Source organism: Zootoca vivipara, chromosome 6 (assembly GCF_963506605.1).
Source record: "Zootoca vivipara chromosome 6, rZooViv1.1, whole genome shotgun sequence".
Taxonomy (NCBI): domain Eukaryota; kingdom Metazoa; phylum Chordata; class Lepidosauria; order Squamata; family Lacertidae; genus Zootoca; species Zootoca vivipara.
Window position 1 is genome coordinate 90097128 of NC_083281.1, and position 269358 is coordinate 90366485.

The window sequence follows — 269358 nt, forward strand, 5'->3', positions numbered from 1 at the left end:
AACATTAGCAGGATTTTGACCTCACTTGTAGTTCAATAATTACCATGGATAAAATGGTTTGATATAAAAATTGGTGTATGAAAGAATATACAGTATTAAATGTTTAAAATGGGACCCCATGGAGGGGATGGGGGGAAGCCCTGAGATTCGGAAGAATCTCTTTATACGAATTGACTTTTTGATTATTTGTTTATAACTTTGCATCTGCAAAACCAATATATATATATATTTAAAGAAAAAAGCAAGGGAGCCCCATGCCCCTGGACCAGATACCCCCATCAGCAATAGGGCAGCTGCACTCTGCACCCTGCTGGAGCTTCTAAACCAGACCCTGAGGGCAGCTCCACAAAGAGCGCATTGCAGCAATCCAGCTTCCATGTTAGCAAGGCATGGAATGCAGCAGCCAAGGGTTCTTGATCTTAATGCAGCCATAGCTGATGTACCAGACAAAGCTAGTAAAATAAAACGCATTCCTGGCCACCAAGGTCACCTGGGCAAAATGACAAAGACTTCCCACCCCTTTTTTACTATTATTATATTAAGTGTTTTGTGTTTTATGCTGTCAACTGCCCTGTAGTCTCTTGATCAAGGGTGAGAGATACATATGTCAATGATGATGATGATGTATCTAGGACAGGCATCCCCAAACTCCGTCCCTCCAGATGTTTTGGACTACAATTCCCATCTTCCCCGACCACTGGTCCTGTTAGCTAGGGATCATGGGAGTTGTAGGCCAAAACATCTGGAGGGCCGCAGTTTGGGGATGCCTGATCTAGGAGGAGTACTCCTGTATTTTAGAAAGTGGGACCTGTGGGTTTGGGGGGGGTGCCCGTGTTCTCCAGCCTATTAATGAATTCAGTGTTGCTGCTGTAATGCAATGATTTTAATTGGGAGGCGGGCACCCCCTCTCTAAGGTGGCATTTAAAGACGCATAAATATATTGATGTTGTGGGCATTTGCTTATCTCCAGAGACAACGGAGTGTACCTCCGGGGGCGAAGTCTAACCGCTGTCTTAGTAGCACCGAAGTAAAGGACACAAGCCTGGGCCGTGTGTCTGGAGGTCCTAGGCTGCCCACACCACAAGCCCCGCTGATGTGGTCCAAAGGAATCCAGCGCAATATATTTGGCACCAGCTTGGCTGCAGGAGTTGCCGGAAGGAGCCATTCAAGGCGCAATGATCCAACCTTTCAGATTTGCGTAGGGTTTACTCCTTAGCCTTTTGTTCTCCTACTAGGCAGTGGATACATGTGCCTTGTTTACATCTGTGCCATGGTGGCTGTCGCTGATCTAAAACATTAGGAATGACATTTGAAAGAGAGAGAGAAGCAAGCGGCGACGCCCCCCACCCCTAATCTCCACTGCGCGCCCCTCCCCATTGCTGAGCGCAGCTGCCCAAGCGCCCCCGGCGGCAAGCGGAAGGCGAGGGGCGGCCGGAGCGCGGCGGCGGGGCTCTTTGCCAGCCCGGAGAAGGCGGAGCCGCACAGGCGGCCGGGCCAGGGCGCAGCGCCGAGCCCCACCGGACAAAAGGAGCTGCCTGGCTGGCGAGCGAGCGAGCGAGCGGTGAGCCTGCGCCCGGGGACCCCGCGGGGGTGAGCCGGAGGAGGAGAGGGGCCCGGCAAGAAGCCACCTGGGCGCGCACTCTGCACATGGCCAAGGGGCGCGCGCCTCTCCTTCCCCGCCTCCCCAGGAGGGCGAGCGAGCGAGGTGCGGGGGCCAAGCTTCGGACTGGGGCGGGGGTGTCCCCTTGGCTCCCCTTCCCTCCTGCGACACGCCCCCCTGGGGAGTGGAAGGGGCGCACGGGACTTTGGGGCAGGGGGCACGTGGGCATGGGTGTGTTGTGCCTGTACGCGTATATGCGATTGCCAGCTGTTTAAAGCTGTTTTGAATACTGTGTTTCAGTGCTGTATCCGGCCCTGTGGCCTTAGGGTGAAGGGTGGACAATAGAATTTTTATTATTATTACTTTATTACTGCTAGTGTTGATATTATATATAATGTTTGTACATTTTTAGTAGATACACAGATCAGGCCAATGTGGCGCAGAGGTCTTAACTGAACCGCCAACCTCAAAGGAAGGAGGGTGATCATGGAATATTATCATTCCAGAACTAGGTGTCAGAGAGCAGAGGAAATGCACTAAGTTGGAGGAAAATTTCATGGACAAGAGGGCAGTCTGTCTCCGTGGTCCGAGGGAGAAATGATTCTGAGTGCCAGTTGCTGGAAACCACAGGAGGGGAGAGTTGTGCTTGGATCCTGCTTGCTGGCTTCCCACAGGCACTTGGTTGGTGGCTTTGAGAACAGGATGCTAGATTTGATAGGCTACTATGGGCCTGATTCATGGAGGGCTTTTCTTGCGTTCTCAAAGGACGGGAGTCTCCCACTCTTGACTGGCAACTGGGTCTTCTTACTTCAACACTGCTGTGGAGACCAGCAGGCTAGCTTGGAGGTCACGGGGGTTAGTACTTGGTGGTTAGTACTTGACAGTTTAGCTTCATTTCTGCATGGCGATATTTCGGTCTCAACCTGCGAGTACAATGGGGGGTGGGTGGGTTGGTTAAGGGGTGCCTAGGGCTTGCTGATCAGAAGGTCGGCGGTTCGAATCCCTGTGACGGGGTGAGCTCCCGTTGCTTGGTCCCAGCTCCTGCCAACCTAGCAGTTCGAAAGCACATCAAAATGCAAGTAGATAAATAGGAACCGCTACAGCGGGAAGGTAAACGGGGTTTCCGTGTGCTGCTCTGGTTCGCCAGAAGCGGCTTTGTCATGCTGGCCACATGACCTGGAAGCTGTATGCCGGCTCCCTCAGCCAATAATGCGAGATGAGCGCGCAACCCCAGAGTCGGTCACGACTGGACCTAATGGTCAGGGGTCCCTTTACCTTTTAAGGAGTAACTACTGCATATAAAGTAATCTTGAGTGCTCGTGCGAAGAAAGGTTAATTAGGAGAGTCACCTGGTGAAAAGAAAACTGAGTTAATTGCACAAGTTTTCACAGATTGATCGAATCCTACTAAATCTGCATGTGAGTAAAATGATAGTGTTGAAGAGGTGAGATGATTGGGCAGGGCAACAATTGCAGCAGGTAGCATCTTGAAGGACCTCTTTCCTCCTGGGTGAGAGTGCCTCTTCTCATAATAATATTTTTATGGTATTCTAATTTTTTTTAAAAGAGAGAATGCCTCTTCTCAAAGGACCACCAGTGCCATCTTAGATAAGAGGATTTCCCTTCCACGATGGGAGAGGATTCCTCTCCTGAAGTCGTGTCTGCTGCTGCTGCTGCTGTGTGAGAGATACCACCATGCAGCTCAGCAAGTACACAGGAAGCTGCCTTTGGCAGACTCAAATCCTTGGTCCGTATACTTCAGAGTAGTCCACACTGAAGGGCAGGATTCCAGGCAGGATACCTTACCTGGAGATGCCATTGGGAGTTGAATCTGGGACTCTGGAATTTGGTGTGCAAGTCAGAGACAGATAGCTCTTCCAAGGTGATTCCTCCTAAGAAAGACAACAGCTGTCCTAAGATCGCTTAACGTTTGGTAAAGGTAAAGGTAAAGGGACCCCTGACCATTAGGTCCAGTCGTGACTGACTCTGGGGTTGCGCGCTCATCTCACATTATTGGCCGAGGGAGCCGGCATATAGCTTCCAGGTCATGTGGCCAGCATGACAAAGCCGCTTCTGCCGAACCAGAGCAGCACATGGAAACGCCGTTTACCTTCCCGCTGTAGCGGTTCCTATTTATCTACTTGCATTTTGACGTGCTTTTGAACTGCTAGGTTGGCAGGAGCTGGGACCGAGCAACGGGAGCTCACCCCGTCACAGGGATTTGAACCGCCGACCTTCTGATCAGCAAGCCCTAGGCTCAGTGGTTTAACCACAGTGCCACCTGGGCTTTTTACATTTGGTAGACATCCCCAAATATGCACAGCTTTGGTGATGGATTCATGCCTAGTGCCCGTTGCCCAACCATTTGACACACAGATGACTGCATATCCTCATGCCTGGTGCTTTCATATCCTGGGTTGTCTGGTTGGAGATTAAACAATGCCTTTCCATTGTGAAAACTGAAATTTTCCATTATTGCCTTCTCAGAGCCAAGTTCAAAGTGAGGCACCTGTGACCAGCAAGAAAATCCAGATTATTATTTTGTCCTGTTTCAAAGAAGGAAGTTCCTTCCCATTTTGGGTTTAGAACTGCAGCCTCCCAAACCTGATGACAGACATATTTACGTGTAAGTAATCCCCTCTCAGTTCAATGGGACTCTCTCTTACAAAGACGGAATGTTATTACCTGGAGCTTTCGTTAAGTACTTGGATAAAATAAATAGATACCTTCTTTTCACATCTAAAACAACATCTGCCCCAGTTAAATCAGCAATACCTTTTTATGTCGAAGGTAGTGAGTATGGAAGGAGATGGACTTAACTGTGGGAGAAAGAAGAAAAGGGAGAAATCGAGTCAACATCTTATGGCGGTGGGGGAGGGTGTGTGTATTTTTATAAAAGTGATAAATTGATAAAATAGCTTCTTAATGATGTCATAATCCAATGGAACAAGACAGACTGCAATAGGAACAAGACAGACTGCAATCCCGCTTTCTAGGGAGTAGGCCCTGTTGAATTCAGTAGGACTTACCTCTGAGTAGGAATGGTTAGGATTGTGCTGTTACTGCAGAAAAGGGAGCATATAGATTTTTCTTTGTCTTTGACTGCATCCATTTTCAGGCTTTGGTTGTTGAACTGAGCAAGATTAGTCCCAAGCATGGCAGACAGGGGCTTGTTACAGGGTGGGGTGAACATTCAGGTGTGGCGCTCCAGATGTTGGTGGACTACAAGCCCCATCATTCCTAACCATTGGTTATTTGCATCATTGGCCAAAAGGCTGGTTCGAGGGAAGCTTCTGGTTTCCTGCACTTCTTAGCTTCAGGTGATTCTTCCTACATTCGCCTGTCAGGAACACTCACTGACCGTGATGGATTCTGGGTGGTGTGTGAAGCACGATCCTCTTGCCACCCTTGATTGTCTATGCCAGGCAGGTAGGGCTTGCATCATAGAGGTGGCAGGGCCCTCTGATCACAACCACATAGAGCCATAGAAAACTTTCGATTTAGCTTTGGATCATAGAACTGCAAAGTTGGAAAGGCCTGATCCAGCCCAACGCAATGCAGGAATCCCTGACACATGGCCATCCAACCTCGCGTTGTGTTGTGTTGTGCTGTTTATATCCCACCTTTCGTCCAGTTGGGGACTCGAGACTGCTTACGCAGTTAAAATAAAACCAGCTGAAAACATAGAAGGGGCTTGGACTGTGGGATGTGATAGTTAAGAAGCAGTCAAGTACAACATTCCTTGTTTTCCTAGAGAGGACATGCAGGGGAATGTTTTGTTCACCCAGTCGAAAACTTCCTGTTTCCTCCTGGCTGGAACATCCTTTGCATGTGACTGAATGTGGGCGTGACCTCACCTGTCCAGGTAACAAAAGGACAAGGCACGCAGCACATTCGCTCTCTCTTTGACTTCCTCTGTCCTTGGAGCAGCTTTTTAGCTATAAACGCCCTGTTGCCTTTCGGCTGATATAAGCAAAAATCTGCCCTTATTCCCTTATGGGGTACACAAGAGCCCTTATTGGGAAGAGTGCCACTCTCGCACCCAGGTCCTGCTTGTGGGTATTTTCATGGGGCATCTGGTTGGCCACCGTGGGAAGAAGATGCTGGACTAGGTGGGCCCCCTTGGGCCTGATCCAGCCTCAGGACTCTTCTCATGTTCTCCAAGGTTCTGTGAACAAGGAAGGGCCTCTGTGAAACAATGTAGTAGTGGGTAAACAGATCCCTTTAGAAACCCCCCAACACCTCCTTAAAAGCAAATGACTTGCAGTGGCAAGATGGGGAAGGAGATGGCTGGAAGGGAGCAAATCCTCAGGAGAGTTACTCAGCACCAGGAGGGCAGGATGAGCTGTTTGACCCGATTAGCAACTTTCTCTGTAGTCAAAACCTTTTCCTGCTTCTTTCTTTCCTTCTGGTTTTTTTTTAATGTGTTAGCAAAAGCTGCTAAGATTAGAATAGAGGAAGTGAATTGCCTTTGAAGAGTTTCCTCCTCGTTTGTTTTTTCGATCCTAGAAACAGCCGTCAGTCACATCCAGACACATTCCCCCCCCCCTCTGGGTCACCAAGTTGCCAAGTTGCACATTTGCCCAGCAGACGATACAGAGATAGATGCTGGTGGTGTTTGGAGAAAGCCTGCAGATTTTGGAGGCGTCAGACCTTGGCCTTGTGAGGGGTTGGGTGCTGCGGGAAGAGTGCTGTCATTGTTCTACTCACCTCACCTCAAAATCTTCACCTGCATTTTTTCAGCTAATGTGATCTGAAAGCAAAAGAGCATTTACCGTAAGTTGCTGTTCACTGTCAGGATTTGTGTGTGAGAGCACCAAATTACAATGTTGTTCTGCTCCATTTTTTTTTAAAAAGTTTTAATTTATGCATCTCCTGTTTAACTTGCTGGCAAAGGAGCTAATATCTTGCAATTAAGAACGGGTGTAATAAGAAGCCAAGCGGGGGGGAAATAAGAAGTAAAGTGTGGGGAACATTTGTGGGATATCTGAAAAGTTATGCTTCCAGTAGCACCATAGAGACCAACTAAGTTTGTCATAGGTATGAGCTTTCGTGTGCATGCACACTTCTTCAGATACACAGAAGTATCTGAGAAAGTGTGCATGCACACGAAAGCTCATACCTATGACAAACTTAGTTGGTCTCTAAGGTGCTACTGGAAGGATTTTTTATTTTTATTTTGACTGCATCAGACCAACACGGCTACCTACCTGTAACTTGAAAAATTATGGTATGCAAGTAAAGTGCATTAGTAGGGTTAACTTAAATCAAGCGGTTAAAATTATTTTCAAGGCAAATTGTAGAATAACTGAAAAATGGAGGAAATTGGAAAATGCAGTGTTAGAAATTTAAATAAGACAAGAAACCACAAAGGGGGGGCGGGCGGAGTCTAATATGCATTTGTATGGGAAGTATGCGATTGTAAGGTGTGTGTCTGTAAACTTTTGAAAACTGAAAATAAAATGAAAAACAATAACAAATGCTCGCAATTAAGCAACCTCTGCTGCACTTGAGCAGTGAGATAACTCTGTCTAATCTCTTGCAAAGCTCCCTTGCAAGACCTTAGATCTCAGCTGTGTGAGCAGCCCAGGCTTCGAAAAGCTACCTAAACGGCCAGCTGCAACTCTTGGCAGCGAGTTGAGATGTGGGGATGGACTGATATACTGATTTCCTTTGAACTTGTGTGCTCACCTTAACTCCAGAGGTTATTGCCTTATTTGGCAATAAATTGTTTAGGAAGAATCCTGGGGGGGGGGGGAGCTGATCCAGGGGACAACGTTTGTGAGATTCAGCCTGAAATTTGGGCCCCTCCCAGGCAGGGCAGAAGTGTTGGAGGGCATGAATGAACATCAGAAGAGCCCAGTGTCTGGATCAGGCCAAAGGGGACCTATCCTGTTCCCACAGTGGGCATCCCGCAAGCAAGGAGCCGAGATCAATAGCCTTCTCCCAAGTTGTGATTCTCGCAAGGGGAATTCAGTTAGTTCCCCAATGCTAGAGTAGCGCATAATAGTCATTACAACCAGTAGTGTTGAGTTCCACGAATTTGCCTGAATGCCTTTCAAAGCCATCCCAGTCGTGACTGTTGCTATATAGTGTGGGAGCAAAATTTCATAGTTACAACTAAGCACTGTGTGAAAAAGTCCTTCCTCGTGCCTCTCCTGAATCTCTTCAGCTGTATGGGGCTGAGGCTGCGGCCATTTTGTGCCTCCAGAAGAGGGCTCAAAATATCCGACATCTCCTGGGTTCCAGGCCTGATAGATCTCCTGGTTCCTGCCTATTATGTCTGCCAGGGGTTGGTTATGGCCTTGGGGAGCCTCAGCCTCTCTTTGCCTCTTTATTTCCCTCCTCATTTCCAGGCCCGAGCGAACATGAAGCTGAACGAGCGGAGCTTGGCCTTCTACGCCACCTGTGACGCCCCGGCGGACAATGCTGGCTTCCTCTACAAGAAGGGGGAGCGGAACACAGCCTACCACCGCCGCTGGTTTGTGCTGAGAGGGAACATGCTCTTCTACTTCGAGGACCGGGAGAGCCGGGAGCCGGTGGGGGTCGTCATCCTGGAGGGCTGCACCGTGGAGCTGTGCGAGTCCACAGAAGAGTTTGCCTTCGCCATCCGCTTTGACTGCGCCAAGTCCCGCACCTACGTCCTGGCGGCGGAGAGCCAGGCCGCCATGGAGTGCTGGGTCAAGGCTCTCTCTCGTGCCAGCTTTGGCTACCTGCGGCTGCTGGTGAGGGAGCTGGAGAAGCAGCTGGAGGAGATGCAGAAGGGCTCTTCCAGCTGCCCCCGGGTCCAGCGGAGGGCACCGCTTTACCGGAAGAACAAAATGGCGCTGAATAATTCACAGGACTTGCTCCCGGAGAAGCCGGCCGTCCCAATTTGCATCCCGGCAAAAGAAAATGGCTGTGCCCTCTGGTACAACTCCGAAGGCCCAACCAGCCTGCCGGCAGGGTACCCCCAAGGCAACTCCTGGAGCACAAGGACCTGTGGGGAGGACAGCTTCAATGGGGGTCTGAAGCCCCCACCGCTGCCTCCTCGGAGGAGGGCCCTGTCGGGCAATTCCTGTAGTTCAGAGGGCCCTGGCAGCCTGGGCTGTTTTTCCAGACTCCATGACTGGTACGGAAGGGAAGTCCTGGAGCTGAGAAGGACATGGCTGGAGGGACAAAAGGATGGAGGCCTGTGAGGGGCTCCTTGGCTGCGGGGGCCACCCTGGGAGGCCAGTAAATGGAGACCTTGGCTGCTGTAGGTAACACTCAGTTTCTGGAAACTCTGCTCTCTGCCTGCCGTTGCGCCGACCTCCTGCCCAACTCATGGATGGTGGCAGGAGGATTTTCCTATTGCCTTTAAAACCTGGGCCAGTTGCTTTTCCACTCCTGTTCCCCCTCTCCGTGCAGTTCCTGGAGAAGACTTGCCATCCTTTTGCACCTAGAAAGCCTCAGCTTGTTAATGATAAAAAGGGATCTGACTTTAATACCAGCTGTCACCACTACCCAGGCCAGACTAGAACCACCGTCAGAGGAGTTGACATTTCTTACCATGGTCCTTTGCTTCCTGGCAGGGGCTTCTGCCGTTGAGACGGATGTCTGCTGTTACCAAACTCTTTCAGTTTGGGGCGGTGGGAGAGCATTCTAAGCAGTGGGATCAGATGGTTTGGGCCAGCTCTCCACCAAAGGGAAGGCAGAGACTTCTACACGGACCATCCCGGTTCTGACACCATGGCGGGACTGGTTTGGAAAAGGTTGCCCCATCATTTTACTTGCTGCGTCCTGGAATTCTTCCATCTTGCATCAAGCACTGTCAGGTGTTGGGGCTTCCTGGTTTGTCGTTGTTAAAGTAGAGGCACCTGAGCATACAGGTGTGAGAGAGGAGGAAGGGCCATCCCACAGAGGCCCTCAGGGACCCTTCATTCTGCATGCTCCTCTGAACTCAGTTTCATCTTTGAATGGTACTGATTTAGGTGAGGTTAAGACTATGGCTACACTACAATTGTAAATGGGTTTAATACTCAACCTCCCCCCCATCCCAAATATGACCTTGGGGAACTGTCCACTAAGAGTCCGAAATAAAGGGCAGCTGTCAATTTTTCCCTGGTGCTCATGGTTAATGATTCAGACACGGCTACAAAATGCAAGGAGCAGGCTCTGTTTATTTGCGGAAGAAAAACGTCTGTGTCCTGCCATAGCAAAATACTGGACTGCAGCAATTGCTAGTCCGGCTCAGGGAAGACATTTTGGAATCGATGGTCATGACTTAACTTGGGGCCATTAATTTCAAGGGGTCTAATCTGAGTAGCACTTAGGATGCATTCACACAGCAGTTGCCGTAGTTCCAATTTTCCTAATATTTCCATTACTGTTAATTTCTGCAACATATTCCAGCTTTTGCATGACATAAAAGGCACTTCTGAAATATAGTGGAAAATGGAGCCAGTTTAGTGCTCTATCTGTGATATAAAATTCATTTGCTTGCAGAAAAAAATCATTCTGCAGATAACATGGAAATGTGTGCTATATTTGTTCCATATTATGCTATGTTTCCGGAAGTAGCTTTTACGTTGAGTGAAAGTTAAAATGCAACGCAGAACTTAGCCATTAAAGAAATGTCGTGGAAACTGAATAAACAGCAGCGTGGAAGATTTCCTCGGTCTTGACCCCCCCCATTTACCATTTTATAAAGCCTATTTGAAGGGCAAAGAATCTTTCTTGAACTATAGCCATCATGACAACGCTGAGAGGGAATCTCATTGTGATCCCATTTTACAGAAAAGGAGTTGAGTGAGTTGCCCCACATGTACATGTTTTTTTTGTGTGTGTGTGTGCAGGGGGACGCTCGGCTGGCTCTCGTGATGTTCATTTCTCCTTTACTCTTCATTGCTAAAGAGGGAGAAGCAGCATAGCATAGTGGTTAGAGTGCCAGGGTTTCAGACAAAGGACATTCCCAGCCTTACCTGGAGATATTGGGGGTTGAACCAGGGACCTGTCTAGCTCTGCCACTGGACTACAGCTCCTTCCCCTCAAAATGAAGTTCCTAGGCCTCCTGGCTGTTGATAAGGAGTTGAGTTAAATAGGAGCACAGGAAGTTGTCTTGCTCCAAGCCACATCACTGGTTCATCTCATTCCATGTTGTCCAAACTGGAGTGGCTGCCGAGCATCCCCTGGGCCTCATCAGGAAATGCTACAGACTGAACCTTGGACCTTCTCCAGAGGTCAGGTTCCTGCTTTTCACATTTACAAATGCCAGTGCAATGCAGCGTGGGAAATTGCATTGGTAAACTGGAAGACTGGAAGAGAAAAGAAATGCCATCTTGGGTGGGGAATCAGGCAACCATTTCCAAACTTCAGCCAAAAAGAGGTGGCGTCATGCGACACCACCTGAGCTATTTTTCCAGCCTGGGCTTTTCTTCTACAGATGCTCCTTGAGTCAGGTTTGTGTGAAGTGGGGTTCCAGCGAAACCAGCTTTGTTTATGTTTCCCTGTAGGTATATATAATCTATCACTTCTCTGTTCCTGCTTCCTTCTGATGATCTCGGCTAACACAGACTGTAAAAATAGAACGGAATATGTGCATCCCTCTGTCAGCCTCCGATCTTGCATTATGGGATAGGAGAAGAATGCGTCCTCTGCATTTCTGGTTGGTAATGTCCAAAAAGATGCATTTAGGCAAACGAAAATAGGATGCAGCTTGCGAGCTAATACTGATCCTGTCTAGTTCAGCATTGCCTACGCGGACTAGCAGCTGCTCTCTGGGGGTTTCAAGCAGGGGGCTGTTTGCAGACAAGGACAGGCTTCCTTGCAACAAAACCCAGCTTGCCCACAGCTGCTGGCTTGCAGCTGTGGGAGGCTGGGTGCCCGGTGCTTGGAGGCAGGCTTGGGGATGCCTTGTGTCGAAAGTGCAGGCAGCTCTTTAAGGACAGAGGGCATATTTTTGCCACTGAAAGAGGAGAATGCAATTTTGTCACTCGGTGTCTCCAGCCACAAGAGTCAGCAGGAAGCAATTGGTGTATTGTGCCAAGCTTTCACCAACTTGGTACCTTCCAGATGTTTTGGGCTACAACAGCATGCTGGCTGGGGGCTTTAGTCCAAAACTCAAGACTGGCACTATGGCAAAAGGTTAAGTCTTCTTCCCCCGTGATCTTTTATGCTTGAGCGTACTTCAGTGGGCACAACCTTCCTCACTAGATCTTGCCGCCTGCCTTTCAGTGATTTCAAATTCATTGCCGTCTCCAAACAGTGTGCTAGTTGCAGGTTGGATGTGACAATTCATTTCCCTCGAGTCCCTGGCAGTTGTGCCAGTCACATTCCCTGACAAGTCATGCAGTGAGAATTTGCACAACAAGGCAAAACCAGTTTGGAACTTGATTTCACTGCCGTGGCCTTCCTTTCCCTCAATGAGGGTCTTGAGGAATCTTTGGGTAAGTGTTGGCGATGGGAGAAATTATTTTGTTTGGTTTGCATTTTAATGCAGACCCAGCTAATTCATAATTCCTGCAACCATCTGTGATATAAAGTGCAGCTTTTTTTTTTAATTGTCTTTTCTTAGGGTGCAGTTCTCCAACCAAAAGATGTGTACAAGAACAACTTAAGGGAAAAGTGTGTCAAAGAAAATGCATACATTGGTAAAAGTGACATACAAAAATGCGTATTAGGGGATATCACATGAAAAATATGTATTCTGGGAGAAATGTGCACTAAAATGCGCTGAGTTTTTGTGAGCCCTTAAAAAAAAAGCTGATGCAATGCTGTGAACTGAATTTGAGATTGTTCATCACCGTCTCTCGCTTCTCCTTTGAAACCTGTTTAAATTTGGTACTGTTGGTGCATGGCTGCCTCAGAGAGATGGATGCTACCCAGATGAAACCTCTGCACCCCACTAGAGCTGTAATTTAGCACCTCATTTTCACAGGTGATACTTGTGCTTTGGGGCTGTCATGGCAAGCACCCAGTGTTGTATCATATTTCTGATTTAAGAAACAGAATTAAAGATTTCCACTGAAGAACTGGGGTGCAAAACTGAATGTGTTGTGCCTGTGTTTTCCCCTCTCACAATCCAAGGAGCCTCTCCAAGTGCAGTTGAGGGTGTCCAATTCACGCCCGAGCTGCCTGTGTGCTTTGCTCGAAACCCTTTCCCGTTCCAGATAAACACCACAAGTGTTAACATTTTGCAGCCGATCAGAAATTGCTTCCGAGTTCCCAGAGCAAATCAAAACAAGGTGAGAAGAGGCTGGGCGAGCTGGTGAGGTGCAAAGAGTTGCAATCTTGTTGCGCCACATCTTCTCAAGGAGGTTTCTCCAGGCTCAGTTGTGTTTGTTGATGGTGACCCAATCAGCAGAAGGTGGGGGCAGCTCCCAGTGGAAGGCAGCAACGAGGAAAACAGTGATTGAGCAACAGAGACAGGCAGACAAAGCAGCTGGGCCGCACTGACCTATTTCCTCACGTGTTTTTTTTAATTGCCAGTGTACTTCCACGACAGAAAGCTGTTGTCAGAGCCTCCTGTGAGCTAGAGCAGTAGAGAAGCTTGGGTGCCACCTGCAAATGAAGACCATCTTTACTGCCCTTGGAGGAAATGCAGGATATAGATATCATAGAATTACTCTTGCATGAGTTCCATTGGCCTTTCCTTCCCATCACCTAGTGCAGGAAGACACAGGGCACAGACTTCATTGAACTAGCAGGGCAGCAGTGGACAAAAAAGGAGATCAACACAATAAACTGAGACACCAAGCCAAGATGTTATACAATTTCATTATTATTATTATTATTATTAGTGGCTCTTTTACAGAATTTGTGGTCCTTTTTTTCCTTTAAAATGTTTAACAAAGTTCAATCTTGTAGAAACTTTTTAAAGTACAGTACATGAGGCTAAGAAAACGTGACCTGACGCTCCCTGCCAGCTTTCAGTGCAACAGGATTTCTCTCTGGGTTTGAAAGACTCTCTCTTAAGTGCTTAGTTCAAAAATCCTGCTCCACTAAAGCCAGGGGGAAGAAGTCAATGGTTCCAACTCCACTTTCTGTTTCCTGCTGACGTGCAAACGGTTAGAAAAGTTAACGGTACATGAAAATTGCATTTGCATCAGATGGTTCCTGCATGGGGTCATTTTCAAGGTCTGCCAGAAGGCCAGATCAAGGGAAGCCGTGAACTGCCAGTACATAAAAATGCCTGATGAAAACAGGGGTGCGGAGGGGGGAAGCACACACCCTACTCAATCATAGCCTTAGCAGCGGGTTACTCATTGCTTCTCCATTTCCGAAAGCGGCTCGTCGTTTCAAAAGCGTTTCAAGCCCAAGTAAGGAATGGAACAACTGGATTAACCAGCATTAATTGAGAACCAGGTGGGGTGGGAGGAAAGCAGCTCCCAAACCCAAACTTATTAAGGCAGTCATTCTGAACAGCTGTACTCTCTCCTGGTCCGGTTCTGAGCACCATTTGAATAGCCTTCAAAACCCTACATGGCGTGGGATCAGGGAAGCTCAAAGACCCACCTCGTCCTACACCAACCTACGCAGGCTTTAAGGTTAAGTCATTGGCAGTTGTGCAGCTAGGTTATTTCAAGACTTTTGGACTTAATGGTCTTGCAGTCAAACAATCCCTCCACCCCTACTGTATTGCTTCACTTTTAGCTGCTGCTTTATTATTACTGTGAACGGTTCTTGAGAGGTTGACTTTGCTTGGGGGGTGGGGTGGGAGACGACGCATGCAGGTGTCCGAGAAATAATTTAATGAAAGCAGGAAATAGTTGAAGGAAAAGCTCCTCACATCACATGAGCTCAGAGTAGCCAAATGAAAGGAAGGGTGGGCAGGCCTGCTTAGTCTGTCTCCCAGCCAGCCTTCACCAGGTGATTCTGCGGCCTTCTTGCATCATCTGTTTGGATCGTTCTGTTACCGCTGATGCAGAGATGAAGCAGCAGGACCTGCCCTTGGAGGAGGTGGCCACAGAACAGCTGACCAAGCTCTCCTGAAAGCAACAGATGCAGCCAACAGATACACCACCCCTGTTTTGGATAGCTCTCACCCTACAGCTCCAATGGTTTTTGTGTGTGTGTGTTTTCGAACACCTGTCAGAAGCAGCACAATCTATCCTAAACGATACCCAGAAGTGTAAACTCTGACCTCTCCTCAAATCCTAAGGCCAATTTACTTAGGCTTTCTCTTTTCTCTATTCCAAGTGATGCAACTTTCCATGATCAATTTACGATAGCCCTCATTTGGCTGGGTTTTCGTTTTGAGGGCAGGGAGAGTTGCCCACTTCTGGGGAGATATATATACTCACTGACCAAGTGTCCCACCTAGACACATAGGCGGGACAACTGGTCAGTGATCCTCCTCTAAGCGCTCCCTGGCCAGACTCCACCTAGGAAGCTGCATAACAAGACCCTCGGTCCACACAACTTTCCACACTGACTGGCAGTGACTCTCCAGGATCTGAGAGAGGGGGGCATTCCCAGCCCTACCTGAAGATGCCAGGGATTGAACCCGGAAACTTCTGCATGCAATGCATGCGCACTCCTCCGCTGAGCTATGACCCTTCCTACTTCTCAGCACGAGTTCTATGCCAGATCTAGTGCCAATGAAAGCTACATTGCAGCCGCCAACCGATTTCTGGGAGGCTGGGGCCACCCCCGCTTCCCTGCCAATTCTGCACCAAAGAAAAATGAATTTGACAGTCAGAATAAAAACATGCACATTTGCAGAAACTTAGTTTGCATAATACATCCCACCCCCCTCTAATGAATTATGCCATACACCGCTATGGAATTAGATAGTATGCAAAATAAGTGTGTGCAAATTTGCATGAAGCTTTCAAAGGGCGTTTTCTTGGTAAGTACAGGCAAAATAGGAAGAAGGAAGGATAGAGGACTGTTGTCGTTGGTGGTAAAGGATGTCAGCAAATTATAGCTGTGGGGAAACTATGTCAAAGCACCATCTTCTTAACACACTGGACGTTGTGCTTAGCACACATATAATCTACTCCAGCTTCTGAGTTTTCAGTATGCACTTCCAATATACTTTCAAGCTTCTCTTCACAGCAATGAGGACCAGAAACTTAAAAGAAATAAATAAATGAAAATGGAAGTGTTCCATTTTAGGAAGCTGAATCCCACATCTGACAGGAGATTCTTCTTGATTGGGATTCCAGTGGGGTCTGTTAGAAACACAGAGTCCTGGGCACAAGCCCAAAAGTCCTTTGATGTGCCCCAGACCTTCTCCTCTAAGCCTGCAGTACTGTCTTCCTTGGAATGAATCAGGGCACATGGGGAACTCATGACTAGGTGGAAAACAAATTGAGCGTGAACCAACATTTCCTCTCTATTTCCATACTCTTGTAGGCAAGAACCTCAACTGGTTGCTCCCTTCCAGAAACAAAACATTGAGCTACCGGTAAGCAAAAAGGCAGTGATTTTCAGGCACCCCAAAAATGTAAACCTTTGTATGGGATGTCCTGGTTATTGAAGTCTGTCCTTGCCAAAAAGCAAACACACAATATTTTTCAAGCTGTCAAACACACCTTTCTGAAACAAAAGGTGCTACTTTCTAAAATAGTGGGCAGGAGAAAGAGCATGGCTGCCGTTTGTTTGTTTGTTTGCTACTGCTGCTGCTGTTTCGTCAATGATGTTTCTGGCCATGTTCCTTGGTTTTGGTTTCTGGCAGGTCACTTGCTAGAGGAATGCATCCCGACTAAGGAGTCAGTTCCCAAACCATGCTACATCTTGTTCAGGAAGGCTATTGCAAACATATCTCTACAACATATACAACGGCACACAACACTTCTCCCCCATGTTACAAAAAAAAAGGAAAAGGAAAACAACCGAACAGGTTCCAAAACATACCACCAGAACTAAGTAACAGACTCAGGATGGCATTGTGGATTCCAAATTTAGAGTCTTCGCGGACTATAAGACAAGTCCCTGGAAAATGTCGCACTAATGCTGTGTCTTACAGACAGGTGGGGGGAGGAAAAAGCACCCATTCCCCCCCCCCCCTTGGTGATCAAGTTTAGCAAAATTTGGTCAGTCTCATAGTGCTTCTTGATGGCTTTGATCAATGAGTCTGGGTTATATCTTTACATTTTTAAATTATTTTTAATCTCATCCAGTGGCAAACTACAAGACTTTTCAGTGGACATTTAATGACACAACTGATACAGTTTATAGCTATCTTTTAATATCAAAGCAGCTTGAGCTGTTAATAAATTCCAAAGTTTCCTTTTATTAAAATATCTAAAAGAGGTCTATAAATATTATTTTAATATGTTTTTTTTCTTCTAAAAGAGTTCCCAAGTGGGTTTTTGTTTGTTTTTTTCGTTTTCACATTTAAAACAAACAAGGTCAATTTTATCTTCCCGTCAGGAGCTAAGAAAAGGAGCTACAGCGTAGCTGTTTAACCACTCTTGTTCAACAAAATGGAGCTGGTTTCTCCCTCTTCCTTAGTAGTCGAGGAAATTAATAAAATAGATATATGTATATTATATATATAGCTAGATAGATCTGTTTCTGTACACACTCCGCTACGACTCCCTGCTTCACCAGCTTGTTCACCAGCATCTAAAATCTGGACAACAAAATATGGGTAGTTTATTTCTTTTTGACTCAGCCTCCTTAAAATTCCCACTCCAGGGTTTCATCACGGTTAGCTGCTCTCTCTAGCCGGTGGATGATGCTGTTGAGGTTGGCCATCTTCTCGTGCCGCCGCTGGATGTTTGTGTTCAGTTTGGCATTCGGGGGCGTCGAGCCCGTATCCGTGGCAGGACTTGAACTCGGCGCTTTGGCAGCCACAGCGCTCAGTGGCAATGGGGAGATGGGGGCAGACGAGGATGGGATGGGAGAGACGGACACCATGAGGCCTGGCGAGGAGGCTGCGGACGGGGAGTTCAGGGAGACCTCCAAGCTGCAACGGGAGGACTCGGAAGCAGATTTAAAGCTAATGGGGTCAGGGTGAGGCCTCTCGTTGCTGTCTGACTCCAGGGGGTTATGTAAAGAGGGGTAATCGGGAGCCCCAAGGACGTGTGTTTTGTTATGTGGGGCGCTGCCCCATGTCACATTGTGAGCCTCGTTTGGGCTCCCTGTATATGCTGCCTCCACTGGCTCTTCTTTGAGGCTGGACCTGGAAAGAGGCTCCATCTCCCCATCCAGACTGCAGGAGTCCCTGTGGTTTGCACAGTCCTCCACCTGCTCCTCCTTGATCTGGACCAGGGGCTCGCTTTCTCCTTGGCACCCGGCGTCTCTGAAAGTGGGCTTCCTGTCCTCCTCTTCGGAGTCAGGGCTCTGGGGCGGAGGGTCCTTGAGGGAGTTGCTGGCTGGCGTCGTGCTCTGCTCTGGGTCTGTGTCTTCCTGCGCTCCTTCCACCAGCATCTCACGCCGCATCCGGGACCTGCCAGGGAAAATGCCAGGGAGTCAGGGCAGCTAACAGCAGAAGACCTCGAGAACTTAGCGAGGAAGAGTGAGAGCCAGAATGGTCCGTAGGATGAAGCATCATGCAGTAAGGCTAAGAAGGTTTTGGGCTCAAGGCCCACTTTTGCCGCTGACTCATTCTGTGGGCATGGGCAGTGGTGGACTTTGGGCTTTCAAATTTCAGCGGCACCCTGTGTGACATCACACGCACCCGCCTCTCACCTTCCATTGTTTGTTATTGTTCCAGTGCCCCTGGCGGTGCCCACTCAGCTAGGCGTCGAATGCCGGCAAACCGTTTGCACTCCGTTAAATTTGTCTCTGGCACAGGCCACTCTTACTACTCTCAGCCAAAATGCCTTACCTTAATGATACAGGGCCTTCCCGGTAGTGGCACCCACCCTGTGGGATACCCTCCCATCAGATGTCAAGGAGGCAAGTACTGTAACTGTACAACCTTGGGAATACATCTGAAGGCAGCCCTGTATAGGGAAGCTGTTTAATGTTTAATTTTGTTTTTGTATATGCTGGAAGCCGCCCAGAGTGACTGGGGCAACCCAGTCAGATGGGCGGGGTATGAATAATAAAAGTATTATTATTATTACAGGAATCATAGTGGCATCACTCCCTGGGAGTGTTGTAAGGACAAAGACTGCAAAGCCCTTCGAAAATGCACAAGACCCATCAATGCACCAAGAAGCCCACACCGCCTAAGCAGTTTCCGTGATCACACCCTGACTGCATTAGAGATGAGTGGACAACACGGAAGTGCACTGCGGTGCCTCATTCCTTTCACTGCCCAGAGGTGGAGCTCATCTTCAAATGAACACTGCTGTATTGAATCACCTGGGTGGGGAATCTTTTTATCAATCTGAGGGCCGCATTTCGCGGGGAGGAAATCTTCCTGGGGCCACGTGCCAGTGGTGGGTGGGGGCCAGAGACAAAATTAGGCAGGTCAATGGGTGTGACCCTTTCACATGTCACAACCGGAGCTTTTTGCATGTGCACCTCCCTCTCTCCCGCCCACCATGTAACTAGGACACATTCCAGCCAGGTAAAAAGCACTTTAGAGAGAGATGTGGAGCAAGGCTGGAAAGAGAGGCATGAAGGGCTGTGTGGTGCCCTTTGGCCTGTGGTCCCCCACCCCTGGACTTAAAGCAGCCCTGGCGGAGACCTTAATATGGAAAGGAGGGGGTTGAAAGTTCATCTGGCCCGATTCTTCACCTGTAGTTATGGAACCAGTTGATCACTGTGTTGGTCTTGAGGTTAAGCTGGAAAGACAGCAGCTCGATGGTCTGTTGGGAAGGGTAGGGCTCCAGCTGATAAGCCTTCTTCAGGGCCTCTTTCTCTTCGGGAGCCAAGACCACCCTTGGCTTCTTGATCTGCAGAATGCTGAGGTCTTGAGATTGGAGGCTGGGGCTGGGGCACTGCGAGCGGGTGTTGGAGGACTCGCTGTCTGAGCCAGCACTGATCAGTCCATAGCGACGCTTCAGGTAGGCTAGAGGGAAGGGAGGAAGGATCCTTAAAAGGCATTCTTATGATCCTGATTCAAACATCAGAATATAAGAAGAGGCTGCTGGAGTAGGACAACGGCGCATCTAGTCCAGCACCCAGTTCTCACAGTGGCCAACCACATGACTGTGTGAAGCCCGCAAGCAGGACCTGAGCACAACAGATATTTCCCCTCTCTCCTGCAGTCTCCAGCCAATTGGCATTATCAGATCCAGGCACCTTCTGCTTCTGAAACAGTGGGGATGATCCAGAACTCAACCTCTTGTACAAGAAAGACACTGAGCAGAAAACTCACAAGGACGCTTTAGGGGTGCAACTGATCTTTTTGGATTCACGGTCATTTTGGACTCACAGCTGTCCATGGAGGCGCAGGTCAATTCTGTGTCCAGGGCAGCTGTCTACCAGCTCCATCTGGTACGCAGGTTGAGACCCTACCTGCCCGCGGACTGTCTCGCCAGAGTGGTGCATGCTCTAGTTATCTCTCGCTTGGACTACTGCAATGCGCTCTACGTGGGGCTACCTTTGAAGGTGACCCGGAAACTACAACTAATCCAGAATGCGGTAGCTAGACTGGTGACTGGGAGCGGCCGCCGAGACCACATAACACCGGTCCTGAAAGACCTACATTGGCTCCCAGTACGTTTCCGAGCACAATTCAAAGTGTTGGTGCTGACCTTTAAAGCCCTAAACGGCCTCGGTCCAGTATACCTGAAGGAGCGTCTCCACCCCCATCATTCTGCCCGGACACTGAGGTCCAGCGCCGAGGGCCTTCTGGTGGTTCCCTCGCTATGAGAAGCCAAGTTACAGGGAACCAGGCAGAGGGCCTTCTCGGTAGTGGCACCCACCCTGTGGAATACCCTCCCACCAGAGGTTAAAGAGAACAACAATTACCAGACCTTTAGAAGGCATCTTAAGGCAGCCCTGTTTAGGGAAGCTTTTAATGTTTGATGGATTTCTGTGTTTTAATATTTTGTTGGAAGCCGCCCAGAGTGGCTGGGGGAACCTGGCCAGATGGGCGGGGTATAAATAATAAATTGTTGTTGTTGTTGTTGTTGTTGTTGTTGTTGTTGTTGTTGTTGTTGTTGTTGTTGTAATTCAGGAACAGAAAGTTCTGAATGTGTGCCCTAAATAAAGCAACGGTTTCTCAAAAGTTATCTACGAGCTATTTATATATACACTAGCAAGCAGTTCCCCTGCCTCACCTTTCTTCTCCAACTTCTTCATGTCCCGGAGCTTGTCGACATTGTGTGGGTCGTTCAGCCAGAGCTGCATGCGGACAAACGGCTCCCTTCCTTTAAGGCTCAGCTTGTGCCATGGCTTGGGCCTGGAAAGGAGGTCAGAGACGGACCCCTGAGTCAAGCCCAGGATGCTCTCTCCAAAAAGCCGCTGACCTAGCAGGAGAGAGACAAATTGGAAGTTCAGACTGTGGTGTGCTGCTGGGGAGAAACTTAATGGTTTCCCTTGCTGTGAGAAGCCAAGTTACAGGGAACCAGGCAGAGGGCCTTCTCAGTAGTGGCACCCGCCCTGTGGAACACCCTCCCACCAGATGTCAAAGAGAAAAACAACTACCAGACTTTTAGAAGAATCTGAAGGCAGCCCTGTTTAGGGAAGCTTTTAATGTTTAATAGATTATTGTATTTTAATATTCTGTTGGAAGCCACCCAGAGTGGCTGGGGAAACCCAGCCAGATGGGTGGGGTATAAATAATAAATTATTATTAATTATTATTATTATTACTGCAGCACTAGCCGTTTCCAACAGATAGGTAATGTAAGTGAATAGCACCTTAGAGCAGGGGTCAGCAACCTTTTTCAGCTGTGGGCCGGTCCACCGTCCCTCAGACCATGTGGTGGGCCAGACTATACTTTGGAGAAAAAAAGGAACAAATTCCTATGCCCCACAAATAACCCAGAGATGCATTTTAAATAAAAGGACACATTCTACTCATGTAAAAACACACCGATTCCCGGGCCGTCCACAGGCCGGATTGAGAAGGCGATTGGGCCGCATCCAGCCCCCGGGCCTTAAGTTGCCTACCCCTGCCTTAGAGGGACTGTTTTGATGCTGCTGTTATCTCAGAAGCAACAGAAGTCCTTGCAGCGAGGGGAACTGTTTGTGGGTGACCCAGAGGGATGAGATCCAGGTCTTTTGTGCTGGGACCAAGATCGGGTTAACACTCATTTCACTCTGTTGTTGTTTTAAAAATATTGAATTCATTCAGAGTTTGCTAAATTGTTAACTTTTGTCATTTTTGGATTTACTGACATGCTCTGTATTTTGTATATTTTTATTTCCAGTGCTCTGTATCTTGATGTTTTGAATGTTTGCTGTGAGCTGCTTTGTGCACACACCATGAGGGAGGTGTTCATTCCCTTACCTTTTCCGCCCTGACCTAACCACATTGATCCATGCGACAGTCACCTCCAGGCTTGACTACTGTAATTCGCTTTACGCGGGGCTGCCCTTGAAGCTGTCCCAGAAACTCCAGCGGGTGCAGAATGCTGCAGCGAGGCTCCTCACGGGGTCCCTGCTGTGGGAGCATATTCACCCAGTGCTTTTCCAGCTGCACTGGCTCCCGGTGGAGTACAGGGTCAGACTTAAGGTGCTGGTTTTGACCTTTAAAGCCCTTTACGGCCTAGGATCCTCGTACTTACGGGACCGTCTCTCCCAGTATGCCCCACGGAGGACCTTAAGGTCCATAAACAGTTATACCTTAGAGATCCCGGGCCCAAATGAAATCAGATTAGCCTCTACTAGAACCAGGGCCTTCTCAACACTGGCCCCGACTTGGTGGAACGCTCTGTCTCCTGAGACCAGGGCCCTGAGGGATCTGATATCTTTCTGCAGGGCCTGTAAGACAGAGTTGTTCCGCCTAGCAATTGGCCTGGAGCCAACCTGATTCCCTCCCCCCTTTTCCCTTTCTTTCCCCCTTTTATATGAGGCTGCATTTTTAATTTAATTTTGATGTATGTAGTCTTGTTGTTGAGTTGTATTTTAATCAGTTGTTTTATATTTGGTGGGGTATAAAATTTATTAATTATTATTATTAAAATAGCACTGGGTAGCACTCAGGGCCGGATTTAGGTTTGATGAGGACCTAAGCTACTAAACGTAATGGGGCGCTTTATATGTCCAGCTGTCCTTTGTCAACAACAAATTGTTGCTGTTTCTTGCATTGAATATATGCCATATGGTAATTTATGGACCAGTCCATGCAGAATGCAGTATATAGAATTGTGCAAACCAGTGATATTTTAGGAAGCAGGCGAGGCCTATTACTTACATCATAGGAGCCTACACAACACAAAACACTGTTGCTGTATGTAGGTTTTATTTTATTTGTTTTTTATCTTATATTTTGGAAATGTACATCCAGTTTTTTCCCCTTTAATTTTTTTTTGCCCCCCCCCCCCCAAGAGAGAGTTTAGCTTATATGCAAATCTGGCACTGGTAGTAGTATGCGTTTTGCTCTGTGAATTGCCATTCTAGGATTAATAATGTGCTTTATTAGCACTATCAAATACAAACCAAGTGAAAATGTGAAAGTGGGTCCCTTTTTGAAGCTTGGGAGCCAGAGCTGGGGTCTCAGGTCTGAACCTGCTGAAGACCACTGATCTATGTAAATTATAAAGCTGTGCATGCTTTCACTTATAATTCATAGAATCATAGAATCATAGAGTTGGAAGAGACCACAAGGGCCATCAAGTCCAACCCCCTGCCAAGCAGGAAACACCATCAAAGCATTATTGACATATGCCTGTCAAGCCTCTGCTTAAAGACCTCCAAAGAAGGAGACTCCACCACACTCCTTGGTAGCAAATTCCACTGCCGAACAGCTCTTACTGTCAGGAAGTTCTTCCTAATGTTTAGGTGGAATCTTCTTTCTTGAAGTTTGAATCCATTGCTCCGTGTCCGCTTCTCTGGAGCAGCAGAAAACAATCTTTCTCCCGCCTCCATATGACATCCTTTCATATATTTGAACATGGCTATCATATCACCCCTTAACCTTCTCTTCTCCAGGCTAAACATACCCAGCTCCCTAAGCCGTTCCTCATAAGGCATCGTTTCCAGGCCTTTGACCATTTTGGTTGCCCTCCTCTGGACACGTTCCAGCTAGTCAGTATCCTTCTTGAACTGTGGTGCCCAGAACTGGACACAGTACTCCAGGTGAGGTCTGACCAGAGCAGAATACAGTGGTACTATTACTTCCCTTGATCTAGACGCTATACTCCTATTGATGCAGCCCAGAATTGCATTGGGTTTTTTAGCTGCTGCATCACACTGCTGACTCATGTCAAGTTTGTGGTCTACCAAGACTCCTAGATCCTTTTCACATGTACTGCTCTCAAGCCAGGTGTCTCCCATCCTGTATTTGTGCCTTTCATTTTTTTTGCCAAAGTGTAATACCTTACATTTCTCCTTGTTAAAATTCATCTTGTTTGCTTTGGCCCAGTTGTCTAATCTGTTAAGGTCATTTTGAAGTGTGATTCTGTCCTCTGGGGTATTAGCCACCCCTCCCAATTTGGTGTCGTCTGCAAACTTGATCAGGATGTCCTCAAGCCCATCATCCAAGTCATCCAAGTCATGCCCTCAAGCCCATCATCCAATAAATAATTATGTTATTTCTACTGGGATTGCTTTTCATGGGAAGCAAACCCTGGAACTCTTATTCAGCCACCCATTACCCTTGCTTTTAAACTTCGTATTCATAAGGTCTAGAAACTTGCTTTCTAAAAAACAAAACAAAAACCCCATCCCAAAAGTTGACACTCTGCTTCTGCAGAATCACGGGATACATTGAGCTCCTGATCTGGGTCTTTAGGGTGAAGGGCAGATCATTAATAAATAAATATGTGACTGCCATAAGACAGGAATGCGTTACACCAGGGGTCCCCAAACTAAGGCCCGGGGGCCGGATGCGGCCCAATCGCCTTCTCAATCCGGCCCCCGGACGGTCCAGGAATCAGCATGTTTTTTACACGAGTAGAATGTGTCCTTTTATTTAAAATGCACCTCTGGGTTATTTGTGGGGCCTGCCTGGTGTTTTTACATGAGTAGAATGTGTCCTTTTATTTAAAATGCATCTCTGGGTTATTTGTGGAGCATAGGAATTCGTTCATATTTTTTCCCCAAAATATAGTCCGCCCCCCCCCCCCCGGTCTGAGGGACAGTGGACCAGCCCCCTGCTGAAAAAGTTTGCTGACCCCTGCGTTAGGTAAAGGGGCCCCTGACCATCAGGTCCAGTCACGTCCGACTCTGGGGTTGCGGCGCTCATCTCGCTCTATAGGCCGAGGGAGCCGACGTTTGTCCACAGACAGCTTCCGGGTCATGTGGCCAGCATGACAAAGCTGCTTCTGGCGAACCAGAGCAGCGCACGGAAACGCCGTTTACCTTCCCGCCGGAGCGGTCCCTATTTATCTACTTACACTTTGATGTGCTTTCGAACTGCTAGGTGCACAGGAGCTGGGACCGAGCAACAGGAGCTCACCCCATTGCAGGGATTTGAACCGCCGACCTTCTGATCAGCAAGCCCTAGACTCTGTGCTTTAACCCACAGCGCCACCTGGGTCCCTGACCCCTGCGTTACACCAATGCAAATATTATTTAGTTGGCTCAGTGGAGGTGCTGCAGGCCCCGAAACAAGCTATTGGAAACCCCAACATACACACCAAGCAGTTGGTAGCTCTTCCTCGCTGCACTTCCTTCGATTTACCTCCGGGCACTAAAATGGGCTGAGGAGAAGCCGCCATCGAGGGGCAAATCATGACTGCAAATCATGACTGGTTCAAAACAGAGTTTCCTGACCAGGGAAACCTTGGGGTTGTAGTTTGCTTGCCCTAGATCAATGGCGAAAACCTCTTTTGTGGCCTCCGTCCATGTAACAAGCTGAACTGTGCCCCCAGAGTAGGTCGTCCCCCGCCCGCCACCGGCTGCCAGGCGCCCCCCTGAGCACCCCTACCGAGGTTGTTATCTGTTAAGACCTCCTTGACCTTCTTGGTGATGGAGTAAGTGTCCAGTTCTGGCGACATGGCCACAATCTCCTGGATGCCGACGGACGCCTGGCTGCTGGAGCAGATCTTCCCGCTGAGCGAGGAACCGGACCTGGTCTCTGGCTGCTGGTTTTCTTTGCTGCTTTCCAGGGCGAGGCTCAGTGGCTCAGGGGGGCTCTTCTCTCGCTCTGAGGGGCTGGGTGGTGGGGAAGGGGAAGACCGAACCTCCCCGGGACTGGCTGTGAACAACAAAAAAGGGAACATTGTGATTATGGGGAGGGGGGGTGAGGGAATTGGGGACCACCTGAAATTCAGAAAGGAACGTAACAACAGCCTGCCTGGTTTGGGCCCAAGGCCCATCTAGTCCAACATCCTGTTCTCAGAGTGGCCAATCAGATGCATAGCTGCCAAGTACCCCGTTTTCCCCGGGAAACCCCCCGTTTTTACTTATCTTTTCCCGGCGGTCCCCCATATCACTTCGTCTCCCGTTTTTCTCCGTTATTTTCTCCTGCCGGTGGCCTTCCCCCTCCCTGATTTGCCCATCTATGGGCACTGAAAATGGCCGCTGCCGGCTTCGAAAGTTGTGTCTACGCATGTCCAGAAGTGCGTAGACGCGACTTCCGGTGTCGGCCATTTTTGGTGCCCATAGATGGGCAGAGTGACACCGGAAGTTGCGTCTACGCACTTCCAGACATGCGTAGACAAGACTTTCGAAGCCAGCAGCAGCCATTTTCGGTGCCCATAGATGGGCAAAGCGACACCGAAAGTTGTGCCTATGCAACTTCCAGTGTCACGTGGCTGCCGGTCCTGGATTCTGCAGTCCGGGACTTGGCAGGTATGATCAGATGCCTGTGGGAAGCCAGGGAGCAGAACATGAGCACAAGAGCACTTTCTCCCCTCCTGTGGTTTCCAGCATCTGGTATTCAGAAACATGGCTGCCTCCGACTGTGGAAGGAGAGCACTACCATCAGAGCTGGTAGGCTAGCCATCGATAGCCCTTTTCCTCCATGAATCTTGTCTAACCCTCTTTTAAATCCATCCAAGTTGGTGGCCATCATTGCCTCTTGGGGAAACATGTTCCAATGTGCTGTGTGAGAAAGTCCAATCTTCAATATAAATAAATAATAAATACCATGTGTAAGGGGGAGAGAGTATAGAGAACCTCCCCCTCTCATCAGGAGTAGCTCCTCCCCAAGCAGCGATGGAAGCGCGGGCTCTGAAGAGGCTAGTCAGGAAGCGGAGAGAGAGTGCCAGGTCTCTGGCAGCATAGGAGAGCCCCTGCTCCACAGGCAGGAAGAGAGGCGGAAAGGGGGGAAAAGGGAAAGCACGGAGCGTAGACCTCCCCCCCCCGTTCCAGAATTACGGAGGAGGAGAAAGGGGAGGAGATTCACTGTCCCGAGGCTATTATGTTGGGGGAAATCACGCAAAGGGGCAGTGCCGGATTCTGGATCGGAATGAGCAGGCATGTTTCCAGCACCCCGTTACACTGTAAATAGAGTGCACCAATAAAGACTGTTAAAAGGCAAGCATGTGGAAGGTTGTTACTCTGGAGTAGTCGCAACAACCCCTGACACCATGCATATGCATAATCCCAAGCAGATCATCCTGGAGGAGGCATTTTAAGTGGGAAGGCTGATGCCAGTAGACTTTTTTTTAAGAAACAAATAAATAAGAAGAGAGAAGAATGTAGCCTCTTTTTTTTAATAAAAAAATCTCTGAAACCATCCTGTCAGTTCTCTTTCTTATTTATTGTTATGAAGGATACCTATCCAGATGAACAAGGCGGCATGCAAACTTCTCATATTCCCCATAACACATGTGTGCTTGTATACAGAATGGGGGAGAGATAGTACGAGCATAGGGCTTTGAAAAAATAGGGTGCCATACATCTTTCCCCACGCTCACTGTTTTTATGCGTCTGCCTCTCCCACCGCAACCTCCATAATTAGTATGTTCAACAAGATACGGCTGTTGTGCCTCTTTGAAAAGAATGTTTTCAGAAGTTGACAGAGGAGAGGTGGAGAGACAGACTGGCAGCTCAATGAAGCGTGTTTTTATTCTGTTTTGTAATGTGTCTAGAATTGAGGAGGAGATGAGACTTTAATGGTCATTTGATACATGCAGAAGTAATCGAGGAAAACTGGTAGTATACAAAATACTCCCCTATAGCTAGATGTGCAGTGCACTGCAGTAACAGTGATTTTATACATAAGAGAAAGAGTTTATATGATTTGTGAAGCAGCTTACAAAACAGGGGAATGTATTGAAGCATTTAGGGAACTACCTGACACTTCTACTACAAGGGAAGTTTATTTTTTTTCACATTAGGAGAACAATGATTTCTACTTGATCCTTTTGCTGCCCTTTTTGTAAGTAACCTTTCAGTATATTTTCAACAGTGACAGTCTACAAAATACAGCAAAAGAGAAGAACAAAGCAGAGACTGGGAAAGGGGTTGGGGAACCATACAAAACAAGATCAGGGGCTTGTCCACACATTCCCAGCATGCAAGTAAGGTTTGGGGACCTTTTCGTTTGGAGAAAAGGTGAGTAAGAGGGTGACCTGATGGAAGTTTATAAAACTGTGCATGGCATAGAGAAATTGGGTTGAGGAAAGTTTTCCTCCTTTTCTCACAACACTAGATTTGGTGGACATCCAATGAAGCTGAATGTTGGAAGATTTATTATTATTATTATTATTATTATTATTATTATTATTATTATTATTATTATTATCACTACTATTTACATACCATCCTTCATCTGAAGATCAGAAGGCAGTTTACAGTATAAAAATACAAAATGAAAACAGGAAATATATAACCTGATAACAATTACCGCTCACATGTCGGAGTGGTGGGCGGGGTTTGCAACCCGGCATGGACTTCCCGAGCCTCTGAGACATCTCCCCCTTGCTGCCTAGGCGTCCCTCTGCCCCCTTTCTGGCTGGCCAACTGGCAGCTGGCTGGGGCAGTCTCCCCCACAACACTGTATGCCCTGCGCATCCTCAGACCCAACCTGGGGCTGAGAAGGTTGCCGTCCAATGCCTAAGCCAAGGTTTCCTACATCTGAAATTAATAAAGTTGTGGCCTAATTTAATCCTATACATCGCTGTGTCATGTCTCCTTATTTATAGGGCTGGCTCCTGGACAGGTGTGTGTGTGTGTGTGTGTGTGTGTGTGTGTGTTAGCGCATGGGCTCGCAAAAACCAATATCCCCACCCACCCATAAACAGATTTAAAGTCCACAGATGGTTTAATCAGCCAAAGGCCTAGTTTTAGAGGAACATTTAAGACTGATTAACAGAATTGCACCCTACCATTCAATCAAATTATTCTCAAGGCAGCTTACAAGCAGAGGAAACAAATGAAAATTATCCAAAACACACTCCCTCTCCGAGGATGCAGGTGCACGCCAGCAAATTCATTTTGTGCAATGAAAGTGGTTTTAGCGCACTCCTCCTCCCTCCTCCTATCTGACCCTTTTTTCTGCAGTAAGGAAAGTGAAAGGGAAATGCACTGGAAGATGTGGGATAACAAATGTCACATAACTTCTCCACAAACAAATCAGTACGCATGCTCAGTAAACACTGTGTGTCATATTACGGTACCTTCCCTGAAAACCTTGAGCAAGCAAATCAGGAAGAATGCTCAATAAGCAGGCCCTCTGGAAGTGATGAAACTGGCAGACGGGGGAGCATGGGGTCAAAGTGTGCTTCCCTTCAGCTCTCCATTTCCAGTGGGAGCCAAGAATATTGTGGTGGTGAGAGGGTGGTTAGGGTTGCCAGACTCAATAGAGGACAGGACTTCTGTGCCTTTAATTGCCCTGCTCTCTTTTGAGTCTGGAAACCTTAAAGAGAAACCAGCAGGCCCTTTGTTTAATTTCCAAACAAAGGGTCTCCCGGTTTCTCTTTAAGGTTTCCAGACTCACAAGAGAGCAGGGCAATTAAAGGCACAGAAGTCCTGTCCTCTATTGAGTCTGGCAATCCTAAGGGTGCTGGATCCATCTCTGGTTGATGAGTGGGGCAGGCTGGTCTCCTCCTGGAAGTGATGTTCTTCCCAGGAGGCAACAGCCTCCCAGGGGTTCCCTGGCTTAAGCCCTTCTGTTCTGCAGTCCCATGGTAACAGGGACTAAAGTTTAAAGTTTACCATTATTGTATTGTTTTGTTTCTTAAGCACACCTTTCATATTTTTAGGCGTATTTCAAAACTGCCTTTACTGAAAATTATTTTGGCCACAGTGTTCTGTAAAAGCATTATACCTCCCCCCCCCAATAACTATAAAAATGAGATAAGGACCCCACTGGAGACAGCAGCCATGCAGATTTATTGACTGAACAAAGAACAGCAGAAAATAATTATGCTACAAGGTACTAAGAGGAAGTGGTTTGCGGGGAGGGGTTTTTTTTTTAAGCCCATTTGTTCCCATCATCACCACACTTCCTGATTTTTTAATTTTTATACTCTTAATACAACAGCTCAAAGGATTGGCAGAAAACCCATAAAATTCAGCCTTGCATTTAACAACTTGTTTGATAGTCATAGGCAACCAGGAATTCCATGCAGGTGAGTAAGCCGACTGGCAGAGGAACCACTGACCACTCACTTCCTCTTCTGCCAGCCCACCTAGTTTTAGTGGTAGCTATGGAGGAAGGAACAATCTCTTTCCTGGTAGAAGGGAATTTCTTTAAAATCAGCCCACTAAAAGGCCAGTGGCCAGCATTTCCATGCTAGCTGCAGAGAAGGGGCTTGGCCAACAGGGAAACTCAGGCCACCAGCAACTTAGTAGGTGTTGCCAAAAAAAGAGAAAGCTGCAGGCTAGTATCTTTTGCAGGCTTATTTGCAAGGCTGCATTATAAGAGCAGTATATCTAGAGTGTGCATGTTAAAGAAAGAAGCAGCAATCCCAGGTTCCTAAGGCTAGTGTAAACTGGTTAAATACAGAGTTCATTTCTCAGAAAATGAACGTTGAGGCTGAAAGACCCCAGTTTGGATCTCCGCTCGGCCATCAAACTCACTTGTTGGCCTTTGCCGTCTCTCCAATCAGTGATATAGGGATAATAACCTGATTTAACAGTGTAGGATTACTGTAATTAACCACTGGAGGATTCACTGCCATAAGGATTTACCGAAGTATAGAAAATGGGCGCTGTTAATGCACCATACAAATGTTAAGCTGAAAAACAAAACTAAAAGACCAGTTTTCATTTCCCTCGGGATCTTACCTGACACCTGCATGCCTCAGAATGAGGTGAGAGGATATTGAAACAGGGTGACTGTGCAAGGGGGGTGCTGGCGGGATGGCCTGGGAGCCTGAGCCCCCAGTCTTCTCCGGTTCTCCAAGCAGGCTTCCCCCACCCCCTGCACTTGGAAATAATATATCTCAAAGCCTCAGGGAAAGAAACAGTGATTTGATATCAGAGTAGCTTCCAAGTGCTGTGCAGAGTAAGGTGGGACCTTTTGTGGAATAAAGAAAAATCTACTAACAGGGAGTTGCCTAACAAGAAAAAGGTTACCTGCCATGTGTGATTTTTATCTGGAAAAACCAAACCAGACTCTTTTGTGGCAGTTTGGTGGGACTTTGTTCTGTATGCCAATGACGATCACCTAAATCAGTTCCTCATGGGACGTCTGGAAGCTCATAAGACTTCCTTACTGGACTTTCTGACTCCCTCCTTCACATTTTCAATCCTCTCATTCCTATTCAGTGTTATATATATTTTCCAGATGAGTCAGTAGCCTCAGACACACGTACTTAATTCTCTGACCTCTGCCTGTCTGTTTCTCTTGTCTTATTTTGTAACGGTTTTCCTCTTTCATACTGCGTTGCAATACTGGAAAATCTTAATGTTTATTGAGAAATGTACAAAAATTACCTTAAAGATGATTGTAGTAGTAGAACGTCTGTGGCAGCCTTCGAATAACTTCTGTGATACAATGGATATGTGTAGGAAAGTACAATTTTCTTGATAATTAACAACAATAACTGAGATAAGTAAATGAACATTAAAAGAAATATGGAGTTGACGGGAAGTTGTTGAAGCCTTAAGAAGATGGTGACAAAGTGTAACATTTTTTTTATAATTTTGTGTTATCTATGAACAATTTTGTTTTTGATTCTATGTTACTTTCTTTTAAGTTCACTAAAGTATTTAAAAAAGAAAAAAAGAAAACCTTAATAAAAATTGTGACCAAAAAAGAGAAAAGAGTGGCATTTCCACCTTTGCTCTGACGTGGCACATTGTAGTCAATGATCTCGAACAGCCATTGCTTTTCCTGAGGTTTTGAAGAGATATGTGTGTGTGTACTTACCTTCCAAGTCCCGGACTGCAGAATCCGGGACCGGCAGCCGTGTGACACCGGAAATTGGGTTGACGTAACTTCCGGTGTCGCTTTGCCCTTCTATGGGCACCAAAAATGGCCGCCGCCGGCTTCAACAGTCGCTTATACGCATGTCAGCAAGTGCGTTGACGCACCTTCCGGTGTCGCTCCGCCCATCTATGGGCACCAAAATGGCCGCCGACACCGGAAGCCGCGTCTATGCACTTCCGGACATGCGTAGATGCAACTTTTGAAGCCGGCCGCGCCCATTTCTGGTGCCCGTAGAAGGGCAAATCAGAAAGGAAAAAAATGGCCGCCGGCAGGAGAAAATAACGGAGAAAAACGGGAGACGAGGTGATACGGGGGACCACTGGGAAAAGGTAAGTAAAACTGGGATTTCCCGGGGAAAACGGGGTACTTGGCAGCTATGGTGTGTATTCTATATTTAAGCTGTTCTTATTTTTGTCCGTAAGCTGCCTAGAGTCAGGGAAAATGGCGTGCTTTAAATTTTATACCGTAATAATGAGAAGAGGAATAGATTTCAGTGGTACCTCAGGTTAAGTACTTAATTGGTTCCAGGGTGCCATTCGCTCCCCGAAAAGTACTTAATCTGAATGGCGATAGCGCGCGTGCGCGAAGCGCCAATAGAGCGCTTCTGCGCGTGCGTGAACCGAGTAGATCGCTTCTGCACATGCGTGCAAGGCGGAACCCAGAAGCAAACACTTCCGGATCCACGGAGTACTTAAACTGAAAGTACTCAAACCGAAGCATACTTAAACCGAGGTATGACTGTATTTCCAGTGGGGGTTTGGCCTGCCTTGAGATCTGAACGCCAGGCTTTGCCCCGAGGATGGGGCTGCCCCATGATGGAGGCCCACCTACCGTGTGGTGGGTTGGCCTGCTGGCTCATGCCTTGGCCCAGCTGGTCCGTGAGCCACAGCTGCATCCGTATGAAGGGCTCCCGGCCTTTTTGGGTCAGCTTGCTCCAGGGCTTGGGCCTAGACAGCATGTCGCTCACGCTCCCTTGAGACAGACCCAGCACCTGAAACAGACAGGAGATGAGGAAGAGGAGGATAGAGGAGGCCTTGGCCCATGTCCAAGCCCCGCCATTAAAAACCACCACAGCAGACTCTTGCCAGGGAAAGCAGGCTCGGCCACCCCCCTCCACACAAAAAAACGGGATTTCATGAGGGGGTGAGGGCTCAGCTCAAACACTGAGGGAAATGGGGCAGGATGTGATTCTGACTGAGGGAAGGCTCACCTAAAGCTCCGAGAACGTGCTTGGGGCTGGAGCAGTGGTTCCCAACCTTTTTTTGGCTGTGCCTCACCTAAGCATCTCTAAAATCCTGATGCCTCCCCACCCCCACCCCCGTGACATATAATTCTTATTATTCAAAAGAGGAACTCCTATTCACGTGGAGGAAGCCTAAAAACATAGCTGCCAAGTTATCCCTTTTTTTAAGGGATTTTCCATTATGCTGAATAGGCTTCCTCGCGAGAAAAGGGAAAACTTGGCAGCTATGCCTAAAAAGGCCATTAACGTGGTCTAAACAAGCTTCCAAAGAACATGGCATCCATGAAACAGAAAAATAAAAGAACGAAAGGACAGTTGAAGTACTGAGGAAGAAATCACTAAGAAATTGTTAAAATAAATAAATAATATGAAGTGTTATTAAAAAATAGCAAAAAAAAGTTTCAAAACAAAGAGAACTGAAATGCACAAATATATATATTAATTTTAATGGAAGCTTTTTCTGTGATTTATATATTGTATATGAGGCCTCTAGAACCTTAAGAAATGCAAGAAAATTCACTGTTAATAACTCATTCTTGAATTGCCCCCCTTAAAAATCAAATTGCTCCCCTGTGGGGCATGTGCCCCATGTTGGGAACATTGGGGTCACAAAATAAATGTAAAAAAAAAAGTATTTCATGTGGGGGCAAGGGCTCAGCTCAAACACTGAGGGAATTGGGAGATAATGTCATTATGACTCTGGAGAAGGCCACCAAATTCTTTAAAAAAAAAAGTTTATAAGGGAAGGTGGCTCTGCTAAAACTCTGAGGGAATCTGAGGCTGGTGATACAGAGGAGACTGTATCAAAGATCATTTGTGAGGGAAAGAGCGCTCAGTTGCAACCCGGGAAACTCATGGAGGCAGGGGATGGGCTAAGGCAGGTCTACACATCAAAGTAGAAGGGAAACAGCTAACTGAGAAGATAATCATGCCGTTGATATGATTCCATTTTGATTTCCTGTTCATTCGTAACAGGCACTTCCTGCCTCTCGCGCAGGGCACATGCAGAATAAACTTAAATCACTTATAAACCACTTCTGTTGTTTAGGCTTACGTCAAAGAACCTTGGGCACTGAGGGGGGTTATATCTCTCTGTTTAAAAGACATCTACCCCCTTTACAGGCCTACAACTTCCAAATTTTACAGGGTGGATTCAATTCAAATCAGCTCATGGATCGCTTCACACGGAAGAAGTCTGCAAGAAGACCCTAATAAAAATAATAACCCATATAAACAAAACAAATATAAAATCCTGCTATGTGAAGCAGCTCTCCAAGCGCCAGACTACATACCGTGTTTCTCATATTATAAGACACGTCTTATATTTATTTTTTCCTCAAAAAAACACACTATGGCTTATTTTCAAGGGATGTCTTATTTTTTTCCTCCTCCTCCTGCCGCGGCCGGCATTGCTGCTGCGCCTATCACTATGGCTTAACTTCGGGGTATGGCTTATATTCCTTGAATGCTTAAAAATCCTGCTATGGCTTATTTTATGGGTATGTCTTAAAATATGAGAAACGGGGTACATGCTGTCTGTCTGGCATTGCCTACTCTTGTTTTCCCACCCACAAAAATCGCCCAGCCGCATGAGGGTAACCACCCCACCCTTGTAAGCATGAACACCAAAAATAAACGACCCAAACTCGGCCTATATAGTGCTGCCCAAATGCACAGGAGAATAAAAAATATTCTACTTTGCACTCCCCTTTCACCCTCTCTTGATCCAAGCATGGCCACAAGCCTCTTTACGGGCTGAATGTTTATCGCTGGGGTACCTTTTCCCCGAAGATGCGCTGGCAGATCCCGTTCTTGGCCAGCTTCTCCTTGACCTGCCGCGTCAGCTCCAAGGTGTCCACTTCCCTGTACATGTACAACTCATACTGCTCGGGCGTCAAGGGCGGGACGGTGGGTTTGAGAGTCCTTGGCACGTAGGATGGGTAGTAGGACAGGCGCCCGGTGCCCTGGGCTTCTGAGCCGGCCACTTCCGACTTGACCTCTATCACCCTGTGGGGCTCATCCTCAGAGGTCGCGAGGTCTTCCTCGTTCGGGACGGCATCGCTAGGCTCGCCCCGTTGCCACGCCCGCCCGTTGGCCATGCTGGAGTAGCTGGACGAGGAGGACAAGGAAGGCGAGACGGAGGTGTACGGACGGCTCAGCAAGCTCCTTTCGGAAGCCCAGTGTTGGTCAAAATAGGAGCCAGCGTCCCCGATTTCGGACTTGACCTTCCGGATGATGCTCTGCACGAAGGCCGCAGGGGAGAGCACGGTCAGGGGGTTCTGCATTGTGCTGCCACTGGCGTTTGGGCCCAGCATGCCCTCCTCCTGCTTGATGTAAGCCTGGACGATGTTCTGGCTGACCGTCGCCAGGGTTGAGCGCTCCACAGGGGGTGTGGCGACAGGCCTGCCGGCGCCCCCCGCTTCTATCTCGAGCAAGGCCTGCTGCTGGGCCTGCATCTCCCGGCGGGCCTGCTCCAGTATGCTCTTGATGGCATCTTCAGAGTTGCTGGCGCAGGTGCCGTTGGCAATCACCTGGGGCACCGCAGAGCTCTTGGTGTCCCCTGCGGAAGGAAGGAGCACAGGTGAGGAGGGTAGAAAGAGGGAGGCCACTGGAGCTCAATGGAGACACCTTAAAGGACTTCCCTCCTCCCCAGCTCCTGTGCTACCTGATCAAATTTTAATGCAGGCATCCCAATAAAAGGCTGATCACAGCTTCAGTCATTAAAAAATAATATAATATAATATAGTATGATATAATATTCCTATGCCATTAAATTTACCTTACTTTAATGTTGCATTTCTTTCATTCTGTATGTAACATATATGGAATATGCAAACCATATTTTACAATTGAGTGGTATATAAATTTTATGAAGTATGTTTTATGACATAAATGTACACACACACACACACACACACACACACACACACACACAATCACACACACACACACAAGTGCCTGTAACACCATGCTTGAACTTTCCTCCCTTTTCCTTTTACTTAAGTAGGCCTGGGCCTGGTCAGTGCCTCCTGAAGAAAAGATTGCCTGGGAGCTCCCATACGCTTCTCCCCATTATGCACTACTGCCTTGAGCAGTAGAAGGAAAGGGGAAATAACTGTGCAAATAAATAAAAAGTAGAAAGCAGCAACTTTGAAGCAATTCATTGATTAATAAATGGACAAAAGCTTTTAATCAACTAGAAAGGTGCTCCTGAATAATGGGGCAGATTTATTTATTTTGTAGAAAATCATTTTTTAAAAGCTGCAGATGGCAAACACCTCCTTAAAATATACATTCCCAGCCCTCCTCCGTCTCTCACACACAAGGGAAAGGTGCTTATACTACGATGATGCAAATAGTATTCAGTAGCATTATATTGTATAATACAGGACTACAGGGGAGGAAAAAAACCCTTCCTGGATAGATGCTGAATGCTGTCCCATTGCGGAGAGGTTGATTTGCAGCTCACTTTTCCTTCCAGCTGCCGGGCAAAAGACCCTCTTGAATTCTTGGACAAACTCTAAACCTGCGAAATATTAAGATGCCACCGAGGGCAACTTTGGTGGTTCCTCACAGTGAGAGATTTTACTTTCTTGGGCTCCATGATCACTGCAGATGGTGACAGCAGTCACGAAATTAAAAGACGCCTGCTTCTTGGGAGAAAAGCAATGACAAACCTAGACAGCATCTTAAAAAGCAGAGACATCACCTTGCCGACAAAGGTTCGTATAGTTAAAGCTATGGTTTTCCCAGTAGTGATGTATGGAAGTGAGAGCTGGACCATAAAGAAGGCTGATCGCCGAAGAATTGATGCTTTTGAATTATGGTGCTGGAGGAGACTCTTGAGAGTCCCATGGACTGCAAGAAGATCAAACCTATCCATTCTTAAGGAAATCAGCCCTGAATGCTCACTGGAAGGACAGATTGTGAAGCTGAGGCTACAATACTTTGGTCACCTCATGAGAAGAGAAGAATCCTTGGAAAAGACCCTGATGTTGGAAAAGATTGAGGGCACTAGGAGAAGGGGGCGACAGAGGATGAGATGGTTGGACAGTGTTCTCGAAGCTACCAACATGAGTTTGACAAAACTGTGAGAGGCAGTGGAAGACAGGAGTGCCTGGCGTGCTATGGTCCATGGGGTCACGAAGAGTCGGACATGACTAAACGACTAAACAACAACAACACAGCCCTTACCTCCTTTCTGTGACTCAATCTCCTTCTTTGCTTGTTCTAGGATGTTCTTGATGGCATCATCAGAGCCAGTCTCTGGCGTCCTAATCCTCGGCGTGATGCTGCCTGATCAAAGAAGCACAACATTTGAGGCCTGCCACTTGCCTCATGTTTTGTACCAGCTCAGCTCGTGTTAACGTCAGGGAAGTACTTACCGGTGCCAGTGCTCAGCTATTTTTAGGAGCTGGAAGGAAGGAAGGAAACGTCTCCTGCCATTAGTTGCTTGCCATGACGGGAAAGAGACCAGGAACCCAGCTGTTGGGCTCTGCCTTTGCGAGGCCATGGCTTGTGGGGGGGGGGGAGGAGGAGGATGGATGGCAAGGGGCTGAAACAAGAGCAATGTGGACCAGCCCAGAAGGGGAACTGCCAAGAGGCAGTGGTACTCCATACCTGGATTAACAGATTCAACCTGTATAAATTTGCTTTGGCTTAAAACTACACTTTGGAAAAGGCATGCTATTATTGTTCTCAGATTGGACACAGAAATTTTGGCCCTCCCAGAAACACCATCACCCTTGACTATTGGGCTGATGGAATTTGGGAGTATAACGACACATGGAAGGGCAGAGTTGCCGCACCCCTGCCTCAAAGCCAAATTAAGCCATCCTGAGATAAAAGGGAAAATGTAATTGATCACAACATAAAAATAACCATTGGGGTGGAGAATGCATCTGTTCTGTGGGTCTGAAGGGACTTGTGGTCTCTTGTTGTGAATCGCAAAGCTGGCCCTACCATTAGGAAGAGTGAGGCACCTGCCTTAGGTGGTGGGGTTTGGGTGAGCGTGAAAGGGAAAGCAAAGTGTTTTCTAATCTATATTGTATTTTCACTCCCAGGAAGAGACCCTGATATGGCTTTCTGCCTCAGGCGCCAACCTGGCACTATGCGCCTTGACATGTGAAGAGCAGCACCCTTTGTTCCTCTGCTTCAGGGGCCTGTTCCTCACATAGTTATGCCAGAAGCGACCCTCCCTGCTCCCTCCAGGCCCAGAGAGACCCACGGAAACCGTGTCCACCTGCCAGTCCCCTGCCTAGCCTACTTACCTCTCTGGCGGACTTGGATCGTCCTCAGGGCCAAGACGTTCTGCTCGTCGGAGAGGAACTGCTTCATCTTGATGAACGGCTCCTTCCCCTTGACCGTGAGCTTACGCCAAGGCTTTGGCCTGGCCAGGATCTCACTGACGGAGCCCTGAGAGAGGCCGAGGACATAATGCCCAAAGACCCGCTGGCCAATGTTGTGCTTGAGGAGCTGCTCCTTCACCTGGAAGGCAATTTCAGCCGTGTCCAGCTGCTCCTCATCGGCTGAACCCGAACTGCTGCCTTCCGACTGGTCACTGGGCGGGCTCGCCTCGCTGGCTGGGGTGGCTTGGCTGGGGTTGCCCGGCAACGCCGCCGCTTTGGCGGAGTAGAAAGCGGAAGGGAAGACTGCCATGCCGCCAGCCTCGTTCTTGTACGCAGGAGGCCCCATCTGTTTCGGCAGGAGGGAGTCCAGTGGGATCCGCTCAGCAGGAAAAGGCGAGAGCGTGAAAGTCCTTGGTACATCCTGAGCCATGGAGGGGCCCAGCAGCGGCTGGATGAGGGACGGGGAGGTTGAATCTTCCCGGAGCGGGTGCGAGAGGTGCTGAGGGGAAAGGTAGGATTGGCCTGTGCCCATGGAGTCCTTCACCGACTCATCCTCCGAGGGATCCTCCTCTAGAGACCAAAGAGGAAGGGAGAGATACACACACCAACTATAGCTTACTCTAAAGCAGGGGTGGAGAACCTATGCCTCCCCCCACAGATGTTGCTGGACTCACAGCTCCCACCATCCCTGACCACCAGCCAGGAGTTGGCGTCTAGCAATACTTGGAGGGCTACTGGTTCCCCAGCTCAGCCTTAAAGGCCCCCAATGTCATTTGCTTCCAACCCTCCATGGCGCAATCTGCTTGTTAGGAGTTCTCTTTTTCCCCCCTCATAATTTTTATTGCATTTTCAAATACACCAAAAAAAAGCATAGTCCTTCATACATCCTTGTATACTATTAATCATTATATATAAAACAATCTTTACATCAAGTATAACACATACCCCTACCCTCCACCCTACACCATCAGTATTCATTTCATCTCTATTTTCTAAAAGCTCTGCCGAGCTCCGCTTCCTGCTTCTTTCACGTTTGGTTTTCTATCCTCCTATCTCTTCTCTGTTCTTTTTCTTTTATTTCTATATATTTTCTCCTTTGTCCAGTTCTTCTCTATGTTCCTTTTATATTTTAAACAATTGTAGGTATTATGTCAAGTCAGTTAGCGTTATTGTTGCTTGTTAGGAGTTCTCTGTGGTGCTGCAACACTTAACCTGCCTTGCATTGGGGTAGTGCATGCAAGGGCCCCTCTGCAAGCAAGACATCCTCCACCCCATGAAAACTCATCAGGGACCTCTGTAGAAATGCATTTTCATGCACCCCAACCTACCAGTACCGGGTACGAGGCCTGGTTTTTCCAAAAGGAACTTCTGCGACGGGTAGAAGGATTCCTTTCCCAGAAGCAAAACATCACTGGGTTTTGATATGCTCTAAAAATAAATAAATAATTTGAATTGAATTGAGGGAGGTTAAGTTGGGGCAGGGAAGCAATGCGTCAGGACTTGCAGGATGCTGATGGGTAAGGGGCAGGGGCTGAAGTCTGATTTGGGAGAGGGGAGCAGTGGGTTGTGGGGATCTGTGGGAATTAAGAGGCAGAGGAAGCTTCAGAGCTGGTGGAAGAGGCAGGCCAGACCGGTGAAGGGCTGGGTGCTTCCCCCACCCTCGCCAGCACCACTGTCTCCCGGAACCAGGAGAGAATTGAAGCGGGAAGAGCAATGGCAGGTAACCACACAGCCATAGTCTCCAGGTTTACGTGCATAGGAAGGTACATAAATTGGTGTAGGGGGAGCAGTCCCCAATTGCTGCAACTGCTCAATAGGGTGCAGACCTGGGAATAGCTGCCTAGACACTACACTGGTGTGCATAGGTACCCACAGGTATCCATAGCTGTATTATTATTATTATTATTATTATTATTATTATTATTAATATACCACCCTATACCCAGGGACCCAGGTGGCGCTGTGGTTAAACCACTGAGCCTAGGGCTTGCTGATCAGAAGGTCGGCGGTTCGAATCCCTGTGACGGGGTGAGCTCCCGTTGCTTGGTCCCAGCTCCTTCCAACCTAGCAGTTCGAAAGCACGTCAAAGTGCAAGTAGATAAATAGGAACCGCTACAGCGGGAAGGTAAACGGCGTTTCCATGTGCTGCTCTGGTTTGCCAGAAGCGGCTTTGTCATGCTGGCCACATGACCTGGAAGCTATACGCCGGCTCCCTCGGCCAATAATGAGAGATGAGCGCGCAACCCCAGAGTTGGTCACGACTGGACCTAATGGTCAGGGGCATAGCTGCCAAGTTTTCCCTTTTCTCGCGAGGAAGCCTATTCAGCATAAGGGAAAATCCCTTAAAAAAAGGGATAACTTGGCAGCTATGGTCAGGGGTCCCTTTACCTTTATACCCGCGGGTCTCAGGGCAGTTCACAGAATAACATCAAAATATAAAAACCCAAAATGCATACTCAAAATAAAAACAAGAACAAGAACGCAACCCCCCCTCCAAAAAAACCCCACATTTTAAAAGGGCATAGGATGCCAATCAAATCAACCAAAGGCCTGGTTAAAAAGGAACGTTTTTGCCTGGCGCCTAAAGGTGTATAATGAAGGCGCCAGGAGAACCTCCCTGGGGAGAGCATTCCACAGACGGGGAGCCACTGCAGAGAAGGCCCTGTTCTCATGTTGCCACCCTCCGGACCTCTTGAGGAGGAGCCACGCGAAGGGCCTCAGAAGGTGATCTCAGGGTCCGGGTAGGTTCATGTGGAAAGTGGCGGTCCTTGAGGTATTGCGGTCCTTTAAAGGCTTTATAGGTCAAAACCAGCACTTTGAATCACTGCAGAAGTGATTGTGTTATCTTTGTCAATAAAGGATTAACTCTCTGCTGTGTGCATTCCTGTGGCTGGAAAGCGTCCTTGACTCTAGGGATGGAAAATGCTTCTCACGCGGTCAGAGAGTTTGCAAATGTTTGAGCGCTTCTTCCCACTGATTCATGCCATTACTGTATTTCCAGGACACTCTTAAACAACTACAAATTGGCTGGTCTTCCCCTTCCCCATTTGATCCTCACTGCAGCCCTGTGAGGTAGGTTAGGCTAAGAGGCAGTGACTGGGCCCCAAGCTGATATTCATAGCTGAGCAGGGAGATCTGAACCTTGGTCTCCCAAGTCCAGCATAACCACGACACTATGCTGGCCCTGCATGCAGTGTGCACTTGCCTGGGAAAGGCTGCAGTTAGAGGAGGCCAGCTTCATCGCTTTCAAAATGCTGCAAAATTAAAAAAAGGGGTTGTATAAGTGATGGGTTTCCTGGACAGCTTGCAAGCGGATCTCAGGCTCCTGTTCCACAGTGCAAAGATTGGCTTCTAGGTCTTCCCCAACCTGGTGCTCTACAGATGTTTTGGACTACAGCCCAATCCAGCACATATAACAGCAAAGAGTGAGCTGCGGAGCTTGAAAACCTCAGGGCTCAAATCTCAAAAGGGCTGCATGTTTTGTGTTCAGCACAGGGAACCTATCGGCCCTCCATGCCCCCTGTCCATTGTTCATGCTGGCTAGGGCGCAACAGGAGTCTAATTTATTTTATTTGTTAATCAAATGTGTTCATCAAAACCCCATAACAGCCTCCGCCCTCAAGCTTACAGTCTAAAAGTCCATGACATAATAGGAAAATGGATGGGGAGAGAGGAGGAAATAAATAAACTCAGGTACAGAATTATTTTACGGGCCAGCTGTGGTGGAAAAGCTCGAGGAGAGGAGGTGCTAAAAGTTGCTGGTCTCACAGCAGCGCCTGCAGAGTGACCCTGCCCTATCTCAGCAGAAGTGATGGCCAGTCACATCTGGAGGGCCACAAGCTCCCCCATCCTGGGTTCATGCAAACATCTGAACCAAGGCCATGGAATTTGGGGTACAGAGAGAGGCATCATTAGCAGGCCATTAGCAGCCTCAACACTAGATTCACAGTGACTCTTATGCACAGCACCCAGGTGAGACAGGGCTGCTTGCAAGGATGAGCAGCTGCACAGATATACAGGCATAGGGATCCAGCTGGCGGGGCTGTGTGTCCCCTGCCTCTCCACCACTATGGTGCCCTCCAGGTAGGCGCTGCTGGTGTCAGGAGGGTGGAGCCACCCCCAAACACCACCTGCTGCTGTTTATGATACTCGCCTGGGGTGCGAGACAGTCTGTGTTCAGCTCTCAAACAATCTCAAGGACATCTCTTGCAAACTGCACCGCCTGCTTATTTATATCAACGCAGCAGTATGTTGTTGGTGGGTGCACAGAGGGAGAGAGAGAAAGTGCATGAAACAACCCCGGGTTTACTTTTTTTCTTCCAATAATTTTTTTAATAAAGATTTTTATTAATGTAGAATAGAAAAGTACAACAGAAGCATAACTAAAGTTACAAAACATAGGAGCTGTACAGCCCACTCCCAACCCCAATTTGCCCCTTTTGAGCTTGTGAGATGACCAAACAGCAACTTCCTGATCTAAGGACTTTCTTAGGTAGATGCTGGCTGTAGAGATAACTTCTTTGGCCCACAAATAGAAGACACTACAGGATTTTAACCTCTTATTGCGGTACACAAAGATGTGGACTCTGGCCGTTTGCAGAGAAACCAACTCACAAATTATGGGTCTCTAAGGGTAAGGAAGACCTGGCACATTTCTACGCTGTTTGGTAGACTTTCATTTCTTATGCGTCAAATTCAGGCATGCAAAACTCCTGCTCCCAACCAAAGCATGACATTTGGCTTTCGTGATGTATTTACAGCTGCTTTTATTTTCTAAGTGATCTGCCTTCTTCTTCTTTTTTTGGAAAATACACTCCTGCACTGCTCCTGTGTTTTGTAACTTTGATTATGCACTCCCTCTCTCCCTTCTGCTTCTGAATGCCGGAAAAAGCCTTATAAGCGATGAGAGCTGGGGCTGCGGAACCCACAACCAGTCCTGCCATGACAAGGGCAGCCTACATCAAGAGGACACACTTCATGCTGTTGACATCCTTGCTTGGGGCTGTGTCTGCTTGCAACCTCCACCAATACGCTGCGGCACCCCAAAACTCTCAGGCTGGATGTGTCAAGTCATTGCCTGCTCTAGGGGACAGGGCTGAGAAAAGCTCAGTAACCCAACTGCCCCAGGACAAAACATCCAGGGGTGAAAAGAGCAGTGCCACAGAGCCCTGCAAAAGCGAAAGGAGAAAACTGCCTTATTGTGAATCTCATCTCCTGGTAGCCTGAGCATTTGACCCAACACAGCACCCAACGGAGACCCAGAAACGGGGACCCTACCTCAGTTCCGTCTTGATTTCCTCATAATCGGACTGGGCTCGCAGCTTTTCTTCCAACTTCTAAAACAAAAAATATATAAACGAAGGGTGTTTGCAGCCTAAAGCTAGCTTGGGTGATCCAGCCAAGGATTAGGCCGCTAGGCAGAGTGTGCCAGCCACCTCAAGCGGCAGAGACTCAGGGACTGGAGCGAGCAATGTTGAAATAACATCAAACTGCTAGTTTAGTTGGTTTCTGCACATGGAAGAGGGAGGTGACGTCTCTTCCTTTGCCTCAGGCAGCACAATATCTTAGGCCAGCCTGAAATCTAGCACATTATTAGCCATGCTCAAGACGTAATTTAGATCTTCACCCCCACAACCTTATCCTCAACTGAACTGGAGCTCAAATACCTCGATTTTCAAACGTAATCTGTTCCGGAAGACCGTTTGAGTTCTGAAATGTTCAAAAACCAAAAACTCAACAGCCGACAGCTAGGCTCCAGGATCTTGCACTCAGCGGAAGCTGCTGTGGCATGTTTGAAAACAGAAGCATTTACTTCCGGGTTCACGGTGTTCGTGAACTGAAATGTTCATCAATGGAGATGTTCGAAAACCGAGGTACCACGGTACGTGTAATGGTGCAGGCACACACTCAATCACACATACAAGTGTCTGTGCCCGTTTGCTCCACTCACCAACCCTCCCGCTATTCCCCCCACATGAACCCCCAAAACTTCCCCTTTGCACCCCATGCAACTACTAAGCTCGCTTTCCTTGGTCTCTGATTTTTCTGCATATAAATCCAGGGTTGTGATGCAGCAGGACAAATTCTCCCGTGGTGCCTGTGCGATGGCAGCCATACATTTTTATGTACACATTATGTGAAATATATACATATATATCTCGTTACGAACATTGGGTTAGGTCCACTTGAATTCATACTCGGCGCATACCCATTGAAATCAGGGGACCTATGTTAGTCATGTGCACTAATTTCAATGGGTCTACTCTGAGTATATTATTGCTACCATTTGTTATATTTTCAGTCGCTTTTCTCATGCAAGCAACCCAAAGTGACTTATAGGAATAGTTTAAAAAAACCTATTTAATGGATACAGCTAATGATTCTAGATTAACTTCATCAATGAATAATGAGGTCAGATTCAAATAAGTGAACAAAACCCTTCCGATTCTTAAAAAAAGCAACCTTTATGCAGATGGGGTGAGTTGTGAAGGGTGGGGTGGGTCTCAATCCATCCACCCTCTGCTCTCCCCGCCCCAACACAACAAGAGTCTACAGGGGAGGCCGGCCTTGAGCTCAACTCTCCCTTCTGCATCACGAACCTCTATTGCATCATTCTTGGCTGCCACCTGTCGCTCCAGGTCTGCAATCTGGTTGGCCGAAGACTCTTCGAGCTCCTGCAGGGAGTTTTGCAAATGCTGGATCTCCTTGAGAAGACGGAGGATCTCCCGGTCCTTGGAGGCCAGCGCTGCCTCCAGCCGGGGCCCTGGGCACAGGGAGTAATTCACTTTGTCCTGCAAAAGACGATGGAAAGCATTTGTCAGTCTGTCCTCTGTGGGTTCAAACGTCCCTTGAGATATCGTTGCCTAATTTGGCTGGATGGTTCCTGAGCTGGGGGGGCCAGTTCTCATCTACATTTGGAAGCCATTTTGAACAAAGATGGAGGACTGGAGCACCCCAAACTTTGGAGAGGGCCTCCGAAGTTCAGCCTCATTTGGCCAATGCAAATAGAGAAGCAAATTGGGGTCCTCATAGAGCCATTGCTGCTTGGAGGAGGGTCCTTGTGCTGGGGGGCTTCCACTGGTGATTGAAGTTCATTGGGCATACTTTGTTGCCCTTTCAGGGGCAGGAGGCCAGTTTCCTGGAGGACTGACTAATCGAGAGGCTCTACACTTCTTGCCAACTGCAGGGGCCGATGTTGCATGCCTCTGGGGCCTGGGCACACAAAATCCCTACTCACTCACTAGGCAAAGCCCCAAGCCTTGGGCTGCTGAGGTTGCTGGTTCAAGACTGCAAACTCTCAATTTGGAGAATCTCTCAAATATTTATCAAGGGATTTGGGGCAACAAAACTAGGTCAATTCACTTAGGCAAGTCTGTATCCCCCCCCCCCAAAAGTGGTCTTGGATTACAACTCCCATCATGCGCAGCCAGCATGATGGAAGTTGTAGTCCCAAACTTCAAAAGGGTGCAAGGTTGGGGAAGGCTGACCATAGGCCTCGTGACAGGTCTCCTCCTTGTCCTCACCCCGCTGGATCCTTGGGGAGAGCAGCAAGCCAGGTGAAGAGAGCTGTTTACAGATGCAAGCTGCTCCCGCAGGCTCTCCACCTCCCTCTGGGCAGCCTCGGCTCTCTGCAAGGAAAGAGAGGCAGCGGTTAGTGCGCCTGCCAAGGACAGCAATCGCAGGGGGCCCCTTGCGCTTCCCAGCAAACCCCAAAGCCCTTCCCTCATCTCTCCCCATGGTTACCTGGTTGGCTTTTTCCAGGTTCGTCATAATCATGGCGACTTCATCTGTCCTGCAGTAGCAAAGCAAAGGCAATCAGTTATATAACATGTAGGGACAAGTGCAGAGCTTGGACGGGAAATTGCTTTACTTTACACTGAAACCTGGGGTGCTTATGGATGCAGGGAAAGGCCAGCAGGAGGGCTGGATCTGGATCTGAGCCAATATTATCGTCAAGGCTCTGGTAGCCCCGCCTGCGTTTCACCATGGGATGGCAAAAAGAAGAGAAAAAGGTAGCTGGGGTTTTGCTTGCAAGGAAGATAAATATATCACAGAACACACTCCATGCTCTAAACATTACGTCTTGAGTGTGTTTGTGTGTGATGTGTAAATGTACAGCGCACATGTTCTGCAGTGGCAATACGGCTTCCCTGATTGATGCTGCCACCTTCATTTTATTTATTTCATAAAATTTACACACCTCCTTGGTTGTTTTAAAAAGCAGCTTACAAAGTGCTGGACGGCTCTGGTGACAAAACTCACTCCATAGCCTCCAACTGGTCCTCTCTTACAGCCTCAAGTACATTTTGTTAATGCTACATAGTAAGGTTGAGAAGAGAATTTGCTGCAGAATCTCTGAAAGGATGGAGCCTCTCTCTCCTCCCCCAACCCCACACAAAAGGGTTGTGGATGTCAAATTCTGCCCCCACCTCATCCTTCCTCATTCAACATGTAGCAGCTAAAATCTTGATCAAAGGCAACGTTTTTTTTACCACCTCGCCCTAAGCAAACAGTCGCACATGGTATGATCAAAGAACATCTGGTTGGGCACGATAGGAGTACCTAAGCGCTCCAAGTCTGTTGCATAATCAGAACGAGAAATGTGGGAGGTGCATCTGAACGGGAGAATGCTCAAAACAGCTGGAAGAGGAGTGGGGAGGGGCCACGATGACACACCACCCATTTCTGGCTGCCTTTCAAGGGTGGTGCTGGCCAGAAAAAGGAGGCTGGGAAAAGGCACTCCTGCCTTGTGTGACAAAACAAAACCAACCCCAACTGGCACATGACCAAGGAAAATAAACACAAGAGCGTCTAGTGAAGCTCTGTGAAAGGTAAGTTGGCCTCTCAGGGATCTCACCCCCTCCCTCACCTGCAATAGGGACCTTATGGGAACAGGATCAGTATTTTCTGCTGCTTCAGAGGGGAGCAGCCAGACCAATGGATTCAAATGGCAAGAAATGAGATTCCGACTAAACCTTGGAAAGAACTTTCTGACGGTGAAGACAGAGGAGTGGTCTCCCTTGAAAGGCGGTGACTCTCCTTCCTTGGAGGTTTTTAAGCGGAGGTCGGAGGGCCAGGTGTAAAGGGTTATTTAGCTGAGATTCCAGTCCCTTCCAACTCTACAATTCTATGATTCAATGATTTGGATTCCTCAGCCTCTCTCCTTTTGATGGGTAAAGAAATGTTCCCATTGTTACCAAGGGTACTGACCAGAAACAGGCCCACTCTCTCGTGCCAATTCCCTGTGCCGAAATCAGCGTATGATGCTAAACTGCAGGGTCTCACACACTGTCAGCTGCTAATGACAGCAGAACGAGGTGTTACCGTATTATGGATGCAGGAGCAAAGACCAGTTAAAAAAATAAGTTTGCAACCCTAACTGCAGACTTTCTTAGCCATGCCATCCCTGGAGGAAGGTTTTCTGTCCAAAAAGTTTTAATGTTACCAGAAAAATCTCAATGAACAGAACAATGTGAGGGTGGAGTCTATCACGCATGTCCTTTTTAACTGTAGTTTTTATCCCCCCCAAGTCTTTGATGATCACTTTGCTTCAGGGTTCCTTTAAGGCAGGCACAGAGCAGGTGGCAAAGTTTTTGAATAAAACTCTCCTTATTAGCCTGATAGAGAGATATGGTCTGTGATTCCTGCATTGTAGGCGACCCTTTGGGCCCCTTCCAACTCTAAAATTCTATTATTCCATTATTTTAATCCTGTGCTTTTCAGTTGTATTAATGTGTATTTTTTTATCAATGTTACAAAGTGTACTTGTAAATTGTCATAACATGTTTTAACGACCTGCCGACCGCTAACAAAGAAAGTAAGGCGAGCTGATACAAGTCTATCTGATTTTGTTGGCCTTTTTGGTCTCCATTGCCCTGGCTCTCTTGCTAGATTCTGTATTATTATTTTGCAGCTGCCACTCCCACCGCTGCCTGTGTTTGCTGTTTTATTCATTTCATTCGAGTGTTACAATTTTGCATGTTAAAAGCAGTGGCTTTGAGCCCCTTTGGACCTCTTTAGGTGGAAAAGCGGCCAAGAAATGCATTAATGCAGATAAACAACTAAATAAATGTCACTGAGTGGAACAAGCAGAGGGACTTACTTTGAAGCTGCCTCTTCATCGTATTTACACCGCAAGTCGACCAGCTCTGTCTGGGTTGCCTTCAGTGCTGATAAGGAAGGGAGGAAAAAAAACAACAGAAGCAGAAGGTAAAAAAAATACCCTTTCATTGGAATCTGATAGATCATATTTGCTCTGGACAGCAAGAGAGAGATATGACCCGAAGCCTTTTTCAAGAATATTACTCTGCAGTGTTAGCATAAATCTGAGCATCGCAGGGAAGGAGATTTTTAGCAAAATACTAGGACAGACATCACCAACCTGGTGCTCACCCAAATGTTTTGAACTACAACTCCCATCAGTTGCAGCCAGCTTTTTTCTTTAGCTGTGCCCCCCCATCAATATGAAATTTGTTGCAGGTTTAACTGGCTGATGTAACAGCCTAAAACTCCCGTGAGTCATCAACCACACTTGATTTAAACTGGGCAGCACAGCCCCGTTATCTATCAATAAAAGGCAAACAAACATCATGTGGTGCTTTGCAGAGTATTAGCAGCGAAATGAAAGATCCCCGTCTTGAGCTTACAATGCTGTCATTTAACATCTACCTATTTTATTTACCGGTATTTATTTTCGTAAATTTGTGTACCGCTTGATTGTAAGAAAAAACCTGAAAGCGGTTTAAAAAAGAAGAAGAAGCAGCAGCAAGGAAATTGTAAATAAATAAAAAAACAGCTAAGCACAGCTATTTTAAAACATTCAAAAGTAATAATTAAAATCAGCAACAAACTAAGAACAGATTGAAATACGTGTAAAAACATTCTGCAAACCTGAATAAGCTTTCCTAAACCAAAATGTTTTGAGCAGGGGCCAAAAGGAGTACACAGAAGGAGCCTGCCTGGTGTCAATAGGCAGGGAGTTCCAAAGTGTAGGTGCTGCCAGACTAAAACATTTGGGTTCTTAGAAATGCAGAATGGGGCACTGGGAACATGGCTAATCCTGCAGACTGAAGTGGGTGAGTGGCAGTAGGTTGGGTAAGACGATCTCTCAGGTAAACCGGTCCCAAGTTGTTAAGGGCTTTAAAGGTAAAGGGACCCCTGACCATTAGGTCCAGTCGTGACCGATTCTGGGGTTGCGGCTCTCATCTTGCTTTATTGGCCGAGGGAGCCGGTGTACAGCTTCCGGGTCATGTGGCCAGCATGACAAAGCCGCTACTGGCGAACCAGAGCAGTGCACGGAAACGCCGTTTACCTTCCCGCTTGGAGCAGTACCTATTTATCTACTTGCACTTTGACATGCTATTGAACTGCTAGGTTGGCAGGATCTGGGACCGAACAACGGGAGCTCACCCCGTCACGGGGATTTGAACTGCCGACCTTCTGATCAGCAAGCCCTAGGCTCTGTGGTTTAACCCACAGCGCCAACTACATACTCATAATAACACCTTGAACTTGGCCTGGTAGCAAATGGGCAACTAGTGCAGATCTCTGAGCTCAGATTTCATATTCTGACAGGGCCTCACTTCTGCCAGCAATTGTGCTTCAGCATTCTGCACTGACCGCAGCTTTTCTATCAAGTGCGATAGAAGCTCCCACATACACTTGTTTTGAATGCCTATTTTTTTAAATGTTTAATTCTTCACATTATACTTTTATCTGTACAGTCATACCTTGGTTTAAGTACGATTCAGTTTGAGTACTTTCAGTTTAAGTACTCGTGGACCTGTCTGGAACGGATTAATCCACTTTCCATTACTTTCAGTGGGAAAGTTCACTTCAGGTTAAGTACGCTTCAGGTTAAGTACAGACTTCCGGAACCAATTGTGTACTTAAACTGAGGTACCACTGTACTTTGATTAATCCCTTCTGGAAGCTGCTTTGGCAGTAATTTGTTGCTCTTACTGTAGAAAACATATATATAAAGACACCTGGGAGAGGGCGGGCAAGGCACGAGAAAGTAGCGAAACAAAAAGTTGGGAGGGAATGCATGCTACTGAATATACGTAGATTTAGGCTTAGGTCTTGCTCCACTGAGATGACAAACCTTTGTCAAGACAGTACCACTTAAGACAGCATATGATCCACCTGCTCCTACATATAAAATACCTCCCCGCACCTAGAAAGCTAGCTACCAAGGTTCCAAGCTAGCTTTCTACATGCAGCAAGGAGGATTTGTTTCGTTTCGTTTGGAGAAATCTGAAGTGGTGCAACCCAGAGACCCAGGTTGATGCCTCCTTCTGTATGGAGGGACAAGGCCTTTGTTTTAATTGGGGGTAGGACTATGTAAAAGGCCCGTTTAGAAGCAGTGGGTGATCTAATGAAGGATCGGAAGGGAAGGGAAGAGAGAGGTGGGACTGTGACCTGGGTAGAAGCACCTGGGGTAGTGGTTAGAGCAGGCACCCCCAAACTGCAGCCCTCCAGATGTTTTGGCCTACAACTCCCATGATCCTTAGCTAACAGGACCAGAGGTTGGGGAAGATGGGAACTGTAGTCCCTAACAGCTGGAGGGCCGAAGTTTGGGGATCCCTGGGTTAGAGTATTGGACCAGGACCTGGGAAATGAGGCTTCAAAGCCAGGCTCAGCCTCTGGGTGACCTTAGGGCCAGTCATCTCTCAGCCTAACCTACCTCGCAGGATTGTTGTGAGGATACAATGTACACCACCTTGAGATATATGGAGTAAATATGGCGGCGGGGTGTGTGTGTTTATAAATGTCATAATAAACAAATAAATTAGGGGCGGCAAGAGGAAATCTCTGGAGTCATTTGAAACAAAAGGAGACATTTTGAAAGCCTACAGCTGGGAAAAGAAAACTGCCGTCAGCTAAAAGGTGCTTGTATGTTTGGGTTCCCCACTGAGCCTCACAGATGCACGAATCCACAGAGGGTTATACACGAAGCTAGGAAGCCTCAGGAGCATTCTGATCACGAAAGAGCTACCTGAATGGAGCACTTTGATCTTCTCTTCTGCTTCCCCCAGCCGAGCAGCCAAAGTGATCTGTGCTTCCTGCAGACCCCTGAAACGAGACAGATGTCAACTGGCCCCTTCTGAGCTAATAAGGCAGTTGAATCCCAGCCCGGGATAAAATTGCCACCTCTCTAGCCAGTCAGCAAGTTTGAACTGGGGTAAGAGACGGGCTGTGATGGCTTGTGCTCTTGATGCTATTGGGGAAGTTATACGTGAACCCATTATCATTTTGAGCCTGCAAAAGTTTTGGGGAAGCCAAGCTGCTTCCCTTCTGAACTGTGCGCCTAAACTTCCTGCTGAAATCCCAAAACTTTTTAAAACATGAATGCTCTGCTTAATTTTTGTCCTGCTTTCACTGTGCTACAGACCCTCTGGGCAGCATTGCAGAACAAGCTGAAGGAGAATGAATCGGCCTCTAATCCACTATTAGCTGCGCTAGGAATGTGTTGCAGATAGTAAAACACCAGTCCTGAAAAAGCAACAAAAATGTGAACAGGGAGATCCTGGACTCTCTACATCCCAAGTAGTAATGGGACCCAATTACTTTAGAAAGAACAGCTGGGCATTTTTTTTTGCAAAAAGAGCCTTCTGAAAAAGTTCCTGGCCTGCTCGGTGCTTAAAAAAACCCCCACACATTTTGTGTGGATTACAGCCAGAGTGCGTTTTAAATTCCTGCATGAATGGATTTCAGATTTTTCTAATAATTTCTCCCCTTGTTACTGATTCCAGCAAAGAGGAGCATTTGTGTCAAAAACGCATAAGGAAAAATCTAGTGCTTTACCAATAAATGCAATGGGCTGAGTGGGGGGGGGGCTGCAAAAATCTTCTTGCCAGGTTGCTGAGGGAGGAACTTGGAGAGGCAACCAGCCTCTTTCTCTGTGGTGGCTCTGTGGGAGGCAGAATAAGTGTCCGGAGGGGCCCCCCCCCACCGTTACACATTCTACAAAAAGCATCACATAGAGCAGCGTTTCTCAACCGCTGTTCCGTGGCACACTAGTGTGCCGCGAGACGCTGGCTGGTGTGCCGCGACGTGCGGCGACGAGAAGGGCGATTTGCATTGTCACGTGCCTGGCGGCCGCCAATGAAAAATAACCGGCCGGGTCACGACGCAGGGCGAGCGCAGCTCTCAACAGCCACCACCACGGGAGGGTGGTTTTAGACAAACTTAAAGAAGCTGGCTGGATGAGCTCAACCTGAAACTTGCTGAGCAAAGGATTGTGCTGGCAGAGAAATCAGCGGCTTGTGAAGCCTTATTACAGGAGATTGCAACCAACACAGCAATTGGCAAGTGTTTCTTACAGTCATAATTATATAGTCAATATAGGGCGGCACAGAGTTAAATTTTTTAACTTTTTTAATGGTGGTGTGCCTCGTGATTTTTTTCATGGAACAAGTGTGCCTTGGCCCAAAAAAGGTTGAGAAACACTGACATAGAGTGGCAAGAGACCCATCCCCTCCTCCCAAGCCCCTCTGGTATGCACAGAGGACTTGCAGGGACAGGGTATGTGTGCGCAAGGTTATTTTCTTTACAAAAAGTAAAGAAGTAGCATGCCAAGGTTTGTGAATCCCTCTCCTCAACTCTCCTCCCAAGTCCTGATTCTGAAACGTGCATTTGATCTCTATCCCGTGGAAGAGGATCAATTTATTTCATAGAATCTATGCCAGGCTTGGCTTGATTGTAACAAACAAACAAACAAACAAACTTCAAAGCAGTTTGCAAAAAGAATAAAACAATAAAATAATCAGAAAAAATGTATTTAAACATTCAAAAATAATTAAAATACGTGATAAGCTAAAACCAAATTAAAACACATGTCAGCATTCTACGTATCTGGGGTAAAGGTAAAGGTACCCCCTGACCATTAGGTCCAGTTATGGACGACTCTGGGGTTGCGGCGCTCATCTCGCTTTACAGGCCGAGGGAGCCGGCGTTTTGTCTGCAGACAGCTTCCGGGTCATGTGGCCAGCATGACAAAGCCACTTCTGGCAAACCAGAGCAGTGCACGGAAACACTGTTTACCTTCCTGCCAGAGCAGTACCTATTTATCTACTTGCACTTTTGATGTGCTTTCAAACTGCTAGGTGGGCAGGAGCTGGGACCGAACAACAGGAGCTCACCCCGTCGCGGGGATTTGAACCGCCAACCTTCTGATTGGCAAGCCCTAGCCCTAGGTTTAGACCACAGCACCACCCGCGTCCCACGTATCTAGGGCAGGCTTGCCTAAACAAATATGGCTTTAGCAGGGGCCGAAAAGGGTACAGCCAGGGTGCCTGCCTGATATCAATAGGCAGGGAGTTCCAAAGTTTGGGTGCTGCCAGACTAAAATATCGAGTTCTTACAGACGTGGAACAAGTAGTATGCAGCACCTGTGACAGGGCCAAAGTGGTTCAGCGGGCATTTATGGGGTAAAGTGACCTCTCAAGGGAACTTGTCCCAAGTTGTTAAGGGCTTGGGACAATAGCAAAACCCAGGCCTTGTATATATGCTGTTGGGGGTCTCACTCCTGTCAGCATTTGTGCTGCAGCGTTCTGCACCAATGGCAGCTTCCAGATCAAGGGCAAGGGGAGCCCCACACAGAGCGCATTGCAGTAAACTTTCTCCAGATGTCAGCACCCACTCCCCGCCACAAAAAAAAACAAGAACAAAAAACTACTCACGTACTTTTGCTTCTCGACTTCATTTCTATGGAGCGAGTTTTCCGCAAGGAGTGCTTTGCTGTTGATGCTGGCGAGCCTGGGCCCCTCCGAAGTAGCCAGGCCGGCAGGAGGTGTCCCCTCCCGTTGCTCTGGGGGTGTAAAAAACAGACCCATTAGCACGATAGGGAAGGGTGGGAAGCGGCGGAGAAGCCTTCGGAGGCCACGGTATCAATTGCAATTTGGAGTTCCGGCAGGGGCAATAGGGTTCTGAGAGCAGCCCTGGTTCTTGCCCAAGTGGGCAGCTTCCTGGCTTGGTTGTCTCTGCTAATGGCCTCCTTCGGCAAGGCAAGGCTGATGGGCAGAGCGAGAGAAGACTCTGCTCACGCCAGGCCCAAGTGGGGGCACATCCTCTCTGCGCTTCCTGCAGCTTCGTGTGCAAATGACGGGGATGGAGCGTCCTCTCCCGCTGCTCGGCAGCACCGGCTATTAATGTTCATAATTTACGGAGGCAAAAAGTCCTGTGGCCTGAGGATGGGGACAGAAGCTTGCATTTAGCCCCCTAATGCCCCCTGGGAAGTTTGCTTCCACCTGCCACAGACTGCCATTCAAGCCACACTAAAAAAAATAAGTTAGATTAAAAACAGAATTTGGGCCTCAAGAACAGCAGAACTCTGCGTTCTTTATGCACAACACGAAAGCACACAACAGGCCATTCGGAAACTCTCCATACTCATGCAAAAAGAGGCTGTAGAACCGTCAGATTGGCAGCCCTCTAAGTGAGACTTCTCAGCTGGGGCTGATGGGAGTTGTAGTCGAAATTGGCAACCAGTGTTATATGCCCTCTTGTAGGAATAAATTGTTTACTATTTGTACCATATAAGTAAGTGTTGTGTGTGTGTGTGTGTGTGTGTGTGTGTGTGTGTGTGTGTGTAGAAGCAGAACCCTGCATGCCCAAAGTTGATAAAGGCAATGAAAAGAAAAACTAAAGACACTAGGACACTGAAGGCAATCAGCCCCCCCCCCCAGCTGTGCACTTTCAAGCATATAATCACAAGCATAAGGACTAGAAACTTGGCTGTTTCCTCACTAAATGAGAGCTGGGATTCCAGGGGGCTAAGTTCCATGGCTTTCCCCTGCATCCCACATATCTGCAGCTGTTGCACAGGCCCTTGTCCTCACTCCATCCTATCGTGCTGCTCGGTACAAATGGCTTTGCTGAATCATAAGGGGCTTGTTGGACCTGGTACCTTTTGCACAAAGGAGCTCCGAGTTCTTCTTCCGCGGCCTGTTCAGCTCCTTCAAAGGTGGGTTTTCAGGACCAAGGCAGTGCAGCTGCTGGCGCCGGTCTTCAAGGCTCCGCGCCGTCTCGAGGGCCGGTACAGGATCTAGACAAAGGGCGGAAGATTAACAGAGGCAGCACCAGCACCCACGAAGTCAACCCGGCAAGGAGGCCACTCTGGCAAGGCAAGATGGCGCCAGTCTCTGAATTTTATTTCCTCATTTCTGGGGCCCGCTTCACGTCTGAAGAGAGCCTTGGAAAAAAAATCCCCCTTCTTGGTGGGACTTAACCTGCAGGCAACAATGGGAGGCCGTGAGCTTCCATTTTAAATATCCCACAATCCCCTTGGGCATAGCAGCACCCTGAGGCATCGTGGGCAATTCAAATGATGGCTTGCAGGTACCGCTGCAGCCTAGTCAGTGTGGCACAGTGTGACACTGAGTCATTTACACCCTAAGGAGGTATTTGGGCAAACAATTCAGCAACCATTTAAAAAACCCACAGCCATTAGAGAAGAATAACAGCCACAGAGTAAGAAGCAGAAAGTTGCGAGGCAGTGGAGGGGACGCTCCTGGCACAATTTAAAACAACAACAGTTTTATCCGCTTACCACTTTCCCTGTGGACTTTGAAATGCCACGACAGACTTAATGCAACATTGCCAATCATTCTGCGTTTTTAAATAATAATAATAATAATAATAATAATAATAATAACAATAATAATAATAATAATAATTTGTGTGTGTGTGCCCCCCTTGCATTCTGATGAAGCCCAAGCACTTGCCACAAAGACCTCAAGCGTCTCAACAGCGTCTTGGTTCTCATCTCAAGGGCACACATTCTGCAAACCTGCCTCTTTTGCTCATGGCCACTTCATGTGAATTAAAGCTTAAGTTACGACAGTGGTCAACTCCATTCCGGAACTGGAATGCAAGTGGGGCTCACAGAGCTGAACCCCTCCTCTCCCGCTCAAAGATTTCCCGCAAGGAGAAAACTAAAATGTCAGGGAAGAAGGTTTGAGCTACTTTTCAGAGTGTGTGGGGATATGGGTGGAGGTAGCATTCAGTCCTGTTACCCCCCCCCCCCCGTGCCCACAAACAATTTTTCTGCTTTCTATGTTGTTTGATCAAGAGGAGGTGTCCCAGAACACGCACCCCCCCCTACATTGCAGAGGTGAACCAGCTCTCCTTCAGGGGCACTAACATTAACAGTAATTTTCCTGAAGAAAAGCCCCAGCGAGTTAGGCTCCAGGGAGTCTTCCAAACACAGCTTGAAAACCACTGTCCTCAGAAATGCCCATCAACAAGGCATCCAAAGCCGATTGAAAATGTGCACGGAGGTTCAGCTTGCCCCGCACTTCCCAGGGGGGCGATGATGCTCAGGCAACCATTCCTCAACACACGGAAGCACTGTGCGCACTGCTGAATGTGCACGCCCCATGCCCTGGAGAGCAGCCAGCATCCCTGCAGCTGTTCTTTAGCAACACCGAGCTCTGCCACACAGGGGATCCCCGTCGCCTCCCAAGCTACTTCCTTGTATTTAAATCGTTGCTCTTAAAAGGGAATCAAGATGCAAAACAGCTCACGTAACAAGTCACAAACGATCGTAACTCATGCCAATGCAAAGGAAGATCAGGCCGAAAGTATGAGGAATAAAAATGCCTTAGCACATGTCTCTGTGTGTATACATTCGTATTCAACCTCAACAGACATATTAAAGAGAGTGGTTGGAGAGGAAAGGAGGGTGCTTGCAAGCAGGACTAGAAGCTTGTGGAATTTGTCCAGGTACATCCAGGTTTCAGCCGCCATTTCCCACCACACTTCCCAGCATGTCTTCGCAGCCCATAAAAGGCCGGAAGCTGGGTTTTGAACCTAGAGTGTTTGCCAGCTTCCTGCAGGAACTGTAGCACCCCCAGCCCTGAATTTACAGCAGCTGCCTGGAACCGAGCCACACACCATGCCATGGGGGCAAGCAATGAAGAAAAAGTAGAAGAACCAAGGACTGGGGAGGCTGAGATTTCCGAGGACACCTGCGGCCACCTAAGAAAGAACGGCAACCCCAGAAGCCCACATCTTGCAGTCCTGCCCGTCAGCAGGACCTGTGAACCAGAGAGCCGATCTAAGTGACACCGTCTCTTGCAGCCCAGGCTTAAAGGATTTTCCATCCCGCTCCTGTTTGCCACTGCAGGCCTGCCGGAGTTACTGCCCAACAGCACGTTCCGCCAATAATGCCTGTTTACTCAGGCCGTTGCGGGCGCAGACAATGGCGGTTTCTGCAGAGGTAAGCAGGTGCATCCCAAGCAGGCCTCCTCCTCTCCGTCAGCAAGCCGCCATCATTAGCCGGCATCTGCTCAGCGGGAGAGCTCCATTATGCCTCCCAGGGCCGATGTAATTATACATTGACATAATTAACCCAGCAAGCCCATTAGGAAGGCCAGCTAAAAAATTCATCTATAATTATTTGTTGTGTGCATGCTAATGAGTCCATCTGCACTGCCATTGTACAACACGAACAAATTAATTTACAAGTCTGGATCTTTTTTTAATAAGTTCAAGAAAATGGCTCCCATTGTACTAGACTCGTGTTTCTCCCTTCCCCTATTTTTGTTTTCATTTGAGCGGGGAGGAGGGGAGACGAGGAATCAGAATTTCTAGGGTCAAAAATTAGGGAGACATGGAAGAGATGGGACCAAGTGAGGTTTTTTTGCTAGGATGGCAGATGAAGCCAGCCAGCAAGAAAACCAGCCTTCAGTTATGATAATAAAATCAAGGGCCAGCATAATAACAGGCAGGAGAAAAATCAAAGGCAGCTATTTTGGACTGTTCTTGTGAATGGTGACACGGAGGTGTCGCTTGCCACGGGAACCCTCATTGCCTGAAGGTAAAAATCCAGACAGAACAGCTCCCCTCGCCCCCCCAGTCATTGTTTAGATAATTCACACTCGGACACTGCAATATTCTGGATATATCCTGGAAGCTCTGGACGTATGGCAACCCTACAAGGGGGTGATGTTGAGGGATGATGGCGGACCTCCAAGAGGCAACTGGTTTTCCTGGAGGGGGCCTTCTCCTGACTGCTATTTTATGACAGAACATGGAGGACCCCCCCCCCTTGTGTCAGCTTTTACTCCACATCACCGGCTGCTTGAAGCAGGGGAAACACAAAGGGAAATGGCATCAGGGCACATGGTTGATTTTGCCACAAGTTATAGAGGGGGAAAACGTGGACTTCTGTCCTCACTCAGAGGGCAAACAGTATATTTGCCCTGGGTTTATACAACACTGTCCAGACGTAAGCCTAGGTGAAATCACTTCAGAGACTACATCACTAATAACTAATGATATTCTCTCTCACCCAGAGACACAAAAACACGACGACAAGCAGACATTGCTCTACTCAGATAAGAACATTTTGCTGCCTGAGATGGAATAGTGAGTACCCGAGGCATCAAATTTTGGTACTTGAGGAAGAAAACCCTATTACAAGCACCTCTCCTTCTCCCTGGCTCTATCAAAATGCAATAATAATAAACAACTACTTGGTGTCCTTTCATTGATACCCAACACCTGCTGCCTGAGGCCACTGCCTCACTTTGCCTAATGATAGGGCCGGCCCCATTTGTTCCCTTCCACCTTGGGTATCACCTTCAGGATGCTGCCACCCTTTATCATAATGTTCCAGAGAAGCAATTCTCCCTGTAAAATGACTCCACCTGCCAGTCTGTTTTTGAGTGTAATTCGAAGTGCCGGTTTTGACCTTTTCCAAGCTTGAAGCTACTTGAAGGACTGCCTCCTCCTATATGAATCTACCCATCCTTTCAGATCAGTCGTTGTGTAGCCTTCCTCCATTTGCCACTGCTGTCTGAGGAATGCTTGGTGCCAATGTGTGAGGGAGCGTTCCTTGTTGTGTTTGGACTCCATCTGTGGAACTCCCTGCCCTAAGAGGTTACAATATCTTATTCTTTGTTTGTGTGCTGCCAGAAACTGGAGATATTTCTTTCTTTCCTTTTAAACAAGCTTTTGATTCTGCTTAATTTGATTTTTGGGTTGTTAGTCTTGGCTTCCTTTGCCTGTGATGCTGCTATCATGCTGGTCACTGTGTACCAGGCATCCCCAAACTTCGGCCCTCCAGATGTTTTGGACTACAGCTCCCATCTTCCCCGACTACTGATCCTGCTAGCTAGGGATCATGGGAGTTGTAGGCCAAAACATCTGGAGGGCCGCAGTTTGGGGATGCCTGCTGTGTACTGTATTTAACAATGGGTCGTTCTTATTTTTTAGAGCTTGTTCTTATGCTTTTGCAAGGCACTTTTATTAGCAACCCCTTTTGGGAGGGAAAGAACGGGGTGTGCATTTTTATGGAACTAAAAACATTCCTGGCCTTGGAAAGTCTCCACCAGGAATGAGAAATCTCTTTCAGTCCAAGGGCCACATTCCCTCATGAGCAAATATTTTGGGGGCCACATTCCAGCGGTGGACAGGGCCAGGCAATGGCTGCAACTCTTATCTGTGTACAGGTGATTATATTTGGGCCAAGGAAATGTGGAGGTTTCTACACACTCACAGACACTCATCGAGAGGCATCATCACAGTTCCAAAGATCTCAGGAACCTTTTCCCCTGCAGTCACTTGGAGCAGGGCCTTTAGTGTGGCTGCCCCTGTTCAGTGGAACAGCACCCCTGTCGAGATATGACAGGCACCTGCCATCTGCACTTCCTGGAAATAGTTGAAGACATTTTTGTTCCAACAGGCTTTCCCAGCCGGATAAAAAAGTCTTGGCAAACCACAAGGGTCCACTTGTAAGGGCTTTTGTGTCTTGTTTTAAATCTATTTGTTGTTTTTGTGTTTTCAACTGTTTTTAATTATTTTATGTGCAGATTGCCTCGAGATAGTGGTTTAGAAGGCAGTTAAAAATTAATTGTATTAAGAATAAAAACAGAAGCCGATACCCAGTGAAACAATTTACTCCTTGAGTTTTTAAAAGCCCAGGCCATTCAAACAGGAAACCTTCCTCAGCTGTGTAGCAGGTGGATGCAAATTTCACTCCAGCTAGCAAACAACACGAGCTGAAGTTCTGCCTGCCCCATAGCGGCCACATCTGACAGATGGCCATCCAACCTCTGTTTAAAAAGCTCAAATGAAGGAGAGTTCGCCACCTTCCGAGGGTGTCTGTTCCACCGTCAAACAGATCTCTTACCATCTGAAAGTTCTTGCGTCTCACCCTGCAGAAGAGGGTGTCCCCATCTTAGCGTATCACACTTTTGCAGCTCAAAGAAACTGGGAGGCAATAAATCCAGAGCCAATAAAAGGGGGCACCTGCGTCTTTTGCCTCTCTTATGGTCCACCTGTAGAACGCCCAGCTGTGGTGGGTCATCAGCGAGAGACGTCGAGCGTAGCTGGGTTTGAAGCTGGGAGGGTGGAATAAAGGACTGGGTAACTTTATGGCTGTTAATAACACTTGCAGCTATGCAAGCTAAGATAACGATACGGGCAATTAAACCTCATGCTTCAGGGTGTGAGCTGATGAGAATCCGATGGCATTCGCATCACGCCACCTAAGGCTTTGTGTGTACGCTCTCCTTTTATTTTGCTGCCAGGGTGTTAGCGAAGGTGGCAGAATAAAGGTGCTTAGAGGCCCAGTGAAAAGGGTCTCAAGCAGCAGCTGGGATTGGGGAGGTGAGCTCTGCTGGATCTGGTCAAAGCTATATAAAGTCCAGCAACTTGCTTCATACCATGGTCAAATCCTCCAGGAAGCCCTCAGGCAGGGCTTGAAGGCAATAGTCCAGGCATCCCCAAACTGCGGCCCCTCCAGATGTTTTGGCCTACAACTCCCATGATCCCTAGCTAATAGGACCAGTAGTCAGGGATGATGGGAATTGTAGTCCAAAACATCTGGAGGGCCGAAGTTTGGGGATGCCTGCAATAGTCCTTTCCTGCTGTTTTGCTCTCCAGCAACTGGTATTCAGTGGTATACTACCTCTGCACATGGAGGTTCTCCAAAGCCTTCATGACTATCACCACTACTACTGCAATTTATTGGGGGGGCCTTAGCCCCCCTCCAAAAAAACAAAAAACTAACTAACTAACTAACTAACTAACTAACTAACTTACTGTGAGCAGCATAAATATATACAGCAGAGTACAATGAAATGCTATAAATCCATCAGTAAGCAACACAGGACAGCAAAATCACAACCCAGGAGAACCATAAGAAGTCTCCCCTAATTAAGAGGACTAAAGGGGGCTCTGCACCCCACATTCCCACATGCTTAAGGACTAGAAACATGGACAAACCACGAGAACCGTCTAGTAGCCTCTGTTCTTGGAGAGCCACTGGCAGGTGAAAGAGATAATACAGGGTAGACAAACCTAGACAGCATCTTAAAACGCAGAGACATCACCTTGCCGACAAAGGTCCGTAGAGTTAAAGCTATGGTTTCCCCAGTAGTGATGTATGGAAGCGAGAGCTGGGCCATAAAGAAGGCTGATCACCGAAAAACTGATGCTTTTGAATTATGGTGCTGGAGGAGACTCTTGAGAGTCCCATGGACTGCAAGAAGATCAAACCTATCCATTCTGAAGGAAATCAGCCCTGAGTGCTCACTGGAAGGACAGATTGTGAAGCTGAGGCTCCAATACTTTGGCCGCCTCATGAGAAGAGAAGACTCCCTGGAAAAGACCCTGATGTTGGGAAAGATGGAGGGCACAAGGAGAAGGGGACGACAGAGGACGAGATGGTTGGACAGTGTTCTTGAAGCCACCAACGTGAGTTTGACCATGAGTTTGGCAGTGGAAGACAGGAGTGCCTGGCATGCTATGGTCCATGGGGTCACGAAGAGTCGGACACGACTAAACGACAACAACAAGGTTAGAACCAATTGGCTGTGTCTGTGTAAAGCAACATTATGCTTTACAGATTGAAGAGCTCCAGCTCCCATCACCTCTCACCTTTGGCCATGGTGGCTGGGGCTGATGGGAGCTGGAGTCCAATAACTTCTGCAGGACACAGTGTTGGCTGTCCCTGGAGTAAGGCAACATCACATGCTCTAGGTTGGCGGGTGATGATACTGTTCTGAATCTCTCTCTCTTTCTCACATGCACAAATATTTGAATGCATCAAAGCATATTGACCATGGGTTCAGCACTAGCAAAAGAAGTACTTCCAACAAATATTAAAGAATGAATGAATGAATGAATGGACTTTGTCGCCCAAAGATGTGGGGGGCAGCCACTACCCTGGAGGGATATTAAATTCTTAAAACACAGGCACACCTAGGCAGGGGCCCTGATGGGTACATGAAAGTTTCCGGGCATAGGACCAAAGGCACAAATGTGCGTCAATTTTGCATATGCAAAGCTTGGAATTTAAATATTGCAGAAGGCAATCCAACTAATTCCCCACCCAAGTCACTCCGGATAATTTTAAAATGAATTTGTACTCTGCCCCAGATCACCCGAAATCAGCTCCTGATTAATTCATTTACCCCTCAGTTCATTTCCCAACAGGTCCTGCTGCGAATCAATTCAATTCCCCTCCAGTTATCCCCCTTCATTACTCTTAAATCATCTCTAGATATAGTCAGCTTCAATGTATTTCTATAATATATTTCCCCCTACCCAGTAAGTCAGATCACCCCCACAACTGCAATTTCTCCTGAATTCATTACCCACCCTAAAACAAAATAATAATAATAATAATAATAATAATAATAATAATAATAATAATAATAATATTTGGGGCCCATGCCTCAGACTCCTAGCAATGATCTGGATCAGGCTATATGATGGTGGCCATTGGTGATGCTTTAAGCTTTAATTGAAAAACAAAAACCCAGAGGATATCCTCTGGTTAGATACTTTATGAGGAGATTAGAGAAATTCATGGAAGGGGAGAAATCTATCAGTAGCTATCAGCCAAGAAAGCTAAATGCAAGCTTCCAAGGTACTGAATACATGGAGGACAAACTCCAATAAACCGTGGTTTGGTTGTTGTCACAGTCTTCCTAGCAAACTACAGGGGAGGTTTCCCAGAGGCACCTGGCCAGCTGAAGTTGGGAGACCAGGTGAGCTTTTGATCCACCAAGACTGTTGTTAGGTTTGGGCCATGGCCTTGACTGTCACACTATGCGAATATTGAAGAGCAGTATAAATCATCGGCCTCGAAAGAGGGGCAGGTGGGGTGGAGTTGTGGGTCTGGGTCGCCACAGATTTTAGCTGAATGGCAGAGCATCTGCTTTGCATGCAGAAGGTTCCAGGTTCCCGCAACGCCACTGCCAGCCAGTGTTGGCAAGACTGAGGTAGAAGGACCCGCAAGCTGACTCTGTATGATACGATAATCTTTATTGTCATTGTCCCATGCAGAACAACGGAATTGAGAATCTATATCAAAATGCATATACAGTGGTACCTCGGGTTACGAACGTGATCCATTCCAGATTGCAGTTCGTAACCCGAAAAGTTCGTAACCCGAAAACGGCATTTTGCGCATGCACAAAGCGCTATTTTCGCGCTTTGTGCATGTGCAAATGTGCGCGGCGCTTGTGCGCACGCGCGCACGCCGAAAATACTTCCGGGTTTGCGCAGTTCGTAACCCGGGTTGTTCGTAACTCCCTAAAAACTCTAATACCCCTCCTGATTTGCCCCATAAAACTCTGATGCCCCACAACTGAATACAGACCCTCCCTCACAGACTGCCTTCCTCTGCGTTCAAAACCGAAATCGCTCTTGGATAGAAGCTATTTCTCAGGTGGCTTGTTCTGGTCTTTATAACCCTATACCTCCTTCCAGAAGGCAGAAGCTGAAAGAGATCATTTCCGGGGTGCACACTATCCTGCACAATATCTGCAGCTTTCTTATAGCACCTGGAGGCATAGATTTGATCCAAAGTGGGAAGAGGGCACCCAGTTATCCTCTCTGCAGTTTTTACGACCCTTGACAGCGCTTTTCTTTCCCCAACCGCGCAGCAAGGCAGGTGCCTGTGTTTGTATGACTCTGGACCCATTAAACCGGCTTCTTCCCTTGTGATCCAGTCCTCCCTTGGGATCCTGAATCCCAGCTGCTGGGAATCACAGGAGAGGAGAGGGCTCTTGTGCTCGAATACTGCTTGCTGACTTCCCAGAGGCAACTGCTCAGCCACTGTGAGAACAGGGTGCTGGACTAGGTGCATCGCTGGCCTGATCCAGCAGGCTCGTCTCAGGTTCAGATTAAGATGTGAGGTGGGCTGGGGCAGTTTGGAAGCATCAAACTGAAGCCTCCTTTGATGCCCAAAGCTGGGACAAACTTTCCCCTGATACTTTATATTTATGCTCTCTGGGGACCTCTTTCAAATAAACGAATCATTCTGAGATGGCACAGTTGTGCCAGAAGTCTCTCTCTGTAAGAGACCACTCTTATTCATACCTTTCTCCCCTCCATGAGAACTTTACCGGCAAAGCCAGAAAAATATATAACAAAATAGTACTACTTTAAAGTCATGCTTGCTATGGCCTGAGACCACTAACGGCTAATTTACGTTGACTGCATTCGATGGAAAGTTCGCAGGAGGAGACTAGACTCAGTGAAGTCGGTCTTTGAAACAAGCCTTGCTATCTAGATCACCTATTTGACGTCCAGCCACGAGGAGGTGCTGTTGAACATTATTTGCAACCCCTAATTTATTCTGGAAACAGTTTTTGCATCAACCAGGAAAAGGTAATGTATGTGTGTGTGTGTGGGGGGGGTGACTTTCCCCTTCTCTGTTCAAGTCAGCCTTTTGGGTAATAAAGTATTGACTCTGTAGGGCTTCCAGGAAAACACACACACACACACTGCAGGTGGATGAAGAAGAAAATAAAATACATTTATGCATTTTGACAACGTCTTGCAAAACAAGGAGATTGCTAGGTACTTCATAGACTAAGGGTACAAAGCCATGGCAAAAAATTTGCATAAAATTGTGTATGCTAATAGATGCAAATTTAGGTCTCTAAGCAAATGAAGACAGTGGTTGGTTGGAGTCTCACTAGATCGGCTACCCTATGAGCAAGTTTTCTTTATTTTTTAAAAAATATATCCACCTAAGGGAGCCTGCAATCCTAAATCCCATTTACCAGGTAGTAAGTCATTTTGAACTATATAATGCTTACTTCCAAATAGGCACAGTTACGACTGTGCGGTTAGTCAGGTCCACTCATTTCAATGGATCTACTCTGAGCGTAACTAATGTTGGACGCAAGTATCAGAAAGACCACCTCCTTCCCCACAGCGGTTCCTAGGGTAATTCCATCACCCTCAGAAGCTTGGGGTGTCGGTGACCCAGGAGAGGGCCTTCTAAGGTGTGGAAATCCCTCCCCACAGAGGTGTGTTTCTTTACCTGGCCTTTTGACACCTGAGACACATGTTTTCAGGACCCACCCTATTCCTGCGACTCTGATTTGTTTTGAACTGTTTCTGATATTTTAAATTGTTGTAGTCTGCTCTGGGACCTGATGCATTTTTTTTTAGTTTATAAGAAGAGGAGAAGGGGCAGAAGACCCAGAAAAGACTCCCCATCCCGTTTCACCCCCCAACAACACTCCTGTTGCAAAGGAACAGACATGCCCAGAGCCCTGCTGACCTATATATATTTCAGCCTTGACAAAAACTCATCTCTCTCTCTCTCTCTCTCTCTCTCTCTCTCTCTCTGAAACCTCAAACCATGTTGTTGATTTTAACTAAACTGCAATTTTCGGAGTGCTCAATATGCCAACTTGTGAAGGTAGAGGTTTTTCAGATGTATTTGCCGCCCTAGTGGTTGGGCTCTAGAGCCACACAGCAATGCTGGGACAGACTGCTTCTGGGTCTAGTCAGACACCGGGAAACCTCTTCACTGTTAATCCATCTGAAGCAGGGGTAACCCGCTCCACATAGCAATGTGATAGGGTACGTCCCTTGCATGCCTAGATTCAGGTTCAGTCCCTTCTCCACCCTTGAGAGCTGCTGCCAGTCAGAGTAGACAACAAGGGTGTCCCAATCCATGGGGATGCCCACCTGTGCAGACAGGTGTTGGCCCAAGCAAGGAGGACGCCAGTAGTTCCAGAATTCTAGGCAGAGAGGAAAGTGAAGGTGGCAAGATCAGCACCTTGGAGAGGGACCTAGGTGTGAGTTTCAGAACCAAGGTTAGTGATCCCGCCGCTGAGGCAGATCATATAAGTTGTCCCAGCAGTATCCTGAAGCAACAGACAGATTTTCAAAGCACGGGCTAGGTATGCTTGGTGGCTGCTCCCAGAGTTTGGAGTTCCCTTCCTAGGGAAATAAGACTGGCTCCCTCCTTCTGCTGGCAGGTGAAGACTTTCTTATTCCAAGAGGCTTTGGGGAAATGACTGCTTTTAAGGAAAGGGATGGTGCTGTGATGTTTTTATTGTAATTATCTGCATGTTTTAATACACACACACTTTAATTATTTGTGTTTAACTGCATTTGAATTGTCCCCACCCCCATGGTTTTAGTCGCTTCTATTTTATCTGTAAGCCACCTTGAGTCCTTGTTTGGGGAAAAGGTAGGCTATCATCATCATCATCATCATCATGCCCCATGAATGCTACATCTGATTAGTCATAGCAATGGTGCCTTCCTCTGTAGCAACTGGCTACTTCAAGTTGTTGGGTGGTCTCCTAAGGGCCTCCCTGATCCCCGAAGAAATCTGTGGACCAAACGTATGTCCCCCTGGGGTTCGGGGGATGAGATATGGGCTCCACATGGGATGGACCAGGGGGTGGATCCATCTTCTCCTGGAGACTTTGCCTCCAAGGATTCTCTGGGGTCATGACAGCTGGGCTGCATGGGCAAAGACTCTCTGTCTCGGTGTAAGGAAGCACCCTGCACTTCGGCCAGCCTCACTCTTCTGTGGTGCTCAAACCTCCTTCTTTCCTCACGGCTCGCGATTTTGCAAGCCTGCTTTCTGCCCACCTCTGTGGTCTCTTTTCAAAATGAAGAAGCGACGCAGAAATCAAACAGACAATTCCTGTCCTCTTTTTAGAAGGCATAGAACAGGCATCCCCAACCTGCGGCCCTCCAGATGTTTTGGCCTACAACTCCCATGATCCCTAGCTAACCGGACCAGTGGTCAGGGATGATGGGAATTGTAGTCCAAAACATCTGGAGGGCCGAAGGTTGGGGATGCCTGGCACAGAAGCTTCCATAACATGTCCTGCATCTCTCCCCTTGCCCCTTGTACATTAATTGTTCCTTTTGAAAGGACTTTGTGGTGTCGCTAATCCTGATCTTAGCAAGACCAACCTGGGCTCTGTTCACCATCTTTCAACATCCTGCCTGCATCAAGAGACTCTTCCCATTGCATGGCTGCCCCACGTGAACAAATGCCTTCACACGCCGTTTGCAATTAATGCAGCCCAATGACATCACACCCCAAACAGTATCAGGTATTACTGAGCTTTTGGAAGACATTTCCCTCTCTTCTTTAAATGTTGCATTAGAACAGAATAGAATAGAATAATTTATTGGAATAGAATATTCCCAACAACATCCTAAGAGGCATGTTCATAATGAAGAACAATGCAGAGGAGCAGCCTCTACACTCTACAGCAGGCATCCCCAAACTTCGGCCCTCCAGATGTTTTGGACTACAATTCCCATCTTCCCCGACCACTGGTCCTGTTAGCTAGGGATCATGGGAGTTGTAGGCCAAAACATCTGGAGGGCCGCAGTTTGGGGGTGCCTGCTCTACAGGTTCAAATACAACACATGCACACGTGAACTCAACCAGCTCCTGAGATTTCATTACACAAGGCCCTTGCAAATATATCGCCAGAATCTTGAGCTCTAGAATCTTGAATGTTGGGATCCCAAGGAAGCTGAATCCTGGCCCCTATTATGCTGTATGCATTCCACATATTCCTAGCCCTGCCCTTTCTTAACAAGTTACTTTCTCCAACAAGTCTGTGGTTTGTTTGGGTCTCCCCGCCCCCCCCCCCGCAAGCTAAAACACAATGAAGAAATCATCCATCACCACTATGCAAGTCAAAAGGGAGGCTTAAATCAAACCATCCTCGACAACAATGACATTAATTATGCTTTTAACACGATTTTACTGCTTCCCTTCCCTGCCACCCTCCCAGCCCAACACAGACACACACCCGTCCCTCTCCTCCATGCCACATCTGTCTGAACAATATCAAGAAGATTTATGATTTTTTTCCTTCTTCCCGTAATTAAAGACACACAAGCCCGGGCTCACTTTGTCAAAATACTTGCTGAGCAATCAGACTTTCTCGCTGCCTTTCTCTGCTTGAGGTTTGCATTGGCAGAAGCCATTCAAAACACACACACACACACACACACACACACACACACACACACACACACACCACCCCTCGAATAAATCTCTCTAAAAAAGTGTTGAATCAGGAACTTGTTTGTTGCTTCTGAAATGTTCTACAAAGAATTTGCTTGTCAACAAATATACATGTATTTATAGGTGGAATACCTGCAGGGAAAGATTCATTCTGGGGGAGAGGAGTATGCAGGGAAAAACGAGCAAAGGGTGCATTGGGAAGTTGTAGTGTGTGTCCCATCGTAGAGCATTTAGTCCTTATAGTTTCATGTTCCATGATGAAATTTAATGGCAGGGGAGGAAACAGACATACACCCGCTTTACCCAAACTCCTAACTGCCTGGAAAATTAGTTGACATCCTTGCAGAAGCTCTCTTGCAGGTCTCTGGCAGTTAGGAGCTCTGCAGACTCAGCTAAGCGGCACTCTAGTGGGTCAGGGTTGGTTCCGGGGCAAGGAGGTGAGCGGAGGACTGATCTGGCCAGGGACTCTGGTGGGGTCAGACCCAGAAACAGACTCAAGAGTGTGCTATGTCATGCAGCTGACACTGAGTGCAGCAAAAGTGGTCACCTGGATTAGGAAAGGAGAAAAGGTGGACCGGCCAATTGAGCACCATCATACAGCCAGCCGATCGTAAGATGCAATGCTGTCTATTTCTAAATTTCTATGGGTGACTGAGTGGACCCTGAGCATGGGCACCAGTCGTGGGCCATCACAGCGCTGGATTATTTAACAGGCCGACTAAGCATGTGTTCGAAAAGCACGCCAAAAAGTGCAAGTAGATCAATAGGTACTGCTCCGGCGGGAAGGTAAACGCCGTTTCCGTGCGCTGCTCTGGTGCCAGTGTTCCGTTGCGCCAGAAGCAGCTTAGTCATGCTGGCTACATGACCTGGAAAAACTGTCTGCGGAGCGGACAAACACCACCTCCCTCGGTCTGTAAAGCGAGATGAGCGCCGCAACCCCGAAGTCGTTTGCGACTGGACTTAACTGCCAGGGGTCCCTTTACCTTTACCTAAGCATGTGTTTAAGGCACCAGCAAACAACAACAACAACAACAACGACAACAACAACAACAACATATTTATATGCCGTCCATTTGACTGGGTTGCTGCAGCCACTCTGGGCAGCTTCCAACAAATTAAAGCAAAGCAGGGGCACCGCTGAAAATGAGAAATTACTGAAAGAATTTGACATTTGGCACCCCCCAAAAAAAACCCACATCAAAACTATAAATCATGGGAAAAATAAGAACATCGTGAGACTTTCTTACACCCCACTTTCCCCCAGTTTTCCTGGTCTCCTTTTATCACTTCCTCCCACCTAAAGCGGGGGGGGGGGGCATTCTACTAACGTAAATCAAAGCAATGCCAGGGAATCAGATCTTGTCATGAGTGGCACATGATAACCATGTGCAACATTGCAGTATGCCATATAAGCTTTGTGCCATTTTGAAAAACAAAATGTTATTTTAGTATTGTTTTTATTTTGAGTTGTATACAGTGCTTTAATCTTTCCACTCCTTATGGCCTCTAAAAGGTCTTAATCGGGTGTTACAAAAATGTAATAAATTGTAATAATAATAAATACAAGAATTAAATAAAGGCAAGGAAACTGAACACAAGAATCAGCCCCCCAAAATCAAAGGATCACGATACAGGTAACTACAAAACAAACCGATTCCCGGCATTGCTGACATACCCAGTCTTTGGCATTCTAGTTCCAAAACCCAAACAAGCATTGCCACTTTTGCATCAATAGTACCAGAGCTATTTCTGCTTTGAGCCACTTCTGTTAATTTATTCATAGCTGCAATTTTGAGTATTTGTTTGTTTCTGCAAAATGTCTTTTTTTTCTTCTCACCGTTGGATAACCCCTAATGTTCCTAGTCAGAATATTCATTGGAACCTCTCGTGAGGAGAGTGTTCTGATCAAATCTTAGGACCTCTTCTGTCTTTGCAGATAATGTAAGAGCTGCCACACTGGACTGGACACACATGAAAGAAAATTAAAACAAACAAAGCTGGAATGAATTTACAGAGACAGTAAACAGAGCTGCAAATTTAGGTTGCAATCCTCCAGAGTTACTTCAGAGGAACTCCTTTTGAACTCAGCGGCGTTTACTTCTGAGTATAGAAGCATAGAGGAACAGGATTGCAGTGAAACCATTTACAAGAAGGAATGAAAAATATTTTAATCAACTAGTGCTCCACCCTCAGCTTCAAACAATGGAACCTCTGCTCGGCCCCCTCACAGACTTCTGACATTCAATCAGGCATAGCTCACCTGTTTGCAAGCTTATCTTCACAGCCATGGGGACTAGGAAGTTGTTTCCTCTCCAGATTTCAAATTCCAAAATCTGGGCTTGCAAGTTGTAAAGGAAAGGTGGATAAACGCTGCCCCTGCTTTACAGCTCCATAATCCTTTTGTCAAACGCACACAAATGCTACTCACAACAAGGAATACCTGAGAGGTATGGCCATAGGCATCGCAACACTTCCAACCCACCCCCGAACCCATCAAATCTAAATTCCATTGTCTGCCCCTTTGCTGTGAAGGGAGTTCAGTCATCTTAGTTAACTTGCTGTCAAAGAGACAAGCGCGGACCACGGCAGCATTATTACAAGGCGAGAGCAAATGTATTCCTTTTTTATTGTCAAGACAGATTTGGCTCAGGCACTGAAATACAGTGATAGCAAAAGATGTTTCCTCTTGTCTGTTCTGCTACCACTTCAAAAAGAACACGGGGGACACCAGCTCACCACGAGCCCTTCCTGCCATGCAGGGAGCCATAGGCGAGACCCGACGCAGCGGAGCAAATGAAGGCAGAAACGCTGGCGGGGCAGGTAGAGAGACTGATGCTCGGGGATAGGACCACTGCAGCAAAACTTTGCACCATATGGTCCAAATGTCCACACCGGGAAAAGACAATTTCAGTGACCACCTATCAGTTAGGTCTGCCAACATTACTGGACGAAAAAATGTGTCACTGATTAGTCAGGCAACATTATAATTACTATTATTGGGAGAAATTCAACATAGCGCTAAGAAGATTGTTCCACCAGCCCAAGCATTTCTGCTAACCCAATGGAATGATCTAGCTTCTCCTCCAGGGGTTTTCCTGGCACCTCTAAGCCAAGCCAATTTTACTTTTGAAGGTGGCTGCAAGGGGGTGGGGGGAGAGGAGAAGGGGGAAATCCCTGTCGCATTAGTAGAAGTCCTTGTGCGGGCTTCTGCTGGCAGGACTAGTTAGCTGAACCTGGCCTATCATCATATAATATGGATAAATATAATATATTTATTATATAATATATATGATACAGTCCGATCATATCTTATGCATGATTAAGCTGTGCAATTTCAACCTTGTGTGGCTGAATGCTGGCTGGCTGCAATTGTGCAAATTAATTGCACTCAAGGTGGCAAGCTTACAAGTTAATTTTGTGCTGGGTTTTCCTGGCATGGAAACAGCTTTTGAGCTTCCCACCTTACTTATCGGGCTCTGGGATGCTCTCCTGAAATCTTGCAGTAACTCAGAGGGACTCACGATATCTTGCAAGCCCGGAGCCTTGTAAGCAAGGCAGAAAGTTTAAAAGTTCTCTGTCTTGCTTGGGGGGGGGGACATAGCCCGCCTTGTGCAGTGGCTCTGGAACGATGGTCACACAGGGGTGGTTTGAGTATACGTGCTTTTGCATTGACACACCACCCCCCTAACATAACCCCTGTGCAATATGTGATCGTACTGTGTAATATTAATTTTAATATGTATTGTATAATATCATCACAATAATATGTGTACTTATAGCAGGCATAGGCAAACTCGGCCCTCCAGATGTTTTGGGACTACAACTCCCATCATCCCTGGTCCTGTTAGCTGGGGATGATGGGAGTTGTAGTCCCAAAACATCTGGAGGGCCGAGTTTGCCTATGCCTGACTTACAGAAACAACAGCCAGACAGCATCTTAGAACAGGCACCCCCACTTCACATTCACCCAGAAGGGGGCCTACTGTGATGTAACAAAACATGCCTTCAAATAAGGACCAAGTTAGAACTTAACAATTTTACACATGCTCTTTCCAGCAAACGTTCACCATCACAAGGACTAGCAACTTTTAAAAATAAAATCGGAGAGATCCAAATTGACTCCGGGTACTGAGGAAATCTGGAACACCCCCAGCAAGCAGCTCTGATGACACGTAAAAAGTAGGAAGTGAGGATGCACTGCAAGGGATGAAAAGGTTGGTTTTGTGGGAGCGGCCGCTGAGACCACATAACACCGGTCTTGAAAGATCTACATTGGCTCCCAGTACGTTTCTGAGCACAATTCAAAGTGTTGGTGCTGACCTTTAAAGCCCTAAATGGCCTCAGTCCAGTATACCTGAAGGAGCGTCTCCACCTCCATCATTCAGCCCGGACACTGAGGTCCAGCACCGAGGGCCTTCTGGCGGTTCCCTCGTTGCGAGAAGCCAAGTTGCAGGGAACTAGGCAGAGGGCCTTCTCGGTGGTGGCGCCTACCCTGTGGAACGCCCTCCCAACAGATGTCACAGAGGAAAACAACTACCAGACTTTTAGAAGACATCTGAAGGCAGCCCTGTTCAGGGAGGCTTTTAATGTTTAATAGATTATTGTGTTTTATTCTTTTGTTGGAAGCCGCCCAGAGTGGCTGGGGAGACCCGGCCAGATGGGCGGGGTATAAATAATAAATTATTTATTTATTTATTATTATTATTATTATTATTATCATTATTATTATTATCATTTTCATGGCATCGCTAATATAAAGAGAGACTTGGGCATCTTGTTAGCCAGGTGCCTTTTCCTCAGCGAAGGCATCCTGAGGATGCTCCTGTGAGCAAAGGCTTCTGGGTAACCACAACTAGGCACTCAGAACAACAATTCCGCCCTTTCGGAAGCAATTCCGCGAAAGGAGCCGAGGCGAACCATACCTGGAGCTTCAATCAGTTGCTTGTAAACACTCAGGAATGCCGCTTCTGCTTCTTTGCTTCTTTTACTAAGAGCAACCACCTGAGGGGGAGATAAAAAATAACAATAACAAAAACCACGCAGGAACATTCAAGGGAAACGCAGTTTTCTCCCGCAAACTCGTGCTCTCAGGTGAAGACACTGCAAATCGGACAGCCCAAGAAAAGCTTTTGGTGCCTGAGGCAGAACCACCCTGAAGGTGGTAAAAAAACCCACATATAATAAATTAAGGAATTTAATTTATTATTTAATGAATGCCCTGTTTCCTCAGTCTTGCAGTGAGGTCTAGTGGTCAGAGTGTCAGAAGAGGATCAGGAAGCATGAGGTTTAAATTCTTGTTTTGTCCCTATATCACCTCACAGGGTTCTTGAGAGGATGAAATGCAGGAGGGATGAGGGGGGAGAAGAATTTCTGCCTCCCTGAGCTCCTAGATGGAGGCCAAATCTAGGACTAAGCCCCGTTTCCAGGAATAGGCAACCCTTCTCCTAGGCTTACATTAAAATATCAGTTGTTTTGGAACTACAACTCCCATGATTCCTAGCTAACAGGGCCAGTGGTCAGGGATCATGGGAGTTGTAGTTCCAAAACATCTGGAGAGCCAAGGTTGCCTATGCCTGATCTACACCATACATTTAAAGCACTAAGAAACCACCTTGAACAGTTATGGCACTGCTTTTTTTCAACAACTCAAAAGTTTAGGGGTACTCTCAATTTCCTACTCATATTGAAATAATGTCCCCCAATGAGGCCAAACTTAGATTCACAAAATGTTTAGGGGTATGCGTCCCCCTGCGTCCGTCCCCCCAGAAAAAAGCACTGGCTTCCCCAAAGAATCTTGGGAACTGTAGTTTGTTCCCTGTTCAGGGAAGTTTTTAGGGTGTATTGCGCTTTTACTAATTTTTTTTTTGTTGGGAGCCGCACAGAGTGGCTGGGGCAGCCCAGTCAGATGGGCGGCATAGAAATACCGTAATAAATTACTATCATTTTATATTGAAAGATAAAGAATACATCATTGCAAGTGCACAGAGTAAGACAAGACACAGAAAGAAGAAGAGAAGAGAAGAAATAGTACCCGTGTAGAAAACAAAAAAGAACAGCAACAAAAATTTGTATACTGTATGTTGCAAAAACAGAGAGAATGTTTCAGCACCCTTAACAAACGACAGCTCCCAGGATTCTTTGGAGGAAAGGCATGCCAATTTAAAGTGGTATCATAGTGCTTTAAATATATGGTGTGGATGCGGCCTCAAAGTAGGATTGCCATATGTCTGGGTTTTGCTGGACATGTCCTCATTTGGTGGGCCAGCATGCCCATTTGGGCGGATTTTTGCATTTTACACAAATTATTATTATTATTTATTGAATTTATATACAGTACTGCCCTATACCCGCAAGTCTCAGGGCGGTTTACAGAATAAAATCAAAATATAAAGCACAAAATCCACAATCAATTTTAAGGACATAGGATATCAATCAAATCAACCAAAGGCCTGGTTAAAAAGGAACGTTTTTGCCTGGTGCCTAAAGGTGTATAATGAAGGTGCCAGTCAAACTTCCTTGAGGAGAGCATTCCACAGACGGGGGCCACTGAAGTGCCTGGGTTTGGTTTTAAAAAATAAAAATAATTAATTTTTTTATCTTGGGGGGGGGGCACGCTAGAGCCTTGCTCGGCCTTGCTCTTCGGAATATGGCAAGCCTACCCCAAAAATAATCAGTTACCTCCAGGGGGCGGGCGGTGCAGTGAATTCTCTATATTATTAATACTTCTTAGCCACCTTCATAGAATTACAGCTTCCTAAGGAATGACTGCTAAAGTCAGTTTAAGTTTCCTGTCCCTTGGGCATCTTTTGCCTGTTGTGAGAAACATAGATGGTTGCTATTCCTTTCTCCACCAGCTGACCTCAGAAACTGAATGCCAAATCTGCAAGCATTTCTTTTTAGCGACAGGCTGGCTTTTTAATATTTTTCATAAATGATGCCAGTTTTAATGCCTTTGGATTGCACCGTATATTCCGGCGTATAAGACGACTGGGCGTATAAGACGACCCCCAACTTTTCCAGTTAAAATTTAGAGTTTGGGATATACTCGCTGTATAAGAAATAGGACCCGGCGTATAAGACGGCCCCCAACTTTTGAGAAGATGTTCCTGGGTTAAAAAATAGTCTTATACGCAGGAATATACAGTACTTGTCTTGGTGCTTGCATGCTGCTTTGTGAAGATCCTCTTGCTTAAAAAGCGGGTTATAAATTTGTTATACCTAACTTTTTACAGACATCAACTTAAACAACATGATGATGGCAAAAAGGAAGAAACAAGGAGCCATCTCTCTTGAAGAAGAAGCCATGATCTTGGTTGAGTTTTTAATCCCATTTCAGGATTTTCTAGTATACAAGTTTAAGATACACACACACAAACCTGAAACTTGCTTGTTTTTCCCCCTTCCAAATTTGAGCTTCACAATTGAATAGAAACGGCCTCTGTATGGCGAAGCCTGCTTTTGCAGCTCAACAAAGATAACCCAGCTTGATTTCAACCCATGTCTTCCCTTTGTTGTTACTGTATTGGAGGGGAGGGCCTGGGGTGGTGGTGGTGGCGTTGGATAGAAGATTCCTTCAGCCCCCCTCCCTCTTCTCTGTAATCCAGGTGGTCAGCAAAATCTCACTCTCCGTGTGTGTGCTGCGCATCAAATCCCTTCCCCCAAACTGCCATTCAAACTGGCAGGAAGACCCAAGAAATAATTAATCTCCTCTAATTAGGTGCCAGGCAGGCAGTCAGGCTGGCCCCCTCTTCAACCCCCCTCTGATAGCCGGATGTGAGAGGAAGAAGTTGGGGGAAAAACACACACACACACACACACACACCGATTCAGAGCTACATCCCATCAGCGGCATTGGAACAGTCACCATTCCTGTACAAGTGCCCCCCCCACCTCAAAAAACGCAGGTTCTATTCTGTCCCTTTAACAGCTTTGAAGCAGGCCGATGACCTCCAGGTGCAGAGTCCATACCCTCCAACACTCCTCAAATGAAAATAGGAAGATTTTCATCTGAGAAATGTTGGAGGGGTTACACCAGCACAAAAGGGAGCAGGAAAAGGCATCAGCTTGTCGCCTTTGTAACGCGGGTCTTACGTCAGAGTGATCTTTATTTACTTATTTGTTTATTTATTTTTTTAAAAAGAACTTTTTTTAAAAAAAAAGCTCAGCGGTGCCAATTCCCTCAATATGACCCCCCCCAATACAATAGGTTGTGGGGGGTGCGGCTGACAACCCTGCAGTGTAGCTTACTATTAAAATTGCTGTTCTGATAAAAGGCTGAGGTGTGTTTGAATCCCTAGCTAAATATCCCGCGTAGAAAATGCACTTTAAGCTCCAGCAAAGGTCATTTTTACTTGAACTACGCTTCCGTCAGCCAGCGTCCTTCCTTCCAGCTTGCCATGTGAAAGCGCTGGGCTTTCTTGACTTGCACGCGGACGAGCCGTGCTTTTATTTCATAATAAATAAAACTGCCCCCCTCGTCCATTGCAACACTACCGGTAGGTGAAGAGCATCTGAGGAACCTCTGCCTTCCTTGAGCGCTCTGAAAGGAACAAAAGCCCAGTTCTGAATGCTATACACCTCCAAGAATTCTCAAAGGCTCTGAGATTACACCTGAAAGTTCCTTTGGTACCGTTGGATGCAGTCCACCGGGCCCTGGAGATCTGAATATATTTAGAGTAGAGTAGTACCACCTCTTTTTCTATCTTCTCTGCATCATTTAGTCTGTTATCACAAGGTTGGGCAGTTTTCCTGTTGGGAGGAGGCAGAGGCAGGGCAGTTGTCCAGCCGTTCCACATCATGGGGTCCTCTGTGGATTGCGGTGACTCCATGGGAGATGCCCAACAGTGATCCTCAGCAAATGAGTCGATGTGGAAGTGGTTCTTTGAACACGGAACAGTTGGAAATCCTCGGTATACAGCAGGGTAGCCAACACAGTGTTTTCAGATGTTGTTGGGCTACAACTTCCATCATCCTTGACCCTGGGCCAGGCTAGCTGGGCCTGATGAGAGTGGGAGACCCACCATACATGTAGGGCTCCACGTTTGCTACTGTTCCTGGCCTTAAGAGGACATGAGAAAGTAAGAAAAGCCCAGCTGGGTAAGAATCATAGAATTGGAAGAGACCACAAGGGCCATCCAGTCCAACCCCCCTGCCAAGCAGGAAACACCATCAAAGCATTCCTGGCAGATGGCTGTCAAGCCTCCGCTTAAAGACCTCCAAAGAAGGAGACTCCACCACACTCCTTGGCAGCAAATTCCACTGCCAAACAGCTCTTACTGTCAGGAAGTTCTTCCTAATGTTTAGGTGGAAGCTTCTTTCTTGTAGCTTGAATCCATTGCTCTGTGTCCACTTCTCAGGAGCAACAGAAAACAACCTTTCTCCCTCCTCTATATGACATCCTTTTATATATTTGAACATGGCTATCATATCACCCCTTAACCTTCTCTTCTCCAGGCTAAACATACCCAGCTCCCTAAGCCGTTCCTCATAAGGCATTGTTTCCAGGCTTTTGACCATTTTGGTTGCCCTCCTCTGTTCCAGCTTGTCGGTATCCTTCTTGAACTGTGGTGCCCAGAACTGGACACAGTATTCCAGGTGAGGTCTGACCAGAGCGGAATACAGTGGTACTATTACTTCCCTTGATCTAGATGCTATATTCCTATTGATGCAGACCAGAGCTCCACCTGGCCTAGCACCCTCCCAAACAAATGTCTCTGGGAAGCCTTCAACGAAGGGCTTCAACAGCCCTCGTCTGCTCTTAACTCCCCCTTGCCGCCACAGATTGCCTCAGAAAATGGGGTCAGTGGCTAATAGGCACCGAGAGACCCTTCATTATTCATGCTATATTGAGTGGCAAGTGAATTCCACCAGTCGTGTATTGGGTGGGTGGGTGGGAATATTTCTTTTGTCGGTCCTGAATCAAGGCATATGTAGTCATGCTTTGAGTTACAGACCCCTGCAACACTTCAAGAAGGGTAAAAAGAAAACGATTGAAAGATGGCCATAGCAATCCAGAGCTTCATTTTTCCTCCCCAAATACCACCTGGACATCATGTAAAACCAGAGAAGGTACAAATGCTGCTGCTTCCGCCGTCCAGGCCAGCAGCATTCAAAACTGTGCCCGACGCCTCGGGCAAAACTGTTGACGCTCCTGTAATGTCACGCCATCGTAAAACTTTAATGTGCCTTGAGTAGGTGAAAATTATAATTTAATGCCGTGGCTTAAATAAAAAATCAAATTCCGCCTCTTTGTTCAAATATGTTTGGGGGGGAGATAAGTCCCACTTCAGTTCTTCCTCAACTAGCTAGAACAACCAATGTCTTTAAGGAGAGCGTTGGGACATAAAAAAGGCACAAACTTTCATTTCTGTACTTCACTTCCTAAATGTACAGACTGAATACATCTCCGCACTCCTGGATTAAAATTGTCTCCAGAGAGAATGAGGCATATGTCGTTCTAGTGAGATGGCACAGTGATTTTTCACCCCAAAAATGAAGGCTCAGGTCCGCTCATGGGCATAGAGTGTGGGGTGCCAGGGCCCTGGGTGCACAATTTTTGAGGGGTCGTGAACCAGGTGACCCCAGCCTGGCCCAGCCCAGTGCTCCTCTCCACCCACAAAGGGCACCTTGGCCAACCAGGCAGCACCATGAGCAGGAGGGCAGGTGGCTCAGTGTGGCCCTGCTTTACTCTGCTGAAGTTGGGGGTCACGGCATCCTCGTGTGAAATCCGAGACAGCTGCTGCCAGTCAGTGCTGACAACACTGATCTTAAAACTCCACGTGGGAGGACTTCCTGGGCGTCTTGGCACTGCTTGGAAAGGAGGTGGGCATGGATGGGGGGAAGCAGGATCCCTCCTCTCACTTACATGGCCAATCTCCCTCTCTCCAAGCTGGCGCCAAGTAAATCTCTCCCAGGCTCTTAACTTTTGCAAAACATTTCTGCACCCCTGCTAATAACTGAATGGCATGGATGCAACCACAACATCGCCATTCCTCATTTATGAAATATTTACCCCAGTTAAATCTGCAGCACCGCTCTGCAAAACCTAGGGAATTTTCCCAGCTCCGTGTGGCTCCAGCTGTAATTAAAACTTTCCTCCGAACTTTGGTCAAACTTTGCGTCAGCCATGATGGATTTGCCACCAAACTCCCACAGCACAGCTGAAGTCAGAGAAACGTCACCTGTCATCCTTCAATTCTCACATTGGGGAAGGCTCAGCATCAAACCAGGGAGTGCAGCAAGACACAGCGAAAAGACAAATGCCCGCTTTCCCCCAAAAAAGACCTCGGGTGTTTATATACTTGTCAAGTTGTCCAATTTATTGCTTGTTAGAAATGCTAAAATGAGACTCGGAGAGGGTGGGGCAGCTGTGAGATGGGCTCCTTGCAGATCCGAGCTGAGCCTTGCACATAGATATTCCCAGTGGCAGGGCCGGATTAATCATACGGTAAAATATTTCATAGAATCATAGAATCATAGAGTTGGAAGAGACCACAAGGGCCATCCAGTCCAACCCCCTGCCAAGCAGGAAACACCATCAAAGCATTCTTGACATATGGCTGTCAAGCCTCTGCTTAAAGACCTCCAAAAGAGACTCCACCACACTCCTTGGCAGCAAATTCTACTGTCGAACCACTCTTACTGTCAGGAAGTTCTTCCTAATGTTTATTAAAGGTAAAGGGACCCCTGACCATTAGGTCCAGTCGTGACCGACTCTGGGGTTGCGCGCTCATCTCGCATTATTGGCAGAGGGAGCCGGCGTATAGCTTCCAGGTCATGTGACCAGCATGACAAAGCCGCTTCTGGCAAACCAGAGCAGCACATGGAAACGCCGTTAACCTTCCCGCTGTAGCGGTTCCTATTTATCTACTTGCATTTTGACATGCTTTCGAACTGCTAGGTTGGCAGGAGCTGGGACCAAGCAACGGGAGCTCACCTCGTCACAGGGATTCGAACCACCGACCTTCTGATCAGCAAGCCCTAGGCTCAGTGGTTTAACCACAGCGCCACCTGGGTCTGATATTAGTTCTTCCTAATATTTCCCTGGCCCGTAACCCCCATTTTTCGATACTTTGGAAATCTCACCACTTCCCTTTGCTTTTCGTCTATCCACAGCATTCTTTGCAGCTGTGTTAAAATAGAGTAGAAGCTGCAGCTTCTGCTGTTTAAAAGAACACCACTGAACAGGGTAGCTCAGTCCACCGCAGCGAAGTGTCTATGAATCCTAATGCATTGTGACAAGTCAGGGAGACTTAATGGGGTAAAGGCTCCACAAAAGTTGGATTCATTTAGTCAAACTCGCTTCTGCTCAGGGATGGGTCTTGCAAAAATCCCTGAAAAACATACTTAAGCCACACCTCATCACTCTTCACAACCTCTTTACATTCTGAAAGAGACCTGGGGTGAAAGTTTTGGACCTGACCAGAAAGAAAGAAAAAACAGCCACAGAACCCAGCTCTGCTTGTTTGGCAACAGGCCTGGCTCTAGGCGCAGTCCTGGTGGCGCGGGGCGCCAGGGCGCCGGGCTGGCAGGGGGGGCGCTGCGCGGCAAAGCCGCACGGAAGCCATGCTGCGCGCTGTGAGGGCGGGGGCGCCAGAGCGATCTCTGTGCCTCAGCGCCAGGGCGCCCGACCTGCTGAAGACGGCCCTGTTTGGCAACTCAACCAGATGCCACATGAAAATTATCACATTAGACCCACTAATCATGCTCTTGTCTGCTCGATCCTCCGGAGCCTGTCTTCACATTCATGATATAAGTTTATAAAATGATGCCCGCCATGGAGAAAGTGGAGAGAGAGAAAAGTTTCCCTCCCTCTCTTGCAACACTAGAACTCACAGACAGCCAATGAAACTGAATGTTGGAAGATTCAGGAAAGAGAAAAGGAATTACGTTTTCATGCAACACATAAACTATGGAATTTAGACCCACAAGAGGAACTGGTGGCCACCAACTTAGATGGCTTAAAAAAAAAAAAGGATTGGACAAATTCACGGATAAGATAAGAGGGTTATCAGTGGCTAGTAGCCACAATGGTCTCCACAGACGGAGGCAGCAATGCGACTGAGTACCAGTTGCTGGACAGGAGAGTGCTGAAATACGCTTATCTTTTCTCTCTCCTCCCTTCCATCAGATTTAATAGATTGGCTTAACAGCTACTGCTGAAAAAAAAGTCATCAACTTAAGATGATGTTCTAGGGTGGGTGGTAATGTTGCCTCCCCTTCTTCTTTTGTTTCCTTGGCACCAAATTTTAAGATTGTTAACTCCTCAGGGCAGAGAACTATCCCTTTGCACAGTGCATACTGATGGCATCCTATTATTCTAGAAATGCTTTATTAATTTATTATTATTATTATTATTGACTTGCATCAAGCTCATAAGACTCGCTGGGTCCCTAACTCCCTAACCCTAACTCACTAAGGGTCCATCTAGTCCTGTATTCTGTTTCCCTCTGTGGTCAGCTGGATGCCTCCAGAAAGCCAATAAGGGACCCCTTTCATACACAGCAGCTGGTATTTTGCAGCCCACTGTCTCTGGGCTTGGAGGTTCCATTTAGCCCAATGCTAAGACAGGCGTTTTTGTAAAAGGCAAAATTGGTGCATTGCGAGAAGCTAGAAAACAGGGCAAGACTGAAACACATTTACACGTATTAGAATAAGCTTCTCCATCTTGGGGAGAAAGGGTTATTCCTGCCTAGCTCAGATCCTATCCCAGAAGCCCTGTTGCATTTTAAGCTACACACACACACACAGAGCTGAAATTCCCCAAAGATCCTGCCACCATTTGAACCCCGCAGCAATGTTATTAGCAAATGGTTGCCACCAATCCCAAGTGGCCGTTTTGATAATTATCAAATGAAGTCTGTCCTGGTGCAGTACCTGCTAAGCCAATCTATTAAATCTAAAAGGGTGGGAGCAGAGGAGAGAGAAGAGATGTGTTTTTTCTTTTTTCTTTTCTTTCCTTTTTTCTGCTCAAAAAAGCTTGCAAACCTTCCACACAAGACTGAATTTAAATTGCTTGTCATTCAGAACAGAAGCTGTACCAGTCATTTGTAATTCACCAGCCACCTGAGCAAACGGCCTTCTCTCCATTGCTGCTGCTCCCGGGCATTGGAGCACAAAGATCAGCTCTATCTCTCCCCCCCCTTCAATCCACCCCCCCTTCCCTATTGTCAACGTTGCGCAAGGCAGGGTCTTTTTTTTAGTGCCCTAGTACACAGCCCTGCTTTCTCCCATTTCCACCCCCCCCCAATGCTTCCGGAGGGAACAAGATCTTTGCAAAGTGTATTTTCATCAGTTTCCACCGACAAAAATATTGCCCTCGAGGCATTTTATTAAGAACCACAATCATGGTTCCACTGTGCGTATGAAACAAAGCAATCAGGGACTTAGGTGTGCAAGTAGCCCTTCCCACGATTACTTCCTTACATGTAATATAGTGACCCAGGTGCTGTTCTAAAGAGATGTAGCACGGTTACTAAGGCACAGACAAGGCTAAGATACTGCGATTTTGCAGAAACAGAGCATGATGGGAAATGTAGTCTTACAGAAGATTTGCTAAGCCAGACATCCCCAAACTGCGGCCCTCCAGATGTTTTGGCCTACAACTCCCATGATCCCTAGCTAACAGGACCAGTAGTCGGGGAAGATGGGAATTGTAGTCCGAAACATCTGGAGGGCCAAAGTTTGGGGATGCCTGTGCTAAGCACTGGCCAGGAACCTCAGGCTCAAAGATCTAGTGGGGTCCACCAGGACTTGGCATTTGGCCTGCGAGGCCATTCAAATAGTGCCAAATTCGTGCTCTATCGGAGGTGTCCTTAGATTGGGCTCTCAGTTCTTCCTTCTGCAACCATGGCTTTCAATCTGAAGTCAATGGTTTCCTCACTGCGAGAAGTGAGGTTACAGGGAACCAGACAGAGGGCCTTCTTGGTAGTGGCACCCGCCCTGTGGAACGCTCTCCCAGCAGATGTCAAGGCAATAAGTAACTATTTTACTTTTAGAAGACAACTGAAGGCAGCCCTGTTTAGGTAAGTTTTTAAAGTTTGATGCTGTACAGTTTTTAATATTCGGTTGGAAGCCGCCCAGAGTGGCTGGGGAAACCCAGCCAGATGGGCGGGGTATAAACAATTAATAATAATAATTGTTATTATTATTATCACCATCATGCTATGTGATGTCAGGTGACTTGGATGTGCCTGGTACTGCCCACCCATCAAAGCCATCCATTCCTGGATCTGGCCCTTCTCTGTATTAAAGCAATCTCACTCTAAAGTAAGGTTACCAGGCGTCCCCGTTTCCTGGGGAAAGTCCCTGGATTTACAAATCAGTCCCCTGACAAAATCCATCTATTTAGTAGGAAGTTGAAATGTGTCCCCAGATTCATTGAAAAAAATCTGGTAACCTTACTCTAAAGGTTACCAGAGCCTTGAACTGAGGATCGTAACAGCTGCACCTTCTTCAGCGCTAAGCAAATGCTCTTTGCGTCCAGGTCAACTGGGTGTGCTACACAATGTTGTGTTGGTGAGACCCACCTGCCAACTTTATTTGCCAAGGCTCCATCCACATATAGTTCACTGAGCTCAGAAAGTTTTTTTAAAAAACTGTTCGCACCCCACTGCTTAGAGAAGCAAGATTTGGAGGGGGGGTCTGCTAGGCCCATTTAGCCCATGTTCAGCGCAAGGAACCCAGAGCTGCAACATCTGCAAGAGGTGGTTTTCCAGCCCCTTCCTGATCTCAAGTGAGCCCTCTAGGTAATTTAGGGTTGCCAGATGAAGCAGAAAATGTTCAAGGGGCTCTTTCTTTGCATGAGAAGCTCCACTTGCGGAAACCCCCTCGGGTTTTAAAGGTGCAAGAGCCCCCCCTCTTCTCTTTTGCCTCCGACAGCCATAAGCCCACTTGTCAATCTGCAGTTCCCCCTAACGTTCAACTGAAATTCACCCTCCTGTAAGCTAAGAGGAGGGACATTCCTGGCAGTTCAGCCAGCTCCAACGGGATCAAACATTTGCCTGCTTTGTGGCACTTCTCGTGCCTGCTTCCATCATCGGGTTTAAATGCTACATTTTCTGCAATGTGACCTGATGAATTCCAGACTGGCATTTTACCTGGGTTTTTTCATACCTCGCTCTCCTCAAAAAGTTTTTCTTTTTTCTTTTTAAGTTAAATGTCACACTGTAATCTGGCATTCAGTGATTAATGAACCAAAAAAAAAAAAAAGCGCTTGCTACTCCCCCCCCCAAAAGTCTCCCACCGCTCAACACAGCCCCTTCCAGCTATTTTACTCATATGAAGTTGACTGTGGTACCTTCAGCTTCTGCACATGGGTCATGAGCACCCATACATCTGTGGGCCTGAGTTTTCTACGGTGAAGCCAGCTGACGCTTTCTCCACAAAGGGAATCCCCCAGGTGTCCTTTCACAGCTATTTCGGAAGAGCTGATAGCGCATGCCATGGCTGCCACATAGGTAAAAGGTAAAGGTAAAAGGACCCCTGACCATTAGGTCCAGTCGTGACCGACTCTGGGGTTGCGCGCTCATCTCGCATTATTGGCCGAGGGAGCCGGCGTATAGCTTCCAGGTCATGTGGCCAGCATGACAAAGCCGCTTCTGGCAAACCAGAGCAGCACATGGAAACACTGTTTACCTTCCCGCTGTAGCGGTTCCTATTTATCTACTTGCATTTTTTCGTGCTTTCGAACTGCTAGGTTGGCAGGAGCTGGGACCAAGCAACAGGAGCTCACCCCGTCACAGGGATTCGAACCGCTGACCTTCTGATCAGCAAGCCCTAGGCGCAGTGGTTTAACCACAGCGCCACCTGGGTCCCTTGCCACATAGGTAGGTGGCCACTTAAAACAGCTCTATGCCACAATGGCCATCACACAAGCCAATGCACTCACTCACTCAAACATACATACACAACTGAAATCTGTTGGAGAAAAACAACCCTGCAACTCTCTTAAGAGAGAAAGGAACTAGACCACAAATGGCTTTTGGCAGGGTTGTCTTAACCATAGGCGCCAGGGGTGCAAGGCACCCGGGCGCCGGGCTCTCAGGGGCGCCGGGCCAAGAATTGGAGTCCAGGGAAGAGCCCGCCCATCGGTGCTCTGTGGGGTGGCTCTTCTGCTGCGGGCAGCTCTGTGCCGCGAGTTCGGGGGCGAGCAAGCCAATGAGGCGCTGAGGTGGCTGACTGGCTCCGCCCTCCTGAGCACCTGGGATTGGCATAGGGCCGTGGAGAGGCCCCCCCCCCCAGCGCATGCTGCTTACACCACGAGGCACCCAGCTTTGCTCAGTCGCCGATGCCTCAGGCTAGTTTATTGTGATGGGCTCCTTATGTTTTGTTTCCTGTTTTCTTTTCCTGAGCAGAGATAAGCGTGGTGTCAGCTCTCTAAAAAAAGGTCGACAACTCTGGGCAACCTGGGGGGGGGGGGCAGGCGGATCACTGCACCCTGGCGCTGCAGATGCTTAAGACGGCCCTGGCTTTTGGTACAGTCAATTTCACCGGCGCAGTCAATTTCACAGTTCTGTTGACTAGTATGGGACAAAGAGAACAGACTGCAGCGCAGAAACCGCCTTTCCCCCATCTAGCGATATTCCCACCCCTCTTTCCCCATGCCTCCTTCTCTTACATTTGCACAGCAACCAAGCTACCAGGTCTCATCTCATCCTGAAGAATGCAGAACTAAGGGGAGTCAGGAACAGGAGGGCATGCACAGCACCAAAAGCACTTTTCTCTCCGTTGAGCTACTTCCTACATTCCAAAGCATGCATTGACATTGAAAAATTAAACCTTGTGACATTCACACAGGGATTAGAACCCAGGACTGTCAGGCAGGAGAGCCTGAGCGCTTTACTCTCTTTGCCACCAGGGAAGCCCTTAAACTAAAGGAGTTATGAGCCTGATATTCTACTGGGCTGTAGGGCTACTCCTGCAATGGCCAGAGGGGGTGACACAGCTCATCAGCCCAGGCTGGCAGGCATCCATTTGTCCTGGGAAGCAATGGATGACTGTGCCTTGGGTGTGTGTGTGTGAAGTCAAACTGTTGGAAGGTTACAGTGCCTAGGCAGGCCTTGTGGCACCAGGGTGAAGGGCACCTGCCTTGCACATCTTCTTCTTCTTTGGCGATCACTCGTATCCGAGTAAGATTCTCTTCCATAAACATGGTTTTAACAATGGGTCCGTAAGTGACTGTGGAGGCCAATTCCGGATTCACACGTCCTTCCACAGTGGGGACATTGGTTTCCCAGCGGGAGTTGATCACAGTGTGGATTTGCCAAGCGTGCCTTCCTCTTAGCACGTTTCTCCCTTGTGTGCTGTGTTCGAATGTCTTCAAAGTCAACTGGAGCGCTTGCAGGCCAGTGTTTCCCAGTTGTCAGTGTTTAAACTACATTTTTTTAGAATTGCCTTGAGACAGTCTTTAAACCTCTTTTGTTACGCTTTCCATTTTTAAGTTCGGAATAGAGTAGTTGCTTTGGAAGACGATCATCAGACATCCGCACAACATGACCAGTCCAACGAAGTTGATGTTGAAGAATCCTTGCTTCAACGCTGGTGATCTTTGCTTCTTCCAGTACACTGATATTAGTTCGCCTGTCTTCCCAAGTGATGTGTAAAAATTTTGGAGACACCGTTGATGGAATCTTTCGAGGAGTTGGAGATGGCTCATCTTTAACTTGTTTTTGCGGAATTTGGGAGAGGACCTCAGCAGCTACGGGGGAGTTGCAGTTAAGGAGATGTTGGTAATGTTCTTTCCAGCGCAGTGCAATAGCTTCTTTATCTTTTAGAAGTGTGTTACTGTCTGCTGAGCGTAGGGGGAATATGCCATGATTTATTGGCCCATAGATGGTCTTTGTGGCTTTAAAGTGCTGGATCTCCATATCTATGGATATTTATGGATATGGACATAAACAGTCCCTGGTTCAGTCCCAGCGAGCATCTCCAGGTGGGTTGGGGACGATTCCCTTCCAGATACCCTGGAGACACATGGCTGCCAGTCAGTGCAGACAATACTGAGCTGGAGAGGCCAATGGTCTGATTAAGTACAAGGCAGTTTCCTATATTCCTATAGTCCTGGTTGGTTCTATACAACCAATGGCCCAGGTTAAGAAACTTCCCCCCCAGAGAAAGTGCAGAGCAGCCTTTGCCTTGCAGCTCCGGAACTTGGGTTGCGTTCACCATCCCCAGATACACCTGGCAAATTGCCTCACCTGCCAGGAAGGGAATCCCCCCCCCAACCCTCCCTGCAGTGGCCAGCTCCCCCCTGAGCCATGACGGACAAAGCAGGGAACTGATTGTGCCTATCTGACCATACACAGTCCATCTGACACTGCCTTGTACTGAGCCAGACTGTTAGGTCCATCTAACAGTCTACACTGACTGGCAGCAGTGGCTCTCCAGGATTTCAGACGGAGAGTCCTCCCCAGCCCCCCCCCCACAAGGAGATGCCAAGCGGTGTGTGTGTGTTGAACCTGGGGCTTTCTGCATGCAAGGGGGGTGCTCTACCCCTGGGCTACAGCCCTTCCCCTACCTTCCATATCCTCGCCTCCCCACCCCCCACGAAATCCCGCTCAGCCAAACCCCCTCACACTTTTATACATCAATGTATCATTAACTCCCCCCCTCCCCGCCATGCGCACCAACTCAAGGTGAGAGAAAACACAGCCGTGCTCTGCAGCGACGCGAGGTTGATGAATTACATTTCTGCGCCGGGTCCCTTCCATGGCTGGTGACTTTCCAGCAAAGCAATTATCACCGTAGAATGCATAATGGCCTAATTAATTACTACTGTCAGGCTGGCCTCTGTGCTATGATTATACCTTATCAAGCCAACTTTCTGATTTTTTCTTTTTCTTTTTTAGAAAGCAACATTTGGAAGCAAAAATATTATTGTAATTGATGGGTTAAAGGGGGGGGGTTGCACGCTCTCTCTCTCTCTCTCTCTCTCTCTCTCTCTTGCCCTCCACTTTCTTTCTGTGTCTGTTGATATCCCCCCCCCCCCAGATCAAGGAATGGTTAAACACAAACAGACAAAAAGCGTAAGAATTGGCAGGACTAATTGCAACTGGAGGAGGATTTAGGCTGCATCAAACTTGCTTCAGGTCCCCACTCCCCTGAAACACAGGACTGGTGGCAATTATATTTTAATTTAAATTGTCACTCAAAAAAACAACAACCCAAAACCAACAAAACAAAGCCCCCTAAATCCCCCCCAAAAGTTATCCAAGGTGACTCCAAAAAGCTTATGACAAGGATAAGGAGCCTGTGGCCATCCAGATGTTGTTGGCTTTCAACTCCCATAACTGGAACAGAGGAAGCTGCCTTGTGCCGAGTCTGACCATCAGCCCACCTAGCTCCATATTGCCTACACGGACTGGCAGCAGCAGCTCTCCAGGCTTTCTGGAGATGCCAGGGCTTGAACACAGGACCTTTGGCATGCAGACTGGGGGTGATGAGACCTGGAGGAGTCCAGCAACATCTAGAGCAGGCATCCCCAAACTGCGGCCCTCCAGATGTTTTGGCCTACAACTCCCATGATCCCTAGCTAACAGGACCAGTGGTCGGGGAAGATGGGAATTGTAGTCCAAAACATCTGGAGGGCCGAAGTTTGGGGATGCCTGATCTAGAGGGCCATGGGTTCCCTGTCCCTCGCTGGTGGTGATGTGGACAGGGCCGAGATAAAACAAGGTGGGGCAATTCTTTGTTCATTTCATTTTGTTATTGGCATTATAAGCACCAGTTGTTGAGAAAAGGGTCACAGTCCAGCAACAGAACGCATGTGCCTTATATCGGTCGTAATATAGATGTGGAAGCACGGGAAAGATTGTGGAATATGGATATAAAGTTTACAGCATGTTACGGTTTAAGAGAATAATAATAATAATAATAATAATAATAATAATAATAATAATAATAATATTTTATTTATACCCCGCCCTCCCCAGTCAAAACCGGGCTCAGGGCGGCTCACACCAATAAAATACAGTAAAACATAAAAACAATTAATTAAAATACAGATTAAAATACAGTCTTAAAATTTAAAATGCAGCCTCATTTTAAGTAATCCATAAATCCAAGCCATGAGGGAGGAAGCCATCCAGCCACAGCTTCCAAGCACCTGGTCAGTGTGTCCGGGGCCGAGGCAGGGCGGTCGTCCATCAACAGATAGATCTGGATGTCATCAGCATATTGATGACAACCCAGCCCAAAACTCCGGACAATCTGGGCAAGGGGGCGTATAAAGATATTAAAAAGCATCGGGGAAAGGATTGCGCCTTGCGGGACTCCACACACCAAGGAGTGCCGCGGCGACAACTCCCTCCCTAGCGCCACCCTCTGTCCCCGACCTGAGATAAAGGAACGCAGCCATTGTTGGACTGTGCCCGAATCCCCATGTCGAGAGAATTATATGAAAGTTATATATATACTAGTGTATTTCAGCCCGTTCAATAACGGGCGCTAGAACATCCCGGGGTTCGGAGAAGCGCTTGCGCAGCGCTTCTTCGAACCCTGGGGTTGCCGGCTCTGTCGGGTGGGGGGAGGGAGAAGCAATCCGATCCTCTGCTCCCAGGGGGAGGCAAACGGCGAAAACCCCTGCCACGCCATACTTCGGCTCCGGAACTGGCTTGGCGGTGGCGGGAAGAAGGGGAGGAATTCCTCCCCTTTTTCCCGCCGCTGCCAAGCCAGTCCCCCAGCCGAATTGCCCGCTGCCGCTTCGACTTCCTCGGCTACGGCAAGCAGGCCGACAGCTCGCCTGCTTGTCTTCGCCGAGGAAGCGCTGTCCCATGCCGGGGGTGCGTGGCAAGGCGGCGGGGGGGAGGAGCGTTTCTCTCCCCCGCCGCCTCGGAGCGCACCTGCAGCATGAGATGGGGCTTCGGAGCAGCGGTTGTCTCTGCCTCCAATCCCTGTGTCCCTGGGGCACATGCGCATTAACCCAGGGACACACGGAATCTGGACGCAGAGACACTTGCACATTATTATATAGGATATATTTATACCCCGCGAGCTTCACGGTCAACCGGGGTTTTGCACACTGTTCTTCCAGGTCCTTGTCTGATACTCTAACCAGTACACCATACTGGCTCTATTAGGCTAATAGCAAACTCATCCTCCCACAGTGTGGAGCTTTATGCAGCCATACAGCCCCATCTGTGCACAAGAGGGCAGAATCAGCAGACCTGAGTTGGAGGGGGGGGATCCCTGAAGTTTGCAGAAGCACAACAAAATATCTCTTTGTGGGAGAGCGGGGTGGGGTGGGGAATCCGCCCAACAAGGACTGAGCAGGCTCAGTGGGTACAGAATGCCGAGAGTCTGTTGGAGGGATAGCAGAATGGGAAAGCTTTGAGGAGGAGAAATGCAAGGGAGTATCCTGGAGGAGGGCAGGGCTGGAGAGGTGGAACCCTGGGAGGGAGCAGGCCACACCACGATGACACTGGGTACATTCAGACGTGGACAACGTTGCATTAGTTTTCCTGCTTACAATGCTAATTATCCCTTTGCACTGCAGTGCGTGTTGCGTGACGCAAGTGTAGCTTTTTGACCGATATACTGGCATGCCGCAGGAAATGTCATTCATACCAGGCGACATGGTGTGACACAACAACAAACGTCACCAGACGCCATTTCCACACAGGCGCACTTTTGTCCTTTCCACAATTCCCCCGTGAAAACAGTGGGAAAGAACGGCATGATGGTTTAATCCCCCAAAATTCCGTAACTGCAATCCAGTGATTTTCTAGGCTAAGGGGGCTACAATAGCTTTTACATTCAGATATAATGTAGAAATTAGCAGATTGGGCCATGACAGGAAAATGGAATAAACCGTTGTGTTAATGCAGCTATTGCCCTGCCACCCCCCACCCCGGGTTTATATCCTTTTTCCAAACTCAGGAACTGCAAGCTAAAATGGGAAAGGATGTACAGTAAATGTTAAGACAGGGTCTGCCAGGTGAGCGAAAGAGAGAGAGACTTTGTAGAGCAAAGGGACCTGTTTGATGCCTCCTTCTGTCCCCTCCCCCAATTGGTGGCTTTTGGGGGGGGGTTAGTTTTAGCTGCCCAATGGCTTGCTTTACAAAAAGTCTCAAACCACCTTCCTTCCAGGTACTGCACCATCACAATAAAACCCCAAACCGTGGCAGACGACAAGAACAAAGCTCTTTGGAGCAGAGATTTCAAGGGGGATCATGTTAGTTTAATACGAACACAAGATGGCGCTGCAATAACTAGTCAGAAAGACCCTTGCCCAAATGAGTCTCCTCAGACCCTCGGGTCAGGCCTGGGGGCCAAATGGGCTTCCCTGCTTGGCCCTTGGAATTCTCCCTGCCCCTGCTTCACACAACTCAAGTGTTTCTGACTATCTGGACTGTGTACTTGAACTTTGATCCTCTTTTGAAGCCCTCCAAGTTGGTGGCCCTCACTGCCTCCTGGGGGAGTGAGTTCCACAGTTTAACTACGTATGTGTGTGTGTGAAGAAGTCCTTTCTTTTCTCTGTCCTGAATCTTCCAAGCTTCCAGCTTCACTGGATGCCCACAGTTCTAGTTCTAGTTACAGGTAGGTAGCCATGTTGGTCTGACGGAGTCGAAACAAAATAAAAAAGAAAACAATTCCTCCCAGTAGCACCTTAGAGACCAACTAAGTTTGTCAGAGTTCCAGAAAAACGTCTACTTCTGCTTCATTGACTATGCAAAAGCCTTTGACTGTGTCGACCAAAGCAAACTATGGCAAGTTCTTAAAGAAATGGGAGTGCCTGATCACCTCATCTGTCTCCTGAGAAATCTCTATGTGGGACAAGAAGCTACAGTTAGAACTGGATATGGAACAACTGATTGGTTCAAAATTGGGAAAGGAGTACAAGAAGGTTGTATATTGTCTCCCTGCTTATTTAACTTATATGCAGAATTCATCATGCGAAAGGCTGGACTAGATGAATCCCAAGCCGGAATTAAGATTGCCGGAAGAAATATCAACAACCTCAGATATGCAGATGGCACAACCTTGATGGCAGAAAGTGAGGAGGAATTAAAGAACCTTTTAACGAGGGTGAAAGAGGAGAGCGCAAAATATGGTCTGAAGCTCAACATCAAATAAACCAAGATCATGGCCACTGGTCCCATCACCTCCTGGCAAATAGAAGGGGAAGAAATGGAGGCAGTGAGAGATTTTACTTTCTTGGGCTCCTTGATCACTGCAGAAAAAAGGAGAAAAGCAATGACAAACCCAGACAGCATCTTAAAAAGCAGAGACATTACCTTGCCGACAAAGGTCCGTATAGTTAAAGCTATGGTTTTCCCAGTAGTGATGTATGGAAGTGAGAGCTGGACCATAAAGAAGGCTGATCGCCGAAGAATTGATGCTTTTGAATTATGGTGTTGGAGGAGACTCTTGAGAGTCCCATGGACTGCAAGAAGATCAAACCTATCCATTCTGAAGGAAATCAGCCCTGAGCGCTCATTGGAAGGACAGATTGTGAAGCTGATGCTCCAATACTTTGGCCACCTCATGAGAAGAGAAGAATCCTTGGAAAAGACCTTGATGTTGGGAAAGATGGAGGGCACTAGGAGAAGGGGATGACAGAGGACAAGATGGTTGGACAGTGTTCTCGAAGCTACGAACATGAGTCTGATCAAACTGCGGGAGGCAGTGGAAGACAGGAGGGTCTGGCGTGCTATGGTCCATGGGGTCACGAAGAGTCGGACACGACTAAACGACAACAAAGTTTATCATTGGTATGAGCTTCTGTGTGAATGCACACTTCTTCAGATGGTGTTAGGAGAGAGGGAGAAAACTTTATCTCCACTTTCTCCGCATGCCTTGCATAATTTTCTAAACTTCTGTCTCTTCAGTGAGTGCCCCGGTGTCATTCTGGCCTCCCCAGCCGGGAGAAGGCAGGATAGAGATCAGCTGAGGTGTGTGAGCCTGGCTGAGGAGACCCCCCCCCCCAACATCTCACAAGGCCAGAACAAAACTGAACCGCACTCCAGCTTACAACAATTAGATCAAACAGTTGATACTAAAGCATGGGAATTCTAGTTCAAGAGAAGACTGTGTGCTGTTCAAATTCAGTATCATCATCATCATCATCATCATTCAGTTGTTAAAAGAAGAAAGATACATGAATCAGTATTATCCTTTGGATTGATGCTATTCCTAATGGGATATATAACAAAGATCTGCTGAAAAAGACCGCTTAACTGAGAGGAAAAAACAAAAGGGGGAGGGGTGGCTTTAAATCATTTACTTTGTCAAGATGCTGCTGCTGAATGAAATAAAATTGCTGCGAGCCCTTTATTTCCTCCTAATACTTCCTGACAGGCACAATGGAGCTCTGGCAAAGTTCCTGATATTAGAAGCCAAAGGACGGTAATCTCATTACAACTTCCTCAAGGAGTCCTTTGCCTGTCACACCACACACAGGGGCACCCACACAATCTTGTTTCCACCGCTTGATGGGGATCCTGGCCGAGTTCAAGGAGGCAGCAGTTGCCAGCTTGTGTCTGAAGGTTGTGGAGGCCTGGGCAAAGCCTGGGAACCGAGAATAAACCTCCAGTTGGGGTGGAGGGAGAGAACAGCTTGGCAGAAGCACACGTGAAAAGAAGCTCTCAAGATCTCAGTCAATCAGAAGCTGGTTGTGAGCCAGTAGTGCGATGTGGCAGCAAAATTGGCCAATGCAATTCTTAGGCTGCCCTAACAGAAGTAATAAAAGCATGTTTTCTGCACCAGCATGTCCCTCCACCCCATTAAAAAACTTTGGAAACCCCAAGCATTGGGGGAAAGGAGAAAGCGAGGTACTTGCAAACACATTTGGCAATCATATTTTAAGAGGGACAGTTGTGGCAGGATGGACAGCCTGAAAAGGTCCTGTGAGTGAAAACTCCAGCCAGGGCTGAGCGTAGGAGATTGATTTTAAGTGCCAGAGTGAGAAAAGGTCAGTCTGGTAGTGTGTTGCTCCCTGAACTCTGAACTGTTTTGCGCCTTCAAGGCAGGTGGGGTGGGGTGGGGAGAGAATGGAGCTTTGGCTGGCAGAGCGGAGAAACTGAGGCACAGACGAGGTAGAGGCAGAAGAGCAGGGGAAACCTGTGGCAGATTATAATCATTATAATAATTATCATTAGCTTTGGGAAGGTGACCCATGCTGTATTCCCTCCTTCCACTCATGCCCCAGAATTAACAAACTGCACAACACATACCACACAAACAGGGGCAACCTTATATATAAACAGGGTGAGATCTGCTTTTGGTTTATTTCCTTTTAAAAGAGGATACGCCTACTAACTCTTTTGTTGACTATGAGGGCCACTCCATTTCTTCTACGGGATTCTTGCCCACAGTAGTAGATATGATAGTCATCTGAACTGAATTCGCCCATTCCCTTCCATTTTAGTTCACTGATGCCCAGGATGTCAATATTTATTCTTGCCATCTCATTTTTGACCACATCCAGCTTACCATTATCCATGGTTCTTACAGGGGAGAAGGGAACGACAGAGAACGAGATGGTTGGACAGTGTTCTCGAAGCTACGAACATGAGTTTGACCAAACTGCGGGAGGCAGTGGAAGACAGGAGTGCCTGGCGTGCTCTGGTCCATGGGGTCACGAAGTGTCGGACACGACTAAACGACTAAACAACTATCTTTTCAACTGCAACTTCGCAGTGCAGCAAAGAACTTCTAAGATTATCTGCCGCAGAGCCCGCTCTCAGGAGACGCCCAGGCAAGAACTGAGAAGCATTATCAGGCTTTTGCTTGGCCCTGCCTACCCAGACTGGCCATGGCCCACTCCTGGACGGGAAGGGGTGGTGCTATGAGTCTCATAGAGGAGCTGGCTGGACCAGGATGTTGAGTGGGGGGCATTCAAGGAGCCGCCCACTGACAACCCTATGGAGGCGCCCAGTGGGATTTGTTCACTTTTCTATGGAACACTCAGATGTTACTTTCAAATAAATAAATTCCACTGCTTTCTTTGGTTCTCTCCTATTTTTCCCCAGCCTGGATCTGGTGATTTGGGGAGTGATAAAACATAACTACAGCACCTCCATCTACAGCAGCACCCCTCCTATTCGTATGGACAGGCAAAGCACTATTGAGGCTTTGGGGGGGCTCCTGTGCTTTTAACTAAAAAGACCCTGTTTGCCAGTTCTATCTGTTTTGTTGCTTTCCGATGAATACAGGTTGAGGAGAAGTGATACATAACCTCTTAATTGCCCCTTGAATAGCCTCTTCTGTCTGAATGTCAGTTTCTGTTCCTGCGGTGGAGAGAGCCTTGTGAAATAACCCAGATTCTTGAACTCGTAACCTTTGGAAGCCCTGTCAGTGACAACTGGGACACTGTAGTCATCGCTTTCCTTTCCTTCCACCACTATTTTGGATGCTCAGGCATGTAGACTATGTTACCTTTATTTTAATGTACTAAAACTTTTAATTTAGATGTTTTCACGCATCCAGCCGAAGGAGGAGGAGGAGAAGAAGGTTGGGGGGGGGGGAAATAAAGTTTCAAATAATGACTGTAATAAATGAAGGTAATTAATTGTAGTTTGTTCCTTAACTGTCTAGTCAGCTTAATTTTACCTTTTCATCTAATAATGAGAAAATAATTTTTGTGCTCTGAGGGTTAATGATATGTAACTGCAAGAGCTGCTAATTGCATGTTGCAAACTATTCATCAGAATCCCCATCTGTGCTACTTGATTATGTTTGCTAAATTATTGCTTTGAATTATCTTTCATAAAGCAACTTTTGTAATTAGCGGGGTTCTGGCTCTGCTCTTTTCCCTGTCTGCAAGGAGACTCAAAAACTTTGGCCATTTCAAGCTGTCGCCACTCCACTACTGTCGCGGGCAGGCCTTTTGTCTTCGCAGTAATGGAAAATTAAAGGCAGGATTTTATTTATTTAATCAGGTTGGGGGGGGGAGAAGAGAGAGAAGCTGGTTCCCTCTCCTCTGAGATGAGGGTGCCTCTTATTCCTTCCTCCCCACAGGCACCGCTGGGTGTGGCCAGAGTCTGGAGGCTCATCACATCCCAGATGCTGGGATCTTACCAGCCAGGCCACTGAGCTAAGGATGGCACCATTCTCCAGTCTGCTTCCATGGAAAAGAAGGGCCATGGGGCACTGGAAGAACACAAGAAGAGCCCTACAGCTGGATCAGGCCAATGGCCCCTCTAGTCCAGCATCCTGTTCTCACAGCGGCCAGACAGATGCCCCAAAGGGAAAATAGCAAGCAGGATCTGAGCACAAGAGCCCTCTCTCCTCCAGTGGTTTCCAGGAACTGGTGTTCAGAAGCATTGCTGTGGAGACAGAACACGGCTATTCTGGCTAGGAGCCATCGATTGCCCTCTCCTCCACAAACCTGTCTAATCCTCTTTTAAAGCCACCCAGGTTGGTGGCCAACACTGCCTCCTGTGGGAATGACTTCCATCGTTTAATTATGTGTGAAGAAGGCCATCATTTTATTCATCCTGAATCTTTCTGTGTTCAGCTTCACTGGAAGTCCATGGGTATTGTGACAGAGGGAGACATACTTTCCACCATCCACGCCATGCTAGGTCCTCCTCCGAGGGTCTTCTGGCCCTCATTGTGAGATGTGAGGTTACAGGGAACCAGGCAGAGGGCCTTCTCGGTAGTGGCGCCCTCCGTGTGGAACACCTTCCCATCAATGTCAAGGAAATGAATGACTATCTAAATGTCTCCCAGGACATTCTATACAAGATCTCAAAGCAGCTGTTTTATTACAGAAAAATTTCAGGAACAGACTGGAAAGAGAAGTTGCTGAATTGGAACTCATTACCAAGCTTAAAACCATGGAACCACCTGGGATGAACAAAGACATTGGATTCTTATCTCATTATGCATGATCAAGCTTTCTTTAGTGCCTCAGCCCTTGCTTTTTCCCGCAGGACCAATTGCAGTCATCAGCAGTCGTTAACAGCCATCTACAGGTTTACCACTCCCATCACCCATTCCCACCCACCCCCACCCTCTGTATATACATAAGGGTCTGACTTCTGTTTCAAGCGTATCTGAAGAAGTGTGCATGCACACGAAAGCTCATACCAAAATAAAAACTTAGTTGGTCTTTAAGGTGCTACTGAAGGAATTTTTTTATTTTGTATCTGACTGTTAGAAGACATCTGAAGGCAGCCCTGTTTAAGGAGGTTTTTAATGTTTGATGTGTTTGATGTTTTGACTCAGGCTTCGCATGCAGAAGGTCCAATTCCTTGACTCTCAGGTGGCAGGGCAGCAAAGGATCCTGGCCTCAGGCACCAGTCAGAGCAGAGCAGAGCATACTGGCCTAAATGGGTGCATTATTCTGACTCAATACAAGGCAGCGTCATATCCTCCACAAAATGAAAGCACATGAATGTTAGAAGCTGCCTCGTACCAAGTCACATCAACAGTCCATCTCACTCGTCATTGTCTACACAAACTTCGCAGTGGCTCTCCAAGGTTTCAGGCAGGAGTTTCCCCTAGAATCATAGAACTGTAGAATTGGAAGGGATCCTGAGGGTCATCTAGTCCAACCCCCTGCAATGCAGGAATCTTACCTAAATCATACATGACAGATGGCCATCCAACATCTACTTAAAAACCTCCGAGGAAGGAGAGTCCACCACCTCTCAGGGGAGTCTGTTCCACTGTTGAACAGCTCTGACCATCAGAAAGTTATTTCTGATCTTTAGTTTGACTCCACTCCCCTTTCTTGTAACTTGAAACCATTGGCTCAAGTCCTACCTTCCAGAGCAGGGGAAAAACAAGCTTTCTTCATCTTCCACTTACACGCCTTAAGATATTTGAAGGTGGCTACCATATCCAACATGAGTTTGACCAAACTGCGGGAGGCAGTGGAAGACAGGAGCGTCTGGTGTGCTCTGGTCCTTGGGGTCACAAAGAGTCAGACACGACTAAACAACAACAACATTATATCTTCTTTTCCTGGCTCAACACACCCAGTTCCTCCAACTGTTCCTCATAAAGCTTGGTTTCCAGACCCATAGAACATCTTAATTGCCCTCCTCTGCACAAGTTCCGTCAAATTCCTTATTAGATTTTGTGGTGTCCACAACTGGACACAGGACTCCAGGTAGGGTCTGACCAAGGCAGAATAGAGCAGTACTATTATTTCCCTTGACGTCTGTTGACGCAGTCTAAAACAGCATTGGGTTTCTTTTGCTGCTGTATCACCCTGTTGGCTCATGTTAAGTTTGTGGTCTCAGGAACTGAAGCTGGAACCTTCTGTGTGCAAAGCATTTGCTGTATCACTGTGCTACAACCATTACCCTAAATCAGGCATCCCCAAACTTCGGCCCTCCAGATGTTTTGGACTACAATTCCCATCATCCCTGACCACTGGTCCTGTTAGCTAGGGATCATGGGAGTTGTAGGCTAAAACATCTGGAGGGCCACAGTTTGGGGATGCCTGCCCTAGATCAACAGTGAGGTATCTCTGGCCCTCCAGATGTTGTTGAACTCCAACTCCAACCATCCCTGGCCACTAGCCATGCTTGCTAAGGCTGCTGAGAATTGCAGTTCTGAAACATATGGAGGGCCAAAGGTTTCCCACTCTTGCCCTATCAATGTACCTGGCACTTCACAAAATTCAAGAAGACAGGTCCCTGCCCCAAGAGGCTTACAGGACCGGCAGTTGACCTCAGGGACTTGGGAGGCCAGTGAACACACTGTGTCTATCTGGGTTTAGAGGCAGCAGCCAACAGCCCTGGTCTAAGCCATAACTGTCCCAAGGCCTTGACCACTGTGGATGGAGTGGGATTGCAGGCTCCCTCCTGCCCAGTTCTGTGGGCTCTTGAAGTTCAGAGAAGCAGGGTTCAGTCAAATGCACAGGACTGAAGGCAGGGCTAAGATATGTTGTTTCAGAAGGCCGCTGGAATGGATGGAAGTCTCAGGTAGGAAGACCAAAGTGTGGTAGGCCCCACCACCCTGGAGCAACACATGGGGATGGCCACCGACTTAGGTGGCTCCAAAAGAGGACTGGACAAGTTCATGAAGGATAAAACTATCAATAGCTGCTAGCCAGGACAGTTGTGCTCTGCCGCAGCAGTTTAGACTAGACTAGGCAGCCTAGATGGCATGCTGCATACCCTCCAACATTTCTCCAGTGAAAATAGGGATGTCTTCTTCTTCTTCTTCTTCTTCTTCTTCTTCTTCTTCTTCTTCTTCTTCTTCTTCTTCTTCTTCTTCTTCTTCTTCTTCTTCCTCCTCCTCCTCCTCCTCCTCCTCCTCCTCCTCCTCCTCCTCCTCCTCCTCCTAGCTGGCCCTGCACGTGTTGCTGTCTGTTAGTCTGTGAGGGTAATAGCCCCCCTTCAGATCCCCCTGAGCCTCAGAGTCCCCCTGAGCCGAGGCAAGATACTGTGGAGAGGGCAGGTTTCATCCCTGTGTCTCCCCCCACCCTGTTCTGACCCATTACGTATCCCTGCCCCCTATTCGTCCCCCCTCCCCCCCCAGGCAGGCCCCTACCTCCACTTGGCAATGTTGGGCCTTGTTGCTGTTTTCAGTTGGTTTGGTCTTCAACACCTCTGCTGGATGTATGTATGTGAGTGGTGGATCTCGTGGTGGAGGCGGGATTTGTGGGTGTGGTGTAGATTTCACAGGAAGGGAGGAAGTGTATTGTGGGAGGAAATCCACTTGAGGGCGCTGTTTTACTTTGTTGAAAAAGAGGCTTGTACCTGCGGAGGTGTGAGATTTGAGGGATTTTATTTTCCAACAACGCTCAGGGAGTGGCCTGGATCGTTGTGTCAAAATTTCAGGACGATCGGTCAAGCGGTTACGGAGAAAAGTGTTTTTACATTTATATATATATATATATAGAGAGAGAGAGAGAGAGAGAGAGAGAGAGAGAGAGAGAGAGAGAGAGAGAGAGAGAGAGATGATGATGATGACGACTCCCCACCCATCTGACTGGGTTGCCCCAGCTTCCAACATATCTAAAAACACAACAAAACATTAAATATTTTTTAAAAAAAACCTATACACGGCTGCCTTCGCATGTCTTCTAAAGGTTGTATAGTTACTTATTTCCTTGGCTTGGGGTGTGTGGGTCAGGTAACTCCATACCCTCCAACATTTCTCCGATGGAAATAGTGATGTCCTCAGGAAAAGTGGGACATTTCGGGATCCAATCAGAAACCAGGACGGCTTCTGTAAACCCGGGACTGTCCCTGGAAAATAGGGACACTTGGAGAGTCTGCTATTGCAGCAGGTTCTTCTAATGCTGCATTCCTACAAACTAGTTGGCTGGTTAAAGAGCTCTGAGGCAGATGCCTTCTCTGTGCCAGGACCTACTGAGACTTGCCAGCGCCCCCCCCTCCGTCGGACCCACCCCCTCTCCCAGAGGATCTAATGACATCTGCTGGGGAAACAGGCAGCATTTAAAACGACTAGAAATACATTCCTATTGTTATCATTCTCTTTTATGTGTTTACGCCGAGCGTTTCGGAATGAATCAATACCGGATTGCCCTATAAATAAATAAGCATATCAGTAAAAACTGGGTAATAAAATGAAGTGATGAAAAATATGGAAATCAGCCCACATTTGTGTAAATCCAGTTATTGTTTACTTTAATATTTTTTCCTTGTGCCGTTACGTCGTTCCAAAGAGACAGATTTAAAAGTAAGGCGAAGCTCGCAAGATGTGACAGCCTCTAATGTGCTGTTGCCGAGCGCTGGCATCTCTCTGGGGGCTTCGAGCTAAGCGGGGTAGAAGCCGCTCAGAGGGAGGGACTATTTCTCTGCTTCCCTCCATTCGCCACCCCGGCAAGAGAATAATGAAGATTTTTAGGAACGCTCCAAAGTGTGACATTTCTCCAACACCTGCCTTCTCCACCTCGGAAGCATTTAAATCTCTCAGAGCCATGGCTCCACCAAAAGCGGGAATAGATCTTATTCCCCGCAGCAAAAAAAAGCCTTGGTGGATGGAGTTAAGGAAGGAAGCCATCAAAAGCCACCATTGTATGGCAACAGACCTGCCCAGGGGCCCTCTCAGTAGTTCCACCTCCCTCAGAAGTTTCGGGGGGGTGGCCTGGGTGAGGGCCTTCTCTGTGGCAGCCCCTCAGTATACAGTTTTTTTGCGAATGCTGAAGACACAACTCTTGGCCCTGGCCTTTGACACCTCAGGTGTGTGTTTCAGGACTCACCCTGTTCTTGTGAATGTAGTATGTTTTAACTGTTTATATTTCTGAACTTTTAACTGGTCGTAATGTGCCCTGAGACCTGCGGGAGAAGGACAGACAATAATAATAAAGATTTTCAAGGGGTGGTGGGGGGGGAAAAAACACCCACTCAGTGAATCCACCATCAAACCCATCTCTTGTGCGTGGAATTTAATGGAGGAAGTAAATCCACATGCTCGTGTGGTATTGGCTTCTACCGCAGCAACAAAGAGGTAATCTCATCTGAGTGGGAGAGCTCTCTCTGTGAGGGAACCGCCAGAAGGCCCTCGGAGCTGGACCGCTGGACGATGGAAGTGGAGACGCTCCTTCAGGTATACAGAGCCAAGGTTGTTTAGGGCTTTAAATGACTCTCAGGCTGTGCGCCTGGTCTTTTATGGGCACAGTTACCCTATTCGGAACCAGGGAATCTCCCCCCCCCCGTCCCCTAGATCAGTGGTCCTCAACCTTGGGCCTCCAGATGTTTTGAGACTACAATTCCCATCATCCCTGACCACTAGTCCTGCTAGCTAGGGATCATGGGAGTTGTAGGCCAAAAACATCTGGAGGCCCAAGGTTGAGGACCACTGCCCTAGATGGTTGTAGTTGGAGTCTGTCTTATCAGGATTCAACCTCAATCCATTGACCACCATCCACCCTCTAATGGCCTCCAGACACCCACACAGGACATTCACCACCTTCATTGGTTCCGATTTAAACAAGCTGATTGATTGATTGATTGATTGATTGCATTAACATTCCCCACAACAACCCTTTGAGGTAGGTTTGGCTGAGAGGCAGTGACTGGCCCAAGGTGATACCCAGTGAACTTCATGGCCAAACGGGGATTCAAACCCTGCTCTCTCCAAGGTCGAAGTCTGACACTCTAACCACTACACCCAACAACATCTGGAAGGGCACCATGGTGGCCACCTCTTGAGTTGACACCGAAAACCTGGAGCCATCTTTGGACCAGCTGCTGCTGTGTGCGGTTCGTTTTTCTCTTGGACCCTGTTTCTACTTTGTGTCCCCCGAGCGGCTCACAGGTGGCTCACGGTGGCTAAGAAGTACCTTGGGCAGAGACGGCTTCTTACCTCTGCCTGGAAGCTCTTCAAGACAGGAGCCACCATGTCGCGGACCTCCTGGAAGAGAGAAAATGGCGGAAGCCCGCGATCAGACCCGAGTCTGGCAACGGGGCTCTTGGTTAATCCAGCCCTCAGAATCAGGACTGGTTCCTCATGTGAAGCTGGGCTGTCGCCTAATTAAAGAACCCTTGGTTTTGATTAATTAAGCAGGTTTCAAGTCGACTAATTAGCTGATTACATTTGCATACTGAGGATAAGAACAATAATACTTAAAGGGGAAACACAGGCTCGTTTTTAGGTTGGTGTGGTGGAGATGGTGATGTTTTTTTGGCCAGTTTCATCCTTGGCCAGTCTTCCAATGATCTCAGACCAGTGGCGAATGGAGGCAAATATGGGTCTACCCACTCACATGCTGATCCACACACTCTCATGTACACAGCCAGGTATACGCAGCCCCTCTCCTCATGACACAATTGCTCATAAATTGATTGACCTAACACCTGGGGAAGGAGCAATTTGCACCCCCAACAGGGTGCTAAGCTCAGTCCGTTCCTGTACCGGGTCTACTCTATTGCCCTCACCCCCATTTTGCAACTGGAGCCAATATGATTGGGACCAGAAAGATTTGCTCTGTGTATTTGGGAGGGGGGGCTGGCTCAAGAAGTCCCCAACCTCTGTTTCTCCCTGGTCTGAGTCCAGCACTCTAACCATTATGCTACACTGCCTCTCATGGGGCAGGGTTTGTGGATTTCAGCTCTCTACTTAATTGCCTCCCTCCCCCTACCCCCAATTAATACCACAATGTGCTGCAAACTCTCTACCCCAAGTCTTCTTAATTTAGATACAAGCTAAGAACATAATTGTAGAAGCTGGCATGAGGCGGTGTCGGGAGGGGAGGGGAGCGAAGGCGGGGGAAGCCCCCCAACTGTCAAACTGACTAAAACAACATTTATTTTGGGGAGAGGAAAAGAGCAGCGGCGGCAACAAAAACAGCAACAAAGTGGCGTTCCATCTGCTCGGAGAGGTAGGTGCCAGGATTTCTGCAACGAGGCCTTGGAACACTTTTTCTCGTTATATAAAATAACTTGATGGGGTTGGGGAGAGCCCGGTTCTGAAAGGAGGGACATTTTGTGCCAAGGCGCTGGGCACCCCGTCATTCCGACAGGCGGGGGCACAAGCCAAGACATGATGGCGCACACTTAGGGCAGATTGCTGCAGCGGAATTGCTGACAGGAGTGAGACCCAATCAGCTTACAACTGGCCTTCCAATTTGCTGCTGGGTCAAGTTCAAGGCCAGTCTAGCTTCACCCCATAAATATCCACTTGACCGCTTCGATTTGTGGACCTGGCCCTGCCACAGGTGCCAGTGCCCGTTCTGCATTTGTAAGAAATGGATATTTTAGTCTGGCAGCACCCGCACTTTGGAACTCCCTGCCTATTGACATCAGTCAGGCGCCTTCGCTGTATTCTTTTCGAGCCCTGCTAAAAACATTCTTGGTTTAGACAGGCCTGTCCAGCTGTGTAGAATATCGATGTGTGTTTTGATGTGCTTTTAGCTTATGGTTGATTCAGGGCCAGATTTAGGCTTGATGAGGCCCTAAGCTACTGAAGGTAATGGGGCCCTTTATATGTCCAGCTGTCCTTTGTCAACAACAAATTGTCACTGTTTTTTGTGTTGAATATATGCTTTATGGACCTAATAGGTATCCAAAGCCTTTCGCCACTGTTGCTGTATGTAGGGTTTTTTTTGTTTTTTTAAAATCTTTTATTTTGGAAATGTACATCCAGTTTTTCTCCCTTTAAATATTTTGGGCGCCCCCAAGAAAGTGGGGCCCTAAGCTATACCTTGTTTAGCTTATACGTAAATCCGGCAGTGGGTTGATTTAATCATTGCCTGACCAATCATTCTAACCATTTTAACGGATCTTTTTGTTGTCGGGTGAATCCCTTTGAGGTATTTTATGATGTAAACGACATGCACGGAAACCAAGAGGACTAGCACCTAGCTTTGACCAGGGCGGTGGGGCAGAATCCTCTGCTGTAACCGAAGGAAGCAGGCCAGCTTTGAGCGTGAAGGCTGCCCCCCCACTTGCATCCTCTGCCCCACACACTTGCATCCTCCGTCCAAGGCAGCCGGCAGCTGTGCTGTTAGGCCTCGGAGGCCCTCCCTCTCCCACAAGTGCCACTCAGTGCATCTCAGGATCAGGACCACGGGCTCATTAGCTGCAATTGCACCACAATATTGTGTTGTAATATGCTGCAGTTGGGCATTTGAGGCCATAATTTGGGGCTGATCACCTTATCCAGGCATCCCCAAACTTCGGCCCTCCAGATGTTTTGGACTACAATTCCCATCATCCCTGAAAACTGGTCCTGTTAGCTAGGGATCATGGGAGTTGTAGGCCAAAACATCTGGAGGGCCGCAGTTTGGGGATGCCTGACCTTATCCTTCTCTTGTTGGTCACCCAAGTTTGTAAATAAATAAATAAATAAATAAATAAATCTCTCTTTCTCTCTCTCTCACACACACAGAGAGAGCTGTTTGAATGGGAGAGGGGAGGGAAATCCAGCTACCCACTGAGTTAATTCTATAATAGCAAATATACTGTACCTCAGGTACATTTTTCTTAAATTCCCGGCTGAGTTCAATTAAATGTTTATGAGAATGCTCGCTTTCTTCCTGCCGTGCCGCCAGTTCGGAAGCAACAGAATTAAGCTCCTTCTGGAACAAAACAAAACAAAAACAGAACAGAGAGAGAGAAAGAGAGAGAGAGAGAGAGGAATGAGTTGTGGCATTTTATCCCTTTAATATAATGCATAGCATTTTCCGAAGCGAGCCATTTCGCACAACTGACTTGAAAGGCGAAAAAGATGGATATTGTCAGTTTACGAGGTTTTTTGCATTAACTGGCGTTGGAACATCCAACGATGGCACATTTTGAATTTAGGAGGCAGACGCACCCAGTCGCCTTGGGCAAGCGACTGGCTACAGTCATTTGTCCCCCTTCCCCAGGAGCCACGGGCAATTGCAGAGAAGGGTGCAACTTCCGTTGCATACATTCATCCATTTATTAACCCCCCCCCCCAAGAAATGAACACCCAACCTTTCATGCTTAAAGAAACCTCAAGTTGGCTCAGAGTAGGAAAAAAGAAAAACAGCCCCAGAAACATGCATAAACACCACAATGGTCTACACCCCGCTCAAAGTGATCTCCATTACATGAACACAGTCTTTCTCAAAGGAGATATTGGAGGCCGAGCTAAATGTGGGTTGTTGAATTACTCCCGGTTTCCCTTTTAAGTAACTGTTTTTGGTTTTCTTACACGTATAACAAAATTTAGACAACTAAATATAATCATAACACGCACAAACACAAATCTTGCCAGCTACCAGGTTAAGTGAGGAGGAATTAAAGAACCTTTTAATGAGGGTGAAAGAGGAGAGCGCAAAAAGTGGTCTGAAGCTCAACATCAAAAAAACCAAGATCATGGCCACTGGTCCCATCACCTCCTGGCAAATAGAAGGGGAAGAAATGGAGGCAGTGAGGGATTTTACTTTCTTGGGCTCCTTGATCACTGCAGATGGTGATAGCAGTCACGAAATTAAAAGACGCCTGCTTCTTGGGAGAAAAGCAATGACAAACCTAGACAGCATCATAAAAAGCAGAGACATCACCTTGCCGACAAAGGTCCGTATAGTTACAGCTATGGTTTTCCCAGTAGTGATGTATGGAAGTGAGAGCTGGACCATAAAGAAGGCTGATCGCCAAAGAATTGATGCTTTTGAATTATGGTGCTGGAGGAGACTCTTGAGAGTCCCACGGACTGCAAGAAGATCAAACCTATCCATTCTTAAGGAAATCAGCCCTGAGTGCTCACTGGAAGGACAGATCCTGAAGCTGAGGCTCCAATACTTTGGCCACCTCATGTGAAGAGAAGACTCCCTGGAAAAGACCCTGATGTTGGGAAAGATTGAGGGCACAAGGAGAAGGGGACGACAGAGGACGAGATGGTTGGACAGTGTTCTCAAAGCCACCAACATGAGTTTGACCAAACTGCGGGAGGCAGTGCAAGACAGGAGTGCCTGGCGTGCTCTGGTTCATGGGGTCACGAAGAGTCGGACACGACTAAATGACTAAACAACAACAACCAGGTTAAGTATACGTGTATTTGCAATATTCGTTCCTCCTATGCTATTTGGTCAGGGTTGTACAAAAGCATCCATCCACAACAAGGTCATCTTCTCTGTCTAAAGCAGGCACCCCCAAACTGCGGCCCTCCAGATGCTTTGGCCTACAACTCCCATGATCCCTAGCTAACAGGACCTGTGGTCAGGGATGATGGGAATTGTAGTCCACAACATCTGGAGGGCCGAAGTTTGGGGATGCCTGGTCTAAAGCATCCATAATTGCACATGGTCTTGTGGCCCCCAGAGGGTCCTTTAAGTCAACGGAGGAGATGGTGGGTGGAAAAGGAATTCAAGGAATTGAAAGACGCATCAGTGGAGACACACAGGCTGAACGAGATCACAAAACCTGAGCCCAGGGCATTGGGGGGGTGGCGGGAAAGCAGATATTTATACATATTGCAAATATACCTGAGCTTGTGCCTGATCCCTATAAGCTTCTTAATTGGCTGAAGTCCTGCAGGGACAAGATATGGCACATTCAGATTTGTTGGGATGCATATTTTGTAGGCCCTTTTCACTAGCATAGGAAATAAATGGCCACATGTTCTAGGTCTCCTCTAGCAAGACATCGACTCCTTTCCCAATTATTGAGGATATAATAATAATAATAATAATAATAATAATAATAATAATAATAATAATTTATTATTTATACCCCACCCATCTGGCTGGGTTTCCCCAGCCACTCTGGGCGGCTTCCAACAGAAACATTAAAATACACTAATTTCCTAAACATTACAAGCCTCCCTGAGCAGGGCTGCCTTCAGATGTCTTCTAAAAATCTGGTAGCTGTTTTCCTTTTTGACATCTGATGGGAGGGCGTTCCACAGGGCAGGCGCCATCACCGATGTTGTGGTCGCATCCACCGGGAACTGTGATGGTCAAGCTGCAGGTTGCATGTGCCTGCCTGTCAAAGGGGAGAGGTATGGGCTAGTGGTGCTCCTTTCTTCCCTGATTCTGATGCCATGGGTGGGAGATGGGGCTGGGAACGGCTGTTCAGTAGGTGACCTACGGCACAAGCCTATACATGTCCTGCCTTGCCTCACCTCAATAAGGATGTTGCAGATTTGGGAAAGGTTCAGAAATGGGCAGCCAGTCACAGTGATCACGGGGATGGAGCAAGTCTCTTGTGAAGATGGGATACAGCGTTTGGGGCTTTTTAGCATAGAGAAAAGGCAAGTAAGAAGTGACGAGGTGAAAGTTTATTAAATCATGCAAGGCATGGAGAAAGTGGAGGGAGAAAATTCTCTCTCCTAACACTACAACTCGTCAATGAAGCTGAAGGCTGGAAGGTTCAGGATGGAGAAAAGGAAGTACTTCTTTGCACAGTGCAGACTTAAAACAATGGAACTCCCTGTCACAGGAGGCAGTGATGGCCACCAATTTGGCTTTAGATGAGAATTAGACAAATTCATGGAGAAGAGGGCTATTGATGGCTACTAGCCAGGAGGCAGAGATGGGCCCCTTTTGGCCTGATGCAACAGGGTCTTCCCATGTCTTCAGAAGTTGGGATGGGGGCCTTTTCCCCAGATAAGTGGGGGGAAGTCTTGTAGTCCTTAAAAAGGTAAAGGTAAGGGACCTCTGACAATTAAGTCCAGTCGCAGAAGACTCTGGGGTTGTGGCGCTCATCTCGCTTTATAGGCCAAGGGAGCTGGCGTTTGTCCGCAGAAAGTTTTTCTGGGTCATGGGGCCAGCATGACTAAGCTGCTTCTGGCGAAACCAGAGCAGCGCACGGAAATGCCGTTTACCTTCCCTATTTATCTACTTGCATTTTGACGTGCTTTCGAACTGCTAGGTTGACAGGAGCTGGGACCAAGCAACGGGAGCTCACCCCGTCACGGGGATTCGAACCGCCGACCTTCTGATCGGCAAGCCCAAGAAGCTCTGTGGTTTAGACCACATTGCCACCCGTGTCCCTTTGTAGTCCTTAAGCACACACATATAGCCTGTGGTCTAGGCCTTTTAAGATAGTGCCAGCCAACTCCAGCAGGGCTGAATATTTTGAACAGAGGGGAATATATTAAGCAGCCAAAAAAATAAAATAAAAATAAAATCTAGATTAGAGAGATTTCTATGTAAACAAATACAGATGGGGGTTCAAATTAACAGAGCACTTGGCTGATCAATATTCTTAATAACCCCTTCCCTTTTTTTCTTTGGTAACTGTAAGAAAAACACAGCAAGAGTGTCAAAATAGTAGAAGAGCACCATATTGCACTGTGTGATATAGTGGTTGTTGTTGTTGTTAAGCTCCAAGTCCGTGCCATCACCAGCTGATATATATCAGAACAGGAAGAAGGCATCCAAAGGATAACTTACTTATGCTTTCAAGTGTTCATAAATAAGGTTTTAAAACATCTAGATGGTTTTTTAATTCCAGCAGAATTTGGGGCAGGGGTGATGAAAGCACCAGGATTGAGTAAACTGACCTTTTGTGTACAGCTCTGTGTAAATCAAGCACAGCTCACTTAAAGCGCAGGGAAATGTTTCATTAAAGAATTATGGATTCATATCATGCTGGCTTTGGAGGGGACAGACCGGCACGTGTGAAACCCATTAAGGAAATATGGAATGTTAGATTCTTCTTTTTAGAAAGCAGAAAAAAGACACTATTAGAAAAGAAAGTCCAGAGGCATCAGGGACAGCACTCAAAAGGATAGCCCACGGCTGCCATGATGTTGCATATTTTAAGTGGTGCTTTTCATTAAAGTCCTTCCCCGCATTTGTTGCTGTGCTACTTATTCTTTTCTTTCTTTTTAAAATACTGATTTAAATCACAAAGGCCGGACGGAGAAGGACTACAGTTCCTCTGAGGCTGGAGCAGGGCGCAGTGGCCCGTCTGCTTGTGGGGGCAGACCCCTGCCAGCCGATAACATTAGAAGAGCCTGCTGGATCAGGCCAAGGGCCCATCTAGTCCAGCATCCTGTTCTCAACAAAGGGAAACCAGCAAGCAGGATTCGAGCACAAGAGCCAACTCTCCCCTCCTGTAGCTTCCAAGGATTCAGGAGCATTTACTGCCTCTGAGCAGAGCACAACCATTGTGGCGATAACACCATGCTTGTGGGATTCAAACTTGCTGCCCACCTGCTACAGGGCCATGTTCAAGGGGCTGGTACCTATAAAGCTCGAGATCAGGTTACCTGAGAGAGAGCCTTATTTAACCCTTATACACACCGTAGATCACAAGCTTTGACGTGGCAGCTCCACAAGCTTCAGGGCTATGGGAGAAGGTCCTCTCTTTCCCCAAGATTCTTCAGCCCTCCTTTGACATACAGTCGTACATTGGTTTTCAAACAGCTTAGTTCCCGAACGCTTTGGCTCCCAAAAGCCGCAAACCCGGAAGCGACTGTTTCAGTTTGCGAACTATTTTTGGAAGCCGAACATCCGACGGGGCTTCCGCCTCTTCCGATTGGCTGCAGGAGCTTCCTGCAGCCAATCAGAAGCTGCGCTTGAGTTTTCAAACGTTTGGGAAGTCAAATGGACTTCTGGAACGGATTCCGTTTGACTTCCAAGGTGCGACTGTATATGGCCAATACAAGGCAGGAGTTTCTTACTGAAGAGATTTAAACTAGGGGTGGGTGAATCTTTCAATCCTAGTTTCTCATTCTCTTTGTTAACCTTCAGCCCATGCCATTTCCACACCAGCTTATGGTTTTGTTTTGGGTTTGCTTGTTTTAAAAAGGAGGTCCTCACAAAAATTTGCCAGCATTTTTGTGTTTGTATCCTGCCCTTCCTCCCCAAGGACCCCAGGATGACAAAACAGTTGAACAATTTAAAGTAAAAACAAAGCAAGCATTTTTAGTTCTGGCAACAGGACCGTGGATGCCCTTCAGAGGGAGGCTTACCTGCCCCATCTCTGCCCACCATTCTGAAGGCTGATGGTACCTTATCACCGATTCCTCACCCCCGTACTACAGCTGCTGTTTTATACGCTACCGTTTTGGAAGTTGATTGTGGTTGCTTTATCCATACTGTTTGTTTTGATGTGGTATTTATTATGCTCGTTTAAATACCGTAAGCCAGTGTCAGGGTCCCCTGTAGACCCAAACGCCCGAGATTAAAAGCAGCAAAAATTACGGCAATGATACACTGGGCTAAAGACATTGGTTATAATAAACAGTTAGAAGAATGGGAGAGGTTATGGAAGGAAGGTATCAGTTTTACTGCATGCAGTACACTTAAAGAAAATGTCATGAAAATGATGTATAGGTGGTATTTAAAGATAAAGGGACCCCTGACCATTAGGTCCAGTCGTGATCGACTCTGGGGTTGCGCGCTCATCTCGCATTATTGGCCGAGGAAGCCGGCGTATAGCTTCCAGGTCATGTGGCCAGCATGACAAAGCCGCTTCTGGCAAACCAGAGCAGCACATGGGAACACCGTTTACCTTCCCGCTGTAGCGGTTCCTATTTATCTACTTGCATTTTGACGTGCTTTCGAACTGCTAGGTGGGCAGGAGCTGGGACAGAGCAACGGGAGCTCACCCCGTCACAGGGATTCGAACCGCTGACCTTCTGATCAGCAAGCCCTAGGCTCAGTGGTTTAACCCACAGCGCCACCTGGGTCCCTGACCAGGTGGTATTTAACACCAGTTAAATTGGCTAAAATGTATAGAACAAAAAATGACAGTTGGAAATGTAAGGAAAAGGAGGGTACATTTTCCATATGTGGTGGACATGTAAAGAGGTAAAAGCTTTCTGGGAGATGATATATAATGAGTCATAGAAAATGTTTAAAAACACTTTTGTTAAAAAAACCAGAAGCTTTCTAAAAAGTTGTTCTTACTGTATATGCAACAACTGCAGCAAGAATTTTATTAGCCCAGAAATGGAAACAGCATGAAGTACCAACAAAAGAAAAGTGGCAGATGAAGATGATGGACTTTGCAGAACTGGCGGAAGAATCCAGAATCGGCAAGATCAAGTATTCCAAAAAGAATGGAACAAATTTATATTATATTTGGGAGAAAGCTGTAAGCAATTAACATCATTAGCAGGGTTATCTGAAGATGTGCAAGATGAATTAGTTACCTATTCAGGTTGAGTAATTTAATATCGTATTTTAAGTAACGATATAACAAGAATAAGAAAGTAAGAGAAATGCAAAAATGCCAAATTTTATTTTGTAAACCATTAGGTGGGACGGAGGGAAGTCATTTAAGCTCGGTTGCGCCAAGAGATTTAGTAAGAGGTTACAATGTTACGTATTGTGATTAAACGTAAAATTAATAAAAATTATTATAAAGAAATAAATTAAAAATAAATAAATAAAACCAGCAAAAATAAACAAAGCAGGCTTGTGCGGGAGAATATTACTACTACTACCACAACTAATTTATAATTAGTCCACTCTGGACAGCTCCCAACAAAATATTAAAAACCACAATAAAACATCAAGCATTGAAAGCTTCCCTAAACAGGGCTGCCTTCAGATGTCTTCTAAAAGTCAGGTAGATGTTTATTTCCTTGACATCTGAAAGGAGGGCGTTCCACAGGGCAGGCGCCACCACCAAGAAGGCCCTCTGCCTGGTTCCCTGTAACCTAACTTCTCGCAGGGAGGGAACAGCCAGAAGGCCCTCAGAGTTGGACCTCAGTGTGCGGGCTGAATGATGGGGGTGGAGACGCTCCTTCAGAAAACCTCCCAATGTTGTTTTGCGCTCTGAGCTGAACTGAGTTTGCCCCCCCTCTCAGTAACCCCTAAAACAGGGGTGGCCAACTTCCAAGAGACCGCAATCTACACACAGAGTTAAAAATTGGGAGTGATCTACCCCCTTTTTCGGGGTTCAGGTCAAAGTTGTTGAGCTTCTTTAGGGAGGAGGAAAGAGACACTGAGCTTTCTTAAGGAAGGAAAACCCTGTTTTTGGTGGTTCAGGTCAAAGTTGTTGAGCTTTTTATAGGGAGAAAAGCCCCGTTTTTTAGAGGTGCAGGGCAAAGATGTTGAGCTTTTTTTAGGGGAGCCAGTTTTTTAGCTTTTTTGGGGGGACCCACTGATCTACTGGTGATCTACCACAGACATCCAGTGATCTACTGGTAGATCACGGTCTACCTGTTGGACATGCCTGCCCTAAAACAACTTCCAAACTATGTCACTTGAAGTGACCGCCTTGTGTGAGGGCCTCGCTGGCCTAACAGAAAAAAAACAGAGCCCAGAATCCTGCACCTAAATTTGTGGCCATTGGTCCTTGGGCCATACTCGAGTCCGATGCACCCCTTTGCTGCCACAGGTGTTGCTGAAGAGAGACCTTCTGTTCTTTAAAAAGGAAATGTCTTCCTTGGATTGTGGTGGTCGACAGGGTGGGGGAACGTGATAGGGAGAGTCCCTGTGTCATGGCCATGTTTGCGATGCAGGGCAGGGTGAGACAGGCCGCAGCGTACAAGACGGATGGCGGTGCACATGGCCTCTCGGCAGACAGGCTGGCTTCCAGGAGCTATCAATCATTTTCCTGCGTATTATGTAAATTCTTGATGCTAAAGATGTATGGAGTTAATTACCAGGGGTCGCGGCCGGGTGTTAAATTCGTACAAGGAAGCTCCTCTCAGTCTCCAATGAATTTGAGAGAGATTGCAAGCTTTCCGCCTTTTATTGGGCCGTATAAATATTTCACTGTTAGATATAAAAAAAAATATTGGAGAAAAAGCAGATAAAAACCGAATCCCCCCCTGTGTATACAGACTGAGACGAGGAAGAAAGCGGGTGTCAGCAGGTTTTTTAATGACCTTGCAGCACAACCCGTGAATGGCTTGATTCGGGGTTTGTTTTGTTTTTAGCTCTGGGTGGCAAGGCAGGGGTGCGGCAGGCAGCCTCACAGCTTGTCTGCTTGTCTGCCTTGATTCAGACAAGCATGTGAGGCGGCAAAGCTACCAGGTCAGCCGCTCATCCCCAAACAGTGGGCCATGGGGCAACAAAGTGGCACAAGAGAGCTACTGCAGAACCAAACCCATTAAAAGTTCCCAAACCCAGAAAGAGGTTGGCCGTTGCACCCCTTCAGAGTATGCTAACCATCAGCCCAGCCTGGAGGCAGATGATTACACTGCACCCCCCCCTTGGCAATGCCGGATTTATGTATAAGTTAAACAAGCTATAGCTTAGGGCCCCACTCTCTTGGGGGCCCCACAAAAATTAAAGGAACAAACAAACCTGGATGTACATTTCCAAAATATAAGATAAAAAAACAAATTAAATAAAACCTACATGCAGCAACGGTGTTTTGTGTTGTGTAGGCTCCTATGATCTAAGTCATGGGCCCTGCCTGCTAGCCTGCTCCCTAAAATATCACTGGTTTCCGTTCAACAATTACTTTGATAAAATACATATTTTGTTATGTGCAAATGGCTTTAGATACCTATTAGGTCCACAAATTACCATATAGCAGGTAGATCGTGATCTACTGGTAGATCACTGAACGTCTGTGGTAGATCACTGGTAGATCACTGGTAGATCACTGGCTCCCCCCAAACTTTAGCTCCCGTAAAAAAAAGCTCAACAAAGTTTGCCCTGCACCGCCCCAAAATGTGGCTTTACTCCTCCCTAAAAGGTCAACAACTTCGACCTGAACCCCCCCCCAAAAAAACAGGGCTTTCCTTCTCCCTAAAAAGCTCAACAACTTCGACCTGAACCTCAAAAAACAGGGCTTTCCTTCATAGAAAAAGTTCAACAACCTTGACCTGAACCCCCCAAAAGGGGGTAGATCACTGCCAGTTTTTAACTCTATGAGTAGATCGCAGTCTCTTGGGAGTTGGCCACCCCTGCCATATAGCATATATTCAACACAAAATGGCGATAATTTGTTGTTGACAAAGGACAGCTGGACATATAAAGGGCCCCATTACCTTCAGTAGCTTAGGGCCTCATCAAATCTAAATCTGGCGCTGACCCCTGGGCAGGTTTAGTTCAACCCCTGGGTAGGTTTGGATCACTCAAGCCATTCAGAGAATGCTGCCCACTGCACCCCTGCAAGATTTGCTGCTCAGGGGTTACTTCCTTCCAAAGAGGATGGGTGGCAACAGTAACCTCTCATGCAAAAACATAAGCATTCGGCTCCTCTGAGGGTAGGCAAACCTTATCCACCCAGAAAAAGAAAATTTTGGTGTGAGAGTTAGACATAACCCCAGTTTAAATTCAGTGGCCAACCCATCAGCCATCAGAAACAAGGACCTGCTGGTTAATGCCGATTCAAGCTTGCAGTCCATGCACACACACACACCCTTATAATTATATTTATACTGTATACTTAAACACAAACTTATAATTATATTCATATATGTGCGCACACACACTTAAATTTATTTTCCAACCAGGTATCACAGATCCTGACTACAAGATCCGTCGTTACCTGTGCCCAATAGTCTCCACTAAGGAGAGATACCCAGGGGTTGCTCCTGTAATCATGGGTGTCCTCCTCACCCCCCCCCCCAAGCAAAAGCTTTTTGGGCTTGGGGAAAGGTGGAAGTATGAGTGACCATAGGATCTAGGAATCGTATGAGGGCGACAACTTAAATCTACATCTATATATAAAAAATGCTATATGCCACATAGGCCATTTGCTGTGCCTACCCACCAAAGCCCTGGGTCTTATCAGCGTGGCATTGGGGGCCGAGAAAGCCACTGGGCCAGATGAATAAAGTTATGTGCCTGGATCTTTGGCTTTCCTCTCCAAGCTGATCAACACACACAGCTATGGCTTGTGTAATATGCTCGATAGCATCACTCGTTTCCTGACCCTGTTCGTTTCTCACCCCCCGCGGGGGAAAAAAACACAGCTTTCATATCTTTCCATGGAACGAACATCTAACATGCTTGTGAAAATCGCTGTCCTTCTTGAGATCCCATTACAACTGTTTTGATAAAGCTCCCAAGCCAGAGATTCCATTTTAGATTAGGGGAAGATCACAGGCGATGGAGAAAGAAGGGAATTGTCTCCAAAGGGCTGTGCTGTGCGGCCCGCCGACTCCTCGGCGAGGCGCAAGCACAGACATTTGGGGGGCACAAGCGTAGCAAGGTTCGGCCCCGGGACGCTTGGTGGAGTTGCAAGATAAGAGGGCCTCTGAGCAGGTGCGAAGGATCTATCCTGTCACACAGTAGCTGCAACCAATCCCTGTGCATACTGAGAGCTGTAACAATGGGGCTCAAAACTCAGCTTCAACATAAACTCAACAAGCAGCATAAGAGGAGCTTTCCAGATCAGCCCAACGGGGCCCCACCTAGTCTAGACCACTGTTTTTACAGATGCCCCAATGGGAAGCCCATAAGCAAGCAGGATTTCAGCATAACAACCCTTTCCCCTCCTGTGGTTTCCAACAACTGGTATTGAGAACCACTGCTGCCTCCTACCGGGAGGCAGAATGGAGCCATTGTGGTTGGTAACCATCAATGGCCTCCTCACCTCTCGGACAGGACACTCACCCTTGCTCCTAACACCCGCTACCCCGCCCCACCCCACCGCAGCATTCTCCAAAATGGAGATAGTATTAGCTTGCTCTACCTTAAAGGGCTGTTGCAGGGCTGTCTTACCCATAAGTGCTAGGGTTGTGGGGCACCCGGGTGCCGGGCTCTCAGGGGCGCCAGGCCAAGAGTCAGGAGCCTAAGAGTTGAGTCCGGGGAAGAGCCTGTCTGTCAGTCGGAGCACCGCTCTTCTGCACCATGAGTTCAGGGGCGACTGAGCCAGTGAGACGCTGGGGCGGCCGGGCGGCTCTGTCCTCCTGCGCGCCTGGGGCTGGGCAAGCGGCGGGCGGATCTTTGCACCCTGCCGTCACATATGCTTAAGACAGCCCTGGGCTGTTGTTGTATTTATTAGACTTTATGCCCTGGTCTCCTCAGCAGGAAAAGCACTGGCAGAACGCCTGGCAAGAACACAGGAGTCAGGATGGAACAGGACCATGGCAACCTGCAGAGGTGGGCAAGACTGGCAGAGGTGGGCGGTGGGAGTGGGCAAGACTGGCAGAGGTGGCCGTTGGGAGTGATGCCAAATCAAACACAACATGGCACCCTCCGAGGCAAAATATGCCTTGCGCCTCTTTGAGATACCCTCAAGCGAATAACTTCCAAACTGTGCAGCAGAGAGAAAGAAAAAGAATTAATCTCGAGTCCTCAATTGTTTGTCGGAAACAGGGCATCCAATCTTAATTGGTTCTTTAACCATTTTATCCATCTGTGTCAGAGAATGGGGACCGTGTGGCTCTCTGGCTGTTGCTGAGTTCCAACTTCAACCAGCCTCAGGCAGCCTGACCAGCTGGGGACTGGGGGTGGGGAGTGTCGCCCAAAGTACCTCTCTACCTGGCCCACATTTTGTTACACTGATACCATGGTCTTGGTGGTGGCAGCACTCCTAGGAGTCCTAATGGTTGGTGTCTGCTGCCTCCCACTCCCTAGCCAGTGTTTCCCAGTTGTCAATGTTTATACTACATTTTTTTAAGGTTTGCCTTGAGACAGCCTTTAAACCTCTTTTGTTGACCACCAGCATTACGCTTTCCATTTTAAAGTTCAGAATAGAGTAGCTGCTTTGAAAGACGATCATCAGGCATCTGCACAACATGACCAGTCCAACGAAGTTGATGTTGAAGAATTGTTGCTTCGACACTGGTGAGCTTTGCTTCTTCCAGAATACAGTGGTGCCTCGCTTAACGAATGCCCTACTTAACGAAATTTCCGCTTAACGAAAGGATTTTTCGAGCGGAGGTTGCCTCGCTAGACGAATGAAAATTCGTCTAGCGAATCGCAGTTTCCCATAGGAATGCATTGAAATTCAATTAATGCGTTCCTATGGGCAAAAAACAATGCGAAAAAAATTCAATGCATTCCTATGGGACTCGCTAGACGAATTTTTTTGTTATAAGAAAAGACCCGTGGAACGAATTAAATTCGTCTAGCGAGGCACCACTGTACTGGCATTAGTTCACCTGTCCTCACAAGTGAAGTGTAATTTTTTTCAGAGACACCATTGATGGAATCTTTTGAGGAGTTGGAGATGGCGTTTATAAGTGATCCATGTTTCACAAGAATACAGGAAGGCTGGCAGTAGCTTTGTAAACTAGCATTTTGGTTTCCCTGCAAATGTCCTGGTCCTCAAACACTCTGCATTTCAATCGAGAGAAAGCCACACTCACAGACCTCAGGTGATGCTGGATTTCGGCACCAATGATGGCTCTTGTGGAAAGATAACTGCCCAGGTAGGATAAGTGATTGACATTTTCCAACATTGCACCACTGAGTTGGATTTGTGGCACTGCAGAGGGGTTGTTTTGTACTTGTTGGTGCAGCACTTCGGGTTTTTTGGATGTTGAGCAATAGGCCAAGCTTTTTGTAAGCTTCTGCAAAGATATTTAGGATGGTTTGGAGGTCATCCTCTGAGTGTGCGCAAAGTATGTTGTAATCAGCATACTGAATCTCTTTGACTGAAGTTACGGTAACCTTACTCTTTGCTTTCACCTGCTCAGATTAAAGGGCTTTCCATCTGTTCGATATATGATTTCTACCCGAGCCTCCCTGGGGAGAATATTCCACAAACAGGGAGCCACTACAGAAAAGGTCTGTTCTCATGTTGCCACTCTCCAGACCCTCTCATGGAGGAGACACACAAACAAGGGCCTCAGATGATGAACCCAGAGTACGGGCTGCTTTATATGCGGAGAGGCAGTCCTTGAGGTATTGTGGTCCTGAGCTGCTTAAGGCTTCATAGGTCAAAACCAGCACTTTGAATTGGGCTCAAAAGCTAATTGGTAGCCAGGGCAGTCAGGCCAGTTTTGGTGTAATATGCTCGAAGTGTCTTGGCCCAGTGAGCAACCTGGCTGCCGAATTCTGCACCAGCTGAAGTTTCCGAACTGTCTTCAGAGGCAGCACCATGTATAACCCGTTTCAGTAATCTAACCGAGAAGTTGCCTGGAGTCAGAATCTTGCTTTGTATATGCATCAAAGGTTCTGTAGCTATCAGTATTATTAAGTTCCTAAATCACAAGGGAGCCTCCCAGTGGCAATGGCCATTCTGATTTATAGGCTAGCAATCCATACCCGGGGCTATTCACTAAGCCCAGACAACTTGACACTAAGTGGGGTTTGCGGTCTGTGCATGTAAATGCTCTGTCTCTCACACCCACTCAACCACCGGCTCCATCATTTCCCTCTTTGATCCCCATCAAGGCCAGGAGCCGGCAATCAGGACAAGGCGCCCAGCCCAACCCATTGAGCAAATTAAAGCAGAGCCACTTCACATTGTTCGCTTCCCAACAGACACCCATTGTTCTTGCCTCTGCCAGACGTAAATAGAAAACCTGTCCAGCTCAGAAGAGGCAGTTGTGTTTCATCTGGACTGTTAATATTGTGTGGCTCAAGCGTGGTGGGGAGGCAGGGGTTGCCAACTGGAATAAAATATTGGGGGACGGGACGGACGGGACAGGTAAGCCCTGCATAATTGATCACAAGACACGGTACACACACCATGTGAATGGCTATGCCCATCAACTTTGATCAGGTCCAATGTCAGCCCTTCCGAATTCTAATCAAGGTGTGGCGTTTCAATTTTCTGGGACAGGCATCAAGCCAGAATGGTTTGTCTCGGCCAACCTATCCACGTGGTATCCTCGTGTGAAGGCAGTAAAAACTATGGCTCACTATTTGAGCGACCTGACGAACCCTTCACAAAGAAGGGCCTTCACACTTGCCCGCTTCCATTCCATTCCCACAGCATTTTTACAGGGTATATTTTCCAACACTCCCCCCTGATCTCCGACTATGCCCGTGCAACAAGGGAAAGATAGAGGATTTTATCCATTTTTTCTTTCACTGCCCTCTATACGACGCAATAAGACCAAGGCTCCTCACACTAATCCCTTCGCTTATCGCCTTGGAAGACGACCGCATGAAATTTCTATTGGTGGACGCTAACCCCAGGGTTACCCGTGGAGTGGCCATCTATATCTTGCAGGCCCTGAAACTCAGAGCTCTCTCGACTGGCTAACTTTCTCCAGACGTGGATCTCACTAAACATTCCCCAGTGGACAAAACACACATGATGCACCCTAGTTTTTACCAAATTCTGTTTTATATCGCATGTTTTTATATCCAATGTTTTGTAAGTGTTTTATATGTTATGTATAATAGCAGTAGGTTACCGCTATTATTATTACTATTATAATTATTATGAATGTTTTATGTGTTATGTGCTATGGCCAACTGGCTAATGCAATAAAATTTTGATTGATTGATTGTCTCGGTTTAAGGGAGAAGGAGCAATACTGAGCTTCCTAGTTTGATCAACTTTATCTGTAAAAGGGAGACTTAAGAGATGGAGGCACTGCTTGGTCCTTGGAAGATGTGAGGAGCAGAAATGAGCCCATGAGCCAGATGTGAAGAAAATTTGCAGGTCCAGATAGACAGACAGAAAGAAAGATAGATGCTAATTCAGAGAGAAGAGTCTGAGCTTCTTCTTCTTCTTTTCGTTTTAATGTGGGCCCAATGCAAAACACTCCAGGGTCTGGGGACCCCACAGCAATGCCCCAGCCTAGAACCCAAAGAGAGTTGCAAGCAGCCTAACCAAGAAACCACGCACCCTAGGGTAGGAAAGATATTTTGGGGTGGCCTGATTGGGAGTGGGGCCATTGCCCCGCTCCTTGAGATCTCCGGGTCCTTCTCATTTCCAGGCTCCCATCACCTGGGGACTCGAGACATCAAATTACGGCACAACCGTCTATTTTTTAATGTGTGACATTTTAATGTATTTTTAATCTTTGTTGGAAGCCGCCCAGAGTGGCTGGGGAAACCCAGCCAGATGGGTGGGGTACAAATAATTTATTATTATTATTATTATTATTATTATTATTATTATTATTATTATTCTGGTGATCCACAGTGAACCTCCCTGGCTCAATGGGGGCATCCTTGCCAAATGGATTGAACCAAGTAGGAAGGACCCTCAACATTGTGCCGAGCACAGAAGAAGAAGAAGAAGAAGAAGAAGAAGAAGAAGAAGAAGAAGAAGAAGAGTTTGGATTTGATATCCCGCTTTATTACTACCCGAAGGAGTCTCAAAGCGGCTAACAATCTCCTTTCCCCTCCTCCCCCACAACAGACACCCTGTGAGGTGGGTGGGGCTGAGAGACTTCAGAGAAGTGTGACTAGCCCAGCAGCTGCATGTGGAAGAGCGGAGACACGAACCCGGTTCCCCAGATTAGGAGTCTACCGCTCTTAACCACCACACCACACTGGCTCCACAGCTGGGACCTCCCTGTGAATTATGAGTCTCATTCCATTGCATGTTACTCTGCCGCAGGCAAATGCCTCCACTTCACCTGGCAGCGGAAAGCTCCAATCCCACAGCCCTGCTGCTCCCCTGGTCTGACACATTCCACCTCCCTGCATCCCTCTCTATTTTGCTGGCTCTTGGGAGCCACGCTCTCACTCACTCCAGCGGCAGGAGAGCCAAGCGTGCATTGTGCATTTCTCTCGCACAGATGTATAAGGTCTGTGACAATGGCAGCGGAGGAGAGAGAATGCAGATTCTGGGTCCTCAAAAGATATGCAAATCCGTTAATCAAGAGGCCTATTATTGCACAAGCTTCACGCACCAGCGGCAAGAAAACTGATCAAGTGCTAATAACCAATTGTGTGGCAGAGAGAGACATTCCTTGCCCAGCTTTGCTGCTGCATTTAAAGATTTTGCGGAGGGGGGGGGGGGCGCGTGTTAACCCAACCAGTTTCTAATTATGGCAAAATTGTTCTCTCCCTCTGAAAACATCTCACCACAATCCTCCATCCGTCAAGCTGTGCAAGAAAAAAATCTGTCAGAAACTAGTTAAAAGGAAGATGCTCCACTGTTTGGGGGGGGCGGAGCAGGAGGAAGAATATTTTTTCCTGGAGGGTTGCCACATGTCCTCTTTTTTCCTGACTTCATAGTGATACATAATTAAAAGTGAAGGTAAAGGGACCCCTGACTGTTAAGTCCAGTCGCAAACAATTCTGGGGTTGTGGCGCTCATCTCGCGTTATTGGCCGAGGGAGCCGGCGTACAGCTTCCGGGTCATGTGGCCAGCATGACTAAGACGCTTCTGGCGCAACCGGAGCAGCGCACGGAAACGCCATTTACCTTCCCGCTGTAGCTATTTAGCTACTTGCACTTTGACGTGCTTTCGGACTGCTTGGTTGGCAGGAGCAGGGACCGAGCGATGGGAGCTCACCCCGTCGCGGGGATTTGAACCACCGACCTTCTGATCGGCAAGCCCTAGGCTCAGTGGTTTAACCCACAGCGCCACCTGTAGTTAAAAAGAGAAGTCTGCAAATGTGCCTTCATTTTTGCTCTTCAAGATATGGCGACCCTAATTAGTGACAGTCTGTAGGTTGGGAAGAGAAAATTACTGCTTACATTTCAGAGAACAGTAGCTTTCGTTTGGGGGAAAAGCAACTGCTCATGTTTCTAGTCCTCACAGCTGAGCAGAAGTTAAACTTTGGTTGATTAACATCCTATACCCTTTTACCGGAGATGTGTCTGTGAGAGGGGGTTGTGGGGAGGGGTGTTATTGCTTTTATCATGTATTTTGTGTTTTTATCTTGCCTTCTTGTACTATGAACTGCCCTGAGATCCATGCACGGGCAATATACAAATTTAATAAATAATAGTCATACTAAAAATGTTAAGGCCAAGTTAAATTAAAAGGACTCTCAAACTGTTGTTGTTGTTGTTGTTGTTGTTGTTGTTGTTAAGTCCCCACCCCCCTCATGATTTCTGGCAACCTAACCTATGGCTTAGTGCAGGAATCCCCAAACTTTGGCCCTCCAGATGTTTTGGACTACAATTCCCATCATCCCTGACCACTGGTCCTCTTAGCTAGGGATCATGGGAGTTGTAGGCCAAAACATCTGGAGGGCCGCAGTTTGGAGATGCCTGGCTTAGTGACTGAGGTGGACCAAAATGCCCCCTGTTATAGAGGCAAGATGCTCTGACAGGCCTAATTTGAGACAGGGCTGATGAAAGCCAACAAATGCTGGTGGAGAAAGGGGACTCAGCAAGCTGCCTTGAATGGCTACAGAAAGGCTATTTCTGAAAGCAGCATATGAAACAACACTCATAAGGAAACAGAATTTAAACATGTAACAGGCTTCTGCTGTAGCTTTGTCAGTCAGTTTGCTACTTAACTTCCAATTTAGGCAGGGAAGTTTGTGATCAGACTAGCAGAAATTACATTTGGTTCATGACCGGATGAAACCCATGGAGTTTTCACAGGCTGTTTTAACTCCTTCTTTGGACAGCATGCACCAGAATCTAACTACCGTCGTCTTCTTTGGCGATCACTCGTAGCCGAGTAAGATTGTCTTCCATAAACACGGTTTTAACAATGGCTCCGTAAGTGACTGTGGAGGCCAATTCTGGATCCACACGTCCTTCCACAGTGGAGACATTGGTTTCCAGGCGGGAGTTGATCACGGTGTGGATTTGCCAAGCGTGCCTTCCTCTTAGCACGTTTCTCCCTTGCGTCCTGAGATCGAGTTTCTTGAAAGCCCATGACACTTTGATAGAGGCTGTTCTCCAACTGGAGCGCTCGCAGGCCAGTGTTTCCCAGTTGTCAGTGTTTATACTACATTTTTTAAGATTTGCCTTGAGACAGTCTTTAAACCTCTTTTGTTGACCACCAGCATTACGCTTTCCATTTTAAAGTTTGGAATAGAGCAGCTGCTTTGGAAGACGATCATCGGGCATGCGCACAACATTACCCTGATCTTCAGCATACAGGATCAGAGCGACAAGAATATAAATTGCTGTTGGCAAAGTTGCCTTTAGCACAAGATGCAATCGTTTCACCAGATCTACTGGAAGATGTGAAGGATGTAAGAAAAAAAAGCAGGAGGCCCTCTCCTTAGAAAGGGTTACCAGCCTACTGAATAGCCTCTGGGATAACGCAGCCTTCGTTGGCAATGGTTTTTTGTGTAGGGTCATATTGATTGGAAAGGAAGCAGTTTCTCTGCTAACACAGAGCACTATTGGCTAGGCCACAGGCCATCTTCCCTCTGGCTTGGCACCTAGGGAAGCAGGAGATATTGCTCAGCTGGTCAGATTCGGCACAGGGGCTGCTGGCTGACAGCCCCCACCTACCCTCAAGTCAAGTTTTGCTACCCATCCTGCTGACGGTTGCTGCCGGGGTTGCCAAGGCCAGCCAGACCAGGAGGAGCCATGCCCACTTGCAGCCGTCAAGGTAAGAGCTGACATTGGCTTCCTGCCTGCCTGTTAGAGGGCAGGCAGGCAGGAGAGGAGAGAAGAGAGGTGCTTTCAGACCAGCAGGAGGAAGACGCCACAGGGCCCAGCCATGCCATTATACACTTTTATTGATGCTGCACTGAAGAAAGCTAATCAATATATTAGATTTCCAAAAGAAAGAAAAACAGCAACCGCCAGAGAGTTTTCCAGCGAGCTCTGAGAGCTTTCAACAGCACCGGCTGAGGTCATTGTCAGGAAGCTGGATGGCTTCTCCATCCGCCCGTTTCCATTAAAAGAAAGGGCTCCTTCGTATCGCGCACAGTTAAACTGTGGAACTCACTCCTGCAGGAGGCACTGGCAGCTGCCAACTTGGGTGGCTTTAAAAGAGGATTAGACAAATTCACGGTGGACAAAGAGGGCTATTGATGGCTGCTAGCCACAATGGCTCTGCTTCCATGGTCAGCAGCAGTAAATGCTTCTGAATTTTCTGGAAACTACAGGAGGGGAGGGGGCTCTTGTGTTCTCATCCTGCTTGCGGGTTCGCCACTGAGGCATCTGAGCGGCCACTGCGATAACAGGATGCTGGGCAAGATGGGCCTGAGGACTTTTTTTAAACGCACACACCAAAAAACCCTAATAGATATGGTGAACTGAAAAGTGAGAAACCGAGATAAAGGTAAATGGACATAACACTCATTAAGGAGAGCCGCTGCCAGTCAGTGTAGGCAGCACTGAGTTAGATGGACCACTGCTCTGACTCAGTATAAGGCAGCTTCCTATGTTCCAAGGGAGCAAATCCATGGGAATGAAGTTATATCCTCCATTTTACTCACAACAAATGGACAGCCATCATGTATTTAAGCTATTACTTCTTTATGTGTAGCTGTACATAATTTGAAAGTCCTTTCCCCTCAAAGCTTCCCTTTTTAATGGGAGGGGTAGTGTGATGTTCTGGGATGCCTCTCCCAATACGAACCTGCCCACTCCTTACGATTATCACCTGAGGTCCTTCTCAGGCTCCCTTCCTGAAGGGAGACTCAGAAAATGGTGACAAGGGAGACAGGGCCTTTTCATGAGTGGCTCCCCACCTGTGAAACTCTAAGGAGATCTCCCTTTGCTGACTTATTTTCAGTCCCAGGTAAAAACTTATTTTTGCCCCTAGGGTTTCGATAGGACTAGGGCATAGCTGTCAAGTTCTCCCTTTCTTTAAGGGAAATTCCCTTATGCTGAATAGGCTTCCTCGTGAGAAAAGGGGAAACTTCACAGCTATGGACCAGAGCGGTGGTGTTGGTGTTTTTCTGTTAGTGTGTTGCCAAAGTTTCCTGCGGCTCTTGCGAAGGGAGGGGTTGATCTGGATATTTTCATGACTTTTTTTATGAATGCTAACATTAATAATATGTTTATGTTTTTAAATACATTGCAAGTCGCTGGGAGACCTCTGTATAACAAGCAACTAAAGAGCCTAATAAATAGGTTCATGGTTGTGGAAGCAATATGGCGCTGATGGCAGGATCCATCGCCAGAAATCACTTGGAGCAGGAATCTCACCCCCACCAGCAAAGATCCTTTTATCCCAGACCTTTGTTCCGATCCCCAAGGGGCCTTGCAGGTGGGGGCCATGGGGGGAAATCCTGCATAGAAGATTTCCAAATTCTGAAGCACACAGGACAGCTTCTGGCTAACCTGGTGCCCTCCAGAGGCTCTGAATTGCAATGCTATTTAGCCCCAGACAGCAATGGTTCTCAGCACGTATAAGAACCAGGCTGGCAAAGACTGGTCCAGGAGAACAGTGGGATTTTTTAAAAAGGGGGGTAGGGGTGCAAAAATTCTGTATTTTTCCATGGGATAACCCAACAATCCGCAACGCGATTACCCCCAACCCCAGCTAGGAGGGGCCTTTTTTTATGGGTAACACAATCCTCCAGCCAGCCAGCCAGCTGCAAAGTTTCAGGGAAAGAGAGCGGGGGGGGGGGGGCTCAGAGAGAAGAGAAACAAAAGAGGAGATTTAATAAGCAGAAAGAGTGCAGGGTGGGGAGGAAAAGCCCTCCCCCAGAAGTGGGGGGGCAAGGGGGTGTCTAAAGCATCTAATTGCAATCAACAGCAGACATCTGACGCAAGTGACGGGATCAGCAAAAAATTGCTGCTGAGAGGGGCAAAATCTTTGTCTAAAAATAATCAGCCATTCCGCACGCCACTGATTCCCCCCCCCCCCTCCTCTCTTTTTGCTATAATGGTAATCGATGCTGCAGGCTTTGAATCCCATCAATTTATAGATCTACCCCAGCTCTCCTCTCTGTGCCTGGCGATTGTCTGCTGGCTCGCAGAAAGATGGGGGTGGATGGAGAGAGAGAGAGAGAGAGAGAGAGAGAGAGAGAGAGAGAGAGAGAGAGAGAGAGAGAAAGAGAAGAGGCTGCCATGTGGGCCCCCACTGTGTGATTAAGATAAGCCCAAATGCCTTCCATAAATTCCTTTATCAGTTTTGAAATTCTCTGCCAGCCTATGGCCTGCTCCCTTTCCCCCAGAGAGAGGCATAGATTACATGTGTGTGTGTGTGTGTGTGTGTGTGTGTGTGTGTGTGTGTGTGTGTTATACACACAAATACAGACACACCCCTATGCACATACATGCACAGACTCCCTCTCTCCTCTGCCCCCGAATATGTTTGCAGCAGTTAAAGATTAGCCCAAGCTTTCTGAGACGCCAATTTTTTTTTCTGAGGCTATCGATCAATAAATCAAATCAGAGCCCAATCGATCGCCCAATCAGAAGCGTCTGGCCGATGCATTACTGCTGGCGCCTCTGAGCCTGGTGTGGCCTCCTCTGGCTTCCATCAAAACAGGGTTGGCCTGGCGGGTTGCCAGCTCTCTCTCTCCCCCCCCCCCCACTTTCGCCTAATAGACTCCGCAGCACAGGAGCTCCCAGCCTGGCGCAAGAGCAATAAATTTCTCATCTATCAGCCGATCGAGAAACAAGGTGAACATCTGTTTTGCTGCAATGAAACTCGCCATGTTCTCTGGGAGTCACAAACCAGCTCTGACAGCCTAACCCCTTAAGGCAGCTCCCCATCGCATCCCCCCCCCCAAAGGCAGGTAGTGTCCACCAGTTATTTCTATTAAGTAATTTCAATACACCCCCCATTTTTCCAGCCACTCCCCCCCCCCCATTTGCTTCAGCTGCAACAGAAGGACAGAACCGCAGCTCGCTCTCAGTCGATAGTAAAAACCATCCTGGGACCCTGGCAGTATGAAGGCAATTTTATGATACCCATTATGTAGCTCTGTAACTTCATTAAAAGCTGTTTATCCCCTCTAAGCATTTCAAAGCACTTTCCCGCACCTTTAAAATGGGGACTGGATTAACTGGGAGGCCGAAGAGGCTGTGGAGCAAGGCAGGCTGGTCTGGGAGGCCGGCCCTGCGGTTGGACAGGGGTTCAGAGGACGAATCCATTTATTGTTTACACCCCAACTTCTTCTCCGAGAAGCTTCGAGCAGGCCTACTTGATTTCCCCCTTCCTCATTCAATCTTCACAACAACCCTGCTGTGAGGCAGGTTAGGCTGAGAGCAGCTGGTCCCCAGTCAGCTTTGTGGCCGAGTGGGGATTTGAACCCTGGCCTTCCAGGTCCCAGCCCGGCACTCCTGCCATTGCACCACACTGCCTCTCTTGACATAATTTGACGTGTCCGCCTGGGCTAGCAGTTAACAACTCCAATTGCTGGTCATGCCTAGACTCCACCCCTGTATCTTCTTTGGTATTGTGTGAGAGAGAACCTCTCTGAGCATGAGCAGAGTACCTTTCTCTCAGTGCTCAGCAACGGTATAAGAAATGCTCTGCTGCAGCAGTCAGGTCCCACCAACAGCAGTCTCTGGAAGCTCATAAGCAAGGTGTGCCAATCATAACTCTTTGTTCCTGGCATTTAGAAATCAGATATACTTCCCCTGAGCATGGGGGCTCATGGCTAACAGCTAAATCGACAGGCTTCTCTTCCTCCATGAATCCACCTGATCCCCTTCTAGTCAAGCAAGAAGGTACCACCACATTTCCTGACATAACCAAAAGGCCAGGGGAGCCACCTTGGTGCCCACCCTCCAGATGTTGGACTACAGCTCCCATCAGCTCCAGGCATCATAGTCAATGGTCAGGAATCATGGCCACCCTGGCAGTAAGCAGCGTTGGGGTCCCTCTGCCTTCGCCAACCTGATGCCCCCCCCCGCAGATGTTGACCAGGGCTGGTGGGAGTTGTCCAAAACATTTGGAGGGCACCAAGTTGGCGAAGGCTAAGCTAGACGTATCTGTGGCCTGACTCTGCATAAGGAAACTTCTGGTGTCTCCGAGTGCAAATGTTTGCTGAATGTAGCAGCAGCATCACCTATGTCTAAGTCTATGGCTTAGTGGTGGGGATCACCACTGGGAGTCTGGCTTTCCAGAGACATCCGGCTGGCCATGGTGAGAACAGGATGCCGGACTGGATGGGCCACTGACCTGATCCAGCAGGATCTTCTGATGTACTTAGGTAGCCCACACTATACCTGCCTCTGAGACTGGAAAGCCCACTGAGCTATAATGGCTAACGTCCATCAATAGACCATGACTTTGTTTATTCCTAATTGCGAACTCAGTTATCGACGTGTAAATCCTTATATGGTCAAAATGGCACCATCTTCGCCCAAGGAAGGGGTATCAGCAGTTTCAGGAACGCCCTAATATTTGCTGGAGAAGAGAGAACTCCTGCGGGGGCCAAAACAAAAAAACCAAACCTCCAACGCTGCCCAGTGAGGAATGAACACACTCAATGGCAACAGAATAGTGGCTGCTTGGGAGTCGGAGGTAGGTGGTTTGGGGGTGGGGTGGTGGAGAAGAAAACTCGGGAGAGAAATGGAATGATGTATTACGGAAAGGGTCGGCCCACTGAACAGAAGCATTTCACGCTGCAACATTATGTTGCAGGTGTCTTTTTTAAGAAAAAAAACCAAGGGAATGTCCAGTCCACAGGGGTACCAACTTGAATAAAATATTGGGGGGGGAGGTACGCCCCACTGCACATAACCAATCACATGACATGGTGCACCCCCCCCATATGAATGGCAATGTCTATCAACTGGGGTGGCCTCGAATATTTTATTAGGGGGACAGGCGAAGGAATCTTGGCCCCTAGGAATTAGCTCCAGTCCACCACACTGTTTGTGGCAGCAAATTTGCCCAAGTTAGTGACGTGTTGTGAGAAACGGCGCTGCCTTTCATGCGTCAATCAGCTCCCTTACACAGGTTTTTGTTATGATCAGGAACGGATTAAGACTCAACGTGAGTTAGCAACCAATCCCTCTTCACATGGAACTCTGGGAAACCGTAGTTCTGTGAAATAGGGGTCTCCTAACAATTCTCAGCACCCTTAACAAACTGCAGCTCCCATGATTCTTTGGAGGAAACCATGGCTTGCTCAAAGTGGTATCACTGAAGCTTTCAGGGCATGGTGTGAATTTGGCCTATAATTCATCAGGCCCAACCAGGGTGGCCAGAAGTCAGGCATGATGGGAACCAGAGTCCACAACTTCTGATGAGCACCAGGTGGACTAACACAAGTGTAGACAATCCTTGCTTGTTGTTGTTTAGTAGTTTAGTCACGTCCGACTCTTCGTGACCCCATGGACCATAGCACTTGTCGTGCTATGCCTTGTCGTAGCGAAGGGGCTTGAATAACTCAGAGAAGCTATGAGCTATGCCATGCAGGGCCACCCAAGATGGACAGGTCATAGTGGAGAGTTTTGACTAAACGTGATCCACCTGGAGAAGGAACTGGCAAGCCACTCCAGTATCCCTGCCAAGAAAACTCCATGGACAAAGACAACAGGCATATAAAATCCTTGCTAATGTGCGCCAAAGACCTGATGGACGAGAAGGCAGTACCCACCCAACCTTGCCAAGTTCCAAAGTTGGGGGAATGCAGAAACCGTTGGGCAGCAACCACAACAGAGCCATTTGCAAATATTAAAAACCCATTCATAAAAATATAAAAAGAAGCTGCTACATCCCCCACCAAACGTTGGTATGAAAGGTCTGGCTTGATGGTGCTCTGTGAAAAAGGCGAGAGAGGAAAGCAAGCACACACAGCAACCATTTGCAAACAAATTGGGCGGGGGCGGGAGGAGGAGCAGGTTCGATGCTGTTCCTTTGCCATACAATAAATAGACCTTTACAACTTTGATATATCCTCCCCCTAATGACTTTTAAGGGCAGCCCAATAAAGCTGAGAAAGAACAGGGAAGAAACCAACAAATGCTTAATATTCAATAAATGTGTCAATTTTACATACAGAGGCAAATGGGCCTTTATTGAGGAATTGGTAAATTTCCTTGGAGAAAAGTAAGTGCGTTTTAGCCTTCAAGGGGTCCCCGGTGAATGGAAATGGAATGTGATTTGTGATAAAACTCAGCTGCTCCATAAAAGACGTTAAATAAATGTTGCTGTTTCACTTGGGATATACAGAATTGATTGCATTATAGACCTGTTCTAAGATGCACAATTCTCCCCGCAAGGTATCTTGCGAGTTTCTGTGCATTTTTGAAGCCGGGGAGCAGAGACGATTTAGATTACATCTTAACTCGCTGGCTAATGGCAGCCAAGAATTTGCCAGGGGACCGGGTGCGGGGCTGGGGACATAACACGTGGTAGCAGCTCCCCCCCCCCCGCGCTCGCCCTTTTATTCGGAGCTGACATGATGGGCATGTCTGGCTTTGCCAACATGGGAAAAGGGTCAGGCAAACTCATCAGAGGAGGGGGGCAGAAGTGGGGGCTGCACTTGAAATACCGTGTGCTGTTCTGTACCACACCGTGGAAAGGATACTGTGGAATTGGTCATTCTGGCTGTGCCTTTTCCAAGGAGCCAGAGTGGAGTCCCTTAAAAGAAAACCTTAGAACAAAAGCGGCTTTTTAAGTTTAGGGGGGAAAGGTGAGTAAAAGAGGGGCATGGTAGAGGTGTTGAAGATTTTGCATGATATAGAGAAAAAGGAGAGAGCACCTTTCCCCCTCTTTCTCATCACACTCAGTGCCGGATTTACCTATAAGCTAAACAAGCTATAGCTTAGGGCAGGAATAGGCAACCTAAGGCCCAGGGGCTGGATGCGGCCAAATCGGCTTCTCAATCCGGCCCACAGACGGTCCGGGAATCAGCGTGTTTTTACATGAGTAGAATGTGTGCTTTTATTTAAAATGCATCTCTGGGTTATTTGTGGGGCATAGGAATTCATTCATATGTATTTTTCAAAATATAGTCTGGCACAACACATGGTCTGAGGGACGGCCACGGCTGAAAAAGGTTGCTGACCCCTGGCTTAGGGCCCCCCAAAAAATTTAAAGGGAAAAAAACCCTGGATGTACATTTCCAAAAAAATAAGATAAAAAACAAATAAAATAAAACCTACATACAGCAATCAATTTAAGTTAGAGCTTAATAATTATTTCACTCTTAATATACTTCTTCTTAATTGTATTTCACTATTATTGTATTTCAGTTCAACAATTACTTTGATAAAATACATATTTTGTTACGTGCAAATGGCTTTAGTTACCTATTAGGCCCATAAATTAGCATATATTCAACACAAAATAACAGTGACAATTTGTTGCTGACAAAGGACAGCTGGACATATAAAGGGCCCCATTACCTTCAGTAGCTTAGGGCAGTGTTTCTCAACCTTTTTTGGGCCACGGCACACTTGTTCCGTGAAAAAAATCACGAGGCACACCACCATTAAAAAAGTTAAAAAAATTTAACTCTGTGCCGCCCTATATTATAATTATGACTGTAAGAAACACTTGCCAAATATTGCTTTCCGGCGGGTCAGTGTTGTGTATTGGCGGCCGCCAGGCTCGTTTGCACTGAGCATTGGGAAAGAGGAGGAGAAATATTGCTTTCCGGTGGGTTAGTGTTGTACATTGGCGGCCGCCAGGCACGTGACAATGCAAATCGCCCTTCTCGTCGCCGCACGTCGCGGCACACCAGCCAGCGTCTCGCGGCACACTAGTGTGCCGCGGAACAGCGGTTGAGAAACGCTGGCTTAGGGCGTCATCATACCTAAATCCGGCCCTGATCATACTAGAAGCCAAAGGGGTTCTTCGATGAAGCTAGACCTTGGAAGGTTAGAGACAAACAAAAAAGAAGGACTTCTTCACACAGCACATGGCTAAACAATGAAATTCGCACTCCCATTAGATGCAGTGATTGCCAAACAACACTGAGAACAGACCAATTCGGAGAGGGTCAGGTTGCCAGACGCTGCGGCTGAGGATGACTCTGAGTTGCCTCCAGTACCGTTGGGGAGCATGAATGAGGAGACGTCTGCCGTTGTGCTCACGCCCAGCTTGCGGGCTTCCCACTGGGGCCTCTGGTTGGCCGTTGTGGCTAACAGGCTGCTGGACTAGGTAGCCCTGTGGCCCCGATCTGGCAGCCAGGTTCGTGGGTTCACAGGGTGCCAAGGCCAAAGATAAGCAGGCATGGCGTAGCATCAATCATTTTGATCCATCATGGCTGCCCTGCTTTGTGCATGGGAGATACTGTAAGTGCTCAATGTGACACACATGCAGGACAAGCAGGACCCAGATTGATGTGGGGATCGTTAGTTTAGCCTTGACAGTAGCCCAGAGGTATACTTCACCACAAAAATGGATCCGGTCTCTTTTGAGTGATGCTGCTATCCCATAGACACCAGCCTCAGTCTCCAAGTGCTCACCTGCCCCACCTCAGCCAGAGTTTATGTGCAATGTCAGAGGTCTGCCCACACATGAGGTTGGGTGGCAAATCTGCGCACACATACCCAGTTTCCGCCTTCCCATCATCTCCTGCTGAGTGGGCACACTCTCCTCAGGGCCCAAAGCTGCAAGGGTTTTAACACAACACCACAACTTCTCAGGCAACCTCTGGAGCAGGGGTCAGCAACCTTTTTCATCTGTGGGCCGGTCCACCATCCCTCAGACCATGTGGGGAGCCGGACTATATATATATTTTTTTTTGGGGGGGGGGAATGAACAAATTCCTATACCCCACAAATAACCCAGAGATGCATTTTAAATAAAAGGACGCATTCTACTCATGTAAAAAACACGCTGATTCCCGGACTGCCCATGGGCCGGATTGAGAAGGCGATTGGGCCGGATCCAGCCCCCGGGCCCTAGTTTGCCTACCCCTGCTCTGGAGTCTAGAGACTGGGGAGAGGTGGGCGAGGAGATCTGAAGGCAATAAATCACTCCTGGATAAATCACAAATAGCAAGAAACCCTGGCAAGAAACATCAAATGAAACCCAGCACAGCAATGTAAGCAAAGCAATCTTCATACAAATGGGGAGGTTGGGGGGGGGGATGAGCAGCCCCGCCATGGTGACGCAGTTGTGCTGCTGCTGCTCCAGGTTCCCCTCCAATCAATCACAACCTGGGGTTGCCACTGCCTGGGCTCAGCCTGGATCCCAGGCTTTGCCAAGAAGCAGCGTGGTGCTAAACAGTCCAATAGTTCTCCACAAGCTAATAGGTGGCTTGTTCCTCCAACCCTGCTGGTATTTCAAACAAACCTAAACTCCCGTAATTGTTTAATGCTTATTTTTCTTCAGTTCCAGTTCACAAGCTATGCCTCTTTGAGACGGAAATTGATATTTTTCTATGCTTCTTCTTTTTCTAAAGGGTAAAAACACACCTGTAATTTCAAGCATGTGTTTGTACAGAAGAGGCCAAGTCCATCAGTTGACACTCACTCTCCTCCACTGGGCAATGGACAGACGAACTCTCCCCCAGTCCCCACCAGCTGTTCCTCCGCACTAATAATGAGCACTAGAAATTTGGTCTTGTGTATTTAAAAAGAACAGAGGGGCCATGTTCTGTGCTGGAAAGCCAAATGAAAAAGCCCGCTTTTGAAAACCCAAACCTCCACCCACTCTTCCCTAGAATTTCATGCACTGTGGTGGAACAGCCCAAGAGCATTGACCAAATTCAACATCCATGCCTAAGAATTTAAGAAAAGTCCTGCAGGATCAGACCAATGACCCATCTAGTCCAGCATCCTGTTCTCACAGTGGCCAACCAGGAGCCTGTGTTGACGACACATGCCAGGACCATGCCGTATCATTAGACCTGGCAACCAGTGTCGAAGCAATGATTCTTCAACATCAACTTTGTTGGATTGGTCATGCTGTTCGGATGCCTGATGGTCGTCTTCCAAAGCAACTATTCCGAACTTAAAAATGGAAAGCGTAATGCTGTTGTTGTTGTTTAGTCATTTAGTCGTGTCCGACTCTTCGTGACCCCATGGACCATAGCACGTCAGGCACTCCTGTCTTGCACTGCCTCCCGCACTTTGGTCAACAAAAGAGGTTCAAATGCAAGTGGTCAACAAAAGAGGTTCAAAGACTCTCTCAAGGCAAATCTCAAAAAATGTAGTATAAAAACTGACAACTGGGAAACACTGGCCTGCGAGCGCTCCAGTTGGAGAACAGCCTTTAACAAAGGTATCATGGACTTTGAAGATGCTCAAACTCAGGACGCAAGGGAGAAAAGTGCTAAGAGGAAGGCACATTTGGCAAACCCTCACTGTGATCATCTCCCGCCCGAAAACCTATGTCCCCACTGTGGAAGGATGTGTGGATCCAGGATTGGCCTTCAAAGTCACTTAAGAACTCACTGTTAAAACTGTGTTTATGGCAGACAATCTTACTTGGCTACGAGTGAAGGCCAACGCAGAAGAGACTTGGCAAGCAGAAATTGCAACCCAAACTCACGAGACCTGTGGAAATGTCTTGGTGGGAGCGGTAAGGCGGGGAGGAGGAGGAATAGAACTGAACTCAGATTCAGCTGCCAGTCTGGTACATGGCATGAGGGGCGCCATCTTGTCTTCCTCCTCTGGCAACAAGATCATCCTGAGACAACCCATCTCCAGATGTTGCAGGACTCCAACTCCCATTAGTCCCATCCAGGGTGGCCAATGGGCAGCGATGGTGCAAGATGTGGCAACCAAACAAAGGAGGGCTGTGCAATGGCTCCCACACAAGGGACTGAAGGCAACTTTACCACAAAGGCCCAACTTTACACACTGTCCTCTGCTGAGCCTCTTGCCTTTGAACCTCAGTTGAAGGTACTCTCGCAAAAGTACAGGACAACGAGGAGCCGTCTCTCTCCAGGAGATCCATCACGTCACATTAGCGACTCGGCTTCTTATTAGCAATTTTCCATCCTATCGAATTAATATTTGTTTTCACTGATACAATGCAGAAGTCTTGTCGGATTAGCAACTTTCGGATCACATTAGTGCCGACAAAAACTAATACGATGCAGGACTAATATGACGTGCCCTGACAGGGGACGGCTAATGCGAGATGACTCGCTCTTTGCCATCTTGGGAGAGAGTCACTGCAAAACCCAAGTGGGCGAAGGTCGTGCCTTGCTAAAAATACCTGAGCGCTTCCCAAGAGGGAGGTGAACACATTGGTGTCTACCCCTGCCCCCCCCCCCCGGGAGGGAGGGTCTCTCAGGCTGGGGCCTAACTTGCTAAGTCAGTCCTCAGAAAGTCACTATTTTTTGTATGTTTCATTCATTCATTTATTTTTTTAAATGAAATATTATGAAGAATGCTCAACTTCATATTTATAAGAGTTATTAAGATTAAAAGACTGTATATTGCAGTTCCCAGTTACGCTATTACAGCAAATATTATAGAATTATCTAATCCTAAAACTGATAAAAGATATCATCACCCTATCATCACCTGACCCTACTGTTCTACTTAGGTTTTCTTTTGGGTTGGCGGAGCCCCACAAATTAAATTTGGTTTTATCCCTGCGTACTGTTCCAACAAGTAAATGAATGAACTCCAGTTCTTTGCAAGTCTGTTACGCTTCTGATCTCTTAATTTCAGTCTTATGTCGTTTGTAAGCTCAGTCATTGCAGCATGTTCACAGAATACACAATCTGTGAATGAATAGAATGAAAACCTTTTCAAGAACTGGACCAAAAACCTTCTAAAGACAATGCCAGAGAATTTTTGATTAGTACACCCCACCGCTTCCGGGTGCCTTGACCACCAAATCCTGGAGCCGGCACCACATCCCTCCCTTACAGAATGGGAACCTCAGGACAACCCTGCTGGATCAGGCCCAAGGGCCTCCTGTCCATCACCTCGCTTCCTACAGTGGCCAGGTGCCCCCAGAAAGCCTGCAGGGAGGGCATGAGAGTCCACTGTCCTCTCATGCTGCTGTTCCCTAGTGACCATAGCTGCCAAGTTATCCCTTTTTTAAAGGGAAATTCCCTTATGCTGAATAGGCTTCCTCGTGAGAAAAGGGAAAACTTGGCAGCTATGCTAGTGACTGGTATTCAGAGGCAGGCTGCTCCAAGAATGGAGGTTCCATTAAGTCACCATAAGCCATTATAGACCTACCATCCTCCATGAGTAATCTCCCTTTTGAAGCTACCTGAGCCAGATTCCACCACCACATCTTGTGTTAAATTATGTGCTGGGTGAAAAAAGAGAAAATGACAAAGCTGAATAGAGATCAGATAGATCAGGCACGTCCAACAGGTAGTTCGTGATCCACCGGTAGATCACTGGACGTCTGCCGTAGATCACTGGCTCCCCCTAAAAAAAGCTCAACAACTTTGACCTGAACCCCCAAAAAGAGGGAGGGTAGATCACTGCCAGTCTTTAACTCTGTGAGTAGATCACAGTCTCTGGGGAGTTGGCCACCCCTGAGATAGATCATAATCAACAGTTTTGGACCAGCTCCTTTCTGTACCCCTTTCCCTCCTATCTCTACTTTTAGAGACACATCTAGCAGTAATAAATGCTTTGATAAGCAAACTATGTGCATGCCCCACTTTACAAAAGGAAGCTTGTAATTCTGCACCAAAGTGACCAAAAACCTGTACTACCAACAGCTGGTATACATTCTGCAACCTGTACAAATTGGCATCAGCGTACATTGATAACTGAATTCTGAAGCCTGCGCAAACTGACAGCTGATTTCTGCAACCTGTGGTTGCAGAATTAGTGGCTGTATAAATCGAGTGCTGAATTCTGCAACCTGTAGAAATGTTGTGCATTTGCATGCTCCACCTAACTTAGGCAACCGAAAATATTATTGGAATCCTCAAATCCTCGAGTTGGAAGGGACAAAAGGGCCATCTAGTCCAACCCCCTGAAATGCATATTTTTTTTTGCCTACCATGAGGCATGAACCTATGACCATGAGATTAAGAGTCTCCTGCTCTACCGACTGATTTTAGGTACATAGGAAGCTGCCTTATACTGAGCCAGACAGTTGGTCAGTTGAAGAGAAATTCAGATTAATTGCTCAAAGGAATATCAAGGCTGGGGAGGCTACGCAGCAGATTGTAGCCAATATTAGCCCTACTAAAAATAGACAACATTGAAATGAATGAAAATGACTAGCTTGGGGGTCTATTAATTCCAGTGGGTCTACTTCTGCTTCCAAAAGTTCTTCTTTTGAGTTGGGGCTGCCACAGAAAAACAGAAAGTAATCCACAGTTATGTATTTATTTCATGCTACGAATTTAGGAGATGGACATTAAGTAGTTTTCTGTTCTCAGCAAAAAAAAAGGAAAGGGGGCAGAGTTTTGTTCTACTGAATTAGGGTTTTGTAGGTTAAACCACTGAGCCTAGGGCTTGCTGATCAGAAGGTCAGTGGTTCGAATCCCTGTGACGGGGTGAGCTCCCGTTGCTCGGTCCCAGCTCCTGCCAACCTAGCAGTTCGAAAGCACGTCAAAATGCAAGTAGATAAATAGGAACCGCTACAGCGGGAAGGTAAACGGCGTTTCCATGTGCTGCTCTGGTTCGCCAGAAGTGGCTTTGTCATGCTGGCCACATGACCTGGAAGCTCCCTCAGCCAATTGGCTCCCTCAGCCAATAATGCGAAATGAGCGCGCAACCCCAGAGTCGGTCACGACTGGACCTAATGGTCAGGGGTCCCTTTACCTTTTACCTTTACTGAATTGGTATTCATGTTCCCTAACATGATACAAAAGCATAGTCTCAGTAGCAACTCTGAAGTCACATTAAGCAGAATAATGGGGATCTTTCCGCAGGGCTTGCAAGACGGAGCTGCTCCGCCAGGCTTTTGGGCAGGATGCAGTTTGACTTACGATACTTTCCTTTGTATAAAACAAGCCCAAAGGAGGACCCCAACCCGCTCACAGGTCCTTGTATGACCAGTGGAAACAGTTGGTCCTGCAAGTATTAAGGTAAAGGTAAAGGGACCCCTGACCATTAGGTCCAGTCGTGACCGACTCTGGGGTTGCGCGCTCATCTTGCATTATTGGCCAAGGGGGCCGGCGTACAGCTTCCGGGTCATGTGGCCAGCATGACAAAGCTGCTTCTGGCAAACCAGAGCAGCACACGGAAACACCATTTACCTTCCTGCTGTAGCGGTTCCTATTTATCTACTTGCACTTTGATGTGCTTTTGAACTGCTAGGTTGGCAGGAGCTGGGACTGAGCAACGGGAGCTCATCCCGTCACAGGGATTCGAACTGCCGACCTTCTGATCAGCAAGCCCTAGGCTAAGTGGTTTAACCACAGTGCCACCTGGGTCCCTCCCTGCAAGTATTAGTGTTATGTACTGAGCTGAATCCTAGAACAATAGGATTCAGAATCAGCGGGAGCTACCTAATCCAACTCCAGGTGGAAGTGAATCCGCAACCTGATTGGCCTGCTGGAGCAGCCAATCAGGCGGCTGGCAGAAGTGAATCTGCTACCTGATTGGCCTGTAGGAGCAGCCAATCAGGCTGCAGGCAGAAGTCAATCCACAATATAATTGGCCCACAGGTGTAGCCCTGAAGTAGCCAATCACACAAGGCCCATTGTGTAAATAATGCATATAAGCAGATGGTTTTGGGAAAAGAGCCATTCGTCTTCTCTTCTTCTCCTTGATGAATATGAGCTGAATAAAGAGCATGAAATTCACTCTCGACTCCGAGTATATTTCACTGGCGACGAAGGTGGGATCCTGATGAGCTGACCGCCACCACGCACTGCACCGCAGCACCGCCACCTGCTGCACCGCTGCATCGCACCGTGCATCCAGGCTTCAGCTCCAGGACCCAAGGAACCCAGAATGGCAACCGACAGCAGCTTCTTGCCATTCAAACCAGCATCAGGAGACTGGGAAGGGTACGCCGCCCATTTCAACTTCCTCCTGCAAGCGAAAGAAGTCACCAACGATGCCATGAAGAGGGCGACATTCTTCAGCGTCTGTGGAGAGGAGACGTTTGAAATCGCCCGGGCTCTCCTTGCACCTAGAGATGTCGCTACCGTCTCTTACAAAACAATAATGGAACGGCTGAAGGAGCACTTTTCACCACAGCCCTCGGTGGTAGCTTGCCGAAATGCCTTCTACGCAAAGCGGCAAGCCCCGGGGGAAACCATAACTGGGTTTGTGACCTCCCTCCGCCAAGCCGCCCGGTTATGCAACTTCTCAGAGTTGGAGAACATGCTTCGTGACCGCCTCGTCGGTGGCCTGAGGGACGAGATGTTGCAACGACGCCTCTACGCCAAAAAAGACCTCACGTTCCAGATTGCTCTGGAGGAAGCCCTGGCAACCGAAGCCGCCGAGAGGTCAACGCAAGAGGCACGACCGGCCCCGCCATCCCAACCGAGGGTCTACCACGAAGACCTCACCGACGAATCCGAATCTGACAGGGAGGAAGTACACCGAGTACAGCGGCGCACTCAAGCAGCACACACACCACAGCAGCCTCGACGAGAAGGAGGGAACTGTGCAAGCTGCGGGGAGAACCACGAGAGGAGGACCTGTCGTTTCCGCAACGCAGAGTGCAGGCAGTGCAGAAAATTGGGACACATCGCCCGGGTGTGTCGGGCTCGACTCACCCGTCGACAAGCATCAGATGACCGACCCAGGAGCCCCAGGTCACACGGCACCATGCACCAAGGCAACTCGACGGAGATCACGGACTACCAGGTATTCCAGTTGCCCCATCCCAGCACAGAGAAAATTTATATAGAGGTACAGATAGAGGGAGCCCCATGCCGCATGGAGCTGGACACGGGTTCAACTCTATCCATAATCTCGGCCCGAACATTAAGGGAACTGTGCCCTAATGGGGGTCCCAAACTAAGGCCGGCCCCATTCACCCTCCGGGACTTCCAGAAACGTAAGGTCCCTACAATGGGGGTGGGGACCTTCAGGGTGCAATATCGAGGGCGAAAGCAACAATTGGACTTGCTGGTAGTTAAGGGCCCCTACGTTAGCTTACTGGGACTGGCATGGTTTGGACCTCTGGGGCTAGCCGTTACCGGGGTGAACCGCACTAGCTTACAAGTGGACGTGGACGCCATATGCAAAGAGTTTCCAGGGGTTTTCGATGGGGCATTGGGACGATATACAGGACCCCCCATTGCCCTACAGCTAGACCCCGCTGTACGACCCATCAGGCACAAGGCCCGCCGGGTCCCGTTCGCCCTGAAACCCCGCATAGACGAGGAATTGGACCGGCTCGTGGAGCAAGGAGTGCTGGAGCCGGTGCCCAACGCCCCCTGGGAAACTCCAATTGTCACACCCGTCAAGCCTAACGGTTCGGTCCGCATCTGTGCAGACTACAAATGCACCATAAACAAGGCTCTCACGGCCCATGCATACCCAGTGCCAGTGGTCAGCCATGTCCTCGCCACCCTGGCTGGGTCAAAAATCTTTGGCAAACTGGACTTGGCCCAAGCATATCAACAGTTGCCTGTGGACGAAGCCACAGCAGAGGCTCAGACGATTGTGACGCACAGAGGGGCATTCAGAGTAAAGCGGCTGCAATTTGGCGTTAGCGTGGCACCAGGCATATTCCAGAATCTAATGGACTCTCTCCTTAAAGGGATTCCTGGCGTCACCCCCTTCTTCGATGATGTACTGATCGCCGGGCCCACACCAGAGGAATTTGAGGACCGCCTCCGCTCCGTCCTGCACCGTTTCCAGACGGCGGGCCTCAAGGTGAAGCGGGAAAAGTGTTTACTGGGAGTGCCGCAGGTGGACTTTCTGGGATTTAAGGTGGACGCAGAAGGGGTCCATCCAACCGGTGACAAGGTACGGGCCATTTGTGAGGCCCCAGCGCCCAAGAGCAAGCCCGAACTTCAGTCATTCTTGGGACTATTGAACTTTTACCATGCCTTCCTTCCCCATAAGGCAGCGGTAGCGGAGCCCCTACACAGACTCCTAGATAAAAGGGCCCCTTGGGTGTGGGGCCAGCGACAAAGGGCCGCATTCCAGGCAGTCAAGGACTTGCTCGTCTCGAACTCGGTCTTGGCACACTTCGACGAGAGGCTGCCAGTGGTGCTGGCATGCGACGCCTCTCCCTATGGCATCGGCGCTGTCCTGGGACACCAACTCCCGGATGGAAGAGAGGTGCCGGTGGCATACTTCTCCCAGACGCTTGCTGCAGCCGAACGAAACTACTCACAGATTGACAAGGAGGGTCTGGCAATCGTGAAGGGCGTAAAAAAATTCCATGATTTCTTGTACGGGCGGCCCTTTACCATAGTGACTGACCACAAGCCGTTGCTTGGCCTGTTTGCCCCCGAGAAGCAGACCCCCCAAGTGTTGTCTCCACGTGTCCTCAGGTGGTCAATTTTCCTTGCCGGCTACCAGTATGCACTAATCCACCGCCCTGGGAAGGCGATGGGCCACGCAGACGCACTCAGCAGGCTACCACTACCAGAAACAGGCCCCGACCCAGCGCCTGCGCAAGAGGTTATGACCCTGGAGCTGCTTCCCGACCGACCCATTCAGGCACAAGAAGTTGCGCACCATTCCACAAAAGATAGGGTCATCTCCCGGGTCCTGGACTGGGTGTGGCGAGGATGGCCCAGCAGCAGCCCCGGGCCAGAATTCGCTGGCTACACAAACCGCAAACATGAACTGTCGGCCCACAAGGGGTGCCTGTTATGGGGAAGCAGGGTTGTTGTTCCCCAGCCCCTCCGCAAAAGGGTCCTCACAGCCCTACACGAGACACACCCAGGGGTAGTGAGGATGAAGGCCCTTGCCAGGAGTTATGTGTGGTGGCCGGGGATTGACAGAGAGATAGAGGCCTGGGTCCAACACTGCCAGACCTGCCAAGAATCCCGCCCGGATCCCCCAAGGGCCCCAGTCCAGCCCTGGGAGTCCGCCCGACATCCATGGTCACGCTTGCACGTGGACTTCGCTGGCCCCTTCCAGGGAAAAACATTCTTCATAGTGGTGGATTCCTACACCAAATGGCTGGAGGTCGCACTGGTACCGTCCACTTCTACGGCGGCAGCCATCCGGGTACTACGTAAGCTGTTTGCAACCCACGGGCTCCCTGACACCCTCGTCTCGGACAATGGAACCGCATTCACGTCAGAGGAGTTCCAGACCTTCACAGCGCAGAACGCCATCCGCCACATCCGCTCAGCACCATTCCACCCTGCCACCAATGGCCAAGCGGAGCGCATGGTGCGGACCACCAAGGACAGCCTCCGCCGCATAACACAAGGGGACTGGGAATACCGCCTTGCCGCATTTCTTCTAGCACAGCACAGCACCCCAAGCACAACGACGGGCCGGAGCCCAGCTGAACTACTCATGGGCCGGCGCCTTGCAACTAGACTGGACCGACTTCACCCCGACAGAGCTCAGGATGAGGTAGTGGTGGGGAAAGGCAGGAACCCCCGGACATTTGTGGCCCAGGACCCAGTGTATGCAAAGAATTTTGGGGCAGGCCCAGCATGGGTACCCGCCACAGTCACCAAGGTGACCGGTCCCGTGTCGTACGAGGTACTAACGGAAGGGGGGCAATGTTGGCGCCGCCACTGCGACCAGCTACGGCGACGATTCCCAGGAGGAACCCGGGAGGAGAGCGGGACAGAGGGGTCCCAAGGGGACAGCAGGGCAGTGAGGCCTGTAGAGCGAGAGGGGTGGGCAGGGGAAGCAGAAGCAGTAGGCACAGAGGGGCGCCCCGAGGCAGGAAGGACACCGGAACCAGAGTCACAACCTAGTGGTTCAGTGGCGCCAGACCAGACAGCCCCGGCACAGCCAGCAGCCTCGGAACACGAGCCAGAACCAGAACCCCTGACCAAGGAACACCCCAGGCCACAACGCACACGGAGGCGGCCAGCAGACCTTGGGGACTACGAATGCAACTTCCCGGGCAGGACTGGAACTTAGAGGGGAGGGGTGTTATGTACTGAGCTGAATCCTAGAACAATAGGATTCAGAATCAGCGGGAGCTACCTAATCCAACTCCAGGTGGAAGTGAATCCGCAACCTGATTGGCCTGCTGGAGCAGCCAATCAGGCGGCTGGCAGAAGTGAATCTGCTACCTGATTGGCCTGTAGGAGCAGCCAATCAGGCTGCAGGCAGAAGTCAATCCACAATATAATTGGCCCACAGGTGTAGCCCTGAAGTAGCCAATCACACAAGGCCCATTGTGTAAATAATGCATATAAGCAGATGGTTTTGGGAAAAGAGCCATTCGTCTTCTCTTCTTCTCCTTGATGAATATGAGCTGAATAAAGAGCATGAAATTCACTCTCGACTCCGAGTATATTTCAATTAGCCACTCTCAATTCCAACCTGATAATTGCCACCTGCCCAAATTTTAATTTGCCTGAATTAACTTTAAGATGTATTTTAATTAATTCATGTCTGTTTTTATGCATATTGTGTTTTTTTTATGATGTTAGCCGCTCTGAGCCTGGCCTCGACCAGGGAGGGTGGGATGCAAATAATTTTTTATTATGATTATTATTATTATTAACCCACCTCACTCGCCTGCAGGTTCGGTGCTTAGAGACTGCTAACCAATGGGACTATCCAAACAATGGGTTGATGAGCAGGCTTTCCTGGGAACACACCTCTCTCTTGGTAACCCAACGGGACTGATTTCTGAGCAACAGCCACAGGGAACATGGTTAGTAGCATTCTCTTTGCTCCATATCACTAGGTAAACAAACTGGGCTCAGTCACAGAGGCAACATCTTGGCTCATGGGTTAGGGGCAAGGGTTGGAGGGACCCCAGGAACCAAATGAAAAGCGCGTGCAAATTAAACATAAATATTTCCAGCACAAGCCCCCCACCCCGCACCGAAAAATGAGCAATGGTTTGCACGGCTTGCCAGCAATAATTTATTAATTCGTTTAAAAGGCTGGTACCCTTCCTTATCAATCACGAGCATTCTCAAGATGACTAGTAGTTAAACAAATTAGGCCATTGCTACAAAACAAACAGATGAAAGCAGCTGTCAGGTCTATTTGAACGGCGCTTGTCAAATGCCACTGAAAGCATTGGGGTTAGGTAGGAAGCAGCGTTTTGTAATTTTTTTTAAAAAAAGTTGTTCCCTAAATATCGCCAGAGAGGGAAGCTGATGGGCGGTTAAAGGGATGGAGTTCCAGAAATGAGGTGCCACAACCCCAAAGACCCTGTCTCATCTTACCAACTGCCTCATCTCAGGAGAAGGAAACTCTCTGAGCAGGGACCCTGAAAAAGGTGGGAGGAGTTGATATCTAATATTGGCAGCTCACTGGAAGGATAGATCCTGAAGCTGAGGCTCCAATACTTTGGCCACCTCATGAGAAGAGAAGACTCCCTGGAAAAGACCCTGATGTTGGGAAAGATTGAGGGCACAAGGAGAAGGGGACGACAGAGGACGAGATGGCTGGACAGTGTTCTTGAAGCTACTAACATGAGTTTGAGCAAACTGCGGGAGGCAGTGGAAGACAGGAGTGCCTGGCGTGCTCTGGTCCATGGGGTTACAAAGAGTCGGACATGGCTAAACGACAACAACAATTGGAAGCTTGGGACCTGAGAGAGCTGGGTTCAAAACCTGGCTCAGCTATGAAGATCCCCGGGTGACCTTGGGTCAGTCACTATCTCTCAGCTGTGCTTACCTCGCAGGCTTGTGGTGAGGATAAAATTGGGAGAGGCAGGAACAATGCACCACCTCAAGCTCCTGGAGCTCTATTGATTACTTATTTACATTTCATCCATCCATCCATCCATTCATTCATTCATTCATTCATTCATCCATCCTTTCCCCTTATATTTATATCCCAATATTCTTCCAAAGCAACACACATCTGGTTCCCAAGGCGGTTATTCACTGACCAGACCCAGAGCTCTTTAACTTCTAGAAAGTAGTGGTCTCATCATGTACCATATCATGGGTTTATATAATCAATCAAACAAAACCAATGGAAGACACTGCTTAGTTTCATATTGAAAAGCCCCTTCCAATGCCAAAAAATTGGGGGCACACGCTGCGAACCATTAGTCCCCTGTTCCCTACTGTCCTCAGCCTCCCTTGCGCTCACTGACTTACCCTCCTTTGCCCACACTCCCCATTAATCATAGCAGCCGCATCACCATTTTGCCCTCAAAATCACGAAGCTGCACACAACACGCCGACGTCATGGGTGCTTGGAAAGTCAGACAGGGTGCCACAGCCAAATCGGATTAAAAATGACAAGTGTGGGCGAACAAAGCCAAGGACGGAGAGGACAGAGAAGATGATGGAAAAAACAGATCCATGGAGCAGGAGGGAAGGAGAAATAAAAGGGCATGCTCAGCTGAATATTTCTCTGGTCATCCGCTGAATGTGCTACTTTTGAAGCGAACATCAAAATTGGAGGAGGTTTGGCACAGTCCTACCCACAAACCATTCCATGGTCAATGGGGGCAAGACTGCATCATTCAGACCCAGCTCTGGGTTCCACATAAGATGAACTATAGTTAAACTTTAGTTTATTAAACTATGGCTTAGTGTTAAGTGTGAACCACAGTCTGTCCCTTGTCGTATTGCACCACTATGTGCGCATTTCAGGCTGGTGCCGTTTCACAGCAAACAATTATGTACACTGAGAACCCTGTGTTCCTTTTGTAGTAAAAGCGAGCTTCTACTCCTTATTGCTGGAATAAACAAATAGCATTGAGTGTGGACCACAAGCTAGAGATTGGCGGGGTGTGTGTGAGTGGCCATCTTCAAATATCTCAAGGGCTGTCACATGGAAGATGGAGCAAGCTTGTTTTTCCAGCTCTAAAGGGTGGGACTCTAACCAATGGCTTCAATAAAAATTTTTTTAAAAAAACCTGTCCAGTAGCACGTTAGAGACCAACTTAGTTGGTCTCCAAGGTGCTACTGGACAATTTTTTAAATTTTATTTATTTATTTCAACTGCGTCAGACCAACACGGCTACCTACCTGAATCTAGAACAATGGCTTTAAGATACAAGAAAGGAGATTCTAACTAAACACCAGGAAGAACTTTATGACGGTAAGAGCTGTTGGACAGTGGAACCCTAGGGAGGTTGTAAACTCTTCTTTCTTGGAGTTTTTTAAGCACAGGTTGGATGGCCATCACTCACTCCCTGGAGGGTCAATCACTTCTCCTACCTAGGCAGTTATCTTTCCAAAAGGGCCAACATTGATGCAGAAATCTAGCATCACCTGAGCTCTGCGAGTGCAGCTTTCTCCCAACTGAAGTGCAGAGCATTTGAGAACCAGGACATTTGCAGGGAAAGCAAAATGCTTGTTTACAAAGCTATTGTAGAACCAACCTTACTGTAAGCTTGTGAAACACTGACCACTTATAAACACCATCTCCAAGTCCTCGAAATATTCCATCAAAGGTGTCTCCGAAAATTTTTACATACCCCTTGGGAAGACAGACGAACTAATGCCAGTGTTCTGGAAGAAGCAAAAATCACCAGTGTCAAGGTGCTGTTGTGGCTACTCTTGAGTAACAACGTCCAAGTCTGCTTAGTCTTTAAAAGTTTTATTGTGCATAGTATTTACAGTGCAAAGATGGCAAAGAACATGACCTCTCAGTCACTCGCAGAATCCAGGAGTGGACGCTTCCTGTTGCACGTCCAGCATAAGAGCTTGGGAACCCCAAAACGCTGCCCCCCAACCTTACGTTTAGGTGCGCGCCTTAATTCAGGCGACGGAAGTGGCTGCTGCTCCCCTCCACCTGTTGGTCAGGGCGGTGCAAGCACTCTCCTACATCTCTGAGCCTTAACTGCTCCATCCCGCTAACTTCCTCAATTCCCCCACCTGACCCGCTGCTGCTGCTCTCACTGGTCGAGTTGCTGGTGTGGAGGATGGGCAGAGGCTCCCTGTACTGAGGTCCCCTGACAACCAGCTTTGAAGCAATGATTCTTCAACATCAACTTCGTTGGACTGGTCATGTTGTGCAGATGCCTGATTATCGTCTTCCAAAGCAACTACTCTATTCCGAACTTAAAAATGGAAAGTGTAATACTGGTGGTCAACAAAAGAAGTTTAAAGACTCTCTCAAGGCAATTCTAAAAAAATGTAGTATAAACACCGACAAATGGGAAACACTGGCCTGAGAACAGTTGTGGGCTTTGAAGATGCCCGAACTCAGGACGAAAGGGAGAAACACGCTAAGAGGAAGGTATGTTTGGTAAACCCTCACCATAATCAACTCCCACCCAGAAACCTATGTCCCCACTGTGGAAGGACATGTGGATCCAGAATTGGCCTCCACAGTCACCTATGGACACACCATTAAGACCATGTTCACGGAAGACAATCTTACTTGGCTACGACTGATCACCAAAGAAGATGAAAGATGGCCATCTGTCATGGATGCTTTAGTTAAGATTCCTTTATTGCCCTATTCCCTTTTCTGCCTTCAGGCCGACCAAGAGCACCTCTGTTTTGTCTAGATTAAGTTTCAGTTTGTTCACCCTCATCCAGTCCATTACTGATGACAGACACTGGTTTAGAACCAAGACAGCTTCCTTGGGTGGTAAGGAGAAATAGAGCAGGCTGTCATCGGCATATTGGTAACACCGAACTTGGGACAACCTCTCCCAACAGTTTCACGGAGGAAAGAACAGAACCCTGAAGGACCCCAAGCCCCTCCTTCTGGGTTTACCCCTCAAGGAAGGAACAGAATCACTGTAGCAGAATGCCTCCCAGTCCCATCCTGGCACGGTGGCCCAGGAGGATATCATAGTCGATGGTATCAAAAGCTGGCAAGACAGCGGCGGAGGAAGCCGCTGTGTCACCCGGGGCGGCAAATTGCTGTGCCCGGGGGCGGGGCATTGCTACGTAATGACGTATGCGTCGCTAGGTAACGAAGCTGCACATGCGTACAACGTAGAAGGGGATCGTGCGCCCCCCCCCGGCGACTTCAAAACGGAGCCTCCAGGTAGAAAGCCTCACTTGGCACAGCGGGTGGGTGCCACCCTGGAGCTGGAGGGGGGTGATAGTCGGCACCCGAGCCTCCAGCCTCCAGGTGAAAAGCCTGCTTGGCACTGCGCGCCGCGCAGGCTTTCTACCAGAAGACTGGAGGGGCTCAGCTTGGGAGTTGCGGGGTGGGGCGTCGACTGTCACCCCCCCCCCCGAGTGGAACCCGGGGTGGACCGCCCCTATCGCCCCTCCTTGCTACGCCACTGTGCCAAGAGGTCCACTGTGCCAAGAGCTCCCCCTGACCAGTTCCTGGTATAAGTCATCTACCAAGGTGACCGAATCCATTTCTGGCCTGAAACCAAATTGAAATGGATTTAGATAAGCTGTCTCCTCCAGAAACCCCTGGAGCTGAGATGCCACCGAAGCTCTGGAATGGGATATTGGAACTGGCCGATTAATATCAAATATGGTGGGATTCGGGGGGGGGGGGCTTTTTTCATAGAGGTCTTATAACTGGCTCCTTTAGGCCTCTTGGAATCCTGTCTTCTTGCAAAGAGGCACTGAACACTCCACCCACCCATTCAGCCCAGTCCCCCACTGGACTTTTTGGTGAGCCAGGAAGAGCAAGGATGTAGCACATATGCGGTAGCTGTCACATGTCCAAAGATCCTGTCCACATCTTTCAGGCTGTACAAATTGAAAAGTATCCATTAACACTGGACAAGCAGAGGGCAAAAAATCTACCAGACCTGTAGCAGCTGTAGCATCCAAGTCAGAATGGATATGAGCGATTTTGTCAGCAAAGGGCTGAGCAAATTATTCACAGTGGGTTGTCGAGTGGTCTAAATTCTCTCCACGTGGGCCAGAGTGTAAAAGACCCTTGACCACTCAAAACAACTCTGTTGGACTGCTCCTTGCTGAGGCAGAGAAAAAAAATAGCTTTTTGCTGCCCACACTGTCACAGAATAGGACTTCAAAAAGACTCTAGACCAGGGGTCCCCAGACTTACCGGTGTTCGGGCCGGTTCCCACCGCGCCGATCGCGTGGCGGGCCGGAGGACGGGGGAGCGCGCGCCTGTGTGGGCCGGCGGGCGGGGTAGTGCGCGCCTGTGCGCATGCGCACGGGCGCTTACTGGCGCAGCGGTGCGCTTCCAGGGTGGAAAAAGCGCCGAAAATCCGTTGTGCGCATGCGTATGGGCCTCCCCCGACCCGGAAGTGCACCAGAAATGACCTCTTCCGGGTCGGGAGAGGCCCATACGCATGCGCACAAAGGATTTTCGGCGCTTTTTTCCCGACCCGGAAGAGTGCTGCCGCGCTGTGCGCCGTAAGAGCGAGCGGCGGCGGCGGGCGGCAGGTGTCGTCGCGGGCCGGATTGGCAGGCCAATTGGGCCGCATCCGGCCCCCGGGCCGTAGTTTGGGGACCCCTGCTCTAGACTCTGTTCAGTCTGACTCCCAAGTTTTCTGCCAATATCTCTCTAGTCACTGTTCTAAGGTGTTCCATCATCACTAGCTCCCCAGAGAACCAGGGGGCTGATCTGGCTCTACTTTGTGCGAGGGGACGCTCAGGAGTGATCGAGTCCACCGTCCATTCCAGAGATCCACCAGGGCTTCAACAGAATCGCAAGTTGAGGTAACAAGAAACTCTCCAAGTGCCTCCTGGGGTGGAGCATCTTAATCGGTTCTAGGATCACACCATCCAATCGAGCACAGAAAACCAAGTCCAAAATGTGCCTTCCAGCATGGGTAGGGCCAGAAATTACTTGGGACAGAAATCTTGAGCCACTCTTGACAAAGGAAGGCTCAGCGTTAATGTTAAAGTCCCCCAGCACAACAAGCCAGGAACGATGATGCCAACCCCAAACCAGAGACCACCCTGGCTAGTCAAGTAAACAGGGTAAAATTTCTCAACCTCAAGATTTTGCATGAAATATGTGGATAGTAATGCTATAGTCTGCCTCACATGGCTTTTGTAACGCTGACTGAGAAACTGACTACTTAGTACTAAAGTACTTAAGTGGACCATAAAGAAGGCTGATCGCCGAAGAATTGATGCTTTTGAATTATGGCGCTGGAGGAGACTCTTGAGAATCCCATGGACTGCAAGAAGATCAAATCTATCCATTCTTAAGGAAATCAGCCCTGAGCGCTCACTGGAAGGACAGATCGTGAAGCTGAGGCTCCAATACTTTGGCCACCTCATGAGAAGAGAAGAATCCTTGGAAAAGACCCTGATGTTGGGAAAGATTGAGGGCACTAGGAGAAGGGGACGACAGAGGACGAGATGGTTGGACAGTGTTCTCGAAGCTACGAACATGAGTTTGACCAAACTGCGGGAGGCAGTGCAAGACAGGAGTGCCTGGTCCATGGGGTCACGAAGAGTCGGACACGACTAAACGACTAAACAACAACAACAACAACTTAAGTGCTAAAGTACTTACTCAAGTGCTTGGAAACCCTCTTATAATTAATGCTGAGAATTTTTAAAGATGTAGGCTCCAAAGGCGAAAGCAGCTTCAATTCTGCTCTGTACAAAGGTTCGGTACACCCACGGTTTCTGAAACTTGGGTCTCCAGCTGTTTTGGGACCACAACTCCCATCATCCCTAGCTAGCAGGACCAGTGGTCAGCAATGATGGGAACTGTAGTCCAAAAAACAGCTGGAGACCCAAGTTTGGGAAACTGTGGGTGTGCCCATCCTTAAAATCCACACTCCCAGTAATACTCCTACTCTGGGACAGGGTGGAAGTGGAGAGAAGAGAGATGGGGGCTGTAGCCCAATACATCTGGAGGGCACCCCACTGGGGAAGGCTGGCACATGTGATTTGCACGCCCAGTGTCTATGACATTCCCCTCCTGTATACCTATGATCTGTACAGAACCTCGAGCCTGTGAGTTGCAGCCACGGGCCACCCCTGTCCAGGCGCCAGAATCCCAAGGAAATTCTGAATTTCCTCTGCCGGTGCTGTATATCACTTTGAGATATATACCATATTAGCCAAAAGAACTGAATTATATTGCATTCATGATGCAATTAAACACTTCGCTAGGAATCAATGTAAAACCGATGAGGCCTGAAAGTACTGCATATGGCTTAGAACATTATAAAACATTACCTTCACTCAAATCCTTTTCAGTAGCAATTTAAATCTTCTTACAGTTACCGCTGCCAATGGTAAACCATCTACTGATTCATAACAGCGCACAGGAACGGATGAATATATATATATATATATATATATATATATATATATATATATATATATATGATTATTCAACTACTAAATTACCCATGAAACCGGAATGGCTGACAGTAGTAATCTGAATTATTATTAGCCTCGGCAAGTCGCCTGCATTAACCAATTTAAAACCACGGCTCATGGGTAGAAGCCAGTTAATACAGGCAGGGTGTTAAATGACAACCATAGTTCTTCATTTTACTGCTGCTTATGTTTAAAAGGTCAAGAGATAAAAATTACAGATGACTGCAAACACGGAGAGGGTGTTTATCTTTTACTCCCTCTCCTCCGCACACTTGCTCTCTGCCCCTCCTGCATTCCTGCCCCCCTCACAGCCCCCACTTGCGTTAGCCATGAGCTTAAGAGTGGGAATTAAAAGAATCGCATGTCTCTTTCAAGAGGGGAGGGGGAAACCAAAACACATCTGTGCCCCGAGTTTCTTAATGCACCCAAAGGGGCACAATCACTTTTGGTTAAAACTGCCAAGTATCACAGTTCCGTTATGCAAATCTATGGTGTGGTTGCATTTGGAACACACTGCATAAAGTATTCTGGTCGCCTCACCTCAAAAAGGATATCGCAGAGTTGGAAAAGATTCAGAAAAGGCAACCAAACCAGCCAGCCTCCTGTGCTCGGGTCCTGCTTGCCTGTTTCCTACAGGCAACTGGTTGGCCAAAGTGAGAACAGGATGCTGGCCTGGACGAGCCACTGGCCTGATCCAGTAGGCTCTGCTTATGTTCTTACAAAGGAACATAGCTTGGGAAAGTTGTCAAGGCATCAGGCTGGCTAGTTTCAAAACCTGAATTTGAGCTGGGTAGTTGGGTGGGATAGATATCATATCTTCCTGCCCAAGGCATATTTTTTGTTTCTCTGGTACGACCATGACTTTGCACTTAACTGACATTAAATTTCATCAGGACAACAAAATTACATTCACCCAGTTTGAAGAGTCTGGATCTCACCACCCTGAACTGTTGGGCACCCTCTGCAAACTTGACTGCTCCTGTTCTCACCAGGGCTGGGTGATATCTGCTTTTCAACATCGTGATATATCAGCTAAACATCTCAATACAGTCGTACCTTGGATCTCAAATGCCTTGGCTCCCAAACAAATTGGCCTGTGAATGATCAAAACCTGGAAGTGAGTGTTCTGGGTTTCGAACGATTTCCAGAAGCCGAACATCCGGCACAGCTTCTGCGGCTTCTGGACTCTCCTGCAGCCAATTGGAAGCCGCACCTTGGTTTTTGAACATTTCCGGGAGTCAAATACCCATATACAGTGGTACCTCGGTTTAAGTACACAATTGGTACCTGAACCATACTTAACCTGAAGCGAACTTTCCCATTGAAAGTAATGGAAAGTGGATTAATCCGTTCCAGACAGCTCCGCAGAGTACTTAAACTGAAAGTACTCAAACCGAAACGTACTTAAACCGAGGTATGACTGTATCATGATGCCAGAAATAAGGATGGAGCTGCGTAGGGGCATTGGCTGGCTTCACAGTTTTTCCCACATGGTGATTTTTGCATAGCACAAATATATTCGCAATATACTGCCAGGTCAAAAACTATGAAACTAATATCCACAATGTGGACTTCAAACTGGTTTGGGGCGATATATTGCCCAGTCCTACTGCTCAATTCAGTGACTCCAGATCTTGAAGAATAACAGTCGGCTCCAGTTCCAGGGAAACCCTCAACGCTAATTTCCCTCCATTGGGTCCTGCTCTCTTCTTCCTGTCCTTTAACCAGTTGCCTATCCGGCCCGCCTATCGGCCTATTGCCTGATTGCCTATCGACGATCAGCCTTCTTTATGAGAGCTGGACCATAAAGAAGGCTGATCGCCGAAGAATTGATGCTTTTGAATTATGGTGCTGGAGGAGACTCTTGAGAGTCCCATGGACTGCAAGAAAGATCAAATCTATCCATTCTGAAGGAAATCAGCCCTGAGTGCTCACTGGAAGGACAGATCGTGAAGCTGAGGCTCCAATACTTTGGCCACCTCATGAGAAGAGAAGACTCCCTGGAAAAGACCCTGATGTTGGGAAAGATGGAGGGCACTAGGAGAAGGGGAAGACAGAGGACGAGATGGTTGGACAGTGTTCTCGAAGCTACGAACATGAGTTTGACCAAACTGCGGGAGGCAGTGGAAGACAGGAGTGCCTGGCGTGCTATGGTCCATGGGGTCACGAAGAGTCGGACACGACTAAACAACTAAACAACAACAACAACAATCCGGCCCACCTACCCCCAATCTCAAAAACAGCCCTAGGATAAAGATTCCATGAATTAAAAGAACGACACGCATCGGGAAGGGCTGTTTACTCAGTGGTAGAGTATCCATCTTGCCTGAAACCCAAGTACAACCCCTTGCCTGAAAGACACCTGGAGAGGCAATGCTACCGGTCAGTGGGCTGACCAACAGTCTAGACTCGGTATTAAGTAAGGCAGCTCCCCACATTCCTATGTTGATTCTCAACAGCCAAGGAGGACACACCAACGGTGTTTCCTTCAAAAGGAGCAAGGCCGTCCTGGAACAATGGGTGAAAGTCGAAGGAACAATTCCACCGCCATAAATAATGGCATAGGAAAGCAGCAGGGAATCTCATCACATTAATATAACGAGGAACGAACAATAAACCGGCAGTCAATCAAGGCACCATAAATCTGTGGGTTTCATGAAGCTGTCTTGCTGGCATTTTCAACACACACACACACACACACACACACACACACACACACACACATGTGAGACACCAACAGTGCTTTATCTATTTAAGCCTAAACTCAGCCACTAACCATACATTTCTGGTTGTTGCAAGGAGGAGCTACTAAATTAATTCATCCTGCCCTCCCTCATCTGCAACCTTTGGGCAGGGCTGGACGTAACAGATCCATTGGTTGTATGTTTTAGAGCAGGGTCTCCCAAACTTGGGCCTCCGGCTGTTTTTGGACTACAACTCCCATCATCCCTAGCTAGCAGGAGTAGTGGTCAGGGATGATGGGAATTGTAGTCCCAAAACAGCTGGAAGCCCAAGTTTGGGAAACCCTGTTTAAGAGGGTGCTGTCATCAGTTTCCGGGAGCCTTCCTCTTGGTGAGATTTTTGTGGGAGAGCCCTGGCTGAGAGAGGGGTGGTGTGCTGGAAGGGAAAGGAACTGAGGCCGGTGCATATGTTGTAACGATTCTGTATTTTAAAAACATTCTTATATGTAACTGCTTATTTTTGTAAAAATCGATTGTTGCTTAAGTTGCTTGTTGTTGCTTTAGTGTTTTGTACATCACTTGGATTTTTTAAAATATATTAAGCGGTATAGGAATGGAATTAGCATTGTCATTAAGAATAGTACAAAACACAAAAAAGCTGAGGGGCCTCAGGCTGCACAACTGATGGGTTGGAAACCAAATAAAGCTGGATTGGGCCATGCTAAGACGGCCACAGGAGCATTCATCAATATTTATTCATTTTTTTAAAGAAACTTATAAAACTGCCCTTCATCTAAAAATGGATTTCAAGATGGTACCAAAAAACAAAACAAAACCCCACCCTTAAATTACAAATACAAATCACTAAAGAACAAATCACTCACCCAGCTCAAAAGTACCAAACTGAAATGCCTAGGAAAATAAAAAGGTTTTAACACTGAGCTGGAATGAATGCAGTGTCATAGCAGTCATACTTCCACAGTCAGAGGGGCCACCACAGAAAAGGCCTCTTCTTTTGTACACACATAAGGTACTTCTCATGAAAATGGAAGCTGTAGAAGGGCATTCTCTGACAATCCAGGTGCCCGAGAGTGGCTGAGGCAACCCAGTCAGGTGGGGGCATAAAGGTAAAGGTAAAGGGGCCCCTGACCATCAGGTCCAGTCGTGTCCGACTCTGGGGTTGCGGCGCTCATCTCGCTCTATAGGCCGAGGGAACCGGCTTCCAGGTCATGTGGCCAGCATGACAAAGCTGCTTCTGGCGAACCAGAGCAGCACACGGAAACGCTGTTTACCTTCCTGCCGGAGCGGTCCCTATTTATCTGCTTGCACTTTGATGTGCTTTTGAACTGCTAGGTTGGCAGGAGCTGGGACCGAGCAATGGGAGCTCACCCCGTTGCAGGGATTCGAACCGCCGACCTTCTGATCAGCAAGCCCTAGACTCTGTGACCCACAGCGCCACCTGGGTCCCTCAGGTGGGGCATATAAATTATTATTTGCTATTGTTACTGTTATTTTGTCTTTCTTTGCCTGTGCCACCTAAGCTCAGGAGGTGGGTGAGGCAAGCAGTACAGAGCCCCAGTTCAAGGTATGCTAAGTATCACAGCTGCAAAATTAGCTTATGAGCCAAAACTGGACCAAACAGCTTCCTGGCACCACATTATGGCTGCAAGATGGTATATGGAAAGCATTTTTTTTTAATTATTGGCTGTCAAACAGCCACAGAGGCCTCTGAATAGAATCCCATGCCCAAGGGGGCACTGACCATGCAATGCACTTTTGCCAGAGCAAGGGAACTTTATTTCGATACAATGCACTGGATTTGCTTTAAATGTGCTTTTATTGTGTCAACGCTTGCTGTTGGTCGCCCTGGGCAACTCTGGGAGGGAGGGCGGGATATTAATGTAATATACCTGAAGGAGTGTCTTCATCCCCATCATTCAACCCGGACGCTGAGGTCCAGCTCTGAGGGCCTTCTGGCAGTTCCCTCCCTGCAAGAAGTGAAGTTACAGGGAAACAGGCAGAGGGCCTTCTCGGTAGTGGCACCTGCCTTGTGGAACGCCCTCCCCTCAGATGTCAAGGAAATAAGCAACTACGGTGGTTCCTTGACTTACGAACGACTTGACAACTGAATTTTTCGACTTACGAATGGGGATAATGGCCGCGCGCTTACGAATGTCTCGACATCTGACTTTTAGAAGACATCTGAAGGCAACCCTGTTTAGGGAAGCTTTTAATGTTTGATGTTTTATCATGTTTTTAATATTCTATTGGGAGCTTCTCTCTCTCTCTTTTTTTTATAATTTCTTTATTGTTTTAAAAGTTAGAAATTCAAATAATACACACATACAGACATATCGACCATCCATAACTATCAAAAATACAAAAATGTAAAAGACAAAAGCAGAGAAAAAACCAAAACAAAAAAACCCAAAAAAACCCCAAAAACAAAAAGAGAACCTACACAAAAGAAAAAGAAGAATACACACACACACACACACACACACATATAGAGCAAAAACATTAAAAATTGTCTTCCAATTGTTCCGTTTGTAATTTATATTACTCTTAAGTTGTCGCACATTAATGAATATAATATTTGCTTGAATTTTTCTTATATTTTAAGCCTCTCAGAGTGGCTGGGGAAACCCAGCCAGATGGGTGAGGTATAAATAATAAATTTATTATTGTTCTTCTTCTTCTTCTTCTTCTTCTTCTTCTTCTTCTTCTTCTTCTTCTTCTTCTTCTTCTTCTTCTTGTTATTATTATTATTATTATTAAACTAAAGCTGCATAGAAATGAGACGGAGGGATGGCACATACGATGCCGGACACCAGGAGCCCCCCTCTTGTTCTCGGGTGATCAGCGCCGAAGCCCAGGCCTGGCTTCAAACAGGCACCTCACAAAATGGCCTCATGTTTCACCTCATCAATAAAAACGATGGGGTTTTCAGAAAGAAGGAGCGAGCCCGAAACAGAAATAAGCATTGTCTCTTTAAGTGAATGTAACTGTGCATCACCCTCTGTCTTTCCCATCCTGGGTTTTATTAGCAAAGCAGCCCAATGTTTATACTGGTGGGTATTACATTTGCCACAACAATTACAGTATGACAAATGGCGCATCAATGTAATCCATCAACTCAGCCCAGACAGGAATCCTTTAGACGGGGCTGCCATTAATTCCAAGGCTCTGATCTCAGGGGTCCCATGCTTCAGTATCCATGACAACGCCGAAGACGCCTAGCGAAAATGGCAGGCCGCCATGAAAGATGGGCACCTGATTGGCGCGCTGAAACTTAACCTTTTGACACCTGCACATTTAGTTTGCTGCAAGGAAGAAATTATAGGTCCAGGGGCTGTAAATATGCAAGGGGGCCTCCTTAAGTCCCATTCGCCATCAAACATTATTTCAAAATAACTATGGAAGGCTGCAGTTGTGGGAGGGGTTGTGGGAGAGCTAAGCAGGCCTCGAGGGTGGGATGCAGCCAGGAGTTCAAATTCCTTCTCCTTAGCTTTAATTTCAACCTAGGAATCTGACTTTGCACTTATCATACTGATGATGTGTTTACAACAACATTTTACGTACCGCCTCAAGTGCACTGGCAGAAAAGTGGCTATGTACAGTATAATGTCACTGTAAATATAACGCAAACGAATGCATTAGTTTTTATTAAGCCACTTTTATTTTTTAAAAAAATTGTCGTTTGCAATTCAGCAGACATGAAAACAGACAAGAATGGGGATGCAACTGGAAGGGGAGAGGGAAAACAAAAAAATTCAGGGACCACAGCTCAGCAGCTCAGCAGGGCTAGTGTCAAAAGTGAGCACATCCGGGCATTTGCCTGAGGAACTTGATTGTTCCACTGCCTCTCACAATGGCCCAGTCAATGGTGGTGATGGTGAGAAGGAGCGGAAGATACCGCTCACTAGCTCTCAGCTTGGCAAGCAAGCAGGGGGTAGCCACAGGCAGTGGTGTAGCATGGGTTGCCAGCGCCCGGGGCTGCGAGGAAGGGTGGCAGGGAAACGGACAGAGCATGCCTGCGCATTCCACTGCCTAACAGCGTCCGTTTCACCCAGGAGATCACAGCCACAGAGAGAAGAAGAGGCGTTCCATTGTCTGGAGAGGTCACTTCCTGGTTTACATGGAGAAGCCATTTTCAACAGAGTCCAGTGTCCAGAACCCTTAATGCAGGCATGTCAAACCTGCGGCCCTCCAGATGTTTTGGACTACAATTCCCCAACCACTGGTCCTGCTAGCTAGGGATCATGGGAGTTGTAGGCCAAAACATCTGGAGGGCCGCAGGTTTGACATGCCTGCCTTAATGGTTTTGGCCCCCAATACCTGAAAGACCCCCCTCTCTCCTTCCCACTCACCCAGGAGCTAAGACAGGCACCCCCAAACTTCGGCCCTCCAGATGTTTTGGACTACAATTCCCATCTTCCCCGACCACTGATCCTGTTAGCTAGGGATCATGGGAGTTGTAGGCCAAAACATCTGGAGGGCCGCAGTTTGGGGATGCCTGAGCTAAGATCTGCAGAGGGGGCCCTCTTGGCTGTTCCACCTCCTTCAGAAGAGAGGGGGGCTCTTTGGCAGGGTGGGGGGCTCTTTGGCAGGGTGGGTGTGGCACATGAGAAGGCATCCTTTGAAGCAGCCCCTAAGCTGAGGACTTAGTAATAGTAATAATAATAATAATAATATCATCTTGCCTGAGGGTCCTCCAGAACCTGGAACAAACACTGGTGACTGAGCAGGTGCTAGGCCGTTCAGAAGGTTGCAGGTTCAATCCCCGGCAACTCTTGTCAATTCAGGTGACACCTCTCTGTGCAACATGAGGAAGTTAGGGCTAGGTCCACCTAGACAGACCATGTGTGGGCAGTAGCAGGGCAGGCTGAGCACAGGAAAGGGGAATCTGTGGCCTTCCTGATGCTGGGCTGCACCTGCCATCAGCACCCCTCGTCTCCCACCCCACTCTGGTCATTGGTCAGGCTGGCTGGAGCTGATGGGAGTGGGAGTCTAGCAACAACTGGAGGAGGGGGGGGGTCACACAAGGCTCCCCATCACTGCGGTAGGCAGCTCTTGAGAAGTCCAGTGCTCATAGAAAGGAAGAGGTCGATGGAGCCTGTCTCTTGCGAAAAGGGGGGGGGAGCCAAAAAGGAAAAAATAAAAGCCATAGCCTTCTAAATAAGAGATGCTTTCCCCCAAGTCTGAAGACCTGGAGAGGTGGGGGCTCTGTCTCCCCTCCCAACCCCCCCCTCCTGATAAATCAATCTGGCCCCAACCCAAGTATGTAAGCAGACAGAGACAGAGCTCACCTGCTTTATTAAGCCATTACCAGAATCATTTTATTCCCATTTATAATGTTCAATACATGCTCTGAAGCCTTTTCTAATGTAGTAATTAGATGGAACACTAGATAGATGGATTAAATTGGAAGAGTGTTTTATGCAACTGCACTGTAACTTTATAGCTTGATTTAAAACCCAGAAAAGGTGCCTTTTCTTTCTTTTCTTTCTTTTTTACTATGTCTAGAATGCAAAACCAATCCCACCTTCTCTCCGTCTTTTTTATTTGTCCCCTTCTTTTAGAAAGCAGGTTGTCACTTAGAGAAATGATAGGGATTCTTCCCATTTGGACTTCCGTTAAATAATATATACAAACATTGCACTGAGAGCATTAGACTTTGCCATTTTCTGACTTTGGACAGCTGAACCACCCCCAAAAAGTTTACTTTTAGGGCAAGAAAGATAGCCTAATTAACTTTCCTCACACCAGTTTAAACAGTCATGGCTTCCCCCAAAAGAATTATGGGAGCTGTAGTTTGTTAAGGATGCTGGTAGGTGTCAGGAAACTCCCCATTCCCTCACAGAGCTACAATTCCCAGAGTTCCCTGGGAAAGAAGGACTGATTGTTAAACCACTCTGGGAATTGATGCCATCACACAATTCTAGCCCTGCCAGCTCGTCGTTCCAGTATATGACCCAAAGAAAAGATCACACCAAGCACACACCCCCATTACAAGATGTTTACACTACAGCAGGGGTCCCCAAAATGCCGCGCCGATTGTGCGGTGGGCTGGAGGGCGGGAGAGCATGCAGGAGCGCGCGCCCAAACGCATGCACACATGATATTTCCGGCGCACTTCCGGGTTGGAGGAGCGCCGGAAATAGCTTGTGCGCATGCGCACGGGCCTTCTCTGACCTGGAACTGCGTCGGAAATTATGCTTGTGCATACGCGCAAGCTATTTCCGGTGCTCCTCCAACCCGGAAGTGTGCCGGAAATGACGCTTGCGCATGCGCACAAGCTGTTTCCGACGCTCCAGCAACCTGGAAGTGGGCAGCCACGTCATGCCATTAAGAGCAGGAGGTGGCGGGGGTTGTCGGGGGCCGCATAAAAGAGCCTCGCAGGCCTTAGTTTGGGGAAGCCTGCACTATAGTTTCAAGGACTGGCCAAGTTCACACAGCTCCAAAACTTGGGAAGCCCAGAAATGGTAGCCCTGTGAAGAAGCAATGCTGGGGTGTGCGTGTGTGTGTTTGTGTGTGTGTGTGTGTGTGTTGAGTGAAATATTCCCAGCCCTCTTACAGAAAACGCACAAGCCCCAAGGAAATGCTTCATGGGAAGTGCAGAAAGTTAAGACTGCTTTGGAAACATTTAAATTTAGAGTGCGTAGGTGCTCCCTAGATCTCGCTTAAAATGTGTGAAGGCTCCTTTCTCCTTTTGCAGATGGAAGGAGCAGTAACCAGTCAGACCCTCCGCAAAGGACTCCTTCAAAACCATCTGCAGCATTTTGGTAGTTCAGCAGCCCTATCTGACACCAGCTGACATTAAAGGAAAGGCCCAAGGCATGCCAAAGGGGTCAACCAGGAAGCCGAGTGAGGCACTATACCCAGAGCCCCAGGGGTAACACACTTTCAGCACAGACTTGCTAGAAACAGTGTTGACTTCATGCCACACACCAGGCAGAAGCAGGCCCAGCTGAACACACAAGACATGTCACCTTTTGCAAGGAGGAAGCAAATAAAAGCAAAAGGAAGGGGGAAGTTGGTTGTGTTCAAGGGCTGGATTTGGCTAGGGGTCAATAGTTGGTGATCTTTATTTGAAACCCACCTACATTAAAAATAATAATAAGAGTTTATTGGGTCAAACAAAAGAAGCTTTAGACTGAATAGAGTAATTGTGCCCCTGAAGGACCAGGTGTGCAGCCTGGGAGTCATTTTGGACTCACAACTGTCCATGGAGGCGCAGGTCAGTTCTGTGTCCAGGGCAGCTGTCTATCAGCTCCATCTGGTACACAGGCTGAGACCCTACCTGCCCACAGAGTGCCTCTCCAGAGTGGTGCATGCTCTAGTTATCTCCTGCTTGGACTACTGCAATGCGCTCTACGTGGGGCTACCTTTGAAGGTGACTAGGAAACTGCAATTAATCCAGAATTAATCCAGAATGCAGCAGCTAGACTGGGTGACTGGGAGTGGCTGACGGGACCATATAACACCGGTCCTAAGAGACCTACATTGGCTCCCAGTACGTTTCCAAGCACAACTCAAAGTGTTGGTGCTGAACTTTAAAGCCCTAAACGGCTTCGGTCCTGTATACCTGAACAGGCTTGCTTGCTCTGCAGAAGTGGTGCCCTCCCCATTCCCACCTAACCGGATCGACATCTTCGCTTGCTTAGCTATACAGAGCACCTGCCATGCCTCTGATCCCTAAAAGGTAAAGGTAAAGGGACCCCTGACCATTAGGTCCAGTCGTGACCGACTCTGGGGTTGCGCGCTCATCTCGCATTATTGGCCGAGGGAGCCGGCGTATAGCTTCCAGGTCATGTGGCCAGCATGACAAAGCCGTTTCTGGCAAACCAGAGCAGCACATGGAAACGCCGTTTACCTTCCCGCTGTAGCGTTTCCTATTTATCTACTTGCATTTTGACGTGCTTTCAAACTGCTAGGTTGGCAAGAGCTGGGACCAAGCAACGGGAGCTCACCCCGTCACAGGGATTCGAACCACCGACCTGCTGATCAGCAAGCCCTAGGCTCACATCTTTGCTTGCTTAGCTATACAGAGCACCTGCCATGCCTCTGATCCCTATTTTGCCCCTATTGCTGCACTGATTTGAGCATTACAGATTTTGACGGAAACCGTACTCGTGAGTTCTTCATCCTCCGGTGAGAGCTACCGTAGGGCAGCAGGTTCCCCGTGCCTCCTCTACAGAAGCCCCTGTACCTTGCTGTGGAAGACAGCCATGGAGAATTGCACTCGGTTAAGAGATCAAAGCCAAGCCAAGCCCCAATAGCAAGACGGGTTCTCATACACCTCTCATCTGTCAGGACTCCCTAAATCACTCCAAAGCAGCCCACAGCATTTATTGGCGGGACATTAAACATTATGGCCAATGACTATATCAAATTGCACCATGAAAGATTAAGTTTAGTAGGAAAATGAATTTTTTAAAGTGCCATCAAATTAAAAGCTAACCAGAATGAAATTAGGGGTTTCTAAACCAAAATGGCTTTTTAATGCTTTCACACACAGAGAGCTGGAGAAAGAGGGGCGCGGGGGGGGGAGAGAGAGAGAATGGTTTTGTTTTGTTTTTCTTTTTAAAAAGAGTGCTGCGCAAGAGTTCTCACCCCCTTGTGTTGGTGCTGGTTCTTCACATCAAATCAGAGCATTTGTCCAGTTGCTTAGCCCAATGTGGTCACCTCCGATGGGCAGCTGCTCTCAAGGATCTCAGGAGAGAGAGAGAGAGAGAGAGAGAGAGAGAGAGAGAGAGAGAGAGAGAGAAGGAGGGTGGGAAGTGGCAGGGTGTGTGGATGTCTTTCCCATCATTTATTTATTTAATCGGTGTCTGGACTGCTTTTCGGGCAGAGCCATCTCCCAAACACCGTTTACAACCATATACAAATAGAGAGATATAAATTCCAATAATAAAACCATTTAAACAGTTAACAGATATCCAATTCCATCCTGAAAAGATATTGGACCAGCATACTAAACAGAAAAAACAACCCACCTGGATTGGACCTCCAAACCCAAGAGAACAAAGTCAGTCTTTAAGGCGCATTAAAATATGTATCTATAGAATAGGCGGGGCTTGCTCAATCTCACTTCGAATAAAGTTCTCAAACTGGGAAGGGGGCACGCCACTGAAAGGGCCCCCTCTTCTGTTCCCAAATCCTTCGACGCAATTCTTACCGAAAGGTCTGCAAATGATGTGCAACATTATGTTTACAACACAGATACACTGTGCCATTTAAAAAATCATCACCACCACACAAAACACCGACCATTCATTAAAAGGTATGCACACATGCACACAGGAAGTTTTGGCAGCAGACTAGTACAAACAGCATTGTCTCAGTCGATCGAAAGCTGAGGGGAAAGGCAGATCTTGGCATCAAAAATATGTCAGCAAAGGCTCCAGGCGGCCCTCAAAGGAAAGAGCATCCCACAGATGAGGAGCCACAACTAAAAAGGCCCTACTCTCCCCCAGCGGTGGAGGAAGCCTCTGGAGTCTGCCTGCCTCCTCCCACTCAGCCGCCCTAGAGCTGGGGGGGAGGCAGCGGGGGGACCGTTTGGGCAGCATGGAGCTTGCTCGCACCTAAGCCACCCCGTCTCTCGGGCGCGCTGCATGCCCCATGTTGAATGCTGCCCAGCATTTTGTCACCCGCCCTCAGTGGGGACACCTGGGGCAGCCCACACATACCGCACCCCCCTTCCTCCTCCCCTGCTCTCCCCTGTCACAACCTTCCAAGCTTCTCTCAGAGGGAGGACCGGGAAAGGGGCCTCAAAGGAAGCCCTAAGGGTCCATATATGTTCCTATCAGGAGAAGCATTCTCAAAGACATTGGGGCCCTGGGCTGTAAACAGCCTTGACTGACTCCAGCTGCAAAAGCTGAGGCTGCTGAACAGACTCATTTAGGGGGCATCATTTAGGGGTTTTTGTTGCTGTTATTGCTATTATTTTTTATATCTCTATTTTTGTATCTTTTTATGATTCATGGTTTACGTGGAAATGGTTCAATTTGGCTGTGTGCTTTCTGGTGGGCTTTATTTGTTGTGTGTGACTACTTTTGTTATAATTACGCACATCTTTTCATGTTGTAAGCTGCCTGGCACATGGCTTTAACTATGGAAAAGTGGCATACAAATAAATTGATGATGATGATCATGATAAACATGGAGGTGCCAGGGATTGAAGCGGGACTTTCAACGCACAAAGCACAAGTCTCAGCAGCTGACATGGTCCAGAGTAGCAGTGGACAGAAGCTAGATCTGGATCTACTAGTAGATCCGAGAATCAGTTGCAGTAGATCCGCAGGGATGTCTCACTTCTGTTTTTAAAAGCAAGAAGCAACAAGATGACCACCTCTCTCTCACCCTAAATTATTGTGCTGAAACAAAGACAGCTTGCAGTAAATAGCATGGAAGGACCGTGAGCTCTGTTCTTTTCCAGTACTCAAAACAATTTCCCGGGTTCAGAATTCTTCAAAACTATATGGCTTTTCCACCTGACAGATCTCAAAGATCTAGTAAACACCAGTGCACATGCTGCAAACCTGAAGTCCACGCACCCCTGTTTTCCCACTGGGACCCCTATTTGGTACCACGGTCAGTCCTTCACCTACTTGAGCATTTCCTCCGATGGCTGAAATCCTAGTCATTATTTCATCCCAGTTTTTAAACCCGCGTTCAGCCTATTGGCCTTATCCGCTCACATCTTGATTCCCTGCTGCCTGTGCATTGATAAAAGAGTTGCATAAACAGCTCGGGCAACGGCATACATCTATCGATTATTAACGCAGACAGATTTAAACACACACACACGCACACACACGTATGAATAATGGGCACCTCCCAATCAGCGGGAAGAGGCCAGGGCAGATCAAGAATGCAGAACACATCTCTTAAAAACAGCCTCATTAGAAAGCTCGGGTCGCGCTTAATTATTCACAGATATACTGCTCTTGCAGAAGATTAATGCAGAGGCAGCGAACCAAAATCCAGGCAGCACTGGGACCCTGCAAAATGGCAAGATGGCCAGGGCTTCTGAGGCTCTTCTCTCAGGTGCTCCTGATGATCCGGTGCCTCTTCCAGACTTCCTGAGCCCCGACACAGACCCTTTCTCACCTCAGGTGGTTTCCTTCTCTCACCTCACCTCACCTCACCCTGCCCAACCTTCTTGGAAACCCGAAGGTAACTGGGAGTTTCCAAGAGTTCCCAGGACAATATATCAGGGGAGCTAGTTAGGGTTGGAACGGTAAATAGCACGTGGACAGTTAAGTACAGAAGAGCAGCTTCCTGGATCCAGGGCCATGGCCCATCTCGTCCAGCATCTAGTTCTCACGGTGGCCAACCAGATGACTGTCCTGCAATCAGGATTCAAGCACAAAAGCCCCTCCCTTCCTGCGGCTTCCAGCAACTGGGGCTCAGAAGCATGGAGAAAGAGCACAGCCATCGTGGGTAGGAGCCATTGATGCTCCCCAAGGAAGAGTCTAGAGCAGTGGTCCTCAACCTTGGGCCTCCAGATGTTTTGAGACTACAATTCCCATCATTGCTGACCACTGGTCCTGCTAGCTAGGGATCATGGGAGTTGTAGGCCATAAACATCTGGAGGCCCAAGGTTGAGGACCACTGGTCTAGAGAACATCAGGTTGGCAAAAGCATGGGGCACATGGAGAAGGCTGAACATGGGGGGTGATGGGGTGGGGAGGAATGAGATGTACCACACACTCCTTCCAGTTTTCTGAAAGGGATCTTTAGAAAGCAGGATGTTTGCCACAGCTATCCAAGGGAGAGATCAGGCTTTTCCTCCAAAATACCTGCAAAACCAACATCAATGGAGAAATGAAGGTGTTGGCTATGCATCTCCCTCCCCTTGCCACACTGCCTCGTTTCCTGTTCTCTGTCCCAGTTTTCTAGCCCTGTTTTACCTCATTTTTCTGTCTGCAACCCAATAATCTAGGCCCAGCTGGTCTTGTAAACACTGTGAACCAGGGGCGGAGGAAGGGGAGTGGGGTGGGTGCTGGGCGCCCCAGGTGTTACCAGTGAGGGGGGGTGTGACAAAATGCCGGGCGCCAAACGGCCCGCCCGCTGCCTCACCCCACAAGCTGTAGGGCTCCTCCCAACCGCGATTAAAATGTTGCAACCTCCCCAAATAAAAGATATGCTCCCTGTTGTTGTTGTTGTTGTTGCTGCTGTTGTTAATTAAATTAGTATGCTGTCCTTCATCCAAGGATCCCAGGACGGTTCACAACATGGCATTTCCATAGCACAAATGTGAACCTGAGACTCTGTAAGCAGGTCAAGAATTTTCCTTACGTTACAGGCAAAGGTGGCGGGAGGGGAGGGGGCAGAAGAGTGATGAAAACTATAGACATAGTTTATGGGGCTCTGTTTACAAGGAAGTAGTGTTGGGTTTTTTTGGGGGGGGGCAAAATTTCACTGCAGAACAGTCTGTCTGCACTAGACCAGTTGCTATCAGATAACAGCAACATTGATGTCTGCCTGACTTTCTTTCTTCCTTTTTTTAATGCTCTCTTTATCTGTGGATATTATTTATTGCTCTGTTCAATTGGAAGCTCCCTCCATTCTCAGTGGTCACACCCCCCCCAAAAAAAATTCCCCAGCTTGTTTCTTTTCCAGAAGAGCGCAGACGCGGGACCTAGCCTCCCAGACGCCAACGGAATCATCTTCTTTCAACAACATTAATTATCTCTGGCTTTCCATAACTTTGAGAGGGGGGGGGCACGCAAGGCTGAGGAGGGAGAGCGCTGTGACCCCGCTTGCTTGCCAACAGTTAAAGGGAGCCTGAACAGGAGGCGCCTTTTATCTCTGCATCGCGGAGAAGTGCCTTTGATCCACCTCTTTATCCCGATCTCCCCCCCCCCAAGTCCATGCCCTCTTTGTCAGGAGCGCACAAACGTTTCATTTTCAAAGCTTGATGTGGAAGTACTGGGAGGGCAGGCTGTGCTCGTCCTTGTTCAACCCCCACCCCGACTGACTTGTGCGCACACACGCATGTGCACTCTCTCATACCTTCCAACATTTCTCCGGTGAAAATAGGTACGTCCTATTCATCATCATAATTTTATTATTTATACCCTGCCCATGTGATTCGGTTGCCCCAGCTCCTATGGGCGGCTTCCAACATACAGTGGAACCTCGGCGGTTTACAAATTTTCGGTTTACGAACGCCGCGGACCCATCTGGAACAGATTAATTCACTTTCCATTACTTTCAATGGGAAAGTTCGCTTCAGTTTATGAACGCTTCAGTTTATGAACCGACTTCCGGAACAAATTACACCCATGCTTCGGGTTAAGTACGCTTCAGCTTGAGTACTCCACGGACCCGTCTGGAACGGATTAATCCACTTTCCATTACTTTCAATGGGAAAGTTTGCTTCAGTTTATGAACGCTTCAGTTTATGAACAGACTTCCGGAACCAATTGTGTTCATAAACCGAGGTACCACTATACATAAAAACATAATAAAACATTTAAACATTAAAAAAAATACCCTTCCCTATATAGGGCTGCCTTTAGATGTCTTCTAAAGGTTGTATAGTTCTTACTTCAGGGGTTGCATAACTCCATCTCCCCCAACATTTCTCTGATGAAAATAGGGACGTCCCAAGGAAGAGTGGGACATTTTGGGATCAAATCAGAAATTGGGATGGTTTCTGTAAATCTGGGTTATAAGAAAAATATTGCTCCTTCTCCCTTATGGGTTATCCAGGAGCCTGTATAGAGTCCTTAAGTAGGTCCCATATTGGAAGGAGAAAATAACAGAGGTCAACCAGAGAATACTGAGAAGCAAAGCAGCTAGTAAGCCGGATTTTTATTCAACTGTTGCAACAGGGTCCCCCGCTCACCCCACGCAGGGAGGGAGGAGAGAAACCCAGAACATTGGTGTGCAAGCTCTTATATAGACTTTTGAAATTGCCCACCCTGTAGCTCAAGACCACCCCCCAAAACATCATACATACATCACAGAAGGAGGCAGTCTCCAACAAATTTTTTGTTTGTCAGGATACCTGATAATGGTCACTGATTCCTCAGCCCGGCCATTCCTTTTGAGATGCTAACTCCTTAGTTCCTGAATCCAGCTCACAGGCTCACCCTACTCATGCACAAACGCGCCCTTAAGACAGGATTTGAGCAAAGAGACGATGGGGAGGCTTTTCCCATTTCCTTCCTCACTGCAAAGAATATTTGAGGTCACTGGAAGAGTCAAAATGGCTTCAGGATTGCTCTCCTGTACTATTTCAGACACGTGGTTTATATACTTACGTATGTATTTGCCTTGCATATTTATGAACATATGATTTACACATGGTCTCTCACACTCACACATGCCCTCTCTTACCCAGACACACTCATGTAAACAGTCTCTCTCACACACACAACCTGTCTGTCACACACTCCCTTTCTTTCTTGCATGCGGTCTCTCTCCCCCGTCCCTCACACACACTCCTACTTTCTTTAAGGCAATGTTTACTGTCCACCACTCATCCCTCAGCGCCCACAGGCCAGATCCCACCTGCGGGCTGCCAGTTCCCGACCCTGACATAACAGAAAGTTGGTGGGGCTGTGAGTTGCCGAGAGGAGGGCAACGTAGATGGGACAACCCCCTCTCCGGTCCAATTTTGAAGAAGGGGCATGCAGCAGCTTTTAAAGAAGACATTAAAAACAGCAAATGTCGCCCCCCCCATCTAGTTTGGCCCTAATGAAGCAAGAGGAGATGGCCCCAGTCCCTCAAAGTGTCCCTATTTGCCAAGAAGAACTCCTATTTTCTGACGTGTGCCATGGGTTATTTAAAAAAACAAAACACTTTTCCTATTTGCTCTTATTTTTCCTTTGGGAGAATGCTTTTTAGCTCTGCTTTGGCAACGGCTATTCATTGAGATGTTGCCTCCATTCAGCCCTTGAGGCTAACAGCCAGATAGACCTTCTCTCCCTTCCATGGATCTGTTGCCATCACCTTTTTAGCTCAAAGTCATTACGAAGAACTACTTTCCAACCGCCAAATCACTTTCAACAGGTGACTCAAGTTGTAGTATGATGGGCATGAGAAGGAGGCAAGCATACCAGTATCCACTTTTTCTGTGGCTTTTGTGATTTTATTGTCCCTCCGGCACCTTTCCTTTTCTAAGAGAAATGTGTTTCTGAAACAGTCTACCAGTCGTTTAGTCGTGTCCGACTCTTCGTGACCCCATGGACCATAACACGCCAGGCACTCCTGTCTTCCACTGCCTCCCGCAGTTTGGTCAAACTCATGTTCGTAGCTTCGAGAACACTGTCCAACCATCTCATCCTCTGTCGTCCCCTTCTCCTAGTGCCCTCAATCTTTCCCAACATCAGTCTTTTCCAAGGATTCTTCTCTTCTCATGAGGTGGCCAAAGTATTGGAGCCTCAGCTTCACGATCTGTCCTTCCAGTGAGCACCCAGGGCTGATTTCCTTAAGAATGGATAGGTTTGATCTTCTTGCAGTCCATGGGACTCTCAAGAGTCTCCTCCACCACCATAATTCAAAAGCATCAATTCTTTGGCGATCAGCCTTCTTTATCGTCCAGCTCTCACTTCCATACATCACTACTGGGAAAACCATAGCTTTAACTATACGGACCTTTGTCGGCAAGGTGATGTCTCTGCTTTTTAAGATGCTGTCTAGGTTTGTCATTGCTTTTCTCCCAAGAAGCAGGCGTCTTTTAATTTCGCGACTGCTGTCACCATCTGCAGTGATCAAGGAGCCCAAGAAAGTAAAATCTCTCACTGCCTCCATTTCTTCCCCTTCTATTTGCCAGGAGGTGATGGGACCAGTGGCCATGATCTTAGTTTTTTTGATGTTGAGCTTCAGACCATATTTTGCGCTCTCCTCCAGGTGCATAGGAACATTCAAACAGCAGCACATATTACCAGTAGAAGAAGATAAATCTGACCCTTGCTTCTTTCAGAATCCTGGGTACCAGAACCATTCTTTGTTTTGGTGGCAGGGGCTACTGGGCAATGGGAATTCCTTGCACCCCTTCTCCATTTTTATTTAACATTTCAAACTTTTCACACTTCCCCTCAAAATCCCCACCGCCACCACTCCCACAAACTGCTGCTGCTTCATCTCTACACCCCTCAGGCACCCATTGGATTCTCCTTCCCATTCAATAAATATATTATCTTCATAAGAAATTTAAATGGCTTAGCGCATCTTTTGCCCTGTAAGCAATTGTAAAATATTTAAAAAAAAAAAAAAAAGCTTCATTCTCGTGGAAAAAATGCAAGAGCGAAGAGGGAAAGAACGCCAAGTTGAAAAGATTTCTTTAATTTTAAATTAAAGTTCAGGATTAAAGGCACTGGAGCTTTCGCTTGTTATTGTAAAAAGCTTTTTTAAGAAAAAGTCCCAAGTGAGTAGCCTGTAATCTTCTTTTAAACTGCTAAAATTAGAACTCAAGCACATCACGCACATTCTGCAAACTGCAGGCCCCAAAGTCTTATATAAGCCCATGGGGAAAACAAAGAGGGTTCGACACCACCTTGTGTGCAACTGGATGGCAACTTTTTTGTTGCCCTGAAATCATATTCGGAATTGACCATGTTATTTGCAACCCCTCTGAACAGGCTAACCAGATCTGGTTAAATAAAAAAAATTCTTCAGTAGCACCTTTGAAGAAGTGTGCATGCACACGAAAGCTCATACCAAAATAAAAACTTAGTTGGTCTTAAAGGTGCTACTGAAGAAATTTTTTTATTTTGCTTCGACTCAGAGCAACACGGCTACCTACCTGTAACCAGATCTGGTTAGTTTGCAGCCTGTAGCCTTGCGCCTTTTTACATAACCAGGAACCTACCCAGCTAAGCAGCTGCCACCTCACTCATGGCATTTTTGCTGATTTTGTTGTCGGCTGTGAAAAGCACTTTCCTTTTTAAACCTGTGTGTGTGTGTGTGTGTGTGTGTGTGTGTGTGTTAGTGCTACAGAAAGGGGACAAAGTGCTTGCCCTCACTCTGCACTGACAATGCATTGGCAGCACATTCATGAGCAAGGATGGGGAATCTGTTGCCCTCTAGACATTGCTCCCTGACCAGAACCGCACTTAATCCATCTCAAGACGCAGCGCATGAACACCATTTGAATGGCAATGCCCATCAACTCTGGCGTTGCCCTGGGACCTACACAGCCTAAAGAAATGTTCTCGTGGGCTGGTCCACAGCTATGGAACTCATTTCCCTTGGAGACTCGCCCAAGTTTGCAAATGCTATAAAAGTTTCGTTCCTTTTCACACTGAGCTGGCCCTGGGTCGTCAGAATAAAAACTTTTTAATGGGGGTGAGGCCTCCATGTCCAGCTATGATTTAATTAGATTGCTCTCTCTCTGTGTGTGTTGTTTTTATAAACCCTCACCTCCCCAGAGCTTTGAGGATGTGTAGGTTTAGAAATCCAGATACAGAACGCCATCATTGCATCTAATAAATAAAAAAAATTGACTAAGTTCATAGCTATTTCAGATGATGAATGCTTGCAGATTTATAACCACTGTTCATGCAAGTACTACATTACATGTAAATCGATACCATAAAGAACAATTTGCTAAAAATATCCACACCCTGTTTACTTTCAGACTGTATTAATAACATCTTGATCCTTACAGCCTGTAACTAAAATCCCCTGGCCAGAATAGGACCAAAGTTGTACTGAAATTAATTAAACATGAAATTGGGGTATTATGGCTGTGACGTTCAGCGTATCTACTTGGAAGTGATTTCATGCGAAATCAATGAAACTTGCTCCCAAGTAAACTTCTTTGCTTGGCAGGCTTTCGTGGACATTCAGACAACTGGGCCCTTGCATACAAACCGAGTCAGGATTTAGCATTTTGACCAGGGCGCTTTCCACATGCTATATATGGCAACAAACCCAGGTTTGCAACAGAGTTCACACATGGCACTGAGATCTCCAGCCAACTTGGGGTTTCCGATCGAGTGTTCCTATATGAAATACCAGCTTCTGGACAAGGGTTTGTCTCACCCACACATTACGTTACACATCAATGAATCAGCCCCAGCAGCACAGATTTCATGGTCTGCTTGTAGCAGGCGAAAGAGAAAAAGTAAATGCAGTAAACCACTCGTACGAGGGCTCTTGCACTAGCACAATATCACAGAACCCTGAAATACAGTAGTGTGTTCTGAGAGCAGCAGATTCTGAGTGCAACACACCCAGGGCACCTCCCTAGTGCTCCATGCCAGGTCCTGCATCAATGTGGGCAGAGATGGGGCAATGCCAACACACCCAACCATCAACCGGAAGAAGGAAGTATATTTCTTCCATTAGACTGATACCACTTAAAACAAGGGATGGGGAACATCTCCATACGTTGTGGAACTCCCATCTTTATTCCCATGTTTAGGGAAGTTTATAATGTTGATGTTTTGTCACATTTTTAATATTCTGTTGGGAACTACTGCCCAGTGTGGCTGGGGAAACCCAGCCAGATGGGCGAAGTATAAATAATAAATTATTATTATTATTATCTGCCCCAGCCAGGTTGTCCATTAGGCAGGGATGACAGAAGTCCAGGAACATCCTGGAGAGCCCTCTGGCTCAACAACAGGGGGATTAATTTAAAAGACATAGGAAAATACCTTGTTATCAAGTCAAGCCACCGGTCCATCTTGCTTGGTATGGTCTACTTTATGGGTGACCAATGTAATAATAATAATAATAATAATAATAATAATAATGATGATGATGATGCCCCTTCCATCTGGCTGGGTTTCCCCAGCCACTTCAGATGGCAGCCTTCAAATGCTGTTGGACTCACAACTCCCATCAGCCCCAGCAAACATGGCCAAGGGTCAAAGGTGATGGCAGTTGGGAGTCCAATAACATCTGAAGGGCACCAGGTTGGCAAAGGCTGTTACAGAATGAAAAGTCTATGGAATTTTCTAATTCAATATTATTCTGCAAGTTTCCTTTCCTTTCTTTTTTTTCCACTGCAAGTTTTCAACACATCCAGGAGGCCTGTGAAGAGAACGTCTTCTTAATAAAGTAAGCATCTATATACTAATTATTTGTTGTAAAGGTCTCCTGAGATCCGTGAGTTCAGCTTGACAATCGTGATTTAAATGCAGCACTGCAGAAAAACAAAACCACATCGTTCATTGCCCATTTCCTTATTCCAATTTGGCCACACAGCCTGACTGGTGTCCATGAATTACTGCTGAAACAAAACAATGGAAGGACGTAGAAATCTACCCACTTTGAAGCAGGAGGATCTGAGGACAGACTGCCACAGGGCTTCCTGACATTGGGGCAAAGCTTTGTCCAAAACACTAAACCTTGTGGGTTTCGCAAGCCATTGAACAGTCCCCGTGAATGCAATCCCTGAGATACTGTAAAAGGGAAAGACTACAGTTCAGTGGTACAGCATATCATTGGACCATGAAAAACCCCAGATTCAGCCTACAGTATCTCCTATTAAATAGCTATCACCCCATCAGAATGGTATTGCATCCTTCCTCCAAACAGTTGGGACGGAGTTTTATTCTGCTATCACCATAACAACTCTGAAAGGTAGGCAAGAGGGAGTGCCCCTTCTATCACTGGGCACTACTAACAGCTGCCCTTAGCAGGAGCAATGCTATCTTCTCAACTCTACAGACCCCTTGGAGGATCAGGAGAGCCCCGAGGAGATCCTCCCTCAACTTTAAACCCTTGGAAAGAGCTAACTACGGCAGACGAAGACAGATTTTCACTAGCCAGATGCTGCATTCAGTGGCCAGGCCCTTAGCCAATTAATAACTACTTCAGGCTATGAAGACCTGGCGGCAGCTGGTTGCTCTAAGGCCCTGCTGAAACAACGTGAATGCTCTGCCTCAGCTACTGGGTAACTGTCCATGGTCCTGAAACCCACATTCTATTTCCTCTCCAATGTTCTGATCCTGCCTTACCTTCCTTCCCGCCTGGGACCTTTTGCTTGGGCATCACCTGTCGTAAGATGAAGGGGAAACCTCATGGTTCAGGACAGGAGGGAAATGAAATGCAGGAAGTACAAGGACAATGATAATTACGTAATTAAGAGCGGTCACTGATGAAATAGACATTCTGGCATGGATAAGTCAATGAAGCCTTTTGTGGGTGCCTCCAAAATTGTGTATGTGCGTACAGAGTTGGGCGTCAGTTCCCAGAAGTTCAGTAACCACGGCACCAGGAGAAAAAAACCCCTCCTCTAGACTTCCCCACCCCCCGAGGAGACCAAGAGCTGAGCGGTTTAAAGAGACGTCTCCTGTTGTAACTACATAACTCAAAATAAAAAGACAAAGCTTCGACATGGCGCAATTAAAGCAGGAGGCATTGATTTCTGCACCGGCCCGGCTCATTAATTCCAGATGCTCCGACGAAACCCATCCCTGCGCAGCCTCTCTCTGCAAGAGGAGGCGGCAGACCAGGAGGATATTGGATTCTGATGTCCCTGTCGGCAGCCACCCTTTATCACTAGCCAGCAGCGAGGAGGAGGAGGACAGAGGCTGCCTTGATCCTTCCCAAAGGCATGCAGGACTGCTGCCTGCCTGGGATGTTCAAAAGTGTCCTGGGATACACCTCCTGTGGCGTTCTGTCATGCCAAAAGCAGCACAACCCCTGAAGCTTTGCAAATCGGGAATCTCAGGAAATGTTAAGATTGTTCTTTGTCCAGGGCTTTGCAGCGAAGTACAACTGACCAGGTGCCTCTGGGAGGCTCACAAACAGGGCATGCAAGATACTGGCTTTTTTGCCTGTTGCAGTAACTAGGAATCACAGCTAGACTGCCTCTGAATAGGGAGGCTCAACTAACAATTGTGGCTAATGCCCTTGGCTAAAGGTAAAGGTAAAGGGGCCCCTGACCATCAGGTCCAGTCGTGTCCGACTCTGGGGTTGCGGCGCTCATCTTGCTCAATAGGCCGAGGGAGCCGGCGTTTGTCCGCAGACAGCTTCCGGGTCATGTGGCCAGCATGACAAAGCTGCTTCTGGCGAACCAGAGCAGCACAAGGAAACACTGTTTACCTTCCCGCCGGAGCAGTCCCTATTTATCTACTTGCACTTTGATGTGCTTTCGAACTGCTAGGTGGGCAGGAACTGGGACCGAACAACAGGAGCTCACCCCGTTGCAGGGATTCGAACCGCCGACCTTCTGATCAGCAAGCCCTAGACTCTCTGGTTTAACCCACAGCGCCACCTGGGTCCCTACAATGGCCTTGGCTAGTCCATACAAAAAAATAAATAAATAACAATTAAACATTGGTAGAATTAAATTTATGTACATATATAAAATCTATTAAAACCATACCAATACCGTAATTACAATGTAAACAGCACAGCACCAGCCCTTTTATTAAAAGCAGTTCCCAAACCCCTGTTGCAACACTTCACTTGCTGGCAAAAGGAGGGAGCCAGTCTAGCTTCTCTAGGGGGGGGGAGTTCCAATGCCGCCCAGCATGCCTGAGTGGGAGGTGGGACCGAGAGAAGGGCCTTCCCTGAAGATCTCAAAACCTGGGCAGGTTCATATGAGGGAATACAGTATTTCAGATAGTCTTGATCTAAGTGATGTAGGGCTTTATAAGCAGTACTTTTGACTTGTGCCTGGAACCAGACCGGTAGCTGGTGGAGTTATTGTAGCAAGGGAGTCATCTGCTCCCTCGGTCAACAATCTGGGTGCAGCTTTTTGAGCCAGTTGATGTTTCTGGTCACTTTTCAAAGGCAGCCCCACATAGAGCGCGTAATCCAGTAATCCAAATGTAGTGAACGATTAAATTGGCCACAATTAAATTGGTTATAACATTTCAAAAGGAATCCAGGGGCATTCCTGGAAACTAGAGACAGGCCATCTTAACAAGTCTATCGCAGGAAAACTGGTTGGAAAGTACAGTCGAAGCGGAAACAACCAAGCATGTAGGAGGGAAAGCTTTGCTGGAGCGGAGACAGCATGGCTTCTGCAAGGACAAGCCCCGTCTCACAAAGAACTATTAAGAGTTCTTTGAGAATATAATTGCCCAAGAGAGTGCTGTTGCCTAAGAACATAAGAATATCCCTGCAGCATCAGGCCAGAGGCCCATCTAGCCCAGTAAGGTAAAAAGGTAGAGGACCCCTGGACGGTTAAGTCCAGTCAAAGGCGACTATGGGGTTGCGGCACTCGTCTCGCCAAGGGAGCCGCCATTTGCCCACAGACATCTTTCCGGGTCATATGTGGCCAGCAGGACTAAACTGCTTCTGGTGCAACAGAACACCGTGACGGAAGCCAGAGCGCATGGAAACGCCATTTACCTTCCCACCGCAGTGGTACCTATTTATCTACTTGCACTGCTGTACTTTTGAACTGCTAGGTTGGCAGGAGCTGGGACAGAGCAACAGGAGCTCGCTTCATTGCACAGATTCAAACCACTGACCTTCTGACCGGTAAACCGCCAAGACCACATACCACCGGTCCTGAAAGACCTACATTGTCTCCCAGTACATTTCCGGGCACAATTCAAAGTGTTGGTGCTGACCTTTAAAGCCCTAAACAGCCTCGGCCCAGTATACCGGAAGGAGCATCTCTGACTCCATCGTTCAGCCTGGACACTGAGGTCCAGCTCCGAGGGCCTTCTGGCGGTTCACTCATTGCGAGAAGCGAAGTTACAGGGGACCAGGCAGAGGCCCTTCTCAGTAGTGGCGCGCGCCCTTTGGAACGCCTTCTCACCAGATGTCAAAGAAATAAACAACTATCTAATTTTTAGAAGACATCTGAAGGCCGCCCTGTTTAGGGAAGTTTTCCATGTTTGATGTTTTGTTCTGTTTTTAATGCTCTGTTGAAAGCCGTCCAAAGTGGCTGGGGAAACCCAGCCAGATGGGCAAGGTATAAATAATAAAAAATTATTATTATTATTATTATTATTATTATTATTATTATTATTATTATTATTATTAGCAGTAGTAGTAGTAGCCCAAGAGTCTCTGGTTTAGACCACAGCGCCACCCGTGTCCCAGTACGGGTACAGCAGCCAACCAGAGGTCTAAGGGGAGCTTGCAAACAGGACATGAAGGTAACACTTCCCTTCCCACTTTGAACACCAGCTGCTCCTAACAACAACTGGAAAGAACACCGCCTCTAATGGAGAAGGGCCATAGCTATCGTTGCTAGAAACCAGCTTTTAAAACTATTCAGCTACAGGGCAGTGACTACCCCGCTTGGAGTTATTTCCACGGTTTCAACTATGTGCTGTGTCAGTGCCTATTGACTTTTGCCTGTCTTGAATCTTCCAACAGGGACCCTGCTGAGTCCTAATATTTTGAGAGGGGTGAGAAACTTTTGACACCCCCCCCCAAATATTGAAAACCACAGAAGCACAGCCACAGAACCACTGCTTATTGTTCCTAGAATATTCCCGAAGATTATACTCATTTCGGCCACAAAGATTTCAATGAATGAAGCAAAACTGAGTGTCCCTTCTCCAAAATAAGGGTTTTCTTTGTCTAGATACTGTGAATGAATGAATGCTGCTATTTGGCCAATTATTAGGGGGTGGGGCTCCACTGTATGGTACATAAAACACCTACCCTTTGAACTGGCAGATCAGATTCCCACCCTACCCCCCCAGTCCACTCCTCAGTTTTCTCAGCTATCATGGCAAACTGAACAAAGATCATTTCATGCGCCAAATACCATGTAGTTTTCAATTGTCATGATAGAATTCTCTGTTTTAATGAATGCCAAAGCGTCCCCAACGAGGAAGGAGGGGGAAACAGAATCTCGGTTTTCAGCAAAGGTTAATAAACAGCGAAAGCACCAAGTCTTCTCCAATTAAGCAAGCTGAAAGACGCCACTGTCACGTGCAAGGTGAAATCGTTACAGGATTTAATTGCGCCATATGAAAACAAAGCGGGGATGTTGGGAGATTCAGCATCCAAGTCCTTCTTCACGCATTGCGGAGTTAAACTATGGAACTTGCTCCCACAGGAGGAAGAAAGGGCCACCAACTTGGATGGCTTTGAAAGGGGATTGGGTAAATTCATGGTGGAGGAGAGGGCTATTGAGGGCTGCTAGCCGGGGTGGCGATGCTCTGCCTCCACAGTCAGAAGCAGCAATGTTTCTGAGCATCAGTTGGTGGAAGCCACAGGTAGGGGGAGTGTCTACCTTTTTAAAACTTTTATGCCCCTGATCTTGCCTGGCCTTCTGCTTCAGCCCCTGATCTAGCTAGCCCACCCCATATAACAGGGGGAAGGGCCGTCACTTAGTGGCAGAGCAGTTGCCTTGAATGTTGAAGGTCCCAGGTTCAAATCCCAGCATCTCCACCTAGGGCTGGGAATGTCCCCTTCCTGGAACCCTGGAGAGCTGCTGCCAGTCTGTGTAGACAGCACTGAGCTGGATGGCCCCATGTTCTCACTTGGTGCAAAGCAGCTCCCTATGTCACCTGGTCCCATCATCCTTGGCCAGGCTGGTTGGGGCTGATGGGAGTCCAAAAGCCTGGAAAGCCACAGGTTCCCTACTCTTTACTTTTCAGGGGAAATTCATGGAGAATAGACAGGTCAATCAGCGGCTCTCAGCAGTAATGGCTAAGTGGAACTTCCATGTTCAGGGCCAGTATATCTGAGTACTGGAGGCTGTAGGACAGGAATGGGGAACCTGTAGCCCTGCAGATGTTGCTGGACTACAACTCCCACCATCCCTGGCCATTGGCCATGCAGGCTGGGGCTCATGGGATTGGGAGTCCAACAATTTCCTGAGGGTCAAAAGTTCCCCGTTCCTGCCTTAACTTGCAATCTTCAAGAAGTGTGTTTCTTCAAGAAGTTGCACCTTGGGCTACCCCAACTGCCAGAACTTCCCCACAAAAATCCCAAACGTGCCCGTTTCTGTGCTTGGAAAAACTGCACAGATTATGGAAATAATCTTGCTTTGCATGGTTGTTTAGGCAATTGTGACATATTTCAAATCACATGTTTCTGTGGGGAAGGAGAACAAGCAAGCCCTGTTACAGGTGCCACATAAAACTCATTCCGCACTTGTAAAATAATCAATCTATTTTATTTTGGAACTCCCTTTCTATAGAGATCAGACAGGCCTGCGCAAAACATTTCTGTTTAGGCAAGCCAACATAAATGTATGTGGAATGTTTATAGGTGTTTTAATCTGGTTTTAGCTCATAGCTGATTTTAATTCTTTTCTTATTATTTCAAATACTTGTTTTTGTTTTTACTGCTAATTTCATTCTGTTTGTAAACCCCCTTGGATTGTGTGTGTTGTTTTTTGTGATCAAGCGGTAATGTATATAAATTTTATGAAATAAATAATACAAACTCGAGATGCTCTGAAATTTCATCAAACATTGCCTGGACAGATTTGAACCTCCTTTCATGTGGTTCATAAACTTGCTTTTGGAAAGCTGAGATTCTCATGAGTTTGGCATTGAACCCCAACGCTCTCCGCTCCAGCAGAATTGCACCAAACCTGCACACGCAACACCCCTTTAAATGCAGCTTTCAAAAAATGGAGGAACAAGCTGCTTCTCCTGTTCTTTGAACCCTTCAAAGTTTTCAGAAGGGGAGTAGACCAGGGGTGGGCAAACTAAGGCCCGTGGGCCAGATGCGGCCCAATCGCCTTCTCAATCCGGCCCACAGACGGTCTGGGAATCAGCACGTTTTTACATGAGTAGAATGTGTCCTTTTACAGTGGTACCTCGGTTTATGAACACAATTGGTTCCGGAAGTCTGTTCATAAACTGAAGCGAACTTTCCCATTGAAAGTACAGTGGTACCTCGGTTTATGAACACAATTGGTTCCGGAAGTCTGTTCATAAACTGAAGCGTTCATAAACTGAAGCAAACTTTCCCATTGAAAGTAATGGAAAGTGGATTAATCCGTTCCAGACAGTCCACGGAGTACTTAAACTGAAGCGTTCATAAACTGAAGCGAACTTTCCCATTGAAAGTAATGGAAAGTGGATTAATCCGTTCCAGACGGGTCCGTGGAGTACTTAAACTGAAGCGTTCATAAACTGAAGCATGGGTGTAATTGGTTCCGGAAGTCTGTTCATAAACTGAAGCATTCATAAACTGAAGCGAACTTTCCCATTGAAAGTAATGTAAAATGAATTAATCCGTTCCAGATGGGTCCGCGGTGTTCATAAACCGAAAATTCATAAACCGAGGTGTTCATAAACCGAGGTTCCACTGTAATGGAAAGTGGATTAATCCATTCCAGACGGGTCCACGGAGTACTCAAACTGAAACGTACTTAACCCAAAGCATGGGTGTAATTGGTTCCGGAAGTCTGTTCATAAACTGAAGTGATCTTTCGCATTGAAAGTAATGGAAAGTGAATTAATCCGTTCCAGATGGGTCCGCGGCGTTCGTACACCGAAAATTCGTAAACCGAGGTGTTCATAAACCGAGGTTCCACTGTATTTAAAATGCATCTCTGGGTTATTTGTGGGGCATAGGAATTCGTTCATTTCCCCCCCCCCCCTTCAAAATAATCCGGCCCACCACATGGTCTGAGGGACGGTGGACCAGCCCACGGTTGAAAAAGGTTGCTGACCCCTGGAGTAGACAGACTGCCCCATTGCAATATTGGGGGGGGGAATCCATGGAAGGGGTTAATCCACACACAAACTTTTCAGGCTCCGAAAGGGCGTGGAGCCATTCTATCTGGCTGCAAAGAGATTAAGGCTGGTGCCAGGTTCTCTCGTGCTTGTTGAGAGACCAGACGATGATTTATGAGATTTTATTTCCACGTCCCTTTAAACTATAATGCAGCGATAAAACACACAGGCACATCCATTTCATCGCAGTCACGTTAGCCCCTCGTCCTTTCTTTCTCTCTCCTTCCTCCCCCCCCACAAGCCTCTTCCCAGCATTCTATAGACAGCCACCTTCCGACTTTCTAACACAAAAATAGCCATTTAAAAAATCAAAGAGAATCAAATACCACTCAGTGTAAACATGTTAAGGCCCCACATTTTACCTATTTGCAAGGAGCAAACGAAAACTCTCCCCTTCCTGTGGCTTCCAGCGACTGGCATTCAGAAGCATTGCTGCCTCCAGTTATCATGGCTAGTAGCCACTGATCAGCCTCCATTAGTTTGTCCTATCCTTTTTTAAAGGCTTCACTGCCTCCTGTAGGTGGGAGTTCCATAGTTCCACACTTCTTTGGCGATCCCTCGTAGCCCAGTAAGATTGTCTTCCATAAACACAATTTTAACAATGAGTCCGTGACTGGGGAGGCCAATTCTGGATCCACACGTCCTCCCACAGTGGGGACATTGGTTTCTGGGCGGGAGTTGGTCACGGTGTGGATTTGCCAAGCGTGCCTTCCTCTTAGCACATTTCTCCCCTTCGTCCTGAATTCGAGCGTCTTCAAAGCACATGACACCTTTGTTCTCCAATTGGAGCGCTCGCAGGCAACTGTTGTGCTCCCAATTGTTGGTGTCTATGCAACATTTTTAAAAATTTGCCTTAAGACAGTCTTTAAACCTCTTTTGTTGACCACCAGTATTACATTTTTAAGTTCAGAATAGAATAGTTGCTTTGGAAGATGATAATCAGGCATCCGCACAAAATGACCAGTCCAACGAAGTTGATGTTGAAGAATCATTGCTTCAACGCTGGTGATCTTTGCTTCTTCCAGTACACTGGTTTTAGTTCGCCTGTCTTCCCAAATGACGTGTAAAATTTATCAGAGACACCCTTGATGGAATCTTTCGAGGAGTTGGAGATGGCATTTGTAAGTTGTCCACGTTTCACAAGCATACAGTAAGGTTGGTAGTACAATAGCTTTGAAAAAAAAAGCATTTTGGTTTCCCTGTGAATGTCCTGGTCCTCAAACACTCTGCACTTCAATCGGGAGAAAGCCAGACTCGCAGAGCTCAGGCGATGCTGGATTTCGGCAACAACGTCGGCCCTTGTGGAAAGATAACTGCCCAGGTAGGAGAGGTGATAAACATTTTCCAATGTTATCCCATTGAGTTGGATTTGTGGCGCTGCAGAGGGGTTGTTTTGTACTTCTTGGTGCAGCACTTTGGGGTTTTTGGATGTTGAGTGATAGGCCAAGATTTTCGTAAGCTTCTGCGAAGATATTTAGGATGGTTTTTCATGCGCTGCATGAAAAGTACTTTCTTTTATGTGTCCTGAACAGAAGGAAGCCGTATTTGGAACTCCTTCCACTTAGTTATCTGGCTTTTTTTTTTAAAAAAAAAATTGTGGCGAATTATCCTAAATGTACAGTGGTGCCTCGCTAGACGAATTTAATTCGTTCCACGGGTCTTTTCTTATAACGAAAAATTCGTCTAGCGAATCCCATAGGAATGCACTGATTTTTTTTTGCCCATAGGTACGCATTAATTGAATTTCAATGCATTCCTATGGGAAACCGCGATTCGCCAGACGAATTTTTCGTAAAACGAATTCGTCTAGTGAGGCAACCTCCACTAGAAAAAACCTTTCGTTAAGTGGAAATTTCGTTAAGCAGGGCATTCGTTAAGCGAGGCACCACTGTACTTCAAATTCAGCACAAGGACACCTCTATATTTCAAGGGTTTGACTACATGACTCTTGGGGTCCCCTCTAACAGTCTACGATCCTATTCTTGGACCCTTACACCAAGTCAAACCCCGGGTCTATCTAGCACAGTGGTTTCCAAACTTTTTTCCTCTGGGTCACACTTTCAGAATAAAAATTTGCTCTCGACACACCAATTTTTTTCATTGATAAGAAATACACTGGAAAACAAAAAGATAAAAACTCCTAGCAGTGCTTGATTTCTAACACAGAACACAACTACTTTATAATATGTTCATGGGACATCCAGGAAGTATAAAACAGAGCAGCTGCATAAGAACATGAATCACTCCGAAAATATAATTAGAAATGAGCCTCTTATATATATGTACCTTAAGTATGTATACAAACTCAATGAGAGGCGTGAACTTACTTTTGCCGGGAAATCTCATTCATATTGGGTCTGATTTAGGAGGCAAACAAACTCTCATCTCCTTATCAATGCAAAATCTTCCTCTCATTTTGAAAAGATATCTGTCTATATTCTGCAATATAAATACGATACTACACTACACTGAAATGTTTCTTTGATTGTCCTTGCCGTCCTCTCCTGCCACACCCTTTGAGAGCCACTGGTCTAGGCCATGCAGCCTACACTGACTGGCAGTGGCTTCAGGTGGCACTGGATTCAGGCAATAAATTGTACCCAGCAATTTATGGGTACAATTTATGGGGATTGAACTGGGGATCTTCTGCATACAAGCAGATGCTCTACCACTGAGCTACCCTCTTCCCCATTTTTATTTTTATTTTGCAATATGTCAGTTTATTTCAATTTAAAATCTATCCATCCATTAAAAGGCCGAAAGCCAATCCGCCTAAAAATTCTTTAAACTGGTTAACAGTCTAAACATATTTAAATCAACAGTACAAGAACATTGGCCCAAATAAAGGTAACGATAAGAAGAGGTTGCAAAACGAGACATATATTTTTTTAGCAGTTAAAACACACACCAAGTTGTACAGTTTTCAAAGTCTGCAACTTTTGGCATATGGCTGAAACAATATTTCCTTCAAATAAACCCAATTACTTCATTAACCTAATCTGCTCAGTTTGCCATTGCGACACCGCTGCAGCTGCTCAGATGGAATTTGCAAGTGATCTCAGCACCCAAAATAGAAAGGGGGGGGGAAGTAATGTGACTTTCCTTTTCCTTTTTAAATCTTTTTTAAATTTAATGTATTTGCCACCAATTAAACTCTCCTCAAGGCAACACAACCACAGAAAACATGAATTTAAACACTAATGAAATATAACCCATTCCAAGCCAGAGGATCTTTAGTAAAGTTGTCCTGGAGTTCTCTCTGTTTTGTATTGAACCTAGGAATGAGACCGCGCCCCTAGGAACGAGATGGGGCACACAGCACCCATAGGGACAGCTGGGAGGAGGCAGCGGGAAGACTATGATGTTAAAAACCTTCCAGCCCCCCCCAGCCCCCGCACTGCCCTATTCAGCAATTACAATGACTGCAGCTCACAACTTAAAAGGCGAATAAAAAGGATGGCCAAAGAAGGAGCATAGTAGGGGCCAGGAGAGTCTTTCTGGGGAAGGAGCTCCAGAAATGGGCCACCACCCCCGAGAAGGCCCTGCCTCCCATTACCATCTGCCTTTGCCCCTCGGACAACCATGGGGACACCTGGAAGAAGGCCCTGCTTGCTTCAGGACTCTGCACAACCCCCCCCCCCCAATGTGGCTTCTTTCTGTGGGGCACTTAGAAAAGACAGGGAGACACAAAGATGCAGAACACCGAACTGGTACTTGCCAGTTTGGGAATGCTTGGGAACTGCCAGGCCACATTCACCTCAGCCCTGCAACGCTCCAAGGAAAGGGAGAGGAGACCGTCGCAGCTCCCCTCGCCCTGAAACATTTGAGCTTCTTCATTTGTCGTATTTTTCCCCTCTCCTTCCCCTGGGGATGCAATCCAACTGAACAACAAGATAAGATAGTAGAAGACTCATGTAAAAATCGTAAATAAACAGCAATGCATTCCAGCAAGCAAAGTCCCAATCACCCCCTCCCTAAAGGGGAGTTTTTAGCTGTTGGGAAAAATATGTCAATGCACCTCCATGGGGAGGGAGATCCAGAGGGACCTCACCATAGGGTGGGTGTGGCTGCCACAAAATAGGATCTAGCCTGCATCCCTGCGAAACAGGTGGTGCCCATTGGTGGGATCATGAATGAACCCCTCTCCCTTGCAGATCTTAAAATGCTGAGCTAATGGTCTTAGAACCAAAACTGAAAGGGCAAAAAGCCTTTTCACGCCCCCCCCCCCACAGAAGGCCAGGGTGGGGAGTCCATAGTTTCCCGGACAACAAAATCCCTCTCAATGACTTTCCCAGCCATCCAAGCTTTCTCCTCTTTGTTCAGATCAAAGACCTATCCTATAGGCGGACAATTTGATTCATTGGCTTATTGACTAACACTCCTCAATTACTAAGCCGCAATTAGCCTCCGGCCAGGGCCTCGTCCTCAACCAAAGGTCACGGACCATTTTCTGGGGTCGCTGTACATCAGCAGACAGACACCCGGTGCGTGGACGAAGTTCATGCTGCAAGATCAAGATGATGCATGCAGGGGAAAGGGCCAGGCCAAGCCATACCTCATTTGCCCCAGGTACGACTGATGTTTGTATGGATACCAGGAACGAGGTGCCCTTGAAGCAGGGGGAGGGGGTCATCAATCCATCCGTAGGCACTTCCTCCAGCTTACTGGCCTGACATTTCGCTTCCTCTCCCCTAAGAAATTGTAAGTCCATTGTTTGTGTACAGGAGCACCCCAGTTAAACCGCAGAATCTCTAGTTAAAAGGAGCTGGTGTCTGAGGACTGGGAAAAGACCTTCTCTGCCTGAGATTCTGAAGGCCTTCTTCTGGATCAGAGATGGACCACAGGAAAGAGCCCTCTAATAAGGGCTACCAGGATCTGGGCTTTTAAAACTTGTTCATAAATTATCTGTTTTTAGGAGCATGAAGGCTCCCAAGTTTGCCAGTGACACAGAGATTTAAAAATGAAATAAAAACCAACCGGGAATTGTGGGAGCTCCAAAATGTTTTTCCTCTCCAGTGGCATTAAATGTCGTTAAATGTAGGCAAGTGGAAAGTGATACATGTTGGGGCAAAAATTCCTGACTATATTCCTACCCATGTATACCATTTTGGCAAGTAAGTGGTTATGCATAGATAAATGAATAGCTGCCAATCAGAGTAGGCAGTATTGAGCTAGGAAGAGCATGGATTTGAACTGTGTCTCTCTCTCTTCCCCTTGCCTTGCCAATCCAAAGTCTCCCAGTGAAAGAATCATAGAATCATAGAGTTGGAAGAGACCACAAGGGCCATCCAGTCCAACCCCCTGCCAAGCAGGAAACACCATCAAAGCATTCCTGACAGATGGCTGTCAAGCCTCTGCTTAAAGATCTCCAAAGAAGAAGACTCCACCACACTCCTTGGCAGCAAATTCCACTGCCGAACAGCTCTTACTGTCAGGAACATTATAGTGGTACCTCTACTTACGAACAACTCTACTTACGAATGTTTCTACTTACGAATAGAGCTCTGTCCGCCATCTTGGATGCGGTTTAGATTTTTTTCTACTTACGAATTTTTAGATAGGGTTGCTTCTACTTACGAATTTTTTCCCCAATGCATTCCTATGGGATTTGACTTACAATTTTTTTCTACTTACAAATGTGCGTTCGGAACGCATTAAATTCGCAAGTAGAGGTTCCACTGTAATATGTTAACACCCCATGCTGCCAACTTCTGACCCACATCTCATATTCTCAGCTGCACACGGGAAGCAATTTTGCAGGCAGAGGCGTCCATAAATGCATTTTGGAAGCGGCAGAACCCAATCCGCCACCTGGGAACTCCTCCCCACAAGCAGAGCAGGGTGAAGCCCCGTGGCATCCAGCACAAACAATGCTCATGCAGCGCACGTGGGCAGGACGCTTGGATTCCCTGTGAGGAGAACCAGCGCCCAGGAGGGTCAAAAGTCATCCACGCACAGCATTAAACACAGGCTGCCTTTGCCCTCCGAAGTGTCTTACCAGAGGCAAATTGAATCAGTGTTTACCGCTTCCTTGAAAAATCTCGTTTTTGAAAAGGAAGAGATTATTTTGAGGAAAACACACAGTCTTAGCCCACCGAGATGCCACCACGTAAACGGACCTTCCTTGATCCCAAATGACAGCACCCCTTTGCGGACTTGTCAAAAGATGACTGGCAGCTGCCAGTAAGGATCATAAAGTGTAATTAAAAGGTTGCTCTCACGGCACAGAGAGACATGCTGGTGGAGGGGGCAGGAGTGGAGTGGCTTCCGAGGGGGGGGGACAAGCAAGGCCAAGAGCTATTGAGTTGAAGGCCAAGGTCAGAGGTCAGGTCCACAAAAAGGATTGGTCACGAATTGGAGCCGATAAGCCAGTTCCAACACAGTCAGAAGGCTGCCGCAAGACCCCAAAGACTTCAGACGTTGTGAATACGAGTGAGATTAGGTGAGTGATTGTACGGATGTGTTGGTTGCAATTTTGAATAAAATTCCCTTGTCGTGCTCTCTTATTTAATTTTGTTTGTTTGTTCATGGATACCATTAAGCAGAGGTTGGATAGCCATCTGCCATTCCTGCAATACAGGGGGTTGGACTAGATGACCCCTGGGGGACCCTTCCAACTCTACGATTCTATGTATTATTGTTTCTCTGTTTTCGTATATGAATCATTTGACATGGTTTTAATTACTGGGCACATATGCTAATGTATTTATCCACTGTAAACTGTTCTGAAATATTTCAGATAGTAAGGGCTCTATAAATGAAAAAATAAGGAGGAGGAGGAGGAGACGGGAAGAAGGGGGCCAACATTGCTCCTTTGTCTAGCTAGTCACAGGGCTTTCTTCCAGCAGCCACCATTTTATTTCCTTAGAAGTCCACTGTGAAACGACGCTGTCTTGTCATAAAGCATTGCTTCCAGGTGGATTGTGGGGAAAGATTGCTGCTGTTTATTAAATTTGCATACCGCCATTCATCTGAAGATCCTGGGGCAGTTCACAAAATGGCAGGTAACGACTCCATAGCCACCAGAAAGAGATAAGTTTGCTGCAAGGCCCTTTTCACTGCACTTTGCCTCTCTCCCTGCAGAAACGCTTTGCCCAAATGCTCCCCATTTTGCCTTCTGTGACCGTATAGACAAAAAGGATGCCCATCCGTATTGGAGAAGTGGGAATTGGGGGCAGGCAAGGAGAGCACACAGGCTTCCCTTCCAAACGGGATTGTTCTCACTGCTCCCGTAACAACAGTGCCTCAGCAATCTCAAAATTTCCAGTGATCAGCACTTTCAGAGCAAATTGCTCTGGAGGGTTGGCAATTTATTGATTTCCCCCAGAACGTGTTCTCTGGAATCACGTTGGGCTTTTTCCTCACCACAACAACCCCTTTATAGAGTTTCCACTTTGCTTAAGAAGAGCACCTGCAGGATCAGGCCAAAGGGGGCCCATCTAGTCCAGCATGCTGTTGTCATGATGGCCAACCAGATGCCCCAATGGGAAGCTTGCAAGCAGAATCCAAGCACAGGAGCAACTCTCCCAGCCTGTGGCTTCTGGAAACTGGAATTCAGAAGCATTGCTGCCTCCAGCTGTGGAGGCAGAGTCTAGCCATCATGCCTAATAGCTCTCTCCTCGATGAAACTACCCAGTTCCATGGTTCTTTGAGCTGTCCTGAATCTTCCAATGTTCGGCTTCACTGGATGTGCGTAAGAGAGGGAGGAAATCTTTTTTCTATCCACTTCCTCCATACCAGGGGTCAGCAACCTTTTTCAGCCGTGGGCCGGTCCACCGTCCCTCAGACCATGTGGTGGGCTGGACTATATTTTGAAAGGGGGGGGGAGAGAATGAACGAATTCCTATGCCCCACAAATAACCCAGAGATGCATTTTAAATAAAAGCACACATTCTACTCCTGTAAAAACGCGCTGATTCCCGGACCGACCGTGGGCCGGATTGAGAAGGCGATTGGGCCGCATCTGGTCCACGGGCCTTAGGTTGCCTACCCCTGCTCCATACCCTGTGGTATATACAGTGGTACCTCGGTTTATGAACACAATTGGTTCCGGAAGTCTGTTCATAAACTGAAGCGTTCATAAACTGAAGCGAACTTTCCCATTGAAAGTAATGGAAAGTGGATTAATCCATTCCAGACGGTCCGCGGAGTAACCGTTCATAAACTGAAGTGAACTTTTCCATTGAAAGTAATGGAAAGTGGATTAATCCGTTCCAGACCGGTCCGTGAAGTACTTAAACTGAAGTGTTCATAAACTGAAACATGGGTGTAATTGGTTCCGGAAGTCTGTTCATAAACTGAAGCGTTCATAAACTGAAGCGAACTTTCCCATTAAAAGTAATGGAAAGTGAATTAATCTGTTCCAGATGGGTCCGCGGCATTCATAAACCGAAAATTCATAAACCGAGGTGTTCATAAACCGAGGTTCCACTGTACTGTATTTCTTTTCTGCTGGGAGCAGAGACTATTCCCCCGGCCGCAGACCAGCTGCAACCACACACATCAAACCAAGGCAAGAAATCCAGCCTGCCTCAATGCTGTGGTTTCCATGCCAATTTTCTTCCCTCTTAGGCCAGCTTTTCCCCAATCTGGTGCCCTCTAACATTTTGAACTACAGCTCCCTTCTGCGCCAGCCAGCACACAGCCCAGCTGCTTGGGGCTGCTGGAAGTTGTGGTCCAAAAACATAGGGAGGGCACAAGGAGCACATACGTAGGCTACCTTAGACCTTCTCTATTTCCTTGGCCAAGCACCTTGGCACCTCCTCTCCTCCTTCTTTCTCCACCTTGTTTTCTCATCTCCTCCTCTCCTCCTTCTTTCTCCACCTTGTTTTCTTTAAAGTTCTTCTACCACTTTGTAGAAGATGCTCAGCAAACAACAGACAGAAACCTTTCTGCCTTCCCCTTCCTTCTCGAACTTGGTGCTTGTTAAGCAGAGGTTGGGTGGCCGTCTGTCATGGAAGATTCCTGCATTACAGGACTAGATGGCCCTGGGGGTCCCTTCCAACTCGATGATACTATGAATCTATGGCTCTAGCTCCCATTGGCCCCAGGTGTGGGTCCCAGGTGTTGTCGGCTAGGGCACCAGGCTGAAGAAAGTGGCACTAGAGCACCCCGGCCCTTCACTGCCACCAGCTTGTCATCGTGCTACACAGGTACGTCGGAATCCCTATGCATGTTCCCCACATGCAGGTATGACCCCTCCAACATGTTCACTTGGACTCAGATATATAAGCTATGTGCCAAATGGCTCTTTAAGCCAGGATTAAAGGTAAAGGTACCCCTGACTGTTAGGTCCAGTCGCGGACAACTCTGGGGTTGCAGTGCTCATCTCGCTCTATAGGCCGAGGGAGCCGGCGTTTGTCCGCAGACAGCTTCCGGGTCATGTGGCCAGCACGACTAAGCTGCTTCTGGCGAACCAGAGCGGCGCACAGAAACGCCGTTTACCTTCCCGCCAGAGCGGTACCTATTTATCTTCTTGCACTTTGAGGTGCTTTCGAACTGCTAGGTGGGCAGGAGCTGGGACGAAACAACAGGAGCTCACCCCGTCACGGGGATTCAAACCGCCGACCTTTTGATCAGCAAGCCCTAGGCTCTGTGGTTTAGACCACAGCACCACCTGCGTCCTTTAAGCCAGGATTACAGTCGCCTAAATGGAATGCCTAGTTGCCATTTGGGGGCCAGACAGCTCGAAAGTCATATTTTTCATTACAACTTTTTGGTTCCTGAAATTCATTCTGATTGGTCAGGTGAAATATAATGGATAGATCTACAGAACATGTTGCTAGTGTGTGAAAACATTCCAGATCCGAGGATTCCCAGGCAGGCACCTCCAGTTCCACCCTGGCGCCCGGGCATCTTCACTTGGTCACAAAATGCGCCTGGCACCTAGCTAATTTTGAATGCTGGGGAGGAAGGATATTTTGCATGGAGACAGCACTGCTGGGCTCATGGCAGCGGCTCCATCTGGCATCTGGAAGGCAACCTGGAGGCTAGGGAGAAGAAATTCCACGCGGAGGGAGCTACAACTGGGAGAAGAGAACTTCCAAAGGGAATCTTTTCAGAGGGGAAAAATTAGGCAAAACCGAAACAACAAATCAATGAAGCAGAGAACACGGGGTCTGGGTCTGCGGCCACCACGACTTGCCACTGCCCTGGTCTCACTCAGCTAGTCAACCACCCCTTAATCCTTTGCACTAATTGCAATCAATGGATGGAAGCTGGGAGGGGGGCTCTTAACTTTGCCACCATCACAGCATGCAAACTGAGGAGCTAATGCATTGAAGTTTAGAGGAAAGGAGAGTGTTCTGTGCCTTGATGGCCTCTCTCTCGGGTACACACTCAGAGCTATGCCCTCCCCACAACAGACATTTGCATTTTGCAAACATGTTATAGCTCCTTTGGAGGGGGGAGCAAAAGGGGGGGGGAAACCTCCTCTCTCTCCCCACCTGCCTCCCCTCCCAACCCCAAACGCCAACCCTCGAAACCAGCCTAACTAAACAACTTGCTTGTTTTAAGGTCTCCGCTGATAATGTGAACTTTGCAGCACCTACGTTGCGGTAATTTCTTTTGACACTCAAGAGCCGGAATGAAAGTCATTGGGGAGCAAGGCGGGCGGGGTGGGGAGAAAAAGAGCACAACGCTAGCAATAAAAGAAAGGAAAACACAGCAGCCTCAGAAGTCGCTGAAGCTCAACATCCAGAGCTTCTGTTTTTCCAAGCAGGTGGTTTGCGCATCCCCAAAATAAAAACCAAGGCGCGTTGGGGGGGGGGGCTCCAAGCTGTTTCAACCTATTCAGGGAAACCCAGGATGACAGAGCAGTTGGACTCTCAGGCTAGGAAACACAGGTTTGAATCCCTCATGAGCCTCGGAACTCAGTGTATTGCATGTGTAACCGTAGGTCAGCGGCTCTCTCCCCCAGACTAGCCCACCTTGCAAACTAACCCACCTGTGCATATAAAATTTGGGGCGGGGAAGCCCACCTTTCTTCTCTTCAGTTCCACAAGACCCACTCCCCAAAGGATGACAAGTGTGGGGGAAATGCCATCATTCCTACATTTGCACAGGGCACCAAACTCCTTCATGTTTTGCCCCACTTCATTATGGGGAGTTCCACTATGGGTCGCCCAAGGCTCCCCCCCCCCCACAACTCCAGAGGGCAGCATTCCTAGAGTTAGCCCATATTATCCAGGTGTGTGTGTGTGTGTGTGTGTGTGTGTGTGTGTGTGTGTGCGTGCACCCATACTGTTTCAATTTTTTAAAAAAAATGCTTTTCATACTTTTACGTTAAGGCATGTATCAGAGTGCACTTGCACATTTCAGATGATTCAATTACTGTTTCAATTCTCATGCACGACGTGATTCTACGGAGGCATAGGGAGAAAATCACAGAGCTTTGCATCTGTCAGGTAATTCACCCTACCCCCCCAAAAAAAGCAAACTATTCCTCACAGAGTCAAATTTTGTACAAAAAACGCCCGAAAGGAGAGGGTTTGCAAAAGCTACACTCACACACTATCCAGGCGAGATTTCCAGCGGAAACAGAGTTACGGTGAATGAGGCAAATACAAGTTCATTTCCCGAATGTGCAAAACGCACACCAGGGCAAGGAATCCATCTCTTCCCTGGTAACGAATCTGGACTATTAACACACAACCCGCCCCCGCCCCCGCAAAGGACTCCCAGCTTTGGCGAGGGGCAAAGCGGATGCGATGTTCCATCCCTCCTCAGGACTGAGGCTGGGGGCTCTGCCACCACAGAGCAAAGGGCCCTGCGAGGACTCCAATTCAGGATCCTTTCTTCCCTTTTCCTTTCTGCAGCTTGAGGAGCCCCTGGGGTGAGACTAATGAAAGACAAGGCTGATTTTGCATCTTAAAAGCGAATTCTCCAAGACCCCCCAAAGGCGCCCTGGGATTCACAACAAGGCTGGGGAAATCCACTTCCTCGCTAACCTATTTAGGACCCGTTGACATGCACAAGACGGTTGGGAGAGCAAAGTGAGGGGGGCTGTGGCCGTTTTAGCAAGCCCCTCGTTTGCTTCAACTGTTTATCGGCACCCCCTCCCAACTTTGGGGATGTTGGGGGGGGGGGGAAGGAGCCTTTCTTCCTGTCTCAGATTATATGAGGAGCAAGGAAAGCTTGAGAAAAAAGTGGCCCAAGAACCATTTTTCCATCCAGCCCAGCAAACAGAGGAGCCCACAGCAAGCAGTGGGCCTTTGTGAAGAAAAGGGAATTCCACCTCAGCCCATCAGCAGCTCAGACTTTCCTCCCAGCCTCCAGCACAGGCTGCCGTTCTGGGGCCAAATCCTGCCCTCTGACCCAGAAGGAGGCAGCAGCGCCCGGCTCAAAATCAATGGAGCTAGCGGAAAACGCAGGCCTGGACCGGCCTCTTGTCTCCAAGGGATCTAGAGGCTTCTTGGAAAATTCAACAGGCCGCTGCTTGGTTCTGCAACTGAGGAGACTGCAGAGCTGGAAAAGGTCCAGGAAAAAAAAGGGTGACCAAAATTATCAAAGGGGTGAAGTGACTCCCTCTGAAGAAAGGATACAGCAACACGATAGCAGTTTATAAAAATATGCCTGACATGGAGAAAGTGGATAGAGAACCGTTTTTGTCCCTCTCTCATAATGCTTGTGGATGCCCAGTGAGCTGAATGTTGAAAGATTCAGGGCAGTTAAAAGAGAATGCTTATTCATGCAGTGCATAGATGAACTGTGGAACTCCCAATTTTTCGACTTACGAATTTTTTGACTTACGAAGGTGCCTCCGGAACGGATTAAATTCGTAAGTCGAGGCACCACTGTACAGTATCTGATTTTTAGAAGACATCTGAAGGCAGCCCTGTTTAGGGAAGCTTTTAATACAAACTTAATTTTATCACGGACTTAATCCGTTCCAGAGGTCCATTCTTAACCTGAAACCGTTGTTAACCTGAGGTACCACTTTAGCTAATGGGGCTTCCCGCTGCCACCCTGCCACCCCCACACGATTTCTGTTCTCATCCTGAGATAAAGTTCTTAACCTGAGGTACTACTTCCAGGTTAGCGAAGTCTGTAACACAAAGTGTTTGTAACCCAAAGTACTACTGTATTTGATGAATTATTGTATTTTTATATTTTGCTGGAAACCCAACCAGATGGGTGGCATATAAATAATAATAATAATAATAATAATAATAATAATAATAATAATAATAATAATAATTAGGCATCATGGGGTGGGGAGTCTTTTTCCGCCCCAGCGCTACGTGCCTCTCTAGGCAGGGCCGGAGGCAGACCTGGGCAGAGCAAGCATTTCCTCTTGTACTAGTTTCTACACACATACAGCTTTCCATCCTCCATTCAGGTGGGCAAGAGGCATTTGCAGAGTTCAGGGACACATTCCAGCCAAGGAAAAATACACAGGATGCAATTCAAGGCAGGTGAGGGAGTGGTGTGGCCTGAGGGGACTTCTGGGGGCCAGACCATTTTGCCTTGGGTCCTGGGGGCCCTCACCCCTCCGGTAGGATAAAGCAGCTCCATAAGTATTCCATATCTAACAGATAAATCAGCATCCTGAGAAGGCCAGCTTTCAGTTACAAAAATAAAGCTTCTAGTCCTTAAGATCAGCAGAAAGGCTTCTATGCCTCCACTCAATTCCTTGTGCCTCATCCTGTGGCTAAAGGAGAGGGCTGTGGCATCTGGGTGGCCACAGCTGGAATCCAGGTACAGTCGTACCTCAGAAGTCAAACACCTCGTGAGTCGAACATTTTGGCTGTTGATCGCCGCAAACCCAGAAGTGAGTGTTCCGGTTTGTAAACGTCCTTTGGAACCCGAATGTCCGACGCAGGTTCCATGGGTTCCGATTGGCTGCAGGAGCTTTCTGCAGCCAATCAGAGGCTGCAGCTTTTTTTCCGAACATTTTGGAAGTCGAACGAACTTCTGTTCAACTTCCGAGGTACAGTGGAACCTCGGTTTATGAACACCTCAGTTTACGAATTTTCGGTTTACGAACGCCGCGGACCCATCTGGAACAGATTAATTCACTTTCCATTACTTTCAATGGGAAATTTCGCTTCAGTTTATGAACGCTTCAGTTTATGAACAGACTTCCGGAACCAATTACACCCATGCTTCAGGTTAAGTACGCTTCAGTTTGAGTACTCCGCGGACCCGTCTGGAACGGATTAATCCACTTTCCATTACTTTCAATGGGAAAGTTCACTTCAGTTTATGAACGCTTCAGTTTATGAACAGACTTCCGGAACCAATTGTGTTCATAAACCGAGGTACCACTGTACGGCTGTACAGGAATAGATGGGACCACTCTGCTTACGGTCTCTGAGCAAATCATGCAAAGGCAAGGAAAGAGCACACATTGCACACATTCGCATGTCAACAGGAAGCCTTTCCTTCCTGATGCACGTTTTGTGGTCCTTGACACGGAATTATTTGATATTATTATTATTATTATTAAAAAACCTAGACTCAGTGGGACTCAGTGCCGTGCCCTGGGTCTGGTCGGAGACCTTGCCCTCTAGGAAGAAGCTGAGTTGCTTCTTTTGACCAGCTCAATTCTGAGCTGCGGCTGCACAGATGGGACCCGCTCCGTGTCAGGAGTTGAGCTGGAAAAGAGCCGTTCAAGAGCCACGTGTGCTTCCCAGTATTATCGACCGAGGAGCGGTAACAGCCGGTATAATTTTGCTTAGCTTCAAATACTTGGTGGGTCCAGGACGCACCAGCCGTAAAGACAGAAAGCATCCTCTGAAAATCCGAGGAAAAGATGAAGTGAGCTTATGGCTAATAATATCTCCGTGTGCTGTCTATCAAGCCAGCCGCTCGGCCATCGCAGAGGCTACTATTAGGCGCTTATTTAAAAGGCCTCTCAAGGGGTTGGGAGAGAGAGAGAAATGCACTGCTCCCCGCTTTCCTCTCCTCCTCCCCCCCCTCTGCTTTCTCCCTGGCAAGAACTACTGGAGATAAACATCAATTCACTCCTGCAGATCACAGTAGCAGTAAATAAATTTTTCAGGAACCTAAGTTCCACACAAAAGGCTCTCACTGCACACAGCATCAATGCTTTTCAGCCGCAAAGAAATAAAAGCCTCCGGAACAGGGCATGCTCCAGAAGCTGGAATTAACAGTTGCTGTCACATGGCAGAAAAGGGGGAATACAGGCAGGCAGTGGGCCGTTTCGGTGAGGAACAGGGGGGGTGATCTCAAGGGCCCTTTTGAGCTGAGGGCGGGCAGGAAAAGGGAAAACTTCTCCCCACCCTGCACCAAACATTCACTCCCTTTCCAACTTTTGTCCTCCGCCCAGGATGCATAAGGAAATGTTTCACCAACCAGTAATCTCCCAGAATATACACAGCGAGTAGGGTCAGGCCTCACATCCACGCAAGTATCTGTGGGAGGTCGACTCGGGAACCTCACTGGTTTGGGACCCAGGGTCCTTGAAGAACTGCAGCAAACTCCCCTATACTCTTGATCTGGTCCTGGACGTGCAACAGGGGAAAAGAATTTAGGAATCTCGGTGGAAGCGTGCAAATGAAGCCAACACGCAGCTGAACTTTCTTACGATTATTTAAAGCTTCAAACTTCGAGAAATGTAATTGCGTGTGCAACTGCATAATTGCAAGGAATACCAAGCTGGATGAGGTATGTTCCACTCCACTTTGATTTTCAGGGAGTGGATTTTCTCGCAGAAAGAAACTGCAATCCCATACTTTGTACAACATCACAAGCCCATTCCTCTCCCCACTAGGGATGGAATCCGACTCTGTTCACATCTGAAGACAATTCTATCCATTTTGCATCCAGAACAATACAGTGGTACCTCTACTTACGAATTTAATGCGTTCTGAACGCACATTTGTAAGTCGAAAAAATTTGTATGTCGAATCCCATAGGAATGCATTGGGAGAAAAAAATTATAAGTCGAAGCAACCCTATCTAAAAATTCGTAAGTAGAAAAAATCCTATCTAAACCGCATCCAAGATGGCGGACAGAGCTCCATTCGTAAGTAGAAACATTTGTAAGTAGAGTTATTTGTAAGTACAGTGGTACCTCGGTTTATGAACACAATTGGTTCCGGAAGTCTGTTTATAAACTGAAGCGTTCATAAACTGAAGCGAACTTTCCCATTGAAAGTAATGGAAAGTGGATTAATCTGTTCCAGACGGTCCGCGGAGTACTTAAACTGAAGCGTTCATAAACTGAAGCGAACTTTCCCATTGAAAGTAATGGAAAGTGGATTAATCCGTTCCAGACGGGTCCGCGGAGTACTCAACCTGAAGCATACTTAACCCGAAGCATGGGTGTAATTGGTTCCGGAAGTCTGTTCATAAACTGAAGCGTTCATAAACTGAAGCGAACTTTCCCATTGAAAGTAATGGAAAGTGAATTAATCCGTTCCAGATGGGTCCGCGGAATTCCTAAACCGAAAATTCATAAACCGAGGTGTTCATAAACCGAGGTTCCACTGTAGAGGTACCACTGTACACACCCCAAAATGCAGCTATCCTTCGCAAGTCACACTTACCTGAATTTTGCAATGTGGTTTCTCCAAACAAATGTTTGCAGAAATGCATACATTCTGGGGAAGTGTGCATTGAAATGAAAACGTTAGCGAACATAACGTTTAAAAAGCATAGTATTAGGGGGAAATGTGTACATTAGTAAGGACCACATATAAAAATGTGGTTTTTAGGAAAAACTTTGCACTAAAATGCTGGTGAATTTTCAGGAGGATTTAAAATAAATAAATCACAAACTGCTGGAAAATGAACGAAATTTAAGGTTGGGAAAATGTGAAGCTGAGGAAACCAAGACTGGTAGATATTTCCATCCCCACTGAGCACCTGGTGGTTGGGGGCGGGGGAGGCAACCCAGAGGGTTGATATCTAGCCCCAGGCCCACATTCTGGGGGTGGGGAGTGTTCCCCAACTTTGCCTGTTCAAGCCTCATAATCCCAGTCAGACAGCTACCTTCAAACAGCTAACTCAACATTTCAATTACACAGATGCTCAATCACTTGAATCAAAACAAGCACTTACTTTCAAAATTATATGTTGCAAGAAATTATTTTGCCATTTTGAACCAGTACCCCTATTGCCGAGACGCGCTCTCTTTTAATCTCGGGCTCTCCATTGCTCTGGAGAAAATAAAAAATGCCAGGGATGATATAATATGCATATTTAACCTCCTGAAGTCACTAATGTTTTTAATCAGGAGCTGATATATCTTGCATTCCCGCTGACACGAGGGAGAGTGGATAATAAGCCATTACGGCGGTCATTACTTGAGTACTTCTGTCTTGCAGGAGGTTTCTTAAAACTCTGCATTGATGCTGCTATAATAGCACCAGGCTCTGAATTAACTCCGGGCAGGAGTTCATTTGTTACCACAAGGGGGAAAGGTCGGTGGGGAGAAGAGGAGACTCCAGCCCCATCTATCCAATTCTGCAAACATATGTCCGACATGTACATAGCATGGATTGCAAATTCTGGCCAGGCCAGCCATTCTCCATGTTAATGGTGACTAAATGCACGGAGTATCAAGGGGTTTATAGCAAGTGCATAATCCCCATGAGGGAACCAGCTCACATCCAGTTTTAAAATGTCAAATTATTTTGGAAGGAGGGCCAATGGGTAACAGTAATCCAGGCATCCCCAAACTTCGGCCCTCCAGATGTTTTGGACTACAATTCCCATCTTCCCCGACCACTCGTCCTGTTAGCTAGGGATCATGGGAGTTGTAGGCCAAAACGTTTGGGGGGTGCCTGCAGTAATCATACAAGTGAAACTATCACATATTCCTTACTCTAGCCTGATGCCCTTTCTTTTGCTGTCCCCACACCCTGGGTCCAATTTTACATTGCAAGCCTCTCGGGGAGAGATCTGTCCTTCTGTATACATACAGTGGTACCTCGAGTTACAAACGCCTCAGGTTACAAACGCTTCAGGTTACAAACTCTGCTAACCTGGAAGAGTTACCTTGAGTTGAGAACTTTGCCCCAGGATGAGAACAGAAATTGTGTGCCGGTGGTGCAATGGCAGCAAGAGGCCGTGTTAGCAAAAGCACGCCTCTAGTTAAGAACAGTTTCAGGTTAAGAACGGACCTCCGGAAAGATTTAAGTCAGGCATCCCCAAACTAAGGCCCGGGGGCCGGATGCGGCCCAATCGCCTTCTCAATCTGGCCCACGGATGGTCCGGGAATCAGCGTGTTTTTACATGAGTAGCATGTGTCCTTTTATTTAAAATGCATCTCTGGGTTATTTGTGGGGCACAGGAATTCGTTCATATTTTATTTCAAAATATAGTCCGGCCCCCCACAAGGTCTGAGGGACAGTGGACCGGCCCCCTGCTGAAAAAGTTTGCTGACCCCTGAATTAAGTTCATAACTAGAGGTACCACTGTACTGTATAAAGCAGGGGTCAGCAACCTTTTTCAGCCGTGGGCACGGTCCACCATCCCTCAGACCATGTGGTGGGCCGGACTATATTTTGAAGGGGGGGAAATGAACAAATTCCTATGCCCCACAAATAACCCAGAGATGCACTTTAAATAAAAGCACACATTCTACTCATGTAAAAACATGCTGATTCCCGGACCGGCCGTGGGCCGGATTGAGAAGGCGATTGGGTCGCATCTGGCCCCTGGGCCTTCGGTTGCCTACCCCGGTATAAAGTGTCACACACATGACTGCAGAAATAATATCAGCATTGCTTTTTGGAGTAGGTCTGAGGCTGTATTTGCAGACAACACCAACCCATGGTTTAGTGCCACGTGGACGAGCCTCTCAGCCAGCTTCTCCCTGAGTCTCACATGCTCTTCTCTCTCTCCGCCCTGCATGGCCAGGAGAAGATCCTGCCAACTTTCCATTTCCTCATATCTCCACTTACTGTTACACATCAGCTGAGAACCCTGGTCCAATGCACACCCTGGTCAATTTAAAAACAAGACAGAGTCAAACCACAGTTTACGAAGCTGGCTATTAAACCAGCCAGAGTTTGTTTAAAACCAGGATTCCCTGGTGTGTACAGAATGCTGAGCAGGGTTTCTTTGAAACTGGAGCAATCTCAGCAAATCTCCTCCTCCTCCTCCTGGCCAGAGAGGGAAGGGGCAGGTGAGCTTGGTCCTTCAGTCAGACTTGCTGAGGTTCATCCATAAACCAGGGGCAGCTAACCATTTCTGGGCTGAGGACCACATGGATCTGTGGTCGTCCCACAAGGGGTCAAAATATAAAAGTTCTCGAGGCTGCCTTCCAAAAGTCTTTCCCCTCAATCAGCTATGCCACGCTATTTTAAATCATTTCTCATTCATTGTTAATTAAAAATGAAATAATATTTTTATTTTATTTTTAAACATATGCAAGTTTAATTATTTAATTAAATTTTGTAATAGCATCACAGTTGCACTCTATTATTCAATATAGAAAAAATATAGCTGGCTCGCCTTCAGTGAGGTGTTTAAACAGAGACTGGATGGGTCATCTGTCAGGAATGCTATGATTGCATCTCACACCCCAGATTCTGCATTGGGAAAGGGGGTTGCCCTAGATCAGGCATCCCCAAACTTCGGCCCTCCAGATGTTTTGGACTACAATTCCCATCTTCCCCGACCACTGGTCCTGTTAGCTAGGGATCATGGGAGTTGTAGGCCAAAACATCTGGAGGGCCGCAGTTTGGGGATGCTTGCCCTAGATGACCTCCAGGCTTCCTTACAACTCTATGATATATGCTTTGACAAAACAGCTTGGCTTCATCAGCATGATTTCTCTACAGCTGTTTCAGGGCTACAGAAGTTTTGCCTTTGTCTAAGCAGAAGCAACAACAAAAAAAACACCTTGTGTCTTTGGAAAGCAAAGCAAAGAGGCAGCGGCCCCAAATGTTTGCAGGTGGAGAAAATGCTAGATAATCACATCACCCCAAATCTGTAAGCATTAAAATACATCTAATTGCCAATTTAATTAGACCGCCTGTTTCCTTGGAGCCTCCATATTTTCCACAAAAGGCAAAAAGTCAGTTCCATTCAACTGCCCAACTCTCTCTCTCTCTCTCTCTCTCTCTCTCTCTCTCTCTGTGTGTGTGTGTGTGTGTGAGAGAGAGAGAGAGAGAGAGAGAGCGCTAAAAGCATCTTGAATAGGACCACTCCATAATTAAATAACTGTGGAATCAATTAATAACATGGGGTTTAGTTGGTTCACCGACCAGCTCCTTGCTTAAATTTACACAGGAATGGAAAACACATTCTTTGTTCCTAAGACACTTGTTTCTAAAACACTGCAGGCATCTGCATTGGCATCATCTTAAGAGAGGCACAAGAAGAAGGGGAGATGCCCGTAAAAATGGGGAATGTCTCCATTCAGAGGTTTGAAACCAGCAGTAGGAAAGGCCACATGTACAACACTCAGGCTTCCTCCCTGCCTCCCTGCCAGTTGCAAGCGCCTCAATATGTTATATATAACTACGTAAGAGTCTGCTATTGGAGGTAGGATACAGCCATCAGGACTAGTGGTTGCATCCTCCAAGAACGTGTCCAATTGGGTGTTCTTGGACTTTGGATCCCCAGGGCTTGCTGGACTCCCATTCCCATCATTCCTGGCCCCTAGCCCTGCTGGGAGTCCATGTCTATGCAAAGGTAGTAGATGTCAGGGTTGGGGTCGGGTAAGCAATAACTCAACAAGGTTAACTCCTTATTCAAAGAAACAAACAGCTCAGGAGGCCAAACCTAGTGAGCACAGCACGTCTTCCCAGTAGGTCTTGCCTCAATGAGCCAGGTGCAAGAATTGATGGTCCCTGACCTTCCCACTGCCCTCTCAGTCTCCTCCTCCCCTGGATTCTTCCCAAGCAACCGGAGGCTCCTTCATCTTGCCGGTCTTTGCTCCATCCCTCTTTGGGTTCTTGAAGGCCAGGGCAGAGGGGAGCTGGTCACAGCAGGAGGGGAAAACACCCTTGCATCCTCAGCAGCCTGACTCATCTCTGCCTCTTGGCCCCCCTCCTCTCCAGCCTCTGCTTCTGGTTCTGATTCTGGACTGCTCTCTGCCACAGCCTCTTTCTGCTCACTAAACCCTGTTACATCTTCTGCTTCCTCTTCCTCCTCCCAGTCTGCTCCTCCTTCTCCCCCTGACCACTAAATAATAATAATAATAATAAATTATTTTTATTTATACCCCGCCCTCCCTGGCCAGGGCCAGGCTCAGGGCAGCTAACACCAAATATAAATTACAATAAAATGTAATAGGGGAAAAACAAAAAACAAAAAAAACCCAGTTAATTAAAATATGGCTTAAAATACAGCTTAAAATGCAGCCTCATTTTAGTAAAGGTAAAGGTAAAGGGACCCCTGACCATTAGGTCCAGTCGTGACCGACTCTGGGGTTGCAGCGCTCATCTTGCGTTGTTGGACGAGGGAGCCGGCGTATAGCTTCCAGGTCATGTGGCCAGCATGACAAAGCCGCTTCTGGTGAACCAGAGCAGCACACGGAAACGCCGTTTACCTTCCCGCTGTAGTGGTACCTATTTATCTACTTGCACTTTGACGTGCTTTCGAACTGCTAGGTTGGCAGGAGCTGGGACCGAGCAACGGGAGCTCACCCCATCACAGGGATTCGAACCGCCGACCTTCTGATCGGCAAGCCCTAGGCTCTGTGGTTTAACCCACAGCGCCCATAAATCAAGACCATAAAGGAAGATGTTCACCCGAGCCAGCTATCCATACTGGTCCTACATGAGCCAGCAAAAAAAAAAACCCCAAGGGAAAATATATATACCAAATCCCATATAAGGGGTCAGAGTAGTCTAAGCCAAAGGCCTGGCGGAACAGCTCCGTCTTGCAGGCCCTGCGGAAAGATGTCAAATCCCACAGGGCCCTGGTCTCTTGTGACAGAGCGTTCCACCACGTCGGGGCCAGTGCTGAAAAGGCCCTGGCCCTAGTTGAGACCAATCTAACCTCCTTGAGCATACATCGGCAACCTCCAGCCCACGAAGGCCATTTATCCGGCCCACGAGCCGCCCGGTCACCGAGCCGCCCGCTTGGCAAGTCCCCCCCGCGCTGCGCTAAATCGGCACAACGTGGGGACTCACTGAGCGGCACCAGAAATGGCGCCTGCGCAGACGCTGGAAATCGTGTCTGCGCAGCCGCAGAAGCCATTTCCAGTGCTGCAGACATGCGCAGAAGCCATTTTTGGCGCCCTGGACATGGGCAGCGTGGCACCGGAAATCGCTTCTGGCTCGGGACCTCCAAAGTGTTGTTATTTATGGAACTTAAGGTCCTCCGCGGGGCATACCAGGAGAGGGGGTCCTGTAGGTACGAGGGTCCTAGGCCACATAGGGGTTTAAAGGTCAAAACCAGCACCTTAAACCTGACCCTGTGCACCACCGGGAGCCAGTGCAGCTGGTAAAGCACTGGATGAATGTGATCCCGTGGCAAGGACCCCATAAGGAGCCACCACTGTACCACCACTACTCCCCTGGGGGTTCCCTTGGGGGTTCCCCAGCCAGTGCCTCCCGCCATTCATCTGCTTCCGTCAACTTAAGACCTGCAGCTCAGTGGCAGAGCATCTGGAGGCAGGGCCTTTTCAGTGGTGGCAGCCCACTGAGGGAGCTACTTCCCCAGAAAGACTCACCTGGCCCTTACTTTGCTACCTCTTTGGCCTTCCTTTTTATTCTTCCAGACCTTTAAAGTTTTGGGCTGTAGTCGTTTTAATCTGCTACTTTAATCACTGGGGGGTGGGGGGAGTTTTCTGGCATAATGGCATGCACCCCCCTCATGCTTAATCCCCCCTTCCACTCCAGAATATTTATTATAAGCTGTTGGGGCACACGCCAGTCCCCCCTTCTCTCTCTGCACCCCATATTTTCCTCAACTCTCCTCAGCTGTTATGCTCTTCTCTGTAGTCTGCCCAATTTCCTGTTCCTTTAGACTAGGGGCTGGACTCCAAACCCCACCAGGCCCAGCTGGGATGGCCAATAGCAAGGGATGATGGGAGCTGGAATCCTGTGACACCTGAAGGCCACACAGGGGAAGGGCACTGCCTGGCATGCAGAAGGACCCAGGTTCAAAACCCAATAGCTCCCCCAGTTAGGGCTGGGAGAGGCTTCCTGCCCCAAACCCTGGTAAGCTGCTGCCAGTCAGTGTGAACAATACTGAGGTAGATGGACCCCAGCATCCAACTCCATATAAGGCAGCTTCCTCTGCTCTTATGTCTCTCCCCCCCCCCTTCCTTCTGACAAAACCAGGGGAGGGCATTTCTGCAAAGGGGCTGCAGCAAACCTCAAAAGCACGGCCATTCCCGGCGAGCCTTCAAAGTTGGAGCCGTGGGTATCTTTTCAGCTCAGAGCATATCTTGAAGCTGGGATTGATCGCTGCTAATGCTCTCCCCGAGTGCCCCACGCCCTCCGACACTCTCTCCACTCGAGGCCCCCATCACTGCACACATTCAAAGTGCATCTCCAAATTGCTCCTCCCCCCACCCCACCCCCGTTCTCATGACCCTCGGAGCAGGACCGGATCGGACCCAAGAGGCTCCTTTCTGCCCCGTACGCGAGCAGCTGTAGGCTTTCAAGTGCTGGGAAAAGGTTTTGCAGGGGTGGGATAAATACCCTCCCAAAAGCAGAGCAGGGCTGCTAAAACCTACACCCTGTGGGTGCCGGGGGGGCACCTTCCAACCCAACCTCTGAGTGTTCCTCGAAGCAGGCTGCTCACCTAGAAGCACTGAATGGGTTCATGTCTGAAACATACTGGCCCACAGAAGCTGTTTTACTGGTACCGGTATTATTTTCTAGAGGAAGTGTTTCCCACACTGAGAATTCTTTTACTGCCTTGGCTCCAGAGTGGAGAAAGAGGATTCGGCTGGATACCTGCTTTGTGACTCCCAGACTCCAGCTCAGATTTAGCCATTCCTGCCCTGCCATTGGAAGTGGCTCCCCCTAACCTGCTCCCCCCTTCCAGATGTTTGTATTATTTATTTTATTCCATCCATATCTTGCCTTTCCACCAAGGAGCTCAAGGTAGCCGACAGACTTCTTCTCCCCATTTCATCCTCACAAGGTTGGGCTGAGAGTGAACGTCCCTAAACAGGGCTGCCTTCAGATGTCTTCTAAAAGCCAGATAGTTGTTCATTTCCTTGACATCTGATGGGAGGGCATTCCACAGGGCGGGTGCTACTACCGAGAAGCCCCTCTGCCTGGTTCCCTCTAACCTCGCAGTGAGGGAACCACCAGAAGGGCCTCGGCGCTGGACCTCAGTGACCGGGCAGAACAATGGGGGTGGACACACTCCTTCAGGTATATTGGGCCGAGGCCGTTGAGGGCTCTAAACGTCAGCACCAACACTTTGAATTGTGCTCGGAAATGTACTGGGAGCCAATGTTTTTAATATTTGGTTGGGAGCTGCCCAGAGTGGTTGGGGCAACCCAGTCAGATGGGGAAGAGGAAGAGGAAGAGGAAGAGGAAGAGGAAGAGGAAGAGGAAGAAGAAGAAGAAGAAGAAGAAGAAGAAGAAGAAGAAGAAGAAGAAGAAGAAGAAGAAGAAGAAGCTGCTAGGCCAAACTCTTCTGCTCATGGATTAAAGTTACCAGACGTCCCCTTTCCTGGAGACAGTCCCCAGATTTAGAAATCAGTCTCCATACAAAATCCATTGAAGTTGAAAAGTGTCTGGTAACCTTATCATGGATCTCTAGGCTCCAATACCAGCTGGACTAAGGAGTCCACCAGCTGATGGCCAGTCCCTGCCTGCCAGGCCACTTTTGGCTCAGCCTTAGGGCTCACTCACCATGCCAACCAATTGGCCTCTGGTATGAGGCGCTGCCTGAGCACCCATCCCTATCGGATCCTTGACCCTTGCCTGTTTGAGATCACACACATGCTTCTGGACCCCCTCAAGCCCACAGCCCCCAAGTCCTGCCTGCATGAACCCTCATCCTTCACACCAATGGGTCCAGGCACTTTTCGGCACATCTGAAGCACAAAAGAAAACCAGGGAGAGGGACGTCTATGCAGGAATCTTCAGTTCCAACACCCCACCGCCGTGCCTCCAGTTGCTTCCAGCAAATCCGTCAACCCTGTCTCCCGATTCCTCAAAACATGTCATTCTCCTGCTGGCTCTGGCTCTGCGCATGTCCCCCCCCCCTCCTGCTGCTTCCTGGATGTGCTTTTCCTAGGCTAGTGCCCCCCACCCACTGCCAAAGGCGGCTCAAAAATTCACAAAGAGGCTGGGCAGAGCGTCTCTGAAAGTGCAAATCCAGGGATCTCAAAAGTGGGAGATCCCTTGAAGGTTTTGCTACCATCACAGTCAACCAGCAAGAGGTAAACAGCAGTGCCACCCCAAAATTCTCCCCCTCTCTCTTTTTGCTGTCAAAACAAGGAACACCATATTGCTGATGAATGCATATTGCTGCAATATTCCTCTTTAACTGAATTCAAGGGTGCCGGCGGACTGACAGGCTGGGTGAGGAGAACGTTGAAGAGCGAGCAGATGGGACTAAGTTATGCTAGGATTAGGTTAATAATTTATGCCAGAAATAAGAACAACACCGTCCCCCAACCCTACCCCCACTGGCCGCTGGCCCACCTCAGGAGAATTGGATATTGGAAGCAGGATTCGGGAATTCAGGGCCCTGAAGGGATCCAGCCGGGATCCACACACGAGTCATCCCTAATGACATGTGGTATTGTTTCACTGCCAGAAGCAAGCCTCTGAATCTTCAGTGTTCGATTTTTTTAAAAAAAAAAAATCTCAAGGTTCTAGACCAGGGGTAGGCAACCTAAGGCCCAGGGGCCGGATGCGGCCCAATCGCCTTCTCAATCCGGTCCACGGATGGTCTGGGAATCAGCATGTTTCTACATGAGTAGAATGTGTCCTTTTATTTAAAATGCATCTCTGAAATGCATGGCTGAAAAAGGTTGCTGACCCTTGTTCTATCTAGACCTTATGTTTGAGATCGGAGGCAGACCAAACCATGTCTGGGAAACTTAACAACAAAAAGACCCGGCAAGGGTTGCACAGATCCGATCCAGGCTCAATCTTCAGGGTGCTAATGCCAAGGTGAGCCCTGCTGGTGGCTTGCCCCATTAGCTAGATGACATCTTAGGGGCACCCCTCCCTCCCTCCCTCACACCCCTCCCTTCATCCATTAAGCAGCCTTTCCCAATTGGCGAGTCAATAAGAATGGATAACTGGACTCAAACATTTAGCTGGCGCTCTTATCTCTTAAGCAGCACCGATGGATTTTCTAACAGATGGATCAAATGCGGACGATTGGGGAGTCAGGAATTTGTTGTTGTTGTTTTTTAAAGCCCTGCAGTCAATTTTATTTCCAGGGTGGGGTCTGGTTCCGGCTCCGAACATTTGCCTCTACTGCAGAGGAAGGAACGCACCGCTCTGTAAATAAGCCAAAAATCCTCTTCCCCCCCCCCAGCCCCGCCACCGGTCTCTGTCGTCCACCCCCCCACCCTTCCGCCACCATGCTACACTCTTATTGAGTGGGTCAGATGTTCTGCTGATTAAAAATTGATCCATTTCAAAATCTAATCAAGAGAATAGGATTCTTTCATATGTTATCAAGCCAGCTGCTGACAGCCAACACACACACACACACACACACACACACACACACACACACACCACCAGAGGAAGAAGGGGGGGGAATCACACCCTGTTATTAACCCATGAACTTCGATGACCCAGTCCAGCCCGAGAGTGGCAAGTGTAAATTATTCAGTGGTCCAAGAGCAACATCGGAAGCCTGATGAATTTGCACGCCAACCAGAGACTTCGTGGGTTAAAGCCAATATCACAGGCCCATCGGTCCCCGGGGAAAGAGGTTCATGACATGCTGCCATGTTGTGTCATGACTGGGAATACATTACTGGCGTCAGCAGACTCACAAGCTGCCTCCTTTGCCGTCGCCACTGTTCTCGGCTCCGGAGAATGTCAGAAGAAGCTGGCGGGTGGACCGGGCCCAAGGGGTCTAGCCAGCCCAGCATCCCGGTGCCTCTGGAAAGTGCAGGATCAGGGCAGTGGAGCGGGGATGATAAGCAACCAGGTGTGATCCCCAGGAACTGGTGCATTCAGAGGCAAACTCTGGCACACAGAGAAGCCGGAGAGAGAAAAGTTTCTTTTCCCTCTGTCGTAACACTAGAACTCGGACATCTGACAAAGCTGAGCGCTGGAAGGCAAAAGGAAGGGCTTGTCATGCAGAGCATAAACTACGGGACTCGCTCCCAACAAGAGGCAGTGAGGGCCACCAACTTGGGCAGCTTTAAGAGGATCAGATAAATTCTGGAAGGAGGAGAAGGCTACCAGCAGCCACGATGGCTGTTCTCTGTCAGAGACAGTGACGCTTCAAAATACCAGTTGCTGGAAATTGCAGCAGAGGGAGGAGAGCTCTTAACCTGGTTGCCAAGAGAAGGCATCTTGGACCTAGCATCTAACCCAGGGATGTGGAACCTGCAGCCCTCCAGATGAGTCTGGACTCCATCAGTCCCAGTCAGCGACAATAGAAGCTAGAGCCCCAAACTATCTGGAGAGCCCAAGATTTGCCATCCTTGATAGAGCCCCTCACCTCCCTTGGCTTGGTGCTGGGGTGCTGCGCAATGCCAGGGCACAAATCCAGCCCCGTGTAGCAACTTGCAAGTCAACAACCCAGGTATTGGGTACATCTAGTTCAATACTGTCTAAACCATGGGTAGGCAAACTAAGGCCCGGGGGCTGGATCCGGCCCAATCACCTTCTAAATCCAGCCCCCGGATGGTCCGGGAATCAGCGTGTTTTCACATGAGTAGAATGTGTCCTTTTATTTAAAATGCATCTCTGTGTTATTTGTGGGGCATAGGAATTTGTTCATATTTTTTCCCCAAAATATAGTGTTGCCCCCTCACAAGGTCTGAGGGACAGTGGACCGGCCCCCTGCTGAAAAAGTTTGCTGACCCCTGGTCTAAACTGACCGGCAGCATCTCTGGCAGTCTTCTTTCCTGGCCCTCCCTGGAGATGCCACTGGGGCCAGATGCTCTACCACTGAGCTAGGAATCTTCCCCTACCGAAGGGGGGGGGCAACTTCCATGACAGGCACCGAAGCTCCACTAGACTGGGATTGTAAAAAGGAAGCGGAGCCCCACTTCGAATCCTTCTCTGACGCCCAGCAATTGTTATCCTTTGCTGGAAGATTACAGGTGGCCAAGGGGCCTCAAGCACTGAAGAGAGGTGAGGGAGTTGTAGACTCTGGTTCCTTGTTTCAAGTGCAGAGCAGAGGTTGCCATCTGGGTGGCCTGCCACCAGCTCTCCTTCGGACTATTTGGCTTGTTACTGAACCTGGCCATGCTGAGTCCAGGCAAAGCCAAATCCTAGGTGCCAAGGTCCCCCATAAAATATTTGAGGAGCCTGGCGCCCCCCCCCCAAGTTGATGGGCATTGCCATTCAAATGGTGCGCATGCCCTGGGTCTTACAATTGGTTATGTGGGGCGGGATTTACCTGCTCCCCTATGTCATTCAAGTTGGGACTCCTCCACCCAACTGCATTTTGCTGCTAAGCAGGACCAGAAGTTTTCCGCCAGCCTTCCTCCAGGAGTTCTGGACTACAGATCTCAGCATCCTCCAAAGTGCAGGTTGGGACAGCTAAGAATTGTAGCCCAAACCCCCTGGAAAGGGAAGCGGGGACCATGCAAGCCTGAGGACAGCGCCAACTCTACAACCGATCTGTGTTTGTTGCCACACCCCAAAGCAGCCTTTGCAAACAGGAAGCCGCCTTATGCTGTTGGTTCATCTAGCTCAGTGCTGTCCAGGGTTTCAAGTAGGGAGTGTCTCCCAACCCAGCCTGGAGATGCTGCTGGGGAACGAACCTGGGACCTTCTGCATGCAAAGCAGAGGCTCTAACCACTGAGCCAAGGTCCCTCCCCTACTGAGTTGCACACCCATCTTCCTCCTCATCTGCAAGGTTCATCCTCGGCACAATTTGGTTACGCTGACCCAGAGAGATCTGATTTGCTTTCAAAGGGGAAAGCCACTTTGGAAGAAAGGCTTGGAGGGCTGTAGCCTCAGGAGCAGCTAGAGAAACAGCAACACCTTCACACCTGTTAGGCCCCAGGCCCGCGAGCCGAGCAAAGAGTTTGCTACCCGCCAGCCAGTCAGATACAATTTCATCAGCTCAGTCCAGCATGATCTCCTGTAAGCTCCTTTTGCCTGCTAACATGCATTTTCACTTTTTCCCTCCAGAAGACCTAAGGTAAAAATAATATTTCAAAGACAGGAAGCAGCAATACTTGCACAGCCTTAACAGCGGTGAGGACCTTGCAATACAAAATTTTTGTGGGTTGTACTAGGCTGCAATCCGAGGCATACTGAACACACTGAAGGGGAGATTACTTCTAAGCAAACATGCCAAAGAAGAAGAGTTTGGATTTGATATCCCGCTTTATCACTACCCTAAGGAGTCTCAAAGCGGCTAACATTCTCCTTTCCCCTCCTCCCCCACAACAAACACTCTGTGAGGTGAGTGGGGCTGAGAGACTTCAGAGAAGTGTGACTAGCCCAAGGTCACCCAGCAGCTGCATGTGGAGGAGCGGAGACACGAACCCGGTTCCCCAGTTTACGAGTCTACCCCTCTTAACCACTACACCACACTGGCTCCCAAATGCACACCAGCACACTGGCATCCCAAATGTTGTGTTGTGCCCGGTCTCTCTCTCTCTCTCTCTCTCTCTCTCTCTCTCTCTCTCTCTCTCTCTCTCTCTCTCTCTCTGTGTGTGTGTGTGTTTAAGATGCAGCCCCACAGCTTACAGTACTGAGCTAGTGTTGTGAGTGAGCCCTGGGGTACCATTCTCAGGACTATGTGGATGCCACCATTCAGAATCCGAAACAAAATTTAGGATCCTAAAAGCCTCATTTTCCCCTTAAATGAAACTTTGGGGTCCTGTGGCCCTTATGGCATTTGGGCCCTGTATGGCGAAATCTCCCTGGTGGCATGGGTTCAAGAGGATCAACTTACTCTTTTTTCAAAAGAACAGGGTGCTAGCCTCCTGGCTGCGAAGAATGGTTTTTAGCATGTGTTGGCACTCCCAGAAGCAGGGAGGAAGGCTGGAGAGCGGGAAGAAGAAGAAATCTATCCTCTACTCCAAAGTAGACCACTCTGCCCCATCCTCCAGTTCAGGTGACCCCCTTCTCCAGAACAATGTAGAAGCCCCAGATGACATCCCTCCTCATAGCTGCCAAGTTCTCCCTTTTTTAAAGGGATTTTCCCTTATGCTGAATAGGCTTCCTCGCGAGAAAAGGGAAAACTTGGCAGCTATGTCCCTCCTCCACCCTCTTAAGCAGAGCAACTATTCCAGCCCTACTGGAGAACACACTTACACAACAGAATGTTGCCCAGCTGTGTTAGAAACTCAGATATGTAAGCTAGGCGCCAAATGTCTCCTTAAACCAGGGCTACAGTTGCCAAAACGGAACACCTAGTTGCCATTTTGGGGGCAAACGGCTCAAAAGTTGTATTCTTCAATGCAACTTTTTGGTTCCTGGAATTCAGTCTGATTGTGCAGATAAAATATAACGTAATGGGTAGAATTCTGCAGGATGTGTTGCTCATGTGTGAAAACATTCCAGATCCGAGGATCCCCAGGCCAGGTGTCATCTTGGCACCTGGGCATCTTGACCTGGACACAAGTGGTCAATAACCAGGCGCAAAATGTGCCTGTTGCCTAGCTGCTTTCGAACGCTGTTGCCCACCCAAGTCTGAGCAGCCTCTTCCCGCCCCCCCCCATGAAATAAATGGCACTTTTTACTATACTTTTATTATGTTTCTATCATTGGTATTTCACAATGTGTTCTACTGGCAAATAGAAGGGGAAGAAATGGAGGCAGTGAGAGATTTTACTTTCTTGGGCTCCTTGATCACTGCAGATGGTGACAGCACTCATGAAATTAAAAGAGGCCTGCTTCTTGGGAGAAAAGCAATGACAAACCTAGACAGCATCTTAAAAAGCAGAGACATCACCTTGCCTACAAAGGTCTGTATAGTTAAAGCTATGGTTTTCCCAGTAGTGATGTATGGAAGTGAGAGCTGGACCATAAAGAAGGCTGATCGCCGAAGAATTGATGCTTTTGAATTATGGTGCTGGAGGAGACTCTTGAGAGTCCCATGGACTGCAAGAAGATCAAACCTATCCATTCTTAAGGAAATCAGCCCTGAGCGCTCACTGGAAGGACAGATCGTGAAGCTGAGGCTCCAATACTTTGGCCACCTCATGACAAGAGAAGAATCCTTGGAAAAGACCCTGATGTTGGGAAAGATTGAGGGCACTAGGAGAAGGGGACGACAGAGGACGAGATGGTTGGACAGTGTTCTCGAAGCTACGAACATGAGTTTGACCAAACTGCGGGAGGCAGTGCAAGACAGGAGTGCCTGGCGTGCTATGGTCCATGGGGTCACGAAGAGTCGGACACGACTAAACAACAACAACTGTTGTCACCACCCTGAGATCTTTCGATAAAGGGTGATATATAAATTGAATTAACAACAACCCTCTCTTCAGTGCTATGTAAAACTCTCCATAGGATCCGGACCAGTACCAGATCAGCTTGTCACTGTGGCGGCCCCTTTTCTTCTCTGGGAGTCACAATTCCCAGAGTGGTTTAGCAATCAATCCCTCTCCACAGGGAACTTTATAAACTGCAGGTCTGGGAGGAGAATTGGGGGGTGGGGGTGGGGAACGTGACTCCTAACAACTCTCGGCACGCTTAAGAAACTACAGCTCCCAGAATTCTTTGGGGGAAGCCATGGCAATTTAAAGCGGTACCTACCATGCTGCTTTAAATGGTGAAGGTGGTTGGTGGAATCTTTCAAAAAAGAAAAAAACTTTTTCTTTCCTAACCGAATCCCAGCAGACAACTAAATCTTGCAGCTATTTGGGTTAATTCAGCAAGAGTGGCAGCCATAAAATACAACTGCGCGGAATGCTGGCGCCATGCAAAGAAGAAGAAAAAATAAAAAGACAAAAGACGGAGTCTGGAGTCTGGGCTGAATCCCCTCTCAAATAATATATTTATAAGTGCATATGCATCACTCCAACCTCTTCTGAAAAAAACAAAACAATCCCCTCCAGGGGGCTTTGCAGACCTGATCATATTGATCTCGTCTGGACTGCCATTTCAAAGCATCGTGTGTGTGTGTGTGTGTGTGTGTCCAATTTCTAGATGCTCTGGAAGAGCCTATGGAGCATAAACACTAAAAAAAGCTGCCATTGAATCAGAGCAAAGGTCCGCCAGGGTAACCAGAGGCTTTTGGATCAATTTTTCAGAAAGTGCCATCTCCAAAATCACATTAGATCCTTTCCCTACATTTAAACTCTTTGCTTCTTCTTTCCAGTTTCTGGCTATCAATATTCTAATGTCCAAGCTTCTAGTCCTTAGGACTGATGAAGCTTCCCACCTACCGGTAGCAGCCTGCATGTTGTGCGTATCACACAAACAACCTTTTGTTCAGGAGCTGCTGCTGAAAATATGTTTGCAGCAGGAAAAACCCAGCAATCTAAAAAGTCTATGAAGCTTGAAGCAAAACAACAGAAATTATCCTATACAGTATGAGTCCACAGTGTTCCTCTAATCAACAGCAGCACACAAAAAAATCATAATTTTAAAAGTCCAGCAGAATACAAGAAAATCAGCCATCAATGTATTTACCTCGTGCTGAGAAGTTAACAGTGTTGGTGCCAGGTAGGCCTTGCTGGGGAGAGTATTCCTTAAATGGTGGGGCCACAATGGAAAAGGCTCTCTCTCTGGTGGTTATGCCCTGAGATATCCCCTCTTAGAGGGGTAAGTTGGAGGACAAGCCTCCAATGATTGCCCAGGTTGACTGTTGTTGGAAAAAGCATCCCACAAGGTTTTTACTTCTGTCTCTCTGCTCTTGGCAAGCAAGCCACAAGACATGTTTGCCAAGGAGAGGCCCTGGAAATGGGCATGACCCTGCTCAGCCCATCTCAACTGAAAAATGAAAAGTTGATCCAAATTTATTGGGAGAGGGAGAACAAGTGATGTGGTAAGTTCACACAATGCCAAACAACAACACACCCTTTGCACAATTTTCTCTGTTCCACCAAAGCTCTTTCTGCTCAGCCGCCTGAAATCTCAGATTGCCCACTGTATCGAAACTATCTTTGCATCCATAAGAGCTAGAAACTTGGGGATGGGGCCAGGTTCTGGCAACTGCTTTGAATGAGACTTGATTCTCAGGATGTTGAATCTGGTGCCCAATGTACTTCTCTGTGTTTGTGCGATCATAGACCTGTGGAGTTCAAAGGGACCCAAAGGGCTGTCTAGTCTAGTCCAACTCCCTGGAGCCACAGCTAATAAAATCATGAAAGACACAGCCGCGAATTCACTCCTCATGGATTTGTCCAGAATTAGGACTATTTGATGGGTGCTTTTATTTAAGCGGCCAATGTGCTAGAGGGCAGGATTAGGCCACTTAATGCTTCCTGCTGGAGAGTGGTCAGGGTGGGTCACTGTTTGTTCATGCATATCTAGCCCATGCTGTTTTGCTCAGCATCAAGAAAAAGGAAACAGAGAAAGAGTCGGTTATTATCTAGCAGTATTTGCCAATATCAAGTTACAAATGCAATTGTAAGAGCAACAGAATCCTGAGGACCTTGGCTGCCTGTGCTGTGGGAACGTGGCACACAGCTGCTACCAGCACAGCACTGATGCTTCTAAGACCTTATTGATGCTGTTAAAATACCTTGTGCTTCTTCTCTTCTCTGCTAAGCCTACTGGTAGGTCTGCAGGGGAGCCAGGAGCCAAAATCAGAACAGTCAACAGACAGCACGGCATAGCAGTTAGTGTTAAGCCAGGGCCTGGGAGTCCATGGTTCAAATCCCCCATTCAGAAGGGAAGCTCTCTAGGTGAGCTTGGACCATAGCTGCCAAGTTATCCCTTTTTTAAAGGGATTTTCCATTATGCTGAATAGGCTTCCTCGCGAGAAAAGGGAAAACTTGGCAGCTATGGCTTGGACCAATCACTTTCTCTCTCAGCCTAACCTACCTCACAGGGTTGTTGTAAGGACAAACTGGAGAGGGGAAGAGTTGGGGGTACCCCTTGAGCTCCTTGGGAGGAAAGGTGGACCCTCAGAACATGAGAAGAGCCGTTGCTGGATCAAGCCAATGCCCCAACTAGTCCAAAATGTTGTTCGCACGGTGGCCAACCAGATGCCCGTGGGAAACCTGCAAGCAGGATCCGAGCACAAGAGCAACTCTCCCCTCCTTTGGCTTCCAGCAATTGGTATTCCGAAGCAGTTCAAACAAAAAACAATCAAACTGATGGAACAACCAATTGAGATCAGGACCATAGAGACCACCTGAGAATCTGAAAGGTATAAACCCCCTTCTCACTTTCCCAACCCTATTTTTGAAGCCCCATCTCCTTTCTATACAGCGTGGTGTAGTGGTTAAGAGTGGTAGACTCGTAATCTGGGGAGCCGGGTTCGCGTCTCCGCTCCTCCACATGCAGCTGCTGGGTGACCTTGGGCTAGTCACACTTCTTTGAAGTCTCTCAGCCCCACTCACCTCACAGAGTGTTTGTTGTGGGGGAGGAAGGGAAAGGAGAATGTTAGCCGCTTTGAGACTCCTTTGGGTAGTGATAAAGTGGGATATCAAATCCAAACTCTTCTTCTTCTGCAAACCCGATTTGCATCCCAGTTTTCACCTTCACCCCCATGCCTCCTCTTCCTCCCACCTCCATTTGTGCAAACCCCTCTCTGCACACAAGCCACGCCCCCCAATATAATCTCCAGCACCTCCCTCTTCCCATCACATTGCAACTCCTCAGCACCCTTGTCACCTTCTGCTTAATTATGGACCCATCATGCAAATCCAAGACTGCAATGAGGCGCTGCAAGTCCTCCAATCAGGGCCGTGTTGATGACAGCCTTAAGTTTTTGTGTGTATAGGAAGACATACCAGAACATCACAAGCTTCATGGGGAGCTGAAAAAGCCAATGCAATTCTGGGCTGCATCAATAGGAGTATAACATCTAGATCAAGGGAAGTAATAGTACCACTGTATTCCGCTCTGGTCAGACCTCACCTGGAATACTGTGTCCAGTTCTGGGCACCACGGTTCAAGAAGGATACTGACAAGCTGGAACGTGTCCAGAGGAGGGCAACCAAAATGGTCAAAGGCCTGGAAACAATGCCTTATGAGGAACGGCTTAGGGAGCTGGGTATGTTTAGCCTGGAGAAGAGAAGGTTAAGGGGTGATATGATAGCCATGTTCAAATATATAAAAGGATGTCATATAGAAGAGGGTGAAAGGTTGTTTTCTGCTGCTCCAGAGAAGCGGACACGGAGCAATGGATTCAAGCTACAAGAAAGAAGATTCCACCTAAACATTAGGAAGAACTTCCTGACAGTAAGAGGTGTTCGACAGTGGAATTTGCTGCCAAGGAGTGTGGTGGAGTCTCCTTCTTTGGAGGTCTTTAAGTGGAGGCTCGACAGCCACCTGTCAGGAATGCTTTGGTGGTGTTTCCTGCTTGGCAGGGGGTTGGACTGGATGGCCCTTGTGGTCTCTTCCAACTCTATGATTCTATGATTCATGGCTGGAAGGCAGGGGATCTGGACCCCAGTCTCCCCAGTCCCAGTCTTACCCTCTAACCCAGCGTTTCTCAACCGGTGTTCCGCGGCACAGTAGTGTGCCGCGAGACACCGGCTGGTGTGCCGCGACGTGCGGCGAGGAAAAGGGCGCTTTGCATTGCTGACGGACTTCCGGCGAGGCAAGATGGCGCGCGGCTCGGCAGCGCGAAGCTCCTGAGAGCGACCAGCGTGGCCGGTACGTGGGCGCCAAGTGAGCCCGGTGGATCGACCGGGGAGCTGCTGGAGCCCCCCCCCCCCCGCGACCCCACCGGAGCGACACCGAAAGCGCCCGGCTGGAGGATCGACGGACCCCTGGGCTCCGCGGCAGCCGCGTGGGCATCGGAATCGCCCGGCGGATCAAGCGGGGAGCCGCTAAAGCCCCCCAGCGAGCCCGCCTGCGGCCGGGAAGAGCTCCGAAGCCCAGGACCTCCCACCACAAGACGGCCCTGCCTCGTCGCCGCAGCCGTCGCCACCCCAGCCGCCCCAGGAGAAGAGGAAAAGGAGGGAGCCCCCCCCAGGTGAGGGAAAAAGGGAAAGATAGGGAGGAGAGGGCCCCTCGCCACCCCCCAACCCAGGTGTGAGCGCCTGGTGGGTCCGCCTGGCTACCGCGCAGCAGTTCTTCAGTGGCATGCTTTACGTCTCCCCTCCAAACTAAACTAAATTTAGGGCGGCACAGAGTTGGTGTGCCGCGGGATTTTTTTTCATAGAACAAGTGTGCCGTGGCCCAAAAAAGGTTGAGAAACACTGCTCTAACCACTACTGGATTCACTTCCCGGGCCACCCAAATCCTGAAAGCCAAGTGGGATTTCAACACAGTCTGCCCTGCTTTTGCCTCCTGTGCGCAGGGAGGGCAGGAATCCCAGCGTGGCCCCTTCCCCAACATGCCAATAACCCAATTTGATGGTTTAATATTGTTACCAGCAAATGTCAATGGCCCATTTCTCCTGTCACCGTCTAATGAAAATATTACACCGATTCGGACACAGAAGAAGAACCAGCAGTTTCTGCTGCTGGATAAAATCAGATATGCTGCATGATTTCGTTAGGCGACAAGGTAGATTATCGGTAACCTGATCAAGGGAAAGGACATGTAGCTCAAAAAGGAAATTTTGGGAATTACTTAAAAGGTGGGAAACACAGATGCATACGCTTACACAAAGTTCTCTGTCGCGTTAAAGGACTGATGAAATCAGAGGGTCTAAATGGGGTTTGTGTGTGTGGAAATCTATTCTCTGCATGGTTACGCCAGGCTAACCCTGCACCCAGATTACCAGCCCAAATAGACCACTGTCAATCAAGCTGAGTACAACCCCAAACCATAGTCAAAACAAGCCATAATTCATCAGCCAACAACAAACCATGGCTTCGCACTGTGGTTTGTAACAAACCATGGCTAAGCCTCCTGGACTTGGTTCAAACAAATCATAGCTCAGCATTCTGTGCATATCAAGCCAGTATCTTAGTTAAATGAGGCATTCCTTCCACCATGAGAAAGATAGAGGGGTTTTCTTTTTTCTTTTTTCTTGCATTAAAAGCAAATTAGGGGGTGGGGGTGGAATCTGCTGCCCAAATTAATAAGGGACACCCTCTTAATTGATCAAAGGGATTGCTTAGTTCATTGACGCAAATCACTCCAGGAAAGAAATCACTGCAACCCTGATTATTTGGAAAGCCGTGCAAAAACAAAGACGCTGTCATTTCCCCCAAGCACCTGCTACGTATAGAACCATAGGCTTCTATAGGGACCCCCAAGGGGCATCCAGCCCATGCAGTGCAGGAATCACAAACCCATGGCGAGGGGAGCTATTTCCACAATCTGTTAGGAGAACCCTAGTCCGACCACAGAGCTGCTAGACAGTGGCCGCTCCTTGTCCCCTCTGCTAAAATCCTTCCTCCTTGCTCTCCAACCCACACTTGAAAAAGGCCCATTTAGAATGAAGACGGCATCTGCAGAGAACCCAGCAATTTTTTTGGGGGGGGGGATTTAGCTCGTGGAGCATTAAAAGCCTTCCTCTGAAGGGTTTGCTAATCAAACAGCCAAATCTTCCATGAGCAACTGATCCCAGCAGAGCAATTAAATCTTTCCCCTTTTAAAACACTCTGGGGATGTACACACACCTCCCCCCGCCGCCGCCCCCCCCGCCATTTTCCCCTTCTTTTTGCAAAATTCATTTGATAAATTAACCAGGGGGGAGGAAAACGACCGGGAGTAGTAGGGGTGGTGGTGGTGGTGGGGGTTCTTTAAATTATCTTTGTTCTCTCTTCTCTTCTTTTCTTTTTCTTTTTTTTAATTACAGAATCCACAACGCCTGAATAATGTTTAATAAGAACTATGAAAAATTCCTAACAGCATTACAACACAGCACAAAAGAATTAACCTGCTTACCGTGAAAAAAAATGCATATTTAATTAAGAACAGAGAGTTCAAAACTACCCAGAGACTTCCAAAGTACTCTTGCCTGAGGGGGTGAATTACATGCTGGCGGGCTGCTAACAGCGCTCCGAACGCACCATCATTACCCAGGAGCCCCCATTAAGTGACAATGGACAGATGACATCAAATTCATTTCAACAGGCAACAGGAACTGAAGCGTACACAAGGGTAGCTGCAGAGAGAGCGAGACTAGCCTGCTGGTAGAATCAGACCCCTTGTTGATAGAGGCAATAATTAAAGAATAATGTTAATTAGCTGCTTTTATTGGAAAGAAAAGTTCAGTAGCGGGAGACTCTGGAGCAGGCTCCGATCTTCCGGGAGAGGGGGGGGCAGGGGGGAGGGAAGGAACGGCTCCAAAGGATAACAAGGGAATGTTCCATCTCCCCATCACCTCTCCTTTTATAAAAAGCAGTTGACACAGTGCGGTTTTTGCTAATCAGATATTTACTGCAGCAATACTCCAAAGGCTGGATTACAATAAAGAGGAATCAAATTATGAGAGGGTGTGTGTGTGTGTGTGAGAGAGAGAGAACGAGACAGGGTCTAGAATGCGAGAAACTCCACAAACCCAGGAGCCTTTCCAAGCTCTGCCTGCTAAGAGGTCGGGCATGGGAGTGGGCCCGATCCCCCGTTGCTACCATTGTGGGATGTGAAATTGCAAGACCCTTGGGGCACAGGCCTTTGCTTAGGTTGCACTGCTGGGGGTTGCACTAAATGACCCTTGGTGTCCCATTCAAGCTCCACAATTCTATGATTCTAGGTCAGGAGGTCTCAGTGGAAAGTTGTCCAGGCAGCAAAAGATCTGGGAATTTTTATATGACCCTTTGGCGGCTGATTGGCCTTGTTGGAGTCACCTGACTCCCCAAGCCAAGAGGATTTTGGGCTGGGCTGAGACTGCCCAGATGCAACCCAGAGGTTCGGGGAGCTTATGCCCTCTTTGCAGAACTTCCAGTTCTTGTGGGTTCGAGCCCCACATTGGGCAAAATATTCCTGGCACTGCAGGGGTTTGGGGAGGATGACCCTCGAAGTCTTTTCCAAGTCTACATTTCTAGGATTCTAGGGTCCTGCAGGGCAGGAAAACGACTTAGGACATCAGGCAGGAATTTAGCTTGCATGCCCTTATTGCACTGGGAACCAACTACAAAACTGCCAAAAGGTGACAGGGGGGGTCGTGGGACATGGGACAAACCAAGGGACCTCTTGACGAATTTCTTGGCCAACTTCTGTTTGGGCAAAAAAAGGGGGGAGGCATGGCCTCATGCTCTGACCTGCTGCTCCGACCGCTGCCTCCTCCAGACCCTATGAAAGGGCTGCCCCCTGTGCCCAGGGAAGGTGGCCAGGGAAGATTGACAAGTCAAGTGTTAGCCCATTAGGGTCAGGGGGCAGTATTGCTCTGAATACCCACTGCTGGGGGGCAGGGCGTGCTCCATAGAATCATAGAAATATAGAGTTGGAGGGAACCTCAAACTCATCTAGTCCAACCCCCTGCAATGCAGGAACTGCAACTAATCACAGCTTGACTGGGTGCAAGCCCAAAGCCAGAACACAGAGCAAAGTGAGAGCAAAAAGGCCACACTGATACCTTCAAGCAGAATGCCTTTCTCAAGACCCCACCAGTCCAACACTGCAAGGAGCATGATGGGCAAGGCATCTCAGAAGACTTTTCCCTTTTGAGGACAGAGGGCTGGGCCTTTAAGAGCCTTTTGCTGGAGACACAGGCTGGAACGGGCTGAGGTCATTCCCAGGCTCCGCTGCGAACTGACCCAACTCCAGCGGCTCTTGTGGGGGACCAGAGCAGATCGCTTCAATTTTTAAGAACCTTCACACTTCGGCAATCCAAAAAAATTATGCACCGCAAAAAATCCAAACTCCACATTCCACATCCAAGAATCCTGTATCCCTCACGCATTTCCCCCCTTAATTCTTACTTTGTTTATTCTGAAAGTTTTTACTACTGTATTTGCTAAATATCCTAGTCCCACCAGGGGGGAGGGGGAGAAGCAGCTACAAAAGTCGCTGAACTTGCCTCACGCCGTATATGCCCACTCATCCACTTCAATCTGCGAACGTGGCCCTGTTAAAGCTGCCACATAATACTTATTCAGCATTTGTAAGAAATTGATCTTCTAGTGCTGCAGTACCTACACTTTGGAACTCCCTGCCGATTGATAGCAGACTTCACTGTCCTCTTTTTGGCACCTGCTCAAAGCTTTTTGTTTAGACAAGTGTAACCAGTTATGCAGCATGTTAATAAATGTTTTAAGCTGATTTTAGCTTACTGCTGATTTTAATTATTATTATTATTATTTGAATATTTTAAACAGCTACTTCAACTGCTGTGGCTGATATAATTTTACTGTTTTATTCTTTTTATAAACCTCTTGGAGGATTCCCCCCCCCTTCTTCTTACAATCAAGCAGTGTGTAATTTTTTTATGAAATAAATAATAACAAATCACTCACTCCCAAACGAATGGCTGCTAAAGGTTTTCAAGTGCGTCTTGGCTGCCATAAACACCAGACACACTTGTCTTGTGTATGCATTTAAAAAATAAAATAAAATGACGTTCCAAGGAAAGGAAGTTCCATGCACATCCTCACATTCTGCACTCCGTAGAATTATGGGGTGCATGCACGCCCCCCCCACTTCACCCTGGAAGTGGGTCTCCAGATCTCAAGAAGAAAAGCACCCCCTTCTCTGGGTTGTGCAAAGAAACTTTCCATTTCTTGAGTTGCATCCCTGCAACAATGAGAGGTCCTAAGTGCAACTCTGATTCACTTGGTGGTGCAAATTGACGCACAGCCCTGCTCCCACTAGGGCAATATTTACATGGGCCTGTGCTTGGTTATTTACTCTCTTTCTTCTTCTTCTTTTTTGGAATCCATGTCGCAGAACTGCCGGCGAGCGCACGGCACGCCGAGCAATTAATATTAAAGCAGCCTCTGCGTTGGCTGTGAGTCACTTAAAACTGCAGCTAGATCAATACTCCAGGGTCCTCTCGAAGCTTTGGGGAAATCAGTAAACGTTACACTGAACTAGTAAAAAAAAAACACACACGCATACACACACACACACACACACCAAAATCCAATAATTACACAGCAAGGCAGTACAAAATGGCATGGCTTTGTCAACAAAGAAACAATGAGATTATCATCGAAATGGTGTTGTGTGCATAATCATTGAACTTCAAAAAAGCAACCAAAAAGAAATCCATGCACGCATGCATGCACACACACAAACAACACACCTGTCTTGGGGCATCGCGTGCCGCTAGGAAAATTTCTGTGCAGCAGCCAAAAGAAAATAGAATTTGTACAGATAAGGTTAAAACAACCTTTGGGTTACAATCAAACCCTTCCAACCAGATTTCTTTTTTGATCCTGTTGCCTCTTACATTAATCCTCCAAAGCAGCTGGGATGAAGCCAACCTTGCCAACTATTAAATCTTAAAAAGGGAAACAGCCTTCCCCATACAAGCAAACACCAAGACCATTTCCAAAAACATCTATCTGAAGTACAGGTCACGTTTTGGATGGGACGGCAATAAACCAAACCTATCTCTCAAGATGGGATGCGGGTGGCGCTGTGGGTTAAACCACAGAGCCTAGGGCTTGCCGATCAGAAGCTCAGCAGTTCGAATCCCTGCGACGGGGTGAGCTCCCGTTGCTCAGTCCCAGCTCCTACCAACCTAGCAGTTCAAAAGCACGTCAAAGTGCAAGTAGATAAATAGGTACCGCTACAGCGGGAAGGTAAACAGCGTTTCTGTGCGCTGCTCTGGTTTGCCAGAAGCGGCTTTGTCATGCTGGCCACATGACCTGGAAGCTGTATGCCGGCTTCCTCGGCCAATAATGCGAAATGAGCACCGCAACCCCAAAGTCGGTCACGACTGTACCTAATGGTCAGGGGTCCCTTTACCTTTATCTTTCAAGATCTTACCGGATGTCCTGGCCAAATGCTTTCCAGTTGACCATTTACAGCCTTGAGGACTAGGAGCTTGGCTGTGAAAAAAACAAAAGACAAGAGGAGCTGTAATTCTCAGGGTGGCGTTTTTCAGCCACAGCAACATTCCAGACTCACAATGTGCAGCTCGCAGCTCGAGAAGGCAAAAGCTGGGGAGCAGGAGGTGGAGAGGAAGGAAGCCAGAGCGACAAATTTGATCAGCATGCAATAACAGATCTCCAGCGGGCAAGATAAACATTCTCCATCCTTTCCACTTATTTTCCAACAAGCAAAAAATCGCTCCAAGACAACAGGAGTGTGGAAGCAAGATATCAAAATATTTGTATCCAGCAAGGAGGCGGGGGTGGGGAGAACGCACAAGGATGGTATTCATCTAGGTCCTACTCAGAGTAGGTCCTCTGACAGCAGTGGTCTGCATTTAGTCATGACTAACTTAACCCCATAGGGTCTGTGCACGACTTAACACCAAATCCAGACAGCAGGTCATAGAACAAAGAAAGGGCCCAAAACGAAGTTCAAGCAGATTTGATAAAGGAAGAATTTGCAACCCCACAAGAAGGGATAGAGATTGGATAAATATTGGTAACAATCTCAGCAGAAGCCTAAAAGGCCTACCATGAAGGAGGACATCTTTTGCAAGAGGCTGGAGGGGCAAATAACTCATCCGGGGCCCGTTTTGGAAGGAGTGCAGCCCCTGTTTCAAAGAGAATCGTTTCTTATTTTCTTCATTTGTGAAGGACAACCACAAAGCAAGCCTGTCTCAACAAGCAACTTGCTCTCTTTGTAAATAAATATCCCCCAGCTTGGTGTGTGTGTGTGTGTGTGTGTGTGTGTGTGTGTGTGTGTGTGTGTCCCCAATGTTTTAAGCCCGCAATGCCCCCCCCCCAATCGGGTTCCGTACTCCAAAGACATCTGGAGGAGGTGGCAGGGCAAGGCGTCTTACTGCCTGACGACAAGACGGCACCCCTCTCCAATGCCACACACAGACGCCGACGGGCACAGGAGCCAATTCCGAGGGGCTGAGGTAGCAAAAACCCAGGCACATTCGGGGCACCCCGCCACCACCACCCAACCCGCATCTCCGTAAGTAAATAAATAACCCCCCCCCAAAAAAAACCTGGACACTTCATGTAAAATGCAAACATCCTTCTGGATGAGCATTCTGGCCCCCCAAAAGAGGATATGCCTGGGGAAACCCGGACGCATGGCAATCCTAGGCTGAAGGGTCTTCGACCCCCCCCCAATAAAATATTTGAGAGGGCCGCCCCCCTCCAAGTTGATATAGGTTTACCAGACATCTCCAGTTCCCAGAGACAGTCCCCGGATTTGCAAATCTGTCCCCGGACAAATTCCGTCCCCGGAATGTCCCCAGATTTGCAAAACTGTCCCCGGAAAACATGGCAGCCTCAGCAGCCTTCAGGAGCTGCTCGCTGCCGTGACGCCCGCCATTTTTCCTCATTGGAAGTCCCTATATGATGTGTATTGTGCTCAACACATCATATGGGGACTTCCGGAGAGGAAAAATGGTAGGCGCCACAGCAGTGGGCAACGAGCAGCACTTGAAGGCAGCCGGAGCCAACTGCACTACCAGGCTGGCTCCGGGCTGCCGCTGCCACTACCAAAGGGGAACCGGGGACGTCTGGCAGTACAGATCTCCTGCCCCCTTCGTTTTGACTGATCGGGGGAGGCTTGGGGGTCGCGGCCAGCCATTGCCCATTTTTTTAAAAAAACTGTGCATTTATTTATCACAGGGTGCGAAGGAAGGGCTTTGCACCTTGCCTGGCAGAGAAACCGTGCGCCTTGCGCCCCTCCTGGGCAACAGCCGCCCACCCGTGACTCCCGAGCCTCCCCCAAACAAAGGGGGAAGGGGTCAGGAGATCGGGGAAGGCTCGGGAGTCATTTATGTTTCACAGGGTGCTAAAGAAGGGCTTTGCACCTTTATACAATATGCATGTGTGCTTGGGCCCAGGGTCTTTTGCCTCGCCATCCCCACTACTGACTCCCTGTTGCTACTCAGTTTCAAAAAAAAAGTGTCCCCGGATTCATTGAAAAAAAATCTGGTAACTATAAGTTGATAGGCATGGTCATTTAAATAGTGTGTGCGCACCGCTTCATGTGATTATGCAGGGCGGGGCTTAACTGCAAGCCCCCCCCCAATATTTTATTTAAGTTGTCACCCGTGCAGACTGAACTGGGTTGACTCTGAGGCCACATTAATATACATTCAAAGCACTATGATAGCACTGCACATGGTAATTGTTGTTGTTGTTGTTGTTGTTGTTGTTGTTGTTTATTAAATTTGAATACCGCTCTATACTCGCAGGTCTCAGGTTGGCTACAACATAAAATCATGATACAAAAACACAAAATACGTACTATTGCACTGGGGCGGTTGTGATCTGACGTTATCTCCCTCGCCAAGTAAAAAATGAAATGAACTCAGGCAAAAAACATTAGAGGGGTTTCTTCGGAGACCAAAAACTTCTCGCTTGAACTAGCAAGATTTTGTGGGCAACTTTTGCACACTCCTTAAAACCCATGTTCCCTTCATAATCTTTATAAATATTAATAGTGACGCTTCCCCCCCCCCCTCTGGAGCCTCCCAACCCTCTTTTTCCTGTCAATGTTATGATTAGAGATGAAAAGCGAGAGAGGGCACGTAGATTAATCAGTTAATATTTATTTTCCCGCCCAGATCTTCCACCCACCCTGGAGACCCTGGACAGCTAGCAATAAGAACCACAACAAAGCAGAAAGCCAGAAATTTGCACAAACGTTCCTTAGGCTATGACTACAGTGGTACCTCGGTTTAAGTACACAATTGGTTCCGGAAGTCCGTACTTAACCTGAAGCGAACTTTCCCATTGAAAGTAATGGAAAGTGGATTAATCCGTTCCAGAAGGGTCCGCGGAGTACTTAAACTGAAAGTACTCAAACCGAAGTGTACTTAAACCGAGGTATGACTGTATGTCGATTCTCATAACTGTTTGGTTTCTTTTGCGGGGGTGGGGGGCAGTTGGTACTCAGGTGCAGATATTTATTTCGTAAAAATTACACGCCGCTTGAGTCAAGAAATAGATGAAATGGTAAAATCATCTCGAGGCAAAAATTACAGCAATAATTTAAAACATACGCAAAGTTAAAGCAACAATGGCGGAACGTTCTGGTCTGAATGCTGCTGCCCCTTGAGGCCATGGGGGGAACTGCAGGGAGGCAAGGTGGCCTCTTAACAGGTGTTAAGAGCCTGTCACATGATTCTGCCTCCTGTCTTTTGAGTTAGTTCAGGCATCCCCAAACTGCGGCCCTCCAGATGTTTTGGCCTACAACTCCCATGATCCCTAGCTAACAGGACCAGTGGTCAGGGAAGATGGGAATTGTAGTCCAAAACATCTGGAGGGCTGAAGTTTGGGGATGCCTGAGTTAGTTCATGTCTGTTCACAATGAACATAAAAACACATAAATTAAATGTATTTACAGTGGAACCTCGGTTTATGAACACCTCGGTTTACGAATTTTCGGTTTACGAATGCCACGGACCCATCTGGAACAAATTAATCCACTTTCCGTTACTTTCAGTGGGAAAGTTCGCTTCAGTTTATGAACGCTTCAGTTTATGAACAGACTTCCGGAACTAATTTTGTTCATAAACCGAGGTACCACTGTATTTAATCCATTTGTATACTACCTTTCCTCAAGATGGCTCTCCTTGGTTTATCCTCAAAACAAAACTGTGAGGTAGCCTAGGCTGAGTGTAACAAGCAGAGGGTCACCCAGTGAGCTTCGTGGCCAAGTGGAGAGATTCGAACTCTGGTCTCCCAGCTCTTAGTCTGGCACTCTAACCACTGTGCCATAGTGGCTCTCTAAATGAATTCAACAACTTTCTGGCCACTTTAGGAAAGTGTGCATTGCTATCGTACATAATATATGTTCCTTTTTCCTTTTAATCTTACTGTAAGGTTTTTATATTCTGCAATTATATTGCTTAAACTGAGCATGCCTTTCTATCAAGTAAAAAAAAGCAGTATGCATTTTCATTACATGTGTATATAGAACATCCCAGTCGTCCTTAAAGTCCTTAAACTGAAATTGTTACTTGCCACACCCCACACGTCCCTGAAACCCATGCGCAGCGCAGTGAGCATGGAAACATGTTTTCCTTAAACAACTAAGGATCTTGCGCTAAAAAAAGCAAGGAATTTAAACCTTTTTAAAATAGCAATAATAATAATAATAATAATAAAATAATCACAATTTGTTTGCTGACGATCAAAAAGCTTTATGCTCCGCAGGGGGAAACAGGATTAGCTCAGGGATCTGAGAATGCATGGATAAGACCTGCATTTTTATTTTATTTTTAAGCCTCTGTGGCTAAGAAGAGGAAGAAGAAAGGACTAAGAGGGCACCCAGCTCATTTAGCAAGCATCTGGGGAGGGACAGTGAGTGAGGTGCAAGCGCTCGGATAAGGTTTCTTGGTTGAGCATCTACCTCTCATAAGGTGCCTGCAGCAGGCCCTCACCATTGGGCCAACGCTTCTCCTCGGAGCACATTTGCCAAAGCAATTAAACATTCAGCGACACCCCCACCCCACCCCCAAGGATCACACAGCAAGATTCAAAATTTGTTTTAACACCTTGTGCTCCTACTTTCCCTCAGTCAAACTCAGATTTTCAAGACTGGGGTTTTGGAGGTGCGTGAATATTCGCTTGCAAACAAGCAGCCCTTGAACTGGTCGCCTTTGGCGAGCAGAAACTCTCTCCGGGTGACCAGGCAGGAAAAAGAGAGTTAGTGGACTGTGTCCCCATGGTGCAGAAATGTCCAACTCTCAACCTGCTCCCCTTTATGGTACATGGGTTGGGCCTACTTCACTTTCCCTCCATAAGGTACCATGGTGAGATTTTGAACCCAGGCATCCAGCAGCTGGGCTGTGGTGCCTTACCCCTTACAAACTGAGCTGACTCTCAAGGACCAAGCACTGTGCACCAGGCCATGGGCGTACCCAGGATCAAAAATAGGGGGGGCAAGGGGAGGGGCCAAGGCACGGAAGGGGAGGGGCCACAAAGTGGGCGGGGAAAGTGCAGTCAGAGGCGCCGGGCTGATCGGCAGAGGCGGAGCACAGCCCGACAGAGCGCACCGTGGCGCGACCTCCCTCCAGCTGGGAGATTGAGAGAGAGATTGAGAGAGAGAGAGATCTGGAACCACGCAGACGCCCCTCTCTCCTTGCGACCCTGTTCTCAGCAACTGCCGACCCCTGCACGGTTTTGCATGCGGGCAGATGACGGAGCCAAGCTCCTCCCGCTGCCTCACGATGGCCCAATCGAAAAGACCCTGGTCAAAGGCAGGCGCCTTTGTCACAGAGAGGAAAGCTGGGGAGGCGCCGGCAATAGTGCAGCCGCCGCTGCACCAGGAAAGGGGGCAGCAAGGCAGGAGTTCGCCAGGGCAGGAAGGCCCCCCTGCCGCGCTCCCTGGTTCCCCGCCGTGCATGGCTTTGCCTGAGGGCGTGACGGGGAGCTGGAGGGAGAGCGCGGCGCGACGGGCGGGAACGGCGAACTCGCGCTCTGCTGGGCTGTGCCCCTCCCTAGAAGCAGGGCTGGTGGGCGGAGACAGAGCCCAGCCCAGCGGAGCGCGAGTTTGGCGTTCCCGCCCACCGCGCCGCGCTCCCTGGTTCCCCGCCGTGCTTGGCCTTGCCTGAGGGTGGGGGCAGCTGGCTTCTAGAGTAGGGCAGCTGCCCTAACTTGCCCCGTGGTGGGTACGCCCTTGCACCAGGCCCTATAAAACACTGTCCTCTGAGCTTGCCTGTCAGTCTGAGTCATCCGTCCCTGGGGCGAGGACACTGTCTAAGCACTTTCTCTCTGTTTCTCTGCTTGCCATATCTTAGATCTTGGCTTTGACCGTGCATGTCATTCTGGTCCTCAGACAGCCTCCGACGAGCAGTGAAGAAAATGCTCCTCTTTCCCCAGAGTGACTCCTTCGCCCCCCCCCTGCTCTGACGCATCATAGGACGAAATCTCCTGGATCTCTCCTCTCCAGATAGCAACAGAAGAGCAGCCTCATTTGGATCAGGCAGAGGAAGGTCCGCGCCAAGACTCCCATTGGTCATTAAGAAGAGCCTGCTGGATCAAGTCAGTAGCCCAGTGAGGCCAGCACCACAGTGGCCACACAAATGCAGGAGCTGAGCAAATTTAGCAGCCTTCTCTCCTGCTGCAGCTTCCCGGGCCCTAAGGAAGACAGACTATCCTCCACAAGGGCCAGGGCCTTTTCAGTGACGGCTCCAACCTGGTGGAATGTTCTGTCCCACAAGACATGGAGCCTGCAGGACTTGATTTCCTTCTGCAGGGCCTGTAAGACAGAGCTATTCCGCCTGGCCTTCAATCTGAATTAGCATGATCCTCTATTCCCTTCTTCCTTTCCTCTTCTATGAAGAAACCCTTTCTGGGACCCCACATTTAAATTCTTCCCTGGTCTCCTTGCTGGCCCTAGTAGGACCAACTTGGCCAGTTAGCCCTGGTGATCAGTTGATGCCTACTGACTGGGTTCCCCCCCCCTCTTTCCTTTCCTTTCCTTTTTCAAAATGACCCCTGAATTTTTGAATTTTATTGATATTGATCAGGCATCCCCAAACTACGGCCCTCCAGATGTTTTGGCCTACAACTCCCATGATCCCTAGCTAACAGGACCAGTGGTCAGGGATGATGGGAATTGTAGTCCAAAACATCTGGAGGGCTGAAGTTTGGGGGTGCCTGATATTGATGCTGCATTTTATGTTGTGTTTTATGCTGTTTTTAATCAATGTTTTACATTTCTTGTTAGCCGCCTTGAGTTTTTAAACCGGGAAGGGTGGGGTATAAATTATTATTATTATTATTATTATTATTATTATTATTATTATTATTATTATTATATCAGCACCTGGTATTCAGAAGCATTCTCTGCATTGCATAGCCATTGTGGCTAATGGGGAGCAGAATTAAAAGCTGCATCCTCTATGAAACTGTGGCAGTGAGGTTTATGACGCAGGACCACACAGCTCAGTGGCAAGGCAGAGGCTCTGAACACAGGGGGTCCCAGGTTCAGTTGCCAGCAACTCAGGTAGCAGGAGATTGGAAAGACCCTCTAGATGAGACTTGGGAGAGTCCTTATGCATCAGCCGAGGCAACTCTAGGGGTCCCGCCGTCTGATTCAACCTCAAGCAGCTTCCTTTGGACACCCCTCCATGGCTGCACCCCCCTTTCCTCTGCTGGACTGCAGAAAGAATCCACTAACCTCGAACCAGCCCCCATCTCTTAATGGGCTGTGGCGTGCACACAATTAATTAATGGGCTTATTAATTAGGAAAGAAGTCCCTCTTCGGGCTGCAATTGGGGTCATCCGTTTCTAAAGTAAGAACAGCCTGTACTAAAGATAAAATTGCGGGAGGAAACCCTCGTAGTCTTCTACAGGGATCTGATCTGGCGGAGTCTCAATTATGCAAACCACAGGAAACAGGAGAAATAAAGGGGGAGGTGGAATGGGTTGAAACCTTCACTGTCCCAATTTCTTTCCCAGCAGCGAAAGAGAGATAGGAAGCCGGCCCAGCTACTACCCCTTGATCAAATTATGGTGATGCAGCAGAACCCACCTACCATTCTGCAACCAGGAACCCTCCTCCCTCCAGGTGTTCCTGGACTCCAACTCCCATCATCTCTTGGGCTGATGGGAGTTAGAGTCCAGCAACACCTGGAGAGTCAAGGATTCCCCACCCCTGCTCTGTATAAACCAACTCTGCTGGGACACAGGGGGACACTCAAAACGGATCCAGCATGATGTAACATCATTCTGCCCGGACACTGAGGTCCAGCACCGAGGGCCTTCTGGCGGTTCCCTCGTTGCGAGAAGCCAAGTTGCAGGGAACTAGGCAGAGGGCCTTCTCAGTGGTGGCGCCTGCCCTGTGGAACGCCCTCCTAACAGATGTCAAAAAGGAAAACAACTACCAGACTTTTAGGACACATCTGAAGGCAGCCCTGTTCAGGGAGGCTTTTAATGTTTAATAGATTACTGTGTTTTATTTTTCTGTTGGAAGCCGCCCAGAGTGGCTGGGGAAACCCAGCCAGATGGGCGGGGTATAAATAATAATAATAATAATAATAATAATAATAATAATAATAATAATATATTATTATTATTATTATTATTATTATTATTATTATTATTATTATTACAGATTTAGAGTTTGGGACGTGGTTTCGGAAACCTGGGTTCAAATAAGCACATTTGCTGCAATGTCTACATTTATTCTCCGCATTTATATTGCCACCCCTGTAACAAGAGTTCTCCGGGAGGCTCCCAAAACCAAAAACAAGGTAATACAATATGAACTATAACAAATTCATTAAATGGAAAGAATTAGAAGCCCAGTTTAAAAGCGAGAGGTCCAGACTGTAGAATGTAAGTTGTTTAAAAGGCCTGGGCGAATCAAAAGGTTTCCACCTGGTACCGAAAAGACCACCAAGATGGTACCAGGTAGAAGTCTGTGGGAAGCTTATTCCACAAAGACTCTAGGAGAGTCACTCCTGAAAAGGGGGACCCAACCAGTCCTTTTGACTGTGACTCTTCTATCTCAGTCTTCCCAACCTAGCACTTTCCAGGAGTTGTAGACTACAATTCCCATCAGCCCTGGCTGGAGCTGATGGGAATTGTAGTCCCAAACATCTGGAGGGCACCAGGCTGGCAAAGGTTGCTCTCTCTCTCTCTCTCTCTCTCTCTCTCTCTCTCTCTCTCTCTCTCTCTCTCTCTCTCTCTCTCGTTTCCCATTTTAAGGACAAACCCCCCAACTTTCCCAAAGTTAATGGAAGCGATAGCTTATTTACCACTGTCATCTAGGATAAAGAATTTTGACACATCGTTAAATGATAGCACGTTTAGATAAGTCGAACTGTCACGCCATTTAATGGATGTCTCAACTAGCTGATATGTATGTAAAATTTATGCACTCTGGTATATCACGCAGAGATAATGTTTTAATCAACATCCTACTTTTTTCAAGGCATAAGATTCCGAACAATGAAAACATTCCATCAGGCGCTTCCAGACTCCTCCAAGACACAGAGGAAGAAACACAGCTAAGCCCTTCAACCTTTGGCGCACACACACCCCTCCCAAAAGGGGCAGGGGAGACGCACATGACTTGAAGTACGTTAAAATGGACCCTCTGCAGAGAGAGAGGCACTAGACCTAATCTAGCCAAGGGCAGGCAATACATCATCCTCCAGGTGTTGCTGGTCCACAGCTCCCACAATCTCTGCCCATTGGTTTCTTGCCTACATAACCAGCTTTGGGCTTCCCAGAAACATCTGCCTGGGTAGACTGAACTAGGCAGGCCTTGGGGTGAGACAGAACTCCCAACGGGGAACAATCCATCCCTCTTCACCAGCGTTTGAAATTTTGCAACTGCGTATCGGCCACTTGCGACCAAGTGAAGATGTGCAGGACGGAGGTGCATGCCTTGGAGATCCTTGGATCTGGACTGTTTTCACACACGAGCAACCCATCCTGTAGATTTCTATCCATTATATATAATCTGCACAATCAGACTGAATTTCAGGAACCAAAAAGTAGTATTGGAAAACACGACTTTCGAGTCGTCTGGCCCCCAAATGGCAATTAAAGGTAAAGGGACCCCTGACCATCAGGTCCAGTCGTGACCGACTCTGGGGCTGCGCACTCATCTCGCATTATTGGCCGAGGGAGCCAGCGTATAGCTTCCAGGTCATGTGGCCAGCATAAGAAAGCCGCTTCTGGCGAACCAGAGCAGCACACGGAAACGCCGTTTACCTTCCCGCCAGAGCGGTACCTATTTGTCTACTTGCATTTTGACGTGCTTTCAAACTGCTAGGTTGGCAGGAGCTGGGACCAAGCAACGGGAGCTCACCCCGTCACAGGGATTCGAACCGCCGACCTTCTGATCAGCAAGCCCTAGGCTCAGTGGTTTAACCACAGCGCCACCTGGGTCCCCAAATGGCAATTAGGCATTCCCTTTTGACGACTGTAAGGAGCCATTTGGCACCTAGCTTATATAAATGAGTTTCTAACACTTATTTTTTTCACAGAGAACTCTGGAAGTTGCAGGTCTGCAAGGGGGACAGGTGTTTCCTAACAGCTCTCAGCACCTGTAACAAACTGCACTTTGCAGTTGGTAGAGCATGACACTCTTAATCTGAAGGCCGTGCGTTCAAGGCCCATGTCGGGTGAAAGAGTTGGACTACAACTGATGGGAGTTGTAGTCCAAAGCGTCGGGTGGGCACCATGTTGCAGAAGACTGAATCTAGTTCAACATTCTGCTCTGAAAAACAACTTGCTTCCGTGGATACTTGCAAGCAGATCATTAAGGGCTGGTTCCCAGCATCCGATATTCAGGAGATATATGGAGATATACTGCCTCGCATCAGGAGGTTCCACTGACCTGTCACGGTTAGTAACTTCCACACAGAATGGCTGCTGTAAAATGAGGGACATTGCAACCTAAGGAGTCCATTGCCAGGAACCAGACACTTATTTATTGTTTTAGTTATACCCCACCATCCCCCCCCCCCCGACTCCACCCGGGCGTTCAAGGTGGCATACTTGTTAGAAACGGAGATAGAAAAGCTAGGAGCCAAAAGGCTTCTGGGACCTGGTTCATGAGCACCAAAACAGAATGTCTACTCCCCATTGGCGGGGTCGGCAACACTTTTTATTTATTATTTTGATAAGCATGAACTAATAAGCAATTCACAGAAGTGACACATTGTTAATATCACAATTTTAGCAGAAATTGTTAATGCATGTTTAATTTGCTGTTTACAATAAAAATATTGGTACTGTACAAAACACTCTACTTTTTATTGTTAAACTCCTTAACATATGGCCTGTCCTTAACATATACTTTGAGGCTTCAAAGCACATACATTTCAGTAATCCTTGAGTGCTAGCCAGGCGCAAAAATAAAGCACCCAGACTTTTTGAGGTGCTCGCGAATGGAGACTCTTTTAGGCACAAAATGTGCCCGGTGCCCTGCTAGTTTCCAAACCCTGCACGGTCCTCCCCATCCTCTTTTCAACCCCACAACAATCCTGCGAGGTAGGTTAGGCTGAGAGAGGCGGTGGGGATATGAACCCTGATCTCCCAGGTCCTAGTTGTCTGATGCTCTAACCACTATACCACCCTGCCCCAGAATGCAAACCGCTGCTTATCCTTACCAACCCTCAATCCATTAGCAAAAGCAGAATAAACTACACAAAACAATAAAACCTTGCAGAACGATCACTGCAGATCATAAAGCAGTGTACACCCAAAAAGCAGCAAGGAGGGGGCGGAGAGAAGAGGAATTACAAAAGGCATAAATCTGGTTATGTGCCTATTAGGAAACAGTGCAAGAAACCCTACCTCAGGAATATTACACTATTAAGACCATTTCCGGAGCCTAATGAAATATGCCCAGCGTCATCTCAGAGAGAATTATTTATCTGTCCTCATTTCCGCGAGCTCTCGCTGTACCGACGACCAACGCCACGATCAAAGCATTTGGGGGGCTATCGTGCTATCAGCATGTATTACATGCGGCCCCCGTTTGTCCATGTTGTCCAAACACCATTGTCCTCGGATCCCGTTTACAAATAAAGCGCCTTTTCTAGGGAGTAACCTGAGCCTTCTGGTTCAGGTTGCCCTGGAAACAGGGTCAAGCAGGTCCGCGTGTTCATTGAGATTCTGCAGGACCCACAACAACGGGGAATTAACGAAGTGGCTGGGGGCAAGCAAGTATCTAGTCCTTATTGACTGTGCTGGGCAATCTGAGCGGCTGACAACATGCACCTGAGCATTTCCTGTACAGAAGGAAGCCTCATCCACTGGGCAACAGCGTCTGGGGTACCAGACGGTGATCACTCTTCCTGCCATATCGCCCACTTGGTTTGCTACTATGGGATTTACTCCCAGGTAAGGATGCGTGCTAGGGACCCAGGTGGCGCTGTGGTTAAACCACTGAGCCTAGGGCTTGCTGATCAGAAGGTCGGCGGTTCGAATCCCTGTGACGGGGTGAGCTCCTGTTGCTTGGTCCCAGCTCCTGCCAACCTAGCAGTTCGAAAGCACGTCAAAATGCAAGTAGATAAATAGGAACCGCTACAGCGGGAAGGTAAACGGCGTTTCCATGTGCTGCTCTGGTTTGCCAGAAGCGGCTTTGTCATGCTGGCCACATGACCTGGAAGCTATACGCCGGCTCCCTCGGCCAATAACGCGAGATGAGCGCGCAACCCCAGAGTCAGTCACAACTAGACCTAATGGTCAGGGGTCCCTTTACCTTTACCTTTAAGGATGCGTGCTATGGTCCATGGGGTCACGAAGAGTCGGACACGACTAAATGACTAAACAACAACAAGGATGCAGAGAGTTGCTTGCTTTGGCTGAATTTGTTATCTAGTAAACGGAAGCCTCAAAACCCTTGCAACAGCTCTCATCTGCCCCTCCCATGTTTCTCTCTCTATATATATATGTAGAAAATGAAAAATTATGCAAAGTAGCAAACATTGCAAAATAAATTAAGATACATACTTCTAGGCAGAATTCAGATTGCCAGTGGTGTGTGTGTGTGTGTGTGTCCGAGTTTTATTTTCTTCAGTGTGGAACACACACAGGTGGTCTATGAAGGGTGCCAGAGTGTGCCCTCCATTGCAGCTCATCCAATCCACTGGTCAGTCTGTCCATGCTTGAGCTCTGGGCTGGCATGCCCAAGGGGGGCTGTAATGGAGCCTGATGGAAGGAATCACTTGCAGGGCAGGGGCTGATGGGAAATGTACTCCAGAACACCTGGGGTTCTGCTTGGGAAGCCCTGTTCTCTCTGGCAAATACTGTATAAGCAATGATGTCAAGGCTGGGGGTGTGTTTTAAAGGGGAATGACCCCATATCTCCTGGGCCTAGCAGCAATTCTCTTTCCTACATTGCGCGAAGCATGGTTACATGATTATCTACACACACACACACACCCAAAAAAGAACCCACCCACATCACTCCACTTTGTAGTTGCCCCAGTTTCTGATCCTATTTTAGAGTTGAGGCTGGGAGTATGAATGAAGTAGTAACAACAGAGGTTTGGGTATCTCACTAGCATATCTCACTGGTCAGGAGATAGCCGAATCCAGACCCAAATCCAGACATATGTGGGGCATGGAAAGGTATGGCAGCCCCAAGTGCTCCCTAGCTCCAACTAGGAAGCATAGAACCATAGAATTGTAGAGCTGGAAGGTACCCCAAGGGTCATCTAGTCCAACCCCCCTGCAGGAATCCCAACACTGCATTGGTCCTGTGCGCCAGGTGCCAATTCCCTACACCATCACCTGCTGGGGGAAGAGTGGGCAAGCAGGAGGGTCAAGAGTATGGAGAAACTGCCCTGTGCAGTGTTAGAAACGAGGTATAAAAGCTAGAAGCCCAACAGCACCTTAAACCTAGGCTTAAGTCGCCACAACGGAATGCCTAGGTGCCCCACAGATCAGCTGATTTGCACAGCGGTGTGGCACCAAGAGACGAAGCATTTCTTTTGGTGCCGTGCTGCCCCGGAAGCCAGCTGACTGGTACGGCATGGCAGCCGCGCCAGCCAGCCAGATGGAGATGTTAGTCACCAAACCTGCCGCCCAGACATCTCCAATTCCTCGCAAAAAGCCGATTGCTTGTCACGAAATACGGCTGGTGCCCAGTTAGTTTTGAATGCTGCTCCTGCGAGGAAAGGATTGGAGTTTTTTTTCCCTGCTTACAGAAAAGAAGAGACATGACCAGAGACGTTTGTCTCCGTCTCTCATTATGCTAGAACTTGTGGGCATCCAAGGAAGCTGAATGATGGAAGATTCAGGCCAGTGAAAAGGAAGTTAATTGATAGGGAATGCTCCCGCAAGGAACGCCCATGAACACCAAACCTAACCAATGGCCATTCCGCCTGGAACACCAGTTGCTGGGAAATACAGGTTGGGCAGAAGAGAGTTGTGTTCAGGTCCTGCTTTCAGTCACTGGGGGCAACAAGGACACTGGACTAGGTCTCCCTCCTCTGGACGGCTTCAGGGCTCTCCTGGCGTTCTTTATTTACAACTCAGCCAAACACACAGGCAGCGCCGGTGCTAGGGCTTTTTGCGCCCTAGGCTATATCACCTTCTGACGCCTCCCCCCGGCACATGCGTCATGACGCGTGCACAATGCCGCTGCGTCCCCTCCATAGGCAGGAGGTCGCTGAGCTCTCATTTTGGCTCGCGCGCCTCCCGCCTATGGAGGGGATGCTGTGAGCTCTTCAGCGGCCGCGGCAGCGAGTGAGCGGCCGCGGCGGCAGCAACAGCGCCCATAGCTGAAGGCTTCAGCTACGGGTGCTGCTGCCACCACCGCCACTGCTCACTCGTTGCTCCCGGCGCTGGCGGCAGCGCGGGCGGGCGGCGGGCAGGTTCGACAGCGCCCCCTCCATTTCGGCGCCCTAGGCCAAGGCCTAGTTTGCCTAAATGGAGGCGCCGGCCCTGCACACAGGAGTGTTTAAAAAAGGCAGAAGCCAGTTGACACATCCCTTTAGGATTGGCATCTTCATTGCCAATGCAGCAGCAACGCCACTTCACAAACCTTCACAAACACCAGGAAGCTACCCAGCCTCTTGCCAATTCTCCCAACCCCCTAACCCCAGCTCAAAAGACACACACAACCGCCTCCGTAGCACCAGGGGGCCAACAAAATGCCCCAGATAGTTATCACAAACCCTGAGAGAGAAAAGGGTATAATCCCCTTTCATCGACCAGCAATGAACCACCATCCAAATCCAACAGATTCTACCACCTGTGATCCATTTAGGCCTGGGAATTGCAGCTGCACCACGTAATCTCCTTAAAAGCTAAACTGCATTAAATTCTCAAACTGCCGATATGTTACTGAAGCATCAGGAAAGTGTGCTTAAATTCACTTCCCCCGCCCCGGTAGAGCATACTGCATTTTTAAGCCCATTTTAATGCCCATAGAAAAACCAAGTGCTCATTTGTAGCCACAGAAAGCGGTGGATTTCAGCTTAGACACCTCGATCCAGTTACGCAGTTTGTGCACAGAGAACTTTTGTTGGTGATTCAAACCTGAACGAGAACAAACTGTGTGGGGGGTCCACATTTTGAAGGGCTTCTCCTCTCAGATCTACCCACCACCTCCAGCCCACATGAGCAGAGCCTGAGGGCTACATGTTTTTCAGGATGGCTTGCTGGGGATCCCATTTACCAACTCACCAATGCACTGGGGCAGGATACCAAGAAGCCGGGTAGGATATAGCCGTAAGATAGCCACCCACCCCACACAATCATGGCACAAGTTGCATCTGTTTCCACCTGCAGGTTTCAGAGGAATGGTAGTCTGAGGTTGGACTAGAGCCTTCGAAGCAGCCAGCAATCTAATCTTGTGGTGCCACAATTACATACCATTCAGCTTCTAACCAGCCAGGACCTGCAGCTTCTGAATTTAACACAGCCTTGTATTTAAGGACTTGCCCGGTGGTCACAGGAACTTGCCTCTTGATTTCAGTGCAGAAACACCCTCCTTTCTTCCTCTGCCAGCTCCCAACAGGCTAGCATAAAATATTGTGCACGGTAGGAACTTTTGTGGGCTTATTGACAAGACTGAATAGCAACCTGTGTGCCTGGGGCGTGCAAACACGATATAACAATTTGGGTTAAAAGAAGAAGCAGCAGCAGCAAACGTTTAAAAACTCCCGCACATTCAAGTCTTCACCCACAAAGGAGGTTGTCCACTGCATCTCTGCATGATCCACTGCTACGCTGGCCCCAGCTCATTCCAGCCCACCTCTGCTGGGGGTAGGTGATCCTAGGATGCTGCCTTCATTCCTAATGCAACAGGTTTGCCTGCCCTCAGTGAAGTGTGCCTTGTGTGCCCCTGCACGAGTCGCTGCTCTGCACCATAGCTCATGCAAAAACAACAAGGAGGCTGATTATTCTGAGAGCCGGCCAATTTTGCTTACTGAATCTAAGGAGGAGGAAGTGTTTTTTCCAGGCATTTGCGCGAAGGGCACTTCAGGTTTCCTTTTCACGAATGAAAGCATGGCAAGCAAAGATGCTATTACGCTGTCAATGGCACAGCCCCACAGCGCCTTGGGCAATTGGGGAAGCTCCTCCAGGTTATAATTGTTGCAAGGGACACAATAGTTATACGGACGTTTTCCCCACAATATAAAAAACGGCTCTCGCGAGTGCGTATTTCGCTAGTCCACACACAAATGTGTCCTACACTCCAACTCCTCATGCATTAAGTCCGTGCTGCGTGCAATTCCTACGGGAAACACCGGTGATTCCTATGCAACCATAACGTGCAGGGCTGCCCTGATTTGGGCAGTAAGGACGCCTGGCATCAGTGGAGCCCAGCATGCCCAAAGAAAGATCTGCCCGGCTCAATTTTAAAGCTGAAGTTTCCAAACACCTCCACACAGAGAGACACAGAAGGGGCCCGGAGACAGCAAGGAACAGACCCAATTCCTCCTCTTACTTCTGACTTCTCCCTTTGCCATGCTCCTGTCATTCTCCATGCCACAGAGCATCAATCATAACTAAAGAGCAAGTGCCCTCCATGCGCCACAGATGTCTGCTTTGCAAAATGCTGTCGGGGAAGGGAAGGCACTTCTGAAGGAACACAAGAATGTTTAAAACATGGAGATTTGTGGCGCCGGGTGGGGGGGGGAGGAGACAATAGTGGGCTGTACTCTCAAGTCAGCCCCACTGATATAAGGATTGCAGCCTTCTCCTCCCTCTCCCTAATATCCCGACAGTTTAAAAGAGAGAGAAAAGAAAACAAGCATAATTTCTCTGCCACTGATGTACATTCCTGTCCACTAAATACAAACCAGGAAGCCTTTAAACAACTCTCTTACCTGCTTTTGGGGAGGGGGGGAGAGGAGACGTGGGATGCAGGGGGGGGTGCAAATGTGCGCAGAGGGGAGAACACGTCTGAGCAGTTCCACCTTATTTTGCAGAGGAGGAGATGCAAAGGGGATGGTCAGGTTTTTGGGGGGGGGGATACATCCAAGCAGATCTACCTGACATTACTGAAATACATTTAGAGTCCAGTTTTTTAAAAAATAAACCTGAAACCATCCCATTTAAAGACAAGCAGCGAAAATTGCACTGAAATGGGAGGGGGTGAGAGTGAGGGAGGACTGGTCAAGGGGGCGTGCGAAGACACCTATTTTCAAAAACCACAAAACCTGCGCCTAGGCCTGGCATGCGGACTTGACGATGTGAAATGGGTACCAATCCCAGTGCTTGGCAATGGTGGGGCCGGAAGATGCCATCAGGGGCCATCCCTGGGCGGAGCAGCACCTCTTTCTCACGCCCCCCCTCCCATTCCTCATCCCCGAAATATTACAAACCGCCCAATGCATGCCAGGAGCCGGTTCAGCCCAGGACTTGGGACAACAGGATGAGGTCCTCCATCCCCACTTTGCAAGCCACATTAAACAACTCCTCTATAAAAAACTATTAACAATTACTATTATTAACACAATGAGTTGACACCCCCCCCCCAAACAAAAACCATTCTAAGGAGAAAGTTCCAGCGATTCACTTGGCACTTTGGGGGAGCCCGTTTTGTGGGGGGGGGGTGGGGAGAGCAGAGAGGCAGGAGAGCCCGGAGGCGGAGCCGGTTCTGGGGCGCATGTCCTCCCCCCACGGCACTCCCTCCCTACGGCTCCCGGGACGCCTGGAGAGGCGCCTTAGTTAGGGAACGCACAAAGCACACATACACACAGCCACCCCTTTCCCCCCCCCCACCCAAAAATAGAGCTTGGGGGGGGCAGTAGGAAGCTAACTGCGGGAGAAGGGGAGAGGGTGGGGGAGAAGGCGAGAGAAGTCCGCGCGTCACCTTTGCAGCCCGGAGAAGTTGCGCGCCGGCGGCGGGGGAGGCGGCCGAAGAGGCGGAGGAAGCGCGCCAAGGGGCGGAGGAGGAGGATGAAGCGGCGGCGGCGGCGGGGAGAGTCCGCTCCGGTTCCGGCGGCGCGTCCATCCAGCCCGGCGAGCCGGCTGCGCTGTGGGGTGCGCGGGCAGCGGCGGAGGCGGCGGCTGCCTCGGTCGCTACCCGGGCTCGCTCTCTCGCGCTGCTGCCGGCCGCCGCGGGATCAAGGAGCGAACCGAACAAAGAGCAGCGGCGCCGGCGCCGGGGAATCAATTTCTAATACCTATCGATGGGGAGGGGAGGAGGGGAGGGAGGGAGGGAGGCAGAGGCAGCCAACCGCCCCGTCCTCCCCCTCGCTCTCCCCCCTCCCGTTCCTCCTCCTCCTCCTCCCGCTGCGCCCCGAAAGGCCCCGCGCCCAGCGCCGCGCGCGCTCCGGCCACGAACCTGGCGCCGCCGGAGAGCCCCGCCGGGCTCCCGATATCGAGCCATCGATCCCGCATCGGCGGCCATCTTGGGGGAGGGAAGGCAGCCGGCTGGCCGGCCGGTGCGGACTTCGGGGGCGGCGGGGGGGTGGGGTGCCCGGCCGCCTCTCGGGGGCTTCGCTGCGGCTGGACTCGCACCCCTCCCCTCCCGCCTTCCTCTCTCGAGCGGGATGGGAAAAGAAGCTGCAAGCGAGGCAGCAAAACGAAACGGGGATCCATATATTGGAATCGGGGGGAGGGGAGTGGGGGCTGAAAACGAGGGAGGGGGTAGCAAAAAGAGAGGCCGGCGAATTCGCTTGCAATACAACCCCCACCCAAAAGGAACCAAAGTATTTCATCCCCGCACCCCCAGTCCAGGCGTGCTTACTCGGAAGTAAGTCCAACCGACTTTGCTGGACGAACGTAATAAATAATAATGATGATGATGATGATGATGATGTGCCGCGAGTCATTCCCGCCGAGGTCGCTAGACCATACTCGCGAGGATGCCCACCTATAGGATCGGTCTGATTCCGCGCAGGTAGCTGGGGAAGGAGCAAGGAGGTCCTGTTGACTTCGGCGGAGCTTTTTCCTCAAAAGTGGGGGAGGGGGGGCCACAGGCGGGCTTTGGAGCAGGATCGTGTTTACTCGGGAGTAAGCCGCGCCGACTTTCCAGGAGCTTCGAAAGTTCGCAGGGTGTAGGATCGCGGCCGTCACTGGTGCGATGGATGGGCGATTTGGTTTGGCGCTCGGAAATGGGATTAATTCGCACCTCAGAGTCTATCCAATGGGGTTGGATGGCAGCGAAGAAGGTCTTCTTTCTGGGGAGGGGGCTCAGCTAGGATATGGGGAGCAACAGCCGGATGCATTTGCTAGAAATGAAATGGCCCTCTGCTGAATTAGAAAGGGAGGGGAACCTATGAAGTCATTGGGATTCGCCTCAACCTGTGCCCAAAATGCGATTGGAGTGACCCACATTGCCCACCCACAAAGGAGCTGGCTGAAGAAATTAGGGCAACAGCCCCCCACCTTGAGAGCTTGTAAAAGTCTCAGACTTGTGTGTGATCCCCTCCTTCTGTAGGCCTTGCGTCTCCCAACCCCCCCCCAACCCCCCCCCCCCTTTTGAGACCTCAAGACATTTGCTTGCCTGCTGCAGGATAGCAAATGATGCCTGCCTCCCCAAACGTTCAGGCCTCAAAGACCCAAGCGCGGTGTATTGGTACTAGAGACAGAATATCTTACAGGCACTGCTCCCTGGCAGTAGAAGTGCAGGCGTAATAAGTTAGTAACCATTTCATGTCCTTTCAGGACACGCAAAACCAGCCACCCGAGGCACCTGCTTCAGCTCGCCTAATGGTAGCGCCGGCCCTGCAAGGGCCAATCCACAGGTGCACTCTGGGATCTGAAGATTTCCAACACAGCAACATTGATGTGTTTGGAGTATAATGGGCCTGATAGGACCTTTAAAAAAAACTGCAGTAAGCCCCCTTCCATTCCAGCTGATTATTTTAAGAGCACCTAAGTTTGCTTGCCTTCCTCTCCCCTCCCCATCCCTTCTTCCTTTGGGAGGAAATAAATGAGACAGCCCTGAGTGCTCACTGGAAGGACAGATCGTGAAGCTGAGGCTCCAATACTTTGGCCACCTCATGAGAAGAGAAGACTCCCTGGAAAAGACCCTGATGTTGGGAAAGATGGAGGGCACAAGGAGAAGGGGACGACAGAGGACGAGATGGTTGGACAGTGTTCTCAAAGCTACGAACATGAGTTTGACCAAACTGCGGGAGGCAGTGCAAGACAGGGAGTGCCTGGCGTGTTATGGTCCATGGGGTCATGAAGAGTCGGACACGACTAAACAACAAAATGAGACGGTCCCCTGCCCCAAGGCGCTTGCCCTCCCGACACTGACACAGAGGAGGGGAGAGTCAGCAGTTCCAGGACGTGTTCTTCAGCTTCCCTCCTGCAGGAGGAGCTAACGGATTGTGCCTTCACAATCACAGACAAGGTGGCTTTAGAACTGGTAGGCAGGGTCGGGCTGGGAATGTCTCCCATCTGAAACCCCAGAGAGCCCCCCCCCTCCTGCAAGTGAGAGTAAATAATACAGAGTTAAATGTACTCAGAGGTCTGCCTCGATATAACTTCCTGCTTCCCTGCTCCTATAGCCCTTGTGGAAGGTGCCACTGGGTGACCTTTATTTCATTCCAATGTTTTCATTATCACTACAACACTTTTCCAGCTATTTCCCCTCACCCCCAAATGTTAGAAAGGCACAGTTCTCTAATGCCACTCTGAGTGCTGTTAACACTGTTTTGTAAGACGGCACGATGGTGTTATATAGCATGATACCTCTCTACCATTTTTTAATACAGTGTATATATATAGCCAGAAATTTTAGTGCTAATTAAAAGATTGTTAACACACACAAAAATGGGGTCATAAAATGATGCTCACCACAAAACAGAAGGGGGAATCTTCCTCTGCGGATAATGAAGTACACCTCCCTTTTTCTGGGCAGAAAATGGGCTTTTTGGAGTCTGAGAAAAAATGGAAGAACCTCACGTACAATGCAATATGGGAAGGTCCGATTGATGCTGTTGTGTGTATGTTGCATAGAGAGTGAGTGGACGTATCGTGTCGATGTTGCACTAAACATCTAGTTTAGCTTCATGGCTGAGTCATGCGGTCCTAGCCCGAGACTCTTAACTGTGACCTCCCCCAAATGTACACTAGCCTCCATTGACAAGCAGGTAAACACATGATCTGAGTGTTTGAGGCAATTTGGGAGATCTTTTGTGGGACAGTGACGCTGAAGCACAAACTTAAAGAAAATACGGCTCCATTCCACTCAGAATGTATGTATGGAAGTGACAGCTGTCCTTCATATATGTAAGTCATCAAGGGGTGAACATATATATTCAGGGGATGAGGGAAAGCAGCCAAAATTCTCATTTATTTCAGGCCATTCTTGGCTGAAGATCTCAGAACTGGTAGCAAGCATGCTTAAAAGTAAAAATCAATTCCAACTTTCTACCATTTTTCTTCCAAGACGAACCTGAGTTGATAACCATTTTGTACTAGTCTTCCTTGACACACTGCCTTCTTCAGTTTTATCCTGAATATCGACAGGCTTTCACCATCTTATGTACAGTACCTTGACCTTCCTACTGAAATTGCTACACTCAGACGCACACATTAAAATTTCTCCCTGGTTTTAGGATAAGAAAAGTTATTTACGTTCCTCTTTTTTAAAACCAAGAGAGCTGGTAAACAGATCATGCCAGCAGACAAATCATCTCTCTGTGCTTTATAGAGGCACATCCACAATGCTTTTCCTGTAGGGATAAATCCCTTCAGAGTTCATTTGGGGTTTAGGTAACCAGAGCTAACAGAGAAGTTATGACGAGGAACACTTCTTGCTTTTATATTTATTTATTTATTTATTTGTTGTTGTTTTTATATTTAAGACTTATTTATTATATTGCAAAGTAAATACATCAAAAGAAAACCATACATAAAGAATAATATCCAATAAAACAGAAAAAAGGAAAGAAAAAAATGCAAAAAGTAGACAAGGAATAAAAAAATATTTCAATAATAATTAATAATAATAGACTTCCATCACTCTCACAACACTTCCTTTCACCTTTCATATTTCATCTGTATTTCAGTATTCCTTTCAACTTACAGGTAGGTAGCCGTGTTGGTCTGAATCGAAACAAAATAAAGAAATTCCTTCCAGCAGCACCTTAAAGACCAACTACGTTTTATTTTGGTATGAGCTTTCGTGTGCATGCACACTTCATCAGATACACTGAAACAGAATCCACCAGACCCTTATGTATATTCAGAGGGTGGGTGGGGGTGATGGGCTGATAAGAGTGGTAAACCTGTTGATGACTGTTAATGACTGCAATTGGTCTTGGGGGGGGGAACAAGGGCTGAGGTGCTAAGGAAAGCTTGATCATGTATAATGAGATAAGAATCCTATGTCTTTGTTCATTCCAGGTGGCTCCATGGTTTTAAGCTTGCTAATGAGTTGCAATTCAGCAACTTCTCTTTCCAGTCTGTTTCTGAAATTTTTCTGTAATAAAACAGCTGCTTTGAGATCTTGCATAGAATGTCCTGGGAGATTGAAGTGTTCTCCTACTGGTTTCTCTGTCTTGTGGTTCCTGATGTCAGATTTGTGTCCATTTATCCTTTGGCATAGGGTTTGGCCTGTTTGTCCAATATAGACAAATTACCATGGATAGTGTGCAAAGCTGCACACTGCCAGCCATTTTGGGGGGGGGGAGACTCTCCCCCATGCCGCTGCGGGAGAGCAATCCCCGCAGAGGCTTGGGAGGGAAGCTGCACGCCCGCCAGCTTTATGGTTGGTGTGGCATGGCTGGGGGCATGCAGGGAAAGCGGAGGCCGCTGGCAAAGCCGCACAGCTCCCCCACTCACTGGGGCACCCCTGAGAGGCCGGTGCTCTGGCGCGATGCACCACTAAGCCCTATGGAAAAGATGGCTCTGTCTATATCAGCTCCTTCCCCAGTCAGCCTTACATTTTCCCCAAGGAAGGGGCTGCAGCACCTGCTTTGCATGCATGCAGAAGGTCCCCGGACATCTCCAGGGACGGATGGGGAAGACCCCCTCGCCCGAATCCCTGCAGGGTCGCTGCCGGCCAGTGCAATGCCAAGTTCTCTAGGCCAAGGGTCTGACTCAGTAGAAAGCAGACCCTTTGGCATCTGATAGCTTTAGAGGGTGGGGGATCAGTTTTGCTATTTCCCCCACCCCCAAATAGCAGACAGGCTGGACTCCAGCAGAATGAGTCCCCCCTGGACTCTGAGAGACCCATTATCTCAAGGAGCTTTTTTTTAAAAAAATCCCTCCCTCTAAGGGTTATTAAATGATTTAAACGGGTTTAGCTTTGTTTCTGCTTTTGCATCCTCATGAATAATGGAAGCTGTTGCTTGTTAACGTCCAAACCTATTACGGCAGGTGATTTACTCTGCATCAGTCTTCGGGCTCTGCTCACCTCGGCAAGGTTTGCATCCCCCATAAATTTGTAACTTCCACTAATAATTTAATAGATTCCCTGACATGGATTATGGATATGACAAACTCCGGCGCGTTGGCCAAAATCGCCATCTGGTGGCGGCAGGGCAGCACTGCAGCAATACGGGGACTGCATGGACACAGCGCGGCCTCCCGGACCTCTATTTTGACCGCAAGATGCACAAACTGTCCAGAGTTCAGGCCCACGATCCTGACTCCCCACTCATGAGATTTCGCTGGGTCGGCCACAATCTTGCGAAATGTTGTGAGAGGCTCCCAGAGCCCGGAAAGCAAGGGAAATAGCTTAAGCTCTTTCCTGGCGGGCTGTGCAAAAGGAGCTTTTCAATTCTCTGCCTTCCGTGTGTTTAATTTGTGTGATTTCAACAGGCCAGCCTTCAACCGCTTGAAGTTTAAATTGTGAAAGTTAAATGCATATATATAATTTGAATTGCCACAAAGCTTGCATGTGTGCTGAAATTAAAATAGCTTCCTAAATTTTCTGCTTACAAAATTCTGGGTAACTTCACTTAACTGACCCGGCGAAGCACACATGCTTCCTTAAGCAGCAGGGAAAGGGAATCAAAGCTGTCCTGGTGACGCATTGTTGCTCTCTGAGGGTTTTAAAATATTTTTTCCCCGCTGAGAAAAAGAACAAAAAATAAAAAAAAAACATTCCTTCCAGTAGCACCTTAGAGACCAACTAAGTTTGACATAGGTATGAGCTTTCATGTGCATGCACACTTCTTCAGATACACTGAAACAGAAGTCACCAGACCCTTATGTATAGTCAGAAGGTGGGGAGGGGTATTACTCAGAAGGGTGGTCGGAATGGGTGATTGGCTGATAGGAGTGGTATACCTGTTGACGACTGTTAACGACTGCAATTGGTCTTGCAGGAAAAAAGCAAGGGGTGAGATGGCTAAAGAAAGCTTTATCATGTATAATGAGATAAGAATCCAATGTCCTTATTCAGACCAGGTCTCTCCATGGTTTTAAGCTTGGTAATGAGTTGCAATTCAGCAACTTCTCTTTCCAGTCTGTTTCTGAATTTTTTATGTAATAAGACAGCTACTTTGAGATCTTGTATAGAATGCCCTGGGAGATTGAAGAATGTCCTGGGAGATTGAAGTGTTCTCCTACTGGTTTCTCTGTCTTGTGATTCCTGATGTCAGATTTATGTCCATTTATCCTTTGGCGTAGGGTTTGGCCTGTTTTCCAATATAGAGAGCTGAAGGGCACTGTTGGCATTTGATGGCATACACAATGTTAGAAGATGAGCAATTAAATAGTCCTGAGATGGTACCGGTATGTTTGATGTTGTTGGGGCCAGTAATGGTGTTGTCCGGCTGTATGTGGCAGCAAAGTTGGCATCTGGGTTTATTGCAGGCTCTGGTACCAGTGTCCATGTTAAGTCTGGTGGTGGTATTATTGTGGGTGAGAAGTTGTTTAAGATTGGGTGGGTGTTTGTAGACAATGAAAGGTCTTCCTCCCAAAGCTTGAGAAAGAGAGCTGTCATTGTCTAGGAGAGGTTGTAGATCTATGATGATGCGTTGTACTGTTTTAACTTGGGAGCTGTATGTGATTACTAGTGGTGTTCTAAAAATTTCCTTCAGTAGCACCTTAAAGACCAACTAAGTTTTTATTTTGGTATGAGCTTTCATGTGCATGCGTGTGCATGCACACGAAAGCTCATACCAAAATAAAAACTTAGTTGGTCTTTAAGGTGCTACTGAAGGATTTTTTATTTATTTTTTTGCTTCGACTCAGACCAACACGGCTACCTACCTGTAACTAGTGGTGTTCTGTTATTTTCTTTTTTGGGTCTGTCTTGCAGCAAGTTCTCTCTCAGTCTGACTCTGTTGATCTGTTGTTTAACTTCATCGGGTGGATATTTTAGTTCTAAAAAGGTTTGCTGTAGATCTCTTAGGTGAGAGTTGGAACAGATGCAAAAAAGAACAGTTAGCAATCATCAACGTTAGCAAAATACATCGCACCATCATCTCTGCAGTTAGAAATGTGCACTCTGTTCTGTCCTTTACTGTTACATCACAAAGATCAATGTGGCTGAATTTCATTTTTCCTGTTTTGTCAAACTTTATGCACCTATTATAGCGAAACTGCTGTAGTTCTCCACATGTTCAAGTCAACATAGAATTGGTCAACTAGTTTTTGGGAACCATGTGTTAGGTTTCTATTCCTCTCACTCTGCAGGTCACATGCCTGTGTTATGCATTCCAGCAAAGACTGTTGGAATCACGGGAGTGGATGTTTGCTGTATTCTGTTTCCATTTGTTTTGTTTTGTTCTTCGGACTTCTCTCAGCAAGAGGAGACATGTTTTCCTTTTGTTCTGCCTTACGCTTAATAAAGTAGCTTTTAGTACACAACCTCAGCCTGGCTCCGTCTGCGTCTTATCTCTGCTGGACTCTGAATATGTACTCAGTGTCTCCAAGACATGGGTCATAATAAATCGTCGGGAAAGGGCTGTCAGAACTCTCTAGAGCTGCACACTGAACGCTGATGGGAGAGACGGGCTGGATTTGTTCCTGCATTCTGCCTGGGAATCGTTCTTGCCCCCAGCTGACCCGACACCATGGGGGTATTCTCGATAAACTTAGGTTGCTCTGTACCATGTCAGACCAATGGGTGATCAACACCATCTTCAGTCCTCGTATGGGGCAGCTGCATATTCCTACATTAGACTAGATGATCCTTGGTGTCCTTTCTATGATTCTCTGGGAGTGGCATATCTTAGTATAAAGGGTAAAGGTAAAGGGACCCCTGACCATTAGGTCCAGTCGTGACCAACTCTGGGGATGCGCGCTCATCTCGCATTATTGGCCGAGGGAGCCGGCGTATAGCTTCCAGATCATGTGGCCAGCATGACAAAGCTGCTTCTGGCAAACCAGAGCAGCACATGGAAACGCCATTTACCTTCCCGCTATAGCGGTTCCTATTTATCTACTTGCACTTTGACATGCTTTCGAACTGCTAGGTTGGCAGGAGCTGGGACCAAGCAACGGGAGCTCACCCCGTCACAGGGATTCGAACCACCGACCTTCTGATCAGCAAGCCCTAGGCTCAGTGGTTTAGCCCACAGCGCCACCAGGGACCCTATATTCTGGGTCCCAGAATATCTCAGTATAGGGTTGCCATATTTCAAAAAGTGCAAATACGGACACAAAAGTTGTGGAGCTTTTTTTTTTTTTTGCACAATCTCCCGACCAAAAAATGCAGTTTTTGAGCTACTTTTAAGGAAATTCACAAAGCAACCCAATAATTCTTCCAACATGAATTGCCATGTTTCCCCGGACATTTTAGCAGCTTTCAGAAATTATGCCCAGGCGCTAATTTTTTACGGACAACACCCAGATATGTCTGGCAAAACCTGGGCATGTGGCAGCCCTATCTCAGTAGCAAGTCAGAAACTAGCGCAGACCCCAGAATCCCTCACACTCAGGGCAGGGGAGCTTTCCCTGAAAGTTTCCGCATCACACATGACTAAACCACCAGGCTCATTCTTCCACTGCAGCCCAGAAGCAGAGCCCCTGCTTGGCATGCAGAAGGGCGCAGGTCGAATCTTTGGCTTCCCTCCAATTAAACAAGGACTGGGGTGGGGACCTTTCTCTGCCTATGACCCTGGCCAGCCTCTCCTGGTCAGAGAAGATCATTCTGGGGGAGATGGAACCATCCCTCCCCAGGTGCCTTCTGCTTTATGCAGTTGGAGTGGGGAGAAAGCCCCTTTTGGTTTTGTGCTCATAGGCAAATCTGTCTCATTCATAGAATCATAGAGTTGGAAGAGACCACAAGGGCCATCCAGTCCAACCCCCTGCCAAGCAGGAAACACCATCAAAGCATTCTTGACACATGCCTCTCAATCCTCTGCTTAAAGACCTCCAAAGAAGGAGACTCCACCACACTCCTTGGCAGCAAATTCCACTGCCGAACAGCTCTTACTGTCAGGAAGTTCTTCCTAATGTTTAGGTGGAATCTTCTTTCTTGAAGTTTGAATCCATTGCTCCGTGTCCGCTTCTCTGGAGCAGCAGAAAACAATCTTTCTCCCTCCTCCATGTGCAACCATGTGCTGCATCAGGGGAATATTTCAGGCGGAGATGGGCAGACAAGGAGAAATTCACACTACAATGCTGGTGGATTTTCACAAGGGCTTTGAAAGAAAGAAAGAATTGCCCGCTGACTTGGAGAATGTGGAGAACTGGACTTGAGATTGGGAAAAAAATTAGGAAGGGAAAAGAACTGAAACTGGTGGATTTTGTCCTGTTCTTGGGATCCTTTTCTTCCACAGACCAGACTTTCTGTTCCCGGCCACCTGTTCAAGGGTGCTGCTCCTCCCTCCCTAAAATCCACACATTTCTTCCCATCTTTATTACCATTTGGCAGATGTCAAATGATGCATCTTCTCCCAGCTGCCTCGCCTTATTTCGGCAGCCTTCCCTGCAACAATTAGCGCATGATCTTTAATTAGTTTTACCATTTCGCTGTTTTGACGCTGCGATCTGAACCACAGATCTGTCAGATAGGACACTTTTTCATTAAAAAAAGAAAAGAAAAAGGCCTGGCTAATTATTTGCAAAATTATACACAGATGTAGAATACATATTTAGAGTCAATATATTAGAGAGTTAATAAATTTCTGTACCATGTTTCAAATTAATTCATGCACATTTTTCTACAGTTATATATGCATTTTTGAGTGCATCTGCCTGTGTACTGCTTACTTTGGGAAACCTGAACGGTATATGCATATAGTATGAGTATTATGCATATAATTATGCAAGAGTTCATCATATTTTTAATGGAATTGGGGGAGGGAGAGGGGTAGAAAACTCGCTTCTTGCTGAGATTAATGAGAGAGTTGGAAATTAGAAAATAATTCCGTGCTGATAAGCTTGACTTCGAGATTATCAGAAAATCCCATTCCTATTAATAACTGTAGCCCTGCCTTTTCGGTGCTAGCATTGGAGTCAAAAGCAGCACTATATTTTCAAAATCTTCAAAATCTTCGACCCAGCTGCTGAGATGGAACCCTTTAACTGGTGTTTTTTAAGGAGAAAAATTAGTAAACTACATGACTGAGATACTATAAAAACCACAGTCCCAGGACCAGAGATTTTTCAGTTTCACTGATGATCAGGAACCCAGTAGGGAAGAGATGAGGAATGGGATTCATCCTGTCATGGACAAGGACAGAGTTAGCAAGGGGCAGAGGAATAGGTGTGACTCCTTATCTCGTCCCCTCCAAAACTTCTCCAATGAAAATAGGGACGCCCCTATTCCATAATGATAATTTTACCATTTATACTTGACACATTCTTACTGGGTTGCCCCAGCCAGGGGCGTACGAAGTGGGGGGGCAGAGGGGGCGGTCCACCCCGGGTGCCACTCGGGGAAGGGGGTGACAAGATGGCCCCTGCCTTCCCCCAAGCTGTAGGCATCCATACGGGCTCCCATACAGGCTGCCTCTCGCATGGCGACCATACGGGATGCCGCACATGCGCAGTCCATATGGGATGCCGCCTGCGTGTACGGTCGCCGTGCAAGCGCAGCCTGTATGGACGCATGCGTGAGAGGCAGCCCATACGGCCGCCACGCACGAGCAGCAGCCCGTACGGAGTGCGCATGTGCGGTATCCCGTATGGACTGTGCATGTGGGGGCATCCCATACGGAGTGCACACACATGGCAGCCTGTACAGCCGCTGCACGTGCACACTCCATATGGGATTGCACATACGGGCATTGCACGTGCATCACCGGGCGGTTTGCTCCGCCCCTCAGCATCCCGCCCCGGGTGCCAGAGAAGGTTCCTCCGCCACTGGCCCCAGCTACTCTAGACAGCTTCCAACATACATAAACAGATAATAAAACATTAAACATTTTAAAAACTCCCCTATACAGGATTGCCTTCAGATGGCTCAGAGGTCAGATAACTCCATACCCTCCAACATTTCTCCAATGAAAACAGAGATATCCTAAGGAAAAGTAGGACATTCCAGGATCAAATCAGAACAGGACGGCTTCTCTAAATCAGGGATGTCCCAGGAAAATAGGGACACTTGGAGGGCTTGCAAGAGGTTTCTCTACATACAGTGGTACCTCGGTTTGCAAACGCAATCCGTTCCGCGGAGGCGTTCGCTCGCCGAGGCATTCACTCGCCGAAGGCACGCTTCTGCACGTGCACAAAGTACTGATAGACACTTCCGGGTCCGCGGCGTTCGAAAACAAAGGTTTTCGTAAACGGAGGTAGTCGTAAACTGAGGTTCCACTGTCCATTTTCCCATCCAAGCAAGCCAGAGGCGGACTCGGGGCTCAAGGACTGACTACATTCCAGCCAGGCATTTTAAAAGAAGCACACAAAGAGGGTGCCAGGGAAGGGGCGAAGCCTGGGGAGAGTCCCAGGGGCCTGATGGAGAGGTTGCAGGGCCACCTGAGGTAGGGGTACCCTCGATTCTTCCCCCACTTTTTTACAGACCCCACCCGATAGCACTTTGCAATACAGGGTGCGAAACATGGGCGGTTCAGCTTCACGTTCTCCGTTCCTTCCACATCCCAAACTCCTAAGATCAAATCCTATTGGGAGCAACATTAGCATGACCCCTCCCCTCCCCTCCCCTCCCCTCCCCATGAGTTACACAGCCTCTTCCCCCTCCCCATCTTTCCTCAGGCATTTCAGAATAGGAGTTTCATCTCTACAGGCAAAGCCACGTCTGCCTTCATTACTTCACCCAGCTGTTCACATATTCCCGCCGCTCTAGAGAGGCACCTTTCTTTCTCCCACCCTAAAAATCCATTTTTAGAGAGGGGAGGGTTTTATTTGCAGGTCACAAAGGAGGATATGCAAATAAAGTCTTCTTCATTTGTTTATTGCAAGAGGCGTTGTGCTCCTTTGCTTGGAAATGGAGTTCAATCAGGCATAGCTGTTAAATTAAGTCTGCCTTTACCCCTCAGGTAAACAAACAAACAAAAAACCATAACTCTACTCCCCTCCCCCCCCAAAAAAATCTAATTGAAAACCCTACAAGAACAATTGCATAGAAGAACAAAAGGCAAGGTGGGGTATCAGAGGAGGAAAATATCCTCCAACATTTCTCCAAGGAAAATAAGGGTGTCCTTTTCCACAATGATGGTGATGATTTTAATATTTATGCCCCACCCATCTGACTCTAGGCGGCTTCCAACATATATAAAAAACATAATAAAACATTAAACATGAAAGAAACTTTCCTATACAGGGCTGCTGTCAATTGTCTCAGGGGTCGGATGACTCCAAAGCCTCCAACATTTCTACAATGAAAATATGCAGAGATGTCCTAAAGAAAAAGTGAGACATTCCAGGAAGGATCAAATTAGAAACCGGGACAGCTTCTCTGAATCCAGAACTGTCCCTGGAAAATAGGGACATTTGGAGGGTCTGGGAGGAGGGTGGCAATGGAGATGAGAGACTAAGTAGTTCAAACCTTTTGGCTTAGGTAGCAGGAAAAAAAGATTCAAAGTGACCCTGATGTCCAAGAAGCACTTTCTTGGGGCTCTATAGCTGGAAGAGCACTGAGGATTTGACACTGGTGGCCGGAATGATACTGTCGTGGACTCTATTGGTACTGCACAATAGCACCTGTGCACTCACTCCCTGACTTTCCTTGGGGGGGGGGGAAATCCCACAGAGCTTACTCTGTAGTAAATGTGTGTAGGATTTCAACCCTAAATACCTGTGTGACATTTTGGAAAATATGCAGGTAATTGTGAACAAATAATACACTGCTTAAATTATTATTATGATTTATATACCACCCTTTTCTCTGACAAGAATTCTCTTCCCCCAACCAAAACAGACACAGGGTAGATGATCTCACCTTGCGTTCTCCTCTACACAGGCCCTTCTGCTGGATCTGGTCCGGTATACCTGAAGGAGCGTCTCCGCCCCCATCATTCTGCTCGGACACAGAGGTCCAGCTCCGAGGGCCTTCTGGCGGTTCCCTCACTACGAGAAGCCAAGTTACAGGGAACCAGGCAGAGGGCCTTCTCGGTAGTGGCACCCACCCTGTGGAACGCCCTCCCACTAGAGGTCAAAGAGAACAACAATTACCAGACCTTTAGAAGGCATCTCAAGGCAGCCCTGTTTAGGGAAGCTTTTAATGTGTGGTGGATTTCTGTATTTTTATGTTTGATGGATTTCTGTATTTTAGAATTTCTGTTTTGTTGGAAGCCGCCCAGAGTGGCTGGGGCAACCCGGCCAGATGGGCGGGGTATAAATAATAAATTATTATTATTATTATTATTATTATTATTATTATTATTATTATTTGAGTGGGTTATGCATGTTATTATTATCTGAGTGGGTTATGCATTTCTGAACGGATCTGGAACCAACTGTGATTGATAATAATAATAATAATAATAATAATAATAATAATAATATATTTATACCCCACCCATCTGGCTGGGTTTCCCCAGCCACTCTGGGCGGCTTCCAACAGAAATATTAAAATACACTAATTTCTTAAAGATTAAAAGCTTCCCTAAACAGGGCTGCCTTCAGATGTCCTCTAAAAGTCTGGTAGTTGGTTTTCTTTTTGACATCTGGTGGGAGGGCGTTCCACAGGGCGGGTGCCACTACCGAGAAGGCGATGGAGAGTCACATCTCAAAAGGGATATTGCAAGGTTTGAAAAGGTTCCAGAAAAAGGGCAAACCAACATGACTGGGGATTAAGAAAGGCTGCAGCGTTTGGGGCTTTTACATTTAGAGAAAAAGTGAATAAGAGATGACATGATAGACAATTATAAAATGATGTTTGACTTGGAGAAAGCAGATAGAGAAAAGTTGCCCCCCCCTCTCATGACACTAGAAATTGTGGAAAGCCAAAGAAGTTGAATGTTGGAAGATTCAGGACAGATAAAAGAAAGTACAGAGTGCTTGGATCCTGCTTGCTGGTTTCCCATCTGGTGGGCCACTGTGAAAATAGGATGCCTTTCTACCTGATCTTCTTATGTTCAGACAGACGACCGTAATATCCTTCATTTTAGTTTATTGGTTAACCAGAAGGGGTTTTAACATTCCAGGCAATGCACCCCAAAGTCAAGATGTGGTACAAAAGCCACAATAAGTCCACGCTTTACATGGGGCTACCTTTGAAGGTGAACCGGAAACTGCAACTAATCCAGAATGCGGCAGCCGGACTGGCGACTGGAAGTGGCCGCGGAGACCACATAACACTGGTCCTGAAAGACCTACATTGGCTCCCAGTACGTTTCCGAGCACAATTCAAAGTGTTGGTGCTGACCTTTAAAGCCCTAAACGGCCTCGGTCCAGTATACTTGAAGGAGCATCTCCATCCCCATCGTTCAGCCCAGACACTGAGGTCCAATGCCTTCTGGCGGTTCCCTCCCTGCGAGAAGTGAGGTTACAGGCATAGCTGCCAAGTTTTCCCTTTTCTCGCGAGGAAGCCTATTCAGCATAATGGAAAATCCCTTTAAAAAAGGGATAACTTGGCAGCTATGGTTACAGGGGACCAGGCTGAGGGCCTTCTTGGTAGTGGCACCCGCCCTGTGGAATACCCTCCCGCCAGAGGTCAAAGAGAAAAACAACTATCTGGCTTTTAGAAGACATCTGAAGGCAGCCCTGTTTAGGGAAGTTTTTAATGTTTTATGTTGCTTTTTTATTATTGTTGGTGGTGGTGGTGTTCTGTTGATAGCTGCCCAGAGTGGCTGGGTAAACCCAGGCAGATGGGCAAGGTATAAATAATATTATATATTATTGTTATTGTTATTGCCAGAGCTTGTGGCCTATCCAACTTCAGTATGCAATTCCACGAAACAGCAGTCCATCCTTTTCTGTTTTAATAACTATTTTTTCCCCAAACAGAATAATCATTACCAGTAAACAAGCCTACTGGCTAATGTACATAAGCAGCAAATTAAGAAGCTTCGTGGATTTGTCATACCCCTCTGAGCCTCGCTCAGTGTAAACTCGGCTGCTTGCAGTTGGAGGGGGGGCACTATCGATTTCTGCAAACGTATATTATTTTGCACTGTAAGTACCAGTGGTCTGTTGTCGTTAATATATGACAGATAAATTTAAAATGCATTAGTTTAATAAAAATGCATAAAGTAGAGTCAGACTGCATTAGTTGCCCTGCAAAATTCAATTTCATAAATATTAGCTCATGTTAAAATGCATTGATTTCCTGGGAAATTGGATTGGTCAAAGGGAATTTATATTTGGCTGGAATGGGAATGTACCCATTTTCTCTCCCCCCCCCAACACAACCCCCCCCAAAACATATGTATTAGCTTCGTGAACTGCATTAACCCATAATACTCCCACGTACCTGTAGTATAAATATATACTGGAGAATGAAGAATGTGTTCCTGAGTAGTTAAGATGACAGGGGATTGAGCAAACAATCTCAGATACATTGGCTTCATTGAGACCTTTGTAAACCAAATTTGGGCTTACAAGAAGAGAAGAAGCTGTCATAAAACAAGATACATGCCCACACAACAGCTTAGAGAAAGGCGGTTTTTCCCAGTAGATATCTTCTCCAGCAGAGTGTTCTCCAAGACCCCCATGACATATCTTGAAATGAATCCATCCTAAATATTGTGAATCCCTCCTAGATATTGTTACCAAAATGACTTCTCAGCAGTCAGGTTGTACAAGTTGAGAGCAAAATAAAATTAGGAATGCAAGAGCCATACAGAACTGGTTTGTGGCATTCATATCCAGAAGCGTCATCAGCCCAGTCCCGTGGAACTCTCTGCCACTAGAGACTCAGCAGGAGGCATCACCTGTGGCAGCTTTTAAATGCCTGCTGAAAACATCCCTATTCTGTCGGGCCCATGCAGGCAATTAAGAACACATTCTTCCGCAATGATGAATGGATGCTTATTTTTAACTTTCCTGCTTTATTGTATGTTTTTTTGAAAAATATTTTGAATGTCATAAACCTCTTTGATATATTTTTATGATTTAGCGGTACAGTATAGAAATGTTTTCCAAATCAATCAATCAATCAATCAATAAGCAAGCTGCAGTTATGGCAACCGGGTTAGGAGATTTAAAGGGGGCGATGAGACAAATTCATGAAAATGATTTACAGATGGTATTTAACTCTGAGTAGACTTGCTAAGATGTATAAGACTGAATCAGATGTTCTGGAGAGGCAATGAGGTTGAGGGTACATTCCATCATATGTGGTGGACTTGTAAAAGGGTAAAAGAGTACAGTAATATCTCGGGTTACGAACGCGATCCGTTCCGGAACGCAGTTCGTAACCTGAATAGTTCGCAAACCGAACGCAATGGGCGCCGCCATTTTGCGCATGCGCAAAGCACGATTTTCGCGATTTTCGCGATTTTCGCGATTTTCGCGCTTTGCGCATGCGCAGATCGCGCGATCGCACGCGCGCGCGCCGAAAACACTTCCGGGGTTGCGCAGTTCGTAACCCGAACTGTTCGCAAACCGAGGTGGTCGTAACCCGAGGTACGACTGTATTGGGAAATGATCCATAATGAATTGGGGAAAAAAATGTTTAAAAGTACTTTTACACACACAAAAACAGAGTCCTTTTTGTTGGGGATAATTCAGAGGGAAATTCTCAGGTGTCAAAAAAGGTTATTTATGTATGCTACTACTGTGGCTCGTGTTTTGTTAGCCCCCAAATGGAAAACGAGCGAAGTCCCAAAGAAAGAAGAATGGCAACTTAAACTGATGGAGTGTGTGCAGCTCGCAGACTTAAGAAGAACATACGTTTAAAGAAGATTGGGAAATGTTTATTGAATGTATGGGGGGCGGGGAATTGTGTACACTTGAAAACGTTGGCAGCATTAAGATAAATTCAGCAGTGTAAATAAGTTTTGATGGCTGTAATAATGGAATACTGAATGGTTTAGTTTATGCAAAATATGCAGGGATTTATGATATGCAAAACGAACCACGGAAAGAGAAGCTGGGGAGTCACTGATATTTTACGGTTGTTTAAATGAATACTGTATTCTAAAATTTGGAATGTAAAATTGTAATAAAAAATGATACAAAAAGGGAAAAAATCCATGAAGGAGGGGTGACCCCATCAATCAATTTCCTCTTGCTTAGTCTCAGTGTCTCTCTTGTAAAACTCGGTGGAGGGAGGGGGGACTTGACTCCACCTGTCCTTGGCTCTGGCGCCACCTACTGGAAGGCTCCCTCCCTGCCTTTTGCCCCACGAGTTCCAATACCCACCAGCCACCAGACCCACCAGGTCTGGGAAAGCCACCTAGAGAAGCTGCTGCCACTCCATATAGCTCAAGAAGACAACACACCATAGGGCACCAGAAGAGCCTTTACCTGTTTTCCCCTGCCATGCATAATATTATAAACTTCTCTCTTGTCACTACTTACTCACATTTTCTCTAAACTGAAAAGTTCCAAATGCTACAAACAAGCTAGGGGAGTCATCTCATCCCCCTTGATCATTTTTGATGGCCATTTTCTGAACCAGCCTGTAGATGGTCCCAGGTCCAGTACCCCAATATCTCCAGTTAAAGGAGATCAGGTGTCAGGAGTATGGAAGTAGGACGGCCAACAGTTTTGCCTCAGCATGACATATATTTGGGCAGCAGGATACAGCAAGTAGCCCAGCCAGAAGGAGGGCATTGCGCAAAATCCATCCCCGGAATGTCCCTGGATTTCATTTAATGTCCCCAGATTTATATTTTAAGTGTTGTAGATTTATTAGTAGGGAATGAATGTTGCGTGTTAATCTTAACACACAAGTTTTTGTCCCAAGCTGCCTGGGTCTTGGCAAACTTGTGGTGAATGAATTCAGAAAATTTCACAAGAGCCTGCTGAGGCTTTTGCAGGGGATAAAACCACGTATATTTAGATAAGTGGTCAGTTATCAAAAGATAATAATATTTTGGCCTTGCCAAGGGACTTCGACATAGGACCAAATACATCAGCAGGGGGGAAAATCTGGAAACAACGTGTTAGACCTTGCTTGCTTGGGCTTCTCTGCGCCTGCGAAACAATCAACAACATTGAAACATGCATCATTTTTATCAAAAGATAGTCTGAAAAGGTTATCTTTGTCTCTGTGTCCCTCTAAAAGAACTTCTCCATCTTGAGAAATCACGCAGGTGCACCTGTGAAAACACAGCTCAAACCCCTTCTCATCAATTTGAGAAACACTGAGAAGGTTTTGCTTCAGCTCTGGAACAAGATACACATTACTGATACTCAAATCTAGAGATTTCCGAAAATTTAACAGCACAAGACACATCATATGGGGACTTCCGGAAAGGCAAAATGGCGGGCGCCATGGCAGCAAGCAGCTCCTGAAGGCAGACAGAGCCAACTGCGCTACCAGGCTTGCTTCGGGCTGCTGAGACTGCTGCTGCTGCTGTTGCCACTGCTGAGGGGGAACTGGGGACGCCCAGCATGTCAACTGGAGGAACTGCTGACACACACACCCATGCGCCCGGCCACCCGGTTAACTGCCAGCGGCACTCCGGGGCCAGGAAAACCCCTGAGCCGACGCAGGGAGGAGGAGGAGAGGAGAAGGAAGACAGAAAGAGGAAGGAGAAAAAAGAGGGGAGCCTCAACCTTGCTGGGCCACTGCTGCTAAGGAGGAGAGGTAGGAGAGCAAGGACATGTGGCCAAGCCCAGGCCTGACCTGAGCCTACTCCACAGTGGCTAGCGCTCCAAGAGAGCAGGCTGGGGCCCAGAGGAAGGCCGCGCGACAGAGGAGACCACAGAAGAGAAGATATCACTTTTTTTAAAACAAACAAACTTTAAAAAAAACTTTTTCTCTCTCTTTTTTTAAAAAAAGAAAGTGCCCCCGGATTCTTTGAAAAAAATCTAGTAACCTTAATCTACCTGCCCTGCAAACTTTGTGCAAGCAAGTCAGGATAGATGCTCGATAAAGAGGTTGTCTGAAAGCAACCCAAATCTTCTACAGGAAAAGATCTTCCTTCCTGGATTTTACGCACGCTGAAATCAGCATCTGTTTATGCCAAGGTGAAGAAACCAACGGAATTTCAAAACAAATCAGGACACCCAAATCAGGACATGGCTGCCCTGCAGGGGAGGCGTGCAACCCAACAACAGAAACACGCTTGGAACGGTAGGAGAATCAAGTATCTTCTCTCCTTATCTGCAAAGGACGTCATGTTTTACATGAAAAAAGGACTTCTAATTAATAGGGCAGCCCCCTCTTGTGTTTGATAAAAAATAGGAAGGAAGAAAAGATTTGATTAACCTGAATTCTTTTTTTTCTCTCCCCAATTTGGTCTGCTCTGCCTGAGCGAGGTGCAGAAGAAAGAGAGCCAGGCAAGGTTAATTAGCTAGCCTGATTGCGTGTTAATTTAACCCACATGAAAGGTGGTGTCAAAGACGAGGGGGAGTCCATACCCTCCAACATTTCTCCGATGAAAATAAGGATGCCCCATTCCATAATGATAATTTTACTATTTATACCCAACACATCTTACTGGGTTGCCCCAGCCATCTGGGCAGCTTCTAACATATATAGAAACATAATATTAAAAAAAAAAAAAAACAGGATTGCCTTCAGACAGCTCGGGGGTCAGTTTGCAGATGACACCAAATTGGGAGGGGTGGCTAATACCCCAGAGGACAGGATCACACTTCAAAATGACCTTAACAGATTAGACAACTGGGCCAAAGCAAACAAGATGAATTTTAACAGGGAGAAATGTAAAGTACTACACTTGGGCAAAAAAAAATATGAAAGGCACAAATACAGGATGGGTGACACCTGGCTTGAGAGCAGTACATATGAAAAGGATCTAGGAGTCTTGGTAGACCACAAACTTGACATGAGTCAACAGTGTGATGCAGCAGCTAAAAATGCCAATGCAATTCTGGGCTGCATCAATAGAAGTATAGCATCTAGATCAAGGGAAGTAATAGCACCACTAAATTCCGCTCTGGTCAGACCTCACCTGGAATACTGTGTCCAGTTCTGGGCACCACAGTTCAAGAAGGATACTGACAAGCTGGAACGTGTCCAGAGGAGGGGAACCAAAATGGTCAAAGGCCTGGAGACAATGCCTTATGAGGAGTGATATGATAGCCATGTTCAAATATATAAAAGGATGTCATATAGAAGAGGGTGAAAGGTTGTTTTCTGCTGCTCCAGAGAAGTGGACACGGAGTCATGCATTCAAGCTACAAGAAAGAAGATTCCACCTAAACATTAGGAAGAACTTCCTGACAGTAAGAACTGTTCGGCAGTGGAATTTGCTACCAAGGAGTGTGGTGGAGTCTCCTCCTTTGGAGGTCTTTAAGCAGAGGCTTGACAGGCATATGTCAAGAATGCTTTGATGGTGTTTCCTGCTTGGCAGGGGGTTGGACTGGATGACCCTTGTGGTCTCTTCCAACTCTATGATTCTATGATTCTAACCGGAACGGCTTCTCCAAATCAGGGGCATCCCTGGAAAATAGGGACACTTGGAGGATCTGGGAGTCTGGATTTCCCAGGACTTTAAAGCCCCAACCAAACTTGAAGCAGGACGAGTGGAAAGAGCTGGCAGATGCTGATGCAAAAGAATTCTTGCAATGCCAAGCTAAGACTGCAAGCGGCCAGCCTCTGAGATGCTCGGCTGAGAAGCTTTTGCACTCAATCGGGCCAATCTGGATAAATCAGGAGGAAACCCTACTGGCATTTGTTCCAATTCAGTGGTAAACAGCAGGTTTCTTGGGAGAAAGTGGCAGGAGTGTGGATGAGCCCCAAGAGGTAACAGGATAGCCATATTTGAATAGTTGAAGGGCTGCCCCGTGGAAGATGGAACAAGCTTGTTTTCTGCTGCTCCAGAGGGTTAGAGTTAGGGAGAGGGGTTCCTCTACCATCACCTAAAATGTTCTGTACGCCTTAGCAAAGCTTTGGGGTTTTATATACCGTATTGACCCAACTATAAGCCGCACCCACAAATATGCCACACCTTTAAAATTCAAGGCTTATTTGCAGGGAGGCCCGCCTCCTGGCACTACAGCGCTGAACAGGGGATGGGGGGCGGCTGGCGCTCGGCTCCAAATATAAGCCGCACTTTAGCTTTTCACGGACGGAATTTATTTTTTGGGGGGGGGGGAGGAGTGCAGCTTATATTCAGGCCAATACGGTAAAAGCTTATTTTAATTTGCAATCTTGTATGTTGGACTAGGGGGTTGGAATAGATGACCTTTGGTCTCTTGCAATTCTGCAATTCTATGATGGTATGTTCCTGTGTTCCTAGCGAGTCTACTGCAACCACCACCACTCCCTTATTTTTTGGATGGCTCCATTTCACTTCCAAACTGACTGGCACGATAAGGAAGGATGTGTTGCATAGTGGTTAAAGGTAAAGGTCCAGTCGTGACAGACTCTGGCATTGCACGCTCATCTTGCATTATTGGCCGAGGGAGCCGGCATACAGCTTCCAGGTCATGTGGCCAGCATGACAAAGCCGCTTCTGGCAAACCAGAGCAGCACACAGAAACACCGTTTACCTTCCCGCCGGAGCGGTCCCTATTTATCTACTTGTGTTTTGATGTGCTTTCGAACTGCTAGGTTGGCAGGAGCTGGGACCGAGCAACGGGAGCTCACCCCATCACGGGGATTTGAACCACCAACCTTCTGATCGGCAAAGCCCTAGGCTCTGTGGTTTAACCCACAGCGCCACCCGCGTCCCTGCATAGTGGTTAGAGTGGGGCAAATCTCCAGCAGACGAGATGGATTTTAAAACTTGTGGAAAGTATCCCAAATCTCTTTAAGGGTGTGTGTCCTCCTGTTTCTATACAGCTGTCATTGTTTTGGCAGGAGGGAGAGGTGTTGGTCACCCAACGCCCTGAAGTATCTCATTCTTTCTTGCTGTTTGTTCTCTTTGGCATTCAGCGACCCATGCAGTTTTGAACGCAAGGCCAAGGGGACCCGGCAGTGGCTGGCATGACAACTCCCATTAGGCAGCCGCATGTTACTTTCTGACATTTATAGATTTTTAGCTAATGCTGGAAATTAAGGTAATTGCACCCAGGGCCAATTAATTTAGCTGAACTTTGGAGGAGAGAGGGTGGGGGAGCAAAACAGCCACCAGAGCTTCATTAAAAGCCTTTGGCGTCGCCTTCCTCTCGGCTTTTCTCATTCATCCCTTCTGCCTCCACGAACCAAGAAGTTACGCCGCAGCATCCTTCTTCTTGCTTCTCGCCTGGATCCGACCCAGAATGCATTGCAACAATCTGCGCCAAGCATGCAAACAACAAATATTCAAATATACCCTTGCTTTGTCACACATAATTCACTCCACTTTCATGAGTCATGTTTTTCAAAAGAGCCAATTTGGGGAGGGGGTAAGCAGGGGCAGGGATGGCAGAAGGGAAGCAAAGGCCATGAGGTCTAGAAACCTATGTATGCATATATGCATATGCATTGCTCTACTAAGCACAGCCTTCTTATACAGTACTGTAGTTGTAATCTGCTACTCGGACCCTCTGGCACCAAGGACAGCTCCCTGGTTTGGTAGTCATTTTGGAGGGATCTGAACGGGGTTAGGTGAGACTGATGTTCACATTACAGCTTGGTCTGCATCTAGGGTAGTTGCAAGAGCATCTTCCACACCCAATGGAAAGTGTCAGTAGGCTCAGAGGAACTCCTAGGTTTGCGTAAGTAAGAGCTGTTCAACAGGGAAACAGACGGTGAACTCTCCTTCCTTGGAGGTTTTTAAGTAGAGGTTGGATCTGCCCTGTATCACAGATTCGTAGAGTTGGAAGGGACCACGTGGGTCATCTAGTCCAACCCCCCTCAATGCGGGAATCTTTTGCCCAACATGGGGCTCGTTGGGCACATTGGGCACAGACCTACCCAATGTGGGGCATGATCTAGCTGAGATTCCTGCATTTCCCGGGGTTGGGTGAGCCTTGGGGCCCCTTCCAACTATACTATTCTATGATGAGAGCAAAACATACATGCAAACCTACAAACCCCTCCAAGAGCAGGAACAGAAAAACAGGTTAATGGGGGCTGAGGATGCTCAGTGGCCAGAGAATGCTGACTGGCTTTTCAGGGGGTGGGGTGGAGAATGGAAAGCCAGAGGGGAAATGGAAGATCCGGGAGGAGGGTGCGGCTGGCTGGAACACTTAACAGAAGCACTTCATGACACAACATTCTGTTGCAGTTCTCATTTGCCAATTGTGATTCATCGTTCTATCAGTTGTGTAAAAAATGACCCTGTGCTATGCACATTCAGTGCAGACTTTTGGAATGAGAGAGATTTGGGGGGGTGGGGGGGAGCAGCTGGGGTGATCCCAGCAGGATCCTCTGGCCATTTGGCTACAGCAGGGGTGGCCAACTTCCAAGAGACTGCGATTTACTCACAGAGTTAAAAACTGGCAGTGATCTACCCCCTTTTTTGGGATTCAGGTCAAAGTTGTGGAGCTTCTTTAGGGAGTAGGAAAGCGACGCTGAGCTTTTTTAAGGAAGGAAAACCCTGTTTTTTGTGGTTCAGGTCAAAGTTATTGAGCTTTTTTTAGTGAGGAAAGCCTCGTTTTTTAGGGGTGCAGGGCTTCTTGGGGGGGGGAGCCAGTGATCTACCAGTGATCTACCACTGGTAGATCATGATCTACCTGTTGGACATGCCTGGGCTACAGTGTAGAAGACTGATTTTGAGGGTCTGTCCACATTGCTGCTTACTCTGAAACCAGTGAGCTCCCACTACCAGTTTCTGAAGCCACATTCACACAATATTAGCCACAATCTGTGTCGTTAAACACTATGGTTTGATGCAGCTTTCACTTTTCTCAAACCAGCTTCAGCCCAGCTAGAAAATGTAAGGCGTTTTCACTTTGTACCTAAGGGTGCTGTGAACATTTGGGGGCAGCTGTAGGAATCCCGGGAGGGGTTCAGGGTCAAGGAAACCAAAAATTTTAAGGGGTGTTAAGTGGAATCATTCCCACCTGCCCCCTCTGTGATTTGGCTTGGAAGAGATCAGAGCGAAAGGGCCTCCCTGCATTTCAAGTCTCTAATGTGAACACACCTTACATTTTTGTATGAGCTCCATACTGAACCCAAAACTATGGCTGGAACCCTAATGGGGAGACAAGTTCTATTGGGGGGCGTTAATGCTGCGAGCCCCTCTATCCTCTGCTCAGGTTGTAGATATGTGTGAACAAAACCTTATACTCTAAAGACACCGTCCGCAGTCTCTTCCTCCTACCACGGAAACCGACCCCTGGGTAAGCTCAGGTACCCTTGGAGTCTCCCACCGCTCAGAGATTGGGGAAGTGTGTGTAACAGTATCTTCCAACAGGCCAGAGAAAACCCAGTTAATGCAAATTGCAGGAGGATCAATGATTCACAAATTGCCCAAGTCAAACATGTGTTAAAGCCAAACACTCAATGTTGGCTCCCAGTACGTTTTCCAAGCACAATTCAAAGTGTTGGTGCTGACTTTGAAAGCCCTGTATACCTGAAGGAGCGTCTCCACCCGCATTGTTCAGCCCGGACACTGAGGTCCAGCACTGAGGGCCTTCTGGCGGTTCCCTCACTGCGAGAAGCGAAGTTACAAGGAACTAGGCAGAGGGCCTTCTCGGTAGTGGTGACCACCCTATGGAATGCCCTCCCATCAGAAGTCAATAGATTAGAAATAAGGGCTATAAGTTAGAATTTTTGTTTTTGTATTTTTTGTATTTCTTGTGTTTTGTATTTTCTTTTTGTGTTTTGTATTTTTGTTGTTTGAAAATCTTTAATAAATACATTTTTTTAAAAAAAAGGAATGCCCTCCCATCAGATGTCAAAGAAATAAACAACTATATGACATTTAGAAGACATCTGTTTAGGGAAGTTTTTAATGTCTGATGTTTTAATGTATTTTTCATCTTTTGTTGGAAGCTGCCCAGAGTGGCTGGGGAAACCCAGCCAGATGGGTGAGGTAGAAATATGTTGTTGTTGTTGTTAGCTAGTTATTATTACTACTGTTATTTAGACAGTAGAGGTGAGATGGCAACGAGTCTTCCTTTCCAAAGAGCGTTGGTGCTACTGCAAAGTTTGAACACAAGAGGGCAATGAAAACCCAATTTTGTCTTCTCCTTATTTTTTAACCAGCAGCATAACCTGTATTTACAGGATTGCCTTAAGACACACACAGACGCACATACAGTAGTTCCTTTCTATTTCTACTCGACATAACTCGTCCGGAAGCCCCAGTTGCTGGAGGTTTCGGCAATCTGGACATGAAGCAATATAAAATACTCACACTTTTGCGTGCAATATTGGGATGTGGGTGGGCGTCTTGCATCCCACTCTTCTTGAAAAGAAAACTGCTGCATTTTGCAATTCGGAATAAAGTCACCACCTAATCTAGGGGTAGGCAACCTAAGGCCCGGGGGCCAGATGCGCCCTAATCGCCTTCTCAATCCGGCCCGCAGACAATCTGGGAATCAGTGTGTTTTTACATGAGTAGAATGTGTCCTTTTATTTAAAATGCATCTCATGGTTATTTGTGGGGCATAGGAATTTGTTCATATATATTTTTCAAAATATAGTCCAGACCATCACGTGGTCTAAGGCAGTGTTTCCCAACCTTGGGGCTCCAGCTGTTTTTGGACTACAACTCCTATAATCCCTAGCTAGCAGGACCAGTGGTCAGGGATGATGGGAATTGTAGTCCGAGAACAGCTGGAGACTCAAGGTTGGGAAACACTGGTCTAAGGGACAGTGGACCAGCCCACGGCTGAAAAAAATTGCTGAACCCTGACCTAATCCAATAGAAACAGTTAATCAAAGGAACAAACAAACAAAGGGAATCGAGCCGCATAAATCGGCCAAACAGTCGCCTAATCAAAAATCAAAAGTCAAGAGGCTGAGCTATGGACTTGATCCAGGGGAGTCCCTGCAAGGCGTTGTTGATATGCTGTGACCTTTTGCTGCTTGTTAGGGTTATAAATCTAAATAAATTGCAGGGGTATATTGGCAGCAGCGGTGAAGCAGCTATCTTTGGGAGAGCAAGGATGTTTGAACTTCTGCTCTGCGTAGGGAAGGTCCCAGGTTCAGCCCCCCCCCAGCTACCCTCCAGGAACGACTGGGAGGGACGCCCGCCTGAAAGCACAGTCAGTTCTTCAGAAGCATCTGCTGGGGACAGTTCAGGGGTGAGAGTGACTGTATCCGAACCTTCGGTGTTTAACTGAATGTGGGAAGGCCATAACTGGCTGGGGGAACCTGGCCAGATGGGCGGGGTATAAATAAAAAATTATTATTATTATTATTATTATTATTATTATTATTATTATTACTCAGCAGCATAGCTGCCAAGTTCTCCCTTTTTTTAAAGGGAAATTCCCTTATGCTGAATAGGCTTCCTCGTGAGTAAAGGGAAAACTTGGCAGCTATGCTCAGCAGCCAAGCACCTGCATGCAGAAGGACCCAGCTTCCATTTCCAGCATCTTCAGTTAGGCCTGGGAATTCCCTGGAGAGCTGCTGCTAGTATGTTTGGACAACACTGAGCTCGATGGGCCCAGGGGTCAAACTCAGCCCAAGGCCGCGGACACCAGGATGGGACATTGAGGAACGGCACCCCCCCTCCCTCGAGTCCCCCAGCTGGGGAGCAATTGCAAGGCAAGGCGGCCGAACCAACTGCAAGGTTGAGCTTGAGTCCAGGAGTTTATTCTTATCCCGTCTCTCTTTGTCCAACAGGCTTGGCCTGCCATCTATTTAAATCCCTTTCAAAATGCCTTGGCTCTCGCCCCAGAATAACTCGCATAGTCTCCCTCCCCCTTTTGTTCATGCTCCCTCTTGTTTTTTGCGACTGGGAAGGTGACACTTCCTAGGAGAACATCAGAGGAGCCTTGCTGTGGATCAGGCCACTGGCCCATCTAGTCCACCAGCATCCTTTTCTCACAGTCGACAGCCAGATTTCCATAAAGGGGAACCTGCAAGCAGGGGCACAAGAGCCCTCTCTCCTTCTGTGGTTTCCAGCAACTGGTATTGCTGCCTCTGACAATGGAGGGCAGAGCACCATCAGTTGTGGCTAGTTGCCATCCATAGCCCTCTCCCCCTCCATGAATTTGCCCAAGCCTCTTTTAAAGCCATCCAAGTTGGGAGCCATCACTGCCTCCTACAGTGGCAAGTTTTGTGTTTCCTTTCCCCTGCCCTGAATGTTCCAACATTCGGCTTCATAGGATGCCCAAGAGCTCTATCCTGCAATTTCCTATATTCCTATGATCCTCTTTAAATGCACAGTCTAAGGCAGGCATGGCCAAACTCGGCCCTCCAGGTGTTTTGGGACTACAATTCAGGATGGGAGACACCTGGCTTGAGAGCAGTACATGTGAAAAGGATCTAGGAGTCTTGGTAGACCACAAACTTGACATGAGTCAACAGTGTGATGCAGCAGCTAAAAAAGCCAATGCAATTCTGGGCTGCATCAATAGGAGTATAGCATCTAGATCTAGGGAAGTAATAGTACCACTGTATTCTGCTGTAGTCAGACCTCACCTGGAATACTGTGCCCAGTTCTGGGCACCACAGTTCAAGAAGGATACTGACAAGCTGGAACGTGTCCAGATGAGGGCAACCAAAATGGTCAAAGGCCTGGAAACGATGCCCTATGAGGAATGGCTTAGGGAGCTGGGTATGTTTAGCCTGGAGAAGAGAAGGTTAAGGGGTGATATGATAGCCATGTTCAATTATATGAAAGGATGTCATATGGAGGAGGGAGAAAGATTGTTTTCTGCTGCTCCAGAGAAGTGGACACGGAGCAATGGATTCAAACTTCAAGAAAGAAGATTCCACCTAAACATTAGGAAGAACTTCCTGACAGTAAGAGCTGTTTGACAGTGGAATTTGCTGCCAAGGAGTGTGGTGGAGTCTCCTTCTTTGGAGGTCTTTAAGCCATCTGTCAGCAATGCTTTGATGGTGTTTCCTGCTTGGCAGGGGGTTGGACTGGATGGCCCTTGTGGTCTCTTCCAACTCTATGATTCTATGATCATCCCTGACCACTGGTCCTGTTAG

General features: G+C 47.8%; 2 protein-coding genes across 7 annotated transcripts; one reads left to right on the forward strand and one right to left on the reverse strand.

Moving 5' to 3' along the window:
* The first annotated feature begins 1232 nt into the window (after window positions 1–1232).
* PHETA1 (PH domain containing endocytic trafficking adaptor 1) lies at window positions 1233–12028 on the forward strand. 6 transcript variants are annotated; one of them, XM_060276351.1, is made up of 4 exons: window positions 1234–1705; window positions 4087–4225; window positions 5354–6375; window positions 7956–12028. In XM_060276351.1, exon 4 carries the CDS (start codon window positions 7968–7970, stop codon window positions 8775–8777), a length of 810 nt encoding a protein of 269 aa, XP_060132334.1. In that variant the 5' UTR covers window positions 1234–1705; window positions 4087–4225; window positions 5354–6375; window positions 7956–7967; the 3' UTR covers window positions 8778–12028. The 6 variants fall into 6 exon arrangements, with proteins under 6 accessions (XP_060132336.1, XP_060132334.1, XP_034976742.2 ...); XM_035120851.2 differs by having other exon boundaries at window positions 6109–6375; XM_060276352.1 differs by having other exon boundaries at window positions 6343–6375.
* Window positions 12029–13262: 1234 nt separating this feature from the next.
* On the reverse strand, window positions 13263–241395 carry CUX2 (cut like homeobox 2). Its single transcript, XM_060276354.1, has 22 exons — window positions 241321–241395; window positions 105544–105654; window positions 102942–102989; window positions 73631–73709; window positions 55347–55484; window positions 54125–54248; window positions 51435–51511; window positions 48540–48606; window positions 46181–46229; window positions 45925–46065; window positions 45037–45228; window positions 43715–43773; window positions 41643–41691; window positions 39766–39865; window positions 38360–39007; window positions 37284–37385; window positions 34868–35649; window positions 32678–32837; window positions 25448–25717; window positions 20691–20879; window positions 19201–19474; window positions 13263–17959 (listed from the first exon to the last, which is right to left on the reverse strand). The coding sequence occupies exons 1-22, from the start codon at window positions 241384–241386 to the stop codon at window positions 17188–17190; spliced, it is 4497 nt and encodes a 1498-aa protein (XP_060132337.1). The 5' UTR covers window positions 241387–241395; the 3' UTR covers window positions 13263–17187.
* Window positions 241396–269358: the final 27963 nt, after the last annotated feature.

What these genes read in the sequence shown, in the direction of transcription:
- CUX2 (XM_060276354.1), bottom strand. Translation starts at nt 241,386, where the DNA reads ATGGCCGCCGATGCGGGATCGATGGCTCGATATCGGGAGCCCGGCGGG. An exon ending in CTAACTGCAGCCTTTCCCAG is followed by an intron (nt 39,866 to 41,642) that starts GCAAGTGCACAC and finishes ATTTATTTTTAG; the next exon opens with AGCATATCAAAACCCAGTGA. An exon ending in AGGCCTCGTACCCGGTACTG is followed by an intron (nt 39,008 to 39,765) that starts GTAGGTTGGGGT and finishes TTTGGTCTCTAG; the next exon opens with AGGAGGATCCCTCGGAGGAT.
- PHETA1 (XM_060276353.1), top strand. Translation starts at nt 7,968, where the DNA reads ATGAAGCTGAACGAGCGGAGCTTGGCCTTCTACGCCACCTGTGACGCC.